The sequence below is a fragment of the Pogona vitticeps genome, chromosome 3 (genome assembly GCF_051106095.1).
Source record: "Pogona vitticeps strain Pit_001003342236 chromosome 3, PviZW2.1, whole genome shotgun sequence".
NCBI lineage: Eukaryota > Metazoa > Chordata > Lepidosauria > Squamata > Agamidae > Pogona > Pogona vitticeps.
In genome coordinates, this window is record NC_135785.1 from 244,522,994 (window position 1) to 244,811,351 (window position 288,358).

Genomic DNA, 288,358 nt, shown 5'->3' on the forward strand with positions numbered 1-288,358 from the left:
GAGCAGAAAGCAGCTGGAACCCCCTGAGTGGTTGAGGGGAATTGGGAATCAAAATATGTAAATATTCTGAATTCTACCTATGCCTCAAACACAGCTGGTCTTGATCTTATTGCGTGGTTGGCTTCTCAGAAAGAAATGTGGTTAAGGGAGAGAATGATAAAGATCAACAGTTCATTTCAAGAAGAAGGTTGCCAAGGGGCACACCTGTCCGGTAGTCAAGGCCTCTTGATAAGTGGAAATCTGATATATAATGCAACACAGATGGAGGGCAGCAACAGTTCCTCGTTAATGAATTTTTTTCAGAATACATCCAGAAATGCCCAATCCTTTGTTATTCCACATATGGCTACTCTTAATGGTTGCTAGCTGCCTATTTGGTAGTATTTTAATCTCCTTCCCATCTGCTTTTTATGTATGTGTGCTTTTTGTAAAAAAAAAGTTTTAAACATAAATGAAATAAATAATATCTTCACTGCATTAACACATTGAATATTTTTCATTTGTTGTGTGTCACGATGGCCTAGATGTAGAAAGGTGAGATACCCAAAGCAAGTAGCAACTACATTTCAGAGCTAGAACATATCCCAGGGAACAAATATACTGTATTTATCCACATCCACATTTTGGAAGCTGAAAGAGTGTTTAATTATGATGATTTTTAATTCTAAGTCATCAGTGTCCTACCAAGGTCTAACACACGCCAATGCTGCAAATAGATCCTTCCAATATGTATGTCTTTTCTGCTTTTGGAATAAGGAAGAAAAATTAGAACAGGAGGACTACTTGGAGGAAAGGGATACTTTTTAAAATTTTTGTTTTGTTCTTAATTTTATGTTTATTTTGATTGTAAGCCACCCAGAATAGTGGCTTGCTACTTGATGGGTGAGGTAGAAAACACATACATATGTGTGTGTGTGTGTGTGTGCACGCACACGTGCACACACACACACACACAAGTGTCATTGCTCTAGTCACATTCTGAAGCCACCCAACAGGAGCTATTTTAAAAGCAAACATGAGAGACTCAGCCACAGATCTCCAAGGTGTGTCATCGGCTTTGGTTGCTGCTGGAAGCTGTGAGCAAGGCGTTGTGTACTGTTAGTGCTTTGGCCCTTATTTACCAAGCGGAAATAATTAATTCCCTAAACAGACCATTGAAAGCTCAGAATAGTTACCTTTTTTTAGACTACAAGTTCTACAGTGTTCCATTTAGGGGATTCTAGGCCTTATATTCCAAATTCAGAGATCATATCTGTGAGCGAGCTCATATGCTCAGACCTCCATCTCTCCCTCACTCCAAGATGACACCCAATTGTTGGCAAGAAGATGAGTCTGATCCTTGGGAGAGTTCATCAAGGGTTCCCTGTGCCCCTTGGATGAAGAGTTCTACTTCAAAACAACCAAGCCCTCAGCAACAACGGTCCTTGAAAGAGTCAGGCTATGTCATACCAAGGACAAATACAGTACTTGACTGCAGCAAAATGTTCTTCAGGTATGTGGGCTTCTCCTCACAAGAACATCTTCCAGAAACCTCTGATGAACTCAGCTAAACTTTGACTGTGGTTATGGCAACTCCTATTGGAACACTGTTATATGTTGTGACATGGAGCTCCTGTAAGAAATTGTGGACTGTCTTTGACCATGCCTTTGTATGAAGCTTTGTCCTTGAAGCATTTGCTGATCTTGATTTGAGCCTTCTTTGCTCCCCAATTTGCACAGGACTCTGGGAATCCTGTCAGCCATGACCTCAAAATTACCCTAGCCACCCTGTCTAAGGCCAAACTTCTAGCAAAAGGCCAAAGGCCTTCTGGATGTAAATCACTGATTTATTTTTATAATTATGTAAAAAGTGAGCAGGTACAGAAGAAATTTTGTTTACTAACAAGTAGACGAACAAGCAGCAAAGCAGTACTACAACTGAAATAAATACAGATTAGTTCAGTCCAAAAAGAAAGATGAACATGAGGTCTGTCTCTTAGTATTATTGTACTGCAAAACTGATGTAAACAGGGACTGGTGAAAATTGAAAACCTTTTAGCTTTGATCTAGTGTGTCTCAATTGGTCTGTTTTGCTGACCTGATACAAAGGACAGCTAGTTGCTTTGGAAAATGTCTCTAAAGATTACCGTGAATTTTTTTTCTTCCTTGTCCTTTCCATCAAAGCTGACATTTTGAAGATCAGCAATTGTAGCAAACAAACACTAACAATAAAGGCTTATTTTTTGCTAAAAGCTCACCACCATTTATCAATTTCCAAGTTCAAGCACTCTTTTTGTCTCCATTAATAATCATTTCAGAAATCATTTCTATCATTGCATAGAAAATAGAAATGCAAATTAATTTGACATCCTAGCCACATACTTCTGCTTAATATGCCCGACTTTTATATATTGAAGAAATTATGAATACAGGACACTGAAAAGTTAGTTTGGAAATAAGGAGTTTTCCCCCCATATTTGCATATGCTTAAAAATATGAATTAGATAGTGTAAGAAACTCATTCACGGTTATAGGAAGCAATTGATTTCAGTTATTTTTTTCCAAAGGGGGTGATCCAAATATTAAATTAAGTGTGCCAATAATTTTGACCAGTGCATTTTTGGGTTTCTTTGTGGGATTGTATCAGATTTGACTTTTCTCCTGTTTTTTTTGTGTTGTTCCAACACAAACCAAAGAAACGAACAATTTTCTCAGAGAAGGGTTGCATTTTCTGATAGAATTGCAAGCGTGCCAATATTTTTGGCCATGACTGTATATACACAATCCACAAAACACTTTACAAATGTGTGCAACCCCACTAAAATATTTCACACTATTTCATAATTTATTCAAGGTTTTTGTAACTTTCACCAGATATCTGAATGTTATGGTATGAAAAATAAATGCTCTCTTAACACATTCATTGCTTTTCTCCCTAATTTTAATAAAACATATTTTAAACTCTACAGAAGTAAAGATTTGTTTCTATTAAGAAAAAGTCTTTAAAAAATTCTTGTACTCAGAAAAATAATTTTAAACAGTTTTTAAAAACAACTGAGAAACATTTATATTTCTAAACATTTTAATCACGAAAAGACTTGCCAATTGTTTTAAATTTACAAGTGCTTGTTTTACATTAAACATATCACTACTGGCCAAAAAATTCTGCATGTTTGATTTTTATATACGTATACTCTAGTTCTCTATTGGTATCTTAAAGCTCAAACATCTTTTCGGCTCTCTAAGAGATGAAGAATTTACACAGACTGAAAAGAATCAAACTGGGTAATATGCTTAGCACATTTTTTGCAGAGATGTTTCCCCAAGCAGTGATGCCACATGATATCTCAACTATGTATCTTGCCCTGAATGTGCTTTGTTTTATGATTGGTCAATGGGAATTAAACACAAGCTTAATTTACAAATCCTTTTAACATATAGTCTGCCCAACAGCATGACACTATGAAAGGTGTATGTACAGCCATAAACATATTCTCGTTTTTGGTTTAATCCAGATGTCAAATGAAACAAGAGTGTATTAGATTGAATCAAGCCACTGGGATGAAATGATTTCGACACAGGAACTCCTAGTTAATTTCAGTGAGCTAGCTGATAAATTCAACAGATGGATTGTGGCTTGTTGCCTGATGCATTTACATGTTACCAGAGCTCATTTTTTTGGAAGAGTTATCAACTATAAGGCTAAAATTATCAGTTACAGCACCAAATGGAAGGCCCTTTTGCAAAAGAAGGTAGTTACAAAATTATAAAAATCTTTTATTTCCAGATTTTTCAAACAGTTGAGAAATATGTACATCTCTTGATTTCCTTGAGTATCTTCATCTTTATATTTACACAGTAACTAGTCAGCTGGAAAGAAATGTTGATATATGTTTCTGCCTGGCTATGTAAAATTAATTCCTGTAATTAATTCTGGTTACTTTGTAATCAGCTTAAAGGAGCATTTTTATCTCAAAGGTAGTATAGGTGAACTTTGCATGTATGTGTTACCACAGAAATGCCTTCTACTAAACTAAAGCTTGTCATTTCACAAGTACAGTTGTTCGTAACTATAGCAAGATGTTTCAAAGATCTCGGACTATGAAATCGTTATAGTGCACTGTTTCTGCCCATGAATGTCTTCTTGAAGGTTTGCTTTTCAGTAAGGTCTATAGTGTTTTAAATAGTATTATTTATTCCACACTATTAGTGTATATGATCCCTTAAAAAGCCAAAGATTCAAAGCAGGACAAATTTGGCTCATTTTATTATGTGACTACATAGCTCGTCTGGCTCAATGGAGGAAGACAACAGTACATGTTTACCACTTTAAAAATTAACTTTCCATAACTCTATTCCTTTCCTTATTACTATATTTCTATTCTGTCTTTCTACTACAGTATAGCACTCAAGATGGCTTATAAATATTTTCTTTCATGTTTTTTCATATCCTAGCACATACTGCTAATTACTCGGGTAACTGTTATTTCATACAGGATGCTACATGATTTAAGATAATATTCTGTAAAAGTCTGAAGGTAAAAAAATCCTGCATGGACTGGTATGATGAATCAGACCTCAAGAAAAATAGTATAGGTTGTCTATCTTTCCACCGTGATGTGAGACCTGAAGGAACAGTTATCTCTGTGACAGTCTGCTGTAGGCAAAGAGAATCCTTACTGGCTTTGCTTTCAAAAGTAAGATGGGTGGTGTGTGGCAAGAGGACTTTCTCAGGAGTGGTGCCCCCTTGCAGATTCAGTGGATGCCTACTTTGCTATCTCTTCCATGACAAGCAAATACATGAACTGCTAGACAGCTCAGTGGTTTAAGCATCTGGCTGAGGAACCAGTGGTTGGAAGTTTGATTCCTCACTGTGCCTCCTTGATAGGGACTCAATGATCCATAGGGTCCCTTCTAGCTGTGTGGTTCTAAATTATTATAATATTGTGCTGTTAATTTTATTTGCTTTTAATTGTTAAATGATGCCTTTACTACTTGCAGGTTTACTCTGCTTACGGAGAAGGATGTGAGTCAAGTGTTGGACATGAAATATAAACTCTCAGTATAGGGAATGCTTCCTCTCAATGACATTTTTTGAAGTAAGTATCTACAGATATGTCTTCCTCAAAATAACCAAATAAACTACTTTTGTACTATTACAGTGATGACTGAAAATACAGAACATAAAAAAAATCTCAGAATTTTTGGCTATAGCACAGCAAAGCTATGCATACGTAAGTACCATGAATGAATAATGTCACTGTGACATTAAAATAACTATCTTTTTAACAGTCTTTCAAAGCAATCCTGGTTTGTCAACACCTGATAAATATTTGTGGACACTTTGACATAATCCCATAATGCTGCTATATCCACATACATCCACATTTACAACAGTAATATACGTATATTCCTGATCAAGACCATTTTCTTACAGCAATAATTTTCCAAGGTAGTCAAAACAGACATAACTTGTAAGCCTCAAATCTTGTAAGGCTAGCAAAAGATTTATAATTTTGCATGTAATAGCAACACCATCACTTCCCAAGCCTCAAAACACTGCCAGAAGCTGGCAATTTTACCCCCCCTGCACCCGTGGGGGGTGGGGTGGGGCAGCGTGGCAAGGGTCCTGGAAGGCTCCCTCGAACCCTTGCCACGCTGCCCCCTCCCCCCCCACGGGTGCAGGGGGAGTAAAATCGCCAGCTTCCAGGACCTTTTGAGAGGCTTGAAAGGTCCTGGAAGGTCGCTATTTTGCCAGAAGCTGGCGATTTAACCCCCCCTTTACCTGTGGGGAGGTGGGGGCATCGTGGCAAGGGTCCGAGGGAGCCTTCCAGGACCCTTGCCACGCTGCCCCCACCCCCCCATGGGTGCAGGGGGGGGGGAAATCACCAGCTTCCAGGACCTTTTGAGAGGCTTTCAAGCCTCTCAAAAGGTCCTGGAAGGTCGCTATTTCGCCCCCACTGGCCCCGTGGGGGGTGCGGAAGTGTCGCAAGGGTCCTGGAAGGCTCCCTCGGACCCTTGCCACGCTCCCCCCACGGGTGCAGGGGGGTTAAATCGTCAGCTTCCAGGACCTTTTGAGAGGCTTGAAAGGTCCTGGAAGGTCGCTATTTTGGCAGAAGCTGGAAGGCTCCCACGGACCCTTGCGACGCTGCCCCCCACGGGGCCAGTGGGGGCGAAGTCACCACCTTCGCTCCATAAGACGCACAGACTTTCTACCCCTCTTTTTTGGGGAAAAAGTGTGTCTTATGGTGCGAAAAATACGGTAATTTGAAAGAGACATTTTCTTTCAACCATCTTAAACCGAGCAATTAGTGTGTCAAGTGAAAGTCCTAGTGCCTAGGAATTTGAAGACAATTATCCTAAAAATTTACTAATTTCAATATTAACAAAATGTGTCTTATTAATTGCAAACAAAGGTATTTCTTTAGAAGAAAATGGCTGTTTTCTTATTGCACTGTGTGTGTTAACATTCTACAGCTACCTTTCTATTTTCTACTTTAGAATCATAAAATGTAAGGCTGACTTTGATCAAATAGATCATTAATATTTATATTCATAAACTAATATAGTGATATTTTGAATAGATTCCCATATTTAATTAAACATTTAGAAATAAGTTATAAAAGTATTTCCAATATCACAAAGCACTCCTCAAAGTCTTATTTTAAGAATTCTTGCTCATATCTACGGATTGTCGGGCATCAGCAACAGCTTCAGGCACTCGGACTGTCATGTTGTCCATAGATTTCTTCAAGCAGATTTGACAACCTAGTCGAGACCTGGGGGGGGGGGAGGGGGAGAGAATTTTGCGTTAAAGCTCATTTTTACTTAACTAGTAAGAACTAAGATGCAGCAGTGGTATATGGAGGGCATAAGATAATGTTCATTAAATATTATATGCAAAGAAAATGGTGGAGCGGCAGAATCTTAATTCCATGCTCAAATAAACAAACTGTGCAACAGATGATCCTGTAGACTACTGAATGCACGTCAATTACATTCATCTCTTGTAATTCTTACAACAACCCAGCAAGATCGGTCAGTATTAGCCACTTGCATGAGGGAGGTGAAGGGAGAGCAGCTTGGCAGAATCATAATTTCCTCTGTCCAAAGGGTACATCTAAGATTGCATCATCCACTCTTGTAGATATATAGGCTAAAAACCACAGGAATCAATTACCTGTCAATAACATCTCTCTGCTGAGGCAAACTAAAAGTACATAGTAGTATTTCTCGCTGAGAACAGAAACTGCCTTTGAAAAAATCAGAGAAAACCTAAAAAACATGCTATGGCTTGTGCAAATGTTACCTCACTGCTTTTTAATTGCTGAGAGAAAACGGGGTATCTATATTTGGATGGTGAAAGTTGTGTATATTTTAACTTTTTTTTTGTAGTGTTGTCCAGTTTTACCTTGGGGAAGAGCACCTCATTTCGTTGCACCCACTTGTGAGCGCAATGACAAATAAATTTCTTATGTCTTATGTCTTATGTCTTATGTCTTATTACCAAAATTGGCAAAGAGTTTTGTGGTATCTTAAACACTTCACTAGTTTTATCTGGCATGTGCTTTTGTGGATCACAATCCACTTTTTTTAAAGAAGTAGACTACAAATCACAAAAGTGTACGTCTTTTAAAACTGCCACAAGACTCCTTATTGTTTTTGCTGCAGAAATCTGCAAAGCAGCATGGCTAATCTGAGATTCTTTAGACTTAAAATTCGTGGTCCCCAACCTTTTCCCAACCATGGACCGGTTTTGAGGGGGGCATGGCACACTTGCGTGGGGGTGTGGTTTGCCCACAGGGGGTGGAGTGCAAGGCAGCGCTCATACACATGCGCACAGTGGCCCTCGCGCAGGGGGGTGGAGCATGGCCATGCACATGCATGCAGCGGTGCTCGTGGGGGCCGCTTGCACACAGCACACTCAGAGGGGCGGTGCACACTTGAATGCATGTGCTTGGGGGGGCAGGAGATCTGTGTCTGCAGCCAGGTGCAGCCTAGGCCACGGACAGCTGCCGGGTCATGGACGGGAGCTAGTTTAGAGTTATGTCTGAACCCTAAATAAGCAATAGTCCATTTAAACTTTCATTTGTGGAAACAGTCCAGCTTTATGGCTTTAAATTGGCTTGTTTCAAACAAACCATAGCTAGATCTAAAATGAACAGTAAGTTTCAGTTAACCAAACTAAAATGGGACTTTCCAGTGTTTTAATCATGTCTGAACCAATTTAGAATATTGTGGCAGATTTAACAGATTTCATATATTAATTATAACCTAACCAGTGTGTAGTTTTCAGATACTATTTTTGTAAGATGCTTTTATTTTACCTTTCTGTCAACCCATAGGCTAGGTCGAGCATATCCATTTCCTCATCAGTGATTGTATCTAGCTTTTCAAATATATGATCTTCGAAGATTAAATGACAAGTGGAGCATGCAAGTGTTCCTTCGCAGGCACCTGAAGATTTTAAAAACAAAACAAAACACACACACTTGAATTTGGCACAGATTTATAATATGGGCTCCCTGAAAAAATTAGAAAGAAAAATGAGAAGGTTTTTCAGATACATTTACTGGAGCCATAAGTTAACCAGGATTCAGTATAGCACAGTTGACATATGCACTGAACTCTAAACAATCACAGCACATTAATTTCATTGCTGCATTATATTTCTCAAAATATATTTCAGTATCCAGAAGTATAACAATTTAATATAGACAAAATATATACTTAAAATGCAAAGCTTTGAAGTATTATAATACAGTGGTTGCCTCGCTTAACGGGCGCTCCGTTTAGCGACGAAACCGCATAGCGACGAAGATTGCGATGTTTTAAATGGGGTTTTTTCGCTTTGCGATGATCGGGTCCCTGTTTCGCTTACCGATCATCACAAAGCGATGATTTTTTAACAGCTGATTGGCGATTCCAAAATGGCCACCGGGTAAAAAAAATGGCTGCCCACTGTCTTTAGGGACGGATTCCTCGCTTAAGAGGCAGCGAAAATGGCCACCGTACGGAGGATCTTCGCTTTAAGGTCAGTTTTTTTGCCCATAGGAACGCATTAAACAGGTTTTAATTAGTTTCTATGGGCTTTTTAAAATCGCATAGCGACGAAATCGCTTAGCAGCGATTTTTGCTGCACGGATTAACATTGCTATGCGAGGCACCACTGTATTTGTAAACTTTTAAAGACTAGATAGTTCTATTAGTTCAACTGCATGCACTTCTATCTAAATTTTAAGGGAGGAAAATGAAGATGTAAACGTGGTTTAAATCTTACATTCATTAATATATAATGTATATTGTATGGTATATATAGTGGAGAGGGAGCAGCTGGGCCAAATTTGTGGAGTTCTGGAGCAAACAGGAAAAGTGAATCAGGCCCAGTAAATCCGAGGCTATTATTTTGTTTAAAGAAAACTACTGTAATGTATTCTGAGGCTTCCAAACTGAATTAGCCCATCACCCAGGGAGACGCTGTAGCTTTCCTACTTCTTTTCTCTAGTAGTTCTTGCATAGATTAAAAATACCATACCTAATATGAACTGCAACAAGTATTAATGATAAAAGATAAGGATATCATTTATTTTTAAATAAATACATTTAAATAAATAGTTTATGTACAAGATGCAGATATGCTACTAGTAACATCAGCAGTTTAGCTAAAACCAGCATAATTAAAGATAAAAACAGTGATAAGGAGACAATTTTATAAAGGCAAGAGAACAATCACTTTATTAAATGAAAGTTACACTAAAGAAGAAAATTATTCCTCAAGCAAGTAGGCTTAAGTGACTGGGGAGTAAAAAAGTACTGTATCTGCTCCTGCAATGCCCCCTAGTGACTAATACATAGAAGTATTTTCAGACTTTTCAGACCAAAGCATTTAAGCAATGTAACTGGCAACAATTGACAATAATTAATAAGGATTGTCAATGAAGACAGTAATTTTACAAATATCACTCATTTCCCCCTCAGTTGGTTTCTCAAATTGTGATCTGAATGATAAAATACTAACAATAGTTTTGGACATTTCTCAAGTATTTCAAATTTCTCTTGTTTTGCTCATGTCTTTATCCGCTTCTGGTTCTGTTCAATACTTAGTAGGGTGCCACTTGTTTAGATACTTGTAAAATACCCTGAAATTATTGGTAAACCTGTACAACCACATGAAGACCAACGACAAATCAAAAATATGTTTGTTCCAAAAGGGTACACATGCTCTCTATTTTGGTTTGCTTCTCAGAATTTCTAGTGTTGCAGATCTCTAATGAAAGTTTATTTGACCCAACTCTGGGAGGCAGTGGAAGACAGGACGGCCTGGCGTGCTCTGGTCCATGGGGTCATGAAGAGTCGGACACGACTAAACAACAACAACAGTGAAAGTTTATATGTAATCCTCTCACTGAAACTAGAGGAAATTAGAAGTGATTAGATTTTACTTGATTGTTACCCATATATTATGAAGCTTAAAAATAACAAGAATGTCATTTCCTGAAAGTTTTACTTTGTAATAATAGGGATCAAGTGTTTTTACTTACCAAATCCATCAATGTCCAGATTGTTGTCAACCACAACATCTAAAAGTGAGTCCCCAACCTTCCCTTGGGCCGTCAGCTTGTCACCATCACGATTTATAAAGTGCACAGTAACTTTATCTTCGGCGCTGAAATACATGTATATAATATAAAAACAACAAAACAATGTATTTAACAATCTTTGTCTAGAAAAGAATGACTGACTCAAAAGCATTGCATGACTCTCTGGAGATCACAAAAGCAAGTTAATAATACAATCTTTGATTTATGAACAATTTTTGAGCCATTTTTAATGCTGTGGGTCACTTGATTTACAGTACTTCTGATGAATATGGGTCTTTGGGACCATTAGCATAGTGTAGTTGTAAAAGCCTTACTGTACAGCATCCCAAACATATTTTGGCTTCTCCTAAAGTTGGGCTTTTAATGTAGCATTTCAAAAGTTTCTTTAGTGTGTATTACAACCATATTTACACAATTCAGCATTTTCTGTATATGTGGTTTCTAGAACAGTTATAAATTAATTGTCCTTGTTATTAGGTTTTCTAAGCACTATAAAAAGAAAAGAAAAATCAAAATAGTGCTTACAAGATTACAATCAAAAAGGAAGTAGGGGAAAGAAAGGGGATAAAAAGCAAACCAATCCTACATAGTAACATCAAACTCATTATAATCCTTTATGTAGTCAAAGCAGCACTACTCAATCAAAAGAAAATATTATCAGCAGGCTTAGGAAATCTCTAGGTTTAAAAGATAAAAGGGGAGACATTAGAAGAAAGCCCACCAGGTTGAAAAACTTGAGAGACTCCAAATCTCATTAGCCCCAGCCAGCCTGACCAATGGTGATAGAGGATGGAAACATAAATACATTAATATGCAAAGCACAATGGCTTCCCCACCCCTACCTAAAAGAGAGAAGATAAAGACTGCCTAAACACTACAATGATGCTCAGTAGCCAGGGAATACCTGTTAGTGTGTGCATAAAACTGGCACCAGAAGGAAGGGAAATACAATGGAATCTCCTAGGAAAAAGACAAGGCTGGTTGGCTGGCATCCTGAACAGGAACACTCTACAATACAACATTTGGCTGGAGGTTCTACTTCCTTGAAGTTGCATTTCATCCTGTATGGACCCTTAATACTAACTGGATATTATGGTAAGCCAATTTACTGAAGTCAAGAGAGGGAAATGTTTTTCCCTTCTCTTCTTTGCAGCTCATCCCACGTCAGGAAGAACCTCTTGATCTTCCAGTTCAAAGTACCAACACTGCAATTAAAGGTTTTAGTTTAGAAAAACAACTGCTCATGCACTGCAAGGTTTAAATGATTGTTTGTTTTTCCTATGGGCGGTATTAACAAAAAAATACTTATCAGTCCTCTAATTCCCCCCTTGGACTAGACCATTGCACCCCTTCACTGAACTACTGCACCAGCAGAAGGGAGTGCCAAAATTCGGGATCGGAAGACAGGTAAATATTTCTCAATGGCGACTTATTTCTCGCGTGTGTGCCAGCTTTGGCATGCATGCCATAGGTTCGCCATCGCTAGACTATCAGTGATTATCAACCTGGAGTATGCATACCCCCAGGAGTATGAACTAGGACATTAGAGGCACATGAAAAAAAAAAAAAGAATAACGGTGGAAAAAGGCACATAAGTCAATGAAGTTATTCAGTGGCCTTAATCTGCTTGCAATTGAGATGTATTATCAGACTGAAGCAAAGTCTCTAAAGCTTAAATTCAATTTTCATAAATTTCTAAGCAGATTTTCCTCATGTCTCCATGTTTGTTTTCAATATATATTTTGACTGGAACCTGGAAGCAGAAATAAAACCTGTAGAACTTGGCAAGTTTTGGGGTTGCCTGAAAAGAAAAGACATATAGATACCCAGATGAGTTTGGAGATGCTTGTCAATGATGGTATGATTTTATTCCAGGATTAACCCTTTACTGGAATGATGTCAGCTATTACAAACCACAGCTTTAGTTCATTACCTGGGAAGGTCTATAAATCTTGAATTTGTCACTGTTGGTATGTGCTGTCACAAATTGTTTCCGACTTATGTTGACCCTAGGAATTAGTCATCTACTGAATGGTGAGAATGCCTGTAATGGTTGGAAGCGCCCGCCGGTCAGCTGGGGGGAAATGGGGCCTATGGGGAAAAATCGCAATGCGATCGCTTTTGCGATCGCAAAATCTGCATTGCTATGCGGATTCGTTGTTAAACGGGGCGCTCGTTATACGAGGCACCACTGTACTCACTTCTCTGATACACTGTATATCTTGTACAGTGGTGCCTCGCAAGACGAGCGCTGTGTTTTATGACGAAATTGCATAACGGCGAAATTTTTGCGATCGCAAAACGATGTTTCCTCTGGGGTTTTTTTTGCTTTCCGATGATCAGTTCCCTGCTTCGCTAACCGATTATCGCAAAATGACAATGTTCGCACAGCTGATCGGCGGTTTCAAAATGGCCGCCGGGTAAAAAAATATGGCCGCCCGCTGTTTTCTGGGACGGATTTCTCGCTGCACGGGCAGCGAAAATGGCCGCGCTATGGAGGATCTTTGCTGGACGGTGAGTTTCAAGCCCATAGGAACACATTAATCAGGGTTTAATGCATTTCTATGGGCTTTTAAAAATAGATTTACGATGTTTTCGTTCTACAGCGATTTCGCTGGAACGAATTAACATCGTAATGCAAGGCACCACTGTACATTCTTTTTGCTTGCTTACCTAAAAAAATTGTGGGGTACTTATGTGAAACTGCCATCTGTGAAATGCAAGCTGAGGCAGAGGAACTAGAGACCAAATTGCTAACATGCGCTGGATTATGGAGAAAGTCAGAGAGTTCCAGAAAAAGCCTTTAACTGTGTGGACCACAACAAACTATGGCAAGTTCTTAAAGAAATGGGAGTGCCTGACCACCTTACCTATCTCCTGAGAGATCTGTATGTGGGACAGGAAGCAACAGTAGAACTGGATATGGAACAACTGATTGGTTCAAAATTGGGAAAAGAGTACGACAAGGCTGTATATTGTCTCCCTGCTTATTTAACTTATATGCAGGATACATCATGCGGAAGGCTGGACTGGAGGAATCCCAAACCGGAATTAAGATTGCCGGAAGAAATATCAACAATCTCCGATATGCAGATGATACCACTTTGATGGCAGAAAGTGAAGAGGAATTAAAGAACCTCTTAATGCGGGTAAAAGAGGCGAGCACCAAAAATGGTCTGAAGCTCAACATCAAAAAAACTAAGACCATGGCCGCTGGTTCCATCACCTCCTGGCAAATAGAAGGGGACGATATGGAGGCAGTGATAGATTTTACTTTCTTGTGCTCCCTGATCAGTGCATGTGGGAACAGCAGCCACGAAATTAAAAAGACGCCTGCTTCTTGGGAGGAAAGTGATGACAAACCTCGACAGCATCTTAAAAAGCAGAGATCTCACCTTGCCGACAAAGGTCTGCATAGTCAAAGCTATGGTTTTTCCAGTGGCAATGTATCAAAGTGAGAGCTGGACCATAAAGAAGGCTGACTGCTGAAGAACTGATGCTTTTGAATTGTGGTGCTGGAGGAGACTCTTGAGAGTCCCCCGGACTGCAAGGAGAACAAACCTATCCATTTTGAAGGAAATCAACCCTGAGTGCTCACTGGAAGGACAGATCCTGAAGCTGAGGCTCCAATACTATGGCCATCTGATGAGAAAAGAAGACTCCTTGGAAAAGACCCTGATGTTGGGAAAGTGTGAGGGCAAGAGGAGAAGGGGACGAGATGGTTAGACAGTGTCACCAAAGCTACCAACATGAATTTGACCCAACTCCGGGAGGCAGTGGAAGACAGGAGTGCCTGGCGTGCTCTGGTCCATGGGGTCATGAAGAGTTCGACACGACTGAACGACTAAACAACAAAACAATAGGATCAAGCGTAAGCCATTCTCTGTGCTACACAACTTATCTCATTTTAATTAAAAATATTCAAAAACAGTAATTTGAACAAAGGACAAAGCATTTTCTTCTTGTGCAATGTACACTTTTTGTTTAAGTAAGATATGGAAATTAGTGGTAACCTGTAAAAAAGCAGCACATATTTTCTATTGTTTTCTACATAATTTGTGGCAGGTTCTAGCTGGCATCTACTATGAACTTTCTTCTCTTTAAAAAATGGTAGCAATCTCAAAACTATTTCTTACGTCACTAATGTCCTGATGTAGTGGAGCTGTAGATATGTTGGGGCTAACATACTAGGAGGGCATGGAGGCTAAAAACCAGGCAAAATTATTTAGCACTTTAAAGACTAACCGTGTGAGCTTTTACGAATCAAAATAATTTTTTTTTCCAGATCAAAATCCACCTATTTAAACAGAGTGCAAAATGCACAGCCTGATTGTAGTGAACACCGTATTCCTATATATACAATGATATTGGCTTACACCAATGGGGGCTGTTGGGAGGCGGATCCAGAGAAACTAGAAGGGTGGGGTGAGTCAGTGTCTAGTCAATTGAGTCAGAGACAGAGTTTTGAGAGAGAAATAGTTTAAGGGTTTGAAGCATAGAGTGTTTAAGGAGTGATTAGTCAGAGTGTGACCTGCATTCATTAAGACAGTTAATGTAAAATACTGAAGCTTTGTGTAACTTTATGTGCTTAAAAACTAGTCCTAAAACAACTTGTAATCAATAAACCTGTTTATGTTTAAAAGTTCAGTATGGAATGGACCTCAGTCTTTCATAGGAAATATAGGTTGATAAAGAGATCAACTGGTGGCAGCGTGTTAAAGGGCATGTTGGGATACCTTTGTGAGATCTGTGTTTGGTGAAACAAGCAGAGGCCATGGGGTAAATGCCACACTGATATTTATACATATCCTTATGATCAAGTGATGATCCAGGTAAAAGCTAAAGGGACAATGTTTTTTTAATGACAGCAATCTTTTAAATTGTTGATAGTCACCTGGCTTTTCTCTCAATTAGGCAGCTCTTCTTTGGCACAGTTTAAAAAATGGAAGTTGGGGAGTACTTAAACTGATTATCATTACTTTGATACCTTCTGATCAGCTTACATTATTTTAAACAGTACTCAATAATTTAAGTGCTCTGATGGAAAATATGCTTTCTTTTGTATCTACCCTCCTCATTTCTGATGGGGGAATGAACAAAAAAGACTTTTATACACTGACATTGGCAGGTTCACACAGGTTGAGGTACTCTTTTGGATATCTTGATTTAAGAACTATAGTAGCAGAGAAGTACTGGAGTACCATAACACCATAACCGACACATGTTCCTGAACAAGTACCAAGATGCTGCTACTGCCAAGAACCAATGGCAAAATCCTACTGATGTTCTACATATATGTTAGGGCAAACTGGGCTGTCAAATCAGTGCTTACCTGTTTGCACAAAGGAGAATCTGCTGGAGGGGGAGACACACCAAAGTAACTGCCTTATGCAATAAAAATAAGTGAACTAGATTCCAGCCTTCTAAGGCAAGAGACATATCTAAGCTACAGCCAGTTTTTATGTTACCATAAAGAAAATTTCCCACTGCTTTTCCATCCTTGAATATACTTTGTGATGTAATTCACTATCTTCATTATCTACTGCTGCTCAATTCATTCAGTCTACTTTGAAACTGCATCTAAACTTTATGGCTTACATCCTCCCAATGTTTATACTTCTCTACTTCTTCTTCCATCTTTTTTTTTTTCTTTTGGGGGGTATTATCCAGACTGGAGAACTGGAATTTCTACTGGCTGTTATGGAATTTAAGGCCCAATAAAGATATTGCCCAACTGCTTTTCTTCTCATTTCAACAACGGTGGTTAGTTTTATTTTTCAGCATGAGCACAGCAATCCAAACAAGGATCAAGTTGATGATCTTCTTCAAAAAAAGACCTGCAACAGTCTTAGGAACTGCCAAATGGCTAGAACCAATCTGTCAGATTAGAGTCAGGATAATTACTAATTAATTTGTGAGCACTAACTAAGTGGTGAGTGCTTTTTGTTTCTTATTTATTTATTTACAATATTTTTTAGCCGCACCATTGCCATCTCTTCCTTCCTGCCAATAAACCTATTTCAATGCCTAATGTTTACATAAGATACAGTATGTGAAATTCATAAATATATTTAACTGTATCAGAAATATAGTAGAATACCTTTTAAAAAATATTTCAGCTTTCAGCAGCTGTGTGAACTAGCTCCCAGTCTTCTCTCCATTAAAGTGAATACTATGATTAACAACATATTTAGCTATGGCTTAGCTTCACGCAGGATAACCAAGAGGGAAGATAATTAGCACTGTTCCCTAATAAACTAACAACCTGTGTTTGGTGAGACTTATTCCTAAGCATGTACAGTATATGGATATAGTCTATCCATCTTAACAAGTTTGTTCCTGTCAATTCATTTATATGATCTGGTCTTAGATAAGTGCATACAGGACTTTAGGCCTCTGGCTGTAGAGCCAGAGGTTGGGAGTTCAATTCCTACTGTGTCTCTCTGACAGGGGCTGGACTCAATGATCCTTGCAGCTCTTCAGTTCCAAAATATATAGATTACATCCAGATTCAAGTAAAGGTTTTGTGGAATCTTTGTTAGCTGACCTTTGCAGTTTCCCAAGTAATGATTATTTCCACACACAACAAGGAGTGGCACAGTCTTTTGTGTAGACTTGTCAGGATAAGTCTGTGCTTCAGTGCTAGCTGATTTGTGCAAGCAAATTGAAATCAACTCCATCTCGTTCTTTATGATATATTTTTCATGAGAAACCAACAATAGAGCAGTGAACGTTCTGTCTTGAACCTCTGCAACAGCATGTTCGCTGTTATTCCAACATACATGTGGAGTAATAAACTATGTGTGCATGGTTATAATCAATATAATTCACAAGACTGCATCAGCATTTTTTCTGAACTACTTGATTATCTCCATGATCATTCACTCCACACACTGTATTTGAGACACATGATCATATATTAAAAACATTTCTAAAGATATCATGCTGGTCTCAGTTCTTGTTTTTCTTTAACAAAAAAAAGCTTTCTTCCTTTTTTGCCACCGACAACTTTTTCTGAATATGTGCAGTTTCCTTGCACATATTACTGGTCTTATAAATAACTAGGAGACAGAGGTAATACCTGAACTAGTATTACTCTTTGCCCCCTACTTCTCCAATTAACACAAGCAGTGCAAACTTTATCCTTCCAGGACTTCTGTCAATTCGGTTCAGTTGAAAACTTCTAACCAGCCAAAGGTCTCCTGCAGAGCTTGAAGGCTGAAGAACCTCAATGGAACAAGAACTTGCTTCAACTACTCTTCCACTGCTTCAGACTTGCCATTTCAACAAATCACCCCAATGTATTATTCTACTGTAGGGCCGCCCTTATCTGCAGAACCAGTATCTGCTGATTCACTTATTGTGTATAGCATTAAAAGTGTTCGCTATAATCCGCGTTTTTCAGCATCTGCAGGGGGTACTTGGAACCTATCCTACTGTATATCACAGATCATTTGCTTATTCAGTATAAATGACTTCCTGGGGTAAAAATGAAGGACAACGTTCCCTTTCTTGCTCTTTTTATGACCCCATTGGGAAGCATCGCCCTTTACCTATTCCACCTCCACAACAACCCCGCGAAACAGAACAGCCTCCGAGAGGGAATGGGGGGGGGAGAGCCCCATGAGGGTCATTCAGCGACGGTGCTTCACAAAAAAAGGAAGAAGCCCGAGCTCTTAAGAGCTGGCCGTGAGGCCACAACCGCTCTCGTCCGAAGTTTACTTTCCCCTTTTATAGCGGGAACTCCATGAAGGAAAAGGCGGGAAGAGGGAAAAGGGGAAAACCTGTATGGGGGGGGTGGAGAGGGCGCCATCCTCGGACCACAGAGAGCCCTCAGCGCTTACCTGAGCCCGGCTAAGGCCGAGGCATGGAAGAGCCTGCCGGGGCCCAGGCGGGCAGCGTGCCGGCCCCAAACTCTTCCTGTCCTGCCACAAGTCGTGAGGAGCCGGTGACGGGAGGACGCCGCGGCCCGGAGGAGAGCGGCCGTGCCTGAGGTAGCCATGCTGCCCGCCCGCCGCAGACAAGGGCACAGCCTCGTCACGTCTGGCCGCCGGCGGCGCCTGCAACTTCCTTTTACTTTCGGCCCGAGCCGACTAAAGTCCAAAGGCCTCCATCTTACTTCGACGGGCACCAATCGCGGCCGTCCTCGTCACCTTCGGGCTCCGCCTCCTAACGGCGAGTTACGTTTTCTCGGCTTTTAGAAGGAGGTGCCGCAAAAGACGTAGCTCCGGTCCTTTCCTGGCGTAAGCGTCCCACTTACGAAAGTTGCGCAACAGAATGTTTAGGACGGTGCTTCCTGCGAAGAGAGCGGGCGGGATAGCGAGGACGTTTCCCCTGTTATATTTTCTCGTCACTTTTTAAAAAATGTGTGAATCGCCACAGAGAACAGCCTCTCTCTTTCCTTCTCAGGGAAATGAGAATATTATGATTGTTGTATTTAATGGGAGTGCAGTCCTTTCAAATCCTTTTTTTAATACGCACTTACATGCTTTTCAGTGCTTTACTCAGTTGTAGTTAAAAGATGTTTAATTGGTTTTTAATACTATAATCTTAAGTTTTTTTTTTTAATTGTGTTTGACTTTTAAATATTTTGTAAGACGCTTTGGAGGTCTCTTACTGGGAAAAGAGGGCTTTTAAATAAAATGAATGAATATTGGCTCTACCTTGCAGGTTTGTGAGGACTGACTTTGTGGACTGACTTATGTATGGGGTCACGCTGATTCACTTATCCATGGTCTTAAAATATAAATCCCAAATGCATACAGTATACAGTATATTTAACAATGAAGTACAGTAATCAGAACTGGCCACTGGAGGGAGCCAGGGACCCTGATATGTGTAGCATTCACTGTTACAATAGCGTTTGCTATAATCCACGTTTTTCAGCATCTGAAGGTTTTAGGTTAGAAATGGGGATCCTACGGTGTTCTAAAACATAATGAAACCTCAGTTAATTTTACTGGCTCCCCCAGATAACAGTACGGAAACATAAGCAATGCAGTGTGCTGTAGCAGATAGAGTTATGGATAAGTGATGGCCTAGGACAGTAGAGAACAGGGTTCAAATCCTCACTGGGCCATGGAAGCTCACTGAGGGGAGGCGGAATGGGACTGGTAGAACCAATAATGTACAGCCATATACACTTATACTACAGAAACAGTAGTCTGCTGCAGTTCATTGGAGCTGTTTCTATTTCATGTGTGTGTGTTTAGTCGTTTAGTCGTGTCCGACTCTTCGTGACCCCATGGACCAGAGCACGCCAGGCCCTCCTGTCTTCTACTGCCTCCCGGAGTTGTGTCAGGTTCATGTTGGTTGCTTCGCAGACACTGTCCAGCCATCTCATTCTCGGTCGTCCCCTTCTCCTCTTGCCATCACACCTTCCTAACTTCAAGGTTTTTTCCAAGGATTCTTTTCTTCTCATGAGATGGCCAAAGTATTGGAGCCTCAGCTTCAGGATCTGTCCTTCAAGTGAGCATTCAGGGTTGATTTCCTTTAAAACTGATAGGTTTGTTCTCCTTGCAGTCCAGGGGATTCTCAAGAGCCTCCTCCAGCACCACAATTCAAAGGCATCAATTCTTCGGCGGTCAGCTTTCTTTATGGTCCAGCTCTCACTTCCATACATCATGACAGGAAAAACCATAGCTTTGACTATTCGGACTTTTGTTGGCAAGGTGATGTCTCTGCTTTTCAAGATGCTGTCAAGATTTGTCATCGCTTTCCTCCCAAGAAGAAGGCGCCTTTTAATTTCAGGGCTGCTGTCTCCATCTGCAGTGATCATGGAGCCCAGGAAGATAAAATTTGACACTGCCTCCATATCTTCCCCTTCTATTTCCCAGGAGGTGATGGGACCAGTGGCCATGATCTTAGTTTTTTTGATATTGAGTTTCAGACCGTTTTTTGCACTCTCCTCTTTCACTCTCATTACAAGGTTCTTTAATTCCTCCTCACTTTCTGCCATCAGAGTGGTGTCATCTGCATATCGGAGGTTGTTGATATTTCTTCCGGCAATCTTAATTCCGGCTTGGGTTTCTTCCAGTCCAGCCTTCCGCATGATGTATTCTGCATATAAGTTAAATAAGCTGGGGGACAATATACAGCCTTGCCGTACTCCTTTCCCAATTTTGAACCACTCAGTTGTTCCATGACCAGTTCTAACTGTTGCTTCCTGTCCCACATATAGGTTTCTCAGGAGACAGATAAAGTGGTCAGGCACTCCCATTTCTTTAAGAACTTGCCATAGTTTGCTGTGGTCCACACAGTCAAAGGCTTTCGCATAGTCAATGAAGCAGAAGTAGATATTTTTCTGGAACTCTCTGGCTTTCTCCATAATCCAGCGCAAGTTAGCAATTTGGTCTCGAGTTCCTCTGCCTCTTCGGAATCCAGCTTGTACTTCTGGGAGTTCTCGGTCCACATACTGCTGAAGCCTACCTTGTAGGATTTTGAGCATAACCTTGCTAGCGTGTGAAATGAGTGCAATTGTACGGTAGTTGGAGCATTCTTTGGCACTGCCTTTCTTTGGGATTGGGATGTAGACTGATCTTTTCCAATTCTCTGGCCACTGTTGAGTTTTCCAAACTTGCTGGCATATTGAATGTAGCACCTTAACAGCATCATCTTTCAAGATTTTAAATAGTTCAACTGGAATGCCATCACCTCCACTGGCCTTGTTGTTAGCCAGGCTTTCTAAGGCCCACTTGACTTCGCTCTCCAGGATGTCTGGCTCAAGGTCAGCAACTACATTGTCTGGGTTGTCCGGGATATCCAAATCTTTCTGATATAATTCCTCTGTGTATTCTTGCCACCTCTTCTTGACGTCTTCTGCTTCTGTTAGGTCCCTCCCATTTTTGTCTTTTATCATGTTCATCTTTGCGCAAAATGTTCCTCTAATATGTCCAATTTTCCTGAACAGATCTCTGGTCTTTCCTTTTCTGTTATCTTCCTCTATCTCTTTGCATTGTTCATTTAAGAAGGCCCTCTTGTCTCTCCTTGCTATTCTTTGGAAGTCTGCATTCAATTTTCTGTAACTTTCCCTATCTCCCTTGCATTTTGCTTCCCTTCTCCTCTCTGCTATTTCTAAGGCCTCGTTGGACAGCCACTTTGCTTTCTTGCATTTCCTTTTCTTTGGGATGGTTTTCGTTGCTGCCTCCTGGACAATGTTACGAGCCTCTATCCAAAGTTCTTCAGGCACTCTGTCCACCAAATCTAGTTCCTTAAATCTGTTCTTTACTTCCACTGTGTATTCATAAGGGATTTGGTTTAGATTATACCTGAGTGGCCCAGTGGTTTTTCCTAATCTCTTCAGTCTAAGCTTGAATTTTGCTATGAGAAGCTGATGATCAGAACCGCAGTCAGCTCCAGGTCTTGTTTTTGCTGACTGTATAGAGCTTCTCCATCTTTGGCTGCAGAGAATATAATCAATCTGATTTCGATATTGCCCATCTGGTGATTTCCATGTATAGAGTCGCCTCTTGTGTTGTTGGAAAAGAGTGTTTGTGATGACCAGCTTATTCTCTTGACAAAACTCTATTAGCCTTTGTCCTGCTTCGTTCTGAACTCCAAGGCCAAACTTCCCTGTTGTTCCTTTTATCTCTTGGCTCCCTACTTTAGCATTCCAGTCCCCTAGAATGAGAAGAACATCTTTCTTTGGTGTCAGTTCTAGAAGGTGTTGTAAATCTTCATAGAATTGTTCAATTTCAGTCTCCTCAGCAATGCTGGTTGGTGCATAAACTTGGATTATTGTGATGTTGAATGGTCTGCCTTGGATTCGTATTGACATCATTCTATCATTTTTGAGATTGTATCCCATTACAGCTTTTCCCACTCTTTTGTTGACTATGAGGGCTACTCCATTCCTTCTACGGGATTCTTGCCCACAATAGTAGATATGATAATCATCTGAGCTGAATTCGCCCATTCCTGTCCATTTTAGTTCACTGATGCCCAGGATGTCGATGTTTATTCTTGCCATCTCCTGTTTGACCACCTCCAGCTTCCCAACGTTCATAGATCTTACATTCCAGGTTCCTATGCAGTATTTTTCTTTGCAGCATTGGATTTTCCTTTCACTTCCAGGCACGTCCACAGCTGAGCGTCCTTTCGGCTTTGGCCCAACCACTTCATTAGCTCTGGAGCTACTTGTACTTGTCCTCCACTCTTCCTCAGTAGCATGTTGGAGGCCTTCCGACCTGAGGGGCCCATCTTCCAGCGTCATATCTTTTAGCCTTTTGTTTCTGATCATGGGGCGTTCTTGGCAAAGATACTGGAGTGGCTTGCCATTTCCTACTCCAGGTGGATTGCGTTTAGTCGGAACTCTCCACTATGTCCTGTCCGTCTTGGGTGTCCCTGCACGGCATAGCCCATAGCTTCTCTGAGTTACTCAAGCCCCTTCGCCACGACAAGGCAGCAATCCATGAAGGAGTTCTATTTCATATCAATGCTTATCTTTTTGATCTGTGCAGAGGTAATCTAGTGATAAACTAACATCAGTGCAGTCATTGAAGGCTCTAATGCTAAACTCAGTAAAGGTAAAGGTTCCCCTTGACATTTAGTCGACTCGTGCCTGACTCTTGGGTGCAGTGCTCATCCCCGTCTCCAAACCATAGAGCCAGCGTTTGTCCGTAGACATTCCGTGGTGACATGGCCAGTGCGACTAGACACGGAACACCGTTACCTTCCTACCGTGGTGGTACCTATTTATCGCCTCGCATTTACATGCTTTCAAACGGCTAGGTTGTCAGGAGCTGGGACAAAGCAACGGGAGCTCACTCCGTTGCGTGGATTCGATCTTACGACTGCTGGTCTTCTGACCTTGCAGCACAGGGGCTTCTGCAGTTTAACCCGCAGCACAACCACATCCCTGTTACTAAACTCAGCAGTTCATTTAAAAAAAACTTTTGGACAGTCAGGGAGAGAGATCATAGGGGTGGGTTTTCCCACTTTACAAAACATAAGGCCAGCTTACTCCATCACTAAAATACCATCCACAGTCATGCTCCCTCTCCTTTTGGAGTACAAAACAACTGATGTACATAGGGAAACACCATCAAGCTTTAAAGAATTAGAATGCCCCAGCAGACAAAGGAAAAACTCTGAAACAGAAAGGGCTGGGCTGATTTGCATAAGCCTTTGTGTAATGTGATCAGTTTTTAAAAGTTCAGATTATTCTGTTCTACTTCTGCAGCAAATCTTACACCATTTGGTAGTGTAGTTGCAGCTAAAGTGAAAGATAAAACATAGAACTAAAAAATTTAAAAATATGCTAAGTACTGTGGTGGGTATTTTGTGCTATTTTAACTGCTTTCAACCTGCTCTGATCCAGCTGGTTTCCAGTTTGCCATTTGAACTAGCAAGGAATGATACATCCTTTGTGTGGCCTTCTGGTCCAACTGATACTGTAGGACAAAGGTGAGGCTCCATGTGGGCACACGTGCAACAAAACTCCACAAAATTCAGGCAGCCATCGTGATCAGTCTCTCCCTCTCTGTTTTATATGTGTAAAATACACACATGTAAATACACCTCAAGATTTTCTATGAGTTTTTATTCCAGCAAATTTTCTTCAGTATTAATCAAATAAAAATGATACATTTGCCATACAATGAGGGCAAAAAAGGCATAAGCAAAGGAAATTGTGACATCAAATCAAATATTAGCCTGCCATCTGAAAAGCACTATTTTTTTTTATTTAGAAGGGAACCCACAAGGGTTTTATGCTGCTTCCCTTTCACTATTGTTTTCAAGAGCCACATGATACATGCTATCATTAGTCAATATTAGTTATAGATACTATGACTGCATGTGATTTAGCTATCAGTTTTCAAAGCAGGAGGAAGAAAATACATATAATGTGAATCCACTTTGAAACTGCATATTTGGATCACATCTTGTTCAGTCTTTGCCAGTAAATAGGAGGTGTGATTGGGTGATGTCATGGCCACCACCATCAATGATGCAAGTCGGTGGGTGATTTTTTTTCCATTGCCTTTTTCCAACCAAAGCATTCCTGCTTCTGTCCTGTATTGGTGTCTCTTCCAGCGAAGTTGGTGGCTGATGTGAGGCAATGGAATGTACACTTTTAAAATATTATAATATTGTATTGGAGCAAACTGGCCTTCTGGTGTCAAATAGTCCCAGCATCTGCTGGCCCAAACCACCATACATCCACTCATATCTGGTTATTTATTTCCTGTTCAATTTAATGAGGACAAGTGGGGAAGGGAGAAGTTGCCAGGAAAAAAAATCTATCCAGGAAGTTACCTTCTGCCACACTGGAGTGCATAAAATAGATGGGTGGTGTGACCTGAGGAAGAAGAAGGGTTTTTTGAGGTCTTAGCTCCAAAACTGGTGAGTGTGAAACCATAGTAAGGATCCCCAAACATGAGCAATGTACATCAGAGTGAGGGGGGAGGGAAAGAGCACACCATCAGGATGGATATTGTGATGTTGTTTGTGAAAATAGATAATATGTGATGGAAGGAGAAATAAAGAAAAGGGAAACGGAGAGAACTGGATTTCCACTTTAGAGCCTTTCTGCACTGAGTATTTGTTCAGTTTCCTTGCACCTGTGATATTGATACTGCATCCTGGTGTCCAGGTGACACAAAGCTGAAACTAGTGTGAACAGTCAATTTTGGACAAATACCCTTGCCATGCAGTGGTGTATTTTTGCTCTGATTTGTTCCAGTGCAAGATCTGCCTATGTGGACTGCCATATCATAATGATCTGTGCTGATTTGTGCAATTCATGGATGAATGTTATTTGAAGAAGTTTCCTTATTGGCATTTTTCTTCTGGTTTGTCTCTACCCCTCCATGTCTTGCTGCTCCTACGTTCTGCTTTTTTGGGGGGCATTTCTTTGCAATATTATCACTTTTGCACCATGGTTCAAAAACTAAAAATGAAGATGGGCAGGTAAAAACAAGGAGGGAAAGAATGAGATATTGAAGCTAATGGAAAGAGGGCAGAAAGATAATCAGCCATTCCTGTGTTTTGCTTTTTTACATTTTTAAATGTTGCCAATTTTGTATCCTAGCACAAAACTGAAATATAAAATTAAAAAACTAAATTTAGCACTGGGATGAAAATCTGAAGGTTTGGGGATAAGGAAGGGGGGAGAGAATGACGTTGTGGGAGAAGAGGGCAGAGGAGTTATCAACTGTTTCTGTGATCTGTTTTTTTTAAAATGAGATCACATTTGCATCATAGTGCAAAAATTAAAAATAAAATTAGAAAACCCTGAACAAAAAACAAGGTTTGAGAAAGGCAAGAAGGCAGGTAAAAAAAAAGAGAGAAGGGAAGAGAGAATGAAGTAGGCAGGGATAGAGATTATAGGCAACATAATTAAGTACTTGCAGGCAAGTCAGTTCCAACATATGGCAACCCTTTCCAGTTTTTTCTAGTTATAGAATTAAGATAGGCAAAAGAGAATATCTGTCTGTACACAAGTGAGAACTCGGGAAGCAATTCCTGATGTGTGTGGACAGGTGGTGGTGGGAGGACCCAGTACATCCTATTAACAAAAATCCTTACAGTGTGTAGATACCAAGATGATCTGCTGAAATCTGCATTAAAAAATTTAAAAAAATAACAGAACAATCCAGAACCCTAGAACAACCCTGGACCACATCACGTTGTGAATGAGCCCTTATTTACTGTGCGTCATATAAGCAGTTATGTTGGTTTTATTGTTATTCACCCAGATTCAATGGGACAAGGAACTTGAGAGGGAAGCTGACGCCAGTGTTCCTGCAAATGGAAAGAGCCCAGATATTTGCCCTTGTGAACCATTATTCCAATATAATACTGGTCTGATGTGAAGGGGAAAGCAAATATGAGGTTGCGACTCCTCCTCTACTTGGCTTTGCTTGCCAGGCAGTACTAGATCTACTTTAATTAAGCAGCCCTGCCTTCTGAGAACAATGCTATGGGGCAAAGTCTTGCAAAACTCATTAGCATTTCCTTTCAGTTCATACAAGTGCGGTGAGGTAACCTTTCTGAAAATACTAGTTTACAGGAGTGGTCTTGGCTAGGAATCAATTTTTCCCCATGTGAGTCAAGATAGAGGGGCTGAGCAAGTCTATGTTTCTGGTCAAGATGGAGAAGGTTAATTTGGGAGATTTCAATCTTGGAATTCCCCTAGCACGGCTGCTGGGGGATTCTGGGAGATGTTAAAAAGTAACATTCCTCATCTTAGCCCATGGTGGACTTTACTCCAGGTCTGAAGATCCGCTGCTGGTACAACTTGGGGAAAACCACCAACAAATCATTTGATTTATTTATTTTACTGGATTTCTACTCCGCCCATCTAGCCCAAAGTTCTATTCTGTAATCATGTATTGTTGTGCCTGGAAAACGAGAGAGAGAAAAAAAAACATTGCCTGACACTGAAATTAAAAAAGCAGCAGAAAAGCAACACTCCCAAAATATCCTTGGAAACACCACTATGGCCTACCACCATTCATGCTATGATGGCAACTGCACAAACATGCTGCCAACATATCACTGATAAGAGATAATAGCTTACAGATTTCATGCAAGCTTGGACACAGCTGGAAAGCAGGTATGGGCCATTTTTCAGATTAGGCTTTTATTGTGCAATTGATCTCTGACATTCCCTTCTTTAATCTCCGAGAACTACAAGACATTGTAATCCTAGCCCTTATCCTGTTCTAATTTTGTTTTGTTTTTTCTCTCCTTCACAGCGTCTACGTGTGGATAGGAATCTCTTCCGTTCAGAGTCCTCTGTCACTGCATAAATACACTGATGAGGGAGGGAGCATGGCTCCTCTCTAACGATGTTAATGAATGAAAGAATTCTAACAATTCAACAGGGCTTATGCCTTGATTATTTCTCCTAGGCACACTGTCTTGGTACTTTCCTTCCCCTCATAGGAATAGAGTGTGATGGCAAATTGTTGTTCTTTGTTTTTGTCTGTGTTCCCAGCAGTTTGGAGTCTAGGAAGATCAATGGACTGGAGTTCCCACGAACATTGTGGAGAAAGGATGTGTCTGCAAGGCAGTCCCTTCACGATCAATGTGCCTTTTCTCAAAGTTCTCTTCACCAGCATTCCTAATTGTGGATTCTAAATGTGCATAGCATAACCTTAGAGAGATAGGGGCTCCAGCTTCATGCATTTTTGTCAGAATTATGGTCCCTGAATGGGTTTTATATAAAGATCATAAGGTAGTGCTCCTCCATATTAATAAGTACAGTATTGTGCAAGTAGATGGGAAAAAGTTGTTCTCCTTCGAGAAAACTGAAACCAAGATACAGTAGGTCCACTAAAACTGAATGGTGGGATATCAATGCCAAATAGCAGGAAAGACCTTTTCAGACAATGCATAACTGAACCATGGAATTTGCTACCACAAAAAACATTAATGGCTGCCAACTTGGACACATTTCAAAGGCCATTGAACTTATTCATGGAGTGCTGGAATACTAGTCATGATGATGAAGTGTGTGCGTGTATGCGCGTGTATGTGTGCATGTATGCATTCATATATGGACAGGTTAGTCTCTCACTCTCCCCACTAGTAGCAAAAGCCATGCACATCTTTATTTCAGTTGCTTAGGCGTATGAATGGGTGTGTATTGGGTGATGTCCTCCTCTTGTTCCTCCCCCACCCCGGAAGGGCATCTAATTGACTACCGTGGGAACAGAATGCTGGACCAGATGGACTTTTGGTCTTACCCTGTATGGCTTTGCCTGTGTCCTATGCTCTGGTGAAGTCATGTAAAATGTCAATGCGAAGAGAGCTTTTTAAAAATTCTCTCCCCTTCTAACCTTGGTCTAAAACTTGGTCGGAAGCTGGCGTAAAGTTCAATGACAGCATGGCTGTGGTCTGGAAGTCTAGGGGAATGACTGCCTAAGTGTGGCTCCTCCCATGTGCTGTTCCCATCTTGCCCATGGGTCCACTTGTGTATCTGTCCACTTGTATACCTGCTGACTGAGGACTACGTCCAATTGAGTTCGTTTTGAGTTCATTTGTATACGTGCATTTGTACACCTGCCAACTGAGGACTACTCTCAATTGAGTCCATTTCGATTTGTTTCTACGTGGATGTGTATAGGATGGCATCTTTAAGTGTTTTGTCCACTATTGTTTTTAGAATACATTCCATTGTTATTTAATCTCAATGAGTAAAAGAGACTTCATTACCTTGCATGTGACAAACTAGATTTTCCCCCTTTACCATTCTACAGTAAATTCATTTGTCTTTAAGGGCCCATGTTGATGGCTTACAGTAGGTTCTTCTGGAAACTGTTAAAGGTGTAGTGCCTTATGAATGAATCCGTACCCCTCTTCCAGAAATCCACAGCTTTCCAGGTGCTTGTCTGCAGTACAGCCACCATCCCCAATTTACTGTAATCCCATGATCTGTGCAACCACAGCCAAATTGACATAAGATGTGATCATGATCCTGGACCATTAGGGGGCAGAGCAAACTAAGAAAACGGACAATGCGTGTTGTATCAAAAAAGGCACCACACTGTTTTCTATATTTTTCATATAAAAAGAGGTACAACTGCAATGCATAGAGAACAATGCTCCTTAATGTGTTTCAATCAACTTAAGTGTAAAAGATAAAAAATTTAAAATATGGCAAACAAGCTTATGAGCTCGTCAGAACTCCTAATCATACTGGATGTTAAATAAAAAAAAAAAAAAACAGGCCAGGAGATGTAGGGAACTTGCAGTAATATGGTTGCTCCCAAATTCTGCAGTTTATAATTATCTTCAGCTGGAGAAAAGCATACTATATAAATTTAACTTGCGATGCTATACTTTTCTGAATTGTGTAGCTCATTATATACCAATGGAGCTGGAATGATTCTCCCTCAGAAACAAAAAATACACGGAGCCTTGAAAAAAGTCTGTGGGTAGATGGTTCCTGGATTCAAGAAAATTGTGTGCAACTCATTCTGGAACATGCTCTTAGGGAAAAGTGTATGAGGAAATCGAGTGTGGCTTTATAAATTTAAAAAAACTTCATCTTATTATGCAATAGATAAAATGTTTCAGGCAAGGATCTACACAGCAGATTGGCTTCAAGTCTCCCTTAGTGGAGCACCCTTTATTTGTTAGTTTACCTCAACTGGCACTCTTTGTTTCAATCATCCACTCAGAGACTCTGGTAAGGAGAAAGAATAAAATGCTTTTGTTTACTTAACAGTTTTTCACAGATAAAAACAAACATCATATTGTGTGGAAAATATTAACTTGTTACATCGCTGAATTTAACTGGTAAAACTAGCTTTATTTACTAACTGACTGGTTACATAGCTGACAGAACACATCACTCTGTTTTCCGACTCCATGGCTAACCCTGACAGAACCTAAGTGGTGGGAAAAGAATCTGAGACAGAGAGGAAAAAATGAGCTGCTACTGAGTTGACTGATACTCACTCCAGTCAAGAAAAGCCCCTTCCAGCCAAAATCTCCAAAAGGCATTGCCATAGGAAGCCCAGGTGGCCTACCTGGTTGCCTGACCTTTGTTGTTTTGCCCACTGCCAGAAAAAAAAAATCCCAGAAAAAAACATGGAAATATCCTTGTGCAGTTACAGCTTGGCTACACACTCTGATATTACTGGTGTAACACAATAGTGGACGAGGTTGCCCTTGGAGACAAATTGGACGCTTCAGTTGGTTCAGAATTTCAGGCAGCTGGATTCATGACTAGTTTAACTAGGTGGAGCCATGTCACACCAATTTTTCAACAATTCCATTGGCTCGTGTTTGTTTCTAAGCCCAATGTTTTAAAATTTTCACATAAGGACCCTCTCTGACTACTCAGTCTATGTCCCATGCTTCACCACTATCACCAGCTCCCTTGGCTGCATACTCTTCTAATTCTTTAAACTGCCATTTCCCTAAAACCACTTTCTACTCCTTAATTTTTCATGTCATTAATTTCCACAATCCAAACCTTCTGGTCCCTATGTGTAGTTACGTCTACTGAACTTGGTTTGCTGCCCATGAGCAGAGCATGGATGTAACCAAGGTACAGTGGTGACTCGCTTGACGATGTTAATTCATTCCAGCGAAATAGATGTAGAGCGAAAACATCATCAAACAAAACGAAAAAACCCACTGAAATGCACTGTAAACCGTTCAATGTGTTCCACTGAGCTGAATACCTGCTCGTCCAGCAAAGATCCTCCATAGGGCGGCCATTTTCGGTGACTGTAAAGCGAGAAATCCGTCCTAGAAAACAGCGGGGGGCCATTTTCTTCAGCCGGTGGCCATTTTGAAACCCGACGATCAACTGTTTGCTGATCGTCGTAAAGTGAAAATCGGTTCCCAAAGCAGGGAACCGATCATCGCTAAGCGAAATTCCCCCCATTTAAACCATTGTTTTGCGATCGCAAAAGCGATTGCAAAAACATCAATGTAATGCAGATTAGCCGTAGAGCGGGGTAATCATCCAGCAGGGCACTACTGTATGCCATACTGGTATTTGGACTTGAGATGGTACTAACAGGCATGGTTTCCTAGGCATGTGAGATGTTTCAAGGAATGGTTTGCCATTATCATCCATTCTTATGTCTGAGGAAGTGGACATGTCTACCAAAGCTCATGTTAGAATATAAGTTAGTCTTTAAGGTGCCAGAACACTTTTGCCTTCTTTATTTTTCTTTTGTTTTTGCCTGATATGCTAGCAGAGACAACCTCTTCTAAAATCTATCAGTGAGTTTCTATGACTAAGCAGGCATTTAAATCCCCGTCTCCTGTGTCCTGGTCTGACACTCTGTCTACTACTATAGACACTCTGTAGTAAACCCTTCCAACACTCTGTCCATGCTGGCTATACTGTATCACAACGACATAACGTCATGAACTTAACAAAGGAAAGCTTGATGCCATTTGTGGTGTAACTGCAACTTTTTAATTATTTTTATAGTTCTGGGGCCTTCACTCTCATATATAAGGCACAACTAAAGTACATAACAAAAATGATAAAATATCACTGCATTTGCAACGTATGCTTTCCAGTCTCATGCTACCACCTCTAGTGCTGCTATAGTGTGTATGTCAAGTTGGAACTGACTTACATATAGTGACCCTAAACAGGGCTTTTAAGATAAGTGAGATATTTAACGAGTGGTTTTACCAGTTCCATTCCCCCAGTGGTTTTCAGGGTTGAACCCTGTTCTCCAGAGTCCTAATCCATCTATCTACTACACCAGTGGTCTCCAACCTTGGGCCTCCAGATGTTCTTGGACTTCAACTCCCAGAAATCCTGGCCAGCAGAGGTGGTGGTGAAGGCTTCTGGGAGTTGTAGTCCAAGAACATCTGGAGGCCCAGGGTTGGGGACAACTGTACTACACCATACAGGGAACTTATTATGTACTGCTAGTACCATAAGTTTAATAATCTCGTTTTATGGCAATTTTTCATTTTGATTCACTTGAATAAACCGAATGAACCACAGTCCATTCACAACACATGTGATTGTATGTGTTGAGTGTGTTGCACCCTTCCCAGAAATGTAGGCTATTTGTAGTATATATCTCCCTTGTTAAGTAAATTATCACCTGCCTGAGGAGCAGCAAGATGTCCACACACACCTGTCCTTCTCCTAATTGAGAACAAACAGCATGCAGGGAAATCTATTATTTCCTCTCTTCAGGGACCAAACTCTTCACTGAGCTGTGTGATTCAAGAGGTGCTCTTCAAAGCTGCACACATCAGTTGGGGCTTTGCCACCATATACCTGAATACACAATATGATTCTGGAAGTCAAATGGGGTAAGGCCTGTTTAGTATTTGGATGAGACATTACTAGGTAATATCAGAGATCTCTGGGTAGGGTAAGGAAAGAAACTTGCTTAAACCCCCTGAAAGCTGTTGCTAGTTGGAATTACCAGAACTGGGCTACATGATGGTTTGATTCAGTGTAAGGGGGCTTCCTTCATTGCTGTGCTAATCCTTCATGAGAAAGATATGGTTTTGGCAACTACAGAAAGCCTGGATTAAGCCAGTTTTAGACTAAACTTTCCAGCTGCCAATAACATCAAGAGCAGTGGCCTTGTCTCTAACTTCTGGAGTAGGGCCACAATCTCTGGCATCAACTTGCCCACAGAGAACTCTGGAGAATGAATACAGCCTCTTACCTGATTATGATTCCCTTTCTATGACCTATATCTTATTGCCCTATCTTAGTTGCAATCAGTTTGAAAAAGGCTTACTGTGCCATACAATCTTCTAACATGATAGAGGTTTTTGAAGGGCTTGTTTGAACCTCCTGCTGAATCTGTTAAGAGCTCTCTATGTAGACTGTCATACAGACTGGAGCCAAAATGTCCTTATTTATCATTATTTAAAACATTTTTACCCTGCCTTTCTTCTTTAAAAAGGCCCGCTGTGGCTTGTTTTCTGCTTGTGGTTTTCCTTGTTGATTCTGAGCATTTGCAATAACTTTAGCATTTCAGTAACAATTAACTTTGGGCATTTATAATCCTTGATGCAAAGAATGGCAGGCTACATCTAATATGTACAAGACCATGATATGTTTATTTAACTGTGGTTTTACTTTGTTTGTGCAAGGCTGGTCCATTCATCAGCTAGCTTACATTTCTTATCACCTCACTCTTGCACAAAATACTCTGATGTGTACGGTGTGGTTATAAAATGTGCAGATTCTTTTATCAGCCACCAGAACTACTATCCCTTACTACAAGCTGAATTTTGCCTGCCTGTATTTATGTCCCAACTATCTTGGCTCGACTAAGCAAGAATAACCATGAGATTGTGTGAATAAGGTCTGAGGAAAATCAGGTAATTTTGTTGTACAAGAGACATACAATTCCATTCAGCAACCTTATATACCTATATTCATAAACACACATTGCCAGAAAAGAGGACAACATAAAGAATCTATTTGTACAAGGTCCATATATGCTACTTTATATGTGGAGGGCAATAATCAGAAATAATTATTATACTTGAAGGACCGCCTCCTTCCATATGAGCCTACCCGGCTGTTAAGATCTAGCCAGGGGGCTCTTCTGAAAGAGCCATCCCTCAAGGAGGTAAGAGGGATGGCTTGTAGACAAAGGGCCTTCTCGGCAGCTGCCCCCAGACTATGGAACGCCCTCCCGACTGAAATTTGTCTGGCGCCGACACTGATGATATTTCGGCGCCAGGTCAAAACCTTCCTGTTCCAGAAGGCTTTTAATTGAAATAACATTAACTGTGGGTCTTTATGATGGCAATTTTAATAGTATTTTAATAGTATTTTAATAGTATTTTAATCATTTTATATTTTATTGTATTGAATTTTAATTGTTGTAAGCCGCCCAGAGACCTTTGGGTAAACTGGGCGGCATATAAATAAATAAATAAATAAATAAATAAATAAATAAATAAATAAATAAATAAATAAATAAATAAATAAATAAATAAACAAACTAGTTGATGGGTCATCTGCTCATCATTCTTATCATTATGTTACATTTTTGGATTTGGAGCAAGAAATTCTTGAAATAAGAGGCCAACTACACCTTTATTTTATTGACAGAGGATTGTTTTCTGCCAGTGTTTTAGACAGATGCCCATCCTCAATATTTCACCTACTCACCCTATTGACAAACTAAAAAGTAAAGGAGGTATTTCTAGGCCATTAATACAATCTGTCCTGCAAATAATCTGAATTCAGCTCATCACAGTTTCCTTCTTGTTCTTTCTTATTCTTAAACAAATAAAGACAAGGAGCCCCTGAATCTCCAATCATAGATTGGAGGCACCTGAGATTTTTACCATTAACTTTCACCTAGTGCTTCCAGACACAGCCAGCTCCTGGGAAGTCAAACAAAGGGTGAAGCTATTTAGCTAGATAGAGCTGTTCATCACTGTGATTCCCCTGCCAGGAATAAAAAAGACAGCTCTCTCCTTATAAGCAAGAATGGTGAGGTCCTGTCTAGTGTACTTCTGTTTTTCTCCCTATAAAAAGTATCCATGTAGGGCACACCAGAGCAGTAGTCCTCTTGAGTTGCTGTTGTTCCCCAGCGACACATATTCATATCCCTGAGACAGGACTGGTAGCCACTGTTATGGTACCCAAAGGGAGACAGTGAGATATTCCAAACCTAGCTATTTAAACAGGCAGGTAGAAGGAAGAAAGGCCAGGAAAGGTGGAGGCAGGAACAGGTGACCCAGGCAATTATGTAGGTATACTCAACTATTTTATTTATTTAAAATATTTTGCCCCGCCTTTCTCCTTAAAAAGCACCCAAGGCAGCTTACATAATTAAAATACAGTATTTAAAGCTAACAACGGTGAGCATTAAAAATACAAGATGGGGCCAGACTAGCCTCCAGTGGGAGAGAGTCTGGGAGCAGCAACAGAGAAGGCCCTCTCCTGTGTCTCCATCAGACACACCTGTGAAGGTGGCAGGACTAAGAGAGAGACCTCTCCTGATGATCTTAACACTCAAGCAGGCTCATAAAGGAAGATGTGGTCCTTGAAAGAACTTGGGCCAAAGCCAGTTAGGGATTGATAGTTAGAAAAAAGCACTTTACATTCAGCCCAGAAATGGATCAGCAGCCAGTGGAGCTGCTGTATGCGTGTGACTTTAGGTGATCCCTGTGGCAAGCCTGTTAGCAATCTATCTGCTGTGTTTAGGATCTTTGAAGTTCCCTAACACTTTCCATAGGCAACCCCATGTTGGGGGCTTACAGTAATCAAGCCAGGCATGCAACACTGTGGCCAGATGAGATTTTTCCAGGAATGAGTGCAGCTGGCACACTAGGTTTGAATTGAGCAGAGGCACTCCTGGCCATCCCCAGAACCTGGGCATCCAGGCTCAGGGACAAATCCAGTGTAACCCCATCCAGCACAGGCTGTATCCCTGTTCCCTGATCTGCCTTTTGACTGACCAGGAACACCTCTGACTTGCCTGGATTACGTTTCAGTTTATTCACTATCATCCAATCCATTACTGCCACTAGACACTGATCTAGAGCTTCCTCAGATTTACGTAGATGCAAGGAGAGATAGAGTTGGGTGCCATCCGCATACTGGTGACACTGACCCTCAAAACTCTGGACAACCTCTCCCAGCAGTTCCATGTAGATGCTTAATAACTAACCATTTGTACTGTTGAAGCATAGGCCAAAATCTTCTTAAGTAAATTATCATCACCATCACCTTAGAACTGCAGAGTTGGAAGGGATCCTATGGAGCATCAAGTCCAGCCCCTCTCAAGGACGCACATTGGGGAATCAAACTCCTGACCTCTGGCTCTGCAACCATATACCTAAACCTATGCTTGCATAAGGGTGATGTTACCAGGAAGGAAAAAATAGCAGTAATTAAAAGTTCCTGCTTTGATCTTCGGCCTTGCCTGACTTGTCAGCCTCATTGTAGGCAAGCTGGGTGAGCTCCTGGATCAAAGCAGAAACTCCTTAATTACCAGCAATATCCTCCTGCCAGTGACATCATCACCTTTATGCAGGCATAATTTAATCACCAGAATTTTGATCATATAGTATAAAGTTCATCTTCACCAAGAAAGGTGGCAATTCTAACTAGCATGGGCAATGTTGCATGAACGCTCATATTTTATTTGAGGGAACATTTGTTATCATCAGCGCCCATTCATCATATGTTCAGCATACAAGTAATAGTATTCAAATCCCCATGTGTGCAAATTTATCATTTCATGCAACAGAGATAAATCATGCATACAGATTGTGCTTCTTAGACTTCAAATGGGCTATAAGTGCAATGAAATGAAGGCACTTAAATGTGGAGTAAATGGAGGCAGTGCATCAAAGATGCTTTTCACCTGGGATACCATTTATCGTAAGGCAGAGCCTTGATAAGGGTATTTCATTGAATGCTAATTCCCAGAATCGGGGAGGATTATGTGAACTGTAGTTCTAAAAAGTAGCCTTGCTCTAAGGCTGACCGGGAGAAAGACAAGCAGTTTGCAATTATAAAGCAACGGCAAACCTGGGTCTCTAGGTTAGGAGGTGACCAATTTGCATCCTTCCAAATGCTGTTGCACTGCAACTCCTATTGACGCTAGTCAGTGTAGTCAATGGCAAGGTATTATTTATTTATTTTCGAACGTATACCCCACCCTTCTAGTGGACAAGACACTATGGTGTGCCGCTACCAAGAAAATAACATAAATGTGCAGATAAAAACTGAAATAGTATACCTACAAAAAGCAAAAACTCACCATAAAGCCCCCTGTCTAACAGGCACTACAAATCTCAAGATGGCAAACAATAGGGCCATCACAAAATTGCCTCAAAATAAAATTAGAAATAAGTCAGGTTTTCAAAGGGCTGGATAAAGATGAGAACTGCTGTGCAGCTACGTACCTGCATTATCTCTAGATAAAGAGATAATTTGGATGACTTCCCATTTGCTAGCAAACTTGTTACTCTTATAGCTTCAGCATCTCCTGTACTTTGATGGGTGCAGACACCGGTTGTAAGTAGCTGTACCTGTACCCAAATTTAAACCTGGGCGACAGAGTGGTACAGTATATGTGATTGAGTGGGTAGTGACTAATCAGATCCAGACATACCTGGAGGAGCAGAATTGCCTAGATTCTTTCCAGTCTGGATTCAGGCCATAGTAAGGCACCGAGACAACACTGGCCACATGGCATGATCGCCTATTAAGAGAGGCCAACGGAGAGGATGTTCCCTGTTGGTTCTCGTTGATCTCTCAGTGGCTTTTGATACTGTTGGCCACAGTGCCCCTCCTGAACAGGCTCTAGCATATAGGAACCAGGGGTCTAGCTTTGAACGGGCTCTGATCCTTCTTCAAGGACCATGTCCAGACAGTCCAGCTTGGGGATGATCCATCATCCCCTTGGACCCTCAATTGTGGGATGCCCAAGGACTCGTCAATCTCCCCAGTGTTATTTAACATCTACAATATGTAAAGCTGTTGGAAGTAATCAGGAGATTCAGAGTAAAGTCTCATCAATATGCTGATGGCACACAATTCTATCTGTCCTTTACCACCTCTGCAGTGGATGCTGTTGGTACACTTGAGCTTTGCCTGGCTTCAGTGCTAGAATGGACTAGGTCTAACAAGCTCAAACTGAACCCAGACAAAACAGAGATTTTGTCCCTGGGCCCCCCCCCCCCAACAGATTGGGAGGCATTGCCCTCCCATTCAGGAACCAAGTTCATAAACTGGGCATTGTTCTACACCTAGCTCATTCCTGGGAATCTCAAACTGCAGCCATGCCTGGATCTGCCTTTAACCAGCTGAGGCTCAAATCTCCTCCCATCTAGATAAGAGTTCCCTTGGGATGTTGGTGCAGGCACTAGTCATCTCCCAGATCAACTACTGCAATGCTGTCTACAGGGGGCTTCCCTTGAGGCAGACCAACAGATTATAGCAGATTCAGAACACAGTGGCCAGACTGAAGGCTGGTGTGAACAAATCTGATCACATCACTCCAGTCTTGGCTTATCTCCACCAGTTACTTGTTGTCTCCCAGATCATGTTCAAGGTTTTGGTACTCATGTATAAAGCCCTTCACAGTTTGGACCATGTTACCTGTTGGAGCATCTCTCCCCAATGTAATCTACCTGACCCACCAGGTACTTCCAGGCTATGCTCCTCCAGGTAGCCACCCTGGGAGAGGCCTGTAAGACATCTACAAGAGGCAGGGCCTTCTTTGCGGTGGGACTAATGTTGTGGAACCAGCTTCCAGTGGAGCGATGCCTGGCTACCTCCCTGTTAACATTTAGGAGGCAACCTTTTTTTGAATTTTTTAAAGTGATGTTACTAATATTGCGTCACATGATGCAGAGGGAATTCAGAAGTCCTCATTTCTCAATGGAAAGAATAAAATGAGGGCTAATAGGGAAGAGGGTAAGGATCATGGCAGAAGGAGGTATGGTGGACTATAGGGAGAAATGTACAGTATCCTGCTTGACGAGGATAATCCGTTCCAGCAAAATCGCTGTAGAATGAAATCGTCATCAAGCGAAAGTAAAAATCCCATTGAAATGCATTGAAAACCGGTTCAATGCGTTCCAATGGGCGAAATACCTCAGTGTCCAGTGAAGATCCTCCATAGGGCGGCCATTTTCCGGTGCCTGTAAAGTGAGGAATCCGTCCTAAAACACAGCGGGAGCCATTTTACACAGCTGGTGGCCATTTTGAAAACCCGACAATCAGCTGTTTTGATCGTCATTAAGCGAAAAATCAGTTCCCAAAGCAGGGAACTGATCATCGTGAAGCAATTTTTCCCTATTAAAACATTGTTTTGCGATCGCAAAAGCGATCGCAAAAACTTTATCATTAAGTGATTTCCTCGTCTAACGAGGTAATCGTCAAGCAGGGCACCACTGTACCTGATTTGACCCTGTGCTGTGTGGATACTTGCAAGGCACCTTCCTTGGATAACTAAACACTTCTATATGAATAACAATAACAATTTCAGCTGGCACAAAGTGCCAGAGTCTGGTACATACAATTTTCATCAGTCCAAGGACAACCTGTTGCCTAGCTGTTCCCAAGGTGACACAAACTAGAATTTGTCAGCACTAAACCATAGTGTACACAGCATCTTATTACATGAATGACATGTAAAGGATCAGAAACATTGTCAGTAATAATAATGACAACATTTCTATCCTGCCCTTTTCCTAAAAGAGACAAAAATCCTATTGCATAACATAGCAAATTGCACCAGGGTTAGCCCAGTAAGTCAATGGGGATTTGGTGAGTTCAATTCCTTTGTGAGTTCCATTCATTCAAATGGGCCTACTCTAACTGTGTCTTGCTATGCTAAAGTAAATCACAGTTAGACCAGGAGAATTTGGAACTTACAGGGAACTTACAGGGGAACTGACCCACCAAATTCACATTGATTCGATGCGCCTATTCCAGTGCACGTTGCTACATCAAGTAACAGGATTTTAGCCCGAGACTTCCAAAAGGCACAAACAAAAGCTCTTAATGTCATAACTTTAAAACATAATAAATTAAAAACTACTGAAACAGAGTTCAATTCAAAACAAACTTTATCAATAAAAGAAGGTACAGTATACTGCTTACCCTTGGAGCCCCTTCTGTTGCTCTATGGGCTTCTATTATTAAGTTTCCTGATCTGTCATCCACATACAGATTTATACATCAAAAACAGTAACCTTTCTTTCTTTCTTTCTTTCTTTCTTTCTTTCTTTCTTTCTTTCTTTCTTTCTTTCTTTCTTTCTTTCTTTCTTTCTTTCTTTCTTTCTTTCTTTCTTTCTTTTTAAACTTTCTTCAGTGATTATTTCTTCTCAATAGCTGAAGGACCAGTCTTGGGCCACCGCACAGATCAACTGGCTGTTGGAGATAAAACTTCCATTCAGTTGCTGCTATTAGCAGTATCTGGACAGTACTAGGGGATCAGAGAAGAAGAGAGGTAGAACCATCATCAATGTATTAATACCAATCACTTTTTGCAAGTTCGGGGTCCCAATCTGGAAGTGGTCCACAGCAGCTGCAAAGAGTTAAAGCCCCCTACCAGGTCTTAAAAAGCAGAGACATCACCTTGCTGACAAAGGTCCATATAGTCAAAGCTATGGTTTTTCCAGTAGCAATGTATGGAAGTGAGAGCTGGACCATAAAGAAGGCTGACCGCTGAAGAATTGATGCTTTTGAATTGTGGTGCTGGAGGAGACTCTTGAGTGTCCCCTGGATTGCAAGGAGAACAAACCCATCCATTTTGCAGGAAATCAATCCTGAGTGCTCATTGGAAGGACAGATCCTGAAGCTGAGGCTCATGAGAAGAGAAGACTCCCTAGAAAAGACCCTGATGTTGGGAAAGAGTGAAGGCAAGAGGAGAAGGGGACGACAGAGGACAAGATGGATGGACAGTGTCATTGAAGCTACCAACATGAATTTGACCAAACTCTGGGAGGCAGTGGAAGATAGGAGGGCTTGGCATGCTCTGGTCCATGGGGTCACAAAGAGTTGGAGACGACATAACAACTAAACAACAGCAACAACCAAGTCTTGATTCAGACTGGATCCAGTGTACATATTGCCTGACAGGATGGCAAAATTATTTCTGCACTACTCTGCAATATTTTTTGTACTGTAAGTTTTTCATAAGCCCTATTTAGGTGTGATAAGAACTGTATAGAAAATGCTTTCAGACTTTTGAATGTTTCGTGCGAAGCTCTGCAAAGGGGCCTATAAGCATTTTCAGCTCAACATTCTTACCATGCTCAGACGCTCTGGTTTATTATGGCTCCTGCCTGTGCGAGCACCCGAGCATGCTTATGGGTTCGTTTGGATGCCTTCATATTAAACACACGAAAGTCTGAGAGACTTGGGCAGGACATGATTTATCCTATTTAGTGCTCCACAGATTCAGATGGAATGGCTAAGACCATTCTGTTGATAGTATGAAATATACCACAAATTATAAATAACAAGTTACATTCAGGCTAAGTAAATGAATATGTAGTTCCAGGATTCTAAGACTCTTGAAAGGGATTCCTTAGTACAGTATATAGGAAACAATGCTGGTCATGGCCACACATAGGCAAAATTCCTTCACGGACTGAATACAGTAAAGGTAGCATATTTACCAAAGAGCCACATCCTACAACCGTGCCATTTACTTTTTACCTGGCATCACTCCCAAACATTTATTGACTTTAGATTATTTTATTATGTTTATCTGGTGGAAATTTTATGGAAGCAGGGAGAATCTGGGGCAGATAACGCCGTTCATTTTTTATTTACACTACCTCCTATTAAACACAACTTTAAATGTGTTTTATTGACTCAGGAGATTAGATTGGCAGTGCAGATTAGAAAAGAAAAACCCAGCCAAACCTGTATTAAAAATGAATGGCAGTACTTGATGTCTTAAATTGCAACTTAAAATGGACTGAAAAATGCTGGCTTTCTATAAGCAGAAGGTTTTTTTAATGTTGTGCGTATTAGAGGAGCACTTCTGAAAGTCGAGCTGTCTTTAAAATCACATACTGCATTTAATTTCTCAATAGAGAAATAAGGCAAAGTCACCTCGTGGCGCAGTGGTTTAATCGCTGTACTGCAGTCAAAACTGTGCTCATGACCTGGGGTTCAATCCCAGGTAGCCGGCTCAAGGTTGACTCAGCCTTCTATCCTTCCGAGGTCGGTAAAATGAGTACCCAGCTTGCTGGGGGGGGGGGCAATGTGTAGCCTGCATTATTAACTTGTAAACCGCCCAGAGAGTGCTTGAAGCACTATGGGGTGGTATATAAGCAGCACACTTTGCTTTTTGCTTTTGGTCCAAAGGAAAGCATGTGGAGCAACCATGATTTGCTGAACTTTCTTAAAAAACAACAAACAAAAACAAGTATTTCCACTGAGGTGGGAAATGGAGAGAAGCTGGGGAAAATGTGGTGTAGTGGTGAAAGTGTTGTACTGAACCTTGGAAGAGCTTAGCTTCTAGTGTCTACTGATCCCATAAACTCATTGGGTTATCGTGGGGAAATCTCTTTGTCTCTGTCTGACCTATTTCACAGGGCTGTTGTGAGGAGACTTGTGTATACCACATTAAGCTCAGTGGAGGAAAAGCAGAACACATTAAATAATAAAATAACAGTGGAATTTGCTTTTTTAAATCCTATAGCCAGGATAGTTAGGGCTGGGTTTTCTGAGATATTAACCTTTGTCTACATGTGGCTGCAAGTGATTAATCAGAGAAGAGATATGCACATGTCTTTGTTCTTTCAGTTCCTAACAGGATTGTACAGATTTAAAATACATTGATACAGTTGGTTATTTGAAAAAAAATTATTTTGGACCACATCTTGTGACCCATCTAGTCATGCAGCGCATCCACTTACGTTTCTGCACCCTGGCAAATGTGTGCCTATGTGAGCACATGAATCTATAGCAGGCCACCATGCATGACAGGCAATTTCCTTGCACAATTATTATGGTTATTTATTTATAGCATCCATACTCTGCTCTGTAGCTGAAGAGTCCCTCCGAAGTGGCTAACACAGTTATTAAAAGGATAAGCGAAGCCTCTGTGCTGAGGATTATAATCTACAAGGATATGACGCAAAAAAGAAAGGGAGAAAATTCAGCCACATGTTCTTACTTTTTATGTGTCTATATATTATATTCCATGAACCTGAAGAAATAATAAATTTAAAAAAAGGTCACACTGAAATATATCTCATTGTCTTAAAGGTGCTACAATACTTCCCTGTGTGTGACAAAGACATTTATGGTCAATATCCCATTCGTAGTCTCCATTAGAGTAGACCCACTGGGTGGTAAATCATATTTATCTACATTATTATACAATTATCTTTTAAAAGTTTGAGGGTGATGAATTAAGTTAGGTGCAAAGTGAACTAGGCTTTTAATGGAAAGCAGAGAATAGCAATTCAAACTAGATTATAGAAAGAGCAATGGTTTTCTGGTCCCATTTTATTTGTTGAGTCTCTCTGTTTAACTGTGCAGGTTAGCCTTCAAGGGGACGATCCATGGCCATGAGAGGCAGTGGCAAAAGCACTCAGGAAAATTACTTTTGGGGACTAAAATTCCCAGGATCCCCACTCCAACAGGGTAGCTACATCAGAGTTTTGGAATTTTTTGCTTCTTCCAAATTTTGTATCATCAAAGTCTGAAGGAATGCGTAGAACTCAAAAGCCTATGACATTTTTTTATATTTTAGAGGTCCAATAAAGGCATTATGCAAACCTGAATTTTGTTCCTATTCTTTGATTGTAAGGCAATATTTTAAATGTTCTGTTTGTACATTAATAGTAGAGTGGTGCCCCAACTTACGAATTTAATTGGTTCCGGAATGATGGTCGTAACTCAAAATGGTCGTAAGTCGAAGCACCATTTCCCATAGGAATGCACTGAAATGCAATTAATCCATTCTGGCGGAAGAAAAAAATGACCAAAACCCCAAAAACAAACAAAAAACAACAACCAAAAACAGCAACAACAACACTGCAAGACCCGTCGGAAACACAATTAATCTGTTCCGGCCAAAGGAAAAATAAGCAAACAGAAAAGCAAACAAACCCTGCAAAACCCATCGGAAACATGATTGATCAGTTCCGGCCGAAGAGGCCAAAGGAAAAAAAAAAACACGAGAAGCAAACAAACTCTTCAAGACCGATCAGAAATGCAAAAAATATAATAAAATAAAAAATAAAAACCACCAAAAAGCAAAGACCCATCACATCATAGAAACATAACCCCACCACCCAGCCCAAACCCACGCTGCAAAACCCACTCAGAGCAGGCAATTTTTAAAAAGTAGAAAGTAGCACCTTACAAGGCAGTCCAAAGCCTCCTCCGAACATACACTCTCTAACCGCTGGGGTGAAAGAGCTACAAAGAAACAGCCTCTTCACCACCAACGGTTAGCATTTTGAATTCCCCGCCTTTTCCCCTGCTTTTTTTCTGGTTGTAACTCGAAGCTCCGGTTGCAAGTTGAAGCAAAATTTTGCGGCCAGAGCTGGTCCTAACTCGAAATGGTTGTAAGTCGGGATGGTCATAAGTCGAGGCACCACTGTATGACAGACCCTGGCTAAATGGCATCAAGCTGATTAACTTTAAATACATAATGCTGTTTTCTAAAGTCTTTAACTACATTTTAAAAGTTGTATTTGCTACTGCTAAATTCCTTATAGTATAGTATTTTAGCATGCTTTTTGTTAAATGGTTTAAATTTAAGGTCCTATTATAATTTGCTATTGCATATTACTATTATTGGAGAGACTATGATCTTTAAATGCTGCTAATAGATATTATAAACTATTAGTTTTAAAAGTATATGTAAACAGGGAGTAGTAAAAAAGTAACTGCCCTGCTTACATATGCGTTGATAAAAGCTACAGCTATTTCCTCAAAGTTTGTTTCAGAGCACTAGATAAGAAGCCACAGCATCCTTGATAATATACTATTATGACTTGCCAGATACACATTTTATATTGAAATCATTAAGAACTTTAAATAAGAACCCCCTAAATATTTGAATTAAACATTCTGTACTACTTGACTGACAGAATTAACAGTTCCCCTTCACAACAGAAATGAAAAAAATGAATTAAAATATCTTTGCTCTCTCTAGCTTGTTCCAGAATGATTCTTTAAAAATATATCCCCAATCTACCCCATCCAATATTATGGCATTAATTACAGAGATTCCACAATTTCCCAAGGGTCATTTTTACCAAGCAATGAGATCCTGTCCTCCATCTCAAAATCTTTCTCTTCTTTTAATTGGAAATCCCTCTCTATTCTTCTTTCAGCCTTTAGAAAACTGCCAGTGGCGAGCTATATTAATAGCTCCTACATGACTCAGAATTGGTGACTCTTTCTTCCTCCCTACCCCTCCCCTGCTGTACTATGGCTTGAACTGTACTTTGTCCAAAACAAAAAGACAAAAAACTTGGCCTCTCTCTCTACACTCCATCCCCGCACTTACTACCCATGGGAAAGAAAAGAAAGCCAACAATACACAAAGGACAACATTCAACTCTAGTTGTTTAAGGAGTCTGAATTTTTCCGGTTCACAGTAAGTTTACGTGCCAGGGGAGACCGAGGCTGCAAAGCTGTCTTATGTCTACGGGAGGTATTGAGCTGGGTGACATGGTATACAGCAGGCTTGGTTTCACCAGGAATCTGCAGTCATTTGGAACAGGGCATTTGTATTGTGCCAACCATTATGTGGAATGGCCTTCCCTGTAAGATCTGACAAGCACTTGTAGTTTTATGTGCATGTTGAAAATATAATTATTGCATACAACTCCAACTATATACAGTAGTCCAGTTATGTCATCTATCCAATGGACTGTAGAAACTTATGATGACTTGTATGTTGTATATTTGTATATATTGCACTGCATTGTATAAATATTGGCCAGAATCCTTTCGGCAGAATCCTTACTCATGCAAGTGGTTCCCTCCTTTATAAGAGTGCCCATCGGCCAAGTGCATACCCTGCCAAAGATGGGAAACATTTCTGTTGTATGTTTCTCCTCACATGCTTTCTCTCTGTACGCAATTACAAGTGACTTATAAATATTCCTAAAGAAATTGTTTTCTACATAGCTTGATCACCAAGGCATGTAATTCTCTTAGTTTCCAAGAGTCCAGGAGGTTCATGAAAATAAAGTTGGTGATAAGAAAAACTGGAGCCAAATGGCTTTTCTCAGAGTGTAAGTGTGGGGCACTTGGCTTAGATGGGCAGGAGGGAGTAGGGAGTTTCTGGAGTGGGGGCAAGGAGCACCTTCTGCTGGAGCTTCCTTATGCCTCTGGTCCTGTTACCTTGGGAAGTAGTGAGCCCTCCAACTCTGGAGACATTCAAGAGCCATCTGTCAAATATACTTTGACTTGGATTTCTGCATTGAACAGGGGGTTGGACTCAATGGCCTTATAGGCCCTTTCCAACTCCATTATTCTGTGACAACCTAATACAATAGCCTATGACAAGTGTGGCTAAGAATAGTCCATTGATATATCTAACAAAATGTTCCTGAATAGAGTTGCAAGAGACCAGTCAGCTAGAAAGATGTTATATTTCTACACACTTCTTGGTTAGGGTGGTCGGAAGCAAAAGCAGACAAGGCTCTTGCATCTGAAATAGCCATGAAGAAAGAATTTCAGCAGGAGTTGTTTGAATTATATCGTGTCCACATCAGAGCGTCTTGAAATGTGATGTTTGGAGCAGATTTATTGCCTTGCGATGGGTCCCAAAAATGGATTTTTCAGGAATTCATGTGATTCAGAATATTTTAAAAGGAACTTGTTGCATTACTCTTATACTTCTTAGCATCATGTTTTACATAATCAGCTGTATTACACATGACAGTGTTTGCCCTGGGGTGGCAAAAAGGTCCAGTGTTTTATAATAAAATGTTAGCCATCTGACACAAAATAAAATAAGGCCAATTCCATGCACAACAACATGTGCCAAAGGATATTTTATAGCCTGTAAGGTATGACACTGAAACGCTTCCATCACTAGAAAAAATAATGCTGGTGAACGTTGGAACGTAGGAAAAGAGAAAACCCAGATACGTATTTGATAAGATTGACTCAGTAAAGAAAGCTGCAGCCTTCTTCGCCAGACCTGAGCAGGTCTGTGACCCAGGCAACAAGACCTTCTGGAGGTCAGAAGCCACTTAGAGGGCACGTACGTAACAAGGTAGCACAAGAGTCATTGCTGGATTAGGAATTCCCTTCCAGGGCTCGCAGTTTACTTGGAAATAATTCGCATTTAATTCAGTGTGTGATTGTTCCAAGAAAACACATACACCGAGTATGATTGTATAACCGTGTTGACAACTGTAGCCTTACAATTCTCGTTCGCCCATCGTTATAAAAAAGTAAGTTTCACTAAAACCACTGGAGTTTACTATGAGGGACGACATTACAACCTTTTTTGGGACCCACGATCTCTTTCTTTTCCACGAGGACCCCACTGAGTCCCCTGTCCACGTGACCCTCCCACACTCCGGTTCATCCACCCTGACCTTTGTAGCAAAGCAGCTCTTCGCCTACTCGCCCCCGCTCCCAAATATAGTTAAGGGAAGCCGCTTCAGCCCGCCAAGACGCGCATGCGCCCCTCTCGTCCGGCGCATGCCCGGTTGGAAAACCGAGGCGCCAACACCTCTGATAGGGGGGCGAAAATGTAAGGGGGAGAGCCGCCATATTGCGGAGCTGTCAGCGGACGCGGCGTTGCCGCCGCTGCTGCTACTCTTGCGCGTCGGTCCTGCCGCAGGAGGAGCGGCCCCAGCGTGCCTTGAGGAGGCGAGCGAATCCCGGAGCGGCGTTGCCGCGCTTCCTGCGCCGTCGTCGTCCTCTTTCTGGTCGCCAAACTCGGCTGCCTGGGAGACGGAGAAGAGCAGCGGAGCCGAGCTGGCCGCCCCCGGGCGCCAGAGCCCCGCCAGGTGAGGAGCTGGGAGGTGAGAGGGGTGACTTGTTTCCAGCCTCTTTATTTTTTGTCCCGCCAGGCCTCGGCTTGCCTGGCCCTTTTTCCTTCTCCTTCACGCCTCACACTTTGGGACCTCCAAGGTAAGGCACTGGGCTCGGGTTCCCCCGCGCAGCAGGCAGGAGTCAGCAGCCCAGCTGCTTTTTATTTTTGTGCACGCACAGATCCTGTGGAGAACGGAAACGACTCCCCTTTCCCCTTCGCCCACCACCACCATCTCTTTCCTTGGCGGCCACGGGGGGCTCCATCCGCCTCCCTCCCCTCAGTCGTTTCCTTCCGCGAGGAGAGGACTCGGGCTCTTCCTTCCCCCGTTTGTTGCTCTTCTGAGGTAAAAAGGAGGAGGGTGTGTGTGTATGAGTGCCCCCGGGCCGTGGACCACCTCTTCACATTGAGATTTGAATACTGTATACTGTAAAAATGCGGCTAATTGTGGGTAGACCGCTCCAACTTTTGTTTCCTGTCCCCTCCCCCCCCCCCTCCGCCCACCCGCAGTCTTCAGTCCCTTCGGTTCCCTGGCTGCAAACGGAGAAAAGTGCGAAGAGGTTGCCGCGCGAGGCTTACTCGGGAGTAGGTCCCCTTGAACACAAAGGGAATCAATCAGCTACTTGTTCATTTTGCTTTAGGACTCCAGCCAGGCGATTTGGGTTGCTGTATATTTACTTGGGAGTTACTTTTCATTTAATACCGAGGGGAGTAAGTCGCATCGAATTTGGCGAGAGTGGGTCTCGATCCTGAGTAAGCGTCTGTGGAATGGAAAGGAAGTCTTCAGGCATCTGAGCCTGCAGCGCGTGAGCTTAGATCGCAGCTGTACTAGAACTATACATCTAAGTTAAGGTAAACTTGTATTCTGGAAGGTTTTCACGGCCAGAATCCGATGGTGGTTGTAGGTTTTTTGGGCTGTTTGGCCTAAGATAAATTTGTTCAGTGAGCTCGTGTCCAAGAGGGATCTCAGAGCTGTTTATTTCCTTTTCCTCTGGATCATATGGCAAAACCTAAAGACGGACAGGGTAAGAGATGAGTTCGAGAGAAAGGAGAAAGGGGAGCTGAAATAAAAGCATCTCCGCCATGTGGCTTGGCTACTTGTTGCAAACCGGGACAAGTACATTGTTAACACGTTCCTCCTGTCAGCAGCTGCCAAACGTCTACTCAGTCCCCTCCTTCACAATCTCAGGAGGAGGGGGATACTCTAGTGATGCTGCCAGCAACTGGAGAGACCAGCAACTGCATGTGTACTGGGCTCAGAAATGACTGTTCAGGATCCCTTTTATGCCTTCTGTTGTGGGGAAGGCAGGGCTTGAAATTTAGATTCTAGAGTAAGACAGCAGAGTATTCCTGAACTTGCATTATGGCACAGTAAAGATCAGGGAATAATTGAATTAGAGATCATCTGCACCATGTTATCCATATGAATGTAATACTGCTGTTGGGTTAAAATATGTACAAGACTACAAGATCTTTTCACCAGGCAAGATGTTAAAAAAATAGTTGGGACAACGGAAGGAAAAAAGTTGCATTGTCTTTTGATTTGTTTGGTACAGCCCAATAAAGCTGTTTTAAATTAATGTGGAATTCAGAATTATTCTTACAGTCTACAAGGCTACCCTGGCTTTTAAAATTATAATATTATATTGGATAGTTGTTTTTCTTTTTGGCAATGTACTGCAGAATGTGTAGAGGTACTTTGTTTTTTTTTTTTTGATATAATTAGCCAGCCCATTTGCCAAATTAGTTTTCCTTTCAAATTCAATCAATAAGACAACATCCGTTTGCCAAAGCAGAAATAGCTGCTGGTAGAGTGATTTGTGGAACATGCACAATTTTGCACAATCCAGTGCAAATAAACAAAATTGTAGTGCTTAGTATAGTAAGGCAACCATTTGCTTAATCATGTGTTGTTAATAAAAGCTCCCAGAATAGATGAATAAAGAATGATCTCATGTGAAACAGCTCCAAAGATTTATGCTGTCTATTGTTGAAAACAAATATATGTTTTAGTGGTGTTTGGTTTTTAATATAGTAATTTACATAATGACACAATAATGCTATTGTAAATATTTGGGTCAATGTTTTATGCAGATCTTAATCATGGTACACTTTTGAACAAAGAAATTAAAGCCAAAAGTTAGGGTTTGGGAACTTGGGCTGCAGTTCTTCAAACAGACTGCTTAATTACTGTTGATTTTAGTGGGATTTAAGCATTTTTGTGCATGTAGCATTGCAACATTCAAAGTCAGAAATTCTGGATAAGCAATTCTGCTGAATCAGACTATGGTCAAAAATAGATACTGTTTGAATATGAACATACACAGTTAATATTTCTCCTTTTTGTTACTGAAGTAGCTGTGTGAGAGTGGTGTTGATTTGATCTATGACATGCAATGAGAGTTATGCAGCCTTCTTACTCCCCCAAGCCATTATTTTTTCCTTACTGAAAGTTCACCAGGTTTTCTCTTCAGCAGCAAATAACAGTTTGGGGGTATGCCACATTTGTCAGGGCATACAGCCTCTTTGGATCCCTCCATTGGGAGAAATGTGCGTTATAAATAAATTAAACACAATAATAAGTAAATAAATTTAAAGATGTCATATACTTTGTTCCTTAGAATCCAGAAGATTCAAGATTCAGTGTTCAGCAGTGGCCTGCCAAATGTTTCTGGGAAATTTGCAGGTTGACCATGGAGGCAATATATTTGTTGCTGCTATTTTCCCCAACATTTGGGATGGAGAGACATTGTATTGTCATATGTAGGATTCATTCATTTAGTTCTAGTGGTTGAGAACTGTTGCTAAACTATAATTTTTTAAAGAGCCATCAGTATATTCTGTGGCAAAGAGTTTCTTGACCTGTACTTAGTGTGAAGTATTTTCTTTTGTCTCATTTGAATTTCTTGCCATTCAGTATTCTGAGTGATTTTTGTATTTCTATGCAAGACATTTCCTGTCTTCTTTATAAACCTGTGTCATGTACCCCTACCAAGATTTTTTTTTGTTTTTGGCTGAGCTAAAAAGACCTCATTTGGTGCCCTCCAGGTATATTGGATGACCATTCATATCCTTCCCAGCTAGTAAAGCCATGTGGTTGGGTTGGTACATATTGGAGCACCATTTGGAGAAACCTGCTTTAGTATATTAAGTGCTGGCTTTGTTGACTATTTGTTTTTTGTAGCATTTATAGGAATTTTTGTACCGTGGTATACATTTTAAGATATACTACAGCTCTACACTGTATTTCAAATATGGTTGTGCCATATATTTTTTGAAGATATTATGATATTGGCCATTTCATTTTCTTTCCATTTTCCAATTCCTAAAATATATCACTCTGTGTCTCATTCATATAAAGGGAATTGTCTTTTTCATTGCTGTTGTACACTAATTTGATGTTTTTATTCTTTTGCCCACAAAGATTCAAAATCCCGTCAGTATTTGTGTTAGGATGTTTTGCCCTGATGTCCCATCATTTTACATTACAGTATTTCATTGAATCTGACTTATCATTTTGTTGCCCATTCATCCAGTTTGGAGAGAACATTTTCAAGCTCCATCAAGTCTGCTAGGGTTTTTGCCATTCATAAATCTCTATCTCCAGTTGTGATCAGGATGCTTGCTCCTTCTTGCTGCTTTTTAATCATTAATCAATTACCGTTTTCATAAGAGTGCTCTGTCCTCTTCAGTTTTATGATGGGGAAGGTTGTTGAGATGTCTCTGCTGCGGCATTTTAAAAGCATTTTGATCCAAATATATTTATGTTTACAGGAATACTTCTGCCCACATTATTAATACAATAATACTTTAGTGTTCTTGTCAGGGTAATAATTCTGGCTTCAGTGACAATTTGAAGTAAAGTTGTGTAGTCTCTATGTTACATAATTGAAGATAATTCTGTGGGGAAAAATGCCCACGTGCCTATTCATTTAGATGTCTAAAATATTAATGCAGATTTTTTGGGAATTTGAAAATGCCCTTCAGCTCTGTTCTAGTCAACACTAAAGGATATGAAATATTATTCTAATTTTTGTTTAGTCTTTATACACTGGGATGGGACATTGTTGTACCCTAGCCATATTTACCATACAGGAGGAGACATACAGTGTAGGCATTCTGCAGTGTTTTTCACTTGAACTCTGAATTTTAGCCAATGACCATGCACAGTGAGTATTTTTAAACAGACAAAAAGCATCTCAGGCAAAAATTGTCCCAACAGATCTATTGCATTTTACCAGTGAGATTTTTTTTTGTCCTAGCCAGTGTGATGTATTGTGACCAAAAATGTCCCTTGCTGCTTTTTGGCAAACTATGATGATGGAAATAGGAAGTTCTATACTCAGGTTGCTATAATTTGGGTGGTCATAGGAATTTTGAATGATCTCAGGACATACAAGAATGCAGTTAAACCCTAACCTTGCTGCTAACTTTCAGCATATCATTCATGCAAGATTTTTATCTAGTGGATGAGCATTAATAGATCTTGTTTGGAATTGAGAATTTAGAGAAAGCCAGTAGCAATAATTTGCTGGAAAGCCAAGTGACTCAGTTTTCATGTGCGGAATTACATTTACATATAAAATGAACTGATTCACTATTCATATTTTATATTGTATAACAGATTATTTTGAAGACAGATTTATCTAGCACTTTAAATATAAACTGTAAGTTTTCTTTAGTACTGAATTATAGTATCAGTTGGTACATATTATATGTGTTAATATATATAGTTTCATTATCCAGTTGCATATATATTCTCTGGGGGAGGTTGGAAGAATGAAGATTCAAGTAAAAAGGCTTTAAGTGTTGTGGGACAAGCTGATAGCTGCATTACTTCTAATGTTCAGATTTTATCTTTCAGCGTGTGGAGGCCTCTGAATAGGGTAGGTCTTAATACCAGCCATGATGTATTCCTCTCTCTGTAGACATCAGTTGTTGAAATGCGACATAATTTCTGAAATCTTACAAATCTTGAATTTGTGTGTATTATATGAGATCAGTGTTGCTGAACTCTAATGATGGCAGACAGAGGATTTATGCTTGCAATGTGCTTGCTATGAATGTGATTGAAATTGGAAGATTTCATAACATCAATGGCCATTTAAATTTGTGTGAATAATATTCTTCAATGTACCTGCTGTTTGTTGAGTATTCTAAACTTGCAATTGTTAAGGGAATAATCATGTGCCATCAAGTCAGTTCTGATGTATAGTGACCCTTTTCAGGGTTTTCCAGATAGAGAGTCAGAAGCAGTTTATCATTCCCTTCTTGTGGGAGTGCCATGGAACTTTGCAGCTTGCCCAAGGCTATACCGGCTGGCTCTACTTTAAGGAGGCACAGTGGGGAAACAGGCTCCCAACTTCTGGCTTCGCAGTTCAGATACCACCGAGCTATCCGGTAATTTTCTTACTAATAGTGGCTTTGCTTTTCAGTCTGCAGTACTGGCGCTCTTTTAAACGATCTCATCTCTTGGATTATATGTTTTCCTAAAAAGTGATCTGACTTACAGCAGATAAAGACGTTCATTTCACACATGGCTTATGTACAGTTTTGTGACTAATCAGAAAATACATTATTTCATTTTCTGTTACACCAAGTTTCATCATGTATACAGCTGCACAACATTAAGTCTTAATCCTTGATACCCACACCTGAATACAGTGGTGCCCCGCAAGACAGGCGCTCCGTTTAACGATGAAACCGCTTGACATCAATGTCTTTGCGATCGCAAAAGTGATCGCAAAACGATGTTCCCTATGGGGGAATTTCGCTTTGTGATGATCGGTTCCCTGCTTCGGGAACCGATTCTCGCAAAGCAATGATTTTTTAACAGCTGATTGGCGGTTTCAAAATGGCTGCCCGCTGTTTTCTGGGACTGATTCGTCGCTGCACAGGCAGCGAAAATGGCCGCACTATAGAGGATCTTCGCTGGACGGTGAGTTTACAGCCCATAGGAACGCATTAATCGGGTTTTAATGTGTTTCTATGGGCTTTTAAAAATCGCTTTATGACATTTTCGTTCTACAGTGATTTCGCTGGAACGAATTAACATCGTAATGCAAGGCACCACTGTACAATCAATACAGTGACTCAGGTAAAATCAGCCATTTTACATTTAACTATACAGTGGACCCTTGACTTACAGACGGCTTGACTTACAGACTTTTTGAGTTACAGACTTCTCTGGCTGCAAAATTTAGGTTTGACTTGCAGACTGAGATTTGACTTACAGACCAGAAAAAAACCAAAATGGAACAAAAACGGCCTGTTACGGGATTAATCGGTTTTCAATGCACTGTAGGTCAATGGAGACTTGACTTACAGAATCTGACTTGAGAACCGCCTTCCAATACGGATTAAGTTCTCAAATCAAGACCCCACTGTACAACATTAATATTTAATACATTTTCATATCAAAATCTCAATTTTGTCTTTCTGCAACTCCATTCTCAGTAGGTGTTGCTACATTTGTACACCTGTGATGAATGCCTTTTTCTTAAGCCAATCTACATAATAATGTGCTAAAAACTCTCCCCCTCGATCTGTTTGAACAGACACTACGAGAGTACTAAATCTTCGTTCTATCACAGCAACAACATCTTTAAACCTTTAAAAAGTTTCACTCTGATGTTATAGCTATGTCTATGTAATGAAACGTGTATAGTCGTCTGTTATAGTTAAACAGAACCTATTACCGCCTTTTGTGTGCTGCAGTGGTCCCAGAACATCAAGATGAACCAAATGAAAACTCTTGTCACTGACTCTTTTGCTTTTCTTGCTCACAAGAAAAGCCTTTGACATGGTTAATTTACATATGTTCCAATCTAAATATTTCTCACAGTTTTTAATATATAGATCAGACACAAATTCTTTAGTTTTGTTTAAAACTCCAAAGCTTACATGACCTAACTTTCTATGTAGACTATGTATACACTTTTCATGTGGTTCTGAATTTTTAACCACATTTATGGCTTCATTTGGCTATGATTGATCACATATAAATGGTCCTTTAGATAACAATTTGCCATCTGTGGACCATTTTTCATTACTTTGCTTTTGCCTTTCTCAAAAATTATAGTGTAGCCGTCTTTATCTAGACTTAATACACTTAATAAATTATTCTTTAAGCTTGGCACACACAAAACATTTTTTAGAGTTTGCTTTAAACAGTTTACGTATACAGAACCTGTTCCAGTTACAAATGCTGACTTTCCATCTGCTAGCTTCACTATCTTTTGAGCTAAGGGGTTAGGTTTGTGAACAACTCTTTTCTCTGGCACACATGTTGAGAAGCTCCGCTATCTAAAAGCCTTAAATTACTTTGCTTGTTTTCACAAGCTTTAACAATAGCCAAATAACCTTCACACTTCCGTGTTTGCTCTTTAAACATCTTTTTTCCACTCCGTAACGTCTGGAACAATTTTTAGAAATATGTCCAGTATGGCCGCAATTATAACATTTAACCACTGGTTCTTAACCTTGGGTTACTCAGGAGTTTTGGACTGCAACTCCCAGAAGCCTTCACCACCAACTGTGCTGGCTGGGGTTTCTGGGAGTTGCAGTTCAAAAACATCCGAGTAACAAAGGTTAAGAACCACTGCATTTAACAACTAAAACTTGGCTGGCTGTGAAGTCATCATCCATGGACCCTCTTGGTTTACGCTGCCTTATCACGTCGCCTCTGGTCCTCCTCCACAAGTCTCCTGGACAAATATTGTACTGTCAGGTCTTTCTCTGGCATGTTCTCCAAGCTTATCACCAGGTTCTCCCAGCGGTTATCTAGGCTGCTCAGAATCACAAAACACTGGTGCTACTGGTCAAACTCCATCCCTTGCTCCTGCAGCTGGAGAAATAAATCTAACATCTCTTTAATATGGTTAGACACATCTTCTCCAGGCATTAAATGCTTGCGATATAGCCTATGTACCACAACCATTTTAGACCCGGCTGTATCTCATACATAGACATTCCTGAGTGCCTGCCAACACTCCTGGCTTGTTTTCAGATTCCTCACGTAAGTCAGTTTATTTATTTATTTTATTAGACTTTTATACCGCTTATCTAGAACATGTCTACTCTGGACGGTTTACACAAAATACAAAACCCAAAGATGCAAATATAATAAAAACATATATACATTTTAAAATATGTTGCGAATCTTCCAAGCACAATATTATTGTGGCGCTCACTTTTTCATCGTTTGCAGGACCCTGATCATCATCAGGAGGATTTTCAACATACTGCCACAGTTACTCTCTCCTCAAGTACATCTCCATCTTAAAAGACCAGGACATGTAATTAGTGTCATTTAGTTTTGTACACATTATTCCACTTGCCTGCTACATTATGGAACTTGCTGTTACAGTCTGCTCCTCGTCCTCTGAAGTACTTCCACTCTGTTACTTCAGCACCATCAGAACTCAGCTCCGTTCCAACTTCAGCCTTGGCTTTTACGTGTTTCTTCCTCCCAGACATTCAGCACTTATCTGCTCGAAAAACAATCTCCTCTGGGCCCATAACCCTGTAGAGAATTTTGATTATAACGTGTATTCTCATAACATTAGCAGAGTAAGGAGATATTGGTTAGCAGAGATACTTATGACACTGTGACACTGAGAGAGTAAAACCTACAACTTAGTCTATTTACATATATACATAGAGATTACACATTCCCTTAGCAGCATAACATGAGATGAAGCAACACGCAGCATAGGAAAAAGTGATCTGACTTACAGCAGATAAAGACATTCATTTTACACATGAGTTATGTACAGTTCTGTGACCAATCAGAGAATACATTATTTCATTTTCTGTTACACCACATTTCATCATGTACACAGCTGTACAACATTAAGTCAATCCTTGATGCCCACACCTGAATACAATCAGTACAGTGACTCAGGTAAAATCAGCCATTATACATTTAACTATACAACATTAATATTTAATACGTTTTGTGAATGGGTTCAGCTACAAATTTTGACAACTTGTCACTTAGCACTGGAAATACCACAGGAGATGTCTTCTTAACTTTAACAACTTTTTCTTTATTGACAACCGGTAAATCAACATTGTTCATGATGGGATCAAAAAAGCTTAATTCAGGCAACAAGCCATAACTGTCTAACACATAGTCTTGTCCTCCTTCCATTGAACTTAGAGGGGTGCTGGGCCAAACCTTTTGGCATCTTTTGGCTTCCGAAAGGGTGCGCTCCGTACTGCGCAGATGGTGCCGCAGCATGGGTGCCTTGCCCAGTCGCCTTCAGGAGGGGGAGTGTTGTAACGCGAATTGGGTCTTATCACCTGCCGCCCGCGCCCCTTATTCTTGGGAAAGACTATCACCGACCACTCTAGAGTTTCGTACTTCACCTCTCCACTCTCTTTCGGGACTGGGTCCGGTAGCAGCCCTCCGAGCTTTAGATTAGGGAAGTCCCTCAACAGCTCCTGAGTTTTTACTCTCTCATATTCCCTCAGCCTCTCCAGCTCTCTCTTCCATTTCCACAACTCCAGTTCTACCTCAAACCGACACTCTCCCTGGCTGCTTATACTTTCCTCCCAAACGGACAGCTCTTGCTCCACCCCTCTCTTACCGTCACACTCTTCCACTAAACTCACTTCAGATTTCCCGCTCCTTTCCCCTTTATCTGTTACTGCCGCGTTCTCTCTCAGGTCCTCCTGTTCCTGCTCACCCTGTTCCTTTCTCTCCTCACTCTTTTCCTTTATCTTCTGGGGACGGCACACTCTCCTCCTTGACACCTTCACACATTTTCATATCAAAATCTCAACAGAAACAGACCCCCAATTTCTGGCTCCGCAGTTCAGATACCACTGAGTTATCCAGTAATTTTCTTACTAATACTGGCTTTGCTTTTCAGTCTGCAGTACTGGGGCTCTTTTAAAAGATCTCATCTCTTGGATTATATGTTTTCTTTAAAAAAATTAGAGACAGGTTACATCAGAAGACTGTTTATCCCATTTAACTAGAAAAGGGTTCAAAGAATATCAGGAGACATACATCTTCTTGAAAGGAGGTTCTAGTAAGTATCAGTCTTCTGAAGCAAAAAACGTTTTATTATACCTTTAAAACTACAGGATTATGGGAGAAGTGATCACAGGTGAGAATGTACTTTTATAAGCTGTGTGAAGTTGTGCTTTTATCTGACAGGTCTTTGCATAGATACTTGGGTACAGTGAAAGAAGTTGTGAACAATGGTATCCAAGGGCCACAAAATGAAAAAAGTGCAAAGCTATTGCACTATGCTACTTCTACAGTGTGGCATAGTCATCAGGTAATTGCACCAAGAAACAGCAGATGTGGGTTCTAATCCCCATCTGCCTATGAAACTCAGTGGGTAACATTGGCCCAGTTATACTGCATCAGAGTGACCTACCTCACATATTTGTTGATAAAACGGAGAAAAAGATAGCTTCCTTGAGCTCATTGGAAGAATGGTGAGATATGCATAGATATAAAGAATGAATGTTTCTTGATAATTTATCCCCGCCTTATCTATGTATATGCATTTGTGTAGATACATATTTTGAGAGCAAGTATAGTAGATAACGTATTGGACTAGGACTTGGGAGTCCTGCCTGCATTCACGTTCCTGCTTGGCAATGATAATACCGCTCCTTAGAGACCTGTCACATCTTGAAAACTTTGCTAGCCTTGCCCTAAAGTGGAAGTGATTTGACAGAATGTAGTGCACACACATTTTTCAACTGAGGGCTACATTTCATGCATCTGATGGGTAGTCTATGAAAGCTAATGCCATCATAAATCTCTTTGTCTCTACAAGTTTTTGTATTTAGCTGTAGCAGACCAATACAGATGCCTCTAAAGAAGGTCTTTGTAAATGAGAATTAAGTCTTCTATACAGTGGTACCTCGACTTGAGAACGTCCCTACATAAGAACAATTCGAGTTAAGAATGGCTTCATTCGCAAAAAGTTGCTTCGACTTGAGAATGAAGTCTCGACTTAAGAACCAAAAAGAGAGAGAGAAAAAAAAACTTTTCCTGCCCTTTTTTTGACCTAAGTTCACCTTAGGTAAAAAGAAGAGAGAAAAAAATTCACCCCCCTAGTGGTAGATACAGATTAACCGGCTTTGCATTACTTCCTATGGGAACTAATGCTTCGACTTAAGAACAGCGCCTCGACTTCAGAATGAAAAACAGCAGATACGGATTAAATGGTTTTTAATGCATTCCTATGGGAAATGGTGCTTCAACTTAAGAACACAGTCCCAATATGGATTAAGTTCTTAAGTTGAGGTACCACTGTAACTCTTAACTTTTTTCTAGTTACAATTTTTAGTTAAATGCAAGTGAATTAAAGTCACTTGCGCTTGTATTCTTTATTATGGAAACATTGGGTAAAATTCTCTTCAGGAAAATGAAACAATCTAGCAGGTTGTTTCAACAGTGCAATATGGTATTTGTTTTACCATCTGGTAAGTTTGGAGGTTTAAATGTTTGAAAAACATACTGGCGGTTGCTACTGTAATGCTAACCGAAACTGGAAGGCTTAAAGTATAAAACATTTTGTGTTGTCTTTTATAAATCAGTTGTCTCTTGGCAAATGCTAGTCTAGAAACCTCTATTGAAAAACAAATAGGGTGGGTTGTAGGTGACAGTCAAATATGTGCAGGGAGAAATTCAGTTGAGTAAGTGCATTCTTAAACATTAGAGGGCTAAATAAGTGTAGTATAGGACTAGGTAGAGTTTTGGAGACAGAGAATTTAATATTCTGCACCAGCCACTCTTAATCTACCTGGAGAGTTGCTCTCATAACATGTAATCTAATTTGTGATAGGAGGTATAGGGGGAAGGAGAGAGACATCTGTCCCTGTAACTCATAAAGCAAAGAGATTGCCCAGAATATTTGGTGTTGAAATTTTATTTTACTTCATTTTGTTTGATGTTTACATTGAAAGCTGTCTTGTTTGTTTGATTTTGAACTAAAGAGGGTATATTTGGTTCTGAAGAAATAAGATATTGCTTGGGTGGTTGATACAGGGTTTTTTTTTGAATGTGACTGTCTTATTTTTGCCATAGTGTTTTTGTTTTGTTCAGGGATGAGCAGCCTCCATGGGTGTTCCTTGCCCTGAACCACCAACAGATAACACCTCCCATCAGTATTTTGTGTTAGTGTAGTGGGAGGAAAGACCATTATTTACCATAAAGCTCAATGTACAATGAACTTGTGCCTTGCTTTAGTTACTTCATGCTACTAGGAGATCTAATTAGTTTGAAAATAAATGCTGCATGCTTTGTTTCACAACAGAAATGTGGATCTATGATGCTGCTATCCTATCAGGGGGTATGGGGGCCACAAAAGCACACAGAGTCTCATGTAGTACATCTATGCTTTACCTTTTTTACAGTCCAAATTGAAACAAAATTTTAGAATGGTTTCTTGTTCTGGTTGTAGTGGAAAAATATAACAAACATTTTAGAGTCATGTGACAACTATATACTACTGTAAGGTTAAATAAATGGATAGGCTATATTTCAATGGGACATGTTGCCTGGTAGTCCTTTTACATAACTGTAATGGTCAGTGCAAGAAACATGACATTTTTAAAAGAGTATGAGTAATGGGCTGAGTAAAAACCTGAGTATTGGGTTTGAGGGAGAAAAAAGATCATAGTGGAAAGGAAGTTAGGGCAGAGAAAGAAGATGAGTAGAGCACCTGTAGGGATGGGTCTCATAGGTTTTTAATCGCAGAACAAGCTGAATTACTGCGGGAGAGAGAAAGAGTTCTGTATGAAGGAAAAACTTTGGAGGCAGAAGAGAACAGAGAGTCTGTTCTGGCAAGTGAGACTCATTGAATTCTAAACCTGGTACAAGCTAGAGAAAGAGTGGTAGCAGTGCAACATAAAGACTTTAAAGGGTAATAGAGAGAGGACATTGGCGACATTGGCATGAAGGTGAAACTCATGGGTTTTTAACCAGGTAAAGCCAGACAGATTTGCTACTAAATATATAGTGCATGGATTATTAAGGTATTAGTGAAATGTGAGTTACATGCTATTATAAAGAATTGCTTTGTTTTGACAGGAAAAGACAAGTTTGTGGTCTAACTCATGGTTTAACAGAAGAAGCACAGAAAAGGGAGGAAAATGCCGAAACCAGTAAGTAATGCATTTATTATGTTCAGTTTGGTCTTTGCTCTTTGGCAGGTATTTTTGAATGCTAATAATTTAATATGGACTCTTCATTATGAAATAAATAGGCTGAGACTCTCCAAAGAAAGATAGTAGCACAGAACCTGGGGGTGGGGGGCATAAGAACATAAGAAGAGCCCTGTTGGATCAGGCCAAGGGCCCATCTAGTCCAGCTTCCTGTATCTCACAGTGACCTCACCAGATACCTCTGGGAGCACATGAGACAATTAGATACCCCTCCCCCACATCTGGCGTATGGAGGTACCTTCCTTCTAAGCCTGGAGATTGTCCATCCCCATCATGGCTTGTAACCTGCAATGGACGTTTTCTCCAGAAATCTGTCCAGTCCCCTTTTAAAGGCATCTAGGCCAGATGCCATCACCACATCCTACGACAAGGAGTTCCACAGACTAACAATACAATACGCTGGATAAAGAAATATTTTGTTTTGTCCTCATTCTCCCAACACCCAATTTCAGTGGGTGTCCCCTGCTTCTAGTATTGCGTGAGAGGGAAAAGAACTTCCCTCTATCCACTTCATCCATCCCCTGCATAATTTTATACGTCTCAATCATGTCCCCCTGCAGGTGCATTTTCTCTAAAGAGCCCCAGACGCTATAACCTTTCCTCATAAGGGAGGTGCCCCAGCCCAGTCATAATTTTAGTCACTCTCTTCTGCACCTTTTCCAGTTCCACTATATCTTTTTTTAAGTGCGGTGATCATAACTGTATGCAATATTCCAGGTGTGGCCTTACCAGCGTTTTGTACAATGGCATTATAATGTTGGCTGTTTTATTTTCAATCCCCCTTTAATGATGAAGTGAAATCTATGTTTTTGGAAAACAAAAGACCAGAAAGGAAGTAAATACAGAATGCCCAGTCTGGTAACCCATTTGTGTGGAAGGAACTGTACTCCTATTGTGATTAACCTGCTTTGGGAGTAATATTTAGGTGAGGAGCATATTATTGGTTAACACGTTTGCGTGTCCTCTTTCCCAGATTATACTAATCAGCTGCTGCTTTCTTCCTGCTTTTTGAGACTTTCTTCCTATTTTCTGACTGTGTTTCTGATTGTGTTGTAGGCAGTGAAATAAATGCTTTTCAGTGACTAGTGCTAGTTCTCAAGTTACAGGTGAAGACGGACAAGTGTGCTTCAGAAGTATGTTATCTGGTACACTGCTTTCAGAAGGGTGTGTGTGTGTAAAAATGAGAAATATCATTTCTTTGCTCACTCCATATTCTCATCTAAATGAAATAAATTAGAAGTATTTTCTCCAGATCTGTGGCTGTACATTACCCACTGAGGAATAAGATAACATATACATCAAAAAGCAGCCAATCATTCTGTTTAAATGGATGGAAGCATTACAGATACAGTGGTGCCCTGCTTGACTATTACCCCGGTAGACGACGAAATCGCTTGATGATGATGTTTTTGCAATTGCTATAGCGATCGCAAAACGATTATTCAGATGGGTTTTTTTCTGCTTCATGACGATTTTAAAACAGCTGATCAAAATGGCTCCCCGCTATTTTGCTGACCTCATTTCGCAAGAGGGAGCGGAACATGGCCGCCATATGGAGGATCTTCGCTGCATGATCAGGTATTTCCCCCATTGGAATGCATTGACCGGTTTTCAATGCATTTCAGTGGTTTGTTTGTTTGTTTGTTTTTTTTGCTTGATGACGATTTCACTGTACAGCGATTTTGCTGGAACACATTATCATCGTCAAGCGGGGCATCACTGTATACTCTTTTGTGATCTATTGCTTATTTAATCAGTAGAAAGATGAAAGGTCTGTTTACTGTTACATCATTATGGACTAAATCTAACTTTACAGTAGGTCTGTTGAAATGAATGAGACCGATTAGTCAATGTTTAAAATCCAATACTTCTGTGCTTGCTGGGACTTAATTGGATTTAGCCCAGTAATTTATGTTCTTTTGGGGATGAGTTGCTTTTTAAGAACCATGAGCAGAATCAGGCTTTCCCATGTCCCTGCTTCAACACTCTGTGCTTTCCCTGAAGTTTGTAAGACCCTCCAGCAGTATTTGATGTATTGCAGGAGGCTGCAGCTATGCAAGAAGACAGAACTGGCAGAACTAAGGCTTAACCACAAGTATCTTCAATTCATGAAATATTAGGAAAGATCCAAGGCAGGAGCAGTGTTGTTACTTCCAACATAGTGTGGTATTATCCACAAAATTCTGTAACATTGCAGATACCTGCATGGTATACTTACAGTTTGTAGAGTTTTTAAAAAGGTTCACCCTGTGCCAGTATTTTCTTATGAGGTTATTTGCTGATGTTCTGTGATTCCTGATGAAAAATTAGCATTCTGTTGCTACTTCTGCTGTACTTCCTTGTAGTGGTTTTATCTTACTGCATTTCCTCTGACAGTTGTTCTTGTGCAAATTATGTGCTTGTTCTGGTTGAAAAAGACTAAATATCATGCCTGTGCCTCAAATCACTCAATCTGCTGCAACTTCATTTTCTATATGTTAATAAAGCAGCAAAACAGCTGTCTGGATGTATAAAGGGATGTTTGTTCTCTTCTGTAAGAATAAAGAAGTCTTACTGTCAGGGAGATGGTAATATTGTTTTAGTTCCCTTATTTAAGTGTGTATTCCAAAATAATGATCTACTGTGAAGATGTGGTACGCGTATTTAGGACTAAACCCTCTGATAGGCATGTATTCAATTTGATAAACTGTAGTAATAATGAATGGATCATTCATAGAGAGAGTACAATAACAACTTATGTTTATTTTTACTGTCCCATATCCCTTTACTGCCCTATGTCCATGTTGTGTGTGTGTGTGTCTGTGCGTGTAATATGTGTGATGACTTATGCATGTAACAAACCAGTGATGTGGTTTGTTCAAAGCAGATTTACCTGTGGTGGATGTACACAAAGGAAAATGATGACTTCTGAAATTGGGGATAGAAGAGATAATAGCCTAAATAATTTAAAATCTACATGTGTTGACATTATTTTTATATAACTTTGTTCCTAAATACATATGAATTTCTATTTGCTGTTGAAAAGAAGAAAATGGTTAGTACACTTACTCTGCAAGTCATGGATAAATATGGTACTGTAGTTCTAACTAAGAGACAGATAAAACTTGGGGAAATCATTTGAAATCAGCCATATAAACAGTGGAAGTATTTTCTTAATCAAATTGACTTGGTTACTCACCCAGTTTATCTTTAAAAGTCAATAGAAACAAAAGCATTTGTCTTTATATAGTTTGGATTTTGTGACATCTTTGTGATTTTTACCTTTGTTGGATGCACACGTTAATCACTGAGAAAGGATGTTTCCCTTATTGGCTATATTATGTTGAATTTAAAGAAACAGTTGCCATTTATGTAACTTTTTAAATATTGTACAGTATGTGGGGGGAAAAATCATCTGACATCTTAATTATATAAAAATTTACTTGCCATCTAAATGTAATGTAACATTCCTTTGGACTGTTTTTGGCCATAAAAAGCATTTTTTAAAATAAATGAAAGTGACCAAGAAGTCACATCTTACTTTTCAGAAAATGCCTTTCTTTACCTGAAATAGACTTCGGGTAGCAAAATTATATTTAAATGGCAAATTGGGCATGATTAAGTATTTTTGGATTAACATTGGTAGAGTCCGTGGTGTGTTCTAGTCTGGGGGGAGTGCAGAATGGCCCCAAACTCTCAGAGGTTGCCCATCCCTGCCCTCTGGTAGAGAGGTTGCTTTCACATGGAGGTTTTCCAGGAGAGTGGATCAGAAACAGCATGACTGAGGTCCAGATGACTCTATATGTAGAACTCCTACATGTGCACCAGAGCTTTGCAATCTTCTCTTTTACCAGCCTAAGTAGATTTTCTCCTTAGAAATTTTGGGGCTATTCTCTGATGACGAGAGGGATATAATAAGGGAAAGTAAGACAAAGACTTAGAGATATGAAGTGTGCGTGCCTGAAAGGTATGTTTGGATCCTGTACCATTATTAATGGGCACTGTAAGACCAGACTCTCTTTTGTACTATATTTTTTCCGCGTATAAGACAATACTTTTATCTAAAATCTTTAGACTAAAATTTGAGGGTCATTTTATATACGGAAGTAATCTGAAGAGAGAACAAAACTGCCGGTGCCTTGCCACCGTAAACAGGATTCCTTCATTCATGAGGCTTACCTTCCTACAGGAGACTTAGCTTCTTCCAATCACAAGCCTTATGTATCTGATGTCACTTGATTCTGTACAAACCAATTGGAACACACCTTGTTGGATGTGGAGCCTGTAGGCAGTGCTCAGATTCATGTCCGTGCTTTCTGAGCCCAGAGGCTGAATACTCAAAGTTAAGTTTAGATTTTTTTAAAATTTTGGGTTAGAAAAGTGGGAGGGCATCTTATACATGGTGATGTCTTCTGACCCTATGTAGAATCATGCAAAGTGATTGTGTTTTTTTGTAATTCTATCTAGAAACTCAGTCAACTACCAAAATGTATGCTTGTCAGTAGACTTTGTAGACTGTTGCTTCTGTAATTGTCATCCAGGTAGAGGCAAGAACAACATACTGTTGGCAGAAAATAGCATTGATGCATGCATCTTACAGAGTCATTAAAGAATAAAGCATCTTACAACCAGAGCAGAACCTTGATATTCTTTGCAGTGGTCCCCAAAAGCAGACTGGTTGGGAGGGCAGGGTCTATGCACGGGGGTCAGGGGCATCTCCCGTGTTCGTGAGTGGGTGTGGCACATTTGCAGATGGGCATGGCATGCTTGTGGGTGAGCAGTGTGCACGCATGCATGTGCACCACACCCACCTGTGAACACAACAGCTCATCCACACATGCGTGCGAGTGCACCACGCCCACCATGTGCAGACCCGTGCTTTATAGAGCACAGATTACCTCTTTGAGGCAGGTGTGTTTCACTTCTGCTACTAGCAAAGGAAGGCTTAGTTCCTGGCAACTCTGAGGCTTGCTAGCTCTGGTGGAGCAGGCCTAATGTAACTGTAGTACTTGTTTCCAGTGCTGTTTTTTGTATTCTGCTGTGAAGAGTGTTTACTTTTTCAACTTCATTCTCCTTATGAAGCTACATTTTTACCTGATCTTCTGTTACTTGATACCTTAAGAAAAATGTATTTTTGCATGTACATGAGTTTTCTGTTTCCTCTTCTTTTAAGGTACAGATCATTCTTTTTCTGCATATCTCTAAACTGTATGCTTCCTTTCCGAAATTCTTCTTTGAATGCCACATTTACTTCAGAGATTAAATTTGGGTTTTAATCAAGTTGTTCAAAGTAGGAAACGCATGTGGTTCCTTGAAAATGTTGGTGCTAAGCTTAAAATCTTATGTATTGCTTATTGGAGTTGTTGTTGTTGTTTAGCTGTTAAGTCGTGTCTGACTCTTTGGGACTCCATGGACCAGAGCATGCCAGGGCCTCCTGTCTTCCACTGCCTCCCAGAGTTTGGTCAAATTCATGTTGGTAGCTTCAATGACACTGACCAACCATCTCGTCGTCTGACATCCCTTTCTCCTCTTGACTTCACACTTTCCCAACATCAGGGCCTTTTCCAAGGAGTCTTCTCTTCTCATGAGATGGCCAAAGTATTGGAGCGTCAGCTTCAGGATCTGTCCTTCCAGTGAGCACTCAGGGTTGATTTCCTTCAAAATGGATAGGTTTGTTCTCTTTACAGTCCACAATTCAAAAGCATCAGTTCTTCAGCAGTCAACTTTCTTAAATGATCCAGCTCTCACTTTCATACATCACTACTGGAAAAACCTTAGCTTTGACTATGAGGACCTTTGTCGACAAGCTGATGTCTCTGCTTTTTAAGATGCTGTCTAGGTTTGTCATCACTTTCCTCCCGAGAAGCAGGCATCTTTAAATTTCATGGCGGCCATCACCATCTGCAGTGAAAGTAAAATCTGTTGCTGCCTCCATATCTTCTCCTTCTGCATATCTGAGGCTGTTGATATATCTTCTGGCAATCTTAATTCCAGCTTGGAATTCATCCAGTCCTGCCTTTGCATGATATATTCTGCAAATGTTATATAAGCAGGCAAACAATATACAGCCTTGTCGTACTCCTTTCCCAATTTTGAACCAATCAGTTGTTCCATATCCAGTTCTAACTGTTGCTTATTGTCCCACATATAGGTTTCTCAGGAGATAGATTAGTTGGTCAGGCACTCCCATTTCTTTAAGAACTTGCCATAGTTTGTTGTGGTCCACACAGTCAAAGGCTTTTGCGTAGTCAATGAAGCAGAAGTAGATGTTTTTCTGGAACTCTGGCTTTTTCCATAATCCAGCGAATGTTAGCAATTTGGTTTCGAGTTCCTCTGCCCCTTCAAAATCCAGCTTATACTTCTGGGAGTTCTCGGTCCACATACCGCTGAAGCCCATCTTGTAGGATTTTGAGCACAACCTTGCTAGCGTGTGAAAAGAATGCAATTGTACGGTAGTTGGAGCATTGTTTTGCATTGCCCTTCTTTGGAATTGGGATGTAGACTGATCTTTTCCAATCCTCTGGTCACTGCTGAGTTTTCCATACTTGCTGGCATATTGAGTGTAGCACCTTAACAGTGTCATCGTTTAAGATTTAAAATAGTTCATCTGGAATGCCATCACCTGCTCTGGTGTTGTTTGCCATGCTTTCTAAGGCCCACGTGACGTCGCTCTCCAGGATGTCTGGCTCAAGGTCAGCAACCACACTATCTGGGTTGTCCGGGACATCCAGATCTTTTTGGTATAATTCCTCTGTGTATTCTTGCCACCTCTTCTTGATGTCTTCTGCTTCTGTGAGGTCCATGCCATTTTTTTTGTTCATCATGTCCGTCTTTGCACAACATGTTCTTTTAACATCTCCAATTTTCTTGAACAGATCTCTGGTTTTTCCTTTTCTATTGTTTTCCTCTATATGTTTGTGCTGTTCGTTTAAGAAGGCCCTCTTGTCTCTCCTTGCTATTATCTGGAAGTCTGCATTCAATTTTCTGTAACTTTCCCTATTCCCCCTTGCATTTTGTTTCCCTTCTCTTCTCTGTTATTTGTAAGGCGTTGTTGACTGCTTTGCTTTCTTGCATTTCCTTTTCTTTTGGATGGTTTTTGTTGCTGCCTCCTGTACAATGTTACAAGCCTCCATCTATAGTTCTTCAGGCACTCTGTCCACCAAATCTAGTTCCTTAAATCTGTTCTTTACTTCCACTGTGTACTCATAGGGGATTTGGTTTAGATTATACCTGAGTGGCCCAGTGGTTTTTCCTACTTGCTTCAGTTTAAGCTTCTTATAGTTTTGCTATAAGAAGCTGATGATCAGAACCACAATGAGCTCTAGGTCTTGTTTTTGCTGACTGTATAGAGCTTCTTCATCTTTGGCTGCAGAGAATATAGTCAATCTGATTTCAGTATTGCCCATCTGGTGATGTCTATGTGTAGAGTCACCTCTTGTGTTGTTGGAAAAGAGTGTTTGTGATGACCAGCTTGTTCTCCTGAGAAAACTCTATTAGCCTTTGCCCTGCTTCTTTTTGAACTTAAAGGCCCAACTTACCTGTTGTTCCTTTTATCTCTTGACTCCCTACTTTAGCATTCCAGTCCCCTATAATGAGAAGACCATCTTTCTTTGGTGTCAGTTCTAGAAGGTGTTGTAAGTCTTCATAGAATTGGTCAATTTCAGCCTCTTCAGCTTTGGTGGTTGGTGCAAAAATTTGGATTACTGTGATGTTGAAAGGTCTGCCTTGGATTCGTATTGAAATTGTTCTATCAATTTTGAGATTGTATCCCAGTACATCTTTTCCCAATCTTTTGTTGACTATGAGTGCTACTCCATTTCTTCTACGGGATACTTGTCCACATTACTAGATATGATAATACTCTGAATTGAATTCGCACATTCCCGTCCATTTTAGTTCACTGATGCCCAAGATGTCAATGTTTATTCTTGCAATCTCCTGTTTGACCACATACAGCTTACCAAGGTTCAGCTTACCCTTCACGGATTGCTGCCTTGTCGTGTTGGAGGGACTTGATTAATTGAGAGAAGCTATGGGCTACTATGCCCTGCTGGGACACCCAAGATGGACAGGTCATAATGGAGAGTTTTGACTAAACGCGATCCACGTGGAGCAGGAACTGGCAAGCCACTCCAGTCTCTTTGCTAAGAAAACTCCATGGAGAGAAACAAAAGGTTTATTGGAGTAGCAGGGCTTAAATCCTGGGTGGAATCTGTGAAAACAACTGCAATGGTTGACGTAAATTTCATTTCAGGTATAGTCTTCCTTTTACCAGGACTCTTGTGAGAAAGCTAGGGCAGTGTTTAAATAGACCTACATCATGTCTAAAGTAGTATACTTATAGTAGGGTAAGTTTGGGAAAATGGAAGGTATCTGCATGAGAAAGGACAAAGCTGACTTTAATCTTTAAGGTGCTGGAGATTAAGAGTAATGTGTTTGGTCAGATTTCTGTAATTCTCCGGCTTTCAGACAATTTCAAGTAACAGTACTGTCAAGATGTGGAATTTTGAATATATAAAGTGCCAAAATAATTACATTAAAAAAAAAAAAAAACCAGCCCTGAAAATATATATCACATTTGTAATGGTTTATTAAATGTTATTGCAAAACAGTCACCTTACAACCAGCTCTCCGGCTGAGTCTGGAAGCAAGCTTACAAACAATAACATTGACTTGCAAAAGGCAAGTTGAACTGTCTGGCAGTTGAACAAGTTTACAAATAATAAACAGTCCAAACAAAAGAGGGAATTGAAAAGATAATGAAACAATTGATGATGGTAAAATGTTGCATTATGTTAACATGATCAGCAGGAGGTATTTTTCAATCTAACTTGACCTACCTCTGTTTCACTTCTGTGATTTACACCTAGTATAAAGCTGGTTTAGCAAGTCTCTTGGTCAAAATAATAATGCTTATTGTCGTGGTGGCAACTTGCCAGATTCTGATTTACTGGAACTGCATTTTACAGGACATGTAAAAGCAATAGTTGTATAAAACAAAGCAGGAATTTTAAAAATCTGCTACCGTTGTGTCTGAATAAAGTTGCCAACATCTTTTTTGAGTGGTCTGTTACACTCTGGCCTGCAGAAGGAGAGCATTCTGTGAAGAATTTATACAACACTTTGCAGGCAAATTCACTTGGATCCACTTTGACTTGAGTGCTGCAGTTGATACAGGTCCTCTGAATGTAACTGTGACCCCTGCTTGTTATGTTTTAATGGGTACATTAATGCTACTACCCAGACCAGTGGCTTGTGAGTCCCTGTTGGTTCTACTGCACCTCTCAGTGGCTTTCGATACTTCTGGCCATGTTATCTTTCCGGGCCATCTTTCTGGGATGAGACTTGGAGCAAGTTTCCCTCTTCATTTTCAACCCGGCTAGGCGGGGCTTTGCTCCTTGCATGTGTGGTTCTGTCCCCTGTGCGTGTGATTTGGCCCCTCCTGTATGGGGTCCCGTCATGACTCGAACCAGAGGGGCTGGAGCGTATTGATGTTTGTGAGTGGAGGAGAAGGAATGCTGCATGGGGTAGGGGAAGGCAAAGTTGTTTGCATGCAGCCGTGCACCTTAGAGGGAATCTTGACTTGGAGGCACTACAGTGGTGCCTCGCTTAATGATTACCTCGTTAAATGACGAATCTGCTTGATGATGAGGTTTTTGCGATCGCAAAACGATGTTTTAATGGGAAAAATCGCTTTACGATGCTCCGTTCCCTGCTTCGGGAACCTTAATGATAGTTTTGAAACAGCTGATCGGTGGCTCTCAAAATGGCCGCCCACTGTGCAAAATGGCTCCCCGCTGTTTCTAGGACAGATTTTTCGCAAGACAGCCACTGGAAAATGGCCGCCGTATGGAGGATCTTCGCTGGACGATTATGTATTTAGCCCATTGGAATGCATTGAGCGGTTTTCAATGTGTTTTGATGGTCCCCCCCCCCCCCGCTTCATGACAAATTCCCTCTACAGCAATTTCACTGGAACGGATTAACATCATCAAGTGAGGCACCACTGTATTCTCTAGTTCTTCCTGGAGGGAAGAAGCAGTGATAGGGGACTTCTGTTTGACACCCTGGCCGTTGGCCTCTAGTGGGGTGGATTTCATTTAAATCAAATTAATTGAAATTTTAAAAATCTGATTTTAAAATTTAAATAAAATGATTTTTTAAATTTAAATCATGATTTAAATAAATATGATTTTAAAGAAATTGTTACTTTCTTTTTTTTATCCACACTGGCCTGTGGTGGCCCTCAGGGTTCTGTTTTATTCCTTATGCTATTTCATAGCTACATGAAATCACTGGGGGAGGTTGCCTGGAGTTTTGGGGTTCAGTGTCATCTGTATGCAGATGACACCCAACTCTATATCTCCTTTCCACCTAAATCCAAGGAAGCTGTTTCAGTTCTAGATCAGTGTCAGACATCAGTAATGGACTAAATGAGGATGAATAAATCAAAATTTACTCCAGACATGACAGAGGTGCTCCTGGTCAGTTGAAAGGCAAATTAAAGAATAGAGATTCTCTCTGTACTGCATGGGGTTCCAGATTCTCTGAAAACAAAGGCACACAGCATGGGCATGCTCCTGGATTTGTCTCTGAGCCTGGTTGCCCAGGTTATGGCCATAGCCAGGAGTGCCTTTGCACATTTAAAACTAGTGCACCAGCTGTGTTCATTGCTTAAGATGTCTGACATCCTAGCTAGATTACTGTAATACACTGTATGTGGGACTGCCTTTGAAAAGTACTTAGAAACTTCAGTGAGTCCAAAATACTGCAGCCAGATTGTTAATTGGGGCTGATTTACAGTACAGGGCTTACATAACCTGCCTGTTTCTGCAGTTTCACTGACTGTGAATTAGGTTCCAGAAACAGTTCAAAATGCTGGTTTTAGTCTATAAAGCCTGAAATAGCTGGGATCAGACCTATCTCAAGGATTGTGTCTCCATTTATAAGCCTGCTTGGGTGTTAAGATCATTAGGGAAGGCTTTTCTCTCAGTATCCCCTCCCCACAGGTGCGCTTTGCGGGGGCACATGTACAGTGGTGCCCCGCATAGCGAGGTTAATCCATTCCGGATTAACCCTCGCTATGAGGAAACATCGCTAAATGGGACTCAAATGGCTTCTATACTCACCGTTAAGCGAAGTTTCCTCATAGCACCGCCATTTTCCCGCTCTCGGTAAGCGACGGCAGGGCGCGAAAATGGTTGCGGCGGCCATTTTGGGTTGTCCAGTGGCCATTTTTGAGCCGCCGAACAGCTGATTTCCTGGCATCGCAATGCGAAGATCGGTAAGCGAAACACTTACTGATCTTCGCAATGCGAGTTTTGGCCATAGAGGCCATCGGTAAGCGATCGCATTAGCGATCTCAAAAAAGAGATCGCTATGCGATTTCATCATTATACGGTGTGCTCGTTAAGCGAGGCACCACTGTATAGTAACTACAGTGGTGCCTTGACTTATGAACTTAATCCATTTCAGAAGATGGTTGTAACTCAAAATGAATCGTAAGTCGAAGCACCATTTCCCATAGGAATACATTGAAAGGCGATTAATCTGTTCTGGCTGGAAAAAAAACAAAACACACCACTGCAAGACCCATCGGAAACACAATTAATCTGTTCCGTCCGAAGGAAAAAGCAAACAAACCCTGCAAGATGGCTGACTGGAGCTGGTTACAGGGATCACATAACCCCACATCCCCGTTATACCAGCTTCACTGGCTGCCAGTCAGTTACTGGGCACAAATCAAAGGGCAACTTTAACCTACAAAGCCCTAAATGGCCTGGGTCGAAGCTATCTCAAAGACCTTATCTCCCATTATGATTCGGCTTCGGTGTTATGATAATGAGGAATGACCTTTCCCTTGGTCCCACCACCTTCACAGATGTGTCCAATGGGGACACAGAAAAAGGCACTGTTGCTGATCCCAGACTTTGGAAGTCCCTCCCACAGGAGGCCAGCCAGACTGGCCCATTTTTGCTGTCCTTCTGCAAGCAGGCAAAGACCTTTCTCTTCAGGCTAGCCTTTCCTCAGTAACTAGCTACCTGTGTGTGATTTTTAGAAATATTGCTATGCATTGGTGTTTTGATTGGATTTTTAGTACTGCTTCTGTTTTCTATTTTTGTGTTTTCCATTTCTGAGTGGCATTTAAAAATATTTATATAATTAATCTTTGCCTTAATATTGCCTGTTAATGATGTAGGATGCCTCTTTATTCATTGCTCATAGTTTTAAGTACTGTCTCTTTTAATTATGTTAACCACCATTGTATACTCATTGTTTTCAACTACAAATACAGTGGTGCCTTGCTTGACGACGATAATCCATTCCATTCAAATTGCTGTTAAGCGAAATCGTCGTCAAGTGAAAGTAAAAAACCCATTGAAATGCATTGAAAACCGGTCAGTGTGTTCCAATGGGCAACATACCTCATTGTGCAGCAAAGATCCTCCATAGGGCGGCCATTTTCCGATGCCTCTAAAGTGAGGAATCTGTCCTGAACACAGCGGTGAGCCATTTTGAAAACCTGACGATCAGCTGTTTTTGATCGTCGTTAAGCGAAAGCAGGGAACCGATCGTCGTCAAGTGGATTTCCCCATTTAAACATCGTTTTGCGATCACAATAGCGATTGCAAAAAACTCATCGCAAAGTGGATTCATCGTGGAGCAGGGTAATTGTCAAGCGGGGCACCACTGTATCGTGTTTCAAAGTTGTAAGCAGCCTTGGGTCCTTTTCAAGGACAAAGGTGGGGTAAAAATATTTTAAATAAATAAATAATAGTAAATACAGTTTTTCCATAGCTGTAAGACTTTTGGATGTTCTCAACAATTTTGAAGTAATCCAGTATCAAACAGATAGCATAGATCTTTGATTGATTGAATTTATATACCGCTGCATTAGTGCACACACTACTCTGGGTGATTTATATTTTAAAACTTACAAATCCCACATACCTCACATAACAATACATATATGACAGTATGGCAAGTTAAAAAAAGAAGAGGAAGAACAAGTTCTATTTTCAACAAATTCCTGATCATAAGGAGGGAAGGAGCCTGTTGTATCTTTGTTGGTAACCCATTCCAGAGACTGGGGGCCACCACTGAGGAAACCCAATTCCTTAGCTTTGCCTTTTTGGCTTCTGTCAGTGTGGCCATTTTTAGCAAGATGATTTAATAATTTTTAAAAAAAAAATAATAATGACTTTTAAATCATTTGTTAATCTAACTGGAAAACAAATGGTGCTTTGTTCTGTACCATTTTTATGCAGTTTAGCTAGACTTTGTTATTTCCATAATGAAAAAGAAACAAGGTATGGGGAAAATATAGCTGCAAAGAATGGTATCAATATTAATTGAGGAAAAAGAAAACAAAATTATGAGCAAGTATTATGATGTTTTGATGCTACAAAAGCAAAGGTAGATAGACTTTTTAAAGTTTTCCTATTTTTATCGGCCTAAAACACTTATGCTTTTTGGCTAAATTGGTCAGTACTTGCAGTTTTTCAGTAAGTTATAAAGAATACTATTCCACACAATTTTAGCAACAGGCCAGTATAATGAGGAGGACACATTATCTTTTGCTCCTCACAATGCCATATGTTTGAGGCAGTTTTCTTTATGTGAGAAGTTACTGTTAATACAAAAGTGTCAGGGTAGATCAATTAAATAAGATTCCAGATGGTGATGGCATTTAATCATTGTGTACTTGGTTGCAATCTTATTTGACAGTGAACATAAATCTTTGCATGCAAAGAGATCATGGTCTACCAATTTTAATTAGCTTGCTTTTCATTTACTTAAAGTACGAGAAGTGTATCCGAGGCCATGTTAGTATTTACAGTTTACTATTTGTGTTTCAGATTAATGTAAGAGTTACCACGATGGATGCAGAGCTGGAGTTTGCCATCCAGCCTAACACAACAGGAAAACAGCTTTTTGATCAGGTAATCTTTATTTTACTGCAGCTTAATTTAGAGGTAACAACAAATCCTGGATGGTCATTGGAAAAATGGGCAGGTGCAAACTTTGGAGATGTGTGCTTCCCCTCTCCTTTTGACTTGAGGAGAATAACTGCAATAAATTGGATAGATCTCGAAATCAAGAGGAAATGTACACTGTGTCCGAGTACAACAAACTTCGGTTTATGCAAACTCTAATCTCTCCAAAGATCTTGGTTTGATACCCCGAGTAGTGAGGAGAGTGCTTTACCCAACATAAATAAAATATGAAACTGCTGTTTAATGTGAATTGTGATCATAAATCTCCCATTTCTTCCTTTATACACATAATGAGGGGGAGGAGGAAAAGAGCATGGACCTCATGCCTGTTCTTATTTTGCTTCTTAATCAGGATTATTTATACCAATAAAGGAGGCCATGACTCCCAAGACTGGGTGATGTAGATATTAAAACCTGTCTGTATGATTTTTAATTTTCCAACAGAAGATTTAAAAACATAGATATATAGAACAATGCGCATTTAAACAGTAAACGTAAAGTGTAAGAATCTCTAATTGTTGAGCAATAAACAAAGATACAATACAACAACATAAGAGGTCCAACAACACAAGAGGCGACTGACCGCCTTATCTATCTCCTGAGAAACCTATATGTGGGACAGGAAGCAACAGTTAGAACTGGATATGGAACAACTGATTGGTTAAAAATTGGGAAAGGAGTACGAGAAGGTTGTATATTGTCCCCCAGCGTATTTAACTTATATGCAGAATACATCATGCGGAATGCTGGACAGGAGGAATCCCAAACCGGAATTAAGATTGCCGGAAGAAATATCAGCAACCTCCAATATGCAGATGATACCACTCTGATGGCAGAAAGTGAGGAGGAATTAAGGAACCTGGTAATGAGGGTAAAAGAGGAGAGTGCAAAAAACGGCCTGAAACTCAACATCAAAAAACTAAGATCATGGCCACTGGTCCCATCACCTCCTGGGAAATAGAAGGGGAGGATATGGAGGCAGTGATAGATTTTATTTTCTTGGGCTCCATGATCACTGCAGATGGAGACAGCAGCCACGAAATTAAAAGACATCTGCTTCTCGGGAGGAAAACGATGACAAACCTTGACAGCATCTTAAAAAGCAGAGACATCACCTTGCCAACAAAAGTCAAAGCTATGGTTTTTCCTGTTGTGATGTATGGAAGTGAGAGCTGGACCATAAAGAAAGCAGACCGCCGAAGAACTGATGCCTTTGAATTGTGGTGCTGGAGGAGATTCTTGAGAATCCCCTGGACTGCAAGGAGAACAAACCTATCAATTCTAAAGGAAATCAACCCTGAGTGTTCACTGGAAGGACAGATCCTGAAGCTGAGGCTCCAGTACTTTGGACATCTGATGAGAAGAGAAGACTCCTTGGGAAAGACCTTGATGTTAGGAAAGTGTGACGGCAAGAGGAGAAGGGGACGACAGAGGATGAGATGGCTGGACAGTGTCTGCGAAGCAACCAACATGAATTTGACACGACTACAGGAGGCAGTGGAAGATAGGAGGGCCTGGCGTGCTCTGGTCCATGGGGTCACGAAGAGTCAGACACGACTAAACGACGACGAAACAAAGGTGATCTAAATGCAAAAAAGAAAAAAGGCCTAAGGCTTAACATAGAAGCAATCTTGTACAGTATATTGGAATAATTCTTCCGATGAGATCCTATACATGACATTCACTTTTTTTTTCATTTTCTGTTCCTTTACTGTGGGATTTTTTTTACTTTCCACCAATTATAAAATAAATTCCAGCTTAAATAAAAAGATGATTCTTGTTGTCCCTTTAGTTAATCTATCCATTTCTGCACTTTCTAATATTTTTGTAATGATCATATCATCATTTGGTGGATTTTCATCTTTCCAAACCTGTGCCCATAATAACCAAGCAGCTGTCAAAACATGTAGTATTAAATAATAGCTTGTATGTCCTAGAGTAATGCTTGTACTTAATGGGACAATATATAAATCTATCAAACCAACAAATAAATTATATTGGATCACCATAGCTAAATGTGATTGAGAAGATCTTCTGGTTAATCACAGTAATTTCTCAACTTGTTCCATAACTTCTGCAATGTTTCTGATTCTTACTTAAAGCTGTATATGAATATTTTCACTCACTCTGTTGTCATATTTGAAGGTAAGCTGGAAGGGAATGAGATCACGTCTGCAGATACTGACTTTCTCTTCTGATGAAACGATAAATGGTAGTATACATTTGCAATATGGCCTTAATTGAGCTGTTGTGCTAGGTGTGAATACAATGGATAAATACGTTTTTCTCCCTCTTTCATAATGGTAGAACTTGGTCATCTGAGGAAGCTGAATAGTAGCGAATTTAGCACAAGCAAAAGGAGCTACTTCTTCATACAGAGATTAATTGAACAATGGAATTTGTTACTGCAAAGTGTGATAATCATTAGAAATGGATACTTATATTCCTTGCCAGTTTTGCATATATTCAGTTATCTTAAAAAGGCAAAAATCTGTACTGTCCTTTTTAAATGGGAAATGGGCTTAAACTCACAAAATTATGTTTAAATAGTTTGCATTTTGCCATAAATTGTGCTGTTTTTGAGCTGAGAATTTAATTCACAGAAGAGGCCAGATTGTGTCTTAGTCTACGTATGCAAGTTACATTGGTCCACTTAAAAACTGCAGCCCAAACAAGATTCTTCAGCAACCCTATATACTGCTTCTAGGTTCAGATTACTAGATTACTAGCTCTAAATACCAGTTTCTGGGAAATGATAGTTACTACGCTCATGTCCTACTTGTGGGTTTCCCAGAAGTTTCTGATTTACCACTGTGAGAAAGAAGATGCTGAACTAGAGAGGTATTTTTAGATCCAGAGGTCTGCTCTTCTATTAAAAAGGGAGGGGCAAACCCCATGCATAACAGTAGAGGATTCCAGGCGTCCAGTCTTATTTTTAAAATGTGTCAACATGCCAGATGTACACCCACCTGTGGATACCTGATTGCTGATGCTGCGTTTGTAGCTACTTACACGATGGTTCAAACACCATGTCGGCTAGTGGAACCCTAGTATCTCATTTAAACCAGGTGTTGGATGTTGCTGTGGCTTGGGATTGTGTTTGTTATTGCTTTACATCCTTCAGTGGTGGATGGCCTTAATTATTTTTCTTTTCCTGTACTTGACATTTCCAGGTTCTGTACCCGCTTAGACTGAAACAGGCTTAGCTAACTGAATTTCTTTCTTAATGCAGCCAAGACTTGACCATATAGTTTCCATGTCATTCATATTGATGCAGTTCTTCTTTTTAAGGTTGTAAAAACGGTTGGCCTACGGGAAGTCTGGTTTTTTGGACTGCAGTATGTGGACAGCAAAGGATACACAACTTGGTTGAAGCTGAATAAAAAGGTAGCATTGTATAATTTGTACTCCAGAGTATTCTTTTTGATTAAAAGACAGTAGGTATAGAGTGCTGAGTGTCTGGGGAATGGAGGGGGATGTCCTGGAAGACGCCATGACTGCCTGTAATCACTGCAAACTTCTGTTGCAATTTCTCTCTGTTTAGTCTTGCTCTTGGCAAAAACTAAAATGAAAAACAAAACAAAATGTCATTGGAGTTTTAAATCTAATTATTTCCTTACCTTATATTGATGTGAAGCTGGTTTTGGTATAGAATTTTTGTCTTTTTAGTTCTTGGCAAATTTTTCAAAGCTATATAAGCAATAATTAGGAATTTGTTCAATATATTTAATGCACTTGGGAAGTTTGGTATACATAGTGCTTATTAGCTCAACAGCATTTGGCAAGCAAAAGCAAAAAAATTTTTCCTTTTTTTTCTTGCTAAATTTTTAAAAGTCTAGGGGTATAACCAGTACATCTCTGTGAATTTGGTTTGCTGAAAATCAAACTTGCATTCCATCTGGTGTATACTGATAGCTCTTCAAAACTGCATTTGTATAATGAAAATTGGAGTGACACAAGAATACAATAAGGACTTTAAATGGTTTTGTGTAGCCTCTGAAAGCTGTCATGTTTTCCTAATTTAGAATTAATTATTTAGATGTCTGTGTGAATCACAAGTCCTTCAATGTTGTGCTTTCTAGAGTTGAATTACAGTATGTAACAACCAGTGACTAGATTGCTTTTCCAGATATTCTTATGCACTCTTTACTCTTCCAAAATTCCTTTTCAGGTCACACAGCAAGATGTAAGAAAGGAAAGTCCCCTTCAGTTCAAATTCAGGGCCAAGTTTTTTCCTGAAGATGTGTCTGAAGAGTTAATTCAGGAAATAACTCAGAGACTGTTTTTTCTGCAAGTCAAAGAAGCCATCTTAAATGATGAAATATACTGTCCACCAGAAACTGCTGTTCTGCTAGCTTCTTACGCTGTTCAGGCCAAGTATGGTGATTACAATAAGGAAATACATAAACTAGGATATTTGGCTAATGACAGACTTCTTCCGCAGCGGTAAGAAATCTCTGTGCTGCATCAATTCCTGCAAACTCAGTCAGTATAACATGTCAGTTTAATAGTAAAGCATGCCTAGTAGTCTAAGCAAACCAAGATATAGAGTATGTTCTGAAATCACAACAAGCCATGGTGTGCTGAAATATAAGTTTTTGTCTCGAGTAAGATTTGACAAGGGAAGAGGAGAAAAACAAAAATATGAAAGAGGCCAGTTTTTGTTTAATTGCCTGCTGTGCAAGTTTGTTGGTAAAGCAACAACCCACGGTTAAGACAAATTGTGATTTAATGATGATGTGAAATGCACCAATACCCTGAGTTGGTGATTAAGCCATGATAGGACTGAATCATGGTATGTTCAGTGTTAAAATAAGGAAGTCTTTGAACGAGATAATATGTTTGCCGTGAGTGGTATATCTGAATAAGCAGTCCCTTTAGCCTTCAGTGCTTAACATTAAATTTAAAGATCTGGTAAAACTGATGTATTTTATAGCTCCAAATATTGTGGACATAGGGAATGTGAGCCCATCATAGTTCAGATGTGAGCACTTGTTGTTAACTGCACTGCTTAACATTTGAGAATATACACTTGACATTCTGGCAATTATTTTCTTCAAGAACAAATGAAAAAATAGCAATTAGTACTACTAGTAACACAAGTTAGGAGCAAGGGAATGTTGGTCCAGTTTTCAGGAGGCAAGTCCCATTCTAGTATTGTTACTTTAACTAACAGGTAATGATATTGTTCTTTTTATTCATCTTACTATATTCCGTTGCATTTCTGAGGGAAAGATACACAATCGAAGACTAGTCATATGGCTCAGCAGAGATTTCTTTTAGCTACTGTATATGTCTCTGTTTTGTTATTGTTGTTTGACTATGCTTTACCTGAGGTGGGATGTTCCGGTTTAAATAGTTCTAAGCCACACCAGATGCTTTAAATACCTTATTTGCTGGCATACAAGATGCCTTTTTCCCCTGAAAAACATGCTTCCAAGTGGGGGGGGGGGTCATCTTGTACGCCGAGTGCACTTCAACCCCAACAGCCCAGAGCGGGTATATCCGCGCGTCCCTGACAGGCAGCCCGCGCGGGGACTTAAAGAGTACTGAACAGGAGGTGGCAGCTCACCTGGCAATGGATTCCCCCCCCCCCAAAAGTCACATGCTTGCTAGAACGGGAACAAGCCTTGAAGGGCCACCATGTTAAAAGAGCATGAAGCTGAACCCTTACCAGCCTTCATGTCTCCGAGCGCCCCTCCAGCGGCTGACTCCGAAAGCCAGGGCACCACGTCCCTCTGCGGATCAAACCGGGCGCTCAGCTGCAGCAGCATCGCCCCCGCCCTTGGGCCACCCCTGCTCCAATCCAGAAGAAGCTGGGAAGAGGGACCCTCCCAGGGAATTTATGGGGAAGCCGCCCCAAGACAATCCCACAGCCATGCAACGACTCCCAAGGCACGCTCGGGTTCTCTTGAGAAACAAGGAAGGAGCGCGCCAACATGGTCCCCTCCCTTCCCTGCCTGGGCAGCTGCTTTCACTTCTGCCCCGAGCCCAGTGAGCGGCCGTCGTTGGCATCGCCCAAATGAGGCTGGGAGCGTTGGCGATTTGACACGCTGTATGTCACTCATCGGTGCTTGGTCTAGAGTGGCTGAGCGCCTTGCCACATAAACACAGTGGAAGGCGGTGCATCTGAATGCAAAGTTTTTGCGTAAACGTACGCGTGGGGTGGGGGAGCCTTTCATGGCTCAAGTGAGGCTTAGGCGGTTCCAAACACGCTTCTCTAAAAAGGGGTGGTTTGGGTTATGTTCATACTTGGCTTCCAGGGGGGAGGTCCCCAGAGATGCCTCCACAATCCCGTGCCGTGCCGCGCTCCCTCCTTGCTCCCACCACCAAGGAAAGGCTTGTGAGAATAAAAACAGATGCAGCAGTTATTCCTGCAGGATTGACATCATTGGTACAGCCCCTGGATGTGTGCCTAAACAAGCCGTTTAAAGATCGCATTCGAGAACAGTGGAATGAATGGATGGTTAGCGGTGAAAAGTCATACACAAACGGAGGAAACATGCGTGCTCCACAGTTGGATGTTTTGTGCCAATTTGTCATAAAAGCCTGGAATGATATTGATGCACAAACAGTAATCGAGTCTTTCAAGAAGCGTGCCATATCAAATTCATTAGATGGTATGGAGCACGGGTACTTGTGGCAAGATGAAGAGGAAGCTGAAGCTGAGGCCACATCATCTGACACAGAAATACCAGGAGATCCATATGATGTCTGCCTTGCAACTGTATCCCAAGACGTCATTGATGAACGTTTAAAATCAGATGACGAACAGAAATTTGAAGGCTTTTAAAAGGAGTTTGAAGGCTTTTAAAATTTGTTATCTTCCTTCTATCATTGACAGTTCCAGTTTGGTTAACAGCTTAGAAAACAAACAGCATGTTTCCAGAGTCCCTCTGGGTTGTGGGCTGCCTGCGTGTGTTCCTGAGAAGCATCTACCCGTCCATAGGGTCCACTTGGAGTGTTGCTTGCGCTGAGGAGGAGAGGAGTGTGTTGTCTTTAGTGAATTACGTTTAATAAACTTGCACTGTTTTATGTTTACATGTTTGATAACATACAGCCTTGTGACAGTTTTCCTGCATATCATAAACATTTGAATATAAATTAACATGTTGAAATCAAATCTGATGTTCTTTTACCTTTTATTTGGTGTGTGTGGAAGGTGTGCGGAAGAGGGAGTAGTCTTATACGGCGAATATATAAGGAACTCTATATTTTGAGTGGAAATGTTTGGGGGTCGTCTTCTATTCCCAGTCGTCTTATACGCCGGCAAATACGGTACAGTGGAAGAGTATAGGTAAACATAAGGAAGGTGGGATTTTCAAGATGGGCAGCAGAGCTGGAGGTACAAGATAGATCAGATTTTTTTTATAGAAGAGGCTTTGTTTTTAATTATAATTCTCAAAGCTAGTGTCCTTTTAGACAACTTATGGATATTTATTGGAAGAGTAATTTCAAAAAGAAAACATTTGTTTCCTCCCCATTTATGAATTGTTTTCAAATTTATTATAGATTGTTACTGGGCTAGAAATGGTGTGAAAGCTTTTCAGACCAATTTAATGGTGTAGGGCAACAGAAAAAGTCAGGATATATACTTTTTGTAATGATTGCTTATTTTGACAGTGTTTTGGAACAGCATAAATTGACAAAAGAGCAGTGGGAAGAAAGGATACAGAACTGGCATGAAGAACACAGGGGAATGCTAAGGTAAGTTATCCTGTATCGCTATGGTCCTCCTCACTTTGAAAGTATCTTGTTTTTGCTTATTGCTGATCTCACCTGCAGACAAAAATAATTATTCCTTGTTGGCTGTAATGGAAACATGCCATATTGAGCCAGAGCCATTGTACATAATTAGCTCCTGATTGTCTTAATTTTAAAAATTACTTTTTCCTACTGGCGCACAGAAATGGGAAATGTAAAAGTAGATACAGTAGTTAGCAGTTTAATGAACTGTTATTGAGTCCAAAAGCTGAATTCTGTTGAGTTTAAGTTAGAAGGCTCAAATATTTAATTTTAACTTTAATCCTGTGCTACGGGATTTCAGCCACTGATTCCGAAGTGAATTCTAACAGTAGTCCAGAGGACTCAAATTCAGTTTCCTGAGACAGCTATGCCACTTTTATGTAGTGCCTAGTCGAAAAAAATTTTTTAGTTGATATGCAGCTGCCATTTCAACTAAGTGATTGCAAAAAGCATTACCAGGAGGAAAAAAAGTAGAAAACTCCCTGCCCCACTACTCATCCTTCTTTCTGAGCTTTGGGAAGAAGGAAACAGTTACATGAATGTTTGAAAAACCCCTTTCCCAGCCAGCCCACCAAAACCTTTATTTTATTTTCCCTTTCCACCTGCTATAATCCCATCTCCTTTCCCTCTCCCTTTATAATTTACTGGCAGAAATCCTGTAGCATAGCATAACATTTGGAAGCAAATTTCTGTAAGCTAAGTCTCTGTAGACATTGTTTATTGCAAACTGACATGTGTGACTTGGCAGACAACAGGTAATGTCTATGGAAATTCTTATGCAGTTTGCCTCTAATTTACAGTGTTTCCACAGCCATTGATTCCCAGTGGCACCCCAACAATAGTCCAGGGGATTTAAAATTCAGATTCCTGAGACAGATGTGCAGTTTTTATGCATTGTCTAGAACAGAACACAATAAGAACATTATCTTGATGCAAAGAGAGAGAGAGAGAGAGAGAGCTAATTATATAATGAAGACTGCTAGGTTTGCAGTCGTTCATTTAAAGTTCTGTACTCCCTGCAGGAACCAAGACACCACCTTCATTGTGGCTTACTTTCAGGAGAAGTGTTCATACACAATGTAAAGACCTTGTGTACATTAATTTGGGAAGTGTGCCCCACTGAAATTGGTAGGATTTAGTTCCAAATAAATATGCATGGGGTTGAGTTGGAATTCCCATTGAAGTCACTGCAAACATGTATATCATTATGCGTTTTCTGTCCTTACATTTTCAGTAGAACATAATTGATGGAGGTATTTGCACGATTGAGACCATGACCGTGCCTGTCCTTTCAATAAAGAGAGACTTTCATTTTAACTGGTTTTAAACACTCTTCTCTTCATTATCAGGGAAGATTCTATGATGGAATACCTCAAAATTGCACAAGATTTGGAAATGTATGGAGTCAACTATTTTGAAATAAAGAACAAAAAGGGAACTGAGTTGTGGCTTGGTGTTGATGCTTTGGGGTTAAATATTTATGAACATGATGACAAGTAAGTAATATTAAAACTGTTCCACTGTTTCTGAAGCATTTATGAGGAGGCCCTTTGTGTAAAAGCTTCTGTACATGTTTTAAAAATGCAGCTCCTTAGGAGAATTCAAGGTACAAAAATTAATCTGGAGGAGATTTTGTGGTTTTGTGTTTTTGCCTTTTTTGAAAGAAAGAAAATGAGTGAATTGACCAGCCTTTCTATCCCTAATTTTATTTTCCTCCCTAAAAAAAAAGAACTATATGTTTATCTTCAATTAAGCCATTGATTGCAAAAATGTGATTAAAATCTCCAGATTTTAAAATGTAAAGAGGTTCAGCAAAGGTGGTACACTACATATTCTAATCATATAAATATCCTAAGTGGATTCAAGAACAACCAATAATATGAGACATTATATGCTATATATACAGAGCAAGGAAAAATGGCTATATTTATATGCTATTTTAAAAGCAACATAAAAAAAAGTTTAGACCTATCCCTAACTTAGTTTTTTTTAAACAAACTGAGCATATATGTGTCTTTTTATTAAGGATTCTTTCTTCCTTACTAAAGGTTAACTCCCAAAATCGGCTTTCCTTGGAGTGAAATAAGAAATATTTCATTTAATGACAAAAAGTTTGTGATAAAGCCTATTGACAAAAAAGCTCCTGTAAGTAAATCTTATGTCAGCCTGAGAGTTGATATAGACACCTTTATTACCTTTCCATCTCTGGTTCTTACCTCTGTCATTTCCTTTCTAAAATTATTTTGTCATATTTGTATTAGTGGATGTTCTCAGTTACTTAAAAAGTTTCCAAAGCTAGTCTTTTCCCAGTAGAGTTGGAACCAATTCCATGTCTCTCTTTTGTCTCCTCTGCTGTTGCCTGCCAACTAGATTTCTAAGATACACATTGATTTGTTAAAACAGTGAATAATGGGCCATTGAGAATAAACTGTAAGTTCCATTTGATTTTGAAATAATAGGAAAGAAGGGCTTGCTAGGTCTTGATTAAAGTCTTGTCCAGCATTCTGTTCTCAGGAGAATTTATTTTAATTTTATTTATTTTATTTATTTATTCTATTTATATCTCGCCTATCTGGTCAATATGACCACTCAGGGAGAAATGCCACAGGGAGTACATAAGCAGGCATTGAAATGGTGGCCATCTTAAGTTTGTCTTCAGCTCCTAGTGCCTTTGACTTGCTACTGAAAAGATAATGTATGTTGTTTACCTGTTAATTGCGGTTTTTAGAAAAAGATTGTGTAGTTTCAGGGAGAAAAGGTCTGTTAACAGCTTATCAGTTCCATCATGGAGTAGTGAATGTCATTAGTTAGTGAGATAAATATGTATCCTGAATTAAATGCCAGACTAAGTTCTTATGTGATATGAGAGATAAAATGCCCTCCTCCCATAATACATTAGTAGTTTTATAAAACTTATGCATGTTCTCCTTAAACTAAAAGGCCTGCAACCTTTTGTGCTTTTGTCATAAGCCCAATACTCCCATTTTCTTGATCTCATCTTAGTTGTCCCTTCCCAGATCCATGTTTCTTTTTGAATTAGGATCACAGAACTGCAGCTGTAAGCTATATTCTAAAATATAGCTACACTGTAAGATTAAGTCATTCATCATTTTTCACACAAAACATGCTTTTGCCCTGTTGCAGTATAGTGCGTGGAGATTTTCTGTCATGACTGAAGATCTATTTCCTTTATAGTGAGGATGCAATTTAAATTATGCAATGTATGTATGAGGTTTTCTTTTCTGTCTCCAGTGTATGTGGCTTTCCAAAACTCTTGATTTTCACCTGCCTTCCTTCTGCACATCTGAGATTTGTTTGGAGTTCTTCCCAGACTGGTTGGGATTTCATAATCCATAATAATTTAATATCCTCTGGAAACTCTGTTATGTCCCTGATCTCACTGTTAATGTCAAGTCATTTTGGATGCTAGTGGAAGTTTATTTAAATTTTAAAATGCTGGAATTTTGTATAATCAGCTTGAATATTTATGTCCTTTGTAAACTGATATGTTTCTAGAATATAAATAAAATTTTAGTAACTTATTTTTTTCCATTAGGATTTTGTGTTTTATGCACCACGTCTGAGAATCAATAAACGAATACTGGCACTGTGCATGGGAAACCATGAGCTATATATGAGGAGGAGAAAGCCAGATACAATTGAAGTTCAACAAATGAAGGCCCAAGCTAGGGAAGAAAAACATCAAAAACAGTTGGAGAGGTATGTTATTGACTGCCCATGAATATGGTATGGAAGTTGCTTGATGCTTGTTTGGGGCTTAATATCCCACAGACATATGAACTTGAGGCAGATCTAATGAGGAATTTTATTATTATCTTATATTTTGCCTTTTTGGGGAAGAATTCTCAGAAAATAGTACTTGATCATCATTACTAAATCACTGGCAATAGTATATTAAAATAAATGTTACTTTGTGTTTTGTTATGTATATCTGTTACCATGCCACTGTTCCGTCTCACTCACCTTCTCCTCCCCACAAATGATAAGTGATAAAAATGGTTCTCTTGCATGGCTTGTACAATTCTTGGCAACAGCAGTTTGAGCTATACAGAGAGGGGAGGGAAAGGAGATTTATTTAAGGTCCTGGGTTTTCTCTGGCCCTGGGTAGTTCTTACAAATGTTAGCGTGCTTTTTTAGCCTTGTGGCACAGAAGATTTGGTCCTCCAGGAATGTGTTGTGAGAACACGCTACTTGCGCTAATCGAAATTTGCCACAGACCATTTTTTAGGGGGTGGGGGAAGGATTTGTGGTACAACTATATACAAAATCCCAACAGCAACTTCAGTTGATCCTGTACTAGGAAAACAGAAAATGAATATTCAAGCTATCATTAGAGGCAGACCTCATGTAAGGGCCACTACAGTATTGCCAAGTGTATGTGTTAGTTTTGATGCCAGTATTGCAGTAATCTCAGTAAAAGTAAGAAGGTTGTGGGGAAAATCACAGTTCAGCTTTATAGTATTGAATAAAATTATTTGGTGTTTCACTTTCTTTAGGGGATGTCTAATGTTGTGAATTGTTGAATAGTTCTCTTTACAGTAGTTCAGAGATATGCAATAATTAATAGATTGGAGCATTGTAGTTATTCTACTACTTCATGGGCCCATTTAGTAAGTTTGTGTTATCACTGCATTATGGTGGCCTAAAGTGTTTGTGTATTATTCTGTTTCTGTTCAGTTTCTCCAGTAACAATAAATCTTTTGAATTGGACCGTGGCTCTTTTAGTCCAGGAATGGGCATGGGGACATTTTTCTAACCCCAGGATATTCCAGGGACCACATCATTTGTGGTTTGAAAAATCCCATTTCCTGTTTGAAAGGTGATAACAGGGTTTTTTGCTTGAAGAATGCCAGTGGCATACCTTATTTAAGAGGATAGTTGTGTCCCTGAAGGAACAGTTCTCCCATGGAGAAGCCAAAATTTTTAAAGTCTGGAAAAATTGAGGGGCTTAAGGGTACAACTTCCATTTGTAGACACTCAGGATTCTAAACTGCAGTGAGTACTGGTGGACCATCACAGTATATAACATAGTGGCTTGCACTGTCAGGAGAAATGTGACATAAATGAGTAAATTGATTACCTCATGGACTCTCATTTAAAATGAACATGGCATCTTCCCCCGCTACATCTATATACCTACATCTATTTCATTTAGGGCACAACTTGAGAATGAGAAAAAGAAAAGGGAAATAGCAGAAAAAGAGAAAGAAAGAATAGAACGTGAAAAAGAAGAATTAATGGAACGGTTAAGACAAATTGAAGAACAGACAATGAAGGCCCAAAAAGGTGAGTCACTGCATTGCATTTATTTGTTTTGATAATAGAATCATAGAATTTATAAAGTTGGAAGAGGCCCCAAGGGCCTTTGAATTTAAATCCCTGCTGAAGTAGGAAATCCCTGACAGCTAGTTTTCCAAACTCTGTTTAAAAACCTCTTCATCGGGAAGAGTAAGCGCTTAAAATGTGAAAGTTATTCTCTATTTTCTAATGAAAGTAAAAGGTTAGGTCAAAATAAAATCCTGTTGTGCAATGGTAACTACTGCATATGATTTTTGGGCAATCTAACCAGATAGACGGGGTAAAAAAACAATAAATAAATAAATATAAAATAAATAAATATCTTAATTTAAGTAATTTGACGTAGCTGGGCCTATGTGTGGCATACTCTGTCTGGCTTGTTGTTGTTGTTTAGTCATTATGTCTTGTCTGACTCTTCGGGACCCCATGGACCAGAGCACGCCAGACCTTCCTGTCTTCCACTGCCTCCCGGAGTTGGGCTAAATTCATGTTGGTCGCTTCGGTGACACCGTCCAACCATCTCGTCCTCTGTCGTCCCCTTCTCCTCTTGCCTTCACACTTTCCCAACATCAGGGTCTTTTCCAGGGAGTCGTCTCTTCTCATGAGATGGCCAAAGTATTGGAGCCTCAGCTTCAGGATCTGTCCTTACAATGAACTCTCAGAGAGAGAGAGAGAGAGAGAGAGAGAGAGAGAGAAACTATTTGTGTATTTAGTCCAGGACCCAGAGCTCGGAAACCGCAGCTCCCTGGATCTCCATAACTAGTATGGCCAGTAGCCATGCTAAGTGGAAGATTCTGTGAGTTAGAGCCCAAAATAAGTACTTCAAGCTCTTCCTAGTACTGGCAATGCCTCTTCAATGTCTCAAGAAAATACCTCTTCCATCACCTGCCAGCTGGTAATGGCAGGGATTGAATCTGAAACCTCCTATATCCACAGCATATGATCTGTTGTAGAGTGCTGTTCTCTACTGCTTTGAGTATGTGTGCCTGTGTCCTATTCCTCCATCATAGCTGCCTTGTGTGAATTGGACTTCCTTTTGCTTTTATACATGGAGCTGTTGTTCTTTTCCCCAGTTGCTGGTGTTAATGGTTTTGATATGTATAAAAGTCTTTTGCATTCTTTGCAGTCATGTATGGTTTTGTTACCCCTAGATAATGAAAACTATTTTAAAAGATGTGTCTCTGCATCATTAGAAATGGCCAAGCCTTCCACCAGGAGGATAAGGAAGATAAAATATCAGAATATTCTTTTGTGTTGGAAAGCAGGCATTACATTATAATCTGAGCTCTCTGAGCTACAGTGCAGAACAGTCCTGGGAAGATTTTAGTTGATGACTGTCCAATCCAGATTTATTTCTGATCATTAGAAAGCAGTGTGAGACTCTTAATTTATGCAGTCTGTCACCTTAAAGCTGTTTTGACAACCTGTACCCTTGACTTGTAACTTGATCTTGATGTAACACACTTCTAGGATGCTAATTTGTAGGGAGTGAAAACCTGGCCTTGTCTTTGCACTGTTTGGGCTCATCCTTTCCACATTTGTATACAGAATTGGAGGAGCAGACAAGAAAAGCTCTGGAACTGGATCAGGAACGAAAGAAAGCAAAGGAGGAAGCAGAGCGTCTGGAAAAGGAACGTAGAGCTGCAGAAGAGGCAAAAGCTGCTTTGGCAAAACAGGCTGCTGACCAGATGAAGAACCAGGAGCAGCTAGTAAGAAATTGGCATCACCGCTAATGAGTCTTGAATTGATTGTATAATTTCATCAGAGAAATTGCTAAAACTGATGTATCCAGTGAGGCAACATAAGTAGCAAATGCAGATTTATACCATTGTGATGCCACTTAAGAGTTGTTATGCTTCACAGAAGTTATTCGGGATTTAGACTGGTGTGAGAATAATTGTGTATACTGCAGTGGACAGTTGCCACTGAGAAGTTGCAGCTCACATTCCTGATCTCATGCCATGTTGCACATCTAACAAGTGACCAGAAACACAATCGGCAGCTAGTTAATTAGCAGCAATTCATTGCTGCACTTTAAGAAATTAAAATTACGCTGGAATAAATCCCCAGTAGGATTCTAGCACAATGTTAGGTATCTGAAATCACCACACAAGGTTATTGGTTCTTCTACAAGGCATACCAGTAAGTGACATAGCCATAAAAATGTATTCGTTTTTCGTAGGCGGCAGAACTTGCTGAATTTACTGCTAAGATTGCACTTTTGGAGGAGGCCAAGAAGAAGAAAGAAGAAGAAGCTTCAGAATGGCAACACAAAGTAATCGTTTTGAGCTGGGATTTGTGAACTACCTATGTAGCAGACACTAGAATTTTAAAATGTTGAAGAACGTATTTCCTTGAGTGGCTGCTAGTTTTTCTGAGTAGGAATCTGACTTTGTCATACTTAAGAACAGATTTATTGAAGTCAGTGAAACTTCACTAGATCTACTCTGGTTCAATCAGGATCCAAATATTGTTCTTGTAGGAAATTATTTCTGGAATAAAATAGGGCCAACTGATTCAGTATTTTGGAGGAGACCACATATGAATATTTTTGTGTTTTGATATCCTCCAAATAACTGTTTCTATGTTTCTCCAGTCTAATTGGGTGTCATGCCTCAGTCCTTTGAAAATGCTGCTTTGTCAAGAGAGAGAGAGATTGCAGTCTCTGTTAGCTGCTGCTGAGTTAGCATGTGGAAGACCTGGGTAGCAGGATTACTTCTGCTTACAAAGTAAGGCTACAAACAATGGTCTGCAAATGTGTTGGAAGCTTACGTAACATCAGCCCCATTGACTTCAACCTGATTAAAGTAGAAACGTAGCACCTTTGACTTGCTTGTGATACATGAGTGTTAAGCAATCTTTATTACTACTTTTAGGCTTTTGCAGCCCAAGAAGATCTGGAGAAGACCAAAGAAGAACTGAAGACTGTGATGTCAGCTCCTCCCCCACCCCCTCCCCCACCTGTTGTCCCTGCCACAGAGAATGAGCATGATGAACAAGATGAGAATAATGCTGAAGCTAGTGCAGAATTGGCCTCCGATGGTGTTGTGAATCACAGGAGCGAAGAAGAGCGTGTAACAGAAACACAGAAGAATGAACGTGTTAAGAAACAACTCCAGGTATTGAACGATTTTAGGGGTATATAATATAGGTCACAGACACGGGAACTGTGGGGTGTTGCATATGATCTTCAGGAATGTCTCTTTCCACAGTAGTTACACTGTATCTTTAAAAGGTTTTAAAATATCTTTCAGGGTTACTATCTAGCTATGGTGTGTAGGTGGGGACATTTCTTTTGGACTTGCCCATCAAGTCATTCATTCATTCATTTGTTCAATTTATATACCCATCTGGCTACTAAGGCAACTCTGGGTGGTTCACAACAACAAAATAAATCACTATAACAGAATAAATAATAGCCACAAAACATAACAAGATAAAAACCAAATAAACATATCAGTCAATTAACTTTTTAAAAGCAACATAAAAACAATTAATTAATTAAAATCAAAGCACAAGAATTAAATGTTAACAAGCAAGATGGTGGAGTAGATAATTTAAGGGCTGAAAGAACGTCTGTACTCTATTGGTGCAAGTTCTGAAAAGTCTGAATGACCATCTTTTAAACAGTTTCTTAAAGACCCCCGTTGAAGGGGCCAGGCGAATCTCAGGTTGGAGTTTATTCTATAGGTGAGGTGCGACCACGGAGGAGGCCTGGCTCCTGGTGTTCCCTTTCTGGGCCTCTCTCAAGGTCAGCAATCTCAACCACCCAGCTGCAGATGCTCAAGTGGGTTTATCCAGTTTAGCAGGTTGTGTCAATGGTGTATCTTGTTTTGCAGACATTGATTAGGTGGTTAAAAATTAATGGGAGAAAATATTAATTCAGTCTATCACTTATGAAATTGAGTTGTTTTGGGACTAGGAATACTTGTTTGCAACATCACATTTTTATTTGTGGCAGAATGCTTAGCAAAATAATATATTCTTAAATTTACATGAAAATTTGTAAATGTTGCTTTTATTCTGTCTGAATACTAAGCACTAAATGGGTTAAGACTCGAAGAAAAAAAGCTTCAGCTCAGATTTCATTTTCACTGAATCTCTTTGAGTGGACTCTGTTACTGAGCTTCCTTTTTAAAGGTCTTTAAGCCCTTTTAATAATGCATGTAAAGGCGCCAGTTACTTTGGAAAGGCATCAGAACCAATATGTGAGCTTCCTGGCAATGTTATTGCATACATAAGTACTCTGTTGAAGTGTATGACTATCGGAAGCAGGTATACAGATTTATATAGCCGTTAGTTTAAATGCAATTCAGTGAGGTTCCTACCCATTTTTTCTCAACTCTGTCCCTCATGACATAGTTTTGCCGCTTCTCTGTATCACATTGAGCAGTGGAATTGGAAAGCTGCAAGTGTTCAAAGAATTAATGTATACTGCTTTTTTGGTATATCTTTTACACAAGCATTTAGCCCAGATCTTACCAGGCCCAAAAACCTTAGCCTTCTTTAAAAAAAAGACTTCCACTCACTCACCCACCCACCCACCTGAAAGCAAGGTAATCAGACCCAGTTTCTGGGGGAAGTTGGAGGTTTTCCTCAAACCAGAGAGCTGTAAGCTCCACATGTGTTTGGCTCCAAGGTGCTGAGGGAGTCTGAAAACAGTCTTGGTGCCACATGTGGCTAACGACCTGCACTGCATCTATCCCAGAGTAAATCATAAGTGATTCTTCAAAAACAGTAAAATGTGAAAAATGGCTGTCATCACAGTCTTTCAACATACTGTTCACCACTTTCACAAAAAATTTGCTGGCTTTGGGCACTGATGTATTTCATAAAAATCTAATAGCATCACTTGTAATCCATTTTTCTTAAGGCTTGTTGTTTGCTTCTTTGTGCATATACTCCTTTGTTCTATACATAATCCCAGCCTGTTTGGTTGCAAGACTTCATGGCATAGATCGCATTGATTCCTTTTTAGCAAACTGAATTTTGAACATGGCTAGAAATGGCAGTACCTAAACTCCAAGGTCTCTTATTCAATAGGCCCTGAGTTCTGAGTTGGCACAAGCCCGAGATGAAACCAAGAAAACCCAGAATGATGTCCTTCATGCAGAGAATGTCAAAGCAGGCCGTGATAAATACAAGACTCTTCGACAGATCCGACAAGGCAATACAAAGCAGCGCATTGATGAATTTGAAGCAATGTGAGAGCTGTTACTTTGCGTATGTTCTTCATTAAGCTTGAACCACCAGCAGAGAAATACAGGCCTTTCCACATGTGAAAGGAACACACCCCACTTTGCCAAAGCACTTATACCAGTTTGTGGTTAAAACATAATTTCATGAAAGTCATTCAACAATAAGTCAGCCTGTCTGCTATGACTCTACGGAGTTGGTTGGTGGCAGCATCATCCATGATCTCATATCACATATTTTTATTCTTTGTCCTCTGAAAGACTAGCACAGTCTTCTTCTGACAAAGCTGTTAACCTAAGCATTGATCATTTGAGAGATCTCTAGCTCTGATGTTATAATAACTGACCACAGTTTTTGGCATGTGTGCACTTTGGAATGCTCTTTTCAGATAATGGATTTGCAAGAATTTTCAGGGCACCCCCCCCCCCAAAATGGTGGAGTTCTTTGGTGTTTCATTTCCTGTCATCATTGATGGTTTTCTTTGCCCACATGTTCACAAAGGTCTAGCAGGGAGCTGTTCCAGCACACTTTTTTTCCTCATGAAAATACTGGAACATTGCCTGTAATATTTGGCTTATAGATCTCTTTTACTGAAGTCTTTAATTTTTAAAAACAGATGGGAGGAAAAATTATATTCTTTTAGTTTTCCTCCCCTTGTATACTGTTAATTGGTGTACCTGGACCTTTCTGGCAAGGGAGCATATGAAAACATCAGTCCCAAGGAGGGGACATTATCCTACCTCATTACAATACACATGATGACTGGTCCTCCAAACACCATATTGAATTGCTAACTGTGTTAAGCTGGGTTGTCCATAGCTGAACACTACAGAAATCTAGGAGCCTTTACTCTAATATTTTATTCTATTACTGGTAGATCTATAATATTCGAATATTGTTCAGTTGTCTTTTTGTCAAGTAAAACTGCATCATGTATTTTACATTTTTAGCATATAATCTGTCACTATTATATCATTACATATACCACTAGTATATCCAGTGAGAGGGTGTGAACTGCTTTGATCATGGTTCCTGGATTCCTTTGAATTAAAGAATGCTACGGAGCTCATTTCTTAATGAAGTCTTTGCATAAAGTAAAGTCCTACACTCACTTTACGGCATATTTGGACATCATATTCTCTCTGTTCCATTCCTGTTGACTCAGAAGATGCAAAGAAAGGAACAGCATTGATATGCTCTGACTTTTCAGAGAATCTGGTCACAGGAATTGTAGCAGAACAAGGACAAATGAATTGCCTGAACTTTCCACTTTTCAACTTTTCGTTGAAGTTCATCATAAACTCAATGGCTGAAATCCTCTTGTGCAGTTATGCAAATAGTGTACTTTTTAAATGTAAACTTACACCAGTTAAGAAATGTCTATAAGTGTTATATTTTGTGTGGCTCAGCTTGCACCAGATAATGTCTACAGAAATTCTTAACTTCTGGCAATTCAGTCCCAAAAGTGATGCTCTTTGTGTAACTGGGCAACAGGATTTCAGCCAATGAATATTGAATTTCTGTTTAGAACTAATGTTGAATCACTCTTCTATAGCACTCTTTGGTATGACTAATAAAACTGGGCACCTTGAGTTTAGAAGATCATGTTTATAGAAACAAAATGGGAATTATATACTGTTTTATATCTCTTTAATTAGCATTTGGGAGGGGGGAAAAAAGCTCTGCTTTCTCTAAGGATGGTTTGCCTGTCTTCTGTTTGGTGTTACATATTCAAAATTTACACTTACCAAAATGGCCATTTTATTAAATTTCCATACACAAGATGCTTATGAATCATTTGGGGAAGTTTTTCCCCCCTGACTTTAAGGGAGGACATCATGAAAGGGAAAGATACACATCTACAGATTTATTTTTTGGATAAAGGTAGCTGGCTAACCTTGCCTAGACTGGGGTGCAAATGCTGTGCACGTGCTCAAAACACTGTTTGTTGCCCCAGGGCATTTCTGCTTCCAGATGCAGAAAATGGGGCAAACATCTTGCATGTTTTCATGCAGTCAATTATGAAACCTGTATTTCTTCCTGTTTTTTTTAAAGGGGGCATAGCAGTGGAATGCAGTGCACTGGTTTCCCCTGAAATATGCGCACATGCATCGACATGCTAGTCTATCAGTGTGAGGGGGTGGGTGAACACCAGTTAGATTTGCTGTTTGTAATCTACAGTTTATAGATTAGTCTTTAAATGGATCAAATCCATATATAAAACTGTGTGACTTTTTCTAAGCAACCCGGAGTTAACATCTGTATCAAGGTTTTTCACCAGAAGTAAAGTGCTGATGATGATTGTCACCAGCTGTTGGGGAAACAGTACAGAGACATTATGAAAATATGAAGTTATTTTCTACATGTTTCCCCTCTTCCCCCCCCACCCTCCTTAGAATAATGTTTTGTGTTGTAAAATTAAACTACAGTTAATAGCATCTATTATTTTGGGTAACATTCATTGGCTAACAATAAAGAAAGTACAGTTCATTTTTCTGAGGTCCACTGTTGTTATTTAATCCATCTTTCCCAAACAGGGTGGTCTGGATTTAGTTCTTTTGCCTAAGCCTGATGTTCTTAGAACCAGTGACTAAATGTCTTGAGGATGCATAAGTACCATCGTGTGACAGCCAGCCAGTTAAAGTTTAAGTGAAAACTCGGGGGAGGAAGCAGACTAACTTGCTCCCTGTGCTTGCCAAGGAGAAAAAGTAATTCTTCAAAAAGATGAATTATTGACAGAAACGTGCTCTTAAAGATAAAGAGCTGATTCAGACCACAAGTGCTCATGTGGTAGAGTTTAGACTTTTTTCCTTGATGTGTTTCATGAATGACCGAGGGGACTTGCACAGTGTTACTCCTATGCATGAATCTGCTTTAGGTTTTCAACATGGAGGTACATGGCTAGTAAAAGATTTCATGCCCAGTGCCACACATAGGCTTAAGACAACATTCCCTTACTGTAAATGCCATTGATTTCCTTAATTTAAAGGCAGTTTTGTTTTTCAACTCCAGAATGCCTAAAATAATTTCATGCACATAACACCAGTTTGTGCTCAGTTGTTCAGAGTTTTGAAATATAGATTATTCTCTAGTATTTGCAGTCAGATAAACATGTGGCACTCTCTATTCAACCAAAAGTGGCCTATCTGGATCCCTACTTAGTTCTGTTTTAGTACTGTCCTTACTTCAAAGGTGCTGTATTTAATTATTCTGGTTTCATGGCAATGTTAAGTCAAATCAGAGAGGAACACATGTTGTCTGGATTGTTGGATTTGGAGAAAAGTCCTGCTCAGCCATACCAATTTTTGCATGATCCTTTTATGAGATGTTGTTCTTCCAAGGTATGACTTGTGAGGATAGTTAGGAATGTTTCAATATAACTGTCTGGAGATCTTCTAGAAGGTTGAAACATGAATACCAAGCAGGATATCAACCATACATACAGCAGATAGTGTTTCTACCACTAGAGGTTTCAGCCTATGCTTTCAGGTGTATCGACTTGACTATTATGTGTATGTTTTGGGGAAAAACCCTCAAGTTCATTTTTTAAAAAAAGTTTCAGAAGACAAAGCCAGCCCATTATTCACATATGAAAAATACTGCAGTGAATCAGTTAAGGGGCACTTGAGATAATTCCTATAATACAGAAGGACTCTCTATGTAATGCAGAAGCACTCTGTAGAAGCACTAGCTTTCCCAGACAGTCTTTTGAAGAAAAATCTTGCCCTACATGATCTATAGGATATAGGTGTACAGCAGGAGCCCCATATCCACTGGCAATTGGTTCTAAGGCGCCCCCCACGGATATTGAAAACTGTGAATAACAAACACTAGATAGATGGATAGCATGGTAAAAGGGGGAAAATAAACAAAATATTTTCACAGGCATTACCAGAATTGGCCACTAGAGAGTGCCAGAGACCATGCTATGTATTCTTCACTAACAAGTATTCACAGCATGGCCTCTGGTTCCCTCTAGTTGGCAGTTCAGGTAATACATGTTAACATAGTTTTTTTTCTTTCAATTTTTTGAGACTGTGGATAAGTGAAACAGGATATTGATTCTGCAAATGCAGGGGTGCTACTGTACATCTACTTTTTTGTGCAAAAAAATTTGCAAGCTACTGCTTTAGCCTGGTGTGTTTTATGTTGCACAGTTTTACGTTGTCCAGGCCATCACACCCTAACCATAAAGAATAGGTCCTGCATATTTTGTCTAATATATATTCTGTCTAATAGGTTCCCTCAGGGTACATGTTCTTCCATCTCCTGCAGTAGACAACAGTAGAATCTAAAGATATGGGTGATTTATGTGTTCTGTTCTGGGCTTCTGATGGTGTAGAACATTTGCCCCCAAGTAAGCATTCCTTACTTAGTAGGTAGTGCCTCTAAAGAGGAAGAGGGGGGAAAAGGAGGGCAGTACCAATTCCTGACCAGAAAAAGAGAAAGAAGCAAACCTCTCATACTGAAGAGTCCAATTTATTTTTATACAATTTCTTGAGTCTTTATTTTACTCAATGTGTTTTGAGTAGAACTCAACTTGGCCAGAAAGACAGGAGTCACATTTTGATACATGAATTCTTGGCATTTCACTAAAGCAAAGCATGATGCTTATATACTGCCCCGCCTTGCTGGGGGTGGGGGAACATTGCTGCCATGTCACCCCCCCACCCCCAGCAAGCTGGATACTCAATTTACTGAACCTGGAAGGCTGAGTAAACCTTGAGCTGGCTAACTGGGATTGAACCTGGGCAGACTGCAGCTTCACCTCTGTGTGAGGAGGCTTTTTCTAGCACTTTCTTAGCATTTGCTACTACTGAAGATGGTCAAAGAGCATAAGAGAAAAAACTAGAATGGGTTCTTCATTAGTGTACTGTATCCAGGAGTGATTTACTACTCCTGCTTGCTTCACTAGGCTGTCTCACCAAAAAAGACAGCTTTGTCTCTTCTGCTAACAGAATCCTGTTTCATGGTCACCTCTGGAGCACTTATTAATGTGGATGCATTTTAAAAAATAAAGCGCCATATCAAAGAAATCATTTATCTGGAGTTAAAAGTTTATCCATGGGAATCATTGTAGTATCCGTAGATTCATTGAGCCTTTCCCTCCATCATTTGTGGAGTCATTCTGTACACCTTGGGGGGCAGCCCATAAAAGTATACCCCTCCTCCCAATGTGGCCCTGCAGATTTCTATTGAAAGTCCCAAAATTCCTCATCATTGGCTGTACTTAGGACTGGTGGGAGTTCTGGGGCAAGACATCTGGAAGGCCACAGCTGTACTCTCCTATCCTATAGACATACTCATCCATCTTCAGATACAACAGATTACTCCCTGTTTTGTGCTGCAGAGTGCTCACAAGTTCTGAGGCACTCAAAGCTCTGCTGGCATGAGCTAGGGAAGAGTACTGTGTCCACTTCTTACTTCCTTCTTGCACTAGCTTATTTGATTGCATTCACAACCACCGCCATGAAATGGGAGGAAATTTATATTAGTGGCACAGATCAGAAGCCAGTTTGAGGCAGGTCTGAGGAGAAAAGAGTTTCAAATTTATAGCTTGTCTTCCCATCCTTGCAGGGGGAAAAGTCCAAAAATTCTTATTGTTTCTGGAATACCATTGCACAGACCACAAAATTGCAGTCTGAAAAGAAAGTAAAGCAAAAGAACAACGTAATTTCACTGCAAAGTGTGAGGCCGTTACCCTCACTTTTATTATTTAAAATGTTGAATTTATTTTTTTTAAAAAAAATTAAAAAACATCAAAGCCAGCAGAGGCTCAAATACTGCAGCTAAGGTGAGAAATCCTTTCCACACTCTGTAAGATTCAAAATCCTCTTTGAAACAGCACCACTTGTAGTTGGAAGGCTGGTGGGCCGGGAACAGAATAATTTTTCACTCAAACCAGGTTTCTAAGCTTTGTTGGCACTCTGCCTCCACCCACATTGTTTGTTCCCCAAATTCAGTTTACTTTTAATGGAGTTTATAGAATCATGAAGTTGGAAGGGGCCTATAAGGCTATCAAGTCCAACCCCCTGCTCAATGCAAGATTACAAATCAAAGCAGCCCCTCTTTCAAGAGCCACAGACTTCAAATGTAAATAATGTAGCATTAAAGATAGATAATTGAACCTTCAATTTTACATTCATTGCACATGAGGCTTTAAATCAATGAGAGAGAGAGAAAATCTTACGACAGTGATCGTGTATCAGAGGTTAGACTGAAGCACAATGACTACAATTGGCATGGTTCAAGGAGTGTTCAAATTGTCATGCTATAGCAGCCCTTCACCAGCAACAACAAATATCCAAGATATGGTGTAGGGTGGAATTATTTAACAGCATGGAGAATGATTTAACACATTGCCAAATGATGACTACCATAATAATGGGCATAGGAACACAAAAAACTGTCCTACACCAGGCACCCAAGGTCAAAGAGACATAGCGAAGTGACATTTGAAGGTCTACAAAACTCATCCCATTTTAAATGATGATGCATCATGATGTTGAATATTTAGAGAGTGTTAATTGCAAAGCAGAAAAAAATCATTTTATCATGTTATGTTGTCTAATAGCCAAGGAAAAGCAGGGAGAATCCTTGCTGGTCTATTTCTGTGCCTTGAGAAACAAGGAAAAAAACATTATATCAAGCTTCCATAGGGTGTATAACTACTGTATACACGTCTATCTCACTTTCCCTTTTCTCTAGGCAGTGACAGTTCCTTAGAAATGTCCTGTGTAGCCTTGGGCATGCTGCACAATCCCAGAATGCCACCAGAAGGAGGGAGTGGTTAAACCACTTCTGAGCACTTTCTACCTGGGAAGGATTGCAATAAGTCAGAATCAACGTGCTCGCATACGATTATTAATTATATCACCATTATACAAGTAACATGACCAAAGTTTGAATGCTATGTATGGTTCTGATCACTGCATCCAAAAGGGGTATTGTAGAGTTGGAAAGTACCTAGTGTGGTGGAGTGGGTAGAGTGATAGATTGGGACTCAGGAGACCTGGGTTCGATTCCCCGGCTCTGCCAGAGAGCGTGCGTGCGTGCGTGCGTGCGTGTGTTACACCATGCATGATTAAATGGTGGCATTCACAAAATCAAAGTGTGTGGCAATAGCTACCAACATGGATGGCTTTAAAAAGGGTTGGGTAAATGTGTATGTTATGTGCCTTAAAGTTGCTTCCAACTCATTGTGACTCAATGCATTTCTGACCTTCAAAGCATCCTGTCCTTAACAGCCCTGCTCAAGGCTTGCAGGCTAATAAGTCATGGCGTCCTATATTAGAGTCAAGCCCCATATTGTTAGCTCTTCCACTTTTTCTGCTACCTTCCATTTCCCCCAACATTATTGTCTTTCCAATAATGAATATCCATGAATACTGGATAAACTTGTCCTGGGGGCAGCTACCAAGAACTACTAGTTATGATGACTCTATATCACCTTCAACAGAAGAGACAGCAGTGTGCTTTTTTATATCTGTTTTCAAGGGACGTGAGTAGGAGGTTCCTATAGCATGAATTTTCTACTCACAGACTTCCCATTGGTTTGGCATTTGTCAGATTATGGTTTATTTTGGTTGTTGAATCTGTTTAAATCGCCCCATGTTGTTTAAAAGCAATTTTATTCACTGGACCTACTGTAGGATCTTCTGAGACAGGGCAGGCCAGACATATTTTTCTAATTGAAAATTTAGGCTTTTGCTTGGCTTCTGAAGCGACTGAAAACTGGAATAGACAGGCCTTTGATCAGATCCCACAGGGCTAGTTTTGACTAGTATAAGGCAGCTCCTTATTCTCACTGTTACCCTCATTAGGATAAGTCAGAACATGAAAGAATGGACATTTCAAAGACCTACTTTTGGAAAGACACCATCTTATTGTTACTAACCCTACTAATATTTGACACTCTGCTGACCAGAATAAACATTTGATCTGTAATCCAAAACCAATGTGTCAATTTAGAGAAGTATGAATTTGCAGAGACTTGTAAGAATTGTAACAGACTGCCAACATGATGCAGTGGTGAAAAATTAGCATCAGGAGTCACAAAGGTTGTGTTGAAGTCCACCCTCGCTGGGTGACCTTGAGCCAGAGTCTCAGCCTGACCCACCACACCAGGTTTCTAGGACACTAAAGTGGGGAACATGAAAGATGAGTGGCATTTTAAACTCACTGGAGGGAAGGCTGGATGACAGATCTTTTCAAGTTTCAAAGCAATGTATTATTATCTAAGCCTAATTTTCCTCTTGATTCTCTATGATGTGGGATGTGTGACCCTATAGACTGTGTTGGACTATGTAGCTTCTCATATTTCTACACCACTGGCCCTCTTAGCTAAGGATGATGGGAGGTGAAATCTAACATCTGGAGGCCACAGGTTCACCGTGCCTTCTTTATGTACCTTTTGCTGCTAAAACCATGCTTGTGCAGGTACGGTTGTGTTCTTTTTTTCTTAATCTACTTAGTATTTCTTCTTCTTCTTCTTCTCTGTGTCTTTATGCAGGTTACAAAAGTACGATCTCTTGCAGCCCTTAGGATAGAAACTTAATAAGGAGCAACAGAAGAACCTGAGGTCTACCCAGGCCGGGCTCTGTGCTTCTGTTATTTGGAAAAAAAGTTTACAATCCCTTAAACAAACCCAAGGTGCTAAGTGTTTTTCCAACTTTCTTGAAGGAACCCATCATGTTTATAGGACTCTCTCTTCCTCCTCTCCTCTTAGTTTTCCAATGTGACTTTTCTAAGTTGGGGGGGGGGGGTTACATGAGAAGGTATTCAAATTTGGAAATGCTTGATCTGACATTTCCTCAGAGTACAAAAAGCTATTCCATGCTTACTTTGTAATTCAAGTGGAAAGCAATGTCGCAGGAAACAAGCTGGTCTGTAAAAGTGGATCATCTGGATATTTTGCGTAAGACTTAGGAAAAAAGCAGGTGTCTAAGAATATAGACTGTTTTGCTTGACTTTATCTTCTTTCTACACATTTTATATGAAGCCTTGATGGCCCTACTAGGAGCAGATCAACTTAGAATTTATCAGAAGAAATTAAATATTTTCTTTTCACAAGTATTTTACCTTTTAAATGTTCTGCAGCTGAATTTTTTTCCTGCTGGTTCAAATGGCCATATCTTATGTATAGAGATATATTATAAATTGTATCCACAAAAGTATTTCAATAAATGCATCCTAAATGCTTGTATGATTGCTCGGTGTCTCAACTGTAATTACTTTGCATGCAGTGAATGGCATCTGAACATGGTTTTATTAGATTCTAGTCTTCTACCAGCCCATCCAGTGCCTTCCAAATGGGATAGTCTACAAGTTTCATCATTCCCCATCAGTAGGCTGGTTTATGAGAAGAATCATTGGCCTCCAGGCATTGCTGAATGGCAACAACCATCAGCCTCCGGCAACACAGACTTTTACAAACGATTAAGGGTATTGCAGTCCAGAGTCTGGAGAGCCACACATTCCATATTTTTGCCCTTGTTGGGAGTCACCAAAATGCTCCATGAGAAGATAGTTCTGAGCTGCTTCCTCTATAGTTCCCAATGGGCAGTGAGACTACACTTCCCTTGGAGCATTTTTGACAAGTGAACACAGGGGTCTCCCAGCAAGCACTGGGGCATTTCCTTCTTCTTCAAAGCACAAATAGGTGGAACAAAACACACATGCTGGTAGGGATACCTCTCTTTTGCCTTTTGTTTTGCTCTCTTGTTCCCAGAATTCTTCTTGGGGCATTCTGGGTGAACTCTGACAATTGGTATCCTAGAAATCCAAATGTCTCATGCCCAATTCTCAGATGGACTCCAGCCTTAGTAGCAGCAACAAAGACTAATAGGTTTTATATGGTGGGCTACAGATTATGCCAAGAACAACTATTCATTTGGAATCCAGTATTTACTGGACTGTCAGGCAATAGAGTTCAGATATATTAGATGCCAAGAAATCAAGCAGATTTCTATCCACTTAGACAGCTGAAAAACACATGGTATTGCAATCCTTGGTGGGCAAATTGGGTACTGCATTAGATAATCTGGAGTGTCTATCAACAACTGAGAGGGTGTAGAAGTCCTGAATTATTCTCCATGTACAATGAGGGTATAGAGGTAGGTGTCTAAATTGAGGCTTTATCCAGATAAGACAGAAGTCCAGATCATAGTGTAAGTAGAATGTTTTGGCCAACCTGGAATTGAAATTACACTCTGCTCTATATCTCCTTGAAGTATTAGGTGCACAGGTGGGAATCGATAGGTTTCCCACCTGTAATTGTAGTCCTTCGAGTGGACCTCTGTGATTCACACCCTGGGTGATCCATGCCTGCGCAGAGCCTCATCGGAACGTTCTAGAGCGTCCGTGGTACCAAAAAACAGATTAGAATAAGGCCCCTCCCCCCTCGTATAAGTACCTTGGCACCAAGGTTCCCTTTTCAGTTGTGTCAACCACCGCTACATTAAGCAGAATGGCGTGACAGTGGGAAGGATGGGCGGGATGTGTGGATCACAGAGGTCCACTTGAAGAACTACAATTACAGGTGGGTAACCTGTCGTCCTTCTTCGTGGCCTCTGTGAATCACATCCTGGGTGACTAAAAAGCTCTCTTGCCCGGAGGCAGGGTGTCATGCCAAGTTAAGAGGCTAAAACAGCATGTCCAAAGGCTGCATCAGACTTCTGCCGGAGATCAAATCTACAATGCCGGATGAAAGTGGACGGCTGTGCCCAGGTGGCCATTGTTCGCATAAGTGAAGAAAAACTGGGTGGTCTAATTCCCATTCGTGAGAGTTTGTGCGGCTGAGTAGATTGGCCAATTCATTGTCGTGGCCGGCAATGTGTAAAGCCGTGAGGCAGATATGATGTGCTAGGTACCACTCCGAGAGGTCAACCGCTAAATAGAGGCTTGGAGAGTGGATGGCAATTTGTACCATCTTGCCAGCGAGATCTCTGAAAACTTTGCAACCGTTTATAACTGCCAAGAGCTCCAATTCGTTGATGTGAAGCAATTTCTCTCTGGAAGACCACGTGGCATGGATTTTGAGAGATTTGCAGTGAGCTCCCCAGCCTGTGAGGCTGGCATCGATGGTGACCTGTATTTGTGGTCATGGTTGTTGGAACGGCCACCCAACGGATAGGTTGGGAGGAAAATGCTACCACTGAAGTTGGGAGGTGAGTTCTGGGGTGACCCTTAAGAGAGTGTGAGGAGGGTCTGTGAGTGGGTTGAAGAGGGCAAGAAACCATGACTGAAGAGATCTCATCTTGAGATGTACGTGCTGCACTACTGAAGTCACAAAGGCCATGGTGCCTAGTACATGTTGCACAATCAATGTGGGTACCATAGCATGAGGGGTGAAAACTTGAAGTAATGTGATAAGCTTTTCTCTCTCGTCTGGAGGAAGAAAGGCACGAGCTTGTGTGGAATCTATGCATGTGCCTATATGATGAATAATCTTTGTAGGTCTCAAATTTGATTTTTGTTTGTTGACAGCGAGACAGAGACTGGTTGCAGCCTTCCCCCCCCCCTTACCTGACCTTTCCTCCCCCTTCCCTCCAGCCTGCTGCTGCCTCCTCATCTCTCATCCCTGCTGTGGCTGGCCTGGCTTGCAGGAGCTGCAGCTGGGTCTCAAATCCTATACCTCCCCATCCTGCTCCGACACCCAAGCCAGCCAGCCAGCCAAGGAGAATTCCCTGCAGAAGGTGGCAGGCGTGCAGACAGTTTGGCTTATGGGGTACAAGCCAGCAAAGGGGAGGGGTGCATGCAAAAGGGGACTGGGGAAGGGGAGTGTCAGTGAAGGATGACATGTCCCCCCTTCTTCAAAAACAGTGTCAACTGCCCCCCAAAACACTTTAGGGGAGGCATCACAATCCACAGGATGGGAACCTGTGAAATAGACTCTGGTAGTTATGAGTCAGAATCAGATTGACTGACAGCATATAACTATTATCACTCTTCAGGTAAGTGCCTGAAGACTCACTGACTACAGTGCTTTAGTTCTACAATCTCCTAGGACCAACCTTAGTAGCAACAACCTTCAGTTCTTCATTGTTTTACAGCAGCTTCTGCAATGACTTTGACTGACACCATTCCCCCTCCCCATCAAGCGTCTTGTCAAAGCTGAATTGTAACCAAAGAACTACACAGTCGAACTGAACTGAAAAATCACGGATGAATGAACCCTGCTTCAGTACAGACACTCTACGGATTTATGCTGGAGTCACTGCCCCGGAGAATTTCAAAAACTATCTTGAAAAGGAAAATAGAGCAGAAAGAATGCATTGGGTTCTATGACTTGTGTGGAGACCTCAAAAGATAAAGTAACTACACGCCACCTCAGTTAGAAATGTTGAAACAGCTGGGTCTATTTGCCTTCAAGGCAAAGATGCAGCAGACCTAAGAAATTGACCCCCAGCCGCAGTGCAGGCCAGACAGCTTGACCTCCCTGCTAGCCAGACAACTAAGAGCTAAAGGCTAAGCTATCCTCTTTTGTTCCCGACATGAACTGCATAACAAGCAAGCAAGCTGACAAGCTGCCAGAAGGCAATGGCAGTTGGGATGTGGTCTTAAATGTGGTCACAAAGCAGGCAAAACCTTGATCCTTTGGTTCTACGGCCTCACACTTTCCCTTGAGCTCCCCTATCACCCCATACCTGGAGGCAGGTCCTCAGCTCAGATGAAAAACACAGCTCGTACATTCAACATTAGTGAGTGAAAACATCTTAGAAAACAGAGAGAAGAGAAAAATGCCTTTTGAGATGCTGACATTCTCTCTCATCAGAAATGTTTCGGCGAGGGCTGGAAGAACAGATGCCAGACCTCTGTTCAACTTTCCTGCACACAGATGGCATGCTGCAGGAAGGCTGAACAATGTGCTGAGAATGGAAGGCAGGCTATTTATAGTTGTGGGAGCAATAAAAAGGAGAAAATATACAGATATAGAAACAGACACTATTGTGTATTGAATTGGCAACTCCAGAAATAGACCTGTACTTTCAGCTTGCCTATAAATAACATTTCCCCGAAAGTAGTATTTGAGAAAGCAAACCCTGGTCTATCTGGAATTTCCCCCAAAGCCTCCTTTTTCCAGGGAGTGCTGACAATGCAGTGATGGAAAAGCAAAGGTAGCCGGCTCCCATTCAGTCTCAGTTGTGACACAATCAGCTCCATCTCTTCAAGTTAACAGAATTTTCTGGGCAGAGGTGCACACCAACAGCCCTACAGAGGTTGACATAATGGGTAGTTATACTGACCCCTATAATACTGTACAACTGGTGTAAATTTGTTGGACTTTTGCCATACAAGCTAGCACAGACACTGAGCGCGACAGTAAATGCCTATGACGACTGCTTAACTTGAAACAATTTATTTATTTATTAAATTTATACCCCGCTCCTCTAGACCATGTCTACTCATCAGATTGAAGTCATTATGCCACCATAAAAACTTAACAGGATATTGGCCCGTGTAGATTTTAGGCAAGACTATCCAAACTTGCGCTCCACTGAAACACAATGAAGCCATTGAGTAGGAAACAGAGGTTGCTTTACTGGCAAAAAACCAAAACAAAACATCTTCCTGAAGTCAACCGGCTGCTCCCTGTGGGAACAGAATGCTGTAGTAGACTGACCAGGGGCAAAGGGGAAAAGTATGGATGGGGCTTCCTTTCTGTGTGTACTGAATAAAACAGCCTACAAGGTGGGGTGCATTATGTTTCCTGTACACATTTTGGCCCAAAACAAAAACTGTTACCATGTCTAACACTGCAGTTCACATAAGTGCCCCAACACTGGAGGCATTCAAGAAAAACTTAGCTAATCACTTGGCAGATATGCTTTGATTGTATTCCTGTGTTGAGCAGGGGGTTGGATTTGATGGCCTTGTAGGCCACTCCCAAATTCACTTTTCTATGATTCTATGATCTATTTTGAAGAGCAAACTGACAATATTTACATTTTTTTGCTATCCGTCAATGAGTCATTAGGCTTAAATGTTTTACCACTTCTTGCACCTTTAGATAATTTAAAACCGTTCATAAATGTCTGCATATGTTTATTTATTAATTTTTAGAAAGCACTGGATTTATTTAAAATTAACTAAATGAGAATAGACTGGAACTAAGAATTCAACTGTCCAGTACAAACTGATCAATTGAAATTTGCCTTAGATTCAACATCTACAATTTCTTTGGATCTAAACTGATGAAGAATTCAGCAAAATCTGACATTCTGAACATACTGGAGATGACGACACTTGTTTAAAAAGACATTTGCGATTTCATCCAAGTGTTGATCTGGCACCATGGACAATGCTTCTTTTAGGCATATGATGAGGTCATGTCCTTCATCAAGAGGGCAGGCCTCTTTTTGGCTGGATGCACTGCAGTAAATTAACTTTGATATTTTAGATTTAGAGGCATGCATGTTCTTTTAACTATTTTCCTGAAGTTTGGAATTTAATTGGTAGCCAGTATATTTAAATCTTATGACCTTTTAGTATCATCAAAGGATTTATATTTCAGCAGTAGAAAAACATATACACCATCTGTCATTCAATGCTCAGAAGGTATTTCAGCCACACATTCTATGAACCCCAGCTTCAAACAAAATCTTTTTCAGCCATACAGTCTGGAACATGGTCCACTTCTATTACTGCATACACCTGGGCTACAAAAATATTTTATTTTATGGTCTGTTTCTTCCTTCTACCTTTTACCACCATTTATGTACAACTCAAAAGTCTCAACAAAGCAAATTTTTTTACAAAAACACTGTCGGAAACTACAGGTTATCTACCTGCAATTGTAGTTCTTCGAGTGGACCTCTGTGATCCACATTATGGGTAATCTGTGCATGCACGGAGCCTCAGCGGAATATTCTAGAGCTTCTGCGTTAGCAAAAAGATACATTAGAACAGCCCCCTCCCCCTGGTATATGTACCTTGGCGCCAAGGCTCTCCCTTCACTTAGGTCAACCACCGCATAAAGAAAAGGGTGTGACAGTGGGGAGGCCGGGTCGGGACATGTGAATCACAGAGGTCCACTCGAAGATCTACAATTACAGGTAGGTAACCTGTCGTTCTTCTTCATGGCCTCTATGAATCACATTATGGGTGACTAACAAGCTAACTTACCTGGAGGAGGGTCATCACCAGTAGATGATAACACAGCACACCCAAATGCAGCATCAGATTTCTGCCAAACATCCAATCTGTAGTGATTAATAAATGTGGATGGCTCTGACCATGTGGCAGAGCTGCAGATGTCTGGTAGAGGGACACCCCAAAGAAACACCATACTGTAGATGTCACCAATGCCCTGGTAGAATGAGGGCGGATACTCTGTGGCACTGAAACTCGAGCAAGCTGATAAGCAAGCTGGATGGTAGATGCAACCCACTTAGATATTCTCTGCGAGGTAACTTGAAGATCCTTGGTAGAAAGTTGGTAGCTGACAAAAAGTCAAGCTGAGCGTCTCAAAGATTGAGTATGGGCTGTGTAAAAAGCCAGAGCCCATTTTACATCCAGAGCATGGAGGATCCTTTTTTTGAGGAATAGAAGGGGATGGGGAAAAAGGAAGAACCAAAGTTTGGGATAGGTGGAATTGGGAGACAACCTTGGGTAGAAAAGAACTATCTACAAAAAGTTTTATCTTATCTGGGTAAAACTGGAGATAAGGGTAGTCAGACCTTAAGGCCGCAAGTTAAAAAGGACGTTGAGCCGACGTGATGGCCACAAGAAATATCATTTTGAAGGTAAGTAACCTGAGGTCAGTTGACGCAGGGGCTCAAACAGGGCTCCTGTAAGTTGTTGAAGGACCAATGTCAGTGACCACTGAGGTGGTGGAGGGCAGACATATGGGTACAGGTGTGATAGCCCCTTGAGGAAATGTTTCAGAGTAGGGTGTCTGAAAAACTTAGCTGCCTGAGAGGTTGGTGGTTGATAAGCCACAATTGCAGAAAGGTAGACCTTGAAGGACATGAGAGAAAGACCCTTAGTTTTTAACTGCTGCAATAAAAAAACATAAGACAGTGGTAAGAGAAGCGTTAGTTGAGGAAAGGGATGACACTGCAGTAAAACTTGAAATTTTTCCCATTTATACACATAGGCTTTGCTGGTTGAAGGTTTCTCAGAATGATGATGACATTCATCTCTGAGGCTGAGTCCTCCTTGCTGCGAGATGAATAGCAGGGAGATCTGGGTGTAGAATTTGAATTTTGTTCTGTGTGAGCCAGTGAGGTGATAAATGTCAGATGACAGCTAGTGGAGAATCGGGAACCATGGCTATCGTGGCCACCACGGAGCTATCAGGATAGCTTTGGGCCTGTCCTGCTGAAGTCGGACTACAACTTTGTGGAGGAGCGGGAATGGTAGAAACAGGTAAATGAGTGACTTGGGCCAAAGGCCGATGAATGCATCTCTGCAGGAGTTCTCACTCCTGCGCAGGAGCAGGAACGCCTGCATTTCTGGTTTACCCGGGAGACAAAGAGGTTGATGGTGGATGTGCTCCATCATTTGCAGAGGGAGAGAAAAACAGATTGATCTAGCTCCCATTCCTGGGCTTGAGATTCATGGACGGTTTTCCCTTAGAGGCTGTTTTCAATGTCGAGGGTTTGACATCGAATGTTTGGCTTTGTGTACTCGCGTGACTGTCGATATCGAGGGCAGAGTAGGTTGCCGATGATCAGAACAAGATGGAGTAGCTAACGGGCACTGTTTTTTCGCTTCAGAAACAGCTTCATCCATGGCTTTAGAGATTGCTCCCAGAGCCGAAGCTTGAGTCTAGAGGGGCTACTGCGAAGAACTCCGCATTTAAAGTTTTTGCAGTGAGGGGAAGTTTGATGGCCTCATCGAGGCAAAAAAGGCATTTAGCGTGGCCGTTAGAGAGCGGGATCTTGTTAAGAATTGGTTTAGAAAAGAAAAAAACAGAAAGGTGGGAGGGGAGGACATATCTTTTGAAAATAATAAGGATAATAATAATAAATAAAGTTCAATAACTTTCCTTATTTGGTTTTCAGATTTCTCACAGAAGCAATGACCGGGGCTCTCAAGAAAGAAACTGAAGGGAGAGCCTTGGTGCTAAGGTACATATACCAGGGGGAGGGGTCTGTTCTAATGTATCTTTTTGCTACTGCAGAAGCTCTAGAATATTCTGAGGTTCTGCGCATGCGTGGATTACCCATAGTGTGATTCACAGAGGCCACAAAGTAGAACCAGTCTTTTAAGTCATGTCCTTAGATCGTAGGGTGGAGAAGAAATGAGAAAATATATCTAAATGTGAAAATTAATAATGGCACCTTTAAATGGCATTCAACAGCTCCAAGAAGCCACTCACCTGTTGAATCACAAACATTTGTAACTTCTAATGATTTAGATGATCTACAAGGGTGGGACACTTATCTTTTAGTATGGATTACACTGGTGTCTTCAGCTTGGAGGGTGGTCTGAATTTATGATGATGTAGCAACCAACACCGATCTCCACCAGTCAGTGCCTGGATTGAAAACTACTATGAATAAAACCTGTGGGCCCCTATTAATAATGTGTATTTTGAACAAATAAAAATAATGATGCTGTTACATGTCATCAAGTTATCTTCAGTGTATGGCAATCCTATGAATGAATGATCTCCCAAATGTTTTATCATTAATAGTTTTGCTTAACTCTTCCAAACTCAGTATGTATAATCTGGATTTAAAAGGTTTAGTTGAACCTAGAGATTAGAACACTCATTTTACACTTGTATGGTAGTGAAGATGTGTTCAGATTAATCCCTCTACAAACGAAGTGACTGCATGAAATGACTGCATGTACCTTTTAATTCTTGCTACACGAGCTGACATGTCTTCCTTTGGAACTGTGAAAACCTCTTTCCTTTATAGAGGTAAAAAAATATGTATGGGAGATGGAGTACCTAGATTCTTGTAAGTTATTTAAGCAGATCACCTGCCTTCCACCTAGGCTCTTGGAGAAAGGCAGTCAATAGAAAACATCAGCCACAAAATGCAACAAATAAAAATGCAAAGGTATTTCATACAGTGTGCTTCTGTAGTGTGGTTCAAATAGATATTCACACTACAAAGTCCTGGTAATTTCCTTTTTATTCTCTTGAAGTACTACGGCAAAACATCTATGCACAACACATGATTTGCAGATTTGTTCATATGAACAAACTTTTGCCATTTTGCTGTCCTTAATGATACCAGCTATTCTTCCCCATTCTCATGTCAGTACTCTTTAGCTAGTTTGAGATACGTATACAGCAATGCAAATCAGATCTCCTAATGAATAGTGACATGTTCAATTTGCACAGTCATAACAAGGAATTAACATACTAAACTCACACTGCTCTTCCATTTAACCTGCACGTGCTTCTTATGTCAGGAGACAAGAAATTGTGCTACTTGTTCAACTGTGGAATCTAGAACCCAGGTATTAATGCTAAATTAAGAATGTTCCAAATTTGCTATTTTCAAAGCAAAACTCTATGAGATCTGTCACTGATATCCCTGACAGAAAGCAACTTCCTCCAAGACCACAAAATGAATCCATAAAAGAAACTTCAGTACTTCAGATTCAGATTTATGCTTGTGCCACTGCATTAATTGGAGAACCAAATTGCTGCTAATAACAAGTTGCCATTGGCATTCCTGGTGCATGACTAAAAAGTTAAGAGAGAGTTAAAAGTTAAAAGAGTGGCTATTTGCCACTGCACCTTAAGCAATTACACTTAGACTTGCACAAATTTCCAGCAGGATTCTGGCCAATAACACCAATGAAATAAAGTGACCTATGAAAATTCTGTGTCTTTTTATTCTCATATAACATCTCTTGGCTGCATGACTAATCATCCAGTTGGTGTAACAGTTTTGCAGTTGGTAAAGGAAACTTGAGGGAGGGAGTAAAAAGACACTCAAAATATCAATAAAGTTAGTCGTTAGATCTTTAGAGCTCCTGTGCAGGTAGCTGAGGCCGGGCAAGGGAAGGTCGTCAGCCAGTTGTCTAAAGATGTCGACGCCCGATCCCACGCGGGCATTGAAATCCCCAGCAAGTAGGAACCAGTCCACCTGAAGCTCGGCGAAGGTATCCATCAGAACTTGTGACAAATAGTCCCACTGGTTCTCTCTGCAGAGCTTATCAGAGTTGGGTGGTATGTATACATTGAAGATGACCAAGGTTCCTGGAAGCATAGTGAGTTTTACCACTTGCACCATACAAAGGCTGTCAGCCATGAACATTAGGACAGGTGTTAGGTGGGTCTTACACATAAAAGTTAGGCCTCCAGCTGGGCGGCCCTTACTCTTAAGTTTATGGGCTGGTAGGGATATGGAGTTATAGCCCTCAAATTTTAATGGAGTGACCATCCAAGTTTCTTGTAGTAGGACGACCTCAAAGTTCCTGAGATAAGCATGAAAGTCGAGATCTTTAGCCTTGTTGTGCCATCCACATATATTCCAAGAAAGCAACTTCAAACCCGGTTGGGGGGGTACAACGTCAGGGGTAGGTACGGTAAGTCAATCCGATATAACTGAGCTCACCGGGTGTGCGTTCACTGGGGGCTTGTCAAGTGGGACCGGGGCCAGGGCTTCTAAAATGGTGTCATCTGCAGAATTAGTTGGAGCTGTTGCCACAAGTTTTAACTTGGAGGTTATAGTGTTGGCAGACATAGCGGAATTAATTTGTGTCTGGTCAGCTGCTAGGGTAAGCTCTTCCATCGGAGATCGCTTTTCTGTAGTGCAAGATGAGAGAAGGACTGGGTACAGAGCGTTATGAACAGAAATGGATTGGGGATGAGACTGTGGTTGGGGGACCGGATCGTGTTCCTCTGAGGGCACTGGACTTTTGTCATGATTTTTACTACTGACGTGCTCCATCGATTCTTTGAGGGGACTCCGGGCTGCCAAGTAGTCCTCTAATTGGCTAGGTTGATTGTCAGCCAGTGTCCTGGTACTGTTAGTCAGCATATTGGGCTTAGTTGCCTGGATCATCGTCCTTAGTGAGGGGGAGCTCTTGTCTTTAAATAAATTTTCAATTAGATTGTCCTTGAATACCCGGGAAAAAGTAAGGCCGTAATTCCACAGATGGCCCGCTGCCCTAAAGATCCTCCTTGGCCAATCCGGAGTTAGGAAAGATAAAAACACTCTTTCATATACGTTGAGGGACGGTAGAAAGAAGAAGTATTTAAGGTCGGAGGGAGGGATAGTACAGTCTAAGACTGCAGATAAGGAAGCCGTGATCCTTCTTTTGTTGCTCCAAAAACATACGTCAAGAGCTGGGATATTTATGACTACGTTATGACATTGCCTTAGCCAACTTATGTGTGACCTTTGGACTCACCTGGCTTAATGGTTTGCTAGATGGAGACAAAGAAGGGGAATTCACCTTTGTAGCGCCACAGGGGGCAAGTGTAATCGATTACATTATTGTCCCAGTAGCTGCGCTACAGATGATAGACAGTTTCCGGATTGATCCCCCACTTCTTAGTGATCATCTCCCTCTTAGTTGTTCATTATTAATTGGAACTATTAACCCTCCCCCTATTTCACCTCCATTATCTTATAAACCCTCCTCTGGCCCTCTGTCTATCAAATGGAACCATAAGACCATGCATCTATTTTCCGATCTGATATCGAAGGGTAGCCCGACCTCTTATACCACGCTAACTGATCCGCCAGCCATTGGGGACATTCTGGATAGCTACAATTTACTAATCGACGTTTTGCTGAACAAACTAGGACATCACAACTCTCCCAAGGTGAAAAATCCGCCACGAGACAGTCACACAGTTTTCAACAATCATTGTCAGAATCTCAAACATAACCTTCGTCAAATCTACAAGGACTACAAGGACCATGGAAGCTCCAGACTTCCCCCAGCGTATTTCAACATTAAAGCCCAGCTTGCCCAGGCCATCAAACTTAACACACAGCAGATCATCTCTGAGCGATGGGGCTCCTTAATCATGGCAACCAAAACTAACAACCATAAGCTCTTCTGGAAAATCATTAACGCCACCCCAACCCGGGCGAGCTATTCATCCTCTCCTCTAATTCCCGCAGCCTCTTGGGAAGCTCACTTTGGGAAACTGTTCAATGATCATGCTGACCATCAAATTACCATTGACCACCCAGGGGTAGCGGCCTTGCCCATATGGCCACCAGTTTCTCAAGAGGAAATTCTGACCCTCATTGCTCATCTCAAGTCCGGTAAAGCCGCCGGGCCCGATTTTATTCCATCCGATCTGATAAAATACGCTCCACAGTGGTGGGCGCCTTTCTTAGCTGAATTGTTCACCAAAGTGAACTCCCAGGGGCAAGTACCCAAATACTGGACACAATCGCACATAGTGCCAATCTATAAAAAAGGTGACAAATTGAATCCAAACAACTTTAGACCAATTAGCCTTCTCTCTATCCCGGGGAAACTCTACGCATCACACCTTCTAACTAAGCTGACCTCGTGGATTGACGATAACAATATCATAGGCCCAGAACAAGCTGGATTTAGAGCTGGGAGATCCACCCTGGAACAATGCCTGATATTATTTCATCTTGCTGAGAAACAGCTGGCTAGCCCCCACTCAAGACTATTTACTGCATTTCTGGACCTTAGAGCAGCTTTTGATCTCATAAACAGAAACCTTCTTTGGGCAAAACTCATTAAGCTGGGAATCGACAACAAACTTCTTTCCTTGATCCAACGTCTATATGCAACCACATCCTGCCAAGTTAGGTATGATGATTTAGGCAATCTTACTGAAAATATTACCACCACCAGGGGAGTAAAACAGGGTTGCGTGCTCGCTCCCACCCTGTTTAACCTTTTCTTGAATGACCTATCACCTCATCTAGCTGACATTGACTCCCATTGTCCTAAACTCAACAACACCCCAGTCTACTTGCTCCTCTACGCAGATGATATGGTCCTGATTTCAAAAACAAAAATTGGATTGAGACGTCTGGTTCTTGCTACCATAGAGTACTTGGAGTCCAATCTACTACAATTAAACTACGACAAATCAAAAATCTTAGTCTTTGAGAAAAGATGGACACCTCGATTCTGGTCATTTAATGGCAAGCCTATCCAACAAGTCAAATTCTTTAACTACCTAGGCTTGACCTTTTCCTACAGACTCACCTGGATACAACAACGTTCGAAAGTCATCAAATCAGCCAAACTTCTGGCTAATTCCATTCTTCGCTTTACCTTAATACAAGGCAATTCCTATATACCCGCGGCGATAAAAGTTTTTAACACCAAGGTCACCCCCCATCTCCTTTACGCCATTCAACTTTGGATGCCAGCCTTCAATTATGAGGTGGAACGCATTCTATCGGTGTTCCTATACAAACTTTTTGGCGTAGCTCACTGTGTAGCTTGTGCCACTCTGCGGTTAGAGGCAGGCCAGTTGAGCCTAGAGTATGTGGCTTGGGTCAGATTCTGCAAGTTTTGGCTTGTTACTCTTTTCAAGGCCGATCACTCCCCTTTTATCGAAGCCCTGCTAAGTGATTCGTTCATTTGCTCAGCACTCCGCCTCTTTTACAAAAAAGCCCAGTCCATAGGTCTCTCCCCCGAATGCTTGGGCAACGTTAACCTTGATAATGCCTGTAAACTATTGGTATTACGGCTGACGGACATTGAAAGACAAAACCATATTGCAGCCGCCTCCAGAACACGCTCTCCTCTTTTTTTCGAACTACCATTTACAATTGGACAAATGCCCAGGTACTTGGCTTTCCTGGAAAATCCCCAGTTGCGACGTGCTTTTACATTAGCAAGATGCAACGTCATGCCTACACAAGAGCTGGCTGCCTCATTTTCTCACAATGTAAGCTCAACCTGGTGCCGAGACTGTACCTGGAACACCCCCGAAACCTTGGAGCACGTAATATGCAGCTGCCCTAGTTATAAGGACCTGAGGGCTAATTATATTACTCCATTACTTATGGGGCCCCCAGGAGTTAGCCCGAATAGCATTTTGTTCTATCTGTTGTCATCAACGGACAAGGAGACTACCACTAGGGTGGCGCTCTTTCTTAACGGTGTCCTAATGAGGAAAAGAGCAAAATCCGACAAAACTACATACTACAAGGTTTAAACCCACGATTGACCAACCGGGGAGTTAATCGACCAAATATGCACGTAAAAGCGGAGCTACTCGGGAACAACTATATAATGGAACAAAGATCCCATTTATATTCTGCTTAATTTTAATTTTGACTTACCTGTTAATTTGTTATTCTGTATATGCCTAATAAAGGTTTCTGAACTGAAATAAAGTTAGTCTTAATTTAAAATAAGCCAACAATCTATTAACCGTGGATAATGTCTAAAATGGAATAATATAGTTTGGGGTATTTCTTTAAGTCATGTCAACTCAATCAAACAAATAAACCAAATAAATTTATACAATTTCATTATAAATTGAATGTGCTTTAACTTTTGTGTGCTGTTTTAGCAATAGCAATGATATAAAACAAACACAGCCCAACTGTAACAGGAAAAGCCTAGGCATTTTTATTTTTGTCCAAGAATAGAATTAATGTACACACTTTGTTTTTTTTTTAAAATATGGCCAAAATACTGAACTGCTAGATGTGAATATCCACATCGCAGAGAAAGTACAGTTAACAATGATTTCACCAGATGCTTTATACACATTTAATCTTTTTTCCTACAAAAAGAAGTTTCAAAATAGACATTAACATCCTACTAGATGAAATACAGTAAAAGGAAATGTGATTGGATGGAGAACCAGTAACCTAAGAACGCCTGTGATTCAAACATTTTCTGATAATTTCTAGAAGAAATTCTCTATATGTAGTCTCAGGATAATTTCAAAAAGTCTGTTTAACTAGGAACTGAAACAGATCAAAAGAAAAGTCAAACTTGGGTGATACTAAATGTTAACATATTTGAAAGGTGCAAAAGTCAGAAATTGCAGTAAGTCCATTCTGAAGTCATCTTGTGCCACCTTGTTAGTTTCAATTACTGGTATTTTTTATTTTTTTTTACAAACAGAAAATAAATTTTGAAGGTCATAAAGTGCCCTTCCAAGTGCGCAATTGCTAATATGTAAAATGCAGTTAGCAATCACAAAAATTTTAAAAAATGTCCACAAGGGATTATCAGTGTGGGACAACTTTATTATAAGATTAAACCTGAAACTACGTACAGACAGGATCTCTGATTAAAAAGCCTTCACAGGCAAAATCCAACTTCACATAACTTAATGGGCATATTTAAACCATAGTGATATTTAAACCATAGTGATTATTAGAAGGATCAATTTCAGTCCACGAAAATACTGGTCTTCTACTTAAAACCATTATCACTTAGTCTAATACTATCATTACTTATCCAGTAATTATATACTTCCCTAAAAATTAAATACTCAATTTTATTAATTTTAAAATGTTACAGATAAACTCTGTTTCCTTCAGCAATTAACAGTGTTTAATATTCTTCCTACTTACACACTGGTCAGGATCCTATTACTTGTGCACTCAGTGTTAAGTCAAACTATGTAAATCATAGCAGCCAATTTCAGCTAATTAAAAATCAATGGTTATATTCGTTATCATGTACCATTCCTGTGTGTGGTGGACATTAAATATTATTAGAGCCTCCTCCTTAATTAGCAGCAACAATTTACTTACAATCTGACTTCTGCTGGCGTATGTAAAATCTGTGGCGGAAATGCACATCATTTTATTACTGTGGCAGGTCTCACTGAAGAAGAACCTGAAAGTCTAATTAAAGCTCAGAATTGCTAGATGCAGATCCATCTATACTTTAAATTACAATGTACATAGGTGGTGTATGTATAATTCACACATACTCTCTAACATTTCTGTCATTTACAGAGTAAAAAAGGCAGATCACTAAATGACAGTTTTAAAAATCTATAGCCAAAAAGAGGTTTGCTTCAAGCTGTTATATTTTAAATACTTCCCTCATCTTAAAAACAGAAGCAAGGATGGTACTCCTATTTCTCCATTTTAAAATGTATGGATTAAATAACTTCCCCGGTAGGCAATATATCAACATAAAATTCTCTTATATTTCTAAAATACAGATGAAAAAAACTGAACAAAATGGACATTTGATATTTTCATGAAATTGTGCAACTATGCGGAGCAAGTGGTGGTTGTGCTCCTTTTTCTGAACTATTTGGGTGGATACATTGGAATTGGAGTGGGCTGAACATGGCTGTGAGTACTCTATTTGATGGAAGTATAGCAGAATATAAATTCCTAGGAAGGCAGATGAGGAGCAGCTAGAAAGTCATGGGAAACAAATGTTAAAGACTTGGAAACCAGACAGGCAAAAGAATGTAGGATGAGAAAGGAAAGTCTTAAAGGTTGGTTGGGGAAAAAGAAATATAGATAAAGTGGCAGGATGACAGAATGTGAGAGTTTAAAAGCAGAATAACAGTACAGATGAAATTACAATTGCCATGCTCCACTTTAATTGACATTTAAAATGTAATAAAATAGATTCTACATCCAAAGCTTTGCTTTGTCTTAGATAAAACTGTTTTATTGCTGACTTACTAATGATAGGTGGGGAGAAGGGTTCATAAACACAGCAGAAATTACTGTACAATACCGTCGCAAACAACCACATTATGAAAGTTCACATTTTCTCACTTCTTGTGAGAAGCCTCCTGTCTTTTACAGAGGGAGAGGCCAGGACCCCAAAACAGGGATGCCTAACAATTTAACTTCAGTAAAGAAAGTCAAAATACCTTTTCATGACCACATCCATTTTCAGGAACAGTATACAGTAGACATTAAAAGACTTCTAATTGTGACTATACCTGGACTGGGTTCTTTACATATCTGAATAAAATGAACATCCAGAAGAAATAAAGAAAACACTACAAGAATAGGCATATTTGATTCTATCATTGGACAGGATGAAAAGATGCATGACTGTGTTTAGTAGAACTCTGGCTTACGTGGCAAACCTTTACTTCTTGTGGAATAATATTTTATGCTCTTACACATTATAAATACCCTTCTATGACAGCATAGATTAGTTTTTCACTTTTGCAGTTCAATGCATTTAATGTCATCTTTATTTTTCTGACTATACACTTTCTCTTTTGAGTCCTCCTAACTTCCACTCACATCTCCATTTTAAACTGTATCTTCCAGACTGAGTTGAGACATTCCTCTTTTCCAGTTTTAGATCTCAGTAGCTAATTACTATCGGAGGGGAGGAGGATGGTGAAGGCTTTTATGTAGGAATAAGTAACTTGTGACAGTTGTATTTTAGAATGGGAGGAAAATACCATAGTACGGACACCAGATATTCCTGTAGGAAGAAAAACAGAAAATCTTGTACAAAGGGCTAACTCATGCAGAAAAGTGATCAACATCATGATCCATTTTCTGCAGTAATCAGTAGATTTGCAATGTAATTCCAGTATTATTAGAATGAGACAAAGCAGAAAAGTTATGACTACATGCTCTTTCTTGATATAACTAGATTTAGCAGGACGGGAACATTACTAATTACTACAAGATTGAAGAATGTGGCTGTGGCAAAGTTAGCTGTTACAGTTTCTTTAAAGCTGTAATAGGTAGATTTATCCCTCATACCTTCAAAGGTTTTTTAAAAAATCTGATTAGATGATTCAAGATGTGAAATGTGCATTAATTATTTAAAAGCTTTATCAAGTCATTGGAGCTATATCTAAAAACGAAACAAAAAAGGGCGACAGGTAGTTGTCTAATATATATGTAGAATGCTGTGTAATTAAATACAGTTTCAACCATATTATAAAATAATACATTTTTCCCGTTCACAAATTATATTTTCTGTTAAGTGCTTTTAAACAAAAAGAGGCACAAAAATGTGGTCTATTTTCAGTGCTACATCCATATGTTATAATTAGAGGAAACGGTGACCCCTGAATTAATATAGCATGTTTTAACTTTACCGTTTCTACAGCAGGGCTCCAGACGTTTAGAAAGACCCTATGTATGGTCAGGACAGCACTCCATGGGGTACAACTGGCCTCTAACAGGGGAAAAACCAACCTTCCACTATATGAGTTGGGAGTGCCTTCCAGTTACATAACATGTATGTTTGGATCTCATCCTATGTGAGCATTAAAAAATGGACATACATTATCTGGTGTCTCCTTAGCAATACTGGTTCATAGTTGCATACCACTTCTGTAAAACCAAAAAAATTTAATCTGAGAACAGGAGTGGGCACTCAAGGAAGACGCAGTTCTGATGACATCTAGATGTTCTCAGGCACGTCAACCTTGCTCTAGAAGTTGCACTTGAACTGTCATTTGGTACATAATGACAAAAAGAGAGGAACTAAAAACAGATCTACTTAGGTCATGTAATGGAAGAGTTGTGGATCGACCAGATCAGCTATTTCTTCTGTGGAAAAGGGAAAACTGAGGGCAGACCTGGAGTGTCTGATAAAGTCAAGAAGCAGCAAACAGCTCCTGTGATACCGTGTAGCTCTGGGTTGTTGTTCTTCTAACATCAGATTTTTACAGAGTGTCAGCAATCAAGGACGACACTGAAAAAAAGCTTTGGGCTCTGTATTTCTGCAGATCTGTGTATGATATTATTTAAATTAGTTCCACCATAAGGGAGAAATTTACTTCATTGTAGCACACAGTGCACAATCAAATCCCTTTTCAGAGTCTACAGGGTGTGATCAGGTCTCAGACTGCAAGCTAACAGAGAATCTACATAGGAAACAATTTTGTTCTGTAAAATGTATGATTCTGTGTTTTGCACTCACAGTGACAGGATCCCCTATTAAACCTTAGAAAAGGACATGAATAATGGGCTTAGGAATCATAAAAGTTCAAAGTTAACAGCATAAACCACAACCAACACACAACAAGCCATAAACAATTGCTTGTGGAAAATGTTCACCATAAATGATCAGAAGCTCATTGCAACAAACATATTTTTGTGCGAGTCTCATTCATTTTAATGGGGAAGGGAGTTTGCAAAGAAATACTCAGGTTCTTTTGTACAGAAAGAAAACAATGAGCTGAAGAGAAGAAGGAAAGAAATGGACAGGGAAATATATTTTCCTTTATGGACAGAACAGAACATGGCACCTTCAGGAGGGCATAAAAATCTAACTCAGATTTCCTCAATCTGGTATCATCCAGATATGTTGGACTACAGCCCCCATAAGCTCACTCATGCTCTGCCATGTTTGGAAAGCACCAGGTCAGGAAAGGCTGGGTTAAGAGAAAAGAGTTCCTTTTTCATTAGTCAACAAGAAGAGTGATATTGAATTAAAGTTGCTGAACATGGTTCAGATTATTGGATATATCTATAAGCACAATGCTTTGAAGGAGCATTTACTGTATACCAAAATCCTACTTCTTGCAACACATGGTGTTGTACAAGTAGTGAAAAATGTTTTCTTATTCAAAAGGTGCTTGGACATTCTTTTCAGGCAGCATTTTACAAGATTTATTGAAATATTTCTAGAGGAAAAGGAGAAAAATCTAAATAGTGGGGAAACGTGTATAATGTAAGAATCTGTGGTCAAAATCCCATTTACTTACATGACTGCATGAAGGCAACTGCACAAGTAATGCAAACAGCTTCCCTGGCTGTCTGTCACACACAAGTCCTCCTACAGTTACACAATAGAACCTATAACTGGAAGCCCAAGAAAGAAGGAAATTGTTTGCATGATTGCCGTTACACACACTGTTATGCTTCAAATGGATTTTGGCCCAACAGTTTGCCTGTACACAGGTGTTGGTTTCAAAAATCTACATTTTTTTTAAAAAAAATAGAGATAAAATGTTGCCCAAAAGTCTAAAACTATCTTTACACAACTGTGTGTGCGTTTTTAAAGTCACATGTATAAATCAAAATAGTTTTCATAGTTAAAGATACAATTTGTATCAACAGTAAAAGGTACTTTCTGGTTCTACAGGGTTATCACGCTGTAGCTGCACACACAGTTATCAGCAACAATACTGTAAAATAGGAAATCGTCACAGTGTTCTGCTTTGCAGGGAATCCTGGTCTATAAGCAGCTGACTACAATGTCTATAAAGTCAAGATTTATTACTAGTCTATCTACATAAAATTACATTTTCAATGAACTGGCAGAACACACAATTTAAAACCAGAAATATCCCTTACTAATACTCAAAGAGACAATCCTGTTCATTTCTACGGTGGTGCTGTTTCTGGCAAGAATCAGGCCTGTGTAAGTCAACAGGCCAGACAGACAAATTTAAGAACACCTACACAGGCCAGGCTCCAAAGCTGTGTTCATGTACTTCAGCTGATGCGCCTCCTCACAGTTTTCACAAACCTCACAAATTTGCTCTGGAGAGTTTCCCATATTTCTGTAGCAGATTTTGAGGATCCATGGGAAGAAGAACTGCTAAAATCTCAGTTCTGATGATGAAACAGCTCTTGTCAGGATAGCACCATGACTGGACCCTGGCCGACATTTTGCAGAAAGAATGGACTGTTCTTGACTATAATACTATAACTACAGTGCAGTTAATAAATGTTGCATATCCTCCAACACAAAACATTAAACCTTTCAGGCCAGCCTTGATAAATAGCATGAAAAATAGACAGTATCTTATATACAAAAGTTGCATTGAGAACAAATAGTTTCCTTTTAAAACAAGTAATTTTATATATATATAAAAAAACAACCCACACACAACCAAAACCATTTTGTCCAGTATACCTGCACAAGAGACATTCTTAAAATAAATCTCAATGTCATTGCCATTTCTGAGGAATGGAAGTATACATCAGCTGGATAAGGCTGTTACCTAAACTGATATACTGGCAGCTTAATTTCAGATGGTTATGAGTTGTATAAGCTTATCTCCAAATCTTATACATAAGGCTTTTGCCTTCTATGTAATAAATTAATAATAGCAGTTTTCTCTTCCACTGATTGCTTTTGCTTGCACCATAATCAGTAGTAATCAACAAATAATTTCAATTAAAATCAAAACCAAACAAATCAAAAAGTGCCATACTTTAAGGTATTAATATATTGTTACTCATTTCTCTGTTAAAACTGGTAACTCACACATTGCTTAAAAAATAAAATCAGTGCTGCAGGAGACCTTTGTTTTCTATAAATAAAATGATTATAGTAAAAAAAAAAATCACACAATTAAATTAAATAACTTAACTTCAAAGAAAACAAAAGAATTCTTAATAAGCTTGGCTTAAAAATGTTTGGTGCACAAAATTCACTTCACTTTGCTGCTTAAAAAACATTTTGCACTTGAAAAACAAAATACCCAATAAATTAACAAACATGTAATAATATTTAAAAGTGCTGCATATAAAACCCTCAATGCACCAAAGAGTCTTATTCGGAATTCACAGATACATTATACTGGAAAGAACTTCTAGTTATAATTTTCTTTTTTTAAAAAAATTACACGAACCTTTATAGCAAGCCTGCTGCTTCTAATGCATGGGGTTGTAACATATAGATTCCATGGCACAGTATTTCACATAAATGGATTACTATATAACCTCCTTGCTGAGAAGGAGATCACAAATGCTATTGTAGCAAACCTCCCTCAGCATTACAGCTGAAACGGAACTAACAGACACCACAAAGATGCATCATCACCACCACAGTCATCATCCTTTCATCAAAACCCTAGCTGAGATTTTTCCACTAAAATGGCTGCAGCGAGCTGCTGAGCATCTATCATGTGTGGATTCCTTTTCATAACAATTCTCACAAGATCAGGAGGGAAAATGTTGCACAGGTTTACATAGACTTTCTCCCGACTGTCCTGGTACCTTGGGGGTTCTTGAGGCATTCCACAGTAAGGTATCCGCCAAGGCTGATCTTGCTGCTCAGGCAAGCTTTGGAAGGCAAACTGTTCATAACAGGGCTGTGTAGGGTTATTGGGTAAGGAGTAAGTCTGACGATAGCCATATGCATCCATTCCATAGCCTGGCCTGTCCCAACTGCTGAGTCCATCTTGGCCAGAGTATGGTTTTCTTTGTCTGAGTGGAGAATTGTCATACAAACGTGAGTCTGATATACTGTCTACTCGTGTAGACACAAGGGTTCTCCCTGGATGTACACTCTTTGCATACTGTGAACTCTGAGAAGCAGGGTAGTCACCAGGACAACTAGAACGAGCGCCAATACTGGGATGCTGAAGGTGTACAGCCATGTATGGAAGTGGAGGTTTGTGATGATGCTTTGGTTCTTCATGACTGTAACTTTGAACTCGGGTTAGTGTATCATGGTAGCCTTGCAAGAAGGGCTGGGAATTAAGGTGGCTGTGGGGATGCATATGCTGGCACTTTAAATTCTCTTCCAACTGGAGGTCAGGAGAATTTACATAGGATCGATCATTGTAGCCCATGTACGAATCACTACTGCCACAGCTCATGCTCCCTTCACTACTACAATCAGAGGCTACAGAACTAATTCTGTAATCTGTGTCCAAAGAGAATCGCCTGTCAGGACTTCGTGGACCAGACAGACTTAGGTTTGAATACGCATTCAGCATAGAGTAGTAACCTACATCCACAGGAGATTCACATTTGGGATACTGCTCATAAGGCATTGGCGTTCCATGATTTTTGGTAGCCATCATCACTGGAGGATATGGTCCTTGTAGTCTTTGATCCTGAGGTGGGAAATGAGCTCCAGACGGAAGGCCATTGCTTAAAGGTGCAGTACTTTGGGGTTTTGCAGCAGCAGTACTTGGTATACTAACTAAAGAAGGTACAGACCTGGTTTCCAATTTGTTTTTGGCGGGAAGCTTTTCCTCCAAGTCTTGGTAGACTTGAGTTCTTATACTAGGATCTGATTGCCTCTTTGGAGCAGCTCGCTTAAGATCTGAAGTGCTATCCATCTTAGTGCTACAAGGAACACTGTTGCTTTTCACCAGTCCTCCTTCACTAGCAGCTTTGGCAGCCGTATTCCTAGACATGGCACGAAGTTCATCAGCTACCGACCTCTGAGGCTGATTTCCTCTTTCCGGATGGTAATATTTGCACTTGTGTCCGTAAGTGCATTTCTTCCCTGTATACATTTGTCATTTCACGATGTAAACAAGCAAAGAAGAAAGACAGACAACAGAGAGATAATTTAATTCTGCAGCACTGCAAAGGAATGATTAGGAAAAAGATTGAAAATAAAACAGCAAGTTATTGAACGTGCCAAATGACAGATAATGGACAAAGCATTAAAGATAATTAAATGTTTTGCAGTTAAGTCTGAAATGGCATCATTATCTGAACACCATGAATGCACACACACAATTTCTGAGCAGCCAGTCAGTTCATCAATTGCTGTTCTATCCAGCCTAAAAAAACAAAAAACAAAACTACTCCTTCTTCTTTGGGTAGGGCAACATTCCATTTTTTAAATGATGAACATAGGTATACTGCAGAACAGTGTCATGTGACTTCCAACAGCATTCTTGGCTAAACAGGGATTCTACTTTACATCTGTACAACATAGTAACCACTCAACTGTATTGGCTTTGTGGATCACAGATCCCAAAATATACTTTCTGTTTCTGGGATTGTCTTCCAATGGGACATAATCTAGATTAAACCTATTATCTAATGAGATCCTACAATAGCTTTTTACAGAGAGTCAAATCATTTATTGAAAATACACAGCTCAGTCAAATAAAATTACCATAAGGACACGGTTGCTTCTTATGTTCTGGCACAACAGGTTTCTTCCGTAGAAAATTATCCAGACTTGGGCCATGGCGACCGAGAGGATCATCAGGAGGCATAAACCTACAGAGTATAAAATAAAATAATTAAGTTGAGATATTTCTCATGTTTCATGTGTATTCTGCACAATATCCTAAAAGAAGAAGAGCCCACAGAACCAGATCTATGTTTTACAGCTGAAATAAATGTACAGCGATTTTAGGCAGTAATGTGTGAGATAATTAGATGAGAATAAGAATAATACATCCTTAATTGTACTTAGAAATCAATGAGACATAAATCAATGAGACTGAAGTCCTATTTAAGTTTCCCACATAAGAGTTAAAATAATACAGAATGTTTTGTTGCAGCTCTGTTCATGTGAAAAGCAACAGGTCTGAACAGAATAAACATCCTTAGTTGATGGAAAATATCCACTCAAGGCAGAGCCCTGGAAAATGAAGACTCTCTCATAGACAACTTCCAACAACAGTGGTTCACCTGTTCAGATACATTTCTTTTCATCTGAGAAGAGTTACTGTATGAGAGGCACAGGGCTAGCAAATCCCCATTTCTTGATCTAAAATCTATGTTGATTGCCTGTTGATCAGAGACTGTTGATAAGTTTCTGATTCTAATTTGACTACTACTAAGCACTACTAGAACTAAGTCCACTAAACACTACTACTAAGTACCCTACTACTAAGTGCACTATCTGCAGTGATCAGCAGTGAATGATCTATTTACTGCAGATCACTGCACTTAGTGGACGGATTCAGACACCAACTTGCCCAGGAAAGTGTGTGTGAAAGGAACACAGTCTTTCTTTTTATCAATCACTGAAAATAACTGTGAGGCTGGTGCTCCATGCAGGGGCTGAGATTTTTCCACATTTCGAACAGCGGCATAAATCAGCTCTTACACAGGCAAGAGTGCTCTTGCACTCAGATGCTGGATAGAAAGGCAGTGCGTGAACCCTAACAAGGACTGCCAACTGAGTACATGCCAAATTAGACTTGCATCTCATAGGTACCATGTGTCTCTCTACTTAGCTCTGTGTCTCAAAGATACATTTTGAGTTCATAAGTGACTTCCCTATCATGTTTATAAGTTTCTTTTGACCCAACTCAGTCAAATCTGAATTCAGAATCATAAATACTAACTACTGACAAAATATATTATACAGAATTTCCTTGAAAAGAGTATTTTTCAAAGCCAACATCTGCAACTTTACTGTAAAGATCTGAATACTCTAACATGAAATGTTACTGCACTAGTTTCCCTGTCAAATCTTCTTTCCAGTCTGTAGAGCTCTGCACAGAATTTTGAAGCTCGTGAGTCAATATTTATGTGTATGTCAAAAACCTAGCTAGTTAGTATTTATCAGAAATGACTAGATATTCTCTTTAATGGAACAAAGCAAACTGCTCTTGGAGATTACTCAGTCTTTATTTTTATGAGCAGTGCACAATTTAAAATTATGGACATATAAAAAAATATAAAGTTCAAATAAATTTAAAATGTTAAAATGAAGCATGCTACTTCAATAGCATTACCTTGGCCATTTACTGTATTAGATCTTCTTTAGTACACATGGTGGGGAATAAATTGCATGCACATAAATGCTGCATTGATTGGATTTCTCCACATTCCCAGAAAATCTGTCTTGTATTCAAGTAGCCTCATTTTACTTGATTATTCTTAGATCTTCCTACTTTGCTTCAAAGTCTATTAAGAGTCTTCCAGATGGTCCAGCCAGAATCTTGTACTGATGGGAGACACACACTTCAGCATTCATCCATTTGGCAAGGTGTGTTGTTTTAGCTCTCCATAGATTTAGTTAGCCTAGTCTCTTCTCATTTAATATGTAGACTGAGATGCGTGAAGAAAACTTTGATTTTAGCCATTAGCTAGGGGGATAGGTTTGGTGCTATGTTATCTTACTTCATTCATATTTTCTAGCACCTCTCAATATAATTCCAGAGGAGCAATGTTGTTTAAATAATAGTCAATGGGGGTGGGTTTCAGGCATTCAGTAATAATCCTGCATGATTCATTAACAGCTACATCCACTTGTTTGGTATGTGCTGATTTATACCATACAGCACTAGCATATTCTGCTGTGGAGCAACATAGGAACAAAACTGTCGTTCTTATTGCTTGTGGGTGTGCTCCCCAGTCTGACCCAGCCAGTTCCCTACGTACATTATTTTTGGAAGCAACTTTCTGTTTGGTATTTATAGACATTTTTAATAGAGTTAGACCCAGAGTGATGCTCAAATATTTTAGAGTAGGACACTGTTCCAAAATCTGGCCTTCCCAGATAACTTGGAGTTTCCTTTCTGTTTCTCTGTTATTTAAGTGGAAGGCACAGTCCTGTGTTTTTAAAGGGTTTGGTTTCAGCTGGTTGTTTTTATAATATAAGAAAAGATCTTCTTCCCCATGGAAGACTGTTCTGTTGACTAGATGATTTAATATCATTTGTTTGAATACTTTGTATAAGTGGTAAAGCAGGGAGACTGGCTGGTAGCAGCTGCGGACCGATGGTTCTTTTCCTGGTTTCAGTATAGCAATTACTTTTGTCTTTTTGAGATTTGTTTGCTTGTCCAGCAGTTATTAAAGAGTTGAAGGAACTATTTCCTTGTGTTTTGCCCAAAAATGTTTAATTTATTTGATCTGGGTATTGTGTACCACCACTCTGCTATTCCTAAATCTTCTTATGGCTTCCTCTAGTTCTGCCAATATGAATGCAGTGAAAAGGTCATTGTGTTTACTCTGAATATAACTTTGATGTTTTATTTGTTCTTATGTGTTGGTTGCTCTTTCCTGCCAGAGGCAGCTGGTGTGCTACTTGGTTTGGAGTTATATTTGCATACAGTGTGCTTTTGTTTGAATCACTGTTCTTTCTAGAGGTCTCCAAGCTTTTTGGCTGCTTCATGTCAAGTTGTTATAGTGTCTATCCAGCACAGAAACTATAACACTATATAGACATTGTGATTCCACAACAATTGAGATCAAAAATTTCCCAGCTTTTATGGTGTGTTTATTAAAAGGATTATCTTCAAAGTGCAAAATATAATTTAGGTATTGAGCATGTGTTTCTGGAGTGAGTCCTGGGATTTAGTTGGTTTGGCACCCCCTTGGAATGGAGGGACAAGAGCATTCCAAAATGGAAGCTACAAACTGGTCATATTTCTCTGGTTGAGGGGCAATATGAAGCACAGCTATGTCTAGCATTGTTGCAAACTTCTATGAGTTGGCTTTTTGAAATTATACCTCCTACAGAATCATATAGAAATTGAGGTTGAATGGTTGAGCAGATCTGATATAGAATGGTTTTGTGCTGAGCGCTTGGGATCTTAATGCACTGCTAAACTATAAACTCACTATGGTAACAAAAATTAAATCTGGATTGTAGCCTCTCTGCCACCTGCCAGTGTTAAATGAACTGGGCAGTTTAAGATCATGTACAAGGCACACTGAAATAGATTTTACACATTTTCTAATGGTTTTGGCATTTTTGTCATTATGTTCATAGCCCCCAATACTGCTATAGCTGTTGAAATCGCTTAAGTGTTTGGTTTTCCATATTAGACAGCTTCTTAAAGCAGAATGGTGTATTAGGTAGTTTACAATTGATGTTAGTATACAAATAGCCAGTTCAACCATCAAGATTTGGTGGATTTGTCTTAGAGTCTTGGATATAAAAATCTATCACCAGTTAAATAAGTCTTTGAAGAATCTGAAGTTATGATTTATTATAGTTGCTTTCAGAAACAACTGTGGCATAGTTACATTGCTCTAAACTGCTTGCCAGGAAGAAGTGTCCGTTATATCTCATTGGGCATGAGATTGTTTCTACACTATAGTAGCACAGGGTCAATCCATTTGCCTAAGAAGAAGTTCAGAAGAATTACAACTAGAGCTTCAAACCTGCATGGATCTTCTAGTTCCATTAAATAAATTAAATTTATATTACAAAAATGGCATTTAAGGACTATTCATTCCAATAGGTCCTTGTTCTCATCCTAAAATTGCCCAGGACAAATACTATAAAAACTTGACCTTCACAGAAACAATCACAAGTGAAGAAATACTATGTGTGCATGTGTGAGAGCGTGACTGTTTCTACAATCTATAATATGTACCCAGGTCCTTTCAAGTCACCTTTTAGTAAGCAGGCAAACAGAATTACAGGTACTTACTTGTCATTGACAAATGAATACATCAGCAGTCGTTCATCAATGAACTTCTTCCATTCTGGCTTTTCATTAGCTAGGTCCCTGTAGTTATCATTAGACACAATTATACCATCAGACTCAAAAGCCAACTTCACTATGAACCTGTCGTCATAGCATACCACCCTTCTCCCCTGAACACGACGGGATGGGGTGAACACCAGAATTTTCTCTTTTTCTAATTTGCGCAAGATTTCTTGATCTAGAAATATTGAAAGAAAGAAGTGAAACACTGAAAAGAAGTCAAGATTGTGTTCAGTTCACTCTGTTACAAGAGAGCAGATAACATATATACAAAGTCAGATTGAGATTGCATTCTCAAAGGCTTTCACGGCCGGGATCCAATGGCTATTGTAGGTTTTTCGGGCTGTTTGGCTGTGTTCTTAAGGTTTTTCCTTCTAACATTTTGCCACAGAGACTGGCGAAACGTTGGGAAGAAAAACCTTAAGAACACAGCCAAATGGCCCAAAAACCTACAACAACCATCAGATTAAGATTATTTCAATCCAAAACACCATTTACGAAAGATTCTACTCAAACCAAAGACCTAACATCCAGCAATACAGTACATTACAGTACATAAACAACACAATAAGCTGCCTTTTACTCCACACTCTATTATCATCCTTACACATACAGTATGACCACAGTTAATTCTAGTAATTAATACAGTGTTCTTGGTTTCACAGATTACCCATTTGAATGATAAACAAACTAGGGGGGCAGTGTTTATTTTTCTACTGAACAGAATATATTCTCCTGGATCAATTGTATAATTGTCATTAAGCATGCATACATATCACCTCCAATTTCTATTAAAACTAGAGTTTTAATGTCCCCCAAAGCTTCTTAACAATGAAGGAAATTCTATGGGAGCTTGTGGAAGCCCTCGGACCTTTTGAAGACAAACCGTTTGATTTCTAAATGTTTCATTTCTGAAAAATGATATGTTGTAACTAACAGGAATACAAACACAAGATATAACTGAAAGAATGGGCATGTTATTTCCCAACTGTTTCAACCAACTCAAAATAAGATCACCAGAGTCTGAAAATTACAGAAATTGTGACCTTAGGCAAGGTTCTAAAGGTCTGGGGAAATCTTAATATCCAAAGGACTTCCGTAATTACAAAAGCTTCTAAGAAGTCTTACAGTCCTGCGTCAGCTCATTCGGATACTGTATACTGTATTCATTTTCTTATCTGAAGATGTAACAATTTTTCTTATGTAGGTATTGCATGCATATATATATATATTTGCAGGAGGAAAATACTACTAGGTTGGCTTGCAAGAAATAGCAAGATAACTAAGAGAGGGCAAAACTCCAGGAGTTGTTCAACTGAAATTCCCAGCATCCTCATCATTGATTATGCCAGTTAGGGTTGACAAGAGCTGACGTTTAACATGTTCTGGAGAATCACATTTTTACTGCTCTCCACTTTTTAATCCTGCAAGATACTGGTCTGATGAATGACAGGATCAACAGCAAAGTATCAATTTGACTTTCAACATTTGCCAAATTATTGAAAATTGCTATGACCAGTAAAACCATCTTGGTAGCAGTGATTTTTGGTTATTTAGAGCAGTGATCCCCAACCTTGGGCCTCCAGATGTTCTTGGACTACACCTCCCAGAAGCCTTCATCACCAGCTCTGCTGGCCAGGATTCCTGGGAGTTGAAGTCCAAGAACATCTGGAAGCCCAAGGTTGAGGACCACTGATTTAGAGTTCCTCCTCCCATCCACAGCTCCCAAACACTGAGAGGGATTACACTGGAGTTGTGGGGCAGAAAAAAGAAATGTGTAATTGCTGGAAATAGCCCCTTGCTGATGATACCAGCCGCTTTTGGTGGCTTTAGCTGCGTGAACAGGATTTCAACCAATTACAGCTAAAAGTGTAACATAAAGTATCTGAAGTAAAATACATTAAAATGTGTATTTACACAAAACTGCCTTACTTTGAGTCACAATGTTGTCTGCCTCGCACAACATTCTCTATGCTCTATATTGATCATCTTCTAGCCTACCTAGAAATGCCAGAGTTTGAACTTGGCACTTGCTGTTACAGCAGATGCTGAAACAACAGATGTAACCCTTATTTTATATCAATGAATGAATGCGGAATGAGAACAGATTTACAAAAATAAAACATGCAAAAGTGACTAGGGCTGACAGATTTATTCATCAACGCAAATGCTATTAACAGATTCCTGAAAACTGAAAAAGGGCCCATACTTTCTAACTATATTCCTAATCTTTTGAGAAAATGCTCATATTTATTACAAAGAACTGCTGCTTTCCATTCCTCTAAGTTTTCTATTAGATTTCACATCAAAATTAGCAAAGTTAAAAGCTTGAGCAGGGAAAACTAATCTTTCAAAGGGAAATTCTTCTTGACAAATTTGTCAACAAAAGTTTTGTTAAGTATTTGTTTGAATACTTAAATCAGAAGCTATCTCATTTGTTTTTATTCAGTAAGAAAAGGAACACTCTTGAGTCTCTATACAGGATCGGACCCTAAATCCATCTTGATTAGCATTCTGGCATCATCACCCAGAAGCCCTTGGACAACCATCTCCTTTTGCTTATCCACAGCACTTGCACACAAGAAATATAATTGACTGTTCATGCAGGTTTCAATTTGCTGTAATGGCTAATACAGGCACTCCACTTAATGACCAAGGTCCGTTGCTAGTTCCTACTAGGTCGTAAGTGAATGCGTGGACAAGGGAAGAGTAAAGGAGTATTAAATCACATGCAGTTAAGAAGGGGTGTGGTGAAGATGCAAATAGCATTTACTAGTCGTAATTCCTAGCAGTTGTTAAACTGGTAAACTGTTAAGTGAGGAGTGCCTGTAATAACGACTGTGTGCCCTCAAGTCAGTTCTGATTTATGGCAACCCTTTTCAGGGTTTTCTATGTAGAGATTACTCAGAAGCGGTTTACCATTCCCTTCTTCTGGGAGCATCCTGGGATTGTTCAGCTTGCTGAAGGCCATACAGGTTGGCTCTTTTGGGGTGAACAGTGGAGAACTGAACTCCTAACCCTCTGGCTCCACAGCCAGATAACTAACTCACTGAATTATCTCAGCTAGACTTGTGATATTCATCCTCCACATTTAAGAGAAACCAACCTCCATTTTAGACTAAAAACTTTAAACTTCCATACACTATTGTGCCATCAACAGTGTTCTTGCAATAACAGTTTCATGAAAACATTTGTTCAGTTGATTAAAAAAACCAATACAGTGGTGCCTCGCTTAACGACTGCCTCGTTAAACGACAAAACCGCTATATAATGACTGTTTTGCGATCGCAAAACAATGTTTTAATAGGCAAAATCCGCTTTGCGATGATTGGTTCCCTGCTTCGGGAACAGATTCTTCACATTATGACGTTTTTAAAACAGCTGATCGGCGGTTTCAAAATGGCCGCCCGCTGTGTAAAATGGCTCCCCGCTGTGTTTTTGGACGGATTCCTCGCTTTACAGGCACCGAAAATGGCCGCCCCTATGGAGGATCTTCGCTGGACGGTGAGTTTTTCAGCCCATTGGAACGCAATGAACGGGTTTTCAATGCGTTTCAATGGGATTTTTTATTTCGATTAACGAAGATTTCGCTCTACAGCGATTTCGCTGGAACAGATTATCCTCATTAAGCAAGGCACAACTGTACTAATAATTTCACAAGCTTTGAAAAATCAAGTTGATTAAGGCAGATCACAATATACCTGTAATGAGAGCATCCGGTCGGGACTGTTCTTTTCTCCATGCTGGCACAAACACCGTGACATCGTTGTGTCCTCTTTCCAAAAACCAGTCCACTGCCAGTTTTATTCCTCGACAGGAAAATACTTCTTTGTTTCCATGGCTGAAACAGACATCCCCCAAATCACTGATTCCCTATATTAAAACCATTAATTTTGCCTATGAATGTGAATGATACGTACCCATGTTCAAAGTTACCTGAAGAAACTCAGAAGTTTCATTTATATACTTATCTGCAACCTACTTTTCAGAGCCATGTGCCCTTTCAAGAAGCGTGGCTCAAAAAGATAACAAATGTTCAAAACAGTAATTGATTGGAGTTTTACTATTCAGTATGATTTCATATGCTTGGGGTTAATCTACTGAGTGGGATATCAGAATCTTACTACTAGTAGTACCTCTCCTACTATAGGTCAGATGCCATCACAGATGTCACAGGACTGAACAATGATGTGTGGAACATCCAAACCAGTTTCCAAGTTCTTCAGCCAATAAGTTATTTTGCTTCCTGCACTTCTTTCCCCATTAATTTTGAACGATCAGCTGTTACAAATTGTACTTCTAATTTTTTATTACATGGCCAAAGTACTCTAGCTTACTTCATTTTATGTATTTTTTTTCACCTGTTACTATTTATTCATTTCCCTTAGTACTTCTTTTCGGCAACCCTCTTGGATCTAACAAATTCTTAGCATCTGGTCATAAATTCATGTTTCAATTACTTCTATCTTTTCTTTAGTAGTCTTTCTTTAGATCCACAACTCTATGCCATATAGCAGAATAAGGAATACAAAGCAGTGTACAAAGTGCATTCCCAAAGCCAACTTAAATGGTTGTGAGATTTTCTTGTTTCTGCATGCTAAAGTCTTCATTTTCTAGAAAGAAGTCACTATAAGTCATCACTATTTTACTTTTATAGCATGATTATACTTCCTCTGTTCATTCAAACACACCTACCTACACAATAGGTAAGAAACTAAAATGTAGTAAGTAAATAGCTCAAAATGTGTTGTTCATTACAAATGTTTCAAAATGGAAAACATTTACCTTTCTCGCACACTTAGAATATGCAGTTTATTTCATAACAGCAACTAGCACTTCAAAACAGAGCAATCCAAGACACTCACATAAGAATTCATGAATTTAGGAATAATTTCACACTTTTAAACCAACTTCTGACTGAAAAGAGGCAATAAAAAATCTAGTGGCAGTCAAGAATGTAACTATGCTTGCAGAAAACAGTATTTTCATTTAGTTCATTTTGGTTGTATTGGTGTACAACAGTCTTTCTCCACCTCATATTGTACATATATGCTATGCTAGAGACTTCATCATTTCCAAACAGCATGGTCAGGTTAGAAAAAGCTGGTTCGTACCAGCTGACACAACTCCGGGAGGCAGTAGAAGACAGGAGGGCCTGGCGTGCTCTGGTCCATGGGGTCACGAAGAGTCGGACACGACTAAACGACTAAACACACACACATTTTCTAGAAATGAAGGTCCTTTTTGCAAGATCTTTATTTGAAACAAACAAGTTTAGAAGCTCAAGCAAGTATCTTTCACACTGTTGCACTTCGATGCTTCTTTGAAAAGCTGCTCTGTTCAATTCCACACTGCAATTTTTCATCTAGAGCTCTTCCCTTGATGTCACCCACATTAACGAGGGAAATTGCAGAAGCCTTTCCCAGTCCTTACACAATGAGCGCTGAAGCCTGCAAGAGCGGTAGGTTCAAGATCCTGGGCGTAGGGCCAACTACCACAGAAAAGCCAGAAATATATTTTAAAAAAATCCTCCATGCACATAAGACTTCTCAAAGCAACCATGCTTTAAATCAGCAAGAATAATCTACACAATGTATCCAGAAGAACTTTTAAACCCTTCTGTAAGTTTATTCATTTCAAACAAAACACCAACAAGATCAACCAGGAATAATTCTAATACAACATTCTTAAACAATATTCATCCAAATATTGCTCTTCAATAAAAAATTCACATTAAAATTATGGGATCACAGAAAAGCCTGGGGGATTTTCAGGAAATCAATGAGAACATTTGGAAAGATATTCGGCAAAATCCTATTTGTGTGTTTATGTTGGCTTAAACCGAATTTGGATACCAGAAATATTTTAACAAATTGAAAGGTTACAAGGTTCTCTAGGGCTCTCTTTTGCCTCTGAGAAGCCTCTGGGAGCCTGGTGGGTGGGTGGGAACCTTTAATACTAAAACCCCCCCGAACATACCACCAGATCACTGTTGGTAGTCCTGATTGTAGCAATGGCAATCTAATGGTGATTTTTTTTAAAAAAAAAACCTTCTCCCTATCTGGAGATTCCCCAAAGCTTTCCCTGGGGCAAAATGGTTTCAGTTTGAATTAATTATTTCCAGTACCCAGTTCCAATTTACTATATTTTTCCGTGTATAAGGCGCTCCCATGTATAAGACACACCCCATTTTTCTAACCCCAAATTAAGAAATCTAAGCGGGGCTGAGCAAGTGAAGGGGGAAAACAGGGATTGAAGTGCTGCAGGATCGCTCAGCCCCTGCTTTCCCCTTTCTTGCTAAGCCTGCTTAGAAAGTGGAGGGGGAAAGCAGGGATCAAAGCGCTTTGATACCTGCCTTCCCCCTCCACTTTCTTGCAAAGCAGGGACCAAAGTGTTTTGATCCCTTTCCCCCTCCTTACTTCTGTGTAAAAAACAATCCTCAATTTTTAATCTAAAGATTTTAGACAAAAGTATCATCTAATATATGGAAAAAGTGGCATGCCAGTGTAACTATGCCAACAGGCAGTTAAAGAGTAATTATGCACTCTTTAAAATGCTAAATGACCTGCTATGAAATTTATATAGTTTCTGATCATCATCTAGAAATAATTTTAAGCTAATAAATGCATGTAAGAATAAGGAACCACACTGGCTTTTCTACCATATGAGGGGAATTTGATCTTTTCAGAATAGTCTTTCTCAATTTCATGCCCTCCAGATGCTTTGGACTTCCATTTCCATAATCCATTTTATTGCTGCCCATGTTTCAGTCCAAAACATGTGGAATGTAATACTATGGAGAAGGCTGCTTCAGAGGATTATCCAAGTATCATGCTAGAGTACTTGAAGCAACTGATGGTTTGCTTCTATGCATACTTACATTCCCCAGAAAATCTTTGGGTAAGTACCAACAATTAGACAATTCTATTCAGAGCTACTATTTTTCCACTGTCCAGTGTTGTTAATCTACTTTTCTAGATTAATCTTGTTTTCTTCAGCTTTTATCATTATTTGCTATATACGCAAACTAAAGTTTCTTTAAACATTTTTAAATTGTTTAACAATGCTTATCCCTATAGAATCATTCTTTGAAAAAGCAGCTGGCAAAATATAACTGGGAAGGTGACACAATCTTCAGTGGAACAATTATCTCTGTAAAAGCTTTTATTTCTTATTCTTTTTTTAATTTATTTTTTAGAAAAGCTCTACCAACCTTAAGTTTATCTTTCAGAAGGCTCAAGACCTAATCTGATCAACACATAACATGACCATAAAGTCTTAGCAGCTTACAGTAATGGAACTGGGTCATGGCCCTTGCAAAAATCACACTCCGCTCTTATTGTTTGCACACAGAGGAATAAAAGTCTATTTTTGAATTCATTCAACAAAGTACTGTATGTTTTTCGTTGTCATTTAGTTGTTTAGTCAGGTCTGACTCTTCGTGACCCCATGGACCAGAGCACGCCAGGCCCTCCTGTCTTCCACTGCCTCCCAGAGTTGGGTCAAATTCATGTTGGTAGTTTTGATGACACTGTCCATTCATCTCATTCTCGGCCGTCCCCTTCTCCTCTTGCCGTCACACTTTCCTAACATCAAGGTCTTTTCCAGGGAGTCTTCTCTTCTCATGCGATGGCCAAAGTATTGGAACATCAGTTTCAGGATCTGTCCTTTCAGTGAGCACTCGTTTTATATGCTTTAGAATTGATAGGTTTATTCTCCTTGCAGTCCAGGGGACTCTCAAGAGCCTCCTCCAGCACCACAATTCAAAGGCATAAATTCTTCGGCGGTCTGCTTTCTTTATGGTCCAGCTCTCACTTCCATATATCACTAAAGGAAGAACCATAGCTTTGACTATGCGGACTTTTGTTGGCAAGGTGATGTCTCTGCTTTTTAAGATGCTGTCATCGCTTTCCTCCCAAGAAGCAGGCGCCTTTTAATTTCATGGCTGCTGTCTCCATCTGCAGTGATCATGGAGCCCAAGAAAGTAAAATCTGTCACTGCCTTCATATCTTCCCCTTCTATTTCCCAGGAGGTGATGGGCCCAGTGGTCATGATCTTAGGTTTTTTGATGTTGAGTTTCTGACCGTTTTTTGCACTCTCCTCTTTCACCCTCATTAAAGCAAAGCAAAGCAAAAGCAAAGCATGCTGCTTATATACCGCCCCATAGTGCTTCAAGCACTCTGGGCGGTTTACAAGTTAAACGCAGGCTGCACATTGCACCCCCCAGTAAGCTGGGTACTCATTTTACCGACCTCGGAAGGCTAGAAGGCTGAGTCAACCTTGAGCCGGCTACCTGGGTTTGAACCCCTGGTCGTGAGCACAGTTTTGGCTGCAGTGCAGAGGTTTAACCACTGTGTCAGGAGGCTCTTACCCTTAAGAGGTTCTTTAATTCCTCCTCACTTTCTGCCATCAGAGTGGTATTATCTGCATATTGGAGATTGTTGATATTTCTTCCAGCAAGTTTAATTCCGGCTTGGGATTCCTCCAGTCCAGCCTTTCGTATGATGTATTCTGCATACAAGTTAAATAAGCCGGGAGACAATATACAGCCTTGTCGTACTCCTTTCCCAATTTTGAACCAATCAGTTGTTCCATATCCAGTTCTAACTGTTGCTTCCTGTCCCACATATAGGTTTCTCAGGAGATAGATAAGGCGGTCAGGCACTCCCATTTCTTTAAGGACTCGCCATAGTTTGCTGTGGTCCACACAGTCAAAGGCTTTCGCATTGTCAATGAAGCAGAAGTAGATATTTTTCTGGAACTCTCTGACTTTCTCTATAATCCAGTGCACGTTAGCAATTTGGTCTCCTCTGCCCCTTTGGAGTCCAGCTTGTACTTCTGGGAGTTCTCGGTCCACATACTGCTGAAGCCTACCTTGGAGGATTTTGAGCATAACCTTGCTAGCGAGTGCAATTGTACGGTATTGGAGCATTCTTTGGCACTGCCCTTCTTTGGGATTGGGATGTAGACTGATCTTTTCCAGTCCTCTGGCCACTGTCGAGTATTTCAAATTTGCTGTCATATTGAATGTAGCAATTAAACAGCATCGTCTTTTAAGATTTTAAACAGTTCAACTGGGATGCCATCACCTCCACTGGCCCTGTGGTTAGCTAGGCTTTCTAAGGCCCACTTGACTTCACTCTCCAGGATGTCTGGCTCAAGGACAGCAACCACATTATCTGGGTTGGCTAGGATGACCAAATCTTTCTAATATAATTCCTCTGTGTATTCTTACCACTTCTTCTTGATGTCTTCTGCTTCTGTTAGGTCCCTCCCATTCTTGTCCTTTATCATGTCCATCTCTGCACAGAATGTTCCTCTAATATCTCCAATTTTCCTGAACAGATCTCTGGTTTTTCCCTTTCTATTATTTTCCTCTATTTCTTTGCATCGTTCATTTAAGAAGGCCCTCTTGTCTCTCCTTGCTATTCTTTGGAAGTCTGCATTCAATTTTCTGTAACTTTCCCTATCTCTCTTGCATTTTGTTTCCCTTCTTTTCTCTGCTATTTCTAAGGCCTCGTAGGACAGGCACTTTGCTTTTTTGCATTTCCTTTTCTTTGGGATGGTTTTTGTTGCTGCCTCCTGTACAATGTTACAAGCCTCTATCCAAAGTTCTTCAGGCACTCTGTCCACCAAATCGAGTTCCTTCCACTGTGTATTCATAAGGGATTTGGTTTTGATTGTACCTGACTAGCGCAGTGGTTTTTCCTACTCTCTTCAGTTTAAGCTTGAATTCTGCTATGAGAAGCCGATGATCAGAGCCACAATCTGCTCCATGTCTTGTTTTTGCTGACTGTATAGAGCTTCTTCATCTTTGGCTGCAGAGAATATACTCAATTTGATTTCGATATTGCCCATCTGGTGATTTCCATGTGTAGAGCTGCCTCTTGTGTCGTTGGAAAGGAGTGTTTGTGATGACCAGCATGTTCTCTTGCCAAACTCTATTAGCCTTTGCCCTGCTTCGTTTTGAACTCCAAGGCCAAACTTCCCTGTTGTACCTTTTATCTCTTGACTCCCTACCTTAGCATTCCAGTCCCCCAGAATGAGAAGAACATCCTTCTTCGGTGTCAGTTCTAGAAGGTGTTGTAAATCTTCATAAAATTGTTCAATTTCAGTCTCCTCAGCAATGGAGGTTGGTGCATAAACTTGGATTATTGTGATGTTGAAAGGTCTGCCTTGGATACGTATTGACATCATTCTATCATTTTTGAGATTATATCCCATTACGGCTTTTCCCACTCTTTTGTTGACTATGAGGGCTACTCCATTCCTTCTATGGGATTCTTGCCCACAATAGTAGACATGATAATCATCTGAGTTGAAATCACCCATTCCCATCCATTTTAGTTCACTGATGCCCAGAATGTCGATGTTTATTCTTGCCATCTCCTGTTTGACCACCTCCAGCTTCCCAAGGTTCATAGATCTTACATTCCAGGTTCCTATGCAGTATTTTTCTTTCCAGCATCGGACTTTCCTTTCACTTCCAGGCACGTCCGCAGCTGAGCGTCCTTTCGGCTTTGGCCCATCCACTTCATCAGCTCTGGAGCTACTTGTACTTGTCCTCCGCTCTTCCTCAGTAGCATGTTGGACGCCTTTTGACCTGAGGGTCCCATCTTCCAGCGTCATATCTTTTAGCCTTTTGTTTCTGATCATGGGGCATTCTTGGCAAAGATACTGGAGTGGAATTGCCGGTTCCTACCCCAGGTGGATTGCGTTTAGTCAGAACTCTCCACTATGACCTGTCCGTCTTGGGTGTCCCTGCACGGCATAGCCCATAGCTTCTCTGAGTTACTCAAGCCCCTTCGCCATGGCAAGGCAGCAATCTATGTGTCTTCCGCCACTGTAAATAATAACACTGTAGAAGTTTCAAAAGAGGCTACCATGTTAGCCTGTTTCAGTATCTTGACCAAACAAAAGGGAAAAAAACCAAGAAAAGAGGGAAAAGTGCCTTCACACTTTCCCATCATCAGTGTCTTTTCCAGGGAGTCTTCTCTTCTCATGAGATGACCAAAGTACTGGAGCCTCAGCTTCAGGATCTGTCCATCCAGTGAGCACTCAGGGTTGATTTCCTTCAGAATGGATAGGTTTGATCTCCTTGCAGTCCAGGGGACTCCCAAGAGTTTCCTCCAGCACCATAATTCAAAAGCATCAATTCTTCAGCAATCAGCCTTCTTTATGGTCCAGCTCTCACTTCCACACATATTGAAATCATTCTAACATTTGAGATTGTATTCCAGTACAACTTTTCCCACTCTTTTGTTGACTATGAGGGCTACTCCATTTCTTCTACGGGATTCTTGCCCACAATAGTAGATATGATAATCGTCTGAAATTGAATTTGCCTATTCCCGTCCATTTTAGTTCACTGATGTCTAGGATGTGAATGTTTATTCTTGCCATCTCCTGTTTGACCACATCCAGCTTACCAAGGTTCATAGATCTTACATTCCAGGTTCCTATGCAGTATTCCTCTTTGCAGCATTGGACATTCTTTTCACTTCCAGGTGCGTCTGCAGCTGAGCGTCTTTCGCCCAACCACTTCATTAGCTCTGGAGCTACCTGTACTTGTCCTCCGCTCTTCCTCAGTAGCTGTTGGACGCCTTCTGACTCGAGGGGCTCATCTTCCAGCGTCATGTCTTTCAGCCATTTGTTTCTGTCCATGGAGTTTTCTTGGCAAAGATACTGGAGTGGCTTGCCAATTCCTGCTCCAGGTGGATTGTGTTTAGTTGGAATTCTCCACTATGACCTGTCCATCTTGGGTATCCCTGCACGGCATAGCCCATAGCTTCTCTGAATTACTGAAGCCCCTTCGCCATGACAAGCCAGCAATCCGTGAAGGGCTTTCCATGAAGGGAATGAAGCTTACCATGATTCAATGCTCAGATGGTAGTTATGAAACCAACTAGGTCAATACCTGACTCCATTAAAAATTGTAAGGATTCTACAATTAATTGTCCAAGGATTTCACAGTAAAATCTTTATCCTTATATGATCACTTCAGGACTTATTTAAAAGAAGTGTCTGTACTAGCCTCAGCATTCTAACATATAATCATATTTAGTAAATACAAAAAGTGTACTTTTTAGTTTACAGTGGACCCTCGACTATGGATACCTACCAATATCCGATCCTTATATAAACTTCATCAACAAACTTTTGGAAATGTGGATCATATTTAAAATCGCTGCTACAAAAAATTAGATTTCAATGATTTTATAATTATGGCGGCCAATGGAATAGACTACAGCATTATTATTACATATTGTGGCTCCTCTATGTGTACTATTCATTGTGAGAATTTTGAGTTATTTTACTGGGTTTTGTGTGGTCCTATATCTATTTCCTTGCATAAGATTTCTGTCTTTAAATGCTTACTGAACTGAGTTTGAGGTGATTAAGCCAAATTTTAAAAAAATTAAGGTATTTATATGATGCCATAAATCTCCATCCAACTCTACCATGTAAAATCATGGTATAGGAAAAATAACGAACCGGTGTTTAAACTTAGGTTTAAACCCAAGATTCAAAAATGTTCCAAAGCAGCAGCTGAGCATAATTTCTATTCCACTCCATAAAGCAATGTTTTTCTACTAGTAACAATTTACAGTATTTTGAAAAATAAAACAAATACTCATAAAGTCACAAAGTTACATTTCAAAAGGACTGTCCACACACATGCAACTAGAGTTTTAATATTTTTCATGTTCATACTTGGTGAGTCAAACTGCTTATCTTCTTGAATGCAGCTGTAAAAACTGCCAAGAAAGTCCTGGCTACATATCTGTTTCCCACAGATATATGTCAGCAGCTGTTTTAGGTTGCAGTCCGAGTGTACGAAAGCATTATGTTTGACTTTACAGCTGCAACTGGTATCTTTTGCCAAAGGTTGGTAAACATGCACTTATTTATTTCCGGACCATGCAAGAGTCCATAAGGAGTTTCTCCTGTATTTTAAAAGATTAAAAATAATATAAAAATGAAAGCACAGAGTAAAAAGACTAATGAGTATTTTCAGCTACTGAAAGTTGTCTGAAATATTTGGAAGGAAAGATACTTATGTAATATTTTACTGTATTTTAAGCAACTTGGTCATCATCCATGTTTGGAATAGAAAAATACTCTAATGATTTAATTTCACATTGCTCTTTAGTCTACTGAAAATAATTCTCAAATTTATGGAGAAAAGTAAAATACAGAGGGAATGTATTTGATCAGTATGGCTTGCGCTCTCTCTCTGCATTTAAGTGCAGGGTTCAAGGAAAAATTCCGAATTTGTGACTTCGCAAATGTATCCTTGCCCAGATCCATATCCCACAGAGGAAAGGACATTTCACCTGTCTTGTGTGCTTCATTAAACCAAAGATCTATCTAGTACATTGCCCTGTTCATGCATCCAGTGACCTACCATGGAAACCCAAAAGAAGAATGCAAAAGTACCACAATGCTCATGATCCTTACATACCATCTCTCTTTGTGGACAAAGTATATACCCATCGAGGAGGATTTGATTTAAACGAAATTAATTTAAATAATGATTTCAATTGTGATTTAAACAATCTGAGTTTTAAAAAATCATTTATTTTTATCCACCCTGCACGTGACAAGTTGCCACTAACTGCTCCATTCTTCATGAATTTCTCCACTTCTCTTTTGAAGCACTCCAAATTGGTAGCCACCGTCCCCTTTGGTCATCACAGCTCCCTGTAGTAGTGATTCCACATGACCTTCTTTCCTTCTTCTGTCTTGAAACGTTCATCATCCAGTTTCACTATATGGGCCTGGTTTCCAGCATTATGACAAAGGAAGAAATGCCTCACTGCAACTACTCTTTCTGTCCCTAGAGGAGGGACAGGCAACCTAGAGTGGTCTTATAGACCAGATGGGTGGGGTACAAATCAAATAAACAAACAAACAAACAAACATCCATAGGACTGAGGAGTGTGTAAGAAGGCCATCCCTCCAAAATCTTTTATTTTAAAAAAATAATTTCTGGTTTGAACACCATTCTGAACCAAAAACAAAACATGGTGAATGTACTTAGCAAATGAGAGAAAGAATGCTAATGATTGGCCACATACAGCCTGTGGGCCATAACTGCCTTACTCTTGAAACATAGAATTAATTAATTAATGATATTTTTATCCTGCCTTTCTCCTTAAAAAGGACTCAAGGAGGCCTATCATAAGTTGCCTATTACTGGCCTGTACCTTTTAGAAAGATACTGTATAGATAAGCACTGAAGCACATATGCACACTCTCAACCCAAAATAAGAATTTTAAATGGTCTGCAAACAATAACTTTTGATTGATTATTTTAAGTGCATAAAAACCAATTTTCTTGACTGGCATATAATATTTAAGCTGCCCTGCTATGTTGTTGATTTTTTATGGTTTTAGCATATTTAGCTCATTTATGGTATAGTTGGTTTTATTTAATTTTATGACTTTATAGTTACACTTAGTTTTATTTTTTGTTTATTCTCTTATGAAGGTTAATGAATTCCATTCCAGTGCATTATACTAAAATCATATGCATCAATAATGAAGGAGCAGCCACAGATAAAACTGTGCTCTCAACAAGTACAAATTAAATGCAAATAAACAACATCCCATTACAACATACCTCATTGCCACATTGCTGCCATCAATAACTATAGGTCTCAGGTTATCAGCATCCACTGGCACATCCTCTTGAACGGGGGAGTCAGATCTCTGAGACTCAACTGAAGATGCTTCGCGCATTATGGTTGTAGTAGCATTTATGTTATTCACACTCTGATCTGCTTCAGTTTTATTTCCAAGTTTGACAAGCTCTCCCAGTATATCATTGATTAAAGCATCAGTACCAAGCTTATTCAGGACAAGTTGAACCTGTTCTTCAGAGTAACCTAACTTAAGTGCAAACTCTAGTTTTGTTTGATATTCTTTCACCACATCAGGAGGCTTAACTTCTTTAGACTCTATCTGAGCTTCCTCTAGTTTAAAATCTTGCAAGATTTCATTGCGTTTTAGTATATGTGGTTCTAGGCAAGGAGACCTACACAGTTGTCTGTGAGTCTTAGGTATGAAAATTGATTCTGTTTGAACTGTGGCTGGTTGTTCTGATTCATTATCAGAATTCGTACTCTCCTCAGAATCACAGCTGGAGTTTCCAATTTCTTCAGAAGGTTCTTTGTTTGCATCCTCCTTTCTAGAGTTAATTTTATCCATTGTTAGTTTCTCTACCATTGGCCAAGGTGCAACTGCACTTATTTGAGTGTCTGTATTGTCCTCATAGAGGTGGCCTAAGTCATGTCCCAAGTGATCTTTCAAGCCCATGAAGCTGTTGCATGTACTTGACTCCACTTTGTTGGCTTTTCTATATTCCTGAGTTTAAAATATCCTGTATTCCTAAAGAAGAAACAATAAAGTTAGAGCTAGTTAGAGACATGCTGATTCATAACTTTTTCTTCCATTTTTCTTAAGATGTCATTTATTTACTTTCTTAATAGCAAGTTTTAATGGAAGATCAAACAAAGTTTGCATGGCAAACTAAAACTATTGTCATTTAATAACCTCACTGTAAGATCTATGAGTTCACACAACTATATGAAATTTATGTTTACATTACAAGCGAATATGACTTTGCAAAATTTCCAACATTATTTGGATGAAACTTTTGCTGGCTTCTCACTTTTGTATAGGCTTTCAACCAGATATCAAGTCTTTAAGCCAATAAATCACTTTACGTTTCAACAGTGAGGGGATTCACCTAGTAGTCATTTGAGAGTTCTACAAAAACAGAGGATCTATATCAAATGTATCTTTATAATATAATACAGCTTTTCTGAACCAATGTCATCAACTTTAGACACAAATAATTGCTGTTATAAAACTGCAAATACATACAAATTAATTAACAGATGTTTATAACAGTTCAACGAATTTATAAATAACATGCCCATCATCTCATATGTAATAGCTGGTAATCCTTCCACTTTTGTGATGTCTAGCACATTCTTTAAACATTCTGCAAAACTGCTACTTTTGCCAAGTTCCATTGTCTAGTCTTGGCAGTCTTCATTGCAAAAAAAGCAGATGATCCATAAGTAACTTGCTTAGAACTTCCACTGAATCTCTGAGCTCTCCCCCAACTATAATTCTCACGTATGTGCACACAATGCACTCTGTCACATTATCTTGCAGAATCTTGACCCCAGCAGTTCGTTCATGGCGTTTTATTTATTTCATTGATTTATATACTGCCCCACTAGTGCAATGGACTATTCTCGGCTGCTAATAGTCAATAAAATCAAACAGACTTCAAAATCACACAGCAAGAGAAAACAAAGGGCACTGTAACAAGGATGCCTACTGTTCACACAATTCCAGCAACTGAAAACAACAAACCAAAGAAAGAAGCTACACAGAAGAGCCCTTGGATGAGTTACATTCCACTCTTATTGTGTTATAAATAAAAATTCTGGCATAAGAACTGCCATTTGCAGAAAAGTAATATTTTCACCACTGTGTGTTCACATGCTTAAGAGTACAACCACATCAGCAACTCAACACTAGAGATTGGGCATGAAAAGTCACAGTAACTGCACCACAGGTGCAACATGTTTCCTTCTCTCACCACCACCACCCGCACCAGCTCCCCTACCTGAAAGTTGCTGCATAATCTACATTGAAGGGTCAGTTTCCTCAAACTATGGTAGTAACTATGTACTAAACAGGAATGAGCAGGGTTGACACTGGATGCTCATCACACTCAAAAAGCATGTGCTTTTCAGACATAGCACTCATTGTGTATGATCTGCACACACTAGTTGTTTTTACAGGTTCCTTTTAAACAAAGTTTATTTAAATACTTGTATAAATAATCTTCTATATAAAAAGATATTAGATTTATCTCATGTTAAAACAATGATATAAGCTTTGGCTTGGTGACTACTGTTCTGAATGAGATCTCATGGCAGAAACTAGTGTTAAAAAAGTTCTTTTATCCAGTATCACAAGGCAGGCATAATACATAGTTGGTAATAAGGCAGATCTTCAGGACAGCAGGAGATTCATTGCAAGTATTTAGTCTCTTTGCAACAAACGTCCAACAATGTCACTGCTGATGGCACCTACTTTCTATTTGACAAAGGGGAGAGACTCTGTACTAGACACCAATGGTTATAAAATAAATATTTTTTAAAATACAAAAACAAGGTAAAGTGTTGGCTAAAACAGATTCTGAATTAAGTCTAGTAAAACTTTTATCTCTACAGTCTATCCTGAAGATTATGTTTTAGTAACAGCAACTTCAGATCCATGATACATTTGTATCACAAAAGACAATACTGCAAATACCAATCTGGGTGGAGAGAAAGTTCCAAACATATATATGTTAATAACAAATAATAAATAACACGAAGTATTAAATTAAAGGAAAAATTCACTGATTACAGTACTTTATTACTGGATGTGTACTTTTAAACTGTTCCACTTGTCTGTCATGTAGGAAGCTAGTTATGGAGTGACTTAACAAATATAAACTTAAATATGAACAAGAAATATAATTTCTCTCCTCTTTCATCATAGTTCTTCATGCCCACTCTTTATGAATCAGAAATTATTTCCTAAAGTTGTATTTATTGGACAACCTTTTCTATCATGGATCTCATCCTTTGTAGTATAGAACTATAAATCATATTTGGCCCTTCAATCTAAGTATTTTACAAAAATAATTCTTCATTTTCTTCACATTTCCAATTCTGTTTAACAGGATACAGAGTTGCAAAAATGCATGTTCTGATAATATCAAATAGGATAAAAAAGACAAACTTCACTAAATAAAATAAATTTTCAGGTTCATTCAAACAATGCTACAATGCAAATACATGATGAACTCAGAAAAGAAAGCTGAACAACATGGTGATTTACTAACTGCTGCAATTCACTTGTAGCCCACTGCCACTAACAAATCACAACAGTATCTTAATAAAAGAACACAGTTCAAAACCCACACTTTGGCGGCTTTCATAAAACTACGACCAAAGTATCTTAAACAAGAAAAACCTATGGAAAGCTATGTTGCTTAGCAACCATCCTTTTGTTGCTAGGATGCGTTCTTTTAACAAGCCATCATGAATGCTAGTAGAGTGCAAGAATAATTTGGTATGAACAAAGCCTATGAAAAAAAGACGGAAACTTAAGTGCGTCTGGTATACCCTTAGAGGACAATGCAGCTGCCAACCCAATCTGGAAGCTCCGACATCATTGTTCCATAAACTCTGCAATCTGCTCTGACTAGAGGAAGTATATTTAATGGGCAACACTTTTAGACTGGACTGAAAAGTTTAGGTCAGTTAATGTACAGCAATAGTTATACACTGAGATAATAGGTCCTTCACCAGATCCATGCACTGTGAAATGCTTCTTTGGTTTATAAAATACAAGTACCTGGAAACAACTGCCACTGAGATCGGTTCAACTTACTTTCATGTTACCACATCTATGACTATAGCTCAAGGGATTTTTGCTTGATCGGAAGCCAAGTAAGGAATAGATACAGATCAGAATAGGAAGCATATATTAGAAATAACTTAAAGGTGTTTGTTAAAGGTGTGCAAAGTACAGAAAGTGAATTCATAACACTGGCTACTAAAATGCAATACACAAAGTCAAACATTACAAACTAGTTAAGGAGCTCAAACAATACATTAAAAAAGTTACATATTTATTTTAACATCAAACACATCGTACTTGAGAATCAAACCATCCTGTACAAAATAGTTAGGTTCTGACATACAGCTACTTCAAATCAGATCTCAAAATTACAGTGAAATTTATTTGAAAGTATGCTTAGGGATACGTCAGAGATCCTTTCTGAATACTATCTAAAGGTAATGATACATACTGTATGTTCAGTTATCAAAATAAGACAAAACATAAAGCACAGTACTTTCTTAAAGTAATTTAAACTACACAGCTCAGATTAGCTACTTTTAACATAATGAAGGTCTGTGAATATCTACCACTCATCCTATACATTCACAGTAAGATGCACTTAGCATCATAACTCTGACTACTGCAATCTAAGTAGTTCTACCTAGAGGTGCCACTAAGTTTCACAGGACTCACTCTCATTTCTAAGCACATATCAGCCGAAATCCTGTTGCACAGTTATACTACAGGTGTAACTTTTAGTGGCAAACTGCTTTAAGAAATAGCTGTAGGCATCATCTGTTGCATAATGAGTCACATAACTCAGCATGTAACAGATACAGTAATCTTTATAGAGATTTTTTCTATCTTCAGCAACTTACTGCTAAAGTTATACCTTTGGCATAACTGCACATCAGGATTTCAGCAACAAGATTATAGTCTTAGGCAGTTATTTATCAGAGTCTACTATAAATATGACACCATGATTCCCACCAGCATATTTATTTCTCTATCTACATATTTCTCCTCTTTATGAAACGTGAAAGCAGTGACTTTACAAAAGCTATAATGTTAGGACTTTGGAAATCTCATCTGATGGACTATATATAACATAAATTATACCAAATAAACTTTAAAAAAATAAATAAATGCAGTGAGATCTGTTGTCTATATACTGAAGATAAAATCTTAGGTACTCTTCCTTGAACATATACTAGCAAACGCTTCACTGAAAGCACATTGTAATCCCTGGCATGAATCTATATGGCTATATTGAATGTTAGTCCTATATCAAACAGACCAATTGAAACAATGGCACTTAAGTTATGCCTAATAACTTCCATTCATTTCAACAGATTTACTGTTGGTATCACAGGATTTAGCCCACTAATACATGCTAAAACATTTATTTATTAATTCAATGCACTTGACTGACTTATCACTTTCATACACAGTACTTTTAGCGTCTTAATCAGAAAAGTCACTTTCTCTACGACTAATAAGCATTTAAAAAGTGTTAAGACCAAATCTATGGTATTATATTCCAGAACTGTTCGGCTAGTCTCATCCAATTCATTCCAGATGCAGTAAAGAAGTTTCCAGTAAACATCACTAACATTGTTAATACATTTTAAATGAGGTGCTTTGCTGGGGAACCAAGAAATCACTCAAGCTTTAAACTTGTACAGTTAGGACTGGAATATGTAGCCACTATTCTAAATGGCCATGGAACTGTGACAATGCTAATAAAAATAATGATTATGTAATAAATATCTAATGCAAGACTTTTAAATGTATTTAGTTACTTTCATATTTCAAAGGGTAATGCAGACAACAGCCCTCACTCTAACAAAGGAAAGATGTCCTGTTGAACAGATTGGTTAATGCTCTGGGGCAACAGATGTCTACTGGAACTGCAGGAGACCAGCAACTGGTGGCCTGCCCATCTTCTGAAACTTTCAATAGACTTATGCATATGTTCACACAATAGGGCATGTGGCAGAAATGCAAACCTCTTTTTAACCCCTTTGTGTGCCTACTTCTCTTCCCCCCCCCCAAAAGAATACTGGAAAATCCTTCTTTTCCCCCTTTACAGGAACCCTGACTTTGATGCAAATAATAAAATGCTAAGTGTCCCTCAGCTTAATACCTGAACAGAACCAATACCTTCAGAAGAATCTTTCTTCCTGTGTGCGCACATGTTCACATCCAAAGCACCAAAACCTCTGAGATCAGTGGTCAAAATTCTTTGATTTTAATGAAGCTGCACTGAATCTTTAAGAAAAAGATACTGTAAAGTTGCATTCATTCCTTAAATACAGATAACTGAAGTTTTTCCTAGTCTTATTACTGTTTTACCAAATAAAAGTAATAGTTTCCTAGGTCAGCTATTAAATGCTATCAAATATTCATCCAGTACTAATGAAAAATTCTTACCTACTGACCAGCAATTACAAACTCTTGGCAAAATATCAGCATTGCTTTCCACCTACTTATTCACCAAAAACATTCCGCTCAAACTGCACATGTTAAAATGCAACTCTGCCATGAAAGGAAGACTGTACTTTAAAAATTTAAGACTGTAAAAACCTTGGCATATACTATGCTTTCTTATTTGGGATACAAACAACATCAGGACAGTAGGTTAGAAATAAAAAAAAATGTTAATGCTGGTCTATGATAAATCATAATACTTACGTTAACCAGAAAGTACACAGATACTGTTGTGTTTTTTCGCAGCAGTTTCAGAAGCAGCTTCTTAACACAATTTCAGCTGCAAACTTCCAGGCAGACAAGCAGAACAATGAATGGCTGACCAGATGGAATAGCAATGTCTTTCTTAACCTATTACTGAGCAGAACAGCAACCAATCAGAGGCCAGAAAAATCTCACAATTAGTTGGTCAGGCAGATGCAAGGCAATCTCCCCACCCTGCATCAGATTTGTAGGTTTCTAAGAGAAGCAAGTTGATGTCATTCTGAAGGTCTGCCCCAGGCAGCATGTGTATTAACAAGGGGTGTGCAGCAACAATAGGCCATACAAAAGAGACTAGCAGGCAGCTGCTGTATGAGAGCCAGAGTCATTAGGGAGCAGGCTGCCAACAAGAAACACCTGGCCTGGGCAGACTTCAGATTTCCTTCATTGTTTCTAATTCTGAAACAAAGAAAGGGAATTATTTTTCAGTAGTAAAAGTTGCAGGGGTCTGTTAGACAAACTTGAAACCAAAACACAGCAAACTCTGTTGCTAAGAAGATTCCACTTTTCTTGGGAGACAAAAGGCAACATTAGAATAGTAGCATAATTATAATTGTAGTGTGGTCTAGTTACATAATGTAAAAATCAAAGCAGGAAAAAGAATTAATATTTGTGCCAAAAGATTTGTTACAATGTTCAATTTAGTCAAGCATTCATTCTACTCAAAGAACCAAAAAGTGGCAGATTACAAGTGGGAAGAAAATAACAATGTTAGAAATGTCTTTATTGAAAAATTTCTAACTAGATGTGGAATCAAGAAACCTGTACCAAGGGGATGACTTGTGATAATGCTTAATTTCACATAGATTAAGATATCTGAAACACAAACTGAGTTATTCTATAGACCCATTATTAGCTGAAACCTGTGCCGTGCACGCTGTTTTGATAATAAGAAATGCTGCCATCAATTTTGCAATGTTTATATTAGAGTCAGCTAGGATAGTCATCCTAGGCAAGCAATATCTACCTTTATAGCAATTCCTCTAAGATGAGGTCCATTCAAAAGAGCTCTGTAATTTGAACAAGATGTCCTCTTTTACTGGATTTGGGAATATTTTATTTATCAGATTTACATCTAAACTTTATCCGGAGAAATGGAGCTCAAGTACATTAAACAACTTTCTTGCACTGCTCTATATGTAGATACTTTCTGAAAATTAACACTGTAACGAAATAATCATCATTGCCCTCTTCTGCAAACACAGCAGGGGAAATACCATACTGTATAAGATTTAAATGAACCAGAAAAATATGAATAGTTCACTGGAAGGTTTAGTTGATTAAAATCTATTAAACGTTTAGTCACAAAACATTTCATAATAAAGACAAAATCACCCACATACAAAATATATATAATAATATATACATAATATATATATAATGAACTGGAATATTTATCTATTTTCCAAGATATCCACATTTTCAGATCAACAGAATACTTCAATTCCCTACACATTGCACACCTAATATTTTTTATAATGGTTCATGGGGGTGTGGAATCTACATTCTGAGATGTTCCTGGCTATTCTGTGGTTTCTGCCAGGAACAGAAGGAACCCCCCCTCTTGAATTTTCACTACTGTGAACACAAAGAATAAGAAAGAACTACCTCAAACCACAGCAGGAAGCCTGATCTCTAGCACTGGATTAAGCTTCTTTGCAAACAGCAAATAAAGGCACTGATCTGAAACAGCTAATCAGTCCCTGCTGCAGTATTTAGACTACCTCAGTTACTGGCACTGGATAATGTTAAGCATATTAAAAACATCTGTAGGTAAGATGAGGGATCCCAGTCTGGTTTACCCAGTTACAAGTTCCACCTTTTAGTCTTAACTAAACTCTGTAACTGTGTTAGCATGGGTACTTTCCACATAGTTGCAGTACTGGTTATTTTCAACAGATGCAAGATACCTAAAGAAAAGATAACACATACCATCAACAGCAAAGACCTCTGAGAATATAATGAAAGCAATACATGCTTAGGGGATCCAGGAAATGTGTGCATTTTCATTTAGGAAATTACACAGTAATATCATGCTAAATAGTTAACCTATTATGTGTAGACATTATTCCTTTACTTCTGAGATACAAAAAGGAGATAATGCATTGATTTCATTGTTTATTTTGCATTTGATCATATAGGCTTTAGCCCTCAAAATGTTACAGCCATAGCAAATATGTTTATCTTTGATATGTCACAGAATGCTTTCTTATAAAGAGCATATGGCAGAGCTTATTTGCCCTTTCAAAACAAGGTAAGGCATGTTATTTACATTTAGGTCCCTAGCTAGTGATATGCAAATCTGATATCAGGGCCTTTTATTTTAAAAAAAAATCATTTAAACTAATATGTCCTAAACTCCCACTATTCTAATGAGTGAGCTCCCTTAATTCACACTGTTTTTCCCCTGGAAAAAGCTTAACATCACCAAGTTCAAAGAGTAGGATGAGGAGGCATCCATGTTTGCCAATCATCCATTCACTTTCTTGTCCTTGACCTCTTCTGTACCTCATAGGTGGCCAACTACATGAGCCCATGATCCAAAACTTCTAAAGGAATTCATGCCCGGTTTATAATAAACTCAAGGACTACAATCTGAGGAAACTAGCTTCTAAATTAATCTGAATTCCACAGTTCATCTCACTGCATTACTCCAAAGGAAACAATTTGTAGATACAACATCCTTGCCTTTGGGAAAGTAGTATCACACCAAATCAAATTCTGAATCTGTCAGCCATTGGCTCAAATCAACATTTAACCTTTATACTGCTACAACTGTAGGTTGTGGGAGTACATACAGGTTCATGTGTAAATTTTCCTCTCTTCTGTGGTTTTCAGTAATATCTTAATTGGGCAAAGTGAACTAAAATTTAACAAAATTTGCCAAATCATGAAGTTAAGCCCAAAAAGTGAGGTGGAAAAAGGAGTCCATGAGCCCATACTACCTACCTCATCATCAAACTATAGTTTTGAGATTGAGTTTTTACAATATCTAAGTAGAGCAGCATGTGTGCAAACTTGTCCATGTGATAAAATTACAATATTATAGTACTTTATTTATATGTGTCTTGAAAGTGTTCTAAAACTTTCCTAGAAAGACCAGCCCAAGAATTTTTTTTCAAAATGTTTGTGCAATCATTAGGCATGGGATTTTTGGATCTTTTTTTACTTTTCACCAGCGATTCCTCCAGCCAAAATGCTAGCACCTGTAGCCAAAAAATCCAAGTCCCCAGAGAAATTTTAGCATACACACTGAGTCCAGCATCTTCTTCTCTATAGCCTGGAAAGAGAGGAAGTGGATGGAATTTGCTAAGTTCCATGGGAACTATAAGAGGTTTTGTGTGATTGGTAGTTTTTTTTAGAGCCAACATGTACAGAGCCTAAAGAACAGAGAAACTACCAGTTATCCTATAGTTCTGTACAGAGGTTACCAAATCTAGTACTATTGTCTCTAACTGTGCCTCATCAAAGGTACTATGTGGATATGAAGCAGAGTAGACTGGTGACAGTCATCCGTCATCCAATGTTTTTTGTGTTCAAAATGTGTGGTAATCAGAATGAAAGAAGTCTTATTTTTAGCAATTATGGTTAAACAGCCTCAATCATTCTCTATTAATGACTCTCAGAGAGCATTTTTTGAGGATCCGTGGTGGCATTTTGTGGGAAACACTACCTCGATCTTTTGCAGCAAGGTAAGGCAAGGCAAAGTACAGTTCTTAAAACTAATAAGTTTTATTTAGCATTGTTTTTTATGGACTACAGCCCACTTGGCATCTAATGAATTGAACTGTAGTCCGCAAATGCATATGCCGAATAATGCTTGTTGGTTTCTAAGGTGTCACAAGACTCTGGTATTTTTCCTAGCACATAATAAACACATTTCACAAAAGCATTTCCATTAAATGAGACATCAGAAATATTTTTCCTGTAGGTAAACAGTCACAAGAACAATGTTTCCAACACATACCCTGACACACATGGTAACACACATGCTTGATATGTAGCAAACCACTTTGTTTAGGAAGAGATTTAGAAAAAGCAAATGTGAAAGCAGCTACAAAACAATCTCACATCAACACTGAAACTTCACTCACTCACTCACACACACAGTTCTCCTACAAACCCATCTGTCCCTTTAGAAGGTTCACGTAAATTATGCAAATCTGTATATCATTTGGCAGCAGTGACCCATCTAGATAAAGACAGAAATCTCCAAAGAACTGCAGAAAATGTGGGGAAGATACTGAAGCATTCCTTGTCTTTACATGGGGAGAGAGAAGCAGTGTTTTCTAAGGGCTCAATCTCATTGATAATAAAACCTGCTCTGTTATTCCAGAGTCTGTTAAAAAGGATTTCAATTTTAATGTACACACAAGGTACGTGCACACGCAGAATACCATCATCACCACTGCCACCTGCACCACTACTCCTACCTGTCAAAACAAAATCAGTCACAGGTAGTGGAGGTGTGGGTGGTAGAGGGGCAGGCGCAGTGATAGTCACAGTGGCGAAGCCATAGGTAGCAGCGGCAGTGCTAGTGGCAGAGGTATGGGCAGCAGTTGCACAGCAGACAGTGGTGAAGTTTTGGATTTGGGCTAAAGTCCATGTGACTTTAACCTGAATCCAAAAGAAAAAAAATCTCTCTCCCAGTTTATTCTGGCAGTGGGACCAGGCCATCAGATGGGTTTCTGCAAAAGTTACAAGCAGTCCTTCATTGCCTCCTTCTTGTGAAACTCCAGCACAGAAAATGTTCCTTCCTTCTACTAATTGTGAAGAACTCAGAAGAAAAAAGGGGTGGCTTTCCCCCCCTTTTCATGGAAAGGGGAGATGAGGCAGAAGTAATAGGCAGCTATTAAGGCATTTTTTTAAAAAAAATTATATCCTGCCTATATTTTACACTAACAGATAATCAGCATCATTCCAGTTTGTGATACAACGCTGGTGTGGCAGCTGCTACACCCCAGCTCAAATGCTTCTTTGTTGCTCCAGCAATTTTAGGACTGGGTCAGGAAGTTGACTAATCTGATTATATAAATATGCCTGTGTTACATGGTTCCTAGATAACACTTTTTACACTTAACAGTGTGATATTAATACATTCCTGAACAAATCTGAATTTTACTATGTTAATAACATTGGTCAGTCAGTACTTAGATTGCCAGCAACTGCAAAACAACTGTCCACTATTTATGCAAGTAGATTTTTGTCCAGATTACATAATCAGGCAACTCTGCTCCTTTCAAAGAGATCTTGAAGTCAGAAAAGGGGGGGGGGAGAGCTAAAAACAAGCTACAGTCTAAAAACTTGAAGAAAAAGGCAACTTCAGAGGAGAAGCAGCTAGTGACAGCAGATTTCAATTACTTCATAGTAAAGTAATCCAGTAACTGGCTCTGCAAACCCAGCACAACTGACACTCAGATTTAATCCAATACAGTATTATGCTTCTCACAATAGCCAAAGCAGATTGCCTCAGGAGAAAGCCTAATACTCTCCCCTCCCTGTTCTGCCCAGGCCCCACATCCTTTATTATGTAGGGAGCTGGATTTTCTATGACCTCAGCTTTCATCAACAGGCCCTAAGGCAAAGCCACTGTTCACCTCCCATCATCCTCTAGCTGGAGGAACTGAAAAACACACTTTATTCACACCCAGCTAATTTAAGATTGCAAACATCTAAGGACTTCAGAAGTCATTAAAATGATCTGATCATCATGCTTGAATACTAACTCATTTGTAAGAATATTTAAAATCTTTATTTTATTTTAAGTTCTTAGCCTCTTCAGTTGCACAGAGTATATCCAAAATAGGACTCCTTCCAAATAAGAACTTTTAATAAAAATCACCACTTCTTTCCCTAAGGACAGAGCTTCTGTCAAGATAAAAGTGATAACGCAGCCTTAAATGTAGCCACTTTCTTTTTTTTTCTTTTTCCTTTTTTTGTATACAAGACAATCTTCAACTGAAAGTTTTGCCTGGTACAATGTGAATGAACCTGGAACCCAGACCTCTGACAATTGCATACGCCGTATCACTCAATGGAACAGGAGAAGCACTTTTTTCCCCTATGCAATGGGAGAAATTATAGCTTCTATCATTTCAACACGTATCTTTTCACTTTAAACCAAACTGTTTAAAGTGAAATTTGAATTAAATGTAATAAAAGTACACACACTACAGTTAAAATCACTTAAAACTGCCTCCTTAAAGTTCATTATGTACTGACAAATCTACTCCAACTCACTTCTCAAGTTAAGCATAATAAAAACACTAAATATCATGTATTATATGTAATATTCCAGGCTTTGTACTGGAACCACAAACTACAATATCATCAAAAGTTCCAAGATGCAGGCCATTGTGAACATGGCCAGAATAATCCATGGAGCTTCCACAAGGGATCTTGTGATATTTTCTATCCTTTTAACTACTGGAGCTCTGCAAAGCATTCATGTTCTCAAAATATTAATACTTATTACTCTACTAAATTGCACCCAACGTTACTGTTAGTCACAATAGAAAGTTCTCAATATCTACAGTCCAATTTTAGACATGGTTACTCAGAAGTAAGTCCACTATGGGGTTTTGCAGTGCTATCCTTCAAGTAAGTACTTACCATGCCTCCATGCACTCAAAAACAGCTAAAAAATACTTCATTCAAATTATTGTCTGACTATGGCACTATATTAACATAAATGTGGTAAAGTTAACTATTCACTGATATTAATTTAAAAGAACACAACTTTTCTATGTGGTGGCTAGTATCTTGCTTGGAAATGGGGAAGTCAGATTCAGACATCTGCCCCATGCTGCTTGCTCACAATTTTATTTTCACTATGTGCACACAACTGGTTGAAAACCTGTTAGCGTAGCAAACCACACTAGAGGAGGCCCTTAAACAGTGGAGATTTGGTTAGGTCAACTGTCCTGTAAGATCCACTTATTCAAATGGGCCTACTCTAAAGCAATGCACTATGCTAATCAACAGGATTTCAGAAGAGTACTTAAATATATGATTCCAATAATAAAGGAGAATGTCTATTCAACTGCATATCTGTAAGAACCCTTGCAATCGAAAAGTTCTTAGAAAAATGGTAGAATCTTGCACATCAAAGTTTTTAAGGCAGGGCTAAAACAAAGAGTTGGATCCAGAATAATAACACAGTTTTATACATGTCTAACAAAAGTAGGCCCTTCTGAGGCATCCTCTTTTATTAGAGGACATACAATTGCTCTGTCATAGGAATTATGTTCTTACTGAAATCAAGGGGGCAAAAATCTTTATTGCTGTACTTTTCTCACTGATACAGTTTTAATCAAATTGTTTTAATATTATAACTTGGTTAACTGTGTCATTTTTTGACATCTTTATTGAATCTTATTTAATTTATCTCATTGTGCGCCATCATGAATCTCCATTTTGAGGAAAAGGGAAGATCTAAATCCAAGTAATACAATCTTCATGTTGCAGTTTTACTTAGAACCAATCTAATACTGTATGCTTGCAAAAATGCATTATGTAGTTTAAAATATATATTTTAATTCAGGGCTGGGGCTGTAAGAGTTTGGGAGCTTTTCATATTTCATCTTAACATAATTTAGCTATGATAAACATCCTCACTACTGATGTGGAATTAACATTTTTAATTGCTATATTTTTCTGTGGGAAAAACTGGTAGTTATCAAATGACATTGTTTCATAATTAGTGTACAGAACTCCATGCAACTCTATAACTGTTATTCCCCAGCAAACTATACCTAAGAAATACGTCTTAACACATTCATTATATCTAGTACCTTATTTTAATGCAAATATTTGCACAAGTATTTCAATAAATATATTCAGATATAGGTTTGAATACAACACTTGTATCACATCATGTTTATTTTGACTTTTGTATCTACTTAGGTATTTCAGTTCACCTATTTTCAGCTACTGGAAAAATAGATCAAACACTTGTACAGCCTATACAATATTAATACACCAGCTCTTTAGAAAAGTTCTTTGCCTGATATTGGCCAGCATACTGGCTGAAATCCCCAAGATTATGATAAGGATGTTTTGTTTTCTCAGGATAAATGGACCAAAAGTGTGATCATGTTTCCTGCTCACCAGTGCCAGGACTAAATTCTATTTCCAGGCAAACATGATTTTGCAAATCAAGAACTAGTCTTACAAACATACACCATCCTACATTCTCTAGAGCAAGTACCTTTTTCACTTTTTTCCTAGTATTAAAATCACATATAGGTTCCTTCTTTACCATTGTTTATAAACTCACTAGAAGCTACAGTTCCGATTCTTGGTTTATAATAACACAATCACGGTCTCTGTCAATTCAAATCTGGCAAGTGGGAACCTGAATACGCATATCTTCCTCTTCTTTTCCACACTTCAATTACTGCAAGCAACTGTTATAAAATTAAAATAAAAAGGCCACCTACCATAAAAGATAAGATTTTCTAAAGACCATTCTGTATGTGAAAGTGCCTACTACAACAAATTTTCTTTATCTTAACAAGTGCTCAGTAGAGATGAGAGTTGCGTGCTTTGTACAAAGCATGAAGCCCAACAGCACAGGTGGTGTTGAGTTCCATCTCTCTCTCCCCAAGACTCATGGTCCACTTACCAGGCTCTGTATGCTGTTGGAGTCTCTCTTAGGCAGTATCACTCCATCCCAGGTAGAAGTACAGCCAGCCTTTCCTCCCTGGGTGGCCAATCACTCACCAGCGGTGCCGGGAGACTCCCCGTCCCACCTCCTAGCCAGAGTGGTTGGCTGCCTGAGGAGGCAAGAGAAAGGTTGGATGGGTTTCTACCTGGACTGGAGTGGCAGGGCCAAATATTTAAAATATTTAAAAGCTAAAAACAGTAAATATACAAATGTTTCAAAACAAACAAATACCACATTAAAAGAGTAAATAAAATCAACACCAAAAACATATTCAAAGCAATAAGGCACAACAATCCAGTAGAAAACCCCACTCTGACAGCCTGTCTGAAGAGAAAGGTCTTCATCTGGTTGTGGAAAGCCAGCAAAGATAGGGCCAGCGTGGACTCCAGCAGGAGGAAGTTCCAAAGTCTGGGAGCAGCAACAAAGAAAGCCCTCTTCCATTTTCCATGAAATGCATCTGTGACAGTTATGAGACCGAGAGAAAGGGCTCACTGATTATCTTAACAAACAGGCTCATAAAGAGTTCCACAGATATCCTATAAACCCCTAATCCAGTTTACACCTAACTTGGAGCATGTCTATATAAATTCCACTGAATTACCCTCTTGAGTACAAATTGCACTATAACACTGCCTTCTTGTATCTACCTGTTTTCCATAAAATGAGACCTAACCTGAAAATAAGTCCTAGTATGACTTTTCAGGATGCTCATATTATAAGCCCTACCCTAAAAATAAGCCCCAGTTAAGTGAAACCACCATTGTGCAGCAACCAGAAGATGACATGACTGTATTTGAATAAATGTAGACTGTTGTGCATGAAAAAAAAAAATCCCCTGAAAATAAGCCCTAACGCACTTTTGGAGCAAAAATTAATATAAGACACTGTCTTATTTTTGGGGAAACAGGGTGCCAAATGAACTCAAGGAGACTTATATGTAGGTATGTACAGGATTCTACTTTATGACAGTCATGAAATCCACTTGTCTGGCTGCCTGAAATAAAGTGTGCTGCTTATATACCGCCCCATAGTGCTTCAAGCACTCTCTGGGCGGTTTACAAGTTAATTATGCAGGCTACACATTGCGCCCCCCCCCCCCCCCCCGCAAGCTGGGTACTCATTTTACCAACCTTGGAAGGATAGAAGGCTGAGTCTACCTTGAGCCGGCTACCTGGGATTGAACCCCAGGTCGTGAGCACAGTTTTGGCTGCAGTACACTGCGCCGCGAGGGTAGAAGGAGAAAGCATACAACTACAAGTTCAGTTCTCTGACTGGAAGGCCATGGTTATGTTCACTTACATTATTAAATTTGAAAGGCACCTTGTTCTTCCTCAGCACAGAGTGAGCAGAGAGACAAGCACTGAGACCAGAAACCACCACAGTTGTTTTAGCTGGGGATACATAGCAGAGAACTGCACTTCCGCCTACATATACTGACTCTTTTTCTCTTTGTCTGAGAGCCACTGCTCAGTGGTAGAACACATCCTGTGGAGCCAAAAGGCCCAAATTCAGTCCCACCCACCACCGCCTGTATCCCCAGGTAAGGCTTAAAAGGACTCAGAAATGTCAGGCAAATGGAATATAGGAAGAAGATGGAAAGAGTTCAAGGTAGATAGAGGAAAAGATCCACTTATAAACTGATGAAAATTAAACATATTCACAAGGTAGCTAAACATGACAGTAGTCTTCCGCAAAAGAAGACTACTACAGTACTAAGAATGTACAGCTCTAATTTTGCTTGCAAAGGAGAAAATAGTAGTGTTCTCCCAATATCACCTGCAAACTACTGAAAAGCCATAAAATATAACATTTTCCTTATGGTGAGCCTCAAGCATGAGTCCTAAAATTAACCATCAAGTTTGGTCTCTCTGTGAACTAAGTAGAAATGTTATGTTTCTAGTTTCACTAATTCAGTTGATCCACTAATACAGTATTTATTTAAAGATCCTTAGCAATGCATATAATGACTAAACTAGTTATACTTCATAACTGATAAAGCAGCAAAGTTGCTTTCCCTTGATTAACAGAAGAAATACATAGGCATTTGATGGAAAGCTAGCTCAGTCATGTGTTTCATTTGGTGAATTTCCAACTACACCATTTCATTTGTTTTCTTAGCTGCTGCACTCAGTTTCTAATAACATCTGAAGTACCACTTTTCTAGCAACTATAAACCTAATACTGTAGTAACTTATCAAGAGGAATAAAAACACAGAAGACTGAGTTGCATTTTTAAAGGATCTTGGTAAATGATAGGTACTTGATGTAAGTCCAACTGGGGGCCTTCAACCATCAGATCATCAGTGCATACCACAAAAAAAGATACTGGGTTTTCCCCTTTGCCAGCCCTGCTATGATATATTTACATGTTAATTTCACACATACAGTTCTCTCAGTTGCAGCATGGGATCCTTCCTTCCGCATCTTAGTTATAATTGACAATTCAAAAAGAACATCAAGGCAGACAGGACAACCAAACTGGTTTCTGCTAATTCATTCTCTGAAAGTCCATTATGCCAAACTTGAAATAATTATTTTGTGAGAGCATACTGATTATCAATTGCCATAGAGAAAACATAGTCCAGGTTGCACAGTAATTCTCCTATGTAAGTAAGCCATAAATCATAAGAAAACTAGGTAATTAACATGTTTTTGCTAATGCTCAAGTTTATGCAAAATACATGATTTGTTCACCAGTTTAGCTGAAGAAATTAAAATTCCCATCCAAAAGAATTTTAAATACTTCTTTTAAAATGCAAACAACAGTAATTATAAATCAATTTTGGGAAACAATTTGTTGATCAATCAAGTCTAAAAAAATTTCCTGGGGATCAAGTTTGTTTATTTTCCAATATCCTAAACATCATTTCCCCCCAAGTACTACTTGATGTTCTCATTCATCTCCTTCTGCAATTGCAGAGTTTCTTCTTTGCCTGACATCTTCCTATAGTTCCACCACATTCTAGTAAGTCAAGATGCCAAGGAATAACATCTTTCCCAGAGAAAGCTATGTTAAATCTGAAGCTTGTTGTAGCAAAAACAAGAGTTGTGGCATCTTGAATAGTGCCCAGTTTTAATTGGAATAAATTTTCCTGGACTTTAGTCTACAAAAGCTTATGTGAAAAACCATTTATTAATCTTTAATATCTCAAAAGACTTGTTTTCAATGTAGAAATAGCTTATAATAACTCATGCATACATGGCTCTGGAACAAATGGGATTTCCGAGTGAACACATTTAGAGTTGACACTTAAGTTTTAATTTAAACTCCCCATTCCAGAACAGGGCAAACGACATATGAACCTATGTTAGTACTAGGCAGATTGTTAGTCCAGCTGGTACAATATAGTGACCCTTTGGCATGCATCAGTTCTGGAAAGTCTCAGGCAACGGTCTTCTCTAGTCTTGTTATCAGAAAATAATGGAGACTGAAGTCAGGATCCTTTGCCTCTAGACATACTGTGCTATGCCCCTTCCAATTAGCTACCGTACTGTATATCTAACCACTGAAGATACTTTCACACAGAAGAGTCAGACTGACATAGGAAGCAGTTGGTGAAACAGTTCTTTGGGGCAAGGCAGACAATAAGTTGTGTGAAACCTTTGGTTCATTAAGGCCACTGTGGGGAAAATTCAGTCCCTCAGCACATAGCTTAGATGAAATTTGCTTTTTTTTTCTTCAAGAAGTGGAAGTCAATATAAACAACAATTCCAACAAATACAGGGCAAGACAATAAATACAAGGACAGATAGTGGCTAGAGAGATTAAATTTGCAGTCACAAAAACACATAACATAAAATTTAAATTTAAAAATCAAGGAACTTAGACCACTTACTATTGTGAACTACACTGACTGAACAGTGTAAACTTATCTACTCCAATATTAAACTTTCTAAAAGCAGTTGTTCCTACCTAAATATCTGACAACAGGTAAATCAATCCTGAGCAGGATGAAAAGAAGCTGTGCCACAGGGTTTATTAACCTTAGAACTGCAGAGCTGGATCCCTTTGGAACATCAAGTCTAGTCCATGACAAGGAGGCACGGTGGGGAATTTAACTACCAACCTCTGGTTTCACAGCGAGAGACCACTGAGCTATAAATGACCACTGAGCTATAAATGTCTCTAGACTGGTATGTTCAGGGGGGGAAATTCACATACATCCATCTCCTAGCTGGATTTTCTGCCACCTGAATAATGCCAATTAAACAACTACAGATCATGAAATCTGAGACTCCATTCTTTACTAAGGAGGAATAGAAAACACACACAAAGTCACTATTCATTTTTAGCAATAAACTCTTTTGATGACTGTAGCAGGCCACTCTCAAGCCTCTACCCATCCAGGCCTATAAGTGTGCCCACTACTTCTCTTCAAAAACTTGCTGCCACCAACCTATCCTTTAAATCAAAAGGACAAGGGTTTCTTTCAAAACAAAACAGGTTTATTGATAACAAAATAAAATATGAAAATCACAAGTAGCTAATCACGATGTCAATCACTGCTTCTTATTTAATTAATCACAGACTTTCCCTCACTGACTATCCAGGCACACAGGCCTCTAAACAAGCTCTTTCTCCCTCACACACCAGATCTGATCTTCCAAAAACTCTATTCACACATCATACACACCTTATATATCCCAGCTCCTCCCACTTCTGCACCACCTTCCGTCCCCTCATTGGCTGCTGTTCCACTGCCCAGCTATGACGGACAGGTGAGGGCAGGGCTGAACGTTACAATGACAAATGGCTGGAGATATTTGAAATTTTTGTATGTACAAGGAAAACACTGCCTTTTAAATTAAATCCAAGTTTCAAGTGTCACTTGAAATAAGCAAAAAATCAATTACAGTATGTCAAACATTTTACCCATGCTGTATATGTGTGCATGTGTGCACATACGCACACACCTGTCAAAAATGTTTCTTTTTCAACATATTTACGAGACTGTGAGCTATTCACAAAAGCACATAACTCATGAAGAGTAAATTTAATGTTTGAATGTAGAAACTATTGTCTGATCTAGTTCAGTACAATGCCCATGTATCTTCTTTATAATAATTGCCATCAAAATGATGGTACAAGTATTTACTAGTTTCAGCTACTAGAAACTAACATATGCATTCCTTTCCCAAACACACTTGTTAAAAATACATGTAGCAAGTGAGTGAAAATCATGTTTGCCACATCTCCTTTTTTAAAAAATTTATACTGGGAAGCAGTGAAAAGGGGGACAACACTTGGAGCCACAGTCCTTTATCTATCTGTGTATAGTCAAGTCAGTTCTGATGTACGGCAAAACTTTGCAAGGTTTTTTAGGTAGAGAGTACTCAGAAATGGCTTACCATTCCCTTCTTCTGGGGGCATCTTAGGACTGCGTAACTATTTTCCAAGGAAACTGGGGTGGAACACATCTTCTTCCCTCTACTAGTGTCACAACAGCCCTACAAAGTAGGTGAATAAAAGCCAGGTTCAAGGTCACTCAGGGCTTAAGCCTGCATTACAACAATCCATATCTGATGTAATCTCTGCTACACCTCAGTGGATCTTAATGGGAATCCAATGCTTCAGCTTGTATATTGCAATGGCCACACACCATTGTGTTGATAAAATATATTGTGGCCAACTTCAGACAGCTGTTTGAATTAGGCCCTATTCCCAGGTCTTGCTCTTCAGCCACAGCATAGTCTTATCAAGAAATATGCCTTTTTTCTGAATTAACTGAGCTATGCCAATGTTCTGTTTTTTTTTAGGATCACACCCTCAACCCAACCCAAAAAGTCAGAGGGAGTGGGCACAGGCAAGCGTGTCCTCGAAAAAAGCCATGAACTAAGGAAACAGGGTGGAGAGATGAAAGGACGCCAGTTTAATTGTGAAAGAGTTAATTATTAAGACGGGCTGAGGGAATGGGTGGGGAAAAACAAACCACATTTTCAGGAAGGGCAGGGAGCAGGGGGTGGGATATGGTTTTAAAACCATGGCAGCTGAGAGGGAAACATAGCAAGGCAAGGAAGGGTGGGCGATTTTTTTTTACAGGAGGGAAGGAAGGAAGGCGGCTCTCTTGCCCAGTCCCTCAGATGAGGGTCTCTCACCTTCCATCAATTCAAGGCGGATGGGTCGTTTTCCCTTCTTCTCTCCCCCCCCCCCCAACCTCCACCTCCATCCAGCCCGGCCTCTCTCCCGGGACGGCCTTTCGCGGACAGGCGCTCACCAACGTTGCCTCGAGGAGCCGTCCCCGTCAGCCTGGGCCTGCAAAAACAACAACAACCGGCCAGCCGCCAGCCGCGGGAAGCAGCGGAGGGGTCCCAACGTTACACCGCTCCGGCCCGGCCTCCGTGGCGCCTCCCTCCCTCTCTCCCGCCTCTACGCGTTGCGGAGGGGTCGAGGCATCTCTCCACACGACGGCCGCCGCCAGGAAGGGATACCCGGGGAAAGCCCGAGGCTTGGTCCGCTCCAGTCGCCGCCCCCTTGCTTCGTCCTCGGGGCCTTGCTCATCCCACACCGCCGCCGGCCACACACGAAGAGCCACCTGCCACGGAAGGGCCGGCTCTTAAGGTGCTGAAGGGAAGGAATCGCGGCAACCATGTGAAGCGGGGGGGGGGGAGATCACAATCCCCACCCACTATTCCCCTTCGCTGCCGCCGGGCTTCAGGTCAGCTCCTCACACATGTGCTTCATCGCAGCCCATAAACTTCTGCTTTCGAGGTCCCCGCACCCCACCCCACCCGACCCGGCCTTTGCCTCCTCGCTCTTAGGAACGTGAGGGCAAGAACGTCCATTTGGAAATACTGTATAGTGGGAGCGAAGAATAACAAGTGACAATGCCTGGGCTCCCATTGAACTCCGAGCAAGCTCCGTAGGAGGTGCCAAGAAAGCACGGAATGGATCCTGACAAGGAATCCCCCTTGTACAGTAGTTTGTTACCGGGACAAGAAATTAAAACGAGAAAACTTGCCATGCGTTCTCCAGTCACAGCCTGGAAAAAAATACTTTTTTTTTTTTGAACTACCAACGACTGAAATCCCAGCGAGATCACAGCCACAGGGCTAGATTTGGCTGGGAAAACGGCTGTGTGTGTTGTAGTCCGAAAAATAACTTTTAGTGTTAGCGTTATTCGCCGTCAGGTCGCAACCGATTTTATTTATTTATTTATTAGATGTACAATATATGCCGCCCATCTAGACTTGGTCTACTCTAGGCGGCTCACAACAAAGTAAAAACAACTGGCATATAAAACAATTTTACCACAATTTACAACAATAATAATTCGAGATGGAGAATCAGACACATTTAAGTGATTTATAGTGACCCTAATAGGTCTTTCAAGGTAAGTAAGATAGTTCTACACTCTCAGTGAGCTTCCATAGTGGATTCCCAAGTCCCTCACTACATCCACTATTACATCACAGTACTGTATTATGTTATTAAATGAATCATATCAATTGCATTGAAAGGGAATGACGGGGAACAGGAATAACAGATCATTACAGGCCAAGAACTTAACTAGAAGATCGTGGGAATAACACGATGGAATTTGTGACGCCCAGAAATATGATGAATGGGAACTGCATACTGTATTTTGTTTTCGGATTATTTTAAAAGTCACTAGGAGGAGCTGTTTTAGTTACTTGGGAGAAATGAATAGCAAATAGTTACTTCTAAAAATTGGAACTATAAAGGTAAATGACTATTTTGGTGCTTACAACAGCTGTAACGAATTACTTTAGAAATAACTTTCGAAGCTCTGTTTTGTTCAATTCCTAAGGGTCATTTTTATAGCCCCAGTCCAAACTCATCATAGCCTGCTGTTGCTATTATTTCTCCCTTTTTATTAGTTCATACGAATTATTTAATAGCACTCGCTTAAAGCAAACATCCTAATTAATAGTTTAAGCAGTAAACGGAAAAAGGAATAAAACGATCGTTTCAGTTCTATCCTTGTGACCTATTCCATTCCTTTGAATGCTCCACGCCACACTTTGGTTATAGCTTGTTTTTAAGCTTGCATTGGGTGCAACGGAGCCCAGTTACATCAATTGCCTCATTATTTCCTTCGGATCCTTGGGAGGGTCGTAATCGGAGTGCGGGAGGTGGTGTGGGGCAGTAAAATAATCTCGCAGTGGGGTGAAGATCGACGCCCTTCCCTCCACAGATGGCTGGTTCTTGCGTTACATTTGAAAAATAGGGGGGTTTAAAGATCTGTGAATTGTGAATGCATTCTGCACATGCTCAAAGGCACGCTATTACTGGGTGGATCCTGGGCTCAGCTCTGGCCCTGACAACACACTCTCCCTTGTCTCAGCAGTCTAATATTGTCTGCCGCACAATACCCCCTCCCAACTTGCCTACAAAAAAAACACACACACCTTGCTCCCGGCGTCGATCATCCGATCGATTCTCAGATCTGTTCTGTGTCTCTTATAATCCTCGTCGCCCTTGTACGTGGTTATTGGAAGTATGGCTTAAAAGCCCCGAAACCCTTGCCTTCGGCATTCTTTGCTTACCTTTTCTGTGGCTACAGCAAGAGTTTCCAGGAGCAACTCAATCCCTCCCGCGGAACGTGCAATCTCGGCTACGCGCCTTTGCAACTTCTCGCGCGCCTCTCCCACGCCAGCCACCCAGTGCACGCCTCGCCCTGTTCGTCTGTCTGTCTGTCTGTCTGTCTCTCTCTCTCCCACCCCATTAACTCTTCCCACCCCAGCTCTTGCTTCACCCGAGATCTTCCGGAGCTTGCCTCCATCGCTCACCCGCCTTCTGCTTTTCATTGCAGCGCCTAAGAATGAAGACTCTTACTCTACTACGTTGACCCTCCACCCCCTAGATTGCTTCCCCACTCCAGCGCCAGGTTTCCCAAGCCAGTGCCTCAAACTGGTCCGCTGGGATCTCCATATCCAGTCCATTTCTACAGATCCCCGGGACTGGGACACTTGCCACACATTCAGGAAACCCACACTAACTAGATCACTCCGGAGAAAGAACCCCCTCTCTAACCCTGGCGCTCCCAGCTTTCTCCTCGGCTCTCCTGTTGTTTCCTTCTCCACCCGTTGTGTTACTCTCAGCAATTATCCCGCGCTCCTCTTCAGTATCACGCCGGTTGCTCCCCTCCCCCTCCCGATGTCAAAACACAACACTCACACTCTCCTTTTCCCTGGAGGTTTGTGGCTCAGTTGTCCCGCTTTCTTTGCTTCCCACCTGAGGCGTTTTACCTTTGACTAAAATAAAAAGGAATGACAGAATCTGAAGACTTAATTACGGACTCTTCCTCGCCCCCAACGCACCTCTCGTACCCTCCGTGGTCCAAGAAAACGGGATTGGGGGCGAGCCTGGCTCCTCTCATAAACTGCTCCCTGCAACGGTCTCTGGGGCCATTTTAAACCCTCTTGCTTCTATTCTCTTTATTCCCCAAAGCATCCCTGCCACCCACCCGCTCATTTCCTGCTTCTCTCATGCCACTGCTGAATGGGCGGGAAAAGGCTCTGCTCAGAGTTGTTCTCTCATTTCAGAACCAAACCTCCTCTTGCTGAAGGGAGATTGAGAAAGAATTTACCTGTATTCAGATAAGATCCCTCATTCATGCTCTCCTAGCTGGCACACAAATGCTGTTGACAAAATAGGACAGTGGTATGGTCAGGAGGTGGGCATACTATCCTAAGGTAAACATGGGCAGAGATAAATTGCTGGCTGATTTCTCATAAGGTTCCCAACTCCCAGATGTTTGATGACAGGAGAAACAAGATGACTTCACCATCCTGCTCTGCCCTAAATCATTCTACTGAAATTGACAAAGTGTGCCCAAGGCACGATGTTGTCTACGGTGGAGCATTGAAGGACATTTTCTGGCACCCACGCAAGTCAAGATGCATAGTACTGAAGGCCAGCCATTTTCTGAGGCAGAAAATGCCTGGAGTACTTTTTGCCATGCCACTCAGTAAATATGCAATAGCTTGAAGATGTGGCATTTTATCATAGAGTACGTTTCTCTGCTGACGCAAATTGCACAAGTTGCATACAAAGTTGCTATGGCCACTGTGTCACCTGGCGGACATTCTTCTGGTGACAGCCGTTCCATTTTTAGCTGAATTCATTCTTGGACAGCTGATATACAGGCCATTTTGAGTCCATACTTTAAGCCCTGCTAGCTTGGTGGAACATGCCAGAATTTAAAGCAGTTCAATAACAGCCTTGGAAATCCAGGGCTTGCTCTACAGCATAGCAACTGAAAAGATGCAGTAATAAGAAACTAAAAGAGAGCCACTGTGTTGTAGTAGGAAACATCAGTGACTATGACTCAAGAGACTAGGATTCAAATCCCTGCTTAACCATTGAAACTCATTGGCAGGTTGTTGTTGTTTAGTCTTTAAGTCATGTCCGACTCTTCGTGACCCCATGGACCAGAACATGCCAGGCCCTCCTGTCTTCCACTGCCTCCCGGAGTTGGGTCAAATCTATTTGGTAGCTTCGATGACACTGTCCAACCATCTCTTCCTCTGTCGTCCCCTTCCCCTCTTGCCTTCACACTTTCCTAACATCAGCGTCTTTTCCAGGGAGTCTTCTCTTCTCATGAGATGGCCAAAGTATTGGAGCCTCAGCTTCAGGATCTGTACTTCCAGTGAGCAGTCACTTCCAGTGAGCACTTTGAACATCTCATATGCCTCAAAAACTCTATTACAGTTGTTATAATTCTGAAGCAACTAAACAGCACATCACAACAACAACAAACTTACAATTTGGTTGTTGTGGGTTTTTCGGGCTCTTTGGCCATGTTCTGAAGGTTGTTCTTCCTAACGTTTCGCCAGTCTCTGTGGCCGACAATCTTAAGAGGACAGCACTCTGTGCTCTGGTGTAGTTGGCTTTGGGAGCCAACTACACTCCCAAAGCCAACTACGCCAGAGCACAGAGTGCTGTCCTCTGAAGATGCTGGCCACAGAGCCTGGCGAAACGTTAGGAAGAACAACCTTCAGAACATGGCCAAAGAGCCTGCAAACCCACAACAACCATTAGATCCTGGCCGTGAAAGCCTTCGCAAACTTACAATTTGTTGTGCTTTCACAACACTCCAAAATATGCTGCCATCTGGTCTATGATTAGTGGCTGTCAGGGTTCCAGCGGAAAGCAAAACCGATTGTGCAGGCCTGAAGTCTGCGTACTCTTGCCGTAAGGTGTCTGCTAGGAAGATAAGAAGAGGGTAATGGCCTATTAGAACTCGGCCCCATGATTTAGCTTTCATGCTAGAGCTCAGTTATGGAACATGTGAAATAAGGAAAGGACGGAAACTGCTTTTTCCTGTATATGAGCAAATACTTTTCTTTCTTTTGAATTAATTCCATTGGAATTGCAAGGAACCTCCATGTCAGAGGTCATGCCTTCAAGAAAGATTTGAGTGTTGGCCATTTGCATTGTAGAAATTCAGTCCACTGTATCAGGTAACAGGAAGCATTAATTTCATGTGTATGATATTTCTTATTCTCCTTTTCCCTACTTTAAAAATTTTTTTAAAGCATTTAATATTTTGTAATCATTAGGCAAATACTGAAAAATAAAATAGCCTCTACCCTTGGCTCTTTATCTACAAGACACAAGGGTGGTCTATAAAGCCAAGGTAATCTCCCTACTATGGTGATATTCTTCCTGCGATGCAGGAGGTGAAGCATCCCAATGCCTTGCCACATCTGGCTGATGGATCACTTCAGAAAAATTCTAATCAGTGCTCTTTAATTTACCCAATACTGATTTGCAATGTGTCAGTGGTGGTCCTCCTATACCTATAAAAATATAAAAAAATGTGTTCAGGGTGTGTATTCATATCCAGAATATATCATGCAAAAGGCTGGACTGGATGAATCCCAAGCCAGAATTAGGTTTGCCGGAAGAAATATCAACAGCCTCAGATATGCAGATGGTACCACTCTGATGGCAGAAATTAAGGAACCTTGTAATGAGGGTGAAAGAGGAGAGCGCAAAAATGGTCTGAAGCTCAACATCAGAAAAACTAAGATCATGGCCACTGGTCCCATCTTGGCAAATAGAAGGGGAAGATATGCAGGCAGTGACAGATTTTACTTTTGTGGGCTCCATGATCACTGCACCTGGTGACAGCAGCCACGAAATTAAAAGACACCTGCTTCTTGGGAAGAAAGCGATGACAAACCTAGACAGCATCTTAAAAAGCAGAGACCTCACCCTGCCGACAAAGGTCCGCAGAGTCAAAGCTATGTTTTTTCCAGTAGCAATGTATGGAAGTGAGAGCTGGACCATAAAGAAAGCAGACCGCCAAAGAATTGATGCCTTTGAACTGTGGTGCTGGAGGAGGTTCTTGAGAGTCCCCTGGACTGCAAGGAGAACAAATCTATCAGTTCTAAAGGAAATCAACCCTGAGTGCTCACTGGAAGGATGGATCCTGAAGCTGAGGCTCCAATACTTTGGCCATCTCATGAGAAGAGAAATCTCCTTGGAAAAGACCCTGATGTTGGGAAAGAGTGAAGGCAAGAAGAGAAGGGGATGACAGAGGACAAGATGGTTGGACTGTGTCATCGAAGCTACCAACATGAATTTGACACAACTACGGGAGGCAGTGGAAGATAGGAGGGCCTGGTGTGCTCTGGTCCATGGGGTCACAAAGAGTTGGACATGACTAAACAACAACAACAATCCATATCCTCCACAAGCAATGTTACTATACTGTATTCTCCCTTTTTATAGGTGCACAGCAATCTTTACAGCTGTATCTGGTGCTTGAATTATGGAAGAAAACATGGGTGTAGAGTGCAGATCAATTTGTATTACTGATTCCTAACAGAAATGTGTAACAAAAACAAGAAGTATTGTGGCACTTTGAAGACTAATAGATAGATATTTCTGTATAGATATCTGTATATACAGTATTTACTAAGGGACTTGGTGGTGCTGTGGGTTAATCCGCAGAAGCCTCTGTGCTGCAAGGTCGTAAGACCAGTAGTTGTACGATCAACTCCACATGATAGAGTGAGCTCCCATTGCTTGTCCCAGCTCCTGCCAACCTAGCAGTTTGAAAGCATGCAAATATATCCAGTAGATACCACCACGGTGGGATGGTAACAGCATTCCATGTCTAGTCGCACTGGCCACGTAATCACAGAAACTGTCTTCGGACAAACACTGGCTCTACGGCTTGGAAATGGGGATGAGCTCCAACCCGGACACGACTGAAATAAATGGCAAGGGGAACCTTTACCTTTATATATTTATTAAACCCATTACTCTTCAAAGTGCAACAATGTGTTTGTTTTATTGTGGTTTTTTTATACATGATGAAATGGATTAACATTCTTTGAACACATATAGTAATACTGTACATGTTTCACCAAATATTCATAGCAGTCTCACATAATTTAAATACCTACAGTCATTACCATAATAATAATATCAAAAGAAGTTACAGAAACAGTGATAAAATCAAAATGCATCAGCAACATGAAAACACATGAAGGACTCAACTTTACAAAAGCTAACTGAAATCAAATCCAGAAAGTCTATTGATATCTGTTGTCTGGCTTTCTAAAAACAGTTGCTGAGAGGTCTGCCTCATTCTTTCTCTACTCCCCAGATAACATGAATGCTATTTGTAATAGTCTCATAGCACAGCCTCTAACACAGCACCCTCCAGATATACTGGAATATCAGTCTCACAGGTCCTAGTAGGCCGTGTTGACTGCAGATTACAAGAGTCATAGCTCAACATATTTAGAAGGTGCCATGCAGGTGAAGGTTGCCTTAGCATCTGTTGCTAACTTGACACAACATTCCCTTTGTCATTCATTCTTGTCCCAATCCCTGGAAACACTGTCTTTGTTGAAATGCCAGTCTTAGAAGGCATCAGTTCACTATTATTTTCTATGTGAATTGAAGTATCAATTTAGGTGTGATGAAAGATGCTAGAAATGGAGAAGGATCTGCATGTTTTCTTCAGCTCCTTTTCCTTCCACCTCCAGCATGTTGTGGGAAATCTCTGTTCAGATATGACTCAGTCGACACACTAATAGCCACAGGTACTTACCAAAGAATGCAGCTTGTGAAGTGCTAAATCAGTTCTTATTGACTTTACCTACCAGAGCTGGCCTTACCACTGGGCAGAATGAGTTGGTTGCATATTCTGTGACAAATTCTGGAAGGGGGCAGCAAGGTGCTTGAGAAGAGAGTCATGTGTCATGAAGAATGCTGCCCCCTCACCCCTGGTTAGCCTGCTGCCTTCAGGTGTGATGAAAGATACACTCCCATTAGCCAGTCCAGTTGACTTTTGTACATGTAGTGGGAGCCATTGCTACTTTTGATTCAGACAGGAATAGGACAGGATTTTAGATATTAGATGCCAGTAGGACTTTGAGAGCATGCTAGATGAGATTATAATTTACATAGTCCTTCGTAAAACGTTTTTCTCAGATTGTGGGAATAATTATAATATAAACTCGGAGCAGCTCTTGAATGTGTGTAGTCTTTGTCTAGGTAGATAGCCCATCTGTCAAAATACCCTATAATTACTGTCCATTGTATATCAATGAAACTAGCATAAATTAACTTTTAAAAAAACTGCTGACAACATTGGAAAAGAGAGAGCTCACTTCATACTATGAATAGGAAATGGTTGTCAATATGTTAAAGGTATTTATAGCTCTGGTTTCAGTTATTGTGGGTGAAGAGTTGATTGTGACTTCAGTTTTATACACAAAAGACTTGTGAAGACTTGTGTGTAAAACAATTTTACAAACTTGTGAAGCAATAGTCTGTGTACTTTCCAGTGGCAATTTGTTATGCAAATTAATGCTTGTTCAGAGCTGTATTTTAAGGGATATGAACTACATTTTAAATGGCTCTGTACTTTAGGCTGTTAGAACTCCCTTCACGTTGCAAACAGATGGGATTTTATACAATGAATTATTTATTGATTAAGCATGCCATGACCCTAGTTTGTAATGTTCATGTATTAGGAACTAGTGTGTTTCAGATCGTTCTACTAGATTGCTATCAGAGTTATAGAAAGGAATATTGGCATTTCCATTCCTGGAGCTGGCTTGCTGTCTCTGCGCATGTGCTGGCCTATCAGCTGACCAGTGCATGTGCGTCCAGAGGCAGCAGGCAGGCTCCAGCCTATCACTTGGTCAGCGGATGTGTGGGTGGCAGCAGCTGGTAGGCCGATGGTGGGGGCAGACCAATAGGGCCTTGACAATGCTACTTGGACAAATGGATCTGTGTCGCAAGCTGAGTCCCAAGTCCACACACACACACACACCCCAAGTTGAGTCCAAGTTAAGTCACAAGTACGATGTAACTCCGATGCAACAGGAACTCATGGGGTCATGATTCTGCATCCCTGATTGTAAATAACTCTCTTACAGAATGAGGATTTGGAATGTACATTTTTGCAGAATAGCTTAGAAACATATTACTTGATTCTAGCTGGAAAAATAGGAGGCAATAGAAAAGGATTTATCTAGAACTATAAGGCAGCTGTCGTTTCAGTTCATAAAGGCACGAAGTACCCAGGAGATATTAAGAGTTAAAGGATGAGTGAAGTAGGTGCCTGATTTTGCAAACTGTTAAGCTCGCATGTTTTTTTTTTCTTCATGCTGTTTATATGCCAGTCTTCATAATATCCATTCTAGAGCATGGTGGAATTAAAACAAATACAACAGCAACACAATTAAAAATTTGGTGAAACAGCAGCCATGGAAACTCCCTGCTCCATCATGGAGGCTCATTGGTAATGGTAAATCAATCACTGAGCATTTAACATACTTTAAAAACATATTCGAGTTGCCATAGTTGTAACTCTTTGTATTATTTTGTTTATATTAATTGGAAGCCGCCTAGAGTGGCCTTTTAGGCCAGATGGCGGGGTATAAATAAATAAATAAACAAACAAACCTTGTAGCATCTAAAAATAAAAAAATAAAAAACAGCAGAAACAAAAGAATGGCATTTAAAATACAGCATCCTTCCAGTGCTTAAAATACAAACAATTGGAATGCCTGAGAGAAAATATGTGTCTCTATGTGATATTTAAAAGGTAAAAGTTGTTGCCAGGTCAGCCTTCATGGTTGAGTATTCCTTGTCTGAGACTCCAAACAACAACAACACAACACCTTTCTTGCTTACCATGTAATTTCTGCATAGCACTGGTAAAGGGCACTGGCTGCCAGTTAGCAAATGTTTTAGGTTCAAGATGTTTTTATTTTGATTTATTAGGCCAAATCAACTCAGATCCAGTGATCTGAAAGACAACCTTCTGCCATATGTCTACTGCTGGCCCTCCTCCACCAAGAGGATGGTTTGTTTACAAAATGAATTTACAGCATCCAAATGGGTTTCACTTGGAATGGAAGATCTCCTCTGTCGTGGCTCCTGTTGTAAGAAATGGTCTTTTAACAGAGTGTTTTTTGCCACCGATTAAAAACTGACAGGTCTGGTAGGGAGATGGAGAGAAGGCAGTACCGCAACAGAATCCCTGGCCTCCTTGAAAACCAAACACTGGATGGTCTTCTGGTCAGGATGGAGTGCCAACGGATGAAGGCAACTCCCACCAGCCACAGCCAAATTTAGGTTGGTGTTGAACTAAACCACTAATGGACAAAACAACACACTTTTCTTGCTTACGTGATGAGAGGGATTCCTCCAGCTCATCACCCACATCTCAGTAATAGATACCAGGTCAGCTTCTTTCTCCAAGATTAAATCCTTTATCCTTTATGTTTTACTGTAGATCAGCCTGGAGTTTAAAAGTAGTACCACCTGGTCAAAAGGTAAGCTCATATGAAACTGGAAGAAGGGACAGCTCTTAATAGCCTCATGTCCTTTTTCCTGCCTGACCTGGCCTGCTGTAGCCCCCTCTGCTCTGTCCCTATTACCAGTAATAGGGAGTAAAGATAATTTTTCACCTGCATTTGTCATAAACAGCCTTGCCAGATACATAATAATAACAAAAGACAAATAATAATACAATTCAAACAGGCATCTTAATAAAAGCACTGAGTGCAGAAAACCAGGGTGTCAAATAGGACAGAAATAAATCTTAAAATTCAGAATGATAAAACTTTAAAGTATGGCATACTAAAATCCTAAAATGCAGATAAAAATCTTCCCTTCGTTCTGAATGCTTTTTCACCAGCCTTGAGACATCTCTTATGCATTAGTCGTTTTAGCATTAGAGCACTCTGCTCTTCCCAGCATCATGACTTTTTTCCAAACAAAAGCGCCTCTGTAGCATGTAAAATATATTGGAAAGGCAAGCAAAACAATGGATTAGAAATCAGTACTGTTGGAATAGTTTCTTCATAGCCAGACTAAATGTGTTTTTATGCACTTGTTTTTAAGCTCTCTACCTCCAGGGAGCTCTTATTCTGTAATAGCTGACCTGTCAGTGAACCCCTGGTGTTTATGACTCAAGCCTGATACAATGAGTTCTGGGGAACATGTTCTAGGAAGGACAAATGCTAAATGGGTAGAACAAGTGCTTCAAAACAGAAAGCTCCACAATGATCTCATGGTACCTTGAGGAAAGATCCTTCAGAGTCCGTATCATTCAATAGAAATAACACCTTAAGATAAATCAACCATCTGGCATTTGTATATGGCCACTTCTTTTGTCATTTCAGATGAGTATGACCCATCTTTTAAAAACAGACCTGTTGCGTGGAACCTCAATTTTTTTTGTTGCCTGGTTCCAATTGTCTCTCTCTTTCCACTCCCTTTTTTTTTTCTTTACTCACTTCACCCCACCTCGTTGTTTCCACTTTTCCCTCACACAAGACAAAGACAGATCCCAAAGACAAGTGGCACTGGCTGAAGACTAATATTCCAAGCCACATATGTGTGATGTGTTCTGTGCTCTCAAGTTGGAAGTGAGTGATAGCAACCCTAATAAGGCTTTTAAGGTGAGTGAGATATTTAAGGAGTGGTTTTACCAGTTCCACACACCTCCACTAAGTTTTTATGGCCAAGTGGGGATTTGAACCCTGTTCTCCAGAATCCTAGTTAATCAGTCTATCTGCTATGCCAGCCATTCTCAATTGGGGCATTGGCACATGGTTTGTGCCTGTTGCCTCCCCAGCAATTGCTAACACAGGCACCCTGCTTATTTTTCATTGGAAGCCAGGCATGATTGCAGCCTACCTTACTGAGGCTGCCAGCTGCTTCTCTCTGTATTCTGTGTGTGTGTGTGTGTGTGTGTGTGTGCACGCACGTGTGCATGCATGCATTGTGTGCACAGCTTAACTCACTGACTGTGCTGGAGAAGAAAGGACCAGTGCAGAAAAGCAAGGTAGTTTTTATTTTTACTTGTTGTGTATGTAATGGTTTGTGTATGTGTGTGGAGTGAGTAGACAATGGTGGGACAAGCAGGAGGAGGAGGAGGAAGGACATGGGGGCGGTTTGCACCCCTCCTCTCAGGGGCCTCTCTCTGCCACTATTCCCTCTAAGGGAAAAGAGGTATGCTCAGCTCCTTGTTTCATCACTTGCTCTGAGAGCAAGTTTGTGACCAGATATTTGTTCATTATTTTCTTTTTTCCCTTTCCCTTTTTTAAAATTTATTTCAGAAACAATTTTACCCATAAGTCCCTTGACAAAAGAAATATGGCGGCAGTATTCTGTGGAATACTTATCATATGGTTTCACTGCATCTCTGCAAAATCCATCTTTGCATAACTACATTTTCAAATGAAAGCATGAGGCCATGCAAATTAAAAAAAAACAAATTTGGATACCTTGTACTGTATTCAGAGAAGTGAGATAAACTCTTGGATTTCTTAAAAAAACCTTCAAGAGAATTTCAAGAGAAGGCCAACACTGACACAAACTCATATTCAAACATCTCAGAATTTAGACAAGGGTCTTGTTGCATCATACAAAATTAGTAAACTGATTGCTAAAACTGGAAATGCTCACAACACTGGTGAGTCGCTTTTCTTGCCTTCAATGTCTATAATAGTATCTAACGTGATGAATTTGAGCGCCAAAGAAATAATTCAGGCAATTCCTTTGAGTAACTCCACTGTTGCCAAAAGAATCGATGAGATGGCACATGACATTGAAGAGGGGTTGGTCAGTTCGGTCCAATCCAAGAAATTCTCTTTACTGTTAGATGAAACTACTTTACAAGATAACAGCATTCTTCTCATGGCTTATGTGAGGTTCTGGAACAGTACCAAACTGATGGAAAATATTTTTTTGCCGTTAGGATTAAAACGGATATTAAGGGACTTACTATTTTTGAAGAAGCCAAAAGTTACTTAAGCGAGAACAATATTCCAATTAAGAATATAATTGCTTGTGCAACTGATGGTGCTGCTTTTATGGTTGGTTGATACAAAGGATTCGTCACCCATCTAAAACAGAGTTATACCTTCTGTCTTTACTACACATTGCATCATGCACAGGCAGCACACCTCAATATTTTGCTTTCAGTTGTCACAAAGGCCATAAACTTCATCAAATCCCACACCCTTCAGGATTGTCGCTATGTGAATAAAATAACAAAGATTTTCAGATGCTGGTGCTGGACACCGAGCTTAATGCAGCTTTCCAAGGGAAACTGCATTCAATGTTTTGTTACACTCTGGGACACCATTGTTTCCTTCATGTCTGATAAAGTGCATGAAATAAAACTTGTTGATGCTAAGGCAGATATTTTTTATCTGACAGATATTTTTCAGAAACTTAATTTGTTAAAAAAGACCTTAAAGGGCAAAAACAGTAACTTTGTACTGTATATAGCGAGGAAGCCATTGCTTCTTTCCTTAAGAAACTCGATGTCTATTGGCGCAATATAGGAGATTTTGAATTTTTACAATTTCTAAACCTGAAGATAATTTCAGAGGCACTGAAGAACAATGACTTTATTATTTATGTGAAACATCTCCAGCAGATACACAAGGATATGCAAGAAAGGTTTAATTACCTGGATTTTGAATTCATTGAAAGTATGACCCACCCAAGTAGAGTCAGAAATTCAAGAGAGTTTGATTGATCTTCAGAATATTTAGCTGCACATCGTTAGTTCAGTCAGTTTCAAAAAGATTTTTCGTTCAAGAGTGATCTCTGCCAAATAAATTTTCAACACTGTGGGATAAAGCCCAATTTTTTTAAAATTGCCTTTCCCTCAACGTATTAGGTTGAGTGTGGTTTCAGCAAGGGAATTTCCCTTGAAAAAAATCAGGAAGAGAATTGATATTGCAACAAGAGTTGAACTCCAACTGTCATTGTCTAAGTTGGAGCCTGATATCATGAAACTTGAGGAAAAGCACCAAGGTCAAGGAGCGCATTAACAGATATTTAATTTCATACAGTCTTTTTAAACATTTTGTCATGTTATGTCATATTGTTCATGTGTTCTTTATGTTCAGTAATAAATGATTTAATGATTAGTGGTTCATGTTGTATCCTTGTTTGACAGGGGAAGCCCGGAATCTGAGAAGAACTCCTGCAGGTTCCATAGCCAAAAAAGGTTGAGAATGCCTGTGCTATACCACACTGGAAATCCCCATATAGTTCACTACACCGGGAAGTCGCATATAATTCATATAAAACATTGGTTCATATAAAACATTGGAATCATAAGGCTCCTCTATGTGGATTGTGAAATTACAGCCTAGTAAATATACTGCCAACCTAGCAGTTCGAAAGCATGTAAAAATGCAAGTAGATAAATAGGTACCACCTCGGTGGGAAGGTAACGGCATTCCCGTGTCTAGTCGCACCGGCCACGTGACCATGGAAACTATCTATGGACAAACGCTGGCTCTATGGCTTAGAAATGGGGATGAGCACTGCACCCTAGAGTAGGACATGACTGGACTAAATGTCAAGGGAAACCTTTACCTAAATATACAGAGCCTTTTTGCAATTACACCATAGAAGAAAAGAAGAGTCCACTTCAGATATGACAGGAATCTGATTTTTTGCTTGATTAACAAGCCTTTCTGGGTCTAGACCCCACACATTTCCTTCTTCCTATTTTAGCAGCAAAAGACAAGATGAGTAGTAGTTTCTGTTTCTTAATTTGAACAAACCACACTTCCATGACATATGCAAATACAGATTATCTCATCCCCAGAATGATTCAGGATCATTGTTTGATCCCAGTTGGTTCTCACTAATTTAAAGGAATTGAAGGTCTCTGAATTTAGACATAAGTGAGTGATTTGTTTAAACTGAAATCAGAAGTTTTTGATATTGTGATACCTGAGTAAATCTGTATCACAACAAACTGTTTGTTGTGTCTGAATAAGTCAATGTGTGGCTTTATTTATTTTTTTGTACTCCAGTACTTTGGCCATCTAATGAGAAGAAAAGACTCCCTGGAAAAGACCCTGATGTTGGGAAAGTGTGATGGCAAGAGGAGAAGGGGACAACGAGGATGAGATGGCTGGACAGTGTCTGTGAAGCAACCAACATGAATTTGACACAACTCCAGGAGGCAGTAGAAGATAGGAGGGCCTGGCGTGCTCTGGTCCATGGGGTCACGAAGAGTCAGACACGACTAAACGACTAAATGAAACGACTTTGTGGAACAAACTTCCTTATCTTCACTCACCCATATTTTCTTTCTTCCATATTTTAGTAATACTTTAGAGAATGAAGAAGTCATTAGGGGTTTTGCAATAACTAGGAGCTCCACCTACCCTTTTCCTGATTTAAATTTCCAATTTGACTTTTAGTCTGTTGTCTTAATCACCCAGCATGTGCCAAAGTTCAGTGTAGGTGAAACTCACTTAGCTAAAAAGATCTTCTGTTACAAGGAACTGAGGGATGTGGTAATTTGGTGGAGGAAAGAATTTGCAAAACTATAGATGTATTTGATCTACCAGTACTGTATGTATTTGACAAAACTAAGCATCTCTTTTAACAGTAGCAAGTCACTGACTAGCTATACTATACAGTACTGTAGTCACTTTTGAAAAAATGGCCTTACCTTGTGTTAAGGGTATACAATCATAGCTCAATAGATAGTTTTACCCTACAGAGGTGTTCCTGAGTGAGGTGGGTTGTTTATTCCAATGTCAGGCCTGGTTATGGGGAAGATGCAATTTGGGTCATTTTGGTTAGTGATATATCATTAGATTTGGACAGGGGAATTTATCTTTTCATGATGGCTAGGAGCTGGTTGACCTTGAAGTCCAGAACACCTAGCAGGCACCAGCTTATGGAAAGTTGGCCTTTGGGGTTCTTCAAGGTACTATCATCTCTCCTCTTTAACATCTATATGAACTCTCTGAGTACAGTTGACCAGGGTTTGCACGATTAGTGTCACCAACATGTTGACATTTTCAAATTCAGTTTCCCCTTTAATCTGGATCTAAGGAAGGTCGGAAGTAGCCCTGATATTGGAAAAGATGGACAGTGAAGAAAGTGGAAAAAATGTAAAAGGATGAAAAAAAATTCTTTTGAAACATGGTGCTGGAGAAGAGTTTTGTGAATATGCTAGACTGCCAGAAAGACAAACAAGTAGGTCTCACATCAACTCAAGCCTGAACTTTCTCTGGAAGCAAAAATGATGAAAGGCTATCATACTGAGGCTATGATACTTCAGGCACATAATGAGAAGGCAAGACTCCCTGGAAAAAACAGTAACACTAGGAAAAGTTCAATCTGGCTTCAGACCTGGTTATGAGAGAGAGAACGATTGGTTGCCTTGGTAGATGACCTATATTGGGAACTAGACAGGGGGAATGTGCCCCTGTTGGTTCTATTGGACTTCTCAGGAGCTGTTGAAACCATCAACCATGGTATCCTTCTGGACTGTTGCGCCAGGATGGCACTTGGAGGCACTGTTTTACAGTGCTTTCATTCCTTCCTCAAGGGGAAAACCTTATTTATTTTCATTTATTTATTTAAATATCTTTATCCGCTTATCTAATAGCCAGGCCACTACTCTAGATCAGTGGTTCTTAACCTTTTTGAAAGAAACGCCCCCTTGAGCCATTGAGGAAGTTATCATCGCCCCCCTCCCTGAGGTGATGATATATTACCTACCTACCTACCTACCTACCTACCTACCTACCTACCTACCTACCTACCTACCTACCTACCTACCTACCTACCTACCTACCTACCTACCTAAGTCTCCCTCCCCACCCGGGTGCGAGGCAGCACTTCACGGGGCGAGGATGAGGACCCAAGAGACCCTTTCCTTCCACCCGATCCACACTCAGTGCTGCCCTGAAGGAAAAAGGCGAGACGTGGCAGGTAGAAAGAGCTGGATCATCTGGCAGCAGCAGCAGCACCAGATCTACTGCCAGCACTGCGGCTACAGTCGCCTTCACAGGTTTGGCTCACTCCAGCGCCCCCCTACCGCCCCCTTCTGTTCTTTCGCCCCCACACTGCCCCTTTTCGTTCTACCGCCCCCCTGAAAAATGAAATCGCCCCCTGGGGGACATTATTGCCCACGTTAAGAACCACTGCTCTAGATGGCTTACAATATTGCAACATAAACATAAACTAAAATTCAATAATAATCAAAACGTCAAATAAAAAGTACAATAACTATATTAAAATAACTTACACAAAAGATAATGACAAAACAGAAATAATTATTTCAGAAATAAGGAAATATCAATAATTTAAAAAAAATGGATGAAACCAACATTAATCTGGGATACAGCTGTAGAAGACCTGGTTAAAGAGCCATATCTTCACTTGTTTTCTGAAGTCAAGGAGGGAAGGGGCCTGGTGGTACAGAGCGACTCCTGTGTAATACCTTGGCCATTTGCCTGTGGTATCTCTCAGGGTTCTGTTTGCTCTCTTTATACTTTTTAACATATACGTGAAACTACTGAGAGAGCTTGTCCAGAGTTTTGGAGTTCAATGCCACAAGTATGTGGATGACACCTGAATCTATCTCTTTTTTGCTCTTTTTTGACCAAGAAAGCTGCTCCTGTTTCAGGCAAGGATTTGTCACGGTTGTTTCTGATACAAACTTTACCGTGTAGGGATGGAGGGTAAATAGTTTTATTTGGCACAAACTTTATAGACTACTTCTTCAAATACATGGAGTATAGGAGAGGAAGTGTGTGTCTGTCTGTCTACTTAGGCTCCACTCCATGCAGTGGAAAACTGAGATACAGTACAATCAACAGGTAGTTATAGCAAATAAAATTTAAAGATACCTGTTTTTTATGCTACAGTAGACTACAGATTAACATGTCTACTCCTCTGGAAATGTCCATTTCTCAGAAGTAACTAAATAAATATTTTAAAATAATAATTTGAATTTGTTAACCTATGCTGGGAAACATACTTTCCTCTTACAGAGGATGAGGCAACAAAAAAGTACATCTTAATCAAGCACTTGGACAATGTGACATATTTCTTGCCCTGTTATTGAGGCCACACCTTCATAACTACAGAAATAACTAAATCAATATAGTTTCAATACCATTATCCCTGTTACGTTTCACCAATAATATAGGTAATACAGTTAGCACCTGGGGGGGGGGAATTAATACATTTTAAGTACCTAGTTACTTATTACGTACTAGTAATTTCCAGGTTCTGCTCAGAAATGTTGAACTGACAGTGTCCTCTAGACTTGCCTTACAGTGTGAAAATTTAAGCACTAAGAGATTGAGCTTTTGTGTTTGCTTGGAGAATATATTATGTATTGTGTTTGGCCTTGATATAGAGTATATTTATTTTTCACAGCAGCAGCCTTTTCCTGAGCAGAATATCTCACAGCCTATTTATGAGTTTTGTACATGAATAATTCTCATTTTTCCCCTCACATGTTCCCGGAAGGCCCCTTGAGCCATTAATAATTTTGTTCCTGTATGTAACAGTTTCTTCCTTGATGCAGACCCAGAAGCTATATACATTTCTAGTTTTCTTCTTCCTCTTTGAGAGAGGAAAATGTATTGGGGAAAGTAGAAACAGAGAAGTGATGGAGGGGAGGGTTTAATGCCTACACATACACACAGTCTTTCTATTAAAAACTAGTTGTTTTCTGAAACAACAAAACCTATGTGGTGGTGAGAATTCCCTGAGCTGTACCAGGACATTTTCCCATACGAGGCGGTAGAGAAAATGGTACATACAGAAAGCAACCAAACAGGAAGTTGAATCTTAACGTTTTAAAATACATAAATAAATACATGAACATTGGCAACATTGCTCCTCATCACCCACACCTGATGGCAACAGGGGAGTTTACATAGTAAATGGCAAACTGTGTGGCACATTCAGTTCTGTATTCTAAGAAAGAGAAAAGGTCAGAGGCTTCAGTTATGAGAATGGTGCAGGAAAAAAAGAGGTAATCAGAAACCTCTGATAGACAAACTGAAAAAAGACACAACTAGGTGTGTGGTGTCAGCCTAGAGACTCAGGTTTAATGGGCGGGAATGTGCACTTCCTATATATATAACTTGACCTGCAGATGACAGACTTTGTTCTTAATTTACAATCGCTAATGAGCTCAGTGGTGGGTAGCATATATATGGAAGCTAACAGTGATGATAGATAGAAATCTTGAGCTGTCTTGAACCAAGGTGGTCAAGGTGGGCAAAGGTGTGTAGTGTGTGGTGGTACAGTACCCATTAAAAATGAATTGGCCTAATGATGACACTGTGACATGGTACATACATGTACATGGTACATTGAAGCACCACTGTCAATTGCCATTTAGCAGAAATGATGAAAGGCAGTGCCATCAGGCAAGTTCAGATGTTAGCACTCTCATCCCCCAGGACGTTATGAGGGACCAAGCGAGAGATTGCCTTCAGAGCCAGGAGTACCAAAGAAGGCCACTCAGGCACAAGGATGAGAATAGAAGAAATGGATGAAGGAACATAATGAGGAGATTGTGCACCTGTTAATTGCTAGGAAAAAACGAAATAAAGGGAAAAACTACATACAACTTATATTGATGTTCACCAAGGACACACTTTATCAGAACAGACCATTGCAGATGGTAATTGCGTCATATGGAAAAATTGTAAGGTCACACAATCAGAATCACAGAACAAAGGAGTTGGAAGAGAAGGCTATAAGGCCATTGAATTTAACCCCCTGCTCAATGCAGGAATCTAAATTAAAATATATCTGAATGATGTCTGTCTTGCTTTCTCTTGAATGCCTTCTGCATTATATTCTGTGCTCCACTCATGGCTGTTGGGCACCACAATCATCATAATTTTAGAAATAGCTGTAAGGGACCCTATAGATCAGGGGTCTCCAAATTTTTCAGTGTGAAGGCCACATCATATATTTTATACATTTTTGAGGGCTGAAGGAGGGAAGGGGGACCCAAGCAAGCCCCCACCCCACTTGCTGTCTTTGCAAAGACAGCGGGGGTGGGGAATTGCTTCTGTCAGCCTTCACCCCTCTTCCTATCTCTGCCTGGGCATAGGAAAAGAAGGGAAGGGAGACCCAAGCGATCAGCGGGGGTGGGGGATAATTTGGAAATATTTGGAATTCAAAGAATAATGCCATATTTGGATAAATCTGAATATATCCAAATCTGAATTTGATAGTTCTACATATCTGTAAAGAATACTTCCTAATATTCAGAGTCCCCTTTACTCCTATGGATTACAAAGTGAAAGGCTAGATTTCTGTTTGCTAGAGGAAAAAGTGAAACCTATTTCTCAGGCATCCTGGAGTGATTTTATGAGAAATGAAATTTAAACACACTCTGGCACAAAGGATAGTGGGTCAGAAAATCTAGTGTCTGCTGATTGGGGTTGCCATGTGTAGCAATCACCCTGCTGTGGCTCAGGTAAAAGATTATTGGCATGTACCAATGAGAGTTGTTGGGAGGCGGAGCCAGAGAAACTAGAAGTGAGGGATGAATCTGAGTCTAGTTAGTTCAGTCAGACACAGAGAAGAGAGAGTTTGGAGTTTGAGGCAGAGAGAGTGTTTAAGTAGTGATTAGTCAGAGTGTGACCTGTATTAATTAAGAGAGGAGAGGTTAAAGTAAAATACTGAAGCTTTGTGTGACTTTAAGAATGTGTTTAATATATTCACGAAGGTTTTCACGGCCGGGATCTAATGGTTGTTCTGGGTTTTTCGGGCTCTTTGGCCGTGTTCTGAAGGTTGTTCTTCCTGACGTTTCGCCAGTCTCTGTGGCCGGCATCTTCAGAGGACAGCAACCTGTGCTCTGGTGGCCGGCACCTTCAGAGGACAGCAACCTGTGCTCCAGAGTACAGGTTGCTGTCCTCTGAAGATGCCGGCCACAGAGACTGTCGAAACGTCAGGAAGAACAACCTTCAGAACACGGCCAAAGAGCCCGAAAAGCCCACAACAACCATTTAAGAATGTGCTTAAGAATTATTCCTGAAACAACTTGTAATCAATAAATATGTTTCTGTTTAAAAGTTCAGTACTGAATGGACCTCAGTCTTTCATAGGAAAAATAGGTTGATAAAGAGATCAACTGGTGGCAGGGTGTTAAAGGGCGTGTTGGGATAATCATGTGAGCTCTGTGTTTGGTGAAACAAAGAGGGGCCATGGGGTAAACACCACACCATGGGTTTCACAATAGGGAGGGTTGCTGGGGTAACAGCAAAATCTGTACATGATGTCAGTCTTTACCAGTGAAATCTAGAAGCAGGCACAGACACCAGAAGGTTTTTTTTTTTTTCACATTGGTTCCTTCCAATTGAAAGGTGGGCATAGCTGCTTATAAATCCCGTGAATATTTGCTGTTAGGATATGCTGTAGTGCAGGCCTGCACTGCAGCAACTTTTTCTGTGTCCTTTTCTGAACCCTCAACTCATATTTACATTCTCTACATCTTATTGTAGCAGTAGTATCATCAAATAAATGTTTATGCCCCTTCCTACTTAGCCTAGTGTATTTAATATCCCAAAATATCTTCTTGATTGCTGTATTTTTTTTTAAAAAGGAATGAAAAGAAGTGAACACAGATTATTTCTATTCTTGATTCTGTTCTTTTGAATCTCTGTGAAAAATGATTTCTTAAAAGTCAGTAAAATATGAACATTTCCACAACAAAATACTCAAATAGCTTGTTTTTCTAAGCATATGGATGGTATGAAGCTGATTATGATAAAAAATACTGTTTTTAAAGTGGATATTCTACTTGGTATGTTACAAATGTGGCATGATATTTTGAAATGTGAGCACTTAAATATCTAAACTTTTTGTGTGTGTGCCAGTGTTTTATAGATGAGTCAGGTTTAATCATCCTGCCTCCGTTCAGAAAGGGAAATCAGCAGGAGGGGAGGAAAAAGTGAAAAGAAAGCTGTATATAACCAGATATAATCTTGTGGAAAGAGCCATTTTTATATCAGTGAATAATCAGTCAGCAGAGTTTCTAAATCCTTGGAGAATAGCAAAACTTTACAAATAATTTTTAAAAGATTGGGTTTCTTTCTAAACTAAAGTTTCAAGTCAAGTGCATATATATCTTTATCTCCTTTTATCTTAAGAGCATCCCTGCAATGAAAGAAACAAAGATTTTAGTGTTGATGGAAAGGCCAACTGAAAAAAATACAGTTACCTCCTCATTAGAAGCAGGAAAAGACCATTTCTTTTAACATGAGCTCATCTTACTCCACATTTGGCAAACTGCCCTGGTTTGGTTTTGTAACTGATTAGCCGATAGATAGCACAGTTTTGTTTGCATACCTGATACTTCAGACATGTATTGCTGAAAGATCTTCATGCCTGCAGGTAAAAAGGTGTAAGAGGAGGAAAAACATTTCCTTTAACGAGCTATCTGGTGCAGAGAAATGAACTGATTGAGGGACTCACTCCCCTGCTGTATTTTATTCCTGTTAGCAACATTTGTTGGTCCACTTCCCAACAAATATAACCATAATTATGTGTCATCAGGTTGATTCTGACTTATGGTGATACTTTTTAGGGTTTCCTAGATATAGAGTACTCAGAAGTGGTTTATCATTCCCTTATTCTTGGCCTTTTGGTGCAGTGGTTAAACTGCAGTGTTGCAGCCAAAACTACTCATGACCTGGGTTCAATCCCAGGCAGCTGATTTGAGGTTCACTCAGTCTTCCATCCTTCTGAGCTTGGTAAATTGAGTACCCAGTTTGCTGGGGGGTGGGTGGGGCAATGTGTAGCCTGCATAATTAAATTGTAAACCACCCAGAAAGTTCTTTAATCACTACAGGGTGGTATATAAGCAGCACTTTTTCTTCTTCTGGGGATACACTCTAATACCATGCAGTTATGGCTGCATTTTCCCTTGGAAAGCACAGCGGATAAACAAACTCCTGACTTCTGGATCTACAGTGAGATACATAAATTGCCAAGGTATGTACCACTGCCTCTCCCACTTTCCCCAGTCCTTTAAATAAAGCTTCCATTTTGGAATAGGATAGCTACGAGGGGGTGCTGATAAGTATTGAGCCTTTCCCAGAAAAAAATTGAGCTAGGAAGCTGTAACTGCCACACTATTCTACATACTCCCCCAGGAAGTCAGTGCACTTGCGACATCTGTCCTGCAGCTTCTTAAGTCCCTGCAAATAAAATTCTTCCGACTGCTGGTGTAACCACTCATTTGCAGCATTAGTTGCCTCCAGAACACTCCTGAATCATTGTGCCTTCAGGTGTTTTTGAGTTTGGGGAACAGATAATAGTCAGAAGGAGCCAGGTCAGGAGAACAGGTCATCAATAAAGCACAGTAATATTTTTCATTGATGGTTGAACCTTGTTGGAGATAGTCCACTAGCAGAACTCCCTTCTTATCGCAAAAAACTGTTGCCATTTGCTTCTGCACCGACCTTTGCACTCGGAACTTCTTTGGCCTGAGGGAACCACGGTGCCTCCATTCCTTAGACTGTTCCCTTGTCTCAGGGTCATAACAGTAGATCCATGTCTTATCACCAGTTACCAGTTTGCCCAGGAAATCTGACTCATTTCTTGCAAAATGTTCCAAAACAGCCACCAATGACACCACACGTTTCCTCTTTTGTTTGTCAAAAGTTTGGGGACCCACTTTGCTGCCAGCTTTCTCATTTCCAAGTCGTTATGGATAATGGCACCAACTCTCTCACGTGATATTCTCAGATATATAGCAATACTTTTGGCTGATATTCGGCGGTCCTCCGTGATCATGTCATGGATGGCTTTCACATTTGCAGGCACAGAGACAGAAACAGGCCTTCCACTGGGTTTCTCACTTTCAACACCGAAATGGCCAGTTTTAAAATTGACAAACCATTGTTTAACTGTTGCATATGAAGGGCCACTGTCACCCATAGTTTGTGACATTTCATCATGGATCTGCTTTGCACTTTTCCCTTAGAGAAACAGGAACTTGATTATGGTCCTATTCTCTTCCACATCGAACTTTTCTGGAGGTGCTGCCATGTTCACTTTGGACCTGAACATGAAAGATAAGTTAAAATCATAGGTAGTTGATTTTTGCACCATTGAATACAGACAAATTGGCGAACACACCCTGCAATTTATAGCTTCCTAGCTCAATTTTTTTCTGGGAGAAGCTCAATACTTATCAGCACCCCCTCGTACTGGACAAGTCTTTGCTTTGCAGTATCTGTTGCATGTCATTATGGGGATTTGGGTTTTGTGCACAATGTGATCGAATATTTGTTTGTAAGCCATGCCTGAAATCTATCCAAGATAATGCTGTCAGATATCCATCTGTATATCCAGCCTGTCAGTGCTGACCCAAGATGCTACCCTTCCTAAAGTGGCCCAAAGTGGAACCTAACTAGCGCCTGCCCACCCCATTAAGGCTTACATGCTGTGCCACCAGATGTCATGGGTAGAACAAATGATAAAATACATAGATTGGGCAGATGTTTTCATAGACGTAGCTAGGTTAATTTCAGCAGCAACAAAAACAAAAGTACTGTGGTACCCATGTAGGCATCCTTCAGTCTCGAAAGACTATGGTAGCGTGCTCTGTATGGAGGACTTGGAACAGCGTCTAGTGTGGCTGAGGAGGCCAATTCGAGAGTTACAATCTCTTCCACACTGAAGACAAATCCAATCTGTCCCCTATCCAGCTCCCTGGTTTTGCTTCCTTTGTGACTTCCTCTTTGCCTTGGCCTGCTGGACAAGGGTCTCTTCAAATTGGGAGAGGCCATGATGTACCGCCTGCCTCCAGGCTGAACGATCAGATGTCAGAGTTTCCCATCTGTTGAGGTCTATTCCTAAGGCCTTCAGATCCCGCTTGCAGATATCCTTGTATCGCAGCTGTGGTCTCCCTCTGGGGTGATTTCCCTGCACTAATTCTCCATATAGGAGATCCTTTGGAATCCGACCATCAGCCATTCTCACAACGTGCCCAAGCCAGCGTAGACGTCGCTGTTTCAGTAATGTATGCATGCTGAAAATTCCAGCTCGTTGTAGGACTACTCTATTTGGAACTCTGTCCTGCCAGGTGATACCAAAAATACCCATAACGCTAAATTAATTGAAGTATGAGCTTTCATGAACGTCAGACTTTCAGAATCATGGACTGCACCATTTAGGCCACTGGTTTACATATAACGTAACATTGCCACAAGAATGGGGATGGGACCCAATGGAATAAGAATTGCATAGTAATGTCTGGCAATGAGCTTCCAAAAATGACAATGGCATTATTTATTGCTGGGCATGCTGGTAGTAGGAAGATGCCAAGGTATAGTACCCTACTTGTGAAATGCCCTCTGCCTGGAGACTAGACTGCCACCAATGTTGCTCTTGTTTCAACTTGGAGCCTATGGAGATCATGGCTTGGTTTTTAATCTGTTGCACCATGAGCTTTATTTGGCTTAAGTTAAAATGTTTATATTGTTTAAATTGTTTAAGGTCACTTGACAGTGACTTTATAGATTGCACACCGCTTTGCAATTTGCTGATAAAGAAATAATTTCATAAATAAATTATGAGGCTACTCGTGGGCCAGGATGGAGGTGAAGGGGGCATACTTCAAAATGCTGGGGTGTGTATGTATTCTTGGTCACCAGTTACTTAGGTGAAGTAGCAAGACATTACTTATTTAGCAGTGGTGGGGGATATGTGGCTTTCTGAATGTTGGTGGATTTCAATTCCCATCATCTATCAGCATCATATCTAATTGTAAAGGACGTTGAGAGTTGAACTCCAACAGCATCTGAAGGGCCACTGGTACCTCTTGCTGAGATGAAATGCTTTAATTTAATTCAAAGTACTGTAACAGGTTAAGACAACAACCCCCCTAGAATGTCTCACTTCTCTCACACACAGCACAAATCTGTTCTCATTAACTGCATTGGATATTTGCCTTTTTCCAAGAAAGAAATTGGCAATTGTCAGGAAAGCTAGTCATCAAGAGAAACTGAAGAACAGCAAGATAAATGAAAACGGTGGGTGGGTGGGAAATAATCATGGCTGTAGGAACTTCTCCTTGCTAGATTTAAATTCCCCCCCCCCCCAGTATTCATGAATCTGCAGCAGAGAAGACTTGAGGGTCTAGATCTGTAGAGTAAAAGCATGTCACATGATCTGCTGAGTCGAGGAAGGGATACAATGAGCCACTTGCCACATTGTCTGCCCCCACAATGAGTAGGAGAGAGTGCCTGCCATTCACAGGTAATTGTCACCAATTTCGTACATTCTTTTATAAGTGCTCTTGAACCATGTGTTCAATTATTTGAAGGTTTGTCGTTTCAGTAGATGGCTTTAAGATCCTGGAGTTCCAATTCACTTCAAAAATTATTGGATTGTAGTCCTCTATTTTCACAAAATTATGTAAGATAAATACTACATTCTTGGTTCCAAGCAGAAAAATATATAAAATGTGTGCCTGTTTTAAAAGGAGTTCTTTTGCCTATTTGGTTTCTTGAACTTGCCCATGCTTTTGTGCAAATTCTTTTTAGCTGTACAAAGAACTGTATTCTTCTTTGCCAGCTTCGTAAGAAAGGATATTTTCTTGTACTTTTCAGGAACCTATAATTTACACTCATGCATGCCCAAGGATGTCTACGTGACTTTTTTTTTTAGGTGAGGAAGAATAGTATAGTGACTGTGAACATAATTCAAATGTTTAGGGCTCTTCCAAAGGGAATTGTATTCCACCCTTTCCCTTTCCCCCTACTTTTTCTTGCTTGGTCACAAACGATCACAGGGTTTAGCATGATTTGCATCCAAACCTCCATCCAAAAGGCACTTCTCTGAAAGCAGTTTCTCTACAGGAAATCCTTTCAATCTTTCATTAAAAATGCACTTCCACTGCTGGAACTTCTGTTTTGAAACTATTTTGTACATGTTTTTGTTTCTAAGTGGAAGCTAATGGGCAGCTGATTATAGAAACAAACTACTATTTGGAAGTATTATACTGTAGTGCTGAACTCTGCTGCCCCAGAACGAAGTGAGTTTTTAAAAAAAAAAAAACAAGCAGACGGGAGGAACAAAAGTTATGTTTTTTTGTCAATAGATTAACTGGTAAAAGCTGAATGTTATGTGGATGGTGGGAAAAATACCAATAAAGTCTGTGATGAGTTGGATACATTACCAAGAACAAATGAAGGAATCTAATAGCACAGGCAAATGACTTTGGGGAAGATGCTTCAACAGATAAAGGTAAAGGTAAAAGTAAAGGTTCCCCTTGACAATTTTTTTTGTCCAGTCGTGTTCAACTCTAGGGGGCGGTGCTCATCCCCGTTTCCAAGCCATAGAGCCAGCGTTTTGTCCGAAGACAATCTTCCGTGGTCACATGGCCAGTGTGATTTAGACACGGAATGCTATTACCTTCCCACCGAGGTGGTCCCTATTTATCTACTTGCATTTGCATGCTTTCGAACTGCTAGGTTGGCGGGAGCTGGGACAAGCGACGGGTGCTCACTCCATCGCGTGGATTCGATCTTACAACTGCTGGTCTTCTGACCCTGCAACACAGGCTTCTGCGGTTTAGCCCGCAGTGCCACCACATCAACAGATAACATGGTACCAAACCATTAAGGGCTAATAAGTACTAACAATGTATCTTCTTTATCTACAATAGCGCTCCATCTATAGGAATATATTTTTTTAAAATTAAAATGGTAAAATAGAGGAGGGGAGTCTCCATTGCTCATTTCAATGCCACAGCCCACCAAATATGTCACAGGGTTTTCACCTCAGATAACACTGCCCACAGTGTTATTTTAGTGCAGATCAACCATCCACACAGGCTTCAGAATGAGCTAATTAGGACTGTTCTGAATCATGCCAAGAAAAGGTAGCACTACTATTGTAGCAAAAAGCAGTTGGATAGTCATTCTAAGTCATTCTAAAACATGTTGGGACACTGTAAACCAAACAGCACCAAATACTTAAGTATTTAATATAACTACACATTTTAAAACCATATTTATTTACAAACTTTTCTTGTTCATATTTGTTGTGATTAAACATCATTACTTGTGGGTTTTTTTTGCCAATTAATAGTTAATCCTGTTACTTCTCCAATTTTTTCTAAATGATTTTTAATTCGATCCATACTTCCTAATGGGTTTTTAATCATTAATAATGAGTAATCAGCAAATAAATTAATCCTAATTGTTCATTTTCCTTTTTAAAAAATATCTATGTTTCATCCCCTTTCAGTTTTCAGTTGTTTGGTTGTACTAATCTGGGATAAGATGAAAAAATGTGGCTACTTCAAAAAAAAGAAAGTCTTCAGAGTTGTTTTCTATTGCTCCTCTCAGTCAGAATGCCAAAGAAAGAAGCCATTAACTGTGATCTTGGTTAAATTTGTTTGCTTTCTGTAAAGTGAACATTTTCCCATGCACATATTCGGTTTCATGTGCGTGCATGTAACAATATCCACTTTTTCAGGGGTTCCTAAGGTTCAGTTTCCTTGGAAGGAAGCCACTGGAGATTGTCTCAACAATTTTAAAATGATTTATGTTGTCTACATACAGACACACACACTAAATCTGTGGCCAAGCTGAATGTATGTAGTCCAGAAATCAGGGTATTCAGTACTAAGTGTTTGTACATACAGTGGGGTCTTGACTTAAGAACGGCTTGAGTTAAGAACATTTTGACTTAAGAACCACTCTCATAGGAAAATATTGACTTGACTTACATACACTTAGATTTGAGTTAAGAACTGAAAAAAACCACGTGGGAGGCAGGGAAAGTGCAAAATTTGAACTTTCAGTTAACTGTTGGCCAGTGAAAAGGGTGCCTTTCTGCTTCCTCACTCCTCCCAGCGTTTAGAGAGTGGATTGGGAGACAGTCTTCGGACTGCCTGGACTGTCTTTTCCCTGCCTTCCCTGAACCTTTCTTGACCTAAGAAAAAAAGAAACAAAATATCCCCCTCTAGTGGTCGTAGGCAGAATAGCAGCTTCCCATTAGTTTCTATGGATGGAAAAGAGCAGATACGGATCAAATGGTTTTCAATGCATTCCTATGGGAAATGCAGATTTGACCTGAGAAATTTTTGACTTGAGAACCGCCTTCCAATACGGATTAAGTTCTCAAGTCAAGACCCCACTGTATGATGAAAATTGGCAGCATTAACTGTCCAAAACATTCCCGTTTGCCACCAGTTATCTAAGGGAATCTATAGTCTCGTAAGATTTTTGCAGAGAGCAGCGTTGGCTGGCTCCCTGACCATCTACATACAGACTTACTTCTGTCCATTGTATTAACTCTAATTAAGCATGTACCTTAGGGAGAGGGGTGAGAGAAGTCTGCAAGTGCTACCTGTCATTGGTAAGTTTGTGGGCCACCCTGGGTCTCATGGAAACACATCATCAGAACATTACCATTTATCAGTTGTCTGTTGTTAGGTCTTTCAGGGGTTTCCTACAGAAAGCTCCAAGGTTACTGAAAACTTTGGGCTGAACTGAATGATACCATTGATTCCTCATTAGAAGCAACCCACTTGCCAAATTGACATAGCAAAATAACTTGCTTTTGTCTACTGCTTGGTCATTAGGAGTATGGCTTTGTTTGCATGTCTTGTTTCTCAGAGGACAGAAGAAGATAACGTCCAAAATCCTGATGGTTAGTGTAGTAAATTGCACTAAAATGATTCATGGGGATTTGGTGAATTCATGTGGATTTGGTGAGTCAACTCCTTTGTAGGTTTCATTGATTCAAATGGACCTACTCTGATTGTATTTTACTATGCTAAAGTAAGTTGAAGTTAAAGTAGGTTCATTTGAATCAATGGAATTTACAGAGCAGTCAGCTCACCAAATCCTCATAGATTCAATAGGCCTATTTTAGTGGAATTTACTATGCCAAGCAACAGGATTTTGGTCATCAATTTGTATATGCTTACTTTTATATATAGATTCTAACTCTGAAAGCATGAAAGATAATTTAAATAGAATTACATCTCATCATACTAACAAGTATGCCTAAATATCTAGCTGTCAAGTTGTTAAACGTTGATGACTGAATTGAAGTTCACAGCTGCTGCTTCATCTCCTGGTTCTTCATCTTCAAAATGGACTTGGACTGGACAACCCTTCAAATAGGGCATGTTCAAACTGCTTGCCCATCACCTGGGGGATGCTGGAGGATGGAAGCAAATTACTGTGATGTCAGTGGGGATGGTGAAACTACTCCAGGATTTACCCAAACTTTACAGCACTTATCCAAGGTAATGAACTGTACTCTGAAACAAGTTCAGGACCTTGGATAATTTGTTTAAAGTGTGATCAAAACATGGAGCAGATTCATCATCATCATATTGATGTGGGAGTCACCATCCACTACAGATAAGGAACTATCGTTACTTTACTTAGATGCCAAATTATTGGCAAACTGATGAATGCAGAATATATGCTATAATGCTATAAAGATACTGCTAAGAAAGATGGCCATTTTATGTATTACACAGAGCTCGGGAAGAGAAAAACAACAACACTAATCTGTTCCTGTTACTCCTTGAGCTGTTTAGAAAATAATTCCTTGATATTATCCATATCATTATAATGTTTTTGTATTGCTAATTACTTTTTATTACTTTTTTCTCCAATAATGATTCATTAGATAATGGCATAATTTTTAAAAATTATATCTAAGTTCTCAAATACATGACTAGCTCCTCTACAAGGGTAACTTTGTTCCCACTCACTGGCTGAAATGCAGTAGTAAGTTGCAATTAGAGTAGGCCCATTGAATCAATGGAATTTCCAGAGGAGATGACTAACCCCTCCCAATTCAATGGGCCTGCTCTAGTTGCAACTTACTATTGGATTTTGGGCATTACTAGAGATAGGCACAAATCCCTGGTTTGACAGTTTGTGCCAATTCAGTGGACATCTGAACAGGTGTTCCACAGTTCAGTGGCCCATCCCATCCAGTTGGCACACACTCAAGAGGCAGCGCCCAGAGGAGGCGAGGCAGAGAAACTAGTCTGCTGCTTCTGAGTGAGTGTCTGCTGGAGGAGGCAGGGCACTCAACCACAGAGCCCTTATTTGCCCATCCACTGAAATGGCATGAACTGTCAAACCAGTGTTTTGTGCCCATCTATAACCATTACATAATGTTTAAAAAGTACCTAAGTTGAATTCCTGTTGTTTGCAGATAATGTATTCCATGTAACTGTTACTTCTGATTTGTCACCTCTTAGTTCTGGTATTGCATCCCTTTACATTTTTGCTCTGATTTGAACAATCACCCATCCATCTTTCAAGAAGAATTTATTATTGGGCATGAGGCCTCCAAATTAAATGGCTTTAAGGACAACTGATTTCAACAAAACAATTTACTACTGTATGTACTTCATCTCCCATTAAAATCAATTGGATTCACAAGTGCTTAACTTACTTGGATTGTGCCAGTTTTGAAACAAAGGCCTACAGTATTTCAAAGGCCTTGTTAATCCAGTGAAACCTATCTCTTTCACTTATTCAGGCTTAATATTGCCATAAATTTATAGGAGGGTGCCCTCCAGTGGATCATAATGAATATTTCTGTAAAAATTAACAACATTAGCTGCAGTCATACTTTTCGGGTTGAGGATCTCAAATGGGTAAGTTGAATTTGTGTAGTCAGTTTTATGCAGATTTATTCAGAGGTAGTGCTGCAAGGTCAGAAGACTTGCAGTCATAAGATCGAATCCGCCAACCTAGCAGTTCGAAAGCATGCGAAATGCAAGTAGATAAATAGGTACCTCCACGGTGGAAAGGTAACGGCGTCCCACGGAAGGTTGTCTTCGGACAAACGCAAGCTCTGTGGATTGGAAATAGAGATGAGCACCACCCCTTAAGAGTCGGAGACGACTGGACAGATTGTCAAGGGGAACCTTTACCTTTTTAAAGTTCCATTGTACATGAAGCAAGACATAGTGTGAGAAGACTGCCTATGATTAGCTGCCGCTCACATTACTGGAATAGTGGCCTAATCTATGGTGCCCTTAGCTATTGGTCCTCCATTCTCCTCTGCCCATATACTGTACAGTATGAAAAGCCACTGTGCATGAAGACATTAGACCATGTGAGGCAGATCGCCCCCAGCCTCCGCTTCATTTAGAAAACGTGTTTGCTTGTGCATTCATTGTGAATTTGGCTTAGTTTGGTTAATTTTTGGCCCACCCTGTCCCTTACGTGTAAAACAGGCCTGGACATTCCAAGGCAGCCCTCCCCCCCTCCGCTCAAGCTTAGTGCTGGTGGCACAAGCAACGAAGGGCATTATTTCTGGGAGTTTCATGCTTGTCGGTGCAGTGCTGGCTGGTCTACTTGGACAGATGGGTTATTGCCCTACCTGAGGCCATCACCAGCTGGCCCACTCCAGCTTGTCTCCTTGACCATAGGCAGAAAAACTTCCTCTATGTTTCCCTCTGGCTGAACTTCCAGCAATATCACATTTGGAGGCAGGGGAGAGAAATCAAATGAGAGAATGAATGTGAGTGAATGGGTCAACTATCCATCTTTGAAATCAGGCAGCAGATGGAAATAATTTCTGATTTGGGGCTAAGATGGATTTTCTCATTTGTTCGTTCAGATGTAGCATGAATGAATGGGATGACGACGAGGCACCATCTGAACAAATGTGATGACAAATGCCTGCTTATGTCTCTGTGTGTACCTACTTTTGTCCTCATTCTTCCAGGAGTTGAAAGAGGCCTAAGAAACATCCCTTTTTTCATGCTCCCAGTATATTAAAACCATTCGTAACATGAAGAAATGTCAAAACAGTTAAAATGTTGGTAGATTAAATCTGAGGATGTCTATGCATGCAAAGTCCAGGACAAATCTATATTTGGAGCCTCCCCCTTGTAATAGGCTTGCTGTCACCTTAGATATACCAGTCACTGGCTGTTGGGTCTTCTGCTCTGCTAGCCACAATGGGCACCAGCCACCAGTATCTCAGTACAGGACAGCCAACTCTGGTTTATTTGGGCCTACCCTGTTTCTTCTAAATAGGGGTGGAGTCCTTTTGTAACTGTTTGTTAGTTTGCTGGCTATGCTACTTTTCTCCCTTAATGGGAGAATTAATCATTCACAAGGGATACAATGCTTGGTGTTGTGGATCGGGTAACTTTAGAGAGGGATCCTTGCTGCCACCGTGGCAAATACTGTTTGAAGTTTAATAGCGTTTGCCACAGCAAACTTGAAACTTGTGATGCAAAGGGTCATGAAGTCAGATGGCTCCAGAAAGAGGTAAATCAGACTCATGCATCTATTGATGGCTATTGTTAGGATGTATTTAAGAGACAGTAACCCTGAATTCTATTACTTACCAAATTTTTTCCATGTATAAGACACTACTTTTTCCTAAAAACATTACACCAAAAATTGAGGGGCATCTTTTACACAGAAGTAAGCTGCTTATTTAACTTATATGCAGAATACATCATGCGGAAGGCTGGACTGGAGGAATCCCAAGCCGGAATTAAGATTGCCGGAAGAAATATCAACAACCTCTGATATGCAGATGATACCACTCTGATGACAGAAAGTGAGGAGGAATTAAAGAACCTTGTAATGAGGGTGAAAGAGGAGAGCACAAAAACGGTCTGAACCTCAACATCAAAAAAACTAAGATCATGGCCACTGGTCCCATCACCTCCTGGGAAACAGAAGGGGAAGATATGGAGGCAGTGACAGATTTTACTTTCTTGGGTTTCGTGATCGCTGCAGATGGAGACAGCAGCCACGAAATTAAAAGACGCCTGCTTCTTGGGAGGAAAGTGATGACAAACCTTGACAGCATCTTAAAAAGCAGAGACATCACCTTGCCAACAAAAGTCCGAATAGTCAAAGCTATGGTTTTTCCTGTCGTGATGTATGGAAGTGAAAGCTGGACCATAAAGAAAGCAGACCGCCAAAGAACTGATGCCTTTGAACTGTGGTGCTGGAGGAGGCTCTTGAGAGTCCCCTGGACTGCAAGGAGAACAAACCTATCAATTCTAAAGGAAATCAAACCAGAGTGCTCACTGGAAGGACAGATCCTGAAGCTGAGGCTCCAGTACTTTGGCCATCTGATGAGAAGAGAAGACTCCTTGGAAAAGACCCTGATGTTGCGAAAGTGTGACGGCAAGAGGAGAAGGGGACGACCAAGGATGAGATGGCTGGACAGTGTCTGCGAAGCAACCAACATGAATTTGACCCAACTCCGGGAGGCAGTGGAAGATAGGAGGGCCTGGCGTGCTCTGGTCCATGGGGTCACAAAGAGTCGGACACAACTGAACGACTACGAAGGTGAGAACACAGAGAGAACAAAATGTCCTGTACCTTGCCTCTGTAAACAGGCTTCTTTCAATTAGGAGGCTTAGCTGCCTTCAATCAGAAGCCTTATGGAACTGATGTCAGCTGATGCTGAACAAACCAGTTGGAACACACCTCATTAGAGGTGGAGCCTGTAGGCTCAGATGCAACAGGGGCTCATTATGTCCCAGACCTACTGGGACATGCCACAGTTTCACTAAGCTGCCACCAACCATTCCCTGTAAGGAGTCACACAGACCAGGAATGGATTTTCAACAAACAAAGGAATAAGGTTTATTTAAATAACACACAGGGAAAATAAAATGATCAAGTGAATAAGATACAGTAACGTGGCTTTGTCTCAATCATACATACACCAGTTTGGTTCACACAGAACACCTTTAAATAAAGCACAGACCCTGAACCTATCAGTTCTGGCTAACCATACAGACACCTGAACCTATCAGGTTGGTACTGACTGACACACAGTAGTACCCAGTCTGACACACAGACTCCCACTCCAGCTTCTTCTCTCAGCTCTTCTTCAGCTCTCCCCACAGGCTCCACATATATATACAGTACAGCCCCTCCTCCTGATGTCCCGCCTTCCACTCCCCATAGGATGGAACTTTCCCTCCAACCCATGACAGACAGGTAACATCAGTGCTGTATGTAACACCTCCCCTCTTTATAAGTTGTTTTGTAGGGGGAAAGCTAAATTGCTTTTCTCCAAAAAACAACCTGGATACAAAACATACAAAAACAGTTATACATTAACATACAATACCATACTTACTCTAGGATAAACATATCAATTAGGCATTTAAACATTTACCATTTACAATACATCAAGTTATCTTTATTCATACAAACCAAGCATGTTTAATAAACAAGTACATTTAACCTTTTGGTCACCAAAATATATACATAGTCCATGTTTCTTTCGCCGTCTTTATTCTTCGGGTCTTCTTGACAAGGCATCAGCAACACAGTTCACTGACCCTCTGACCACCTTCACTTCAAAGTCATAGTCCTGCAGGTTTAAAGCCCACCTCATAAGTTTACTATTGTGGGTTTTCATTGTCTTTAACCATTGCAGTGGTGAATGGTCAGTGCACAGAATAAAATGTCTTCCCCAGATGTAAGGCTTGGCCTTCTGGATCGCGTAGACTATGGCCAGGCACTCCTTTTCCACGGTTGCCAAATGTCTCTCACCTTTCTGGAGTTTCCTACTCAGGTAGGACACTGGATGCTGGTCACCATTCTCATCCTCCTGGCAAAGAACTGCTCCTACCCCGCTGTTAGACGCATCGGTGTAGATGATGAACTCCTGGTCGAAGTCTGGAGCACGCAGCACTGGATAGTTGATGAGGGCCTCCTTCAACCTCTGGAACGCCTCCTCACAGTCGCTGGTCCACGGGATGCGGTCATCAGTCTTCTTCCTCGTCAGATCGGTCAGCGGAGCCGCAATCTCGCTAAACCTCGGGATGAACTTTCTGTAGTAGCCCACCAACCCAAGAAATGATTTAACTTTTTTCTTGGTGTTGGGTCTGGGCCAATCACGAACTGCTTCTATCTTGGCCTCTAGGGGTTTGATCACTCCTCCCCCTACCATGTGACCCAAGTATTTTATTTCTGGGCTACCCAGCTGCAGTTTGTTCTCTTTGCAGAGCCTAGGCCAAAGCACTTCCTCCCCTGGGTTAAAGTGCCTCTCCCTGCCTTCCTGGTCATCCCAAGCTTTCTTTCTGACCTTTTGAGCTTGCAGGGTCTCTGCTGCTAGCTCTAGGTTTCTCTTTAGGTCATTCCTTAAAGAGTCTATATATGTCACAACGTCTTGTGGGTCATCCTGGGTGATCTGCTCCCAATTTTGTTTGATCAAATCAAGGGGCCCTTTCACCCTTCTCCCAAACAAAAGTTCAAACGGACTGAACCCGGTACTGGCTTGTGGCACTGATCGATAAGCAAACAAAAGGGATTGCAGCTTCTGGTCCCAATTGTTTGGATTCTCTGCCAAGTAATCCCTAATCATGCGCATCAGAGTCCCATTGAACTTCTCCGTTAGCCCATTACTTTCAGGGTGATAGGCAGTGGTTTCCTTGTGTTTAATTCCACAGATTTGCCATAACCGTTTCATGAGCTTCGATGTAAACGATGCGCCCAAATCTGTGATTATTTCTGAGGCGAATCCCATCCTGGACATATACCCCACCAAGGCATCTGCCACTGTGTTAGTTTCAATGTTAGTCAAGGGAATGGCTTCAGGGTACCTCGTGGCATGGTCCACAATGGTGAGAATGAATCGGTTCCCCCTCTTTGTGGCCTTGGGCAAAGGTCCCACAATATCCACCCCTATGCATTTGAACGGAGTGTCAATCACAGGCAAAGGGCACAACTTTGCTTTGGTCCTGTCACGGTTATTCCCCTGCCTCTGACACACATCACATTGTTTACAGAACTCCTTGATCTGCTTCCCTATTTCAGGCCAGTAAAAATTCTGTGTGATTCTCTGCTGTGTTTTGTTCACCCCTAAGTGCGCAGCAAACATGTCAGAGTGCCCCCTTTTTAAGATCATGGGGCGATACTTTTCAGGTACCACTAGCTGACTTCTGATCCCATCTCCCCCTTTTGAGATATTCCTCAGGGTCTCTCTATATAAAATCCCCTTTTCCTCTCGAAATCTCACTGGGGTTTCAGGTGTTAGCTGGGCGTCTGTCACCTGTTCAAAACACTTTTGGAGAGTGGCGTCTGCCTTTTGCTCTTGGCCAAATCTGCTGTCTGTGGTTAAAGTTTCCACCACAGCTTCGGAACTCCCCTCTGCTTCCGTCTCGGGCTCATCAGTACCCCCCTGAACTGTCCCCGTGGTGGCTTGTGAGCGTGTAATCACTAGCACCCGTTTCACATGTTCAGCCAGGTCATTTCCCACGAGCACGGCTGCTGGCAGAGTCGATGAAATCGCTAGCCGCCAAACTCCCCTCCAGCCTTGAAAGCTCACAGGTACCTCAGCTACTGGCAGCGAGATCACCTGTCCCTCAATCCCTGCCACCTTTATGCTCTCATTTGGGATTATATATTCCCTAGGAATAATATCTGGATGGCACAGGGTCACCTGGGAACAAGTATCCCTTAGCCCCCTATACTGATGGTCAAGTATTCCTACGTCCACCCCTGCGGTTTCAAACAACTGTGAATCTGTTCTCACTAGCAAGCAGCGCTTGACCTCCACAAGAGGACCATTTTCCTCAGCCTGATCAGCAAATGTAACTGTTCCAGATTGAGTAGCCATGGTAACAGGCTCCCTCAGTGGCAAAGAGCTTTGCTCTTTCTGGACACAGAACACAGCTTTTGGCTTGGTTCCACTCAAATCATGAGGCACATTTCCTTTTAGCTGCTTTAATTTCTCACACTCTGAGATTAGATGGCCCTTTCCTTGACAGAAATAACATTTTCTGCTGTATTTGGAGTCTTTCTCATCTGGTTTTGGTTTTCCCTCCAAAATCTGAGGTCTTGGTTTCATGTCTGAGGGCTTCCCTTCACCATGGGCCCCTCCCACTTGCTGGTTTCTCCCTGGTCCCTGAGAGTACTTGCTGTAGGTTTCTTTAGGTTTACCTATAGATTTCCCCTCACCTAAGGGCTTTCTTATTTGGGAAATAAAATCTGCGATCTCGGCCGCCTCTGCCACAGATTTCGGTTTCCTTTCCCTCACCTGGAACTTCAGTTCCCCATGCAGGACTGAATAAAACTGTTCCAGCGCTATCAGGTCTTTGAGCTGCTGGAAGGTCTCTGTTCCCTCCTGAGATAGCCATTTCTCTAGCAGCCTCACCAGTTGGGCCCCCACTTGGGTAAAAGTCTGCTCTGGTTTCTTGGTGAGTGACCTGAATCTTTGCCTCAGCTGTTCCGCATTTATCCCATGTCTGGCAAACACCAGTTTTTTAAACTCTGCGAAATCTTTTAACAGCTCCTCTGGCATCTCTGCATAGACTTCTGCCAGGCTGCCACTGATTAAAGATCGCATAATGGTCATCTTCTCAGTTTCCCTTACTGAGAAGTCCACAAACGCTCTTTCCACGAGGGAAAAGAACACCTCAGGGCAATCCCCCTTGTGGTACACAGGGAACTTCTTCAGGTCAGTTTTAGACAATTGGCCCACCTCAGAATCTCTATTGTTATTATTGTTCTGGTTCATCATTTCCAATTTTTTTAACTCAAACGCCATCCTTTCTTTTTCCAGAGAAATTTTCTCTCTCTCCCTCTCCAATTCAAATTGTCTTTGCCTTTCCCTTTCCTCCCTTCTTTCTTCTCTTTCCAATTGCCTCATCCTCAGTTCATGCTGTTGGGCTATGAGCATTTTCCTGAGTTCTGGGTTCTGTTCTCCCGTGCTCTCATCCTGCACTGAGCCAAATTCATCCTCAGAAACTTGGTCCACCTGGGGTTCCCTCACTTCACCCATTTCTGCCATTTGGCTTCGAGTCAAGGGCATAATCCCCCCCCAGAACAGGCTGCTTTCAAAAGTCAAGCCTCAAAATAAAGCGACCACTTTTTTTTCTTTTTTTTCTTTTGCCTCAGAACCAGCCTTCTATAGATTGCTGCTGTTCTTTCAGCACTAACTTGCAACTGTTGCCAGCCAGAGTCTACCCCCCTCTGCTAGGCCTCTCAGCAGACAGGCTAGATCACTGCTACTTCACTCAGTTTTGCCTCAGCACTTTCCCGCCAAAACAGGTTGCCTCAGAGCTCCCTAATCTAGTCCCCAATCTGAGGTGGCACGTTCTTCCACTAGCGTACCTCCCCGTGAGGTAAGCCTAGAAGATTACCTACGCGCTCTCAGATTGTCCCTGACTAGACCCCCCTTGCTCTGGGCACACTTGCCAAGGCTTTGCTGGACCACTGGACAACTGGACCAGTCATATCCCACACGCTGGACACCAATCAATGTGACAAACCCAGACCTACTGGGATATGCCACAGTTTCACTAAGCTGCCACCAACCATTCCCTGTAAGGAGTCACACAGACCAGGAATGGATTTTCAACAAACAAAGGAATAAGGTTTATTTAAATAACACACAGGGAAAATAAAATGATCAAGTGAATAAGATACAGTAACGTGGCTTTGTCTCAATCATACATACACCAGTTTGGTTCACACAGAACACCTTTAAATAAAGCACAGACCCTGAACCTATCAGTTCTGGCTAACCATACAGACACCTGAACCTATCAGGTTGGTACTGACTGACACACAGTAGTACCCAGTCTGACACACAGACTCCCACTCCAGCTTCTTCTCTCAGCTCTTCTTCAGCTCTCCCCACAGGCTCCACATATATATACAGTACAGCCCCTCCTCCTGATGTCCCGCCTTCCACTCCCCATAGGATGGAACTTTCCCTCCAACCCATGACAGACAGGTAACATCAGTGCTGTATGTAACACTGATGTCAGCTGATGCTGAACAAACCAGTTGGAACACACCTCATTAGAGGTGGAGCCTGTAGGCTCAGATGCAACAGGGGCTCATTATGTCCAAGGGTTCTGAGCCCAGAGGCTGAATTCTCAAAGTTATGTTTTCTTAATTTGGCGGTTAGAAAAGTGGGGGTGCCTTTTATACAGAAAATATGGTATGTATGCTGGTGTAAATCACAGTGTAAATTACAGGACAGAGTCAGGTGCAAAGATTCCCTGTCAAGCACCATTGATGCTTGACAGGGAATGCAAGCCTTGGGTTTTCAACTAGTGGCAATTCCCTGTTGCCATTTACACCATTTGACTTCTGCTGGTGAATGTAACTAACAGAATTATTTCCGGTGTAGTACTGAATACCAGGGACGTGGTGGTGCTGCAGGCTAAACCGCAGAAGCCTGTGCTGCAGGGTCAGAAGACCAAGCAGTCGTAAGATTGAATCCACGCGACGGAGTGAGCTCCCGTCACTTGTTCCAGCTCCCGCCAACCTAGCGGTTCGAAAGCATGCAAATAGATTAATAGGGACCACCTCGGTGGGAAGGTAACAGCGTTCCGTGTCTAAGTCGCACTGGCCATGTGACCACGGAAGATTGTCTTCGGACAAAACACTGGCTCTATGGGTTGGAAACGGGGATGAGCACCGCCCCCTAGAGTCGAACACGACTGGACAAAAATTGTCAATGGGAACCTTTACCTTTACCTTACTGAATACCAGTTGCTAGAAAGCAACAAGAATAGTAGCTTTCCCTGTTCATGGTAGATTTTCTTGCAGCATATACTTGACTACTGTGAGAATCTAGATTCTGCACGAATTACAGTATTTATTAAAATAATTTATTATTAACTTTTTTTGCCTCTCCCCGTCCCATCTCCAAAGCTAGATATAATAACGTCCCTTTGGACCTTAGAAAGTCTGTGGCTCTTCTAAAAACACATCAGAGCAGTAACAAACAATTTCAAACCTGGACTTTTGGTCCAGAGCTTTTCTCATGATTTGAATTCTGAAAAGGGGGGGTTCTGTTGTGGAGTAGACTCTCTTTTTGCAATAATTGTTCTCAGATCAATGAAATGCATGGATGAAGGCCTTTATTAATCTATGGTATTCACAACAGGGCAAGTGAACTCAATAGAAACAAATGCTATGGCTGGAAGACAAGCACTAGAGGGCAGTATGACTCTTTTTTGTGGCATTGGCTTGAGCAAGCCAATGAGAAATCATCTCCTTGGATGAAGGGTATAGGAGGTAACAAACAAAATGAAAGGAGAAAAAGTCCAGCTTTCTTTCTGCTTTTGAAGACTCAGGAAACATTTTTTAAAGCAAATTTGCAGAGGGTAGTGAAAAGAAACAGCTTCTGTTCATTGCCTTATCTGTCTTGTATCCATAGAACCATAAAATGGAGGAGTGTTTCGAGCAGCCGTCCTGATACTGTCTTATGATAAATAAACACTGACAGATTATTGGTCCCAGAGATGGGATATTCTTTACTTCAAAGATAGTTGAACAAAATCTGTTTGTGCATGTGTTTTTTTTAAATCAGCTCTATAGATGGTAGTCTATGGATTTCTGATATAATTGCTGTCTTAGACAGGGAGAATGGCAAGTGATGAATAGAACTGATTCTAGGAATGTACTTTCTCCCATTATTCTTAATGGATGGTCACTTCTGTCAAACCTCCTAGAACTGTCCACATTTCATAGATATTCAGAGACAGCTGCTCTGAAGCATGTAACTCGTTGCTACACAGGAAAATGTCTGAATTTCTGTCATTTAAAACTAGTAATAGAAAATCTGACTATATCTATCTCTGTGTGTTAGAGTGTGGTATTTTTCTTAACATATGAGATGGGCTTGGTGATGCAATGTATAGTATTATTGAGGGGGTTAATCATACATGCAATTTCACAAGAAAGAGATTATGTTCTTAATTGAAATTTATTATTGATTTTAATTAATGCAGGAGAGTGAAGCACACCTGCCATTTGAAAATAATTGGTTACAGATTTCTGAATTGCAGCTAAGAGGTTTTGGAGCCAGACATTGGAGTGATTCACAGCCCCTACCAGTTGGAGAATATATACTGGAATACTGAGATATATCTGAAATTGATAAATTAACAGACGTTATTTACAGTTGAGAGGCATGCATTTTATTAATACAGGAGATAAATGCAGAAAGCTTTCTCGACTATGTTTAATAGGGCATAGCAAAATGCCTTTTTCTTGGCTGATTACAGAGATCTATTAATAACGATCTGCCAGCAGGACTACCGTGTTGGCTGAGATCTTTTGGCTGAAGAACCAGAAAGGGGGCAGAGAAGGCATGAGGTGAGGAAAAAGGAGAATTTCACCACATTTAAACTTTTCCAAACACAAGGACACAACCATTATGCTTGGACTCATATTGACTAGTTAGGGCTGCTCTCTAGATCAGAGATGTGCAGCTTCTCTGGGCCAAGGAACCCACATTGCCATCATCCTACTGGTGAAATACTACCAAAATTGGATGGGAAATTGAGAAAGCCCCTTTAAATTAAACAAGAAGTTCATTTTAAAGAGAGCTTTCCTGTTTGCTGCTACATATTGTAGCACGACTTTTATTAGAAGTGACATATTCTACTGTGCCTGCAGAGGGTAGTTTATTTTAGCATGGATGCATTTTGGCATATGCAAATGCCTCTCCTAGTATAAAAACTTTGGTTCTCACGGGATGGAGCTCTGTCAAACCTGTCCTATGCAGTCCCTGTGGCTGTTGTATGGCCCCAGGAGCCTAGAGGAGGAGGAGCAGCAAAGCCAGGTCACTACAGCTGAGCAGGCACTGTGCTGCCCAGCTGATGGGAAATGAAGCCAGGTTGTTGTGTCCTGGAGCGAGGTGCTACTCCTCTCAGCTGGCTCTTAGAGCCACACCACAACTTTCGTGAAATGAAGCCAGCCACTGAGTCCTGGCAGAACAACTGCAGCAGCCCAGCTTCACTGACCATCAGCTGGGTGGTGTGGCACTTGCTCAGTAGAAGTGACATGGTTTCAATGTCTGGAAGGATGGAGCAGCTGTTTCTACTGGCTGGAGGATGTGACATGGCCTCAGAAACCATCCCGGAGGAGTGACAGCAGTGAAGTTGTGTGGCTGTGGCAGCTGGGCTGCTGAAAACATAAGGCAACAATAACAGCAATTTATATTCACATGACCACCATGTGATTATAAATCATATTATCTGATGTATATTGCATGGTATATCGCTCATGTAACCAAGCCTTTCGTTGACTTTCAAAAAGCCTTTGTTTACTGAGCGTGTAAATACCAAAGGTTAGACATGATACTTTTTTGGACTGACTATGCAAAAGCCTTTGACTGTGTGGACCACAGCAAACTATGGCAAGTTCTTAAAGAAATGGGAGTGCCTGACCACCTTATCTACCTCCTGAGAAACTTATATGTGGGACAGGAAGCAACAGTTAGAACTGGACATGGAACAACTGATTGGTTCAGAATTGGGAAAGGAGTACGACAAGGCTGTATATTGTCCCCCAGTTTATTTAACTTATATGCAGAATACATCATGCGGAAGGCTGGACTGGATGAATCCCAAGCCGGAATTAAGATTGCCAGAAGAAATATCAACAACCTCAGATATGCAGATGATATCACTCTGATGGCAGAAAGTGAGGAGGAATTAAAGAACCTTGTAATGAAAGTGAAAGAGGAGAGTGCAAAAAACGGTCTGAACAGGGCCGGACTGGGACCAAAAATCCGCCCTGGCATTTAGAGCACACAGGCCCACCGGCTGTGGGGACACAGGCCCACCTGGCTTTGGGCCAGGATTGGCCCTATGGACCCCTGAAATGCACCGGGGGGATTTTGAGCGAGGTGCTCTCGCCATCAGCCTGGCCTACCTCACAGGGCTGTAGGGAGGAGGATAAAACTTGGGAGGGAGCCGAGGATATGAACGAAACGAATAAACAGAACCTCCCTGTGCAAGAGGAGTGTATCTTTTCTGCCGCAGCGCATCCTAAGGAGCAGGATAAGAAGGCAACTCGTATCTAAAGCGGGGTTGTGACATTCTCAGGGGATGGTGAAACAAAGACAGCGTAGCCCAGCTCTGATGAGGAAATTTTCACTTTAAAAAAAAAACTGGCCAGGAAAGTTGATCTTCCCGGGACCAGGTCAGGATCCCTCCGGTCGAGGCTGGGCTTGCCGACAAAACTTCAGCCCAGCCTCGTCAGAGGGGCTTTCCTGGGAGGCAGCATGGCCACCCCTGCCCGGGAGGAGAGGCTTTCTCGGCTTCCAGTTTCTGATCGGCCCTCCTCACCTCTTCCAGTCCCCCCTCCGCTCTTTTCCCCGTCCTCGCCCCTTCCTCCTCCTCCTCCCCTCTCCAGGGCCCCCCTGGCTTTCCCTCCTCGCCCGCCCACCCAGGGAAGGCTGGCCGAGGCGCCCACTCCCCCAGCGGCGCGCTTCCCTTTGGAGAGGCCAAGGGCGCCCGGCGAAGGCGACGCGCCCGGGCACCGTGCGCTCTCAGCCACCTGGGTGCCCAGGCAGCGGGCCAGGCCGGGCGGGCAGTGGGGGAGGATCCGAGGCGAGGCTGCCTCCTCCTCCTCCTGCCGCCGCTCCCGCTCCGCCCTCCGGCCCTCCCCGGCCCCAGCGCGCCAAGGCGAGGAAGCGAGCGAGCGGGGCGGGGGATGCGCCGGCCAGACCCTCCGGCCGGCCACCAGCACCAGCCGCGGCCCGAGAGCAGCCAGCGGGCAGGCAGGGCCGGGAAGCCGCGGCGTCTCGGCTGCCCGCGCTAGCCTCGAACAAAGCGCGCAGCCGCCGCTGCCGGCTCCATGGGCGCGGGAGGGAGGCGGAGCGGCCGCGTCCCCATGGCTGCCGCCTCCGCCGCCCGGAGCCTGCCTTCTCCGCGGCGCTAGGAGCCGGGCCTTGGCGTTGCCCCCCCTCGGGCGCGGGTGCGCTCTTGGGCCGGGTGGGGAGGTTGGGGGGGAACACCCCAGCTGGAGGGGCGGGAGGAGGAGGAAGGAGGAGGAAGAGGAGGAGGCAAGGCAAGGCAAGGCAAGGCAAGGCAAGGGGGCGGGGAGGGAAGGCTCCCTTTCGCTCTCTCGCTCGCTCGCTCTCTTTTGGGGAGGGGGGCTCAGCCTGGCCCTGCGCTGAGGCAAGAACCGGCCCTTCTGACCATCGGCCCTTCTGGCATTTGCCAGAATTGCCAGATGGCCAGTCCAGCCCTGGGTCTGAAACTCAACATCAATAAAACTAAGATCACGGCCACTGGTCCCATCACCTCCTGGGAAATAGAAGGGGAAGACATGGAGGCAGTGACAGATTTTATTTTCCTGGGCTCCATGATCACTGCAGATGGAGACAGCAGCCACGAAATTAAAAGACGCCTGCTTCTTGGGAGGAAAGCGATGACAGCATCTTAAAAAGCAGAGACATCACCTTGCCAACAAAAGTCCGCATAGTCAAAGCTATGGTTTTTCCTGTAGTGATGTATGGAAGTGAGAGCTGGACCATAAAGAAAGCAGACCGCCGAAGAATTGATGCCTTTGAATTGTGGTGCTGGAGGAGACTCTTGAGAGTCCCCTGGACTGCAAGGAGAACAAACCTATCAGTTCTAAAGGAAATCAGCCCTGAGTGCTCACTGGAAGGACAGATCCTGAAGCTGAGGCTCCAGTACTTTGGCCATCTGATGAGAAGAGAAGACTCCTTGGAAAAGACCTTGATGTTAGGAAAGTGTGACTGCAAGAGGAGAAGGGGACGACCGAGGATGAGATGGCTGGACAGTGTCTGCGAAGCAACCAACATGAATTTGACACAACTTCAGGAGGCAGTGGAAGATAGGCGGGCCTCGCATGCTCTGGTCCATGGGGTCACGAAGAGTCGGACACGACTAAACGACTAAACGAAACGAGACATGATAATTTTTTGGACTAGCCTTTCCATGGTTGGCCAGGAAATTCTGGGAATGTTAGTCGAAAAACATAAACTCTGATGAGTAACAAGTAAAGAGAGGCTTGTTTTCTGCAGTGATGTAGTTATTGTTGTTAATGGCCAAAATGAAGATTTTATGTAAGAAATGTGTGTTGTGCTTAGCTCTCCCGCTCCACCTCCGGCTCCAGGAGCAGCTAAAACTGTCCTGCAAAATATAGTGTACAGACAATAATCATTAAATTATATTTACAACCGAACCTAAAAAGAAGAGCCTGCAAACAAAGTCAAGCGACAGTCAAACTAATTGTTCTTAACAATGCATGAAGAGGTCCTCATGGTTAAGCTGGGAGTGCTCTTCCCAAAAAACGATGTGGGTGCACTGCTGGAGATATGAAAAAGGTAGCATATAGCAACAGTGATTAGGTCTGTGCATGAAAAAAAAAGACCTTGCATAAACCTATGGTTTCTTCCCCCCATCCCCCTCTCTCCCCCTGAGTAAGCAGGGTATCATTCTAAGGCAGATGGATACCATTTGTATTAAGAAGGGTGCTTTCTCTGCATAAGAAAGAGCCTCGTGTTGCAAGCTGCCCATCCGCACGGCTCTGGAAGGAAATGCCCTTTGCATATTCATAACTTTTGGTCTGCCTGCTGTTCTATGAGAAACCATTAAATGATCACTCAGTAGTTTCTGTCACTGTAGGCCATTTGAATAGAATTAGAAAGAGAAAGAGAAGGGGATATGTTTCTAGCCATCAGAGCTTGCCTTGGGTAAGTTCTGCAAAAGAGGAAGGCTAGAGACAGATGTAAGTGGGGGTGGAAGGGCAATTGTTGAATGTTTTTTGTTCACAGGGTGAACTAAGCTTTTTTTTTTACTTCACAATTTGCATGGGAGGTATGGAAATCAATGACACTGGTTCAGCTGTCAGCCTTGCCTCTCCATGCTTGGAACAAGGGTGAACGACCTGATGTTCTACACATTCCTGAGTATTGGCCATTCCGACTGGGGAGTCTTGAAGCTATAATTTTTTAAAAACCCCAGATTGTTCAGATATAGGTTCTCCACTAGAATAGGACTTTCAGATTTCTTGGACTTCACCCTACCATAATTCACCAAGAGTTCTCCCAGTATTCCCAGCCTAGGAATATTCTGGGGGCTTTAGTCAAGAATCCAAAGTTTTCACAAGAGGTCTCAGTTATGCAGAGGTGGGGAATGAAAGCTGTATCAGCCATCTTGTCCCTCCGAAGAAGAAAGAAAAAAAAATGGGTGGGAGTGGCTCAAATTTGTGCAAACTGTAAGAGATTAGGGGAGTGGTCTTTCTTTGAAAGGCATCCGGTAGACTAGAGCAGGGGTCCCCAACCCCCGGTCTGTGGCCCAGTGCCGGTCCATGGGCTTCCCAGGACTGGGCTGCGGGGATGGATATCTGCCCGCCTGCACGGAGTGTCTCGTGCTCATGGGTGGGTGTGTCATGCTCGCACCGGGACGTGTCACGCTTGTATGGCACACACACACCTGTGAGCACAACCTGCCCACCCATAAGCACAGGAGTGCCCCCCCACAAAGCCTGCCCTCAACTGGTCCGCGGTTCCAAAACAGTTGGGGACCACTGGACCAGAGAGTGTAATGGGTGGGAAGCCCTATCTCCAATCAAGGTACATGCTTTAGAAATTGGCTTCAAGGCCTGGCTAGAGGAAAAGAAAGATGAAAGGAAGCTAATGGGAGTGGGGAATATCACCAGCAAGGCCCTAAGCAATAAATTGTTGCTGTATACTTCCCTCTAAAGGAGCTGTTTATTCAAATTGCTCCAAAGACTGTGGGAGGTCTTTGATATCAGAGAATGCAAGTCAATAGATGTCCTCAACAGGGGAACCATTCCAATTAAGGCTGCAATAAAATCAGAATTTACTGTGTTAAACTACATCTCCCACAATATCCCAGCCAGCAGGGACAGTTGTACTGCGAAACAGTACATTTTCCAAGCTTTTCTCAAAGTCCTTGAAACTATTTTAAAGAAAGTTTTCCATGGAACAGGCTGATGGACTTGCTAAGAGAACAGCAGAAGTGTCTGCTATCATAGCACTGTACCTGTATGTATCCTTCTGAGTATTTGCCACAATTAAGCCTGGCAATTAACTGTGCAGTTCACATCCTCATTAGTGATCCCCCCCACCAGCATCACTGCAATCATTATGTGTTCCTGCTGATGTATTAAATGTATTAAATCAAAGCCTCCCTTGGGGATGGATATCAAAGATCAATGTTGACTGAATTTGTTCTTAGCTTTGCTATATGCCTGAGGTGTGATGTTGACATCCTTGAAGGACTTCTCCCATTAAAAAAAAAAGACCATAATAATCCACTCAGCTGTGAGGAACCTTGCCTGATGACTCTACCACTCAAGAAAGATGTTGACAAGCGGAAAGGATAAAGGGGACAGCTCTGAGGATTACGAAAGGGTTAGAAGACAAATCATTCTTTTGTATGTTTAGTCTACAGAACAGATGAGTGTGGGGGAAATATGTTGGCAGTTCTGAAATATTTACAGGAATGTCAAAATGAAGTGAAGGAACACATGTTCACACTATCTGCCAAAGAGAGAAGAAGCCATGAGTTTAAATCACTTGAACTCTTAAGGATAACTCCTAAGTTTAATACAGGTCAGCTGAGGAATGAGCTGCCCATAACAATGTTTGAGAACCCGTACCTTAAATGTAAAAGTTTCATAGCTTCTTTTTCCTCCTATTATGCTAAGCATTCAGTAAGTATGGACATGGTGAAAGCAAAACAAAATGGATGTATCCAGCAAGTACATGGATAAAAACAAGTCTGTGAGGGAAGAGTGGCACATACCGTGTTTCCCCGAAAATAAGACAGGGTCTTATATTAATTTTTGCTCCAAAAATGCATTTGGGCTTATTTTCAGGGGATGTTTTATTTTACAGCCATGTCATCTTCCGGTTGCTGCACAATGCTGCACAATGGTGGAGGGTGGGCTTTCACTTAACTAGGGCTTGTATTATAAGCACCCTGAAAAATCATACTAGGGCTTATTTTCAGGTTAGGTCTTATTTTTGGGGAAACTAAATCTACTTTAGTGATGGATAATCCTATGGCTTCAGGTTCATAATCAACTTCCTAGAACTTCAGAGTTGAAAGGGACCCTAGGGATCATTGAGTCCAGCCCCTGTCAGGGACAGCACTGTGGGGAATTGAATTCCCAACCTCTGTCTACCTAAACCACTAAGCTATCCAGCAGTTCATGCTTTTAAGAACTATGCCCAATTGAAGTAGTATTAACTAAAAGGCCAGCTACATGGGAGTTTGTCCTGCTCTGTAACACCTGCTGGAGTGTTTGGGAATGCTCTAAAAATGTCAACTACATCAGTGGTTCCCAACTTTGGGCCTCCAGATGTTCTTGGACTACAACTCCCAGAAGCCTTCACCACCACCTCTGCTGCCCAGGATTTCTGGGAGTTGAAGTCCAAGAACATCTGGAGGCCCAAGGTTGGGGACCACTGAACTACAGTACATGATATCCTTGTTAAAGTCTTCTAACCTAAGGCCTCCCCTAAGGGGGATCAATCATCTCCGATTGGTTAAGAGTTGTAGCCTACTGTTTACTTGGAAAGTTTAGGATCAGTCCAAATAAACATGGTTTTCTTGCTGTGTGAGCCATCTTGCTCCAGTGTGGAATTGTGAGGGTGTTCTTCCTACATGTCAGTGGCAATGTGTAGAGGTGGATATAGTTAGCCATGACTGCGGATGGCACCCTCTGCCCTGTTTTGATGGCATTTTCTGAAGGCAAAAAAAAAGTTTTAAGTCTATTTTTTAAAATTTAAAACAAAACACTTTCCCATTATTGTGCCGCATCACTTAAGTTCTATGCCACTTATCTAAAATGAATCTTAAAAAATGAGAAAAGGAGAAATGAGTGCCTGGAACATGGTATTCCATGTTCATCCCCTTGTGTGCATAAAAACCCAGCAAGAATCCCTACCTGCAAACAAACAAAAGCAGGCTGTTTCCCAACCTGCTGACAGCTATTGCAAAAGAGAAGGAGGCTAGGAGCAAGAAGGGGGAGTGGTAAACTGAGACCAAATAGACTAAAACAGAATGATCTAAGAACAACATGTGGTTGACTAGCTTATAACTACAGGCTCTGCAGTAATGATTTTCATGTGAATGGAAGGAGTGATCTAACCCAGATGGAAAAAATGTGCAGTTGGAAAAAGACTCAAACATGTTTTAGCCACCTAGAATGGTCGTTCGACTAGACAGGAGGGGTATAAATAAATAAATAAATAAATAAATAAATAAATAAATAAATAAATAAAAAAATAAAAAAATAAAAAAATAAAAAAATAAAAAAATAAAAAAATAAAATAAAATAAAATAAAATAAAATAAAATATTTGTATGTGTTTTATGTGAGCCTGAATTCCCACTGAAAGCTAAAATAACTAAACTGAGGCTATCAGACTCTGGATGCACGATGAGAAGACAAGACACACAGGGGAGATAGTAGTGCTTGGGAAATTGTAAGAGGGTAAAGAAGACAACACAACATGGATTCGCTTAATAAAGGAAGACATGGTTTTTAACTTTCAAGACTTGAGCAGGGAAATTTATGATAGGATCCTTTGGAGAGCATTAATTCATAAGGTAGCCATAAGTGAGAAGTGTCTTGATGGCTCACAACAACAACAACAACAACAACAACAACAAGAAAATTAACCTTCAGATCTTTTCCAGCTCTACAATGCTATGATTCTAAGTTGACATATCTCACAAGACTGGGCAAAAAGGGAGAAAGGCTGTATGTATAAGAGACGTAGGTTTGGTAGTGCAAACTCGTACAGTAAATTAACAATGCTGTCCCAAGACACTATGGCAACACTGGTAAACACTAAAGAAGGCCTAAAAGGTAAAGGTAAAGGTTCTCCTTGATATTTAGTCCAGTCATGTCCAACTCTAGGGCGCAGTGCTCATTACCATTTCCAAGCTGTAGAGCCAGCGTTTGTCTGTAGACAGTTTTCTGTGGTCATGTGCCCAGCGTGTCTAGACACGGAACGCCTTTACCTTCTCACAGAGGTGGTACCTATTTATCTACTCGCATTTGCATGCTTTTGAACTGCTAGGTTGGCAGGAGCTGGGACAAGTGACAGGAGCTCACTCCATTATGTGGATTCGATCTTATGACTGCTGGTTTTCTGACCTTGCAGCACAGAGGTTTCTGCGGTTTAACCTGCAGGGCCACCATGTCCCTAAAGAAGGCCTACTGAGTCTAAAACATTACCCCTTTGCACTGAGTCTGTAAAAACTTAAAGCAACAGCATTTTTTGACATACCAATGAAACTGAGACACGGACCTCTACCTCAGACATAACTCTTAGCATTCCAGGAACAGCCAAGTATTCTTGGTGTACAACTCCTCACTCTGCAAGAGCCTGCTAAATAGGATACAATTGACACCTTGAAACTCTCATTCCTATGTTAACCAACCATTGTCTATTATCTGTAACCTCAAGTGGTCATGAGGATACATATAGAGGACATGTACTTGAACTCCTTAAGGATGAACTGGGTTCTGATTTGCAAAAGCTCATAGTAAAATAGATTTATGGTGGCACATATATATTTTCTCTCTCTCTCTATCTCCCTCTTTTTTAATTTTGCCAACATGCAGAACCATGTCTACTTCTTTGGAATGTAAACCTAGTTGTTTTAATATTACTCTTTATTTCATTATGAGTTAACATAATGATTTTTGATCTATATCCATTTTAAATCTTGTTTTATGTCCCAGTTTTATTTGAGTGGGATATAAGTGTCATGATGATGATGATATTGATAATAGTAGTCATTGTTATAACCATTTTGTCCTGTGCATAGGGACATGAGCTAAGTTGTGGTGAAAGGGATTGTAAATTGTGTACTTTTTGTTTGAGCAAATGCTTGGACTTGCTCTTCTCTGAGAAGATTTAAAGTTTTCTTCTCATACCATTGGATCAAATAAGACCAGTCATCCTTCTGGCACATGTTTTATTCTGTGTTTTGCAAAAAATGAATAGAAACATTGATGTGTTCCAGTGTTAAGCTGTGGGTCCGATGGCAATTTTAATATATATTTTAATTGCATTTTAATAGTTCTGAATTTTTATTGTATTTTAAATGTTGTAAGTCACCCAGAGACCTTTGGGTAGTGTGGGCGGCATATAAATAAAATAAAATAAAATAAAATAAATAACTAAATAACTAAATAACTAAATAGTAAACTTTGAAATGCAGACGCTCATCATGACAATCCACATAGCCTGGTGTCTGTGGAGAATTTTCCCCAATATAATTAACACAGAGAGAGAAAGAGAGAGGGACAGGGCAGAGAGAGACAGAGAGAGATGGAATTCGAGAATGTAGAATCTTAGCTGCATATTTTCCACTTTTTGTATTCTACTGAAAGTTAACAATGTCTTTACAATATTTTGCTTTAACATTAAATAACCCCGTGGCTTTGAATGGCAGTCTTGCTGGGCTCCTCATTAAAGATACAGCATTCAAAATGTCGTATTTCAGACTGCAAAAAGGAATTATAATGAACAACGACAGGAGCATAAAATGTGAACTATAAATTCCTAGTGGGGCATTTTGACATTGTTCTGCATCAGAGTTCCTGTGTGGATGATTCTATTGATATGTACATGGTTATGATGTAACATTTCCAGCTGCTTCCTTGAACAATGAGATGTTTTGAATGGAACAGACAAGAGCAGAGTTATGTTGTTTCCTTTCCCATGTGGCAAATGTATGCTTTACAATATCCTTGCAGCACACTTGCTTTTCTTTCTACGACAAATGCTACCGGAACAGGAAACATGCACCAGCTAATAAGCAAAATTCAAGCAGCATATATTTCTTTTGTAATGGCAAATAACTGTAGCAAATGAAGATGGCAAATCCTTTTCCTTTTGATTGTTGCTGTTATTATACCTGTAGGAATTGCTTCAATATACTGAACAAAATGGGCACCCTGTTTGATAACAGGCTCTGGGGCAGGGACTCATTATCCGTCTCTTTTTAAGTTCCAGATCTATTGTGCCTCTGATAAAAACCTTAATAATGCAGCTGACTTATCAGCCTTTGTGTACAAGAATGTACTGTAGTGAGTTTGGTGGTAGCTCATGTGCCAACTTTCCGAACCAGATTATATCAATTGGGAAAGTTGTTTCCAATTCAATTACAATTTCCTGTATGCCTGTCAGCTGCTTGGTGCCTTGCCCATCTTTATAGGTATATGTGGCATGCCTGTCCAAAGGACCACATAGTATAGAATTTGGGTTTTAGTAGCTTGGGCAGTATCTGAAGACATGGAGGTAATCATAAATATCCTTTGATTTGTATTCCTGCCCTGAGCACGGGATTGGACTCATTGGCATTATAGGACCCTTCCAACTTCATGATTCTATGATGTCTATGATAAATCACTGCTTGGATTCTGTTCTAATATGTTTTTAATGTGATTATGACGAAGAATATAGTAAGCTTAAAATCCAGAATGTAACTGAGTGGTAAAGGAATAGTTTAGGTTTAATTTTTTTAAGTGCTAAGGACAGGTAAAAGGGTAAAAGGAGGGAATATGACTGTGTGACAAGTCCGTCTTCTTAATGTATGTCACATTTTATTAGATCTCCAGTCATTGTACTTTAAGGAGAGGTATGTGAGTTTCATAGAAGTCTTCGCTCAAACCTTCCTCTGCTGTATGATTTGTCTAATTCATCAAATCATGGCACTGAATCCTCTTCAGAGCAAGAAGTTGTTATAGCGCAGGGACCCTGTGCCCAAAGATCCTACACAGGATGATGCTAGATCTCCTTCTGGGTGCAGAAACTATCACAGCTGTAATACAAAACCATTACTAGCAATTTTGGTACCCGCCACTCTGCCCAGATGCATGACCGTGAGCTCTCCACCACTGCAAAGGTAAAATAATGTGATGTCCCTTCCAAAAGAAAGTAAATCATTTGAAAGAAAGAAAAAGAGAGAGTGAATGAATAGGGTCATTTATTTTTGTAACATTCATCAATAGATTCTTCTGTAGATTTTGGTGGATATTTTTTGGTTACATAGAATGATAAGCCCTGTACATTCAAAATTTCACTCACAAAAAAACAATGTATACTTGAACTGTGGCATTTGCAAGTCAGGAGTCTACTTTGCTATCTACCAAATTGCTGGCGGCCAGCCAGTAGTTAATATGAATAGGCATCAGATGTTAACTATTACGGTGTCAAAATGCAGCCTTCTTAATTGGGTGTACATTAAACCAAATCAAGATCTTCATTGTTTTCACTCATGATATTTTCTCTAAACACAGCTTCCAGGACCTCATGTTCTTATATATCCCAAAGGTTTATGTTGCAGAATTTCCTGGACAGAAAGCACATGGATCTGGACTTACTACCTTGTTTGTGTGACAACACTTTGCATGCTGAACAATTCGCGTTGGAGATGTATGTTGCTTGCACTATGGAGACTCTATTAATTATGGGCCTGCTCTCACATTCGTTTTACTCTAACATTAGAATAGAGATTAAAAAATCATTATGAATAATTAATAGCATTCACTGAATGCGCTCTCCTTTCCTCCCTCTCTCAAAACACCCCATTTGTTTTCAGTGAAAAGAAATTTCTGTAACTGCATTGCTGTGATTACAATGTGGTGCGGGAGCTTCAACAAATCTTATCATCACTGGAGGCACCTCTTGGTTTAGAACTATCATATTAATTATGTTCTGAAGATTATCCTTAATGATATTGAACAAACTGCAATTTATGCCTTCAGTTGTTAGGCTCTGTTCTTGCATCACATCACATAAAAGGAAATACCAATGAGAGGGATTTGGTTTTGGCTTCCAAGAGCATGCTAGGAGGCAGTTGCAACTTGGGTCATAAATTGCCCCTGGCATTTAATCTATGGCAGGGGAAATAATCACATCAGCATGTTCTTCACAGCTAGTGGAAGCAATGGTAAGTTTCAGTATTAAACAAACAGCAGACCTTTGAAACTTCAACTCTACATGCTTTCTTTGTCTAATCCATGGAATTACGGCATCTAATCCTCTTCAGAGCTAGCTGATAAAGACTCCATGGAAAAAGATACTGTACATTCTTCTGGTGTGGTTTATGGAGTAATCACTGAAGGTTAGCAGAAACCTTCAGGAGCAGGAGAGGGAGAAACTGAGACAGAGAAACTACCAAATCCAGCTCCTGCTGGGAATCACTACCTCCTTTTTTGTTTTTTTGTTTTTTGAGGAATAGCCTTGCCATTATGTTTCAGTCATTGCACTCCATGTGTGTGAAGAAGTGGTCTGTAATCCAGCATACCACAGTGAAATAAATTAGCTACTCGTATTAGTGCCACAAACCTTTAGTTCTTGTTTTTCCTTTTGATATTCTCTGTTTTCTGCCCTACCCTGACTTCATGCCCATATGTGACAAATGAGTATCACAATCCATGCATCTGATAAAAATATCTTCGGCTGGGACCCAGAATCTTAGAACTGCAGAGGTGGAAAGGACCCTATGGCTCATCAAGTCCAGCCCCTGTCAAGGAGGCAGAGTGGGAAATTGAACTCCCTGTCTAAACCACCGAGCTATCCAGCAGTCTATCCAGTATTCAAAATACTATCCATATTTCTCTTTCAAAATAATGAAGTACTAGACAACACCAGCAATCTGTATGTTAGACTGCACAGGGAAGCCATTGAAATCCATAAACATAAACAAAACTTCAACAGGAAAGAAGGTGGCCTGAATCTAAACACGGCCTAGTGCCCCATTTTGAAAAAATATAACCTGCCAAAGGGTTGCCGAAATACAACCTGCCAAAATACAACCCAGCCACAAGGGCCAGAGATCATTGCACAAAAAAAGACCAGCTAAGGACACCCATCAATCACAGTGACAGATAATCTCTCCCTCCCCCCTCCCTCCTCACAACAAAAACATGCTGATCACCCTATCTCCTGAAAAAAGACAAAAGCGTTCCCACAGCTATAAATACTATCCAACAAACACCAACAGGAGCATGGACAGAGTTCCTGCTCCAGTCCTCTGAAGATGCCGGCCACAGAGATTGGTGAAATTTTAGGAAGAACAACTTTCAGAACATGGCCAAAGAGCCCGAAAAAACCACAATAACCATTAGATCCTGGCTGTGAAAGCCTTCGCGAATACATTGTCCAGCAGTCTGTTCTGTCACTTGCAGAAGGCTGGGTCTACTGCAGTTCCTAAATACAGTAGACCCATGATATCAATGGTACGTGCTGACTTAATAATATCATGTGCCACCAAGTCAGTTCTGACTTATGACAACCCTTTTCAGGATTTTCCAGACATGGAATACTCAAAAGTGGTTTACCATTCCCTTCTTCTGGGGTGGGACTAGTACCTGCCAGAATAACATAGACAACAGATGGCTCTATTTAGGGAGGGTGTTCCACAGACTATGGAAAAGGCCTTCTCAGCTCTAGCCACCATTTCCCCCCTTTTAGCCATCATTTCTCCTCCTTTAGCAGGGACAGCATTTAGCAGGGATATTTGGAGCAAGATCCTGAATGATGACCTTAAGGTTCATGAGGGAAGAGGTCACACCTTCAGCTAACGTGATCCCACACCATTTTGGACTTCTTTACAGTATATTAAAACTGGCACTTTTGGGTAGGGCTCCAAAGTTAGAGCAGGCAGTACAGATGACAGAGAAGCACTGGTATCACATAATCATTTCAGTCAGGCTTTGTTAAGAGTCTAGTGTGGCCTGCAGGTTGCTTGTAGCTTTAAGGGACCCCCATGTGCCACTGCCACACCCCAAAGCCCCCTTATATCCTCTGAGGGATGTGGCAAGCAATTCTGCTATGTTTTTTTTACCTTCAACCAGTTTTTGTACCCATGTAGCAAAATTACTCCTACAAGGCTCAGAGGGCCTTTTTAAATTAAGCAAAAATATAGGTTTGTTGAGAGTGTGGGCCAGCCTTTTGAGGTCCAGGAAATACATGTGGCCTCCAGAACAGACTGCTAGATAGCTGGATAAATTGCCCACTCTGAACCAGTATCTCATTTTTATCTGGATTAAGTCTCAGAGAGTATCTCAATTAAAATCTTCTGGGGTTTGATACTACCTTAATGTGCCATGGCTCCATCCTACAGAATTCTGGGAGATGTAGTTTTCTGAGGTACTTCATCTTGTCTGCTAGAAAAGTCTGGTTTGTTCCACTGAACTAAAGCAGACAAGTCTATGTTTATCATCAAACTGCAAATCTTTAGGAAGGAACCATAGCAGTTATAGTGGCATCAAACTGCTCTAACATGCTGTGTAGATACCTTCCCAGTTTATTAGTAAGTAATATTTATTTTGCGGCCACAGACCCAATAAAATACATTTAGAATTTCAAGAATGATTTAAAACAAATTAAGTAGACTCAGTGGCAAAACATTAAATATTATAAAGCACAAGCCAGAATTTCCTTTCGTGTTCTCTGTGCAGCTTATTAGTTTTAGTACCTTTCCCAAACAGAGTGTTAACTGCCTCATCTGTATTAGCTGAGTAGGGGAAGTTGAATTGCATGTCAGTTCAGCAGTTGATCTTATGACATTTCTCCCAGTAATTTTGTATAGATGTTGAAAGGCATGAGGTGTCAACTGCAGGCTTGAATGCCTTTATAGCAAAACTGCCATGAAGAACAGCAATAATTTTCCAGTTTTGTCTTCTGAAATCAACCACGCAAGTAGGAGTAGAACTGAAAATAAGGTTCTGTATTTGGCCCTAAATCTCAAACCAGCCTATTTAGGACACAATGGTAAATGGTTTTGAAAGCCATGAAGACCTTAGTCCAATCATCCCTTGATTCTCTGCTGGTAAAGCTCATCCTGTTGGATGACACAAGATAGATTTTGTTCTAAAACCAAGTCTGAAACTAGACTGAAATAGGTCTAGAAAATTAGTATGATTCAGGAGAGCCTACAATTGATCAAATATTAACAAATTGACCATCGGCAATGGTTCAGTACCTTATCCAAGGAGACACTGACAATAAAACCATAGTACTTCGTTTTGCTGCTAGAGAGTGTCATGATTGTTGCTTTACAAATTGCCCCCCCCTCCCCGAAGCAATCTCACACATAATACGAACATCAGAATACTCCTTGATTGGACTAAATACCTATCAGAACTTGGAAAAGTTACCTTTTTCGGACTACATCCAGAGCGTCTGGAAGTTGTAATCTAAAAATGTAACTTTTCTGAGCTCTGATGTCTATTCAGTCTGGCACTGCAGTTTTAGGACAAACTGTATTATTTTTATTTGCCGATCCTGTAATAAAGCAAGCACAATATTCTTGGGTATGGCCTGGATTAATTCCTTTTCTGTAGTTATTTAATTGACAGAGAGAGGGCTGCAGAGAACTAGCAGCTGTAGAAATCTTTTTAACCAAATCTGACGCAGAGATGCAGGTGGCAGCATAAGGCAGCAATAAATCAATCCAATACAGGTAGCAGCTCATAAATGTATTACATAAGCAGGTAAATAAACAAGCTCTCTAACGTGTGAAATACTGTAGCCATTTTCACCTTGTCAGGCTGAGACCTTGCGGTGCAATCAATATAGTGTGTAAGAAAAGGTCACCTGCTCCCTCAATAAATCCTTTCTAAAAATAAGGGCTAAATGGCCTACATGGGCATGAGAAAGGAATGGCATCACCTTTGGGGGATGGGATGTCAGCAACACACTTGGGATTGCGCTTGAACATTGAGCAGGGTGCAAAGGCCAAAGGTTCACCGATACGGTCATTTAGGTGCCAGGATAATTGCATTATTTCCTTGATTCTCTGCAAGGATTATTTAAACAGGCTTTCCAACTCTACAAATGCTCGCTCAGTTACGCCACACTTTAAAAAAAAAAAAAACAGAAGAAGAAGTAGAAGAAGGAAGAAGCAACAGCAGCCAAACACAAGGCTCCAAAAATCTAATCAGTCCCCAGTAGAACAGACCCATTGAAATCAATGGAACATACATTCGTGTTTACAAATAAATCCCATTCATTTCAGTGAGTGTTCTCTATTGGGACTAAAGTTGGATTGAGCCCAAAGCGTGCTTTGCTCCTTGCTTACACCTTGTAGTACTGGCATATTCGCCACATATTAATTAGTATCTCAGTCTGTTATATGCTGACAATTTATTGTCATAGCTGAGTAACAACATTAGCTACTTTTTCTGCTGCTTCCAAACATGCATTGCCAAAACAAGTATCTTCTAAAGATCTGTCCTTCTCCCCACCTTTTCAAAATAATCCCTGGACATTTTCTTAAAGGTTCTGTGGGGATTTCTGTAGGATCCTCCTGTTATTGCTTCCTTAGCCTCTGAGTTGTCTCCAAATCCAGAAGGACTCATGGGTCGCCACATTACCTCTCTCACTTCATTCAGCAGAGGAATGCAGGTTCAAATTCAATGTTAAGGGGAATGTGTATTTCTTCCAGGGAAGGTGCATTTGGGTTCAGAATTATTCTGAATTCGCTGAATAATTCCATGTTTGGATAGTTCCGAACATCTCCAAATTCAAATTTCACTGTTCCGAATATCTGTAATAAGAATTCCTAATATTCAGAATCCCATTTTCTCCCAAAGATTACAAAGCAAACGGCTAGGCCTCTGAGGAAGAAGTGAAAGTGAAACCTATTCCTCAGCCATCCTGAGGCCATCTGCTGTTCTAAGTGCTACCCAGCGATATTTGCCCTCTCCTCGGTGCAACCTCTCCTCTGTTTCCCCTATGCTGCTGGCATCAGCTGCTGACATTCCCACAGTTCAGTATTTCCATTATAGTCCATAAGTACTTTCCCTAAGCACTGTTGACTGTTGGGGTACACTTTTTTTTCTTTGCACAATCATTGGGAAGGTCTTAGAGGACACAGGGAAATCCTTTAAAAATATTTTGCCTGTTTGTGTTTTTTTAAAAAGGGAAAGATAATGACTATATAGTATTTAATTTAAAATTTCAACTTCTGAATCTGAAGGGCTGTAATTCTGAATTCAAAGTCCAAATTTCAAATCCGAATTTTGGTGCTAGTGCACATCTCTAATTTTATCTGATTAGCCTATTTGCCCTCCACCAACAGCACTTTCTCAGAGGTACATGCCCCCAGCAGTTAGATTTGCCGATAAAGCCCCATGTTTCCAATGACCAAGCATTTAAAAATCCACATTAAATGCAAGATATATAGGTGAGGGAAATCATCTGCCACAACAAGTGCGTCTTTCAACATTTGGAAATGCCTTTTCTAAAAATGAGGTAAACATATGGTCAAGTTTGGGCCGCAGATGAGGTCCTTTGAAGATGAATATAAGGTCTAGGTAAACACATAAAGGATGCAGTAGTCTTGTCAGAAGCTGCTTATGAACTTAAAATCCTCACTGTAAACTGAACATGAAAATGGTTTAGAAGCTAGTACAGTAAACAAAGCACAACCATAATACAGTCATTCTGCCCAGACCCAATTGGTAGTCTGATCATTTTTTGTGTGTGATAAGAGTCACAATTTAGCAACAATTTGCTTAAAAGTTATATTTATATACCACCTCTTCTGCAATATGTTCAAAGCCACATACAAGACTTTCTCCTCAGCCCTTACTTTATCCCATGAAGTGGATGGTGTTTCGAGAGAGCGGCTGGTCCAAGGACAGCCAATCTGCTTTCTGGCTCATTGAGGGCTAGAATCAGGATTTGCCAAGTCACACGCTCAAACCATTATGCCACACAGGTGCATTGTTTTGTACGTCATTTGTACATTTTGATAGCTATAAGGCTTGAGTCCAGGCTATCTGAAGCACCATGTCTTCCTATATGAATCTTCCTAGGTCAGGGATGGCAAACCTATGGCACACGTGCCACAGCTGGCATACGTAACCCTTTCTGCCGGCAAGTGAGCCACAGGTCGCCAAATCACTACTCCCCCCCCCCCAATGCAGCCAAACCTCAGGAGGCAGCTGCACCCAGTGGTGGCGCTTCGGAAAGTGGATCCGGAACAACTGGTGCTGGCAGCGGAGGGGGCTTGAGGCACCTCCCTGCTGCGATTCCCCCTTCCACCGCCACTTCTGGGTCCTCCCCACCTGCTGTCCCCCCCCCCACAATTTGGGCACGCAAGCCCAGAAAGGTTCGCCACCACTGTCCTAGGTCTTAAGATCTTCAGAGGCATATGGATATGGGAGTGAGCCTCCCAGGTGGTTGCTCCCAGACTTTGGAACTCCTTTTTGAGAGAAGCTAGGCTGGCTCTTCTGGTGCTGTCCCGGTAAGCAAAAATCTATGTCAATGAACTCTACCCACCCACAAGGACAGGGGATCACTACACACAAAAGACCAGCTAATGACACCCATCAACCACAGGAACATATAATCTCTTCCCCTTAGCACAATAATACACCCACAACAATACACACTAATCACCCATCTACAGGAAAAGACAAAAGCCTATCTCACAGCCATAAATACTGCACTCCCAAGCCAACTACATCAGAGCACAGAGTGCTGTCCTCTGAAGATGCCGGCCACAGAGACTGGCGAAACGTCAGGAAGAACAACCTTCAGAACATGGCCAAAGAGCCCGAAAAACCCAGAACAACCATCTTTAGATAGACTTTAAGACACTGACTGACTTAAAGGTCTTTTAACGGTGGGTGTTGTTTTCTTTTTCTTTCCTTGTTGCTGTGATTTTAAAATAATTTCCAAATTATTTTACTTCAGTGTTTGTTTCTAATTTGGTAATTTATTTGTGTTTTAATAATATAACTTACTGGCTAGAATCCTATCTGGGAGTTATGCCAACATATGTGTAATGACATAAATATGCTGTAGGAAATTGCTGGTAACTTACCAGTTGTTCACATTCCTTGCCATGAACCAAATTGCATGACTGGCACGTAACCAGGAATGCAAGCAGAAGCGCTTCAGCTAAACCACTATAATATATCCCATTACATTTGTGTCCCTTGAGCTGCCTCATTCTGATATAGATCCCAAGATCACTTACCAAGTAGCCAGATTGTGTATGGCAATACTCAGTTGTCAGAAATTCTACCTTAACTAGATATTAGATTTTAAATTGTCTTTTAATGCTAAATGATTTTATGAAGTATTTGGAATTTTGGAAAACTGTAAAGGTTAATTTATAATAACAATAAACTGAACTGAACTGAACATTAATGGCAGCATAAATCCCCAATAGGATTTTTGGCCATTAGGTTTTTAGCTTTTTTTAAAATTCACTTTATGAGTTGCCTTAAGTCCTGCACAGGGAGGAAGATGGGATATAAATAAAGTAACAAACAAACATAGAGAGACAATCAGTGTGTTGCCTGCATTTAAACTGGTTTCTGAATTAATGAATAAGAAAATTTAATAGCATAGGGACAAAGTTGGCCTGATCTGAAGATGCTGTGTGCCTTCAGTGTTGCCTTTTCAACATTGCCAATGACTAGGATATAAATCATATGCAGCGAGGCCGTAGAGAAGCTCCTGTCTCTGAGATTATTTTGTACACTTCTCCTGAACAGCTGTCACTTGTGACTGATGCTCCAGAATGCTGTTATCCAATGAGGTGCCAAACTGTCAGCATTCCATTAAGATATGCTGTGGGGAGCAATGCAGGAAGCTACTTAGCATGCTGAATGCATCGGCTATACCAACATATTTATTGGGTAATGTCCTTAAAAGCTGCATGAAGTGGTTACTCTGGAGCAATCAATTCCCCCTTCCTGCGTGGAAAGGGCCTAAAGGTACGTAGGTGTCAGGGCATAGCTATTTTAATTTTTTTTAAAGTGGCTGTGGTGTGGAATGTGTATGCAGATGAACATCCTGCAGCAAGCACTAATGAGATCTCAGTTGAAAAAACCCCGAACCCTGCCAAACTCTCTCTGCATTTCCTTGGCAACTGGGTGCATTTTTCCCACTTTAAAAAGAAAGAAGTAGTTACTTTGAGGCAAGCACCCATTCTACAATGGCCACCAACTAGACAAGGAAGCCCAATAAAATCTGGTCACTGCAACAGGTTTCTGCCTCAACAACTTTCTTAAACAGCAAAGTTGCACAGATGTGCTCCTGCCCTTCAGGAGTATCTCTGTCCCGTCATCACTGGAACTATCCATTCTCTTCTGTGGATGTTGCTATTACTCTTGAAAAGTGAGGGTGTATTTTAGCATGGTGCCTCAACTTTGACCATGCTATCTTGGATGACCTTGCTGTGCACACAAACTCATAGTGGGGTCTAGACACTTGACGACATTGCTCATTGCTTCCATGAGACACTCAAAAGGAAGGACGGTTCCTATCCTTATACTGCTACCTAGAGCTCATCCTGATCATTGCATTCTTCAATGGTGTATATATGGAAGTGGAAGTTGTCTGTATGAGATAGAGAGAACAGGAGGACACAGTAAGATTAATGGGCTTATCCTTAACTCTTTGACAGAAGGACGATCTATATCCTACCAGGGACTTCAGTTAGATGAGGACACTGCTGAAAATTTATTGCAAATTAATCCTCAATAAATGTTTTTCAGGATGAGTAGTGTTTTGAGAAGATATGAGGAGGGGTAGCAGAAGGCACCCTGAAATAGATAATAGGAACATAACAATAGATGAAACAGGAGTCACCTGGGCTTTGGCGGAAGTAGGGGGGAAGCAGGGAGAACGTACAAATCAGGAACCCATTAGGCAAGAGTGGAGGAAGGAATATTAGTGCCCTCAAATTAATAATCTCATAATTGATACCTTCAATGTTTTCCTTATGGTGGACAGACCAGACATACTTCAGTGACAGTAACATGGAAGCCAAGGGCAACATATTGAAGCGAGTTGAACAAAGAAGGTAAGCTCATGAAAACTGATGCGAAGTTTCTTTTATTTCAGGAAGACACATTGATCCATGAAGGTGGAAAGTGAGAATGGTGGTGGAAGATGCTGTAATTCGGAACTGCACCACTAAGGACTGAGCAGATAGAAGAAGATGGGTAGATGGAGAACAGTTTTGGTATCAGGGTTGGAGGGGGGCTGAGAAATTCCCAGCGGTCTGAGGGCTACAAACAAATAATCCTGGGATTATGAAAGGTCATGTCCACTGTCATTATCTCCATCCCTATTTTTTCTTTATAAAAATAGATACTTTTGCCTCAACTGGAAAGGCCACTGAGGTGACAGGTGTGCAAGATATGGCAAAATTGGTCCCCTGTTGAGGTCACACAAGGACTCATTTTTGGGGACATGAGAGGTTACTGAGGCCCCTGGGGTTTCTGGGCAGGCTAACAAGTTTTTAACCTCTGGGTTAGAAACTTGTTGGGTGTTGGACTGGGATCTGGGAAATTCAGTTTATAATCCCTAGTGAGACAAAAAAAAAATTCAGGGTTGCCATGAAGATAAACTAGGGAGTAGAGCAGTCATGTAGGTCAAGTGGAGCTTCTAGAGGGAAAACAAGGCTTATACGCAACAAATAAACCATGCATGGTGTGGATGGCAGGGTGAGCTATCTGCAAGACAAGTATGGGTTTCTTCCATTTCACTTCTCCTGCAGAATGAACTATGAGAGTATGTTACGGTCAGCAAAGGACAGAAGGGACCCCCTCACCACTGCAGGAGTATACCGGATACCTTGCAGTTGTGGCCAGGTATATATTGGAAACACAAAACGAAGCATCCACACCAGAATCAAAGAATATGAGAGACACTGCAGATTAAAACAATCGGGAAAATCGGCAGTAGCTGAACATGCCCTAAATCAAGCTGGACATGAAATTCTATTTCAAAATACTGAAATACTGGACAACACCAGCAATCATTACGTCAGACTGCACAGGGAGGCCATTGAAATCCACAAGCACCAGCAGAACTTCAACAAAAAAGAGGAAAGTGTGAAGCTCAACAAAACTTGGCTCCCAGCTCTCAAAAATACAGCGTGCAAAAGGTCAACGAACTCTACCCAGCCACAAGGACAGGGATCACTACACACAAAAGACCAGCTAATGACACCCATCAACCACAGTGCCAGATAATCTCTTCCCCTTAGCACAACAATACACTCACAACAAGACACACTAATCACCCATCTACAGAAAAAGACAAAAGCCTATCTCACAGCCATAAATACTGCACTCCCAAGCCAACTACACCAGAGCACAGAGTGCTGTCCTCTGAAGATGCCGTCCACAGAGACCGGCGAAACGTTAGGAAGAACTACCTTCAGAACACGGCCAAAGAGCCCGAAAAACCCACAACAACCATTAAAACATGTAAGTGCTATTCCTGAGAACTTTATGTATTATCTCTGAGGGTGCAATTATAGTGGCAAAAAAATCAGGATATGCAATAGAATTGGGATGGACAGATTCTTTTTCTATTTTTCATTGACCACATAATGTAAAAGCAAATGTGAAACATCTCTCAATCCATAGTTTTTGCCTCTGCTGCTGGAGCTTCTACTTTTTTTAAAAAAAATGGTTCTGTTTGCATCGGTTCAGGTAATGTGAACTACTGAAGAAAAGTGTATTGGGGATGGTGCAGAGATCCAGCCTGAGAGGACTGGCTCTTTGTAAAGTAATTTTCTTTCTTTCTTTCTTTCTTTCTTTCTTTCTTTCTTTCTTTCTTTCTTTCTTTCTTTCTTTCTTTCTTTCTTTCTTTCTTTCTTTCTTCCTTCCTTCCTTCCTTCCTTCCTTCCTTCCTTCCTTCCTTCCTGCCACTGCTACTGCACTAGGGCATCTGAACACACACACACTTGTGCACACACAAACACACAAGGAAATTGCCGTATGACTATTGTTTACAGTGTAGCAAGTAGTCCCCCAGCAGGGCTACAAGAAAGCTAACTTAACAAACTGCAAAAAGGTTGTCAACCAATTTCCCCCTCTCTTCCTGTGTGGTCAGTTAATGCAAACAGACTCTACGGAGATCCAAATACTCAGGTGAATTCACATTTCTCTTGCTGTGTAGTCATACACTGAGAGATTCAAATCACTGTGAGTCCAAGACACCACCCATGGCCAGAACATTGCAATGGCCAACTTGTGAGCATTTAGAATAACCTGGTGTAACAGCAATATTTTAAGATTTATTTCCTTTCATATTTGCATTAGTTTTCTAAATCCAAAAGAAATCCTGCATGTATAAATTCCCTAGGTGGTGACCGTTGCAGAGTTTTGAATATCTGATTAAAATCTTCTGGTTGCACAGCAGAAGTACAGGGATTCACGGAGCAGAATTGCTTCAAATCCTACAGATTAGCCCATCTCTTCCTCATACACTGGCACAGACAGTCTCAATAACTCTTTCTGAGACATCAGTAGAAGAAAGAATAAATGGTTTCATGACTTACAATTGAACATATCAAACAGAAACTGGCAAACATGACTGCTTTTAACAAATCTTGTAACAGTTTTCAGCAGACTCTAGAGAGGGGAACTGCTTTCAGCAAAGAAGTGGGACTCCCTTTGAAGTCAGAAGCAGGAGGGAACTATTGGTTAGTGCTGGATAGATTAACAGTCACCCCAGCTCAAAAAGGTCCCTCCCAGCCAAACCTACTAGAGGCAGCATGTGAGGCTGTAAAAATTCCAATAGTGACTGACAGCTGTCAAAAGGATAGAGGACTAAATTTGTTCTCTTTATCAGTGAATCATAATTGATTAATTATTATCATAACTGCTGATCATACCTCCAACAAATGAGAAAGTCTCTCTCTCTCTCTCTCTCTCTCTCTCTCTCTCTCTCTCTGTGTGTGTGTGTGTGTGTGTGTGTGTGTGTGTGTGTGTGTGTGTGAGCCCCTTTCTCTATCACTACTGACATTATAAAGATACCAACACTAAGAAAAGTTGGGTTATGATTGTGGGTTTCATTGCAGCACCCCTCCTGTTAAGCAGTGATATAAACTTTGTCCCCCTTCCTAGTTCATGTCAAATGTGCTAAAGGCTCCACTTAACAGGAAGGAGCAAAGGTTTTCAGTAACCCTTTGGTTTTTGCTTTTCATGTGATGATTTTATTTCTGTTTTAAGTAAAGAATGAACTGAATGGCAACAGATCTTGATGTTACGCAAACCATTTATTAAAATACCCTTGGCTATATCCTCTGTTTACAGTCTAAGCCTCTGTAGGGCATCTCAACATTCAATTAATGTGCTATTACTAGCTGACATTGGTTTGAGCCACAAAAACAAATTGTCTTATCTACTAAATTTCATGTGGAGAGCTATTAACATCTGAGTACCTTGTGGGAATTTAACTCTGTGTTACCTGTTTCTTTGGGTGAATGTGCGACATTCTTAAATTGAAGGTTAAAAAAGCAAAGAAGAGTTGCCTTCGCATCATTGTCTGAAATCCTGTTGCGTTGTTATGCAGACAGAAAGCAAAAGGCATTAACATCTGCTTCTACCTGGCAGTTGTCACTGCGATTCTTAGGGGCCCACATGCCCAGTGGGTTGGTGCACACTTGAGAATTCCTGAGGGGACAAATTAATTGCTGGCTGGAAGCAAGAAAATGTTATGCCATTTGGTTTTCCTGCATAACAAAACAACAGGATTTCAGCCATTATCTGAAATCCTCTTGTGCAGCTTTAGCTATGCAATGGGTATGACATCATTGGCAGTGGCAGATTACTCCTGGTTAAAGGCTTCGTTCTGTGATTTTTGTTGTAGTTTTTTCAACCTTGCACGCTGCCTATGGTTTGAGTGACTGGGAGGGACTTTCCTCAGCTGGGGTGACTGTCAATCTATCCAGCTGGTTTGGGGAGACGGTTGAATTTCCTCAGCACCTATAGTGACAATATTCATATTCGTAATCCCTAGCGATACGAATACGAATAGCCCAAGTCTAATTTTGACCTACAGCAACCCGTTCTATAGTTTTCTAGGTAGAGAGTACCCAGAAATGGTTTATAATTTTCCTCTTGAGGGGATGCTCTGGGATTTTGCACTTTGCCCAAGGCCGCACAGGCTGATTCGTTTCAAAGGAAGCACAGTAGAAAATCAAACTATCCAGCTAGCTTCTGAATGAGTAAACTAGCTCTTAAACATAAATGACTCTGAGAGAAATCCAGCAGCCTTTCCCAGCGGGCTCATAGCTTTATTCTAGCAGGATCATAGATCAGCTGGAGAATGGAAACTGAAGATGGCAATCTTCCATTCTACCCAGGATTGTTCTCCAGTCTCCAGCCATCAGTGATGGATACAGTTGCTTTTTGCTCCTCTGTAGAACAGAAGGTCATCCTTAATATGAATTGCAATCTTTCTGTCTAGCAATGGACACCGAGTTGCTCCCACAAACAAAGCCGTGCTTGAAATGCCCAAGCAGCTGCCAATTTTTACCCTCAGCATTGCTATCATTTCTTGAAATGTTTCTCTAGCTGACATCTTTAGGATGAAATTGCAGTGTTAGCTGCATCAAACTGTTTGATTTGAAAGTCAGTGCACTGCTGCATCACACCCATGCAACGAAAGAAACTTAGACTGGAGCCTGACAAGAGGTGTTATAGTTGCTCTTTTACTATGAAATACTTGTGTCTATCCAAAAGTAAGGCCCTGTGGCTAAAATCCTGTTGCTTAGCATAGTAAGTCATTACGTACTAGAGTAGGCCTAACTGAATCAATGGAACTTACAGGAGAGTTGATTCACTAAATACTTACTGATTTAATGGACATACTCTAGTGGCTATTTACTATGCTAAGCAACAGGATTGTATGCTAAATACAAGATGTGGGGATGAATTACATGCTATGATAACTATCTTTCACCACTTGGAAGAGCATTGGTTCTAAAGACATGCTAAATGTTCAGCTTTATGCCTCCACTCTCTCTGTCCATGTGAAAAATTCTTGATTGGACAGGGTTATGGATTATGAGTTTTCTTCCACTGGCAGAAGTATCCTCTGAGTAAAGTTCCTCTCGGAGATATTCCTGGAAAGGTGACTATCACCATTTACTCCTGTAGCATCCCTGTGCTCTAAAAAGGGGGGACAGAGCAGAGGATGTGGAGCTATGCAGGCTGAAAGGGAAAAACGGGCTAAATAGGGTCACTTCAAGATGGGGTGTGGCTTCCTTCCTCAAACCATCCAGTCCTCATGTGTGGATGGAAGGATCATTCTAATTATCAGATAGTAGTTCAAGTGATCCTGTTTAGCTTGATCCAGCCCTTGATGACTTAGTTAAATATAAATTATTGTATCCATTTCATTACGGTTTTTGACTGGAGAACTGCATCACAACATTTGGAGAAGTGTTATCATCTAAAACAGAGGTGGACAGCTCTTTGTTGTCGGGGGAATCTGCCACACCACTCCCACAAGGCAATTCTTTCAGTATAAGTGACTGGACATTCTCTTCCAGCATTGAAAACAGCAACGATATAGAAATTGCCACCCTTCCTCTCCAGTTAAACAAGATCCTGTGTCTTTTTCAGCTAATTTTTCAGATGAGGTCCAGAAGGGGCCTATGGGGGTTAACGGATGCCCCTGGGACCGCCATTTGATAATGTTATTCTCAGCATTAGTCTGGGAACCAAGACTCTGGTTGATTCTGTTAAATATGTGAATGAAATAAAATGTCCAAAAAATACTTAGCTGTTATTGCTCTACTGAACCTACTTCACGAGCCTGTTGTGAGGATAGAAGGTGGAGAGGAATTTGTATGCTGCCTTGAGGTTCCCATAGGAAAGGTGAGTAAGAATAATAACTGGGACCTGAAAACCCAATATTCCTGTGTAGAATATTCCTATTTTCTCCCCCCCTCCAAATATTTAAGCTCCATCTATCCACTGTTAAATCAAGTGCAGTAACTATGAGTACAGAGGAGTGTATTCCCACACCCTTCATTTTTTTTTTATTTATTTTCTTGCTCTCCTACAAATCAGAAGAGGAGATCCTGGGCTGCCCCTGGTGGTTCTTCATGTGAACTGGGATCCCAGAAAATCAGTGTCCAACTCACATGAAGAGTCCCCCATGGATAGTGGGGGGAGGATCTCACCTTCAGACTCATAGCTCGGTCTGTGTAAAGAGAGTGAGAGAACCAGAAACAAGGGGCAAGGTTAGTATGCTTTCCTTTACCCACAGTAAGTACAGTGGTGCCTTGCTAGACGATGATAATCCGTTCCACTGAAATCGGTGTTTAGCGAAATCATTGTCTAGCAAAAAGCAAATTGTCGTCTAGTGAAAATCGGTTTGAGAAGCAGGGACCAAACATTGTCCAGCGAAATTCCCCCATAGAAATCACTGTTTTGCGAATCACTATAGTGATCGCAAAAAGTCAATGTCTAGCAAAAAAACTTGTCATGCGGGGTAACTGTCTAGCGAGGCACCACTGTATACCTGTCCCAATAACAATAGGACTTGAAATGATCTTCTGTGGCTACTAAGCAGGCTCAGTTTTCATTTGAGGTTCTCTGTCTCCTCACATGTTTTCCCCTTTGCATTTATTTGTATTTCATCTTCCAGCCAGTTGATCTATCTCTCTTGGGTATGGATCAGAGTTTCAAAAAATTTACATTTTTGGATTACAGTTCCAAGACCCACAGCCACCATGGCCCATAATTATTTTAGCTGAAGGATTTGGGTGAGGGATGTTGTCCAAGAAATGTTTTTTTTTTCTGGCCTGAGCAACAGGGCTAGAGAGAGCATGAACTTTAGAAATGGAGGGTGTTACAATCATAGACATGCATAGATTAATAAGACAGATAATACAATGTGCAGAGGCTTTAGATAGCTTGCAATTTCTCACAGCTACATTACTAAATAATGATTTTGCAGCTTAGTTTTGTCCAGAAATAATCTGGTATCCACAGACAAAATTCCCAGATGGTTCGGCTGCTTCCAGAGCACATGCTGCATTTCTGGCATTTGCTAACAAACAGATAACAGAAGAGGCACGTGGCTTCGCTCTGATACTGCGGTAGATTAAAGCTAGGACAGCCTAGTTCACTGCAGGAATATGCGTGTTACTAACAAAGTGCCTGAAACACTACAAACATACACTGGAAGCAAATGTCTAAAGGCTAAGAAAAAAAGGCAGCAATTGAAAGCATAGGATGAATAAGTAAATAGTCCAGCAAAACCTTTTGGTCTGTTTTCCCTTCATTTTATATTTCATTTCTCCCCTTTTTTTCATTTTTTCAAACTATGCCTTGAAACATTTGGTTTATAGCAGGGATAGACAAAGGAAGCTTCCTAATAAGCCCTGAGTCCCACTGCAGCCCTCCCCCTGCCTTTGTCAGAATTAAGTAGCCAATCATATGTATTACCTAAGTAGCTTATTCAGACCTGTAGAGGCCTTTTTGCAATACCGCTTGTGACTTTTGTAGGAGGATGTATGAAACTAGGCAATAATGACCAATCACACTCTTGAAGGGCACGATAGACAGCCAACCTTTTAAAAAAAGGTTTAAAGCTGCCCTTTGGGGAAGAGTTAAGAGGGAGTTGGGGATTGGCCTCAGAGGTCTTATAGGGTGACAAATCAGACTTCCAGAAGTTGCCCATCCTTGTCTTGAAGCCATCAGCCACAGTCAGCAACACAGCTAGAAATAAATCTCATTGTCTTCTTTGGGCACATCATATCAGATTTTAGTGCATACCTTTGAGTCATAGAGTGCCATCTTAAGCATGTCAATTTGGAAATAAGTTCATTGAGTTCAACAGGTTTCTCTGCCAGTTAAGTCTGTATAATATTATTGCATTAATCTCTGAGAAGATTTTAGTCTTCCCACTACACAGAACAGTTTAAATATACTTGATATTTGACGATTTTTGTTCTTGTTGGCAAGGGCTGCTCACCAAGAAAATTTCTTCTTATTTTGGAAAGATGTGATAATTTCAAACCCATCTATCATGGTCAAAAGAAATAAAAAACTTGAATATAACAACACAAGGAAAAAAATACATAGTGCCGGAAAATGTAATCACTGTGAAGGATTATGGTTTTTAAAAATGGAAAGAATATTAGGGTATACCATTCCCCTTCCTTTGGAATCTTTCCTTAAGTTCTTGAGGTGGTCTGAATTTTTCTTGTAGTATTTTGAAAGAAAAAGCTCTTGTTTCGATGGACAGGATGCTATTTTCTGAAGCAAGCTCATATCTACTGCAGAAGTGGGAATTATATGACCTCATTTCTTTTTTCTTTTTGAGAACCTGGTACAGTCCTCAGAAGGGCCTGGGCCTGGAGATATTTTTGGAGCCATTTGGAATTTTATAATCCTTTTTTTGTGTAGAGAAAAAGATCTGCCCGAATTGACCAATTCCCTTGAAAAAAACAGCCAAACTGGATGTTTTGGTTAAAAGAAGCATTTTTCACCACTAACAATTCCATTTACAATTTGTTTTTTATTTTTATTTTTATCTCTCTCTCTTTTATCATGTGGACTTACATCCCCATATGCAAGGGGCAGTCTCAAAGACTCTGAGATGATGGTAGTGAAACTCTTCTAAGTTCCATGTCAGATATAGAATAAGGGTGTGATCCTTTTCTTTTCTTTTCCTTCCTTCGTTCCTTCGTTCCTTCCTTTGGACTGCAATTCCCAGAATTCTCCTTACTCCCAGGCAGAATTTTGGGAGTTACACCAGACAAACACAAATCTGCAGAATTCTGGCTGATTTACTCTGCCATTCTCATCTAAATGTGTCCCATTCAATGACAGCCTCAGACATTGCACATTCCATGAGCCAACATCCCTTCTAATTCACAGATGAAAGTAGATGTCAGGCACTGCCATGTTCTCCCTTTGCTGCCTTCCCTTTATGTTTTTCCCTTGGAACAGACAGTGTTTTTGCTCTTGCAATCCCATCAATCAATTTATTACACCAGCAGAATTGTGAAGTGACTTGACATAAATCCCTCTCTATGCTCCAACCCTGCCTTCTCGAAAACATTCGTTGCAAATCCAGGAATAACTGTTTTGTTATTTGTTGTGTGGTATGTATTTTTCATGCGCAGCATTGTTTCTCAGCTGGGTTCTCTGAGCAAAGTAAATGTATTTATTATTAATATTGGTTGGGTCTAGAGTTAAGAGAATGCAAAACTGTTGATTGAAGCAGATTTCCTTTCCTTCTCTCTGTGGTAATGGCAGCCCCTAAAGCAAACTATGGCTGTTCCAGATGGGTAGGCAGATTGTGGATTGGGTCAGAGGGAGTGACTCACCACAAAATTTCATGGACTTGTTCCCCTGCCACTGTCCTGAGCCACCACTGCGCAGAAAGTCAACCCTGATGTTACAGGGAAGTCATATTGCTTCAGATTAATACATTTTAAGCCACCCACAGTGAGATTTCCTCAATGATACAGGTTTCAGCAGTCAAATTTGCAAATTAAGTCCCCGTTTATATTTGACTGATGAATTACAAAACATAGAACACAACATTCAAGACCAGTAATTGAGGAAAATCACATGCTGTGACAAACAGATGTCTTTTGCCATTCAAGGGAGCAGCTTTTCTAAAAACATGATAAGTAGATAAATCAGTTTGACCCATAGAAGGAGAGAGGGCTCTGCTGAGCAGGCAAACTGGGATGCAAGGGGGGGAGGGGTTTGTGGCATACAGCTCTGCTCTCACTTGTCCATGACAGCTGGGCAGGGGAACCTCAGCCAATGAGAGGACGGAGGGTGGTGCAGAAATGGGAGGAGCTGGGTTATATAAGTTGTGTGTGAGGTATGAGTGGGGAAGAGATCAGTTTGGAAGATAAGTGATTAGAGAGACTGATAGAGAGTGAGAAAGAGCCTGTCAGTGAGGGAAAGTCTGTGTGAGCTAGTGTCTGAGAAACAGTGATTGACTAATTGTTTTAAACCTGTGATTTACTCCTTTTGTTTTGGTCTAATCAATAAACATTTTTATTTGTTTGAAACACTTGTCCTTTTGATTTTAAGGATAGGTTGGTGGCAGCAGTTTTGGGTGAAAGGTAGTGAGCACTCTTAGAGGCCTGGATGGGTAAAGGCTTGAGAGTTGCCTGCTACAGGGTTATATCCCAAATTTGAGTGCATGGCACCATCCTCATTATGCCTGTCTTGCTCACGGCACATTAACCACTTCTATTTTGAGACAGAAACTTTCTTTTTGAACTGTTGGCTGGGACATTCTGGCAGTTCTGGCAGTTAAAACAATCAAATTTCCAAGTACTATCCATATTGTTTATAGATATATACAGAGCAATACAGAAACAAGAGATGAGGAAAGAGAAACAAGAATGGCACACAACTAGATTTTCTTGTGAATGAATCTGAGTATAGCTGTAGCGCTATGCCACTTCAAACAGTACACCTAAGGAATTTTGAAACTATGTGCCTTGATATCAACTCTCAATTAAATTTACATAAAGGCAAGTGTGGATGAGATTTCTGTTCTGGTACAAATTGTGGAAAAGCTTCACTGTATTCCAGTCGGTTTCTGGACCCAATTAAAGTGTTGGTTATTACTAGAGATGGGCACCAACTGCCAAACTGGTCCTTCGGCTGAATGGGTGTTTGGCATTTCCCAGCCCTGTTCTGCTGACAGGCACTAAAGCTGTCCTTAGATTCATTCACAAGAAAATCTAGTTCTATGCCAGTTCAGGGTTTGTGCCCATCTCTAGCTATTACCTATAAAGCACTATATGGCTTGCACAGTATTACCCAGTATGAGCCTTCTCAGCTCTTAAGGTCTTCTAGGAATCCCTTTCTCTTGGTAATACCACTTTCCCAAGCTAGGCAGGCAGGCTTTTAAGCAATGAATGTCTTGTGCATGTTTTTTTTAACTCACAGATTTTTAAATGTTTTAATTTTTTAAAATTGTTTTTAATCTTGATATGTCGAATTGTTTTTTTAATATGATATTTATATGATGGTTTGAAACTGTTGATTTAGTTTTAGTTGTTGTGAGCCATGCTGAGTGCCTTATAGGGAAAAAGAAAACATATTAATATAAATAAATAAACAAACAACATCCAGACTCTTCTCTTGAGATGGAAGTCCATAAAAGCAGAAGTGAAAAGCATAGGTCCCTCTTAGCATCTGCCTTTTTTGCCATGGCAATAAGAACTGGAAATCTGTTCCTCCTAATGAGGAGGAGGTGATGAAGGGTGTCATACACACCACCTGTTCTGTTGCTACACTGTTTTGGACGTAGGTGAGCAGTAGATCTATTTATACCCTGGACCAGGAGAGTCACCTTAGTTCTGTGCTCTGATGTATACCTTATAAGGGAAGTACTGAGAGTGGGAAGAGAAAGAGTGGAAGCCAAGCATTCTATACCCTGAATAATGGTAGTATATTAATGATATGCACCCCTTAGGGAACTGTGCTGATATATAGCATCTGATTTCCATGACAGTACATCAGGGACGTGGTGGCGCTGCGGGCTAAACCGCAGAAGCCTGTGCTGCAGGGTCAGAAGACCAAGCAATCGTAAGGTTGAATCCATGCGATGAAGTGAACTCCTGTTGCTTGTCCCAACTCCCGCCAACCTAGCGGTTTGAAAGCATGCAAATGCAAGTAGATCAATAGGGACCACTCAGTGGGAAGGTAACAGCGTTCCGTGTCTAAGTCGCACTGGCCATGTGACCACGGAAGATTGTCTTCGGACAAATGCTGGCTCTATGGCTTGAAAACGGGGATGAGCACCGCCCCCTAAAGCCGAACACGACTGGACAAAAAATGTCAAGGGGAACCTTTACCTTTACCTTTACATCAGATTAACAGGAAAAAAATGAAAAAAGTCATTAAATGGTGCAGATAAGAATTGTTTTACATAGTCACATAAAGAATCAGTGGACCATATACCCTGGACAAAGTTCACTCTCCCATGTTCACACTAAGCCAGGTCATTCTACTAGGTGGGGAGAAGAAGCAGAGGCACTGGGGAGGGCAAGAAATAGGAAATTCAGTTTTTGGGACCACAGGTCCTATAATCCCCCACACAACATATGGCATTAATGCAGCCATTTTTCTTTCCCTTTCCCTGAGATCCACATAAGCATGACATCCACATGAAAAGCTAATCAGGGTTCCTACTTAGTTGTGGCCAAAGAGACCACATTTCTCAACATCCCCAAGAAGCTTTAATTTGGAAGGAACAGCAGTACTAATGAATATACACGAACAGACAACTCTTCCACATGGGTATCCATAGAGGGGCAGGAGAACCTGTCTCCTCTTCAACCCTAATTGTATTTATTATTATTTTGATATACACCGAGAGACACACTGTATGGAGATCTTGTAATTCATGGAAATTGACCCCTAAAATTATAGTTTGATTAACTGTGCAACAGTTTGTAAACTAAAGTGCCCTAGCCACAGATTTGGTACTTTCTCCATCAGAATCAGAGGGAGACCAGAGCTGAGATGTTACATTTCTGTACTATAGTTTCCAGAATCCCCCTCTAGCTAGTGAACATACTAGCTAAGAGGTTAGGGGAACTGTAGTCCAAACATCTAATTCTTTCAAGCTCTTGTTGAGCACCAGATGCTTAGAAATCACATTATAGCCAAAATGTCTTTGTTAATGAGCCCACTGTAAAACTGTGCTGGTGGACTTAAATTAATAGACTGGCGCATGAACTGGTGTAATCTCATTAGAGTGCACAGAGGTATGTCAGATAGAGGTTAATCAGAACTGCATGGTACAGCATTTCTAGTGTTTATGAAACTGCTCGAGAAGCTTTTCCTAGAGACTGTACTGATGAAAACATATTTGCACAAATCACATAAAATAATGGGAGGCACATTATAACAAATCAACTGATTGTTGATGCAAAACTACTTTGAATATTAATGGCATCTCCTCTTTTTACACATCTACCATTTCTACTAATTGCTATGCTAGCACCATGCACAATTTTGTTTTGATTAGCCATCTAGCTAGAATCTCATTCTGCTTTCACTCAGAAATCTACAGAAAGCTGTCTGAAAAGCTGACAATAAATGCCTTTAATTCAGATCACACTGACAATCAGCTGGCATGACTGATATGCTTATGAAAAAGGATAGATCTGATTATTACACAAGTGCACGCTGCTAGCATAGAAATACTTCTTTCTGCCCTGCTCTGCTAGACTTTTATTTTCTGCCTGCTTGGTTTCAAAAAACATGAGCCTAGACTACACAAAAGTATTTGATTGTGTGGACCACAACAAACTACGGCAAGTTCTTAAAGGAATGGGAGTGCCTGATGACCTTATCTATCTCCTGAGAAATCTACATGTGGGACAGGAAGCAACAGTTAGAACTGGATATGGAAACACTGATTGGTTCAAAATTGGGAAAGGAGTACGACAAGGCTGTATATTGTCCCCCAGTTTATTTAACTTATATGCACAATACATCATGCAAAAGGCTGGACTGGATAAATCCCAAACCGGAATTAAGATTGCCGGAAGAAATATCAACAACCTCCAATATGCAGATGATACCACTCTGATGGCAGAAAGTGAGGAGGAATTAAAGAACCTCTTAATGAGGGTGAAAGAGGAGAGCACCAAAAATGGTCTGAAGCTGAATAAAAAACCCCCTAAGATCATGGCCACTGGTCCCATCACCTCCTGGCAAATAGAAGGGGAAGATATGGAGGCAGTGACAAATTTTACTTTCTTGGGCGCTATGATCACTGCAGATGGTGACAGCAGCCAAAAAATTAAAAGGTGCCTGCTTCTTGGGATGAAAGTGATGACAAACCTAGATAGCGTCTTAAAAAGCAGAGACATTACCTTGCCAACAAAGATCCGAATAGTCAAAGCTATGGTTTTTCCAGTAGTGATGTATGGAAGTGAGAGCTGGACCATAAAGAAAGCCAAAGAACTGATGCTTTTGAATTGTGGTGCTGGAGGAGACTCTTGAGAGTCCCCTGGACTGCAAGGAGAACAAACCTATCCATTTTGAAGGAACTCAACCTCGAGTGCTCACTGGGAGGACAGATCCTGAAGCTGAGGCTCCAATACTTTGGCTATCTCATGCAAAGAGGAGACTCCCTGGAAAAGACCCTGATGTTGGGAAAGTATGAGGGCAAGAGGAGAAGGGGATGACAGATGATGAGGTGGTTGGACAGTGTCATCAAATATACCAACATGAATTTGACCCAACTCCGGGAGGCAGTGGAAGACAGGAGGGCCTGGCGTGCTCTAATCCATGGGGTCACGAAGAGTCAGACATGACTTAAAACTAAACAACAACTAAATTATATCAGTGATAGTTTTGTTGCACTGATCTCTGACCTTGTTGTCATGCTTGCTCCATTCCTGAGAGATAAGAAGTGTATGCGTGTCTCTCTGTGTATAGTCTTTCCCCATGAATGATTTCCTTAAGAGGCTTCTGGTGTTTTGCAACATTTGAATTTAATTACAAATAAGTGGTTGGGCATAACTGGAGGCACAGTTTAGAACAATAAACAGGAACCTCCCTGTCTTACATCAGACTACTGGGGGGGGGGGACTTTCTAAAGGCTTTCCAGAGCTCCAAAGTCTTTTTTCTCACCTTTTTCTTCTCTGCAATTTCCATCACATACTCTAAAGGCAATCTGTCTCCTGAAATGCTTCAGTTGTTTCTCACTTACACAGCTTAGATCTATTGCCTGAAGTGGGTTTTTCAGTCTCCCTAATGGCAGGGCTAGCCTCATTTCTCTGCTCAGGGCCACATTCACTTGGGGACAATCTGTCAGGGACAATGTGGTAGTGATGGGCAGAGCTGAAGCCAGAGGCAGGTGGAATCAGAGCTAAAAGTAAATGGGTCCTTCCCTTGTCTTTTTGTTATCCTGGTTCCCTCCTCCATAAAAGAGGGGGAGACACCTGTCTCTAGAGGTTTGAACTAATTGCTTGGGGCTAGGTAAAAACTGGAGTGGACCACGATGGGCTGGAGTGGGTGCTTAATAATATACATTGATGCCAAAACTATCATGATGTGATAAGCAGACATCAGAACAATCTTTTAGAAATCAAGCTCATCAATTATTACTCTTTCATTAACCCTTTAAGCCCTCAGACTAGCCAGAACAGAATGTCCTGGAATGGCAACTTCCAAGTAGAACGGGTCCACCAAATTCAGCCATCATACCTGATTGAAAGAGAGTATTGCAACAAAGATGAGGATATCCTAATGCATCACATTTGAGTGCTTGTTCTAGGCAAATCATCAACACCTTGATACTTTGGGCACCAATTTCTGTAATGAAATGCCCCTTCCAGCTGATCCGGTTCTGTTCTGTCTTCTTCCCAGTCACTTTGCAGGAATTTTTTTTTTTTTTGATATTAAGCCAAGAGACACATATAGTTAGATCTAGTACTCCATAAAGTCCTGGGTGCACATACAGCCCACTTTTGCCTTCACCTTCGCCTTCCAGGGCCATTGAATTGTCATTTGCCTACAAAAAAAAGTGCCAAAGCAACACAATCATTACTGCACCCAAACATAAATTTGTTTATTTATTCCATTCGTACAGCTGTTAATTCTCCTCATTCTTCAAAAGCAACTTTTACCCTGATGTTACAAAAATACAATATTTAGATTACATATGAAAACAACGAATCATAGCATAAAAGTCTTGTCAGCAGAGAAGCAGAAGAGTACCAGAGCTGCAGAGTAAATTGTTGTTGTTGTTGTCGTCATGTGCTGTCAAGTCACCTTCAATTTATGGTGACTGGTACCAAACAGGCCAGGTTTGCAGAACCCGCACAGAGTCTCGCTCTTGCTTAGACATGTATGGGCACACCAAAAACTGTTTTAACTGGAAAACTTACTCAGAACAAGTATAGGTTAAGAACACTGGAAGAGGAGAAATTGCCTCAAGGGTCTAAAGGTGGACGAAGCCCCCAAAAGGAAATGGCAGCTTCCTTTTCCTTCCAGAAAAAAAAAAGAAGCTAAAAACCCATCTCTTCAGGCAAGCTTTTAGAAATTACAACTGAATCCCTGAACTCCATTTTAGCAGATAATTTTAATCTTTTCCATGTTTCCATGTTGTAATCTTTTAATTTTTATTTAAATCATATATTCTTTAATTTGTCTTTTAATATTTAGCTTATTACATTGTAATTTTGTGAATTTTAATGTTGTGAGCCGTCTTGGGTCCCTTTGTTGGAAGAAATGCAGCATACTACTACTACTACTACTACTACTACTACTACTACTACTACTACTACTACTACTACTACTACTACTACTACTACTACTACAAAACAATGACTCCCATCAAAATTAGAAGACCTAATTGCCACGGCCAAGGAGTTTTCTCACAGAATAGTTCTCCTTAAAGGAGAGGTTAGATAAATTTAATGACCTTCTTTTGTTTTTATGCTAAAAGGATTGTCTGGAGTTCTGAAAAAAGCAAGTAGCCCAGAATGGTCTCCCATCTTCTCCTCCTGTTTAGTAAATGGCCCATTCTAGGTCCACGGTCTCTGGATTACCCAGGAGGAAAGACAAGTTACAAGGCAAGGCAGGACACATGATCACTAGTCAGCCTGGCCAAGATAACATAAAAAGACCTACAGCAGCGATATTAGTTGTTCAGGTTCAGTCCAGGTTCAGTGTCCGGTTCTTCTTGCTGTATCACTGCCAGAATCCTCCAGCTGAGCCGGAGCCCCAATGCTTCCTAGTTTCAAGGCAGTCTAATAAGACTAAGGAGAGGTAATTTTAGTCACTCCTTTATCTACCTTCTGGAGTATTTTCCCCACATATTGGTTGCTCCCCAATCTAACCCCACTTGTCTCTCTGTGTGTGTGTGTGTGTGTGTGTGTGTGTGTGTGTGTGTGTGTTTGTGAGAGAGAGAGAGAGAGAGAGAGAGAGAGAGAGAGAGAGAGAGAGAGAGAGAGATTAGGGAAATGTGAAGGTCAGGAGGCAGCAAATGTGCCGTCTCCTCTAAGTGAAGAGAATTTCAAAGGAGAGATAGTGAAAAAAGGTGATGTAGGAGGAGGAAGTAAACTTGAAAGGCTTAAAACGGAGGTTTGCTTGTCAGAGGAGGGAAGGAATAAGGGGGAGGAGCAATGGATTGACCTGTGGGAAGAGAGTATAAAGGAAGGAGCGAGCCCCCGGGATTTTCAAGTGGTAACGGGCATAAAACAAGATTCTGAGGAGGAATCTAAGGCAAAGGAAGTAAAGAACTTGCTGGAGGACTTCCCAAACCTTAAGGTCGGTGGTTTACTGCCAGACCCCTCACACTGAAACAAGGAGGCATCACCATCCAAGAGACCACAGAATGGACAGTGGTGGTGTTCCCACGGGGACACCGGTCGTTGGAGGAAGGTGGTATGTCCCGACATCACTTTCAACAAACCTCCGACCGAGGGAGATTGGGCTCGCCACCCCTGCTGTGGGACCATATGCGCTATGAGAAGTGCCCCCCTTCGGAAGCCCACAGACAAGGAGCGTTTTGGACCAGCTCCCCGGTTTTGAAGCAGGACTATGTAGTAAATCCATATGGACAAGTTGAGAAGAAGTTATATGACTAGGACATTTTGGAACCTACAGAGGTTATAGTTGATACTCCTTTGTTCCAAGTTAATAAAAATCATTCTGTTTTAGAACCACAGACTCCTCTTGTTCCTGCTTACGTCGGTGAACCGACTAAAACACTTTACAAAAATTGACACGAAATATCTTTCCCTTGAACCCTCTCAGCCATGTGAGTTTGCTTTTTTTGAGTCTATATTTCCCCATATTAGTTCTATACTTCATTGGGAATCTGTGCTACATCCAGTCCATTCCATAACATTCCCTTTCTGAATCCCTCTGTGTGAATGTGATGTACTCAGAACAATCTGTCAAGACACACTGTTGCCATATTTCAAAGATTCCTTATTGGTATGTCTCCAAACATGCATGGGTTCATAGATGTGTTATGAGAACATACTGTACCTGATAACAGGATCTTATGAGTGGGTGGTCTCTAGAATGTCCTAACCCCAACAGCCCTGCTCAGCCCTTGCAAACTCGCCCCTGTGGTTTCCTTTAGGGAGTCAATCCATCTTGTATTGGGTCTTTATTTTTTCTTGCTGCCTTCATCCTTTCCCAGCATTATTGTCTTTTCCAGATAATCCTGTCTGAAAATCAAATATTGATAAAAGAGCTATCTTAGGACAAACCTCTGTTTTTAAGGTGCATATGGATGTAGGTTCAGATATGGAAATATTACTCTATGTGTATTAGGCCTGGGACTCTCAGGCCATCCATAGGATAGAGGATGGTCCTGCCCAAACTGGCATGTGGCCCTTTTCTCTTTGGTTTATAGCTCCACCTTCTACTGGCATGTGCCCATCAATGGGCTTTCCTGGGGCCAAACTGATCATCTTCTCCACCCCTGACATAACAGTAGCAAGCAGTAAGTAGATAATTAATTATCCTCTTTTGCTCAGAACGTGCTTAGTTTCTTATAGCTCAGCAGATGATCAGAATATTCATCCCTTATTCTTCCCACAAGGATGGAAGATTTTCATCTCCAAGGAGACCTATCTGGGAGTAATCAAACATAAGTCATGTTAGGCAGGATGGCACCCTCATAGCTAAATATTTCCACATTAAACAAAGCTGTTCTGCTTGAGGCTATATAATTAGATGCAAGCATCAGATCACCAGAAAACGCTGGTTTCAAAGTGGCTGTCTTTCTCTGATGAATTCCTGGATTTTCAGTATTCTATTGCCTAACTTGTTTTACAGCAACTTTCTTAATCATTTAGGGAAAAAATAATGGAACAGAGATTACAGTAGCTTATCATACCCTCCAACAGTTTGTGGCTAAAAATAGAAAACACTTCTGACAGACTTGTCAAGCATCTTGAAAATTTTATTTTTTGGGACCAGAATGTCCAGCATGCAGCTGAAAGATCAGCAAACTGGAAATGATTCTTGGCTCCCCTTTTCTTTCATAAATCCTCCAAGTGTAGAATTGTTCCTTTTGGACTACAAACCCCATAATCCCTCAGCCTTGCTGGCTGGGGAGTTCAGGCAATTGTAGCAAAAAAAAAGGTACTATATTCGAGACCAGATAACCCCTTAGGACAGACAACCAGGCAGGAGAAAGGCTAGCTAGAACTCTATTTATGCCTGTATCAATCACAGAGTACAGATGTAAAACCTATAATAAAGAACCAAGAAGCATTGTTCTCAAACAGCATTGCAGTGTGAGATCACAGTAGAAGTAACCTTTGAACAACCAAAAAGCTAGAGACCAAATAATCCCTTCAAAGGAACAGAAGGTTTTTTTTTTATGTCAGTTTTACAACCATCTGATGTAACTGTTCTGTGTAATCTTTCAGGTCTTTTCTTTTTTTGCCTCCCTTTTCCCAGCTCATAAAAAAGATTTTTCAGGTGGAAAGCTGTGCAATATGCAATTCTCATGATTTCATCAATGTAACTGAACACTCCCTCGTTTTTTTATATTCGGTATTAACTGCACAGGGAGGCAGCTGGAACACCCCATACATTAACAAAATGAGAATCTGAGATACGCACATGTGAGCAAATATCTCACAGTGCCTCTCATTTTATTCACCTTGCGCCGCCTGCTGTAAGCAGGTTATTTGCTTGACTATCAGCAGGCTATGAATAAGGGCAGTTATTCTTTTCTCTTGGCTTATGTAGAACAGCATTCCCAGGGATTGATGTGATCAGATGTCCCAGTGGTGTGGGTGGTAACCTGGACATGGGTGGAAAGAGCAGGAAGTCCACCACCCCAAAAGTTCTTGAAATTTTTCCCCAGACAAAGGCTGGGTGAATCTCATCATTTTTGCCTCATGCCAAAGAAATGTTGTGACGTCCACCCTCGTGCCCCTTGCTGGACCTTCAAGCCTCAGAGCACGTGAAGGCAAACAAACCCCACTCTTTTCACTTGCTGCCACCAGGTGATCTCTAAATCACTACTACTTCAGAAAGATTCAGGTCCACACTCCAAGGTCTTTTAAATAGAACAATTGTTTATTGATTACAGTAACTTAAATTTATTCATGAATATCTTCAGTATCTAACCACCTCTCAGAATGGCCAAACTCCACACTCTATTACTCTGTCTGATTCTTACTCTTACTGACTCAGTCTCCCTTAATCTCCCCCTCTGACCCTCTGACCCCGCCTCTTATAGCATCTTTCTTGACTCCGCCTCTCAGCAACATGAATATTCATAAACCATTACATAATACGACAAGAACCATAGATCTAATAAAAGGAGAATGCTACAAATGTTGAGAAGATGAATAGCAGAGTGCTGAAACAATCTTCTTGTCATTATTGTTAGGATAGTAGTCTATGTAAAGCCAGGCCCTCTAGATATTTTGGCCTACAATTCCCATTAGGCCCACTAGAAATGTTTGTTACAGTCATAGTCCAGTTAATGTCCATGCCTTGCCATTAAAAGTTTGCTTCTTGTCTTGGTCTAGAGTAGACCAGTGTTTCTCAACCTTGGGTACCCAGATGTTCTTGGACTACAACTCCCAGAAAGCCTTCCCCAGTATCTCTACTCTTCTGGATTTCAGGGCGTTCCAGTCCAAGAATATCTGGGGACACATTGGCCTAGAATATTTTTTCCTAACATAGTTCCCCCCAGATGCCTAGAATAACAAGAGCCACCATCCCCAAACATTATAACCAGTGATCCATGCATAGGAAGTGTTGAAGACAGGAGGAAATGCCTTTAAGAATTGCCACTGTAGTCTACTCCCTGGATTTTAAGGCAAGAAGCAAATGCTCTATTTCCATTCTAATGACTAAACCATATGTTACAGACAACTTGTCATTTGAACAGGGAATTCCTTAACTGCTGTTAAAACACCTCTTACAGCAAGCAATCTTTTCACCACTTGGAGCCTGCAAATTAATTTTCTCATTGGTCTTCAAAAGATAAGTATGTTCTTTATTTGCAAGTCTGATTGCTTGGTTATGAAAGTCTGCCAGAACTGGAAAACTAACACGATTTCAGTACTAATGCAGAACAGGTAGTCTGGCCCTGCAGGAATCTTTAAAAAGGCTAGCAGGCCATAGGCTCTCCACATATTGATAGCCTGAAATTACCATGAGATCTAACCAACACAGTTAATTATTAATAATTTACTATGCCGGTTAGGTCCCATGGAAATTGCAGGCTAACAACATATGGATAGCCCATGGAGTATGTAAAACTGCAGTCAAATTATGTCGGGAGGACCAGATATTCCCCTTTCCCACCACCAGTAATGGATGTGTAGCTTTTTCTATAAGACTCAAAAGAACTGCCAATGGTGTCACCACCAATTTTCTGTTCCATCTTCTTGGTGGAAGTGAGTACCATCAGCATGTCAAAAAGGATGACATTCTAGGACAGTGATGGCAAACCTATGGCATGCGTGCCACAGCTGGCATGCGAAGCTCTTTCTGCTGGCAGGCGAGCCAAAAGTCACGGGATCACTACTCCCCCCCCCCAGCCAAACCTGAGCAGGAAAGCTACAACCGGTGGGTCAGGATCCGGAGTGGGGTCTCGAGGCACTTCCATGCCTGGGATTCCCTCTTTTGACACCACTTTCAGTTCCACCGCCTCCTGTTTTGTTTTGGTTTTCCCCAGTTTGGGCACACGAGCCCAAAAGGGTTTGCCTCCACTGTTCTAGGACATGTCATCCTTTCTGAGAGGAATTTGGCATCCTGCCAAGGAGCTCCACCCCCTTCCAGCCCCTGCATCTCCTGTAGTTCTTAATGTTAAAAATGTAGTCCCACTGATTGAAATGCAGTTGTAGTAAGTCACAGTTAGAGTAGGACCATTGAATCAGTAAGGATTTGGTGAGTCAACATCTATGTAAGTTCCACTGATTTAGTGTGCCTTCTCTAGTTATGATATCAGCCACTGTGTAGCTAATTGCTTTTATTTATTTTTTTAAAAAAGCAAGAAAATCGTCCAGAATTTGGGGACAATAAAAAACTCAAAAAATCCCAAGAAAGTATTTTTGTGGCCTAAAATAACAAGGAAAAAGTAAACATTATTCAAACTTGGAGAAAGTAAAGATGCTACCTTTTATTGCATTATTTGCATTATGTTCCAAAAAATATCAACAAACGTTATTATGTCTTTTCTTTACTGCCTAAAGGAATGTGTTATTGGTCAGGACAACTTGTGGTCTGAGCAGCAAAGCCTCAACCCAGAATTTGCAGGGCCAACCTGCCCAGGTCATGAACTGCTCCTTGTTATATGTAACATTATTACTTGCGATGTGTGGCTTCCAAGCTTTGCATACAAGTGGCACATTTTTCATAGGCCAGTATGGAAGATAGGGTGGCTACATGTCTTGCTTTTCACCAGGCCTCTTGGAAGGGCTGCTAATTCAATGTAATCTAGCCCATAACAGGATACAGGAAACTTAATTCCATTACTAACACTTGGCTCTCGGTTTCTGCTAATTAAATTATTCATTGATCTATTTAATAGGAGTATGCCTGGCATTTTAAAGGAGTAGACATGCCTTATGGTCTAGTCTGGCCACTGATCTCCATGATGGGGAGATAAAAAGCAAACCAAGTTATTAATTGTTTAATTAAACTGAGAGGAGGGAGCACTAAAAGCCCAAAGATAAGGGGAGCAGGCAACCCCAATGATCAACGATCAACGAGTACATTAGGAGTGGAGAGTTTCATTGTGTTAAAGATGATTAAGGACTTCAGGCCAATTAAGAATACCTAGGCACACACACCTCTCCCCCCCCCAAAAAAAGAGAAGAAGCTAAAAACAGCTCTACAAGTAGGACAGACTAAGTTCAGGGGGCACAGAATGCTACCTGATCCGATAAGAGAGGGGTGGAAATGGCTGTCTGGATCCCCAAACAGGTGTACTCCATACCACAGTGTTTTATTGCCGGCTTCCCTTGTTTCAAATATAAACATCAAATCTTGATCCCCCTGGATTGTTCTTTCAAAATGATTTACGAGTTTCATCAGTCGCTAACATTTTTCTCAGCTGACAGTTCTCAGGCCTCCCTTGTCAATTAGGAAAAGTGCATGACACCTTTGCCTGGTAAGACTCAACAGAACACTGACAAGGTACAAAAAAAGCTACAGGTCTCCCAACTCCTCGAGAAGCCATAACGTAGATCCTTTAGAGAAGAGACTGGAAGGTTGATTTATTTGCTCTGTCACAAATCCTATGTATAAACCAAGGAATTGCTTTGATGAATTCTAGTCTAGGACATGGTTTATTCAGGTAGTTCCACAGAAGCCAGTAATTAGATCTTCATGAAGACCACTTTCCACTGAAACCTGGTAGATTAAAGTAGACTGCACCTTATCCATATCCCCCATTTTCTTCTGAAGATATTAATGGAGGTTAAACTAGGAGGAACAGCCCTACCATTAGGCAAAGTGAAGCAATTGCTTCAGGAAGGGGCAGGAATCCCCTGCCTAGGGCTGCCATATTACCCATTTAGCCAGGTTTCCTCAAGACTGTAGACACAGAGTTTGTTTTGAATGTCATTTGGGATGGATTCTAAGATGCCTTTCTTTTAAAAAAAAGTACAGCAGGACCCTTGTATCTGTGGGACGCAACCCACAGTTTCACTTATCCACAGTCTGAAAATAATAAAAATATTAAGAAAAAATCCCAGAAATATGTATTTCCACAATGTCATTGCCAGAACTGGGCGATAGAGACCATGCTATGTATACCATTCACAGCTATCCATGGTTTTCTGCATCCATGGGGAGGGGCTTGGAAACATCCCTCACGGATACAGGAGTCCTACCCTTATAGACCTGGAGGTAAAACACAAAATGTCAGTGTTTTGAGCTATCGCTTGTGAGAGACATAAATGTTGAAGATTGCCTGTACTGTTTCTATTCAAACAGTGAATATGAAGCCACTTACCCATACAGTACCTATGAATGCTGGCTGGGTGATTATGGGAGCTGTAATTCAAGAAAGGAATATTTCAAGGCTCTCACATAATGCATTTTCTGCTTTGGTACGAGAGGGTTCGACTCAATGACCCTTGGAGTCCCTTCCAGCTCTATAATTCTGTGCTATGCTATGAATCTTGTTCCCAATATTGCAGCAACAAAGCAAAACCAGTTAATGGGAACCTGGATTTAGGAAGCATGTAGCATGCTGCACTGATGTGTATGTGTGTCAAATATAGCAACAACAAAAAAGTCACATTAGGATATGTTTTGGTTATAATGAAATCTGCATCTTTCAAGCACATGATACCTTTTTGTTTCCCCTTCATCTTGCCACAGTATATGACCAGGATGCCTGCATAATCTTCTTTTGCTGCTAACAGCAGATAAATAATTTCCAGACGCAGTGCAATACTTCCTGCCATCTGAAGCGGGAAGCACAGTACTAACTCTGTCCCCCATTGTTGGATAGGGCTGGATTTGGGTCTGGTACCCCTACCCATTGCATGAGAACTGTCCCCCTCCTCTTCTGCAAGTGTCTGAAGAGGGGGGGGGGCAGTGAGAGTCACTGCCCTAAAAAGGCCTTTGCTTCCTCATTCTGCAATGACTCAATTTTTTTACTACCTTTTCTCCATTGCTTTGGCTTCAGAGGAGACTCTTACATCTGGACATTATTAAAAAAAACTATCTCTCTTCTGCAATGGGCGAGGCACGAGTGCATCAAGGACTGGACGGGGGGGGCTTCCTCCCTAAATTTCAGTGCCCCTTGTATCTGAGGCATAGGTGTAATATAATATAATATCTAACTGGAAGGCAGTGGGAAGTTATTCAACGTGGATGCCGGATTCTAAACAGCTTTTTGAGTTTCGTATGATCTCAAAGCAACCCAGACAACAGAAGGATATGTTGTGTGTACAGATATAAAATTTCTGAAAATTTCCATTCATTGGAAATTCCACATGTTGGTTGGCTGTGTTGGTTGAAGAGATCTGGGAGTTGTAGTCCAAAAAAGTAACTTCTCAAACTTCCAGAGTTTCACACAGCCTTATTCTCCACCCTTGCTTTTGTGCCTAGCCTTGCAGATGCTGGAGCTCTGGTAAAAGTCTGAAAATTTGCCAAGAGAGAATCATTACCCAGAACAAATCAAGCCCCACTGGGCCCATTTTATCAAGTTTGTGGAAGAATGCTTCCCATTAATCAGGGCTGGGAATCAAAGCAAAGCAAAGGCACTGTAAATATTCATTCTGGGTCAATATCATGAACTGCGGAAACCTACAGCTTAGTTCATGGGTAGCTTTGACCCAGGCCTAAACAATAATTTATGTTTGACAGTAGAGAAGCATGAGAAAAGCCAAAGACTCCCCTAGTGACTGGCTTGCGAATCATGGGAGTTACAGTTAGAGATGGAAAAGAAATTTAGGGAGGAAGCCCCCCCCCCCCCCGTCCAGTCAGTGGGAGATTGGTTTGGAGGCAATACAGTGCGATTGCTTAGAGCTACTGCACCTGAAGTCAGTATAACCCTCATGACATCCTGTTTCTGACAGGGGAAGGATGAGGAGAAGAAGAATGTTTTGACACACAGCAGATTTGACATTTCTGAGATTTCAGCACCTTCCTGTGCTCAAATCATATGTGAGTGATGTTTGATGCATGTTTGCCTCTGTTGTGAAGAAATCTTTTGGTGTGTGTTTTTTTTAAAAGAAGACAAAAACTTCAGCTGTCCTGTAGGTCTGTGTGCACCCCTCAGAGCCTGGAAAGTCTATCACATAACTAATGGATCATTAGCTGTTGTTGATTTTATTATGACTCATTCATGTTACTCATTATTTTACAAATACAAAAATGGAGTCACAGGGAAATGGCATGCTAAAAAAGTACTGTAATGATATTACCAGTGGGATTTTCTCAGCTCCTTGTGAGATTTGCTGTGACTGCAACTAAAAACACCTTACATAGAGAAACCTTGCTGGAAGGAGAAAAGAAGGATTATTTTTTCCCATTTCTATCCCAAAATAGGAGGTTATGAGATACACACCCCTAGTCAAGAGCATATTGTGAGGTGAGAATAGCCTTCCAGATTGCCAAAATGGAGGGCGCAATCAGTGATCACTAGTGTGTGAGAATGAAGATGTTATAAGTGCACAAGTGTCTATACTTTCATCTATAAAATATCAGAGAAGGCACACATTGTAAAACATCAGAGGATATTTGGGTTTCTCTTTATCCATTTTTTCCACTATTAATTGTGTTTTGTCTCTCTCTGTTCCTCTAGGCAACTTTTAGAAAACCTCATTTGTTATTTTGTGTGTTGCTTAATATACTTCCTTTTTTTGCGAAAGATTTTTGCTAATCTTACTGTCCTACTCATGTGTGTTTTGGTGGTTGCTCCCAGGCTGTGGAATTCTCTTCCAAGAACCCCTTTTCCTCATGTCAGCGAGCAAAGCCCATTCTCTTCTGGTAGGCTTTGGACCACTGACTGGCTCCTGAGGGAGGGGCTTTTAATTTTAACAGCACCCTGAGGCACATTTCTGAGAGAAAAATAGGAAATGAGTAATATACAGTAAATAAGAGTAGGAAGCTCAAAAGCACTCATAATTAAGAATGGCACAATTAATAGAATACTTGCTATGTATATTTTTTCCAAGCCTATCTGGCCTCAGGGTAGTGGTTGAAGTCTTACGAAATAGTTTTGCTTCCTTAGATCTTCAGGTGGTAAGAAGGATCTCAGAGCAAACAGTGTTGGAGAAAGAAAGATTTGATTCCTATGCACAAGGTGTTTATAAAATCTGGTTATCTCTTCCCATCCAATTCTAGCTGGCTCTCAGTCTCACTACCTCAGCATGAAGGTGTTCGTGGGCCTTATGCTTATACACCATTAGCATACCCAGAGCCAATCAGTTGGCCTAGAAGCAGATGACTTGCATCCTTCCCGGTTACTTTGCCCCACTCTTGTGAAATCATAGGGGTCCACTGCTCATCTTGCACTTTAGTCTGGAAATATGAGGAAAAGGGGGTGATGCTGAAGGGGAAACTCTAAGTGCCAGTTATTGAAAAATTGCTTGATTTTCCTTGTCTCTCCCCCACCCCCTGCAAATGGTCTAAGATTTTAGCTCAATACACTCATCATCTCTGTGTAATTGCTGATCTTTTTTTTAATCACCAAGATGGGTTTATGTATATGTACCCATAAATTACATATCCTTAATGACTCCCTGTTATTGCATGGCCTAGTTCCCCCGCATATTTTAATAATGTCCATTATAGCTAAAAAACCAAACCAAAGCACAAACAAAGCACTCTCCAAGCGTCACAATGAGAATGTGGCACACCGGGTGAAACAGCATTCAAAGGTTGTCAGAGTTTGGCTTATGATAGAGAGTCGCTCTCAAAGAGTTTCTGTCACTTATTGCTTATTATGAAGGAAATGTCACCGCCACTAACTGCTCATTACTTTAATTAATTCTAATTAGTTCCCACAAACTAATTATTGGAACCAACGTTTGCCTTGGATAGTAGGCAGCTTCTTGGCATGAATGCTTGCTGTCTGATAAATGATACACCTCTGAAACTGGGATGAACCAGACTAGTAAGTACAGTGGTACATCGCTAGACGATGACACCACTAAATGAAAAATCTACATAACGATGACTTTTTGCGATCGCTATAACGATTCGCAAAACAGTCATTCCAATGGGTGATTTTCGCTTGACGATGATTTGGCCCGTGCTTTGCGGACCGTTTATTCACAAGATGACTATTTCTACAGCTGATCGGCGGCTTCGCAAAATGGCTGCCCTGTGTTTTCGGGACCCATGCTTCACAGGACAGCCATTTTAACAGCTGATCGGCGCTTCGCAAAATGGATCCCCTATGGGCGATCTTCGCAAAACGATGAGGTATTTTCCCCATTGGAACACATTAAACGGATTTCAATGCATTCCAATGGGGAAATGGTTTCGCATGACGATGATTTTGCTAAACAGCTATTTCTATGGGATGGATTATCATCATCATGTGGGGCACCACTGTACTTGTGAGTTTCCACTTATGCACCCAGCAGAATGAGCAAGACTGTGGTTAATACAGCAGACTACACTAGTTCATTCTGCAGAGGGAAATTAGGATGTTTATATTCTCTTACAATAAAAATGAAAGAAAACCCTGCAAATAAAAAACTAATACAACAGGGCCTAGTCTGGACACCCTGAAAACCTAGCTTTCTCCTTTCAGGGATGTGTTCTTTTTTTCAAGAAATGGGATTCCAAAATACTATCCCATGTCTGCAGTTTGCATGGCTTCAGTCTACACAAACAGCACAAGACTCTGCCATCGTACTTCTACCTCACGTTGCTGTTGTGGCATATGTATTTTCTACTTTTTAAGGCATTAATATATTCATCTTAGTGGACAGTTTGCATTCCATGGACGTGGGTTTTTACTGAGTGCCATATAGAATGGTGTTTACCCTCCTCATCACTGCATTTCTTTTCTGGTTGATTTACTGTAGTTTTTTTTTTTTTACTCTGATGGGGCTTGAATAAATAGCATAAATCTCCTTATAATTGGAAAATGTGATTATTTATTACTTGGACAGTCATTTTACATGAACCTCAAGGATTCTTTCTGCACGTTTTTTTAAAAAAGCCTACAAATAATTTTGTACTGGTTGAAGCCTCTGTCGTATGAATTTGTGGAAGTAGTTTTTGCCACCACATTCTAGTTACAAAAGATGGATGGATTTTCTCACCCCATCCTCCATATTAATATTCAGAAGGTTTTCAGGATTAGGTAATGTCCCCAGTCACCACAAGGAAATGTCGGATTTTGGTAAAAAGTGTTGCTTTTGGTTTATCTACAAGTATCTTTGCAGTAGTTCCACAAACAGATGAAGACCTTTCTCTTCAGGCAGGCTTTTCCTTAGTGGCTGACTGTCTAGAAGACAACGAACATGATGGTTTATATTTTGTTGCTCATAAATCTGTTTTTAGTCATTCTTTAACCTCACATTTTAATGTTATTAATTTTTTTTTAATATTTGAATAATTTACTGGTTTTTTAACTTTTCATATTGTTTTTAATGATGTAAGCCACATTGGGTTGTTTTTTTTTAGGAGAAAAGTGGGCTGAAAATATTTTAAATAAATTACTAAATAAAATAAGTATCTGTGTGAATTCTGTCTCATCTCGTCTCTACTTTTGCACAGCTGGCTGGCTCCAGTTTGAGGATGCCCTGGGCAAGAGTTCCACTGGTGAAATTATTATGATTGCAGCCCCAGTGCTGTGGTCAGCTGGGTTTAGCTACCCTACTGATTCCACATATAAGCTGTCGAGTTGGAACTGACTTGTAGTGAACATATCATAGAATCATCATAGGGCTGGAAGGGACCTTGGAGGTCTTCTAGTCCAACCCCCTGCCCAAGGCAGGAGACCTCATACCATCCCGGACAGATGGCTGTCCAACCTTTTCTTCAAAACCTCCAGCAATGGGGAACCCACAACATCAGGAGGCAAGCTGTTCCACTGCTTAATGGTTCTCACCGTCAGAAAATTCCTCTTTATTTCCAGGTTGGATCTCCCTCTGATGAATTTCCACCCATTGGTTCTTGTCCTACGCTCAGGTGGATAATAGGGCTTTCAAGGTAAATGAGATATTTTAGAAATGGTTTTACTAGTTCTCTCTCCCCACCACTAGTGAGTTTCCATGGCTGACTCAATCTCACATCTTCCTAGTCTCATGAGTCATAGTGTACACTTTATTGCATAATCCAAATTCCCATAATGCCCCAGAATAATGCTTGGCTAGGAAAATTGTGGGGAATTAAATGGAGGGGCTAAATTAAGCAGTTTGATACTGGATGGGTGAAGGATTATGATGATGCTAGCTCTGCTTGATGTCTTTCTTCAACCTTTTTAAAAGTTACTTTTTTAAGACACTGCCACCTCCCCTCAGGTGGTGCTTATTGCTCCTATGACTTACCTTATGGATTGTTTATCATCAGGAGGAATCACCCATTCTATAAAGAGTGATGCACAGCTCCTGTTTTCCTCATCTTTTCCCAATACAGGTAACAAATAAGAACTTTAAAAATGAAAAGGTTGCCAGCATCTTAAAATGATCCATCCATTCAAGAGACTTCTAAGGAAGATAAACTACTTGGTAGGAAAATTGGCCTCCCCCCCCCCGCTCTCTTGCTTGTACCTCATGTCTAGAGTTTAATACAGCATATGTTCCCAAGGTGACAGGTTCAATCCCCAATATTGGAGATGGCTGTGGAAAGAAGGGACCCATTCCTTCTGAAAAAATTTGGACAACCTTCGGCCAGGTTTCATAGGCAGTTCTAAGAAAAATGAGCCAATTATCTTCTTTAGCATAACATACCTACTGAATTTCAATAACGGAGAAGGAGATGGTGACTCCACAGAGAAGAGGTCAAAACTCCATTTCCCAGCAGCAGTGCCTCACTGCAGCTGTTGTTTTAAAAATACAAATACTTATTTGTCACATCTCTGAATTAGATTTGGCCCTTTGTTCTTACAACTGATTCATTTTGAGTTATACCTTTTACAGCCCAATCAGTCTAGTACTTGAGGTGGCAATCATCACATAGATTACAGTGTGCCTTTCTTCCTCTCCTTTGCCTTCATCTTACTGGTTATCATTTTTTAAATCATGATGGAATGTTTCTGTTTTATATTCTCTTTCCTCCAAGGAGAAAGAATTGTGAATCACAGCAAGGGCTGCTCATCAGGATTTAAGAACCTGTGGGCTTCAATTCCCATCAGGCCTAGCCTGACAATTAAGATCCATTAGCTTCACAGAAGGTCTATTCTTGGGAAAGATTATAATTATTAATTCTGAGTGACTGATATCAGCAGAATTACTGGTATTATTGGAACCCCTTGGGGGGGGGTTTGACTCTAGGGACCATTGCAATGAGGGCCTGCTCATCAAAATTTACCACATAGATTGAGTGACTGCCATCACTCAATCTACAGTATGTGAACTGGTTTCACTGCCATCCAAGAAATGATACTAAACCGCTAGGAAACTGGAACAGCCTGTGTCGTTCCTTGGTGCTCAGATGCTATTAAAACCTGAAAGAAAAGAGAGCCATCGCTACTTAGAACAGCACCACAGAAAGATCGTCATTCAATACTTTGCTGCGCCATAAAGTGAAGGAAGACACCACTGTGCAAACCACATTAAGGACTTCTGATTGTCACTTCACACAGAGTTGTTTATTCTAAGCTCAGCAAGTGAATGGCAGGGAAATGCGAGGCAATGACACCAAATATATACTTAGTTCAGCAGAGTGATTGTTTGGTTTCTGACTAGCCCGGCTCATTGTCAAGATAGTTATGCTATAAAAATTGTATAGATCTAGTGGACCTTGACAGCAAGACATTTCAAATCTTTTTTTTTAATCTGAAATTCATTTTTTGGGGGGCTGTCATATGATACATTTGAATCCGAGAATCAAACTATACATTACAAATAACCCATCTTTACACGAAAGAGTTTCTTCAGTGCTGAAAACACCTGAATCAATTCCACATATGTGAATGCCTCTGAGAGGAGGCCGCCTGAGAACCCTCCCCCACCCACCCTACCACTCTGATTGTGTAACACAGAAAATTTGGATTCGGGCTAAAGTCCATGTGACTATTCAAAACTGCAACCAAAAGTAACTAGAACGACTCAGAGCAACCCCAGAATGAGTAAAATTCATGTGGATGAACTCTCAGATGGAAAGAACTCTTGTATCTCCTGAGGACTTTGCTTATGGAGCAGGGATCACAATTTCCCTCCCTTATTCCATTTTGTTAGCTTTATGTGAGTTTCGTAGCTGGCTGCTGAGCCAGAGGTTCAGTTCCTCACAGGGAGTTCAGCTCCTCACAGTGCCTCTTAGAAGAGCTAACCTGTGTAGCTCTGGGCAAACTGCACTGTCCCAGGGCACCTCCAGAAGAAGGGAATGGTAAATTACTTTTGAGGCATTCTGTACATAGAAAATGCTGGAAAGGAGTGCCATAAGTCAGAGATAACTTTTGAGATGAATGGTGTTGCAATACTTTGAGAGTTTTGTACAGTTTTTCTCCTCCCCTGCCTGTTCAGAACTGTTCCATAAGACTCTGCTGATTTGGTCCTGTGAATCTATACTTATTTTTGACATTTTTGGCTGGGAGCGCCACCGTGGATCAGCTGCACTTTCAAATTTCATTTCACCCAGAAGACCTAGGCTTGTTCAAGCTGCTGAAGGGTAAAGATTTATACAGGGAAGTGATAAAAAAATCTCCCAGAAGAGTTTGAAATTCGATTTCTCCCTTTTCTTCCACTCTTCAACAATGATAGATGAGAAAATCAGGTTCCTTTATCAAGTGAGCCAGATCTAGTAATAAAATTATGCAAGCCACTGGGGGGACTAGTGCAAAGAGCCGAGATTGTAAATTTGTTGTTGCAGCTTTGTACACAATTATGCAGCAACAGCAGAATCGTTCGGATTTGTCTTTTATGGCGATACGGCAACCCAGGGCTTTAAACGCCTTAATTGACACAAGAGGGAGCAATGTATGGTTGAAAAAAGGCATGGCAGTGAAGCTGAAAAATTAAGTTGGAGTCTACTGATACCCTCAGTGTTTCATGTGCAATTTTTACGTGCAATTAAGGAAGCTTTAGAATACTCTGTGGAAATTTGTGTAAATCCGTTGCAAAAAAAATGAAAGCTACAATGGGGCCTTAAGCAAAACTCAGCCCTCGGGAGAGCCTGGCCACCTACTTTATCAACACAGCTGCTCACATTTTGCATAACTTGGAGACTGCTCATTCGTTTGTACAATAGCATTTGGGAAGTGTCACTGGATGCTCAGTATTTTCCAGTGTGCATAGAACATTTTTATTTCTGTCTCTAGAAAATACAGGCAAAAAGCTGTCAATGGGACCCACCATATCACTCAGAATGGACCAATAAGGAGCGTAAGAGTGTTTGGTATTTATAATATCAGCTGGCCAGTGGTGAGCTTATCACTTTGAAGCAATGATATGCTCACCACTAATTCAGGAATTACTTGGGAAACTTGTAACAGAGTATAAACAGAACTGGGTTGTTATTACTTGAGGAAATCTATCAAGGGATAGTACAGGAGAAAGAGCCATGAACTTACTTACAGAAGCCCTTACTGCTAGTTTCTCTACTAAGTGGTATGTTGATAGCTATCACAGAGAAGATCACACGTCTTCCCTATTTCAAATAAAGAACAACAACAACAACAAAAAGAAGAAATAAAGCTGAAATGTTTCCTTACTTTAAAAATGTCTGGTTTTGTGGAACTTTAGTCTCAAAAAAGTAACTTTTATTATCTATCGAAAACACAAGAGCCCTGGGCATACCTGTCTATTCTATTCCACTAATTCCGGTTACTTATTACTTGCATTGGTGCTTTGATTTCTAATGCAAAGAGAATGGACAAACTTTTTGGAAGATCAAGGGACGAGAAGAGGAGTGCTGGAGGTAGGCAAAACCAGATAAAACTCACTGAACCTTAAGATAGGCTGCAAAATGTGCCACCTGTTTTCAAAAATGAGCTAAATCTCCCTTTCACTAAACTAATGGGAGGTCTAGCAGAGCAACAACAACAACAACAAAAACAATGAGCCAACTTTCAAACATGAGATGCAAGTAAATAAAGTGAATAAAATGCCTAAGCCAAAATCCTGTTGGTCCAGTGCAGTGCAAATAGGAAATCATGCAAGCAAGCCTATGTAATTCATATGAAATATTGGTTCAGCCCAAAGGGATGGGACTAAGAAAGAGCATATCTGTGAGTTAGAGATTTGAATCAGAAGGAGAGGAAGAGCTGAAGACACTGGAGCTGTTGTTGCCACTTAAACTACTGAAGCCCTTGCAAACTTGGTCTAAGGTTTTGAAGACTCTGCATGTGGAGCTGATTCTTCTATATTATGAATACCCAGCTGAGGCCATGGTCACATGAGGGAAATGCTTTATATCCTGAGATGAACATCCCAAGAACTTTTACTTGTACCGATTTATTTCCTCCTATTTGAATCAAGACATGTGACTGTGCATGCACACATGACTCTGCCCCCTCTGCACAACTTTCCTTCTTTCCCGTGCACCCACAGCAATCATTTCCAGCCCCTTTTGTTCCGGTCGCAATCCCTCGTGGATGATTAGACTCTCATGCACGGCAGGGAAGACCCATGCACAGGGGATAGAACCCCAGCCAGAGGGCTTAAAAATTAGAGGGAACATTGACTGGGAAGGGGTTTGTTCAAGAAAGTGTCCCCTGTTGCTCTGGATGCTCCTGAAAAAAACGTACACAATGGGCATGCGGTATCTGTATGGCAATACTGGTGATTACCCCCCCCATGACATTTTCATATCAACATTCAATATATATATACCCATAGAAATAAAAAATATATACAGTGGTGCCCCGCATAGCGACTTTAATCCGTTTCAGATTAATCGTCGCTATCTGGAAACATTGCAATGTGGGCGGGAAAACCCCATAGAAACGCATTAAACTTTGTTTAAAGCATTCCTATGGGGCCCATACTCACAGTTATGCGAAGATCCTCCATAGCGCCGCCATTTTCGCCACCTCGGTAAGTGAGGAAATCGTGCGAAAATGGTTGCGGCGGCAATTTTGGGCACTCAGTGGCCATTTTGGAACCGCCGATCAGCTGTTTTAGAAACATTGCAATGCGATGTTTTGCCCATTAAAATATCGCAATGTGATTGCATTAGCAATCTCAAAAAATAGATCGCTGTGCGGATTCATCGTTAAACGGTGCGCTTGTTATGCGAGGCACCACTGTATATTACTCAACAATAATGTAATGGTACCCACCTAGCAATGGGGAAAAGTTCCCCAGTTATACCAGTGGCTTGGAAAATGTATCAATCTTGACTCAGTGTTGTGTGACTAGGAAAACAAGTAATGAACCAACTAGAAGATAACTAGAGAACATTTCCCTCATGTGATCAGGGTCTCAGTTGAGAAATATATCTTGGATTTTTGCTTGAATTTAAATTCAAAAGGACACTTGAATTCTGCAATCAACTTCTCTGTTGGTGCTTTGCTGAGGATTTGGGTGCATAAATCATAGCATTTTGTTGTTGTTATAATGGCGCATGTTGTCTGTTATATAACTGTGCATAAGAAGAGACTAATTTTGGGAAATTGTGTTTGAAATGTTTGTCAGTAGATATCTAAGTAAACAAATAGCCCCATAAAACTCAAAAGTGTTACACTTACCTGTACAGTCATCTGTTTCTTGCCTTCCATAGCTTGCCCACCTTTAAAATACTTTAATTTAAATACTTTAAAACAATTAACCCATTTAATGTTTTTAAAACACATTTAATTTAAAAAAACATTTAAACACTTAGAACAAATAAGAGCTATTCCATCCAAAGACACAAGAACAATGGTGATGTCCAGCTTCCAGAAGGAGAGGAATATGGAGGAGGAAGAGGAGGAAAAGAAAGGTGAGATATTCTGGCCAAGATGCAGTTTCATGCTTTTGGAAATCTTTGTGTATATGTTCTGAAAGTGGTTACCTCGAATCCTCAGGCACACTGCAGTAAGACTGGATTCCTGAATGGCGAGGCAGTCTAGCTTGGGAATTATATTGGCAGGTGGTAGGTTTTCCGATCGATGAAACACATGCGGAGAACCACAATATAAAGTTCATATTGATTTTACAGTATTTGGTTTTTCAATATTCTTTTGCTGCTGAACTGGAGATGCCGTAGCCACAGCTATGTGGAATCTGCACTGATAGAATTTTGAGCAATTTTATGCATGCATTTGACGGCACAATGTGACATTTTTCTTCTTATGCACTGCATACGTTTGGGGATGTTTGTACTGCCAGAGTTTCAACTCGTGAACAGCTGATCTTAGGAGAGTGTGGTTTTAAAATGTGTTTAGATTACAGTCTTTAATATTGTTATCTGATTGTTTCCTAATATTACATTTTGTTTTAATAGTGTATGATTAAATATTGTTTTAATTAATTCTAAGCCCTCTTGGGTCCCCTTCAATGGACTGAGAGGCATACAAACCAAAACAAAATGAAACAAAACAAGACCCTGCTCTTACACATTTTGAGCACAAGCTGCTTCTGGCTAGACAAAATAGTCCAGGGGCGGCTAAATCAACACTAGACCAGCCAAAGCTCTGCTAAATCTCAGGCTACGTATGTTGAAAATTATTTAAGACTTGCCTTAGCATCAATTTGTCCTGGGATTGTGGTTGGCACATCCTGCCTCCTCCATTGCTTGATCCCTCCTCCACATTTTTGGGGTCATCTGTTGCCAGATTGCATTGTTGTGATCAGCCAGCAGAAGAGGATTCTGTTGGCAGAAGAGGTTTTATGCCTAAATTCTCACAGCCATGGCATCTTTATATTGCAATTCCACAGCCAAGATTCATAGTTCACATTTTGTACCCAATGTCTTGGCTTTCTATTAATGTTCTGGTTGCTTCATCTCTTCTCTTCCTCTCCTGTATTTCAGTTGTTATCACAGAGCGCTAATTTGTGTGATTGGTTTTTACATATCTCCTCTCGTTCTTGGCAGTCGCGCATTCTTCTTCTTTTGAATATAGCTTGAAAGGTGAAACTTGTATAAAATTCAATGAATCAGTCCTAATAAAGTTTAGTAAACTGAGTTCCACCTAGGCACCATAGAGGTGGTGCCTCAGACTTCCCTACAATGCTCCTGTTATGTAGTGAGTGTAGCAATGGGAGCAGTTGTTGCCTGTACTGTTTGGATTGTCAGCCAGCTACAGGTAATTAATGGGAATGGGTGAGCATTGTATAAATCCGCATGTGTGTTTTACTTGGTGTCTTTCGCCTTATCTTGTTGCTGAGAAGTGCGGAATAAAGGCTGATTTACCACTTGGAGTCATGAACCCACTATTTAACAGCTCCTTAACAATTAAAATAAGGATTTTTTGACAATGCAATAGATTCATTAAAGCCTATCAGTTTTTTCCTTATACCACATTTAGATTTTTTTAAAAAAACCCTTCAAGTTCTTTCCATCCTCAATATGAAGACAGTTGCGTTGTTGTTGTTGTTGTTGTTGTTGTTGTTGTTGTTGTTGTTGTTGTTGTTTACATTCTTCGGCAGTGATATCCTCCCTGTTTTTTAGTGACCTAATTCAGTAGCTATGATTATGCCCAGCAGGAAGAGTATCACATTGTCCTGTGCCAATGGTTCCCAACCTTGGGCAATCCGGATATTCTTGGATTGCAATTCCAAGAAAACCTGGCCAGCATGGCTGGTGGTAAAGGCTTCTGGGAACTGCAGTTCAAAACCACCTGGATGAATCAAAGTTGGGAACCACTGGTATAGATGGTAAAGTTGAGAAGCCTCTAAAGAAAGAAATACTAACTCTAATTTAATACAAACACAGATGAATTCCAACTTTTATTACTTGAGAACATAGATGGAAAAATCTCAGTTTTGGTCTTCTCTACATAAACTTTGGAGTCTCAAATTCTTTCCATCTCAGATATGAAAACCATTGTGGATGTTACAAAATGAAGTCAAATCATATTGTAGAGTTGTAATGAATAAAGGGTCATCTAGTCCAGTGGTTTTCAAACTGAGGTCTCTAGATGTTCTTGGACTACAATTCTCAGAAGCCTTCACCACTTGCTGTGCTGGCCAGGATTTCTGGGAGTTGTAGTCCAAGAACATCTGGGGACCTCCGTTTGAGAACCACCGCCAATTTAGAAAGCCACAATGGAGTGTCCGTGAGATATGGCCATCCAATGTGTTTTAAAACCTCCAACCAAGAAGAATACACTAGAGATACTTTGCTCCATTGTCAAACACCCCTTTTCATCAGGACATGCATTCCAGTTCTTGCAATTTGAATCCATTGAATCCAGCATCTGGAGCAGCAGAAACAGCCTTGCTCTATCTTCCATGTGACAGCCCTTTAAATATCTTAAGAAGGCTGTCATATTTCCATTCAGTCTTTTATCCAGGTTATAAATCTACTGTTCCCTCAACTGTTTCTCATAGGGTAGGGCTTGGATTACAGATCTTTTACTATCTTAGCCGCCTTCCTCTGGACATATTCCAGTCTCTTAAAGTGTGATGCCCAGTATAGATACAGTATTTCAGGTGAAATAAAATTCTCATCCATTCCTACAATTTTGCCCCATGTTCTGTATGAAGGTTATATAGAGATTTAGCTTCATGGATGCTCTACAGTGGTGGAAATCAAGTTCTCAGGAGCAGTTTGGTGTTCAACCTAAAGTCTTACCATCTGGCATTGGACATAAGTGAATTGTTTTAAATGCATTACATAACTTGATCCTCAGCAGGATGCAGATGTATAAATACTGGCAGAGAATTGGAAGCCAGGAAAGGAAAATGTGGCACTCAGCTTTTTTTGGGAAACCAACCTTGTTCATTAAGAATGAAAGGATGTATATGTTTTGAATACATATATTCACAGAACAAGGGATGAAATTCTGCAAGATTTTATTTTTCAATAGGGCTCAGGCTTGTTCTGCTAGCTTCCCACTCCTTTTTGCATGTTCTCCAAGTGCACCATGACAACAAGCATGCTGCCATTTTGCAGGAGGGTTCAAGTGGTTTGTGACTGTTATCGGGGAAGAAAGCTGAAAACAGCCCAGGAGAGTTGTAAGCCACAAGAGCAGAAGCTCCTCTTATCATTTCCAGATTCAAATGACTGGAACAGTGATCAAGATGTTGCCTTCAAGCACATGGACAAGCGAGGAATATACATGAAATAACTCAACCATGGAACCATTTCTGAGGAGTCAGAGTGCTGATAAATCCTCAGAATTTCACATGTGTCTTTTTGCTGTTCATCCCAACAATGAGATTGCACCATATGTATCTCTGATGAACAAAAACAAACAGAAGAAAGTATCTAATTTGTCGCGTGTATGTTGAATATTAACATTGCAAGTAAATTCTTATTGCCTAAAATGTCTGACAGCTGAGGTTGCATTGCTACCTTCTGTGATGCTCCACAAAAACTACTTACGAGACCAATGTTCCCTCTAATTTTCTACTTTTCTCAGCAGGGGGCCCTTCCCCCCACGTGAGATTCCAGCTGGAACCAGAAGCAAATGCGGGGCAACGCTGGTTTGTCTGTGCAGCCCTGATACAGTGTTGTGTGGCCGCATGGCCATGCACCCTAGAAACAACATTGTACGAAACTTCTGGTATTTTCACTATGGCTGCCAGAATTCACCAGGATTTTTCCCCAGCAAGAATTCTGCTAACATTAGTTTAAAAAAATACAAGTCCTCAGAGGAGTTTCAATATACACATATGTTCCTTGGCAAGGTTTTCTCTGCAGAGATTGCCATTAAGATGAAGAAAGAGGACATGAGTGAAGCTTTCTAAATTTCATGGGACCTGCAAGGCATTAGAGGACTAGTAGATTTTTGAGAGACACCCTCTACAAAGCCTAACAAGCAGAGAGACTACCAATCTCCAAATGCTTTGCAAGAGGCCAGGTCATGCTAATTAACCAGTAATGTGTAGATTTGTTCCCCAAAATACCAGCAGTCAATTTGGTTCATATATGATAAATATTGATTGTGGTGTAGTAGTGATGGGAATCTCTCAGTGGGAGAGAACCACCCTCAGTGGTTGAAACATCTGTATTCTGTGAGACAAATACCAGTAGGAGGAAGGAATTAATCCATAAAACAATTTCACATTTATATGGTTTGTTCAGGTCTCTATTCCAGACAGTGTCTATGTATCTTCGATGAAGCGTAGACCGAAGGGGCAAAATGCAGTGATAATGATAATATACCTGTGGCAGTTATTTAGCCATACCAGCAGTATATGTATATTTAGCAGCATGTTAGCCAAAGCCAGCTCAATTTGTATTCAACTACTCCCTCACATCTCCTACATTCATGAATGTTTGGAGGTACTGAGAATTCATATTGATTTTTTTAAAAGCACTATTTTACTCTCAGGAAAAGATCCCAGCAGTCATTTTATATTATAAATCAGGATAGCTAAGTAATATCTACACGAGTGGGTTCTCTTTAACAAAAATTAGCTCTAATGTTTCATCCTGATTAAATATAGCCAAGAGTTTGCTTTACTGTTTGCATAGGAGAAATCTATCAGGTGCTTTATAAATTGCAAGTAAGAGAGAAGTGCCATTAATTCCTGGACGCCTTTGTGATTTATATTCATTGGGCTGCAGTTACAAGCATTCCATTATTTCACTGGAATCTGCACAAGTTATTTTATTTTTGGGCTTGGTTCCATATTAGGAGTCCCATTCTATGCCCACACATTATACATAGGAATATCATAGCAGTTCGTCCCTTTTGTTCCTACTTTAATTTTCTACAGGAACTCTACTAAATACAGCTCACAATTTCTCTCTGTGTATGTGTGCCATCAAGTCGATTTTATGGTGACCCTTTCTAGGGTTTTCTAGATACAGAATACACAAAAGTTTACTATTCCCTTCTTCTGGGGGTGTTCTGGGACTGTGCAGCTTGCCCATGACCACACAGACTGACCCTTCTCTTTGGAAGTATACTCATGAAAAGAGTGTACTGTCTACACTAAATGTTCAACATCTACAATTAATCAAATAAAACAGAAACAATAATACTGTACTAACAAAGCTTGCTATTGTGGCTATTTTGAATGCTTCCTGATGAGACCATCTTCTAGCTATTATATATTACAATTCTAAGGGAACAGGATTATCCAGAAGAACTATTCCATGTACTACCATGGGTATTTGGACCACATTTCCAGTCATCTTTGCTTGTTAGTTAAAACAAATAAATGGTGACCAAATTATTTCTACACTAATGCTAAGTTCCGTATTCATTTATACCAATTTGCTGTGATAAGATGTTGTCCACCCTTCCACTGTTGTGCTTTTTTTTCAAATAGAAATAAGTAAGTTATTAAAATTTTATGCAGCAAGTTGGAATCATCACCAAGAAATAGGTTTAACAATGGCAGGTGTGGTTTTATGTGCATCAGCTGATTGGTGGTTTTCCTGATGTCTGATTGTTCCCTCATCCAGAATTGGGCTAACCTTGAGGACACTCCCACTGCATATGTAAAATTGACCTCAATCCCTCACAAAATCTTCAGCATAGGTTATGACATTCTTTAGCAATGCAAGTACATTTTATGGGGATCAAATATCATCAGTATATAATCTTAATAGTAATTTTCCACATTCCCCACAGATATTCATGTGCAAATTGGCTAGTAGAACCAAAGATGGGTCTGCTACTACTGGCCCAGATCTAAGTCATAATAACTTAAAGGGTATATAACATAATGGCTGAAATCCTGCCATGCAATTACACTAAAGGTATACATTCTAGAGACTAATTGCCTCAAAGTAAGAAATCTCCGAGTTGGCATACAACAGATAATGTCAACAGAGATTTCTTAACTTCAGGTAATTACTCTCTAAAATTTACACTGTTTAGAGAGTAAAACAGGATTCTGTCCAATATGAAATAATATACAGGCATTTTGAAATAATCATTTTTTAAAATGTAGAGCAACCTGCAAATGGTGTGAGGAGTATATTTTGGGGAAGTTCAGCATACATAATGGTCAAAAGCCCATTGCTTAGCAAAATAAATTGCATTAAAGTAGAGCTGTTGAATCATAGGAGATTTGGTGAGCAAACTCATCTGTAAATTCTATTGATTCAAATCTGTCTGTGACTTACTATGCTAAAGTAAATCCTATGCTGGAAGGTTTGTGGGCGATTGAGTAAGTTGCAGTTAGAGTAGGCACATTTGAATCAATGGAATTTACATTCACTAAACCCCCATTGATCCAGTGGGCCTATTTTAGTGTCTTTTACTAAGCTGTGTAGTTATCTTCAGTCTTGAGAGACAATGGTAATGTGCTCTGAATAGAGGTCTTGGAACAGCATCTAGTGTGGCTGAGAAGGCCAATATAAGAGTGACAACCTCTTCCACACTGAAGACAAAAACAATCTGTCCTCTGTCCAGCTCTCTGATTTTGCTAGTTTTGGCACTGCCTCTTTGCCTCCGCCTGCTGGACAAGTGCCTCTTCAAATTGGGAGAGGCCATGCTGCACCGCCTGCCTCCAGGCTGAATGCTCAGCTGTCAAGGTTTCCCATCTGTTGAGGTCCATTCCTAAGGCCTAAGCTAAGCAAAGGGGGTTTGGCTGAAGTTTCAAAGGTCTGTTTAAAACCTGACTTAGGTTCTGCCTCTTGAATGACAGACAGGGAAAATGTTCCTAGAAGTGAGTATCACCCCTGGAGAGGCTCACCTTTGCAATGTTGTTGGACAGCATTGAACTGCTTATTGAATACCCAATGTGGCTTCTGGTGGAAATCTCCGGGGTTTACTTTCACATGTAGGGTTGAGCAGAAAAGTCCCATATGGGTTTTGAGGTAAATTGGAGTGGCTTGCATATTGCTAATTATTCGAACTTCTGAACTTAGAGAGACAGAAGGAAGGATGCACAATTTGATATCTAGGCCAAAAAGGTAGCAGGTAATGGCTGTTTTTATTTCATAAATGCGCAGGCACTCTTTAAGTTTGTCAGCAGAGGCTCTGTCTCTTACAAGAGCTTGGATAAGTAATTATTTTGGTCGCATGTGGGATTCTGGGAGTTTTAGCCAGAAAAAGTAACTTCTGCAAGTTCTAAAATCGACCTATAGATAGCTGGGCTTCCTAAATACGTACTCTGTGGGAATGGCAGAAAGAGAATATTCCTGTTGCTTCAGCAAATCTGAGACAAAGGGGACATCTTCCTTCCAGCTTCTTGTAGGGTTTTTTCCCCCTTCAAGTGATTATTTGCTTAAAATATTTTTTTACTCCATCTTTCTCCTTAAAAAGGACTCAAGGACTTACATCATAAAAAACACAATGTTAAAAGCAAAAAAACCTGTAAAATATTCAAATATTAAAGAAGAATTAATAACATTATATTAAAATGTTGGGTAAAAACGTAACTAAAACGTAAACTAAAACCAGATTTAGAAGTAATAGCATATAAACCATCCCATTCATTGTCTCCTCAACAATCATTCACTAAGGAAAGCCTGCCTGAAAAGGAAGGTCTTCACCTGCTTGCAAAAGGACAATGAACCTTTCAGATGTTACAGTCTATTACTTCAGATTCATTTCCCTAATGGCTTTTTTTTAAAAAGTCCAACTAACTTCAGCTTACTCTGCCCTATTATGGTCTCTCATCCTCCACCCCTCTTCCTTGGCTGTTCTCTAGGCAGGTCCAGTTAAAACTGTCTCCAAATGTTTAATTAAAATAATTATTGTTTGGTCCATAAATTTCAAAAGGACCTTTTTCATATTTTATTTTACTGATGGAGATAAAAAATGATTACTTTCTATTTTCAGTTTTATTCTATGAGCATGTATAAAAACAGTTGTTCCACCTTCATTCAAGACAATTCTTCACAAATACTACATAAGTGAGATAACTGTAGGATACCATACATGGACTCATTCATTCATTCATTCATTCATTCATTCATTCATTCATTCATTCATTCATTCATTCATTCATTCATTCATTCATTCATTCATTCATTCATTCATTCATTCTATAATGGTTGTTGTTGTTTAGTCGTTAACTTGTGTTCGACTCTTTGTGAGCCCATGGACCAGAGCATGCCAGGCCCTCCTGTCTTCCACTGCCTCCCGGAGTTGGGTCAAATTCATGTTGGTAGCTTCAATGACACTGTCCAGCCATCTTGTCCTCTGTCGTCCCCTTCTCCTCTTGGCTTCACACTTTCCCAACATCAGGATCTTTTTCCAGGAAGATTTCTATTCTCATGGGATGGCCAAAGTATTGGAGCCTCAGCTTCAGGATCTGTCCTTCCAGTGAGCACTCAGGGTTGATTTCCTTTAGAATGGATAGGTTTGTTCTCCTTGCAGTCCAGGGGACTCTCAAGAGTCTCCTCCAGCACCACAATTCAAAAGCATCAGTTCTTCAGCAGTCAGCCTTTATGGTCCAGCATACATCGCTACTGGAAAAACCATAGCTTTGACTATGCGGTGAGGTCTCTGCTTTTTAAGATGCTATCTAGGTTTGTCATCGCTTTCCTCTCAAGAAGCAGGCATCTTTTAATTCGTGGCTGCCACCATCTGCAGTGATCAGGGAGCCCAAGAAAGTAAAATCTGTCACTGCCTCTGTATCTTCCCCTTCTGTTGCCAGGAGGTGATGGGACCAGTGGCCATTATCTTAGTCTTTTTGATGTTGAGCTTCAGACCATTTTTTGCACTCTCCTCTTTCACCCTCATTAAGAGGTTTTTTAATTCCTCCTCACTTTCTGCCATCATTGCGGTATCATCTGCATATCGGAGGCTGTTGATATTTCTCCTGGCAATCTTAATTCTGGCTTGGGAGTCCTCCAGTCCGGCCTTTCACATGATGTATTCTGCATATAAGTTAAAGAAGCCGGGAGACAAAGAGGACCTTGATTGTCTTCCACAGAATTGTACATCAATTTTTATACTCTTGTCTAAAATTTTTCAAAGTGAAATAATGCCATTTATGAGCAGAGGCAGTTTGCACAAAGCAATTAAAAATGCACATGCAAAGTTATTCTCCTTGTCCTTCAAACGGGCAATGTCTTTTGTGATCCTTTCAACCAGTGAAGAGAAGAACTGTTGAGCAAATTAAACAAACCATTAACACTGTTGTTCCAATAATGATTAACACAAAATAATGCTTCAGCTTGAGTGAAGCAAATAGATTGTTGCATATGCTGTACATTTAAGCCCTGAAAGCATCAGAGAGGCTGTTCAGATCTTTTACAAGCAGTCTCCCAGGCATTGTGCATTTTGTGTGTTTGTGCTTTTCACATATTATGGAAACACTGATAAGAAAAAGAGCGCTTCTTGTCCCTCTCTCACTTGGATGGAAAGAATCTCGTGAAGCTTGAAAGTTCCTCATGAGCGTGTCTCATCAAGTTGAGATAACCTGAAATTATGAGAATGAAGAATTTTGTGATTACTCTTTATATTCCCAGTTAACACTATTTATTATAATTATTATGAGCCGTCAAGTTGATTTTGACTTATGGCAACCCTTTCCAGGGGTTCTTTGGTATAAAGTGTTCAGAACCACACTTTTTAAACAGAGGTCATTGTGTCTTTCTGTTGTCCTTACCTCCAGCCTGCAGCCCAAAAGAAATTCTGTGCTTTGGATGCAGGCAATGTGGTGGTCGGCAATCACAGAGCAATTAGCATTTGAAGTTTTGGACGGAAAATTCCTGTCATGCTGCAGGGGATGGTGCTCAAGAAGACACACATACCCAGCTAATATTTGCAACCTAAGTCTGAACGTACCTCACATAAGCAGGCTTGGCCCAGATATTTGCCTTGATGAATTTTCGGGATTCCTAGCAACAGTTTTTGTGTGCTATCCATGAAAGGGTGGTGCCCAGACTGATGAAGTGGAATTTTCTCCATGAAAGTTTGCATTTTGCTCAGTTTTTTAAATGCTTCAATATAGGCATCACTCTACTCTTGCACTTGTGTGTTCAGAAGTAGTTTACCAAGCCCATTGTCTGGAATGTTCTGGGACTTGGAAGAACTAACTAGGCTGGCTTTTCTCCTGAGGGGGGAGAAAAGTGAGGAACTTAAATCCTGACCTCTGGCTTTGCAGCCAGGTGTCCAGCCACCTAAGGCTATTTACACTATTGTAAATATAAGCAAGATCTCTCCTTATATGAGGAGTGGGGAGAGGGAATGCAATTTACTACTCCATTTGTGGCAGCAAATGTTGATGTGGACAATATGGTGTACCTCCAGACAATGTTCAATGGTAGCTCCCACTATCCTTCAAAATCTCCTATGTTAGATAGAGCTGGTGGGAGTTGCAGCTCCAGGTGATCTTGAGGGCTAAAGTTCCTTAAGTTATCTTAACTTACATCAGCTGTGCTGGAGTAGACTTAGAAAAAGCTACAATTTCCAGAATCCTATAGCTAAGCATGGCCAGTGGAGGTTAAGTCCAGAAAAGTCCAAAAAAAGTAATTACTCCGCTCTGTCCTTGAGTCTCCTGGCAGGAGAACTCCAGCAGGAGGTCCTTCAAGAAGCCTCTTGAAGCTTGTCAATAGTGCCACCTCTGGCTGGATAGCTCAGTGGTTTAGGTATCTGCCTGTGGAGTAAGAGATTGGGAGTTTGAGTCCCCACTTTGCCTCCTGTGAGTAGAGCCAGCCTGTGAAGGTTTGGGCAAGCTGCACAGTCCCAGAATGCCCCCAGGAGAAGGGAAAGGTAAATCACTTCTATGTAATCTCTACCTGGAAACCTCTGAAAAAGTCATAACTGACTTGACAGCACATGGTTATTATTATTATTAATAGTGGCACAATTAATTGGAAAGCAAATTAAAAGTTGCAATTAAAGCTTCCGTTGATTAATTATCCCACTTAACCAATCAAATATCCGATTTCATCAACATTTGAAATGAGGACATGTGCTAAACTCCCAATGCAATAGAAATTTCATTTTAGCTCTAGTTCTTGGCCATTTAACACACTAAATCCACCAGCTTGTCTTCTGTAATAGACAGCATATTGTAATAGACTGAGATGCTATCTAGCATATCAATTTCAGGCAAGGAGCTAATGTGAAGTTATGACTCAGCATGTGATAAAGTCTCCCTTTCTCTCCAATAAAGCATGTACCGAGCACCGGGTAAGCTGAAGGTCACTTAACTGACTTTTACCTGGTTGTATCCTACCCACATCAGCACTCTAATGTGGAATGAGTTTGGCAACTGATGTTTGTTACAGCATACAGATTCTCAGCTCTATATATAGAATCTTAATCATCCAAATGCTGACAAATTTGTAGGCTGCATAAAATGGCTAACACTCAGCACATTATCTTGCTTAGGCAGCTTTTGTGTTAAGCTCTCTCTCTCTCTCTCTCTCTCTCTCTCTCTCTGTGTGTGTGTGTGTGTGTGTGTGTGAGAGAGAGAGAGAGAGAGAGAGAGAGAATTTTTGATATAAGGAACTACCTCAGTCAACAATTACTGGATGAGACGTTAGCTCCTGCTTCTCCGGTTATAATGGATAGAGCTTTCAGTTGGTGCAGCCTGAAGATATGGACAGGATTCTTGGAGAGATGAATGCCATCACATATGCTAGATCCTTGCCCTTTCTGGCTGATAAAAGCAGCCAGAGGGAGAATGGTCGAATAAATAAATGGAATGGTGAATGCCTCCTTGCATCAGAGCAGAGGCTTTTAAACTTTTAAATGTTTTTAGTAATTTAATAATCCATAGCAATTTTAATTGCTATGATAGTCTAATTGTTTTTTAATGTATGAGTTATTGTATTTTTAATTCTACTTTTTTTAACAATGTGAGCCACCTTGAGTCCCCTAGAATAAAGGTGACCTATAAATAAATAAATAGTCACTGCTGCTCAGACTTTGATAACATAATTCTATCCCAAAATACAGGCACGTCTTCTCAAGAGCCCGATTTAACTGCCTCCAATCCGCAGTTTTAGATGGGTGATATTCTGATATCTAAAATATGTTGTGAAGGCACACACACCTACTGGAGCAACTTCTAGTAACTGAGTACCATTGTGTTATTGTTAATATCAAGTACTTCTCCATAATTAAGCAAAGATATTTTCATAGTTGAGTTTGTTAATGTAATTAAAATATACCAGATGCAACTTATAATATAGCAGGGTACATTATACCAAGGTTGCATGAACAATCGTGGCCATAAACACAGTTATTGTTTGCAGTGGCAGCAAAGTACTGAAGGAGACAGTATGCATCTAGGATGTGGGTATAGTGAATCATGTAAGTCCTTTAGAATATAGGCATTCACACACACAATGTTAGGATAAATTTTTCAGGGCTAGGAATGGAACTTTGGCTCATGGTTGTTGTGGGTTTTTCGGGCTCTTTGGCTGTGTTCTGAAGGTTGTTCTTCCTAACGTTTCGCCAGTCTCTGTGGCCGGCATCTTCAGAGGGCTCCTTTCTCTCATTATTCAGCAGTCTGGTAGCTGTTGGGTATTACGGGAAATCCTAAAACCATGGCTCTTTTCCATTCTCAAGTGAAGACATAATACTGACATAGAAATGGAAAGCAGAATGAACATTAAAAAAGCACTGTTGGCTCAGCCTAAAAGACCCATCTAGTTTAGCATCCCAGTACACACAATTACATAACTTTAAGAAGCCAACGAGCAAGGTATGTAGACACCTGGCTTGTCTTGTTGTTTGTTTGCACCAATGGTTTCTAACCTTGGGTGACCCAGGTATTCTTGAATGGAATTTCCAGAAGTCTTTACTATCAGCTGTGCTGGCTGGGATTTCTGAGAACTGCAATCTAAGAACACCTGGGTTACCGAAGGTTGGGAACCAATTGTCTACACTGTAGACCACTGGTTCTTAACCTTTGTTACTTAGGTGTTTTTGGACTGTAACTCCCAGAAGCCTTCACCATCAGCTCTGCTGGCTGGGGTTTCTGGGAGTTGCAGTTCAAAAACACCTGAGTAACAAAGGTTAAGAACCACTGCTGTAGACAATGTAGCATCCTACTCTAGTCTGATGCCTTTGGGACATGAAAGGAGTTGTAGTCCAACACATCTAGAAGGTATCATTTTGGTGAAGAGTGGAGAAGGTCAGACAAGAACAACTGGGTATTCTGTTGCATACTGTCTCTGGACCTGAGTTTGCATATGTCTGTCATGACTAGTAGCCACTTATCCTGCCTGAAAAGGCTTTTTTTTAATGACCTGGATTGTCTCCTGATGTCATCCAGGGAGACTTCCCACATCACTCTGAAACATGGCAAAATGTAGTAGCAGAATCTGGAAAAATTCCCTTTCTCACCAAGAGCTACATCAGGGCCCATGATAGAAGGATTTCGAGTTATGGTCCTCAAAAGGCACTATTCCAAGCTTTATGTAGGAGCCAGAGTATAAGAGTGTGATGCAAGTGACCATCTTTTTGGGAAATTACTTTTTCCCCTTCAACTTAGCTATTAAGAACTCAGATTTCACTTCTGCTTCCCTCCCTCCTCAGACTCTGCCAATTAGGGAACTACTGTCAAAAATGCTCTTCCTGCTACATGATCCTGCCTTTGATTCTCTGCCCCTCCACCAAGCTTTAATTTCAGGAACATGTTGGAATCCAGTGATGAAAAGGAGTCCAGGTTCCATCCAGCGCTGTTGAGAATGTTGCCTTTTATCTTGCTAAGATTCTTTCCCTCTGCTGATTATCATCTTCCGAATTCTGAAATCTCCGAGGGCCCTGCTGATGTCCATTTATCAACAAGCTCAAAGATCCAGTATGTAACCCTGAAACTGGCGGTACTCATTAGCTCTAGCCTGCTGTAAAGGGAACGATGTTAAGAAGGATGTCCCACAGAGACACTTTACCTCCAGAGCAACTAAAAGCTTTGCAGCATTTTATCTGGCACAATATCCCTTTGGCCAGTGCAAACGCAAACTGTTTTGTTTGCAGAAGTTACTCTTTTGATCTTCACTAATAGGGCATCCATGTCTGCAACTAAGTTGGAGTAATTAGTTGACTGTTGTCATGGGGATAACGATGGGATGCCCATATTCTGATATGCCACAGAGTTCCAAATGAGTTGAACTTGAGTTACCAGCATAGGGGGAGTTTCCAAATGTGCTTGGAAAAGGCAGCAGCAAATGCATGGATGTACAGTATGGTATATGATGAGCTCCATTTAATTGTTTGCATAGCCTCCTGCCTACACATCATCTTCAAACACCATGCAGATGAATTCTCTTCTTTCTCCTTTTTTTCACATTTATAATCCTCCTGTTCTCCAATGAGCCCAAGATGGTGTACATGGTTCTGACCATGTGAGAATAAGTCAGGGTAAGAGTATGTGACTGGCCCAAGGTCACCCATTCAGTTTCATGGAAGAATGTGGATCTGAACCAAGGCTTCTTGAGTTCTAGTACAACCCTCTAACCCTATCACTGGATGTCTCTCCTTTTGTAACTTATTCCCCAGTGAAAAAAAATCTATGATCTCAAAAACTGATCCAGTTTTTTTTGTGACTCCTTGCTTGGACTAATGTAAATGTCAATTCACTATGGATTTTGAAATTTATGTTTTGGCCAACAGAACTATTGCTGCTTTTTAATATGTATGTGCTTTTCAATTGTAGAATCATAGAATATTCGAATTGGAAGGGGCCCATAAGGCCATCGAGTCCAATCCCCTGCTCAATGAAGGAATCCAAATCAAAGCAGAGCTGACAGATGATTGTCCAATTTTCCCTTGAATGCCTCCAGTGCTGGAACACTTTCCACTTCCCAAGGTAATTGGTTCCATTGTTGTAATGCTCTAACAGTTGATTGGTTGGGAGATTCTGGGACTTGTAGTTTGAAAAGTAACTTTTACCACTTCTAGTATCTTCGGAAAATGTCTATCATTAGCTGTTAACCAATATGACTCTACAGAACATCTGTGTTGGAAAGCAGCACATCCTGAAATATCTTTTCCTGGGGAATGACAGCAGCTAGAGGCTGTTGCCTTCAGGCAGGGCATTCTGGAAACTGTAGGCGAAAAACAAAAATAAAGAAACAGACAAAAAAGAGGGGAAAATATTCTTCTGAAACTCTGGTCTCTAATGAATAAACAGTGGGACTGGCATGTTAGATAACGTAAATCACATGTCTATCAATTTTTTTCCAGTAAAATGAAAACTTGGAGGCCTTTTGATCTAAGAAAAAATTGAATGATTCTTCCTCCACAAGATATGAGATCATTAAATCAAAATCCAGGTGTTGTCCATGGCTGATATTCTGTTTTAATTCATATATTCTATTTGTGCAGTCTAATTTATGGTCAAAATGCAGCAGAGAATTTATGCAGCAGCTCTGTATGTTATCCTAACTCTGGGGATCCTCATTCAGACAGAAGTGATGGGCTATTGTAGCTGGTGGTTTCTTTCTCTCTTTTTTTAAATAGAAGCCTTTTCTAATGTAAATAGCAATTTTGGCTCAAGCCAATCAAACTGGGATTTGGAGGAAACTAGATTATACAGTGAGCCAAACATGAAAAAATGATACTGCGTAACAGCCATATGTCAGGTACCATAAAAAGAAATTTTGCTGACAGTTTCATTGAATGCTGCAGAGATGCACCCGAACAAGTGGAAATCCAGAGGATTGCTACAGAAATGATCAAGGCACAGAGATATTGATTTGGAGGACAGAGTATGTACACTCATATAGCAAAGTACAATAGAAGCATTTTAGTAAGAAAGCATTACCCACTTTTTTGGCAGTCCAACGCTTTGGAGCTGCTTTCCCAGCTAGAAACTGATCAATGAGAATTTGGAAAAGTTACCTTTTTTTTCCTGCAAAGGGAAAACTAGGATACTTCATTTCATTCCCAGACTCCCATTTTTTAAAATCTCCTCCCGGTAGTGTTCAGTCAGTCAGCATTCCATACTTAATGGAACATGGTCAGTCTTCGTTCCAAAAGGTTTTTCATAATTCTGTTGTTTATGTAGCTGAGAAAAAGCAAAAAAGCAAAGTGTGCTGCTTATATGGTTGTGAGCAAAGTTTGGCTGCAGTGCTGCAGGTTACCCACTGTGTCACAAGGGATTATATTATTATTATATAGAAGGAGCTTCATGGTGCAGTAGTTAAACTGTTCTACTGCAACCAAAACTGTGCTCACAACCTGTGGTTCAATCCTAGGCAGCCGGCTCAAGGTTGACTCAGCCTTCTATCCTTCTGAGGTCGGCAAAATGACTATAAGGCTCGCTGGAGTGGGTGGGTGGGCAATGGGTAGCCTGCATAATTAACTTGCAAATCGCCCACAGAGTGCTTGAAGCACTGTGGGGCTGTATATAAGCAGCACACTTTGCTTTTCTGCCTTGGCTTTATAACTGCAGATTTATTTATATATATATATTTAAATGCCACCCATCTAGCAAGATCGCTATTCTAAGCTAAGTACAACGACAAAACATATCTTCTGTCCTGAAAGAGTGCTGAAAAGATGCTGTAAGGCTGAGTGCTTTCCATGTGGCTTCCTCCACCTCACCATCTTTCAGAGAGACTGAGGCCAGAAACAGAGAGATTGACCCTTATGATAAAGCGACTGATAGAGAAAACCCAAGAGAGAGGTGGGAGGAGGGACTGCTGCAAGCAGAAGGTCTATTCCAAGTTTGGAGATCAAGGCCAGAACTACACAGCTGTTTTAATCCATCACTCTGCAGTCACTCCCGTTGGTCCACATGATTCACCTGGGTTTACATAATGTAATACTGGATTTAAATGGCTGCTGCTTTGTTTCCCCCCTTTTCCACAGTAATAATGGGGTTCACTTTTATGATATTTTACTATATATGAGCTTTTGAGCAAAGGGAGAGGTATATACTATGTGATGTCAATTCAGATGCCTCCTAATCCACCTTGATCTAACATTTTTCTGATGTGTAGATCTGCCTGTCTCTTGCCTTTGTATGCAATGGAGATCTAGTTACTCTGATTCCTTTTTTTAGCAATGTTTATACTGATGTCTCTTTTTTTACAATGTTTGTACTGGTCCAAATTCTGTTGCACAATATTGTGCATGCAAGGAAGGTCATGAAAGTGGGTTTCACAATTTTCTTGCTATCTCTTCTCTGCCCACGCATGTTACCAAATGTACAACAGAGCACATAACCAGGGTATTTTTGAGCATATGGCTGATACTTGGCATAACCATTCCTAGTTTGTATTGCAATGTTTATTTACTTCTCTTTTAATATTTGAACAATGTATTGTTTCTAGCTATCTTTTTAAAAAATGTACTGTAAGCCACCTTACAATACATTTTTAAAGCTTATTGGACCAAACTCCGGGAGGCAGTGGAAGACAGGAGGGCCTGGCGTGCTCCGGTCCATGGGGTCATGAAGGGTCAGACACAACGTAACGACTAAACAACAACAGCAAAAGCCACTTTAGGTTCTCTTATGGACGAAGGCAGGGTAAAATACTTTGAATGAATGAATGAATGAATGAATGAATGAATGAATGAATGAATGAATGAATGAATGAATGAATGAATGAGGGGTGGTCATAGCAATAAAAGGGACATGGACATTCTGGAAAGTTTGTGAACTGGGAAATTTGTGGGCCCCTTTAGTCCCACTGGCCAGATATTCCACATCCCTGGATTACTGGATTAGCCTGGATTACTGCAGTGCTGCAAGAATACCTTCAATATAGGACTCTGCACAGATAGGGTTATGATTGTGGAAGAGGGCATCTGATGCTTATGTCTAGGTTGGGGGTCATGCCTGATCTAGTTTGATTTTGGAAGCTAAGCAGGGTAAGGAGACACTTTTTGGATGGGAAATTACCAAGAAGTACTCATGATCTCCTGTAAGGGCTGGGAAAGAAACCCAGGAGAGTCATTGCTGCCAGCCAGAGCAGACAATACTGGGCTAGATGAACAAGGAGCCCAGTGCAACCTTAAAAGCTAACAAGCCTTTCTTTGGCATAAGCTTCCATGTGGGCTACAGTCCTCAAAAGCTTTAGCCAAAGAAAACCTTTGAGTTTTTAAACTGCCACAAAACTCTGTGTTATTCTTATGACTGCAGACAAACATTTTACCCCCTTGGGAAATATTGGGCCAGCTGGACTTACGGTCTGGACTTACAGGATAAGCCAGATATTCTTTCGGTCCTATGTTCTGTGGTGTGAAAACCAACCCCCTCCTAACCCACAATGGCCTACACAGCTTCCCCCGAAATGAAACTTGCAGTCAAGAGAATAACTTTTTTTTGTTTCCTAGAAAAACCATTTTCTGGGCAATAGAAAGCATGGTGGTAGGGTTAAGCATTGTATGAAAAGAAAGTCGCATTTCCTGGAAGCTTCTGAGAGCACACTCATTTTTTAAGGTAATGTTCCTGCTGGTGGAGAAGACTTCTTAGGAGAGGCCTTGTAAAATCAAGTGGAAATGCATCTGGCCTACAGGCCACGCATTGCCCACTTCTGCTTTAGACAGAAATCATGGCTTCTGCTGTTGCTACATGTTCTTAATACCAAGCTTGATATACAGAATAGCACCTCTCAGCTGTTCGGTTAAATTAGATTTCTTCACTTAGCCTCTGCCGACCACACAGATATTGTGCATGCAGTGGTTTGGAGCATAGCCTTTATTGTACAGTAGATGCGCTCTCTCTCTCTCTCTCTCTCTCTCTCTCTCTCTCTCTCTCTCTGTGTGTGTGTGTGTGTGTGTGTGTAACTTGGAAGCATGGTGCAATCCATATTTCTTCTACCTGAAGGTATATCTGTTTTCTTAAAGAGGATTTTCTAATTGTGTGTTGCTTCAAGGTATAGAAATGCTAGAACAAACCCCCAGTTTAATGAGACAAGTCTTGCTCAAATTTAATTCTATGTCTATAACAACATACTGAGCACTTCTGAAATGCCTAGAATGGCTTTTTGAGAAGGGTTTCTTTTTTGTTGGGGGGGGCACACTGGATACATTCATGATTGTGTGAAGCCCTACTCCGCTTTTATCCTTCTCATTTGCAGTTCTAGTCAAGGGAAATGAGATTTCTCTTTTAATTTCTTCTCAGTTCCATTTAATTAAAGTCTCAAGATTTGTTTTGTCTTTGAAAAATTTGTTAAATGGAAGAGTTCTGGTAAATCATTCAATAGGCGCTTGAAATTTTCCAAGCTATGAATAAATTTGTAAATGCTGATGGCTCCAGAATGCTAAATATGTGAAAGGCAGAACATCAAATTTTCCCTGGAAAAAGCTTGAGGAAGTTGCCAATATTTCTTGGAGGGGAGTTAGTAAAAGAACCAAATCATTCTAGTCATTATTATTTTTTCTTCCTTTGATGCCATCCATAAAATTAAAATATTTCTGCTGTAGGATGGGCAACCAAGTGGGCAAACAAAGATAATAACCAATATAAATATAGAACCAATATGTATTCTTGGAGCAAAATTAGTGCTGCAACCCATCTTCTTGAAGTTTTATTGGTTGGTTGGTTGATCGGTTCCACCTTTCTCCTTAAAAAGGTCCCAAGGCGGCTTACATCAGTAAAAAGACTATGTTTAAAAGGTACAACTAACCTATCCAGAACCAGGCTGTAATTTGGATAAATTTATAACAGGCCCAAGAAAAATACAAACATGAAAGTGTGAGGAAAGTTAATATGCACTAGTTATGTTCTGTGCTGTCCAGTTGCATCTGACTCATAGCAAACCTCATAGGGTTTTCAAGGTAAGAAGTAGTTTTACCAGTGCCACACAATCCCAGTGAGTTTCCACAGCCAAGCAGGGGAGTGAAGATACTAGCACTGAATATACATATTATAAATATGCTTTAAATTTGTAATATATATGTAACTTTATGTAACAGTTTCTAGATGAATTGTTAATAAATGCTGTCCATCACTGTTGTAAGTTTTATTCCTATAGCTTGTGATTGATGCCACTGAGCACCTTCAAATGCATACTTGTACAGTACATTCATTTAATTTTTCAGCATTATATATATATTCTGTTTTTCTGTTGGTCTGGAGGGTGACAAGAAACTTTGTAACTATTTTTTCATTCATTTTGTAGCTGAATGTTACAGTACCCTTATTTAGGTTCCTTTTTGCCTACACACATTTTATGCTGTAATCAATTTTATATTGTTTTCCTTCTTATTATGCCTATGCTTTCTTAGTAGTCTCATTGTAGCTGCTTTGCTTTACATATAACTTTTTAATAAACATGAATGGCTTTTTACCATTTTGTATATTACCTCAATAAGCTTTGTATTGGTTTACTTTTTGTCATTGTTCTAGCTTAATGGTTGCTCTCCATAAGGTTGGTTGGGAAAAATACTGAATACAGAAGACTCCTGTTTTCAACTGCTGAGAGAATAGAGCAGTATCAGTTATCTTTTTTGCTCTGTAGTGGTGAAGAAGTCACAGTGAGCTCCTACTTTGTCATGTCTGCCTTATCTGTCCATACTTGTAAGGCTTATGGGAGGAAGGTCAACCATTTATAATGTCTTTGAGCAATGTCTTATATAATCTCCCCCAGCCTAGGCACAATCCATCATCCAGGCGGTAATGCATTGCCATAAAACCTCTGAGTTAGTATCACTTATTGGGGGCAGGGAGATGAAGGATTGTAACTAAATTCAAATACTGTATGCTCATCGCTATGAAGTGAGAATATGTTTTCAGTCCATCCTATCTTGTGTGTTTTCTTCCCACTTCCTTCTCTGTCTTTTTAATTGACGAGGTGACCAATTAAAATCAACATCACACTATCTCATTAGCAAAGCAGTTCAGGGCATTTTGAAACTTCGCCAATGGTTTCTCTCAGCCGTATCACTTAGATAAATCTGGGACCATAAAATCATTTAGTACACTTAGCTTGGAAATTGGTTTAAACTGAGAAGAAGCAAGATTTCTCACAAGGATCAGATGGGAGGAGGAGGAAGAGGAGGAGGAGACTATGTCTGAAGATCCTTTCTTCTTACTGTCTCACAGTATCTATAGTAATAAATATAGATACTGTTTGTGTGATACACAGAGGAGACCTACCCTTCAGTCTTGTGCCTAGATCATGTCCCTTCTTAAAGGATTATAGTGCACCCATGAAATCAATTTCTTTGACAACTGGTGTTGGAGGACAGCTTGATGGATATGGTGAATTGCCAAAGAGAGAGATAATTGTGGTCTGGAGGAAAACAAGACTGGACTCCCATTAGAAGCTAAAATGACTAAAGGCTATCATGTCTGGGTCATATAATGAGAAGACCAGATTCACTGAAAAAGGTAATAATGTTAGGAGAAGTTGAAGGCAATAAGATAAGAGGAAGGCCTAACTTGTGATGAATTGCCCTAGGAAGCCATGGTCCTTAGTCTGCAACACCTGACCAGAGCTGTTACTGATAGGACCTTTGGGAAGCTATTAATTCATATGATTGCTGTAAGCCAGGAACAACTTGATAGCAAATAGCACACACATGAAATAAGGCACAAGGTGGATGGATAACTCTGTCCCATCTTCCAAGAAATGGCAGGGATGGCTCACGGTCTGTATGGGAGGTTCATCTTCTTTTCATGGTGGACCCCCTTCACCAATCATCAGCTTCCTTTGGGAAATTCTCACACTCTCCTGTACCATCATTTGTGGTGAGCAAAACATTATGCGGGGGGTCAGGTCTGATTCAGGGGCGGGCAATATTTGCAGGACCAGAGCCCAGGTTTCTGTCCTTGCATGGCCTCCACAAAATGGCAACAAGCAATAGAGAAGACAAGAGTTCTAACTTCTGTCCTCTGAAGTTGCCGACCACAGAGACTGGTGAAATGTTAGGAAGAAAAACCTCAAGAACATGGCCAGACTGCCCAAAAAACCTACAACAACCAATAGAGAAGAAAATCAGAAGTGTCTGGAAGCCCATTTCTAGCTTTGAAAAAATGGGGTCTGCAAAGAAATGTTATAATCTTTTGCAGTTAAAATTGAAGGAAGGAAGGAAGGAAGGAAGGAAGGAAGGAAGGAAGGAAGGAAGGAAGGAAGGAAGGAAGGAAGGAAGGAAGGAAGGAAGGAAGGAAGGAAGGAAGGAAAGAAGGAAGGAAGGAAATGTAGAACAAAATCTTAATTTCCCTTGTTTGTTTGTGTAAAACTTGATTTTTCTAATCTACTGCCTACTATTTTGAAGGTGTCTTTTGTTTTAAAGACTGTTTCATGTAAATTTGCCTTTGCATGGTGGGAACATGGGCAACAGACTCAGAAGGAACATGAATTGGTCACAGTCTGCTCTACTAAAGTGAAATGTGTTATCATTCTGTATAAACAGTTTTTTTTGGCGTGTGCATCTGTATGTCTAATCTATATGTCTAATGCATCTGTATGTCGTACCTCATCATAGGCATCCTTCAGTCTCGGGAGACTATGGTAACGTGCTCTCTATCGAGGAATGTCCTCTCTAGAGCATGAAGCCTGGGTAAAGTAATATGGAGGATAGGCTGTTACCCAAGCAGCAAATCCCCCCTCTCCACATTGCTGAAATGGTCCAAATGGAAAGGCAACAGCCAATACAACTGGTTCCAGCAACATCGCATACCTGATGTTCTACAAATTAGTGTTCTCTCCCATTACTTTTTGGTGATAGCTATTCCCATTTTTTTAAAAAAAAAGTGGTAGGTAACAGGCCACACTAGTTCCTAGTAAGAAAAGAACCATGTTATAACTGTTTGCCAGGTGGCCGTTAAAGATGAGGAAAGGTCCAGAAAAGAGGCAGCAAACCTAACTCAACAGAGCAAACATGGAAGAATACCTAGAGATTCAAAGCTGGCCTTTAAAAGCTGAGCACTTCAACCCCTATGCCTGGATGGATGCATTTTCAGTGGTACATTCTCTCACATTTCTTTCTTTCTTTTTTAATCAAGTTATTTCTACTGATTCCATGAACAAACTTGCAAATTTTGAATCAATATGTATTTAAAAAAAAAGAGTGGGAATCAATAACATTCTCACTATCTCCTACTGTTACCCCTACATAACAAAATCCCTTTGCTATGTACAGTACAATTATCCTTTTTCTGGGGTGTGTGTATCTATACCACATATAAAACTGCCATGACACAACTTTAATTACTGACACTTTAGTTAATGATGTGATCCTATGTAATTCTAGAATTTTCTGTTAGTAACGTATTTAGAATTTTCTACTTGAGAGTCCTAGATTGTTAACTGAAGCTGGTTACAGGGAACATAAAACTCCCCAGTTACAGCAGTTCTACTGCCTTCTAA

The 288,358-nt window shown here is 40.5% G+C and overlaps 3 protein-coding genes across 10 annotated transcripts; 1 reads left to right on the forward strand and 2 right to left on the reverse strand.

Annotated features, from left to right (window-relative positions):
- Positions 1-6,551: 6,551 nt before the first annotated feature.
- Positions 6,552-18,721, reverse strand: FDX1 (ferredoxin 1). Its single transcript, XM_020805171.3, has 4 exons — positions 18,425-18,721; positions 10,521-10,645; positions 8,307-8,436; positions 6,552-6,758 (listed from the first exon to the last, which is right to left on the reverse strand). The coding sequence occupies exons 1-4, from the start codon at positions 18,580-18,582 to the stop codon at positions 6,644-6,646; spliced, it is 528 nt and encodes a 175-aa protein (XP_020660830.3). The 5' UTR covers positions 18,583-18,721; the 3' UTR covers positions 6,552-6,643.
- A 28,515-nt stretch (positions 18,722-47,236) lies between these two features.
- On the forward strand, positions 47,237-95,424 carry RDX (radixin). 2 transcript variants are annotated; one of them, XM_020805184.3, is made up of 14 exons: positions 47,237-47,477; positions 60,564-60,637; positions 74,536-74,619; positions 77,965-78,060; positions 78,845-79,119; positions 82,297-82,380; positions 83,769-83,915; positions 84,468-84,564; positions 85,976-86,139; positions 87,596-87,726; positions 89,287-89,447; positions 89,921-90,013; positions 90,615-90,857; positions 92,782-95,424. In XM_020805184.3, the coding sequence occupies exons 2-14, from the start codon at positions 60,626-60,628 to the stop codon at positions 92,944-92,946; spliced, it is 1,752 nt and encodes a 583-aa protein (XP_020660843.2). In that variant the 5' UTR covers positions 47,237-47,477; positions 60,564-60,625; the 3' UTR covers positions 92,947-95,424. The 2 variants fall into 2 exon arrangements, with proteins under 2 accessions (XP_020660843.2, XP_020660844.2); XM_020805185.3 differs by having other exon boundaries at positions 47,355-47,492.
- A 23,016-nt stretch (positions 95,425-118,440) lies between these two features.
- On the reverse strand, positions 118,441-168,377 carry ZC3H12C (zinc finger CCCH-type containing 12C). 7 transcript variants are annotated; one of them, XM_020805188.3, is made up of 7 exons: positions 168,240-168,344; positions 165,081-165,179; positions 144,516-145,282; positions 133,591-133,730; positions 129,833-130,067; positions 125,605-125,711; positions 118,441-124,980 (listed from the first exon to the last, which is right to left on the reverse strand). In XM_020805188.3, the coding sequence occupies exons 3-7, from the start codon at positions 145,208-145,210 to the stop codon at positions 123,584-123,586; spliced, it is 2,574 nt and encodes an 857-aa protein (XP_020660847.3). In that variant the 5' UTR covers positions 145,211-145,282; positions 165,081-165,179; positions 168,240-168,344; the 3' UTR covers positions 118,441-123,583. The 7 variants fall into 7 exon arrangements, with proteins under 7 accessions (XP_020660847.3, XP_020660846.3, XP_072849766.2 ...); XM_020805187.3 differs by lacking the exon at positions 168,240-168,344 and adding an exon at positions 165,947-166,082; XM_072993665.2 differs by lacking the exon at positions 168,240-168,344 and adding an exon at positions 165,828-165,968.
- Between the last annotated feature and the right edge of the window lie 119,981 nt (positions 168,378-288,358).

Excerpts from the sequence above, each read along its gene's own strand:
- FDX1 (XM_020805171.3), bottom strand. The coding sequence starts at position 18,582 with ATGGCTACCTCAGGCACGGCCGCTCTCCTCCGGGCCGCGGCGTCCTCC. Across the intron at positions 10,646-18,424 it reads TCGGCCTTAGCCGGGCTCAG|CGCCGAAGATAAAGTTACTG; the intron begins GTAAGCGCTGAG and ends CATGTATTTCAG. Across the intron at positions 6,759-8,306 it reads GCCTATGGGTTGACAGAAAG|GTCTCGACTAGGTTGTCAAA; the intron begins GTAAAATAAAAG and ends CCCCCCCCCCAG.
- RDX (XM_020805184.3), top strand. Across the intron at positions 84,565-85,975 it reads CTATTGACAAAAAAGCTCCT|GATTTTGTGTTTTATGCACC; the intron begins GTAAGTAAATCT and ends TTTTTCCATTAG. Across the intron at positions 90,858-92,781 it reads GTGTTAAGAAACAACTCCAG|GCCCTGAGTTCTGAGTTGGC; the intron begins GTATTGAACGAT and ends CTTATTCAATAG.
- ZC3H12C (XM_020805191.3), bottom strand. The coding sequence starts at position 145,210 with ATGGGCTTGAAAGATCACTTGGGACATGACTTAGGCCACCTCTATGAG. Across the intron at positions 130,068-133,590 it reads ACCGGATGCTCTCATTACAG|ATCAAGAAATCTTGCGCAAA; the intron begins GTATATTGTGAT and ends CAATATTTCTAG. Across the intron at positions 124,981-125,604 it reads GAAGCAACCGTGTCCTTATG|GGAAGAAATGCACTTACGGA; the intron begins GTAATTTTATTT and ends AAATGTATACAG.